The 288358-nt window shown below is 38.3% G+C and overlaps 2 protein-coding genes and 1 long non-coding RNA gene across 5 annotated transcripts; 1 reads left to right on the top strand and 2 right to left on the bottom strand.

Moving 5' to 3' along the window:
• Positions 1 to 87713: 87713 nt before the first annotated feature.
• On the top strand, positions 87714 to 229390 carry THRA (thyroid hormone receptor alpha). 2 transcript variants are annotated; one of them, XM_072414827.1, is made up of 9 exons: positions 87714 to 88019; positions 166045 to 166279; positions 199254 to 199315; positions 203242 to 203342; positions 205035 to 205182; positions 206740 to 206945; positions 211799 to 211945; positions 212971 to 213229; positions 214734 to 229390. In XM_072414827.1, the coding sequence occupies exons 2-9, from the start codon at positions 166227 to 166229 to the stop codon at positions 214982 to 214984; spliced, it is 1227 nt and encodes a 408-aa protein (XP_072270928.1). In that variant the 5' UTR covers positions 87714 to 88019; positions 166045 to 166226; the 3' UTR covers positions 214985 to 229390. The 2 variants fall into 2 exon arrangements, with proteins under 2 accessions (XP_072270928.1, XP_072270927.1); XM_072414826.1 differs by having other exon boundaries at positions 203212 to 203342.
• On the bottom strand, positions 99421 to 108339 carry LOC140333272 (uncharacterized). Its single transcript, XR_011921312.1, has 2 exons — positions 108215 to 108339; positions 99421 to 99938 (listed from the first exon to the last, which is right to left on the bottom strand). It is a non-coding gene; the product is annotated as an uncharacterized lncRNA (long non-coding RNA).
• Positions 229391 to 258440: 29050 nt separating the features above from the next.
• On the bottom strand, positions 258441 to 269429 carry NR1D1 (nuclear receptor subfamily 1 group D member 1). 2 transcript variants are annotated; one of them, XM_072414824.1, is made up of 8 exons: positions 268816 to 269429; positions 262908 to 263195; positions 262226 to 262314; positions 261559 to 261703; positions 260891 to 261312; positions 260230 to 260415; positions 259467 to 259677; positions 258441 to 259009 (listed from the first exon to the last, which is right to left on the bottom strand). In XM_072414824.1, the coding sequence occupies exons 1-8, from the start codon at positions 268844 to 268846 to the stop codon at positions 258810 to 258812; spliced, it is 1572 nt and encodes a 523-aa protein (XP_072270925.1). In that variant the 5' UTR covers positions 268847 to 269429; the 3' UTR covers positions 258441 to 258809. The 2 variants fall into 2 exon arrangements, with proteins under 2 accessions (XP_072270925.1, XP_072270926.1); XM_072414825.1 differs by lacking the exon at positions 268816 to 269429 and adding an exon at positions 266167 to 267147.
• Positions 269430 to 288358: the final 18929 nt, after the last annotated feature.

Below are 288358 nucleotides of genomic sequence, written 5' to 3'. Positions count from 1 at the left end.
AATTAAACACAAAGTATATTAAAGAAAAAGGCCGAGTTTGGTAAGAAAGAGTAGAGCTTAATGCTCATTAATGAAATCTGTATTTCTGCAGAAAAGCTGGGTAAGTCCTGTAAAAATACCTTGCTATCGTTACATGGGCCCACGCTCTGTCATTTCATAAGAGTGAATGGGAATCTAAGGGCTTGGGCTGTACAATTCTCCATGTGCTTTCCACAAGGTATAGTGTATTCAGTAGGGAATTTTGGAATGAATAGGTAATTTATAAATAAACATTGTAGATATTCTTTAATGTGTGGTTTCCTATCCCCCGCATTATGGATCTGTTCTGTGACTTACCAAACAAGGGCCATGTCATTCTAAAGATTTTTTTGCTAGCGACCACTTACCAGGGACTCTAAAAACTACAGAGAAAAAAAAAATCTCAACTGCTTTACGTTGTGTCTTTGCTGCATGACTGCCCTCCTGATGGATGAAATGTAGAATGTATGTCACCTGGAAGAGAAAACCATTCAGCAATGCAGCCTGTGACAGAGCAACACATGGAAGCAGGGGAGAATTGTTCAGCCCTGTATAGCAAACCTGTCAATTTAAAGTTGTAAAGCAGTTTTGGCAGCTTGCTGGTATGATCTATTCAGGTGTATGTTGAGGCAATGCCAAAGAGTAAAAAAATCAGTAATGACCTTAAGAAGGAATTGTTGCTGCCCATCAATATGGAAAAGGTTATAGGGCTACTCCAAGGTCCTTGAAGTTCATCATTCTACAGTGAGAAAGATCATTCACAAGTGGAAAACATTCAAGTTGCCAGTTGCCAGTCTTCCTAAAAGTGGATTTCCTAGCAAATTCACTGCAAGGTTAGACCATGCAATGCACATGGAAACTGCAAAAAACAAAAAAGAGCTATATTTTGGTCTCTCTAGTCCCGAGTTAGCATGTTAAATGTTAAAATTCATTAAAGTTCAATTGGAAAAATACTAAACAAATATGGCTTGCTTGGAAGGTTTGCTAAGAGAAAGCCTCTTCTCCTAAAAAAAAAAAAACATGGCAGTATGGTATAGGTTAGCACAGTTTCATCTAAACAGACCACAAGACTTCCGAAACAATGTACTTTGGAAGGACAACACCAAAGTGGGGATGTTTGGCCATAATGCACAGTGCCACATTGGGCGAAAACAAAAACACAAACACCTCTAATAAACTGTCAAATATGATAGTGAAGGAGTAATGATTTGGGTTTTTTTGGTTGCCTCAAGACCTGGGCACCTTGCAGTCACCGAATCAACTGAACTCTTCTGTATACCAACATATTCTAGATATAAATGTGAGGCAGTGCAATAGCTAAAGCCAAATTGGGTAATGCAAGTGCACAATGATTCCAAGCCTACAATCTACAACAGATTGGCTGAAAATAGAATCAAGATATTGTAATGGCCCAGTCAAAGTCCAGGCCTCAACCTGATTAAAATGCTGTGGTGGAACTTTAAGAGTGTTGTGCATAATCTAATGACTGCAAAAATCAATGAAATGAAGCAATAAACAATATTGCATCGAACTGAGATACTGATAAAGTTACACAAAAAGTGCTTATTTCAAGTAATTACTGCGAAAGGTGTACACAAGCTAATAAATCATTGGGTATAGCATTTCACTCATGGCACTCATGGCACTCATGGGTTTGTCAATTTGGTTTCATTTTTGGTAAATAAATAATGACACGGAGGACTCGGAGGTCATTTTTTTTTTTTTACACTTGATATTACATTTAAATAGTTTTAGAACCTACTGTTTACCAGATTATATAATGACTGTTTTTCTTGGAATTCTGCAATCTTTTGCATCGCTGGTCATCTCCTTTAGGGAAAAGTCTTGTGGAATGCAGAACTGGAAAACTCTCACAAGAAGAGCTTAAATGGACTGGCATGGCCTCTCATGAGATTTAGGGCTCTGTGTTCCACACAATCTTTCCAGAAGGATGATGACATTATCTGCAGTGAAAAACAGGGGTAAGGTAAATATGTTAAGTTTTCATTTCAGGTACATTTTATACACACTAAGAATAAATGATTTAGGGAGTGAACCAAGATAAGTGGTCTGCTTTGAATAATAAAGTTCCTACACAGAGAAACATCTCTTAAGGCAAATTCGGACTCATGGTGGGAACAAGTGATAAACTGCTCACTGCCACCACTATTCATTCCCTATTGTGCAGCTGTGGGTAGGTGCTACATGTAGTGTCCCCCCAAGGCAGCAGTTCAGAGATATGAGGAAGCTATAACCACACCACAACTTCACCTTCTAAACATATGCTAATTTTTATTATTTTGTGATATAGAACCAATATAATATACAACAGCTTTATTTCATAATTATGTCACCAACTGTCCCTCAGAGGGGCTCACAATCTATTGTCCCTACCATATATGTCATTAAGACAGGCCAGTTTTTGGTGTAAACTAAATTATTTACTAGCATGTTTGTGGGAGGAAACTCTTTTTTTCTCTATGTTATTAAGAAGTCTGAAAACCTTTGCTCTGGTAACATAGTACAGATCCACTAAGAGGTATCCAGTAGAAGACAGAAACTTGTCCTAATAAAATTATATGATTTACTGGCTTTTTTTTTACTTTAATTTGTTGCATACTTTTCATGGACTCAGAAGCATTTCATCCAGATAGCTTCAGACAAATAGCATTTTTAGAAGGTCAAGAATGGTACTTCATACACTTCTCTAATGTCTAATATACTTTAAATTCATCTCTTAAATGTAGATAAATAGAGAGACATTAAAATACCCGGTGAGTGACAAACAAAAGCATTGTTAAGTTGATGCATTAGGGCTCGTAAACAGGAGAAGATCCGCTGCCAATTTTGCTCCTGAGCTACTGACCTGCTTTAAATTTTATTCATTAACAAGTTGGTTTAAAGCCACAAAACATGACACACACGTGTATGAAACTCTGCCCCTCCATTTTTCCGATGATTGTGAATTTCAATCACTTTCTAATCGGATACTCAATTATTCATGTAGACAATACAACTTGTGAACCTATGATTGGTATTTACCAACAACTCAAATTTATCCAAAATCTCAAATGATCAAATCTGGTCTGTTATAATTCCGTCAGCTGCTGAATTCCTTTTAGACTCAGTACTACTAGCTGTTTATAGACACATTTTTATTACATGCCACATATATTTTACTATTTGGATATAAGTGTACTTTTATCTATAATAAGTTTTTATTGGGTAATAAACAAGATTATAATAACAACATAAAAACAACAAGAGAAATACAGTATAATACATATAGGTGGAACAAAAAAAACAACTTTTTTGAAGGTAAAAAAGAAACAAAATAATTAATATATGGGGAAATAGGTGTGTGTGTGGGGGGGATATAGCACAAAACACAACCTTGCATTTCTCATCCAAAAATACAAGGTAAGTACACTTTTCTGTATATGAACACATAATTACAGTTAACATCTGAAAACCCAGTTAGTTCAGATAAGCCTGGATTGCAGGAGAGTTTTTATAATAAATCCAACAGTCCCATGACTGTCTTTATCTTTAGAACCATGTATTTCCCATAATATTTGAGATTCCATAGCTTCAAGTTTATTATTTCACACATCAATTCAGCAATAGAAGGAGCTCCAATGAGCCCCAACGTCTAGCTATTACCCTCTGGCCTGCTTTATTAAAACGTCACAAGAGACCCCTCTTAATAGTTTTATAGGAGCCAGGTAACATAGATAATGTGACATTCCGGTGTGATAAGTGTACTTTTAAATGTAGAATGTTACCTCTCCTGGAAGATGAACAGTGAAAGGTTTGCTAGTTATGGGAACTTCCCCACTGATTTTTGGAGTAACCCCTATACTTTTCTCTACACATCTATGGTGGTATCCTAATGGACCCTCTTTGTAGTAGCAGAAGCTGCACATGCAATATTTCTTCTTCTTCGTCCTCCACCATGTGCTTCATCTTCTTTGTGTAGCTTTTTCTCCAATCTCCCTTCATGCACTCTTCCTCCCTAGACTCTATCACCCACTCCCCCACTCTCCTCTCCTCTTTTTGAGCACCCTCCATGCTCCCCCTTTACTGGCGCCAGCCCTAATCTTATTATCTGTTCTCTGACTCCTAAATTTAATGTATAAAATATTTGTAGTTATTAACTCCTTCTCTGCCATCTACCTGAAGAGACACCTGACACTCTTCCCAGCTTATGACCTCAGTAATAGGACCCAGGTGATATAAAGTACCCTCCGCACACAGCTAGAATTAGGTTACGTGGGAAAACCACAGTTCTCTTTTCATAATTTTACTAGATCCCAAAATACAATGTATACATTTATTTCTTTCCCATTACTTTTTCTATAGAAGACAGACTGTGTTTTGCCCTTTCAGTCGTATCCTTCGTTACTCCCCGTTCTCCCCATTACTCGCTCACATCAGTATGTTTCATTACACCCTCCTCCCTTGTTAGTCAGTCTTCTTTCCAGACACATAATTGCACTAAGGGAATACTACAGATTTTGCACAGATGAGTTCTGCTTGAAAAGTAGTTCCGGTTGTGTGCAAAAATCTACAGTATGAGGGAATTAAGATCATTGGGAGAGAGGGAGAGCGAGGAAAGAAGGGGGGACCAACAGAGAGATGTGTGTGTGAGAGAGAGACAGGATAGATACCAAAATGGGAATAAAGCAGCTGAATATCAGCTCTTTGACAGCATGTTAGCATTACAACTTGGGGAATTTATGGGAGAGGGAGTGGACATTTAGGTATAGACTGATAAACATTCCCTCTATATTTTACCCTCTTCTCTTGTTTCTTCTCCACTCTGTATTCTCCCTCCTCCCACCACATATTCTTTTCCATCAGATTACACATGTAATAAAAGCCTTTTTGAGTGTTGTGTGAAACACACCCAGATAGAAGGCAAAACACACCTTAACCCTTTGGCAGCTGCTAAAACATGCTGGCAAGACACAAATAGGTATATTTATATAGCAGTGATTGGGAATTTCCCCAAATATTCACTGGTGATGGATCAGTTAGTGTTACTTAAAACACATAAACCTGGATTATTTACCTGCAGTGTTTGTTGAATGCCAGTTATACTAATTTAAAAATATGACCTGAAGTGCCGCCATTCTTTTATATTTTGGGCCTATAATAAGGCACCTTTGGGCTGGTGCCTAGGGCAAAATGCTTAATTTGGTTATGACCACATGTCCTTTGCGAAGGCAGCAGATACATCCTTGAACATCGATGAAAATAGAGCTTAAAGGAAATCCGTTAAGGGTCAGCACCAAAACTTTGTTGTATGCTACACTAGACACTAATGGATGAACCAGAAAACTAGATTGTGTCATGGTTCTGGGGACTGAAAAGCGGTCTACAACCTATGTATTACAGCTTTTAAATCACCACAGAAATGCACAGACAAATGTTAGCTTTACACACGTGGCACACTATCTCTGATAGTACCACCTGTTTTTAATACTTGCTGTAATGACACATCATCAGTATGTACAGAAAGAGGTGGAGCCCTTATATGATATCATTTGCATGTGCCTAAGGCCTTATGAACTCTACATGTAACCCATTTTGGTGACTTGTCTTACTTCTCCTTAAACCTCTGTTTAGTCTAGTGATGGTAAGCTAGTGGTTCAGGGTTCCTAAGTAGCCCTCTAGGGCCAGTTTGGTTGCCCAAAGGAAGTTACATTATTTCTTCTTTGTTCTCAGATTCCTAAATTTCAGACTACACATGATAATGATTTCTGAACATATGTCAATGAAGATATATATGGGAAAAAAAAAGTATGCAAAAAACTTCTTTTATTTTAGAGAGTTAAAAAAAGAAGAAATTTGACCCTTCTGAGAACTTGGGAGTTAAAGGCAAGGTCTTGCACATGTAACAGGTTGCACTTTATGGTCTTAATCTCTTTTTCTCAACTTTCTCAACTTATGGTGGCGACACTTTTTCTTTGTACCTGAAATGCTAGGTGCCACAGACTGCATCCTCTGAATGTTTCTAAATGTTATAAGGTAATGCAGCCACATGTTATCATCAGCAGGGACTCACATCGCTCTTCTCTCTTTCATTGCCAAGATTAGAGAACACATCCCTTTATAGAATTATTATTTGAAACTGGTATGCATTTGTAGGAGCTGGGAGACTGTGTGCGAAGTCTAGAAAGTAGAATCAATTATAGACCAAAGCATTGACAGTGTTATGTTTAGGCTAGACAAAGCTTACGCATGTTTCAGGAGGCAGTGTGGTGACCACACAGAAAAAAGCTGTAGGTTCTCATTTTTAAATTATTTTCTGTTTAACTTTTCAAAAACAACTCACACATTGCAGATACATCTATGCATTAAAGGGATCCTGTCACCAGAACATAACTCCAACAAAATTTGTCCTATGAGATTATATGCACATTTAATACATTGTCCTGTATGCATGCAGTTTACCTTTTTCTTTCAAGCAGTGTCATCTTGGATGGGATTTCCTTTTTGTTTCTTTCCTGGCAGGTACATAAAAGGTTAGGTAAGGGGGTGAAGGGAGAAGTGGTAGAGCTGGGCCTGTTCATAATTAGATTTTTCTAGGAAAGGGGAGTGCTATGACATAAAAAGGGAATGGACATTAATGTCCAGGTACATAAAAGGTTAGGTAAGGGGGTGAAGAAAGAAGTGGTGGAGCTGGGCCTGTACATAATTGGATTTGACATAATTAGATAAGTAAAATTTTATAGCAAGTTCAATGACACATTGCAAGTGATTTAAAAAATATTTTGAAAAAATGAAAGTAAGCACTTTAGATACTGAATGATGATTAAAAAGAATGAAAAAGATGATTTAATACTCAGATGTCTTCAACATACTAAAAAGCGAGAACAGTTGGACTTGCAAAAAACATTTCAGACCAGAACCATATTATATCTTAGTTCAAATTGGTAGACCTTTTCTTTAACTCATTTCATAAATACAGAGAACTAATACAAATGTTTTTAGGCTTTGCTCCAAAGAGAGTTTTTGGGTCTCATGGAGGGCTCAAGCATTATGTAAGTGGCTGGTTATTGGTGGCATCTTAGTATCAGGAACTGTAACTTTTGGTGGATGAAGGATGCATGGAGCACCAGGAGTTTACTAAAACTAGTGATACTCTACATTATACGTGATTCAGGGGCAGCGTGCTGCCTTCCTATTTTGTCCTTCATATAGCAACTATACCTAGTAGCAGACTATTTGAGTAAAGAAATTAAAAAGATAGGTTGTAAAGGGATAGAGGTAGAAATCTGGTAAACAAACCAGGGCATATACTGGTAAGCAGAAGGTCATGAATAAGTAGTAGTCAGGGCAGGCTGAGGTTGATAATGGTGTTAAAACAAGAAGACCAAGGAGCCAAAGGCACAAAGCCAAGGAGGAGAAAGAAAGCCAAAAGTCTAGTAAATCAGATCACAATGGTTAGAAATATAAATAAACACAGGAACAAGAATTTCTTTCATCAAGGGCCTATAGAGTATGTGTAAGCAAATGTTTGAATCCTTGAGTACAGTTATTGACTGATAGGGGTAAGAGGAATAATACATTTTATTCAAACATTTAATACTTAAGCAAAATTTTTTAAATTTTGTAAAAAGCATTGGAGTCAATAAAGAAGGTGAAATGAGAGTGGTTTTCAATAGTCCAATTAGGTTTCAATTGTTCACCTAAAGGGTTTTTAAACTTAAGTTTCCACCACATGGTTTGGGTTTCCACACACTGCTTAATGTCTCTTTCTCCCTCATTGTCTTCTCTAGTTTGTCTATAGTAAAATTAAAAAAATTGGGGTTGCTGAAGTGTTTTTTTGAGTTTTATTGGTTCATCTGGTATATAAGATTTTCTTTTAGGTAGCTCTTCAGGAAACAAGCATGATAAAGTGTATCAAACACAGCTTAAAAGAGCATAGAGAAAATGACATAAACAAAGTAAATTTTATTTAGAGGTATATAGTAACACATACAATGTTTTTTAGGTGTCTCCATTCATCGGGGCTTAGTAGGCACAGTACAAAGTCTATTCTGGACTAAAGCTGGAATGATAAAAAAACAACATCCTAGCAAATGTCAATAAAACCTGCTCCAAGTGCTGGTCATTGCAGCCTGTTTTAATAACTAGCAACTGGAAGAGGCTTTTAGGCTTTAGTATAAAATAAACATTGCTTTTTGCATATCATTTCTGCTTGCTATACTGCCATATTGAATAAAATGCAAAACTATTTCAAGGCCTCCATAATACCAAAATGTTTCTGCTTAGTGAGAGACTTTCAATTACAAACTTTGCTTTTAAGACAGTGTCCAATAATATTTGAACATTTGAATTTCATTTTTAAATGGTAAGCTCATTAATTTTTGCTCTCCTTAGAGACCAGTCATTTGATTTTCTAGCTTGACCTAGAAAAATGACAGCTGAACTCTGACTGCTGTTTCTGGAAAATAAAGATTGTATAGTTTCATTTTAAGCGAGGCCAAGTCTAGCTGATTTATGTGAAATATTTCTTGTAATATGTTTATATAAACTAACTCCAATTTCCCATTTGACTTTTAGGGTCAAGTTACTTCACTGCATTGATGTTCCTTCCGAAAAGAGAAGAAATCTAACCAAAATATAGTCACCTACAGAGGTAACAGTTCTGCTATGTATTTACCAAAGGGAAGGAAAAAATTATATCTTAGAATGCTGCCAGCCTGTGTCCATTGAATACTACATTGGAAAAATGTAGTATTCAATACCTAGATACATGATATTCATTTTGTCAAATCTGGTCAATATACGGTAGGTAAACTGCCAACATCCCTAATTGAAATTTGTGCAAAAACTGTTTTAGTATTTGGGACTTTTAAGGCAGTGTATACACAAACATCATTACATATAAAAAACCTTTTATTAACAAAATTTAAAATGTATCACAAAACACACACATTTGTTTTGAAGAAACATATACGATTGTTGTTGTATGGGTAGACCGTGTATGTTTCTTTAAAAATAAATGTGTTTGTTTTGTGATACATTTTAAATATTTTTTAAATATTAAAAATAATATTGTTAATACTGTAAATGGTTTATATATAATCATGTTCATGTACACACTGCCTTAAAAGTCCCGAATACTAAAAAAGTTTTTGTGTGAGTATTCAATACCTGCCAATCAGAGTTCCCTGTACAGTAAACACAATCTAAATGCATTCTAATTTTTTTCCTTTTCTATGTTCTTATGTTTGCAATGCTTTAATAAATAATAGAATAAAAATTGCAAACTAGGCAACAAGTAAAATCAAGTAGTAACAGAGAGAGTAAAGCTGCTCCCTAAGCAAAGCTGTAACATTATGAAGTATTTCCTGGTCTCATAGTAAATAGCAGTAGCATAGAATAAAATGTGGAAAGAAGCTTGGAGGAGATAGATTGAAGAAGGTTATATTAAGAAAGCCGGGCACCAAGAGATCTTCATAACTGTGTGAGAGAGGGTCTGAGTATAATGCCATCAACACAATGACATGAGGTTATCATTAGTCCAATCGGTGGTGTTCCTTAACCATTAAATTGGCAATAACAAGATTAATAGCAGTGAGGATGAGTGCACTACAGCAAATGTCATGATAATATTATTACAATGAGGGAAAGAAGTATTTGATCCCCTGCTGATTTTGTACGTTTGCCCTCTGACAAAGAAATGACCAGTCTATAATTGTAATAGTAGGTTTATTGTAGGTGTGAGAGAAAGAATAACAACAAAAAAACCCTCAAAACCCAGTCCTCAAAAGTCAGAGCTTGATGTGCATTGTAATGAGTGAAAAAAAGTATTTGATCCCCTATCAACCAGCAAGATCTCAGGCTCCCACGTGTATTGGGCAGGGAAGTTGTTCCCACATTTTGCACTAAGCCTGAAATAAAAACTGGTATTCTTTTTAATATCATAGACAAATGTCATGCCTTAACAAAAAGCCAGTCTTTTAAGATGAACTTGTAGTTTGGTGCCTTGCATTATGTTGTAAAATAAAACCTTTTAATTAGTCAGTTTGGACCTTGTTGTCCTATATAAATAAACTTAAAGACAAAAGATAATTATAAAACTGTTTAAAAAAAATGTAAAATCTGTTGGTATTTGATAATGTCAAGCCTATATCTCTGGTGAAGAATCAATCACCACAGAACTATTGTAATTCACCCTATAGCAGTGAAGGCCAGTTGTAGAAGGACTTATTTTTGTTAATAATAATAATATTATTATTATTATTATTATTAATATTATTAAATATAATAAATAATATTTATATAGCGCCAACATATTACGCTGTGCTGTACATTAAATAGGGGTTGCAAATGACAGACAAATATATACAATGGCACAGGAGGAGAAGAGGACCCTGCACAGAAGAGCTTACAATCTAAAAGACGTATAATTAATGAATGATAAAGAATGTTGAGCATTTTTTTTATTGAACATTGTAAATGAATTTGTTTTTTTCTTATGACCTCAACAAACATACCCAGCAATGTACATAGAATACAGAAAGCTTCTGTTCAAAAAAGCATATGCAATGTTAATTTAGTTCTGATTACTTTATCCAAGGTACTGTACAGTATTGCTTCTCGTGTGTTTCCAACTTTATATCTCATTTTCATCATAGAGAAATGTAATATGAACAGGTGTCCCCATTTGAGATTTTTTCTCACTTCCTACTTTCATAACAGTTCAGTTCTTTTAGATTTTCTCTATACTTCCCAATGTCAGTGGCAAACTGGACAAAAAAGGTGTGGCTCTTGTCAGCAGTGACAATTCCCTACACTACAAAATCTTTTTTTTTTTTTTTTTTAGAAACAATAGGAATTAGCTATGTTCACTTTGAAATTATCCTGGGACAGATATATGTTTAAATATTTGCAACATTGGGCAGCACAGTCGCCCAATGTTGCAAATATTGGGCGACTTTGCAGTGCTAGGTCCCAGGTTTGAATCTCGGCCCAGACTCTATCTGCTTGAAGTTTGCAGGTTCTCCCCGTGTTTGCATGGGTTTCCTCCATTTACTCTGGTTTTCTCCCACATTCCAAAAACATGCAGTTAGGCTAATTGACTTCCCCCCACAAATCGACCCTAAACTGAATTAAAGATTTACATACATAAAGATATTAACATATGTCTGAGGTAGGGACATTAGATTGTGAGCCCCTTTGAGGGACAGTTAGTGACATGACAATGACTTTGTAAAGCACTGCGTAATATGTCAGCGCTATAAACATACTGTGTAATATTAATACCATTGTTATTATGAAGAGTAATGTAGTACATGTTTACTGATACTACAGTACTCCTTACTTTGTGGTCTATGTATCTACAGGCATAGGGTGCTAGCAAATTCTCACAACTCTCAGACACAGTGGATGATTCAATTGATTTTTGAAAGACACCACAACGTAATTGTTTCACATGCTGGATGTGAAAATACAGTGTCTTTATCAAATCTGTGAAATGAACCTTTAGGTGTTTAAAAAATGTATTAATATACAGTAGCTATACACTATTTTTGTTGGGTTAAAGACCTTTCTGTCTATCTATCTCTGCTTTTAAGGCATGACATCCTAGCATACCTAGGCATATTATCATTCAGCAATATTGATTGGGAAGCATAACCCACATAGGTATAAAAACAAATACGGTTGTTCAAACTGTTTATAGAAATAAGCTGTTTGATATATTTGCATTAGCATAGTCCATTCTAAGGCTAAGGTGTTTTACCCACTTTTTTCTTGAAAGCAGCATGTCCAATTGCAATGTGTTTGTGTTGCAAGCCAAGCAAATAAATGCAGGCTTAAATTGGTTTTGAGCAGTGCTCAGAAGAAGCCTGTAGGAGAAACTCGTCTGGATACGAGACGGTATACCTATGCGCCTTTCTTGATTTATGAATTAGGGATTCCTCTGCATAGACACATGAGGCCTGATTTATTAAAGCTCTCCAAGGCAGGAGAGTATACACTTTCATCAGTGAAGCTGGGTGATCCAGCAAACCTGGAATGAATCTCATCAAAATAATTTGCTAACAAATTGCAAATTACTTTTAAGAAATCCATTCCAGGTTTGCTGGATAACCCAGCTTCACTGATGAAAGTGTATACTCTCCTGCCTTGGAGAGCTTTAATAAATCAGGCCCATGGTCTTATATCCCATGGAGTTTTAATGGCCAAGCTGTTTCACTTTTGTTACATAGGAAATGTGTGAATACTTTACCCAATTCTTCCTACTGATATACCTAATTTTGCAGATAAAACCCCAGCCTCTCCTTTGCTGTTTTTTCATATCAGTGTACATTGGGGTCGACACCCTTTTATGATATTCGGAGGTAGGATGGTATAGATATTTTTTACTTTAGATCCTTTATTTATTAAAGCACACCTAAAAACTTAAGAAGGAAGATCTGTTGGTGCTGCTTATATCAAACAAATATAGAACTGTGTATTGTCAGGAACCTGGTGATAGATACATACAAAGATACAGGTGTTGACAGTGATATTAAAAGCAGAGCAATATATTCCTATTTTTTCTTTTTTTTTAATATAATTTATATTTGAATGAAAGTCATAGTACAAAGAGTTTTACAGTGATCCAGCTTGCTTCCTTCACTTCCAGCCCCTGCCAATATTAAAGCACTATTACAATGAATTTTTAATGACCCCCAACATTGCACTGCTGCTTGTTGCTAATGTAATTATCAGGTTATTAAGCACCAAACAGGCTAGTAATCGCTAAACATAAAATTAAGATACTGTTACATTTCTGAGATTCAATACAATATTGCTAGGTGCTTTCTCAACTTCTTTGCCAAACAGTAAAAACAGTGAGGTATTTTGTGATTTCTTATTTTAAACAGTTGTACAATTTGACTGTGACATATTTTTATGATAATATTTCATTGTAGATGTAAATGAGTGCTCCTTAGTGGTTGATTCAGTGTAAAAAAAAAAAGCAAATCAGCAAATAATCTGAACAACTTCTGCATATTTTATATAGGTTACATTGAGAATATATAGTTTTCAGTAAAAGCCTGTTATGCAAGAGAAGGACTATGGCTAGGGCAACTCTGATGATTAAATATCTTTGTTAGGAAGAGATTTACATTCTTACTGGCATCTACCTTGTGTGCAACATGCTAAAATCAATGCACTATTTATGAGATGACTGCCAATAACTAGTAGCAAAGAGATTTATTCACCAGTGTAGCCTTGGCTTTACTGTTTCACAAAAATTAGCATTTTGCTAAGATGACTGTCAAGAAATGTGATCCTACTGTTACTGAATATCTGAAACCAAAAATGTAAGATATTACAGTTTACCAAGCCTCAGATGTAGTGCCAACATTACTTTTTCTTTTCATAATTTCTGTCATTTTTTTCATCTGGTAATCATGTGAATAACACACTTACTGTCCCAGAATGGCTATGCTCACTTCTCCACTGTGCCTATGGGGTGCACCATAAACGCCACACAGGCTTTCTTCATTTCTGCTGCATAGGGCTCAATGGGATAAGTGGTTTAAATAGGAACCATAACAGCAATAACTACTTGCTGAAAAAAATTAAATCACAAAAAAAAAATCCACATCTAAAAAACTATAGCTGCAATATTTTTCATTTGTTTAAAGAATAGGTTATTCTTTAAATTGCCCTAGCCTTAAAGTTAACCTGTACTCCCTCAACAGCAGCACATATTTACCTTCCATCCATGTTTTAATAATTGCATGCTTTTATTTTTAATTACTATTATCAAATCTCCATTTTTTATTATAAAGCAACAGTGATTTCCCTAGCATTTATTGTGCCTTTACCAAGGTGTTTCATCGCTACAACCTCCACCTACTCTGGATAAAAAGAAACAACTTAACATTTAAAGAAAACTGGTACAGATAAGTATACATGCAAAGCCTGGTGCATGTATGCAATAACAAACTTCCTCTGCAGTGTATATTTGCAAATCGATTACTGTAAATTATTTTATTTTAGATACATAGAACTATGGTACCACAAAGAACTGATGACTTGATTGTGGGCTAGTAAAGGCTGTCCATGGGGGTGCATCACCAGTCCTATGATGCCCTAAATCCTACTGAGCTGAAAGCACTTCCTAACGCAATATAAACAATTTATCGAACCATGATAGCATCTGAAAAGACTGTAAACGAGTAGCAATTGATTACCTCCTGCCAAAATGTGCTTTCCATTTAATTAAAAGCAACTTGGGTTTGCCAGGGTAAATCTTAAAAATGATTTTCTGTATGATTCCTGTGTTTAGGCGAAGGCTGCAAATAGTCTAGTTTCCTGGCTTAAATAAACAGTACAAATAAGGCCTAGTTAATGGAACCCAGGGGAAACTTGGGAGAAGCATACATTGTATATTTTTCCTAAACAACACAGATTCAGTCAGAATGAGATCTGAGCACCTGCAAGCAGCCAGGTGGGTGGGTAACTGCAGAACAATGCACCTACAGCAGAGGTCGTGGCCAATTGTAAACACAACTTGTTTCATGGTGGTTGGCTAGCTGAGCAGTGGTGCATGCTGCAATTATGCCCTCCCTAAATGCATGGAGGATTGGTAGCAATTCAGGAGATATGGGGGAGGCAGAAATAAGAAACTGAGCTAGGTGAGAAGACTCCTAAGTGCCCTAGTGGTATGAGATGCCTCTCCCTGGTGCTGGGTTTGCCAAATGCTGGGTACAACTACAGCAGTATTTTAATTGATACTTCATACAGAGCTATATGAACTACATATAGGACATTTACTCATTCAGTTGTGTCTATATTTTTAATATATCTAATTAGCAGAGGATGGTATTACACTTTCTATAGTCAAAAATTATAAAACCACTTAACTACTTCAAGAACAGTCACTGAGTTGTACCACTAAGCACAAAGAACAATGCTGAATTTAAATGTCTACAGTACCATTTGTATAATAATAATACAGTTAGGTCCATAAATATTTAGACAGAGACAACTTTTTTTATTTAATATATTTAATATATTTAACTTTTTTGGTTCTGTACATTACCACAAATAATTTTAAGAGAAACAACTCAGATGCAGTTGAACTGCAGACTTTCAGCTTTATTTGACCCACTGAGTTGTTTCATTTAAAATGAATTGTGGTTATGTACAGAACCAAAATTAGAAAAAAGTTGTCTCTGTCCAAATATTTATGAACCTAATATATATATATATATATATATATATATATATATATATAGATTAGATTTTCTTTCAAATAATACAGAAACAAAAAAACATGTACAAATCAACCCACTGTACTAACTGTAGACAGGTTTGATGATCATGTATCTGGTGCCTCAGATGTTTTTTTTTCCTTCTCTACCATCTGTAGATGAGTCAAAGAACAGCATTAATTCCCTTCTTTCTCTCTGCATCCCCATCAGGTGTTGTTATACAGGCATGTCTAGACTACAAATATCATGTTACTAAAATAGTCAGGAACATGGGGTCTACTTTACTGCATAAACATAAAAAAGTACATGTAAATTCAACTGGTTTACATCATAGATAGACAACACATATGGCATATGCTATGGAAATTTTCCATGAAAAAGGCATTTCATTTAAAGGTAATTGTGTTCTCACAAAATCTCTCCCTGTGTGGCTTCAAAGGTTAGATTAGTTCAGTATAATATATACTTTCCTTCAAAGGATCAAGCCCTAACAATTGTTGTATTAGTGATAATTTTCTTAGTCTCTTACTTGGGCTGGGAAATAATTAGTTCTTAGCTAGCATTTTTAAATAAGTTTTTGTACACTGCCCTTTGATGAAAATCATAGAACTTTCAACTTTTTCTAGTGTTCTGTACATCCATTGGACAGTGTGTTGAATACGACTTTATATGGTATGTCTTTGTAAGGAGTTATAGTTCCTGGAGGTGTCATCAGTGAGGCTGATCATCATTTGTTGTCATTGTTTCTATTCTACCAAGTTTGTGTTTTTTTTTTTTTACTGTAGTTGCATTTTTGTAGAGAACCACAAACTAGACTACTTGTTTAATTATCTTGATTCTGATCATCCCTACTATGGCCTGCTGGTTTGACTTTTCTCATTGTCTGTAATGATATAATACATATTTTGGAAAATAATAAAAGGATTAAAATGCTTCATCCTCTGCCCAAGCTACTGAACATTATTTTGATAAAAAAAAGGAATCACCCGTAATAGTCTCTGTAGTGAAGTAGAAACCACTGAGCATAGTGCCGGGGCATAGTAAATCGACATTTCAGGAAGTGTCAGTTTCTGAACAGACTCAAAGATGAACATGGGGGATAATAAGTAAATACTTGTTTCTTTGCAGGATGATCTTTAGCTGCCTTTTTAATTTGCTTTAAATAAGGGGGCCTTGGGCATTTACTAGAACTAAACCTCTGTCCTAACAGTAACCCCAATGAATTCCCGCTAACAAGTGCATAAGGGAAATGTTAGGAGAGACAGGCGAGGAAATCACCAGACACTATTAAACTCTCACTATAGGTTCTGTGCCTTGACATCATTTAATAAGTGATTAGTAACAGCAACTGAAGACTTCCAGATCTACGCTGAAGGGAAATAGTAGATACAATTAAATATTAAGTTATTGAAAACATATTCTTCAGTTTCACAATGACCTCATCCTACTTCTCTAGCCAGTTGGTTTCTTAATTGTCATCATAACAACAGATAAGGTTTTAGAAACAGCAACTAAGTTAGGGCATAACAATGCTATGGAATTTCAGAAGACAACTGTGATAAAAACAGGACAATCTTGTTTTTGGGTTCTCCATACTTAATTCTGTATACAGTCTGAGCAACAGTTAAGCATCTGTGGAAGTGAGTAAAAATAGGCCCTTGTGCTTGGCCACACGTGAATCAGCCATGACAATATATCGAGAGATTTTTGAGATTAGAGAATGATTAAACCTCTTTTTGAGATGTGCGTCACATTGTTTTAGCTCAGCAAAAACAAATTCACAGCTGCACTAGCTTGTCTTTTATGTCTGCCTGAAGTTCGGCTTTAAGGCCACCATCTTATATCAATATGCCTCTAAACTTTACCATGTTAGTGCATTCGAGGGTAATTACATTAGCATTACTGCTGAAATTTCCATTTTCCAGTCATTATAGGATAACTATAAAAAAGACTAGACTATTTTGCATTAGATTGGCTTTAATTGTATGACTAACTGGAAAAAAGACCATTCCCTCCCTTCAAATGGCAGAACATTGTTTTAAAGTGTGTGTGTGTGTAAGGGGGGGTTCTTGGCATAATGTAAAACATTCCTAATTTGCTACTCCCCATCAGTGCAGGTCCATGTTCACATTCACAGTTTCAGTGCTACATCTGTAATCTTTCTTTCTCTATCCTTCTTCCAAGTGTGGAGACTTGACTTTTCAAACATTGGATGCTCATAAGTGATGTAATTTCTTTATTTGCACACTGGAGATATACCATCCCGTACACCTGCTTTTTTAGCATCTTATGGATAAGTCAAAAGTTTACACCGTATACTCCACACCGCAGGCAATGTGCACAAGAAAAAGATTGCTAGGGAAATTAGAAAATTGTTTTTTTTTTCTTACTTCCTGTTGTGTAGGGAAACCTCCTTATGAAGACATAGATACAAAAATAAAAACAAAGTGTACAAGGATTAAATCATCCTTTACTCTGCCAAAAAAAAGAAAACATTTGAAGTACAGCATATATTAAGCTAAGCAACTTCTGGGTAGTGTCGGAGTTTGCTCATAATTTCCACTGCTACGCATTCCTGATAGCACATAAACATGATGAGCGGCCTCCCTGGGCCAAGGGAATGTGTGGTAAGCTTTAGCACACAGAACAGCCCAGCATCCATGCATTGCAGAGGATATGAAAGCTGCTACAGGTGTGTGCTGGCACCTCTGGGTGCCAGCATTGTATACCTGCCATCAGCTTTCAGTATTCTTAAACTGATAGAGTCTTTTGAAATCAAATTTTTATCTGTAGCTTTAATCCTGGTAATTCTCCAGTGGAGTTACCGAACGAAAAGTTAAAGAGCGGTAATAGTATGTAAACTGCAGGAAACTGTATTAACCATTTTTCCCAGTTAACTGGAGGTAACTTGATGGAGGATGATTTCTGACTGCATTTTGCACATGATAAGGCCTGCTGTTATAAGCTCGTACAGTGATTCTAAAGCCATACCATTACTTTAATATATATAGACGTAGCAGTTTTCCCAAATTTGCCTTTTGCATCACTTGATCCGAGACTCTGAAGCACATAAAGTCCTGTTCATTTTAATGTGTACGGAAATGTGATAAGATTAGACTATCAGTCAAGCTTCTATTTTGTCCTCATGGGGGAGATTTATCCTTTTCATGTATACACATATCATTGTCACTGTAGCAGAAGATGAGGGGACATTTTAAATGATGGGGCTGTCCCCATAACGAAAGGTGACACCCGGTTTCATAACCAGGTTTCTGTGGAATCCTTCCATTAGTATTTTGTGGCTCTCGGGACAGTTTATGTGACACCACTTTTTGGCTATTTGTAAGGGGGGCATTCTTTCCACTGACTAACAATGTAAAAGACATTTTTCCCACTAACATTCCTACTAACACTAATACACTGTGAGCTGTGAATATAGTAAATAAAGCCGGGCTTCCCCAAGACCTGAAAATTATTTCAAGGTTTCCCCATGTTAAAAATGTTAAGAAACACAGGTCTAAGAGATGCATTCCTCGCACCTCTATGAGATATTAGCTAACATTTTGTTGCACTCTTGGGAAACAAAAACAAAGATATCAGTCATTCAAAAATGATTTAGTCTTACATAAGAGGAGGAGAGCCCAGTCACGTGACTTCAAAGTTATTATGCATTTCAGCATTACGCAGGCAAAGCTCAGAAGGGCACTGCATTTCCCACACTCTCCCTGGACTTTATGAAGACACAATGTGGAGTAAACACTGTTGTTTACTAAGGATAATGGTTTCTGATCAGAATTATTATTAATAAGTTTATTAAACACTTGTGTAAAAAAAAAAAAAAAGCGTAAAACAATTACAGTGTTTTTTATTTTGTTCAGCTTGAGATTGCCAAAAAAAAAAAAAACGCTTTCATCTTGCACTTAATATGGGTTTGAGAATCTTCCATTTGAATTTCACAAGTACCTCTGACCTCCTGGCCTGCAACTGACCACTTTCTAAGCTGCATTCATGTTAACTTACAGAGAAAAGCAGCTTTAGGCTATGTACATAGGTTTGATTCCTGATAAAACAAAATATGTTGAATATATGTCTTATTTGCCATTTGCAACCAATGATTTTCCTTGTTTTTTCCTTCAAATCTGTATTATAAAAAGGACACCTGTAAGCTGAATTTGCTGTGGGTAACATAAATAATAACTCAATCACACTGGTAATGGTGAACAGTAAGTTCTTCTATAATAGCTTCTGCTACAGTACATTAGCTCTAATGCATTGAATGAAAAGTAAAGTTGTAGCATTTATCTTGTAGCTTAAGCAGATCTGACACAATGGCATACAAGACAATACTGAAATGTGGCCAGCAAAAAAATTGCAGTACACGTAATGCATATTGAAGTGAACACTAAAGGTTACATGAACTATATTTTAATTTTTAAAATTAGGTTCAACTTTAGAGCAAATAGCACAAACGTCCCATTTATACTTTTAATAACTAGAGAGGCTTCTTCTGCACCACTGATGTAAATTTGATGATATTAACACTATCCAAAAGTTCATTGACATAGCCCATAAAACCACCATTTTTTTAACACACGCATTAAAGTGCACTATTTACTACTTTATTAGTACATGTTAGTACCATTTATTATTATTATTATTATTATTAATATTACACAGTATTTATATAGCGCCATCATATTACGCAGAGCTGCACAAAGTCCATAGTCATGTCACTCACTAACTATCCCTCAAAGACGCCCACAATCTAATAAAAAAAGGTCTGCAAACTAATCTGAATGAGTCCTAATTTAGAAAAAAAAAGTTTATAATTTATTGACTGTGAGTGTGGGTAGATGATATGTATATTACTGATAATCTTTCAGATTTTCAAATTTCATTTATATTTGAAATATAAATACTACGCAGTTCTGTATTTTCTGTGTGGGCAGATGAAATGTATATGCTTACAAAAAGCTGTGTTTGAAATTCAAAAATGCTTCCTAAATGTCAAATGCAAAAGTTAAACACCTGTGCATATTAATTCTGTAATAAAACGGACAGGTACTAAACTATGTATTTTTTTTTTTTTTTGTTCTTTCATTTTATCTAAGTTTTTGTTTTGTATGAAATTGTATATAAACTTTTATCTTCTGCGATTTGCTTTATCTTTGGCCTGGTAAAATGGAACTAAAACCCCAGTCACTCACCTATCCTCATGCTATAGCAAGGGACCACCATCTTCCCTCTTCTGTATTACCCGAACACGATCTTTCGCCTTCTTGATTGGCCAAAGTTTGCCATATATTATGTTTTTGTTCTTGGATGTAGACACCCTTTAAAACTTATTCCAGTGAAAGCAAAGCAAGATGTGTTCAATGTCTCACAGTTGTTTTTCTTAAGAAAGCAGCCTCAGCAGGAGTAGACCTATAGCATGCATTTAGTAAAGCTGAAACTTCCTGCTGATTGAGGAACTCTGGCACTGGTGTGTGTTGGAGGAGCTGTGTTGCTCTTCTGTAGAGAGACCACTGCTTCTACACAGAAAGTATGTGTTGTACTCTGCAGCATGCTGGCAGGGACAGACTGTGGTTGTTTTCTAACTAAAACAAACTTTGAAAGTCCCTGCTTTGAACCACCTGGAATGTCATGTTGTATATATTTTTATTTTACCTAAAAATTCCAATAAGCTTTAAAGCTGAGCTCAAACAAATGGATACGTTGTTATTCCTCTAGTTGGGATACCTTCATGCTACAAAAGTAATATATTTGTTTATAGATCCCCATCTACTAGATTGTAAGCTCTTCGGAGTAGGGTCCTCTTCTCCTCTATCACTGTCTGTATTCGTCTGTTATTTGCAACCCCTATTCAATGTGCAGCACTGCGTAATATGTTGGCGCTATATAAATCCTGTTTATTATTATTAATAATAATAATAATAATAATAATAATAAAGGACTAGATGCTTCTACCAGTCCCACTACTTATGACACCTCTTCTACATATCATTTTTTATAGGCAAATGATACTTTTTCTGGGTGGTCATTTTTTCTGATTTTTTTGTTTTTTTGTTTTTTTGAATGTTAAAAGTGAAAAAGAAGAAAATCGCATTTTTTGTTTTCACTTCTTATAGTTTAAGATGAACAGCACTAGTTTAAAACCACAAATTGTAAATAGATGTTTATTGTATTTGGCTACTTTTTCAAAATTTAAACAAGGGAAGAATTACTATTGTTACCAGACCTGTATCCTTTACTTTCCATCCAGATTTCGGAGAGTGGTAACAAAGGAACATGAGCTCCCTTTTATTTGCTAAGCTACTCCTAATTAATATTAAATGACAGCTGATGAATCTGTAAGCCTTGGCCAAAATGAGCAAAAATCTAATATCTGTGGGAGCCTGATATGGTGATTCTCCTCTGATGGCAACAACTAGTGATTGGATAGTTAGGAAAACCTTTTTGGTTGCCGTTGTTGCCCCTGAGTAAACTGGTACTTACTTCTTGCTTTCCAAACTGTACTTTACTATACTTCCTTTTGGGATGATGTAGTCTGGCAATTAAACTGTCTCTCTAAAGAAGAATTAGGATGTGCTTTTGATTTTTGAAAGAATTAAAATGTTTATATGATGACATATTAATTACTATAGCACTCCACTGCTTAAAGGGGTAAAAATGCATACGTCATTCGCTTTCATATACAGTATGCATTAATTTTAAGATGAAAGTGAATCCTTGTTGATCCCTGTTTGGTGACTGTACCTTAACATATTAGCTATCAAAATACTAAATGAAGTACTAGTAGTAACTAAAGTTACAGAACATTGTTTTTAGCAGGTAATGTCTAATGTCTGTCTGATCTGTCTGTCTGATGTCTAAGGACAAGGGAATGTCTACCGAGACTGTCCAAAGGTTTACGACTACTTCCCAACCTGAATGTAATTTTGCTGCATTAAATCCTTTGTTGGTCTTAATAGGTTTATTTCTAGGAGCACCTATAAGTTACCTTTGATATCAGACCAATAGTTACTTTTATAGTTACAATAGTTACAATTACTTGTAAAAGCCTCCAATATGTGGACATTAAAAAACCGAGACTGCTTCTGCCCCAGCAAATACACAGCTGTCACTCTAGAGTCACCCCATAATATTCCCCTATACTTCTTCCCTAGCAGCTACATAAACATTTATGTAGAGAAGTGAAGGGAAAGCAGAAAAGCAAGGTCAGAATAGAGAGTTATTGGAAAGAATATGAGAGGACAATGATGTTCAAGGAGACAGGAGGCTTTGCAATGGAATGGAATTCCTGAAGTAGTCAAATTTTTTAGCATGTTTAATGCCACATTGTAAGTAATTTGAAAAATGCAAAAAAAAAAAATGATGTGAGAACGTAAAATACTTGATTTAATAGCTTTACCTGAAATATTTTTAGCTTGGTGACTGGGTCTCCTTATTACTTAAAGTATGGTAACATAAATGTATAAATGTTAGCGTTCCCCCACAGTCATTTTGTAAATTCTAAAACATTTATAAAATAACAAAATGCAATACAGAAATTTCTTTATTGTTTCTACAAGAAAAATGTGTGTTTACAAATTTGGGCCTCTAATTGAATGTTCATACAATATATATTTAAAACATATGGCTAGCAGTATTACAGGTCATCAGTCTTAATTTTGTTGAATATCATCTGTGCTTTCCTACTTCTGTCTTTGTATTTTTAAGAGACTAGAAACATTCTGCTTTGTGTTTCATCCCCCCAGACTCCTAAATATAAAACTTTGTAGGGGGTAGGAGAAAGGGTTGTATATGATTTAAGGCTGTGGTAAGCAACAATGCCCATATATTTGTGATTCAGGGAAACAGTATCACTACAAATTTCTGCCATGGTCCTTCATTATACTAGGTCACATTGTATAGAGATAACAGACTCAATCTGCTTGAACTTTATCTATATAGTAATATTTTAAGTTACTGATGCTGCAGCCACAAAAAACAAAGTGCTGCATCAAGAAACTAGATAGTTATTTTTAAAATTTTGGTAGCACTGAACCCCTCCTCACATCATTCTAAAAGGTTACAACAAGCTGAGCCATCGTCTGGAAACCAAGGGTGTCACCTGCCATTTGGATGTAGGGGAACAACTAATGGTCCCTATTGTGCTGTGATGAACTGGGCTAGATAAATAAATCTACAAATGTGTGAGAAAATCAATAATATCGAATTTTCATTCTAAGATATTTTTCCTAACTTAGAATTTAAAGCCCATCTCGAGGCAAATATTACGTCTCAGAGAAATTGTGCTGCACTTCCTTTCCCTTCAGCCACATGAAGTCTCTCCAAAATATATTTAAAAACATATAAAAAAAACTTTGAAACCTGTTACCTAAACAAGTCTCCCCTTTGGTGACGATATTCCCTCAACACCCGTTTCATTGACAACCAGTTTAAGTTTTGGATTTTACACTTATTGTCTTTTGTATTCAGGATGTACAGCGCTGCGTAATATGTTGGCGCTACTTAAATCCTGTTAATTATTATTATTATTATTATTATTAATAATAATAATAATAATAAATTGACCTTACGACAAATAGGATTATCATGGCATGGTCACAGAAAACAATAAAAATGTGATAAAGGATATTTTTCTTTCCTAATCTATGCTTACACAGGGCTTCTTTTCTTCACTCTCAATAGCAAAAAAAAAATGATGTGAGAACGTAAAATACTTGATTTAATAGCTTTACCTGAAATATTTTTAGCTTGGTGACTGGGTCTCCTTATTACTTAAAGTATGGTAACATAAATGTATAAATGTTAGCGTTCCCCCACAGTCATTTTGTAAATTCTAAAACATTTATAAAATAACAAAATGCAATACAGAAATTTCTTTATTGTTTCTACAAGAAAAATGTGTGTTTACAAATTTGGGCCTCTACTTGAATGTTCATACAATATATATTTAAAACATATGGCTAGCAGTATTACAGGTCATCAGTCTTAATTTTGTTGAATATCATCTGTGCTTTCCTACTTCTGTCTTTGTATTTTTAAGAGACTAGAAACATTCTGCTTTGTGTTTCATCCCCCCAGACTCCTAAATATAAAACTTTGTAGGGGGTAGGAGAAAGGGTTGTATATGATTTAAGGCTGTGGTAAGCAACAATGCCCATATATTTGTGATTCAGGGAAACAGTATCACTACAAATTTCTGCCATGGTCCTTCATTATACTAGGTCACATTGTATAGAGATAACAGACTCAATCTGCTTGAACTTTATCTATATAGTAATATTTTAAGTTACTGATGCTGCAGCCACAAAAAACAAAGTGCTGCATCAAGAAACTAGATAGTTATTTTTAAAATTTTGGTAGCACTGAACCCCTCCTCACATCATTCTAAAAGGTTACAACAAGCTGAGCCATCGTCTGGAAACCAAGGGTGTCACCTGCCATTTGGATGTAGGGGAACAACTAATGGTCCCTATTGTGCTGTGATGAACTGGGCTAGATAAATAAATCTACAAATGTGTGAGAAAATCAATAATATCGAATTTTCATTCTAAGATATTTTTCCTAACTTAGAATTTAAAGCCCATCTCGAGGCAAATATTACGTCTCAGAGAAATTGTGCTGCACTTCCTTTCCCTTCAGCCACATGAAGTCTCTCCAAAATATATTTAAAAACATATAAAAAAAACTTTGAAACCTGTTACCTAAACAAGTCTCCCCTTTGGTGACGATATTCCCTCAACACCCGTTTCATTGACAACCAGTTTAAGTTTTGGATTTTACACTTATTGTCTTTTGTATTCAGGATGTACAGCGCTGCGTAATATGTTGGCGCTACTTAAATCCTGTTAATTATTATTATTATTATTATTATTAATAATAATAATAATAATAAATTGACCTTACGACAAATAGGATTATCATGGCATGGTCACAGAAAACAATAAAAATGTGATAAAGGATATTTTTCTTTCCTAATCTATGCTTACACAGGGCTTCTTTTCTTCACTCTCAATAGCAGAATTTATTAGTGGAGGATTGAAGGGAAGGTGAATATGTGCTACATGAGATGGTAGAAGTTAGGTGAATCTGTTAGTTTTAAGGGAATAGGTTCAATCTATACTACATTGTTTACATTGGTGCAGTTATTACCTTATTCTTTTTGTGAGATACATCAAAATATTAAAATAAACCCAAGAGATGGTTGTGCATTAAAATCCCAGCAAATCTGCAGTATCTAAAATATTCAGACAGCTCCAGCTCGCCTGGCACCAACATTAAAGCCACAATCAAAGTCACATTTTTCCCCATGTTGCCCAATGTGAACATTGTCTTGACCATATATATATGCTTGGCTGCATTTTAACTTGTCTTTTAAGCAAGAGCATCCTTTATAAGGATGAATGATACTACCACATGTCAAACAAATTATATGTAAATCCTAATTAAATGTGTCTTTATTATATATTATTTGAGGCAGAGATCTCAGGTTGCATATGTTTGCTGATTATGGAAAACCCACACATCAGCATCCGGATGCCTCTGCACAGGGTGGTCCTTACATGTACTGAGTAGGGGAAATCTAAAGCCATGAATTTCCTAATAGGAACTACATATTTACAAAGTACACATTACCCTACCTTGTATGAGAAAACTGCATGTTAAAATGGCATGCAATTTTAGGAGTCAGATCCACATACCTTACTGTGGAAACTAGCACACAGAATGCAAAAAGTGAAACTAGCCACCAGTAAAAGAAAAATATTACCTACTTTTGTAATGGACAGTGTTTTTAAACTTTTCTCTCCTACTATCTGATACACCAAAGTAGCAGTAGCCATTGGAATCCTTCAGGAGATTCTGTTCTGTAGTTACCACAGCACTCATTGGGGAGCATACCATGCAATACACCCAGAACTGCTAGGTAACAGAAGTTACCCAGAGCTCTTCAAAAGTAAAATCCTAGCACAGCAGGTAATTTAAAGGTGTTACGCTCAATTACTTTTTTTATCCTGACCCATTTCTTGCTTTTCTGAAAACATACAGCATATTAACTCATTGGCCAGTTTATTATGTACACCTTACTAGTCCCAGGTTGGACCTCCTTATACCTAATGATCCGTAGTAATTCTTCATGGTATATATCTGGACTATGATATCAACAAAGCATTTTTGCACAGAGGACTGCTGCTTACTGGATATTTTCTTTTTCTTATAACATTTTCTGTATACCCTAGAGATGGTTGTGCATGAATATCCCAGCAAATCGGCAGTTTATGAAATATTCAGACCAACATTAATGCCACAATCAAAGTCACATTTTCCCCACAATGCCCAGTGTGAATATGTCTTGACCATATCTTTATTCCTAAATGCAGCATGCTGCCATGTGATGGGCCAATTAGATATTTTTGTTAACTAGCAGTTGAACAGATATACCTAATAAAGTGGCCTGTGAACATATATTTACATATATAAATGCTGGCATTTTAGCCCGCAGAATATGTGAATATGATTTTGTATGGAGTCTAAAGGGTAATAAAATTACTTCACTTCAAGTTTTTCTGCCATTTACACTCTGTATTTGCATAAATAGATCATGCATACTGAGAAACACAGGATCCCTATACGAATTGATGGAGAGGATGGTCAAGCAGGCTAATATGACCTTTCTCTATTAGAGGGGTGATATAAGAGGTTAAAGTCTATCTAAATGCTGCTATATGTGGGTATTTTTCGTCCATTTACACTTGAGAAATATATATGATCATTTTATAGAACTATAGATTTTTTTTTTTTATAAATTAAACTTTTTACCTTACATAAATGGTAAAAATTACGCTTTTTGGAGGTTAAGGGGGTTTAAACGTATTTAAAAAAAAAGGGTAAAGCCCCTCCCCTTTCAGTTTTAATTATTGCAGCAAGATCAGGTGTTGTACGAAGAAGGCAGAAGAAGGGAACAAAGTAGCTTGCAGTACCAGGACAAAAAAGGATGCCAGGATAACGCAGGACATGATTCAGGAAACCTCTGAAGTGATCGACGGATCTACAAAGGTAAAGGTGAGTGAGTGTTTCCAACTAAGTTACATAGTAAGTCAGTTTGAATAAAGACATAAGTCTATCAAGTTCAACCACTGGGGAAGTAAACATATCCCAGATGTAAAACCCTATAGACATAGTTGATCCAGAGGAAGGCAAATAAAACCCCCTGTACAATTTGCTCCAACAGGGGAAAAAAATTCTTTCCTTTCCATAAGGCAATGAGATGTTCCCTGGATCAACCGTCTGCTATTTTTACTTTAAAGCTTTAATACCCATTTATATTCTGTGTCTATTCTGTGTCTATTTCACAGACCCTACAGTGAAGAATCCTTTCCCTATCAAGATCCTAAACTTCTTTTCTTCCAGAAGCAATGATTGCCCTCTTGTGCTTTGTAATGATCTTAAAGTGAATAGTTGGGAATAGAGTTCTCTATATAGACCATTTATAATTTTTTACTGGATCCATATCCCCCTAAACGTCTCTTCTCAAGGGAGAATAGATTCAGTTTAGCTAATCTCTCCTTATGACTGAGCTCCTCCATTCCTTTTATTAGTTTAGTTGCCCTTCTCTGCACTCCCTCCAATTCCACAATGTCCTTTTTGTGTACTGGTGCTCAAAACTTGACTGCATATTTTGGATGTGGTCTGACCAATGCCGTGTTTATAACGTTCATTGTTTTTGTTTTGTTTTTTACAAACTAAGCTTTCTTACAGCCATACTGATTTGTTAAAAAAATAATTCTGTTAAGTAAACTGTAGATAAATAAACATAAAAAATATTTTCACTGTAAATAAAATGTATGTATTTTTTATGATCTCTCCTATTTTTCTCTATTCTGATTCTTGGTTTGAACTTCAGTAGGCTGTCTTCATCATGTCTACATGCCTAAATGCATGTGATTGGCTGATTAGTTTTAAATACTTTTTTGTGGTTGAAATGGGAATAACAGCAATGATTTTAAATTAATAAAAATTAACATAACATTCTACTGTTATGCTTGATAGGCATCATAAATTTAAATTAAAAAATCATAAATTTACAGAATCAAAAGGATGGGGGATCGTTAGCCATCATTCTCAAGATGTACCAACATATTTCCTTGTCTAAGGAAGCTTCGATCCAAGCCTTCTTAAAAACATAGATAATTTTTATCTTTGAGGAGCCCCATGTGAATGAGTCCAACCAGTTTTGTAATTTTTTTTTGACAACCAAAGAGATAACAGAAAGAAGGTTACAGCCCCAGTAACTCAGACTGTATGCATAAGTAAAAAGCCCCTATTATACCCCATTCAAGAGACAAAGGCACACAGTTACATAGATGAGTAGTGGCAAAGATTGTTACAGACCTCCAAATTGTTTTATCTTTGGGCAGTCCCAAAACATGTGAAGATCAGCCTCATCATTTCCACATTTGAAGTTGCAAGGAAAAGTGCTAAGCCTAACCCCCAAAGTAAGCACTATATGGGAAAATATAAGTGCCATGGAAAACTGAATGGACAATTAGGTATTTTTGTTAACAAGCAGTTGAACGGGTATCCCTAATAAAGTGGCTGGTGAGTGTATGTTAATTTTTCTATCTGCTGGCTTACATTTAATTAGGAAAGTCTTTGAGGTGAATTGCCTCAGATGGACAGGGAGGGTTATGCAACATTTTTTGTATAGTGCTATTTGTAGCACTTGGAATATGTAATTGTCTTGTTTTTTTTTTTTAAACAAATTTTTATTGTGGGGATTACAATATAGTACATTAGGGAAGGGGAATACATTGACAAAAACATAGTGCACAACCAATGGGTAAGTTAAGTATTTCCATTCTCTAGTTACAGCATATCAGAACAGATAAAAAACGAAAAGGCTATTTTGTAATGGTACAGATTTTAATTTATTTTTGACAAATTAAATCAAATTAAAAACAAGCCGTATCTTGTACCTTGTTTAAACCAATTGTACATTACCACTATCAGCCAATTAATTCAGTGATAACTTTATCATTACATAAGATAACAAAGTAATACACAATGTTATTTTTTTGACAAACTTTATTTTCCTAATATCGTATTGTTAAAATTATTTTTCTTTTATGTAAACTGTGGAAAAAAAATATATATGTTTTTTCAAGTTATTTCACTGTAAAGGAAAACTTTTTCTATGATCTGTCCCATTTAAAATGACACATTACATATCGACAATATGGCAGGCTAAAATGATAAATACTTTTCTGCTTCTAATGTCAAAGGTAATTGCAAAATTTTGTGCTTTTTATGCTATGCATTGATAAATAAATTTACAAAATAAATGAATGAAAATTAAAACAGTAAAAAAAATAATAATTGTAAAGAAAATGGAAATAAATAAAAATAATACTTAGGGGCAGATAAGAAGGAGAAAGGTAAATAGGCCTCATAAGGGTTAAAAGATTTGAATGTTGTTTCCTTTTTTTTTTTTTTTTTTTAATTTGTAAGATCTCTTTATCTGAAGCAATTCATGCTAAGTGTTGTATTAGAGTACCTTTGTAAATATTTACAAAGTTTCAGTAAATGATAATTGACTACTAGCAAGTTACTAACTACAGAGTATGCATAAAGGCATAGCTACTTTTCAAATACATGCAGCACCAAACAAAAGAACACACAGATGATTTCATGTACCATGAGTCATAGACCATCCATAGATGGACGGTTTGATGGAATCAAAACAGATGATTTCATGTTCTATAACATAGACTGTCCTGACTACCACTACCACTACTGGACCAGATCTATTCTAGGTTTGCTGGATCACCCTGGTTCACTGATGAAAGGTTATCTTCTCCAGTCTTGTAAAGCTTTAATAAATCATAATCATAATTGGTCAAAAGAGCAAGATACAATAAGGAAAATGTTTTTTTTAGAGGGGTTCAGTTCATCACTGGCTAGATACTGTGGTAGAGTTAAACATGGTTTATCTGCTACAATAAAAACATTGGCCATTTGGTCTTTCAGCTCCAATATATTCATGTAGCAAGTGACAGAAGACAATGGAAATCAATGGTACAAAAGCTCTCAGGAAGCATAAAACAGGCAGTTTACGTCAAACTGAAACAACCATCCTTAAACAGCCATCTGTCCTCTACATATATTGGAAAATTGTCATACTTACCTGTAATTTTCCTTTCCTGTAAACTCTTCCTGACAGCATGTACACATGTACACATGGGTAATCTCTGCCCCTTGCTCTCCACAGGACCACTTTTCCAAAGCAATAAAAGTAACCTCCCTCTCCTATACAGGTGTTCTGTAACAATATCGACAGGATAAGGGAGGGAAACATGCTGTCAGGAAGAGTTTACAGGAAAGGAAAATTACAGGTAAATATGACAACAATTTTACATTTACCTGACACTCCTCCTGACAGCATGTACACATGGGATGTAACAAGCAAAAACATAAAGAGAGGGAAAACCACAAAACGCCACGGAAACCAAGTTACTCTTTTAGAAAGTGCCACTTGTCAATTAGAAGCCCCAAGGTGGCTGAAGCTCCAACCTCTAAAGCTAAACGAAAGTTGAAAGACTTACAACTGGGTATTTACAGATCACTTCCGAAGATATTTCTGAAAATGAAGTCTATAAGGTTGCCCCTTTCTTAGTTGAATTTCTCTTGACTTCCTGGAATTGAACCAAGTTCTCATGATGTAAGCATACCACGTGGTATTAAAAACCCTAGAATGCAAAACCTGTTACAGATACTGCTGTGCTCCATAGAGGATTGCTAGAGAGGCTGACTAGAACATCCACAACTATAAAATCATTGTTTCTTTGAAGGTAAATGGAGAAAATCTTCCTCATTTCATGAGAACCTTCAGAAAATGAGTGTCTCCATGCTGAGGAATTACTTCTCATTTGGAGTGATATGCAGGATACACCTTAAACAAGACATTCAATAATAGATGCATATGCATTTCCTGAAGATAGGTGCAATCTGGCTGCTTTCCAAGAGGGTGCATACTTCTATAACCCTGATTTGTCATGGTCACCGTAAGTCAAGAATTTCATCTTCCAAGTCCATTTTCTTATTAGGCAGACCTGGACTGGATGGAAGGGAAGTTCCCCGGGAACTTGTAGGACCAGAGGCAAGTCCTATGCTGAAAAAAATTACTTTACCGAAGGCTTCAATTTCACAACTGCTTTGAAGAACTGTCAGTGCAAAAGACGTTCCACACACTTGGTGGTTGTGGAGTTCCTCTTCCAAAGCTGAACGTAGAACATTCTGGAACCTGTGCAGGTGATATGTTAACCAAGAAAACCCTTGATTTTTGCTATACAATAAAAACTTTCTATATGTTGTGGCATATTTTAAAAGATGTTTGTAAGCTTTGAGGATATCTGCCACCACCAAGAATAACCAGATGCTAGGAGCCTCTGCCTTCCAGCAAGTTGGCATTCAGTCCCAGGCAGTCAGGGATAGAATGGTGCTAAGGGCCATGGAAAAAATAGTCCTGACAAGAAAGAATGAAAGGAATAGGGTAAAAAATCAATTTCCCCATGCCAGGGTCACGGCCAGTATTTGCTGGCACTTGGACATAACTGGAGATGCAAGCAGGTCTATCCATTTAAAATGTGTCTGCCTAGAAGCCACTTGTGGTTGCGAAATGATCTGCTCATATGATCACCCAACATATTTTACGCTGGTGGTTAGAAAAACCTAAATGCTTTTTTGTCCATAAAAAACACAAAACCTGACTGTGAAATGATGGAAATAGAGAAATATTGTTCCACTTTGTTTGTTAACGAGCAGATCTGACCTTCTGACCTGCATAATTATAATAAAATATTAAAAATAATGCCTTCGCTGGCAGTGTCAACCCCTTTAAAGGTCTTTGAGCCCACACCATCATTTGTGCCACTTTGTACATAGGCCACACCATCATTTGTGCAACTTTGTACATAGGCAAACGTTTTCTAGATTTCACTGTACTGAATATTATCCTTAAATTTCTATTCCCTGCAAAGGCCCTAACTGACTCTTCTGATAGTTCACCAGAGTCAGAGTTTGCAGAATTGTCTTCTTGTGATTCTCCACTTGGTTTTGGATATTGTCAGCAAAGAATGTTGTTCAAGCAGTGACATAGGCTGACTCCCCAAACCACAGCAAGGTTATCACAATGACAAATGTTTAATAAACATCTTTGTAGCTGTGGAACAAGTGAAGGGTGGACAGGTGAACTGGAGGTGTTTGAAACATCTCAGACAGGAAGAATGTCTGGTGGCATTCCACAATTGAGACAGGCCTGTAAGCTTCTGCTAGATCTATTGAAATTATCCAATGAGCCAGACAAATGACTGACAAAGTTAACTGCAAGATTATCATACAAAACCTTCTAGTGTAAAAAGGATTTAAATCCTTCAGGTCCAGAATTGACCTAAACCCATGAGAGGTAAATTACTATGAAAAGTTTGGAATTGAATCCTCTTTCTTGCTCTCCTATTGATAGCAGCACCACTGCATGTCTCATTCCTTGCATATAAGATAGAAGCGCATTGCACTTCTATGAATCTCTTGGAACGGTTGTCTGAATGTACCAGGATCTTAGAGAGCCTGACAAAAGCTCTATCCGGTAACGTGGTTACCTGACTATCTGACTAGGCCCTGTTTATCTGCCCCCAACAACGTGGCACTAATCCTAATACTATTGCTGGGAAACAACCAGACTTGTTGTGATGTAGATTCACTTCAAGTCCCCATCTTGACACTGACCCGGAGGATCCTAAATGGAAAACAATTGGAATCCAATTATAAAATGTGTGATAACTTCGTTAGGGGAAGACCGGCCACTTTTTTACTAGCCTTGATTCACTTTCTTTATCTCAGCCTGCTTCTTTAAAGCATATAGCCCACTCCCGCTTGGATGGCAATGCTCTTGTGCCACATGCCCAACATGATTTACTTTCTTCTGGAATGAGAGAGTGACTTCTTTTTATTAGTAATTTCACAGGGTGAACTTTCTCTTGCCCCTCATGCTCTTCTAGAGGAAGGATGAGTAGGACTGGTAGAAGCTGGGTGTCTTGTCTTTTTGAAATGCTTTTTTCCAGGGCTTTTATCCCTTTGCTAAACAGATAGTACTTAAGAGGCAGACAGGGAAAAACATTATCTGGCACAGACATAATGCATGGCTTGGTTGTGCTTTCTTATCTTTATTTGCTTCTTTAAAGCAAAATGCACAGATAAGTTTGAAGGGCAAGCCCTTTGTGCCATTCACCCAGCAAAATTCAATGGCAGAGTGATATGCGGACTGACTCAAAATAGGCAGAAGATTTATTTTTTTCCTAACGGCCTAAATCTATCTTTCTAAAAAAAAATTAGAATGGAGAAAGCCCCTAAAACAACATGTGAGTCTTAAGGAATCATTGCCACAATCCACACCTCCACAGATTACTGTACACTTCTGTGATGGTCAGTGGGATAAAATGCCTGGTTGCATTGCTACCAGTGGGGAAGAATGACACCTTTACAAATAGCCAAAACATTAATTGGTGTCAGAGTTAGCTGACATGAGAGGAAGAAATTGTACACTGCTGGTCAGTGAAATGGTCAGTCCGATAAATGCCTGGTTGCATTGCTGCTAGTGGGAAGAATATCACCAATACAAATAGCCAACACATTAACTGGTGTCAATGTTAGCTGACCTGAGAGGCACAGATTGCACATTGCTGGTCACTGTGATGGTCAGTGGGATAAATGCCTGGCTGCATTGCTGCCAGTGGGAAGAATGTCATTAACTGGTGTCAAAGTTAGCTGACCTGAGGGGCCCACATTGCAGTCGGTTGGATAAATGCCTGGTTGGATTGCCACATTGCATTAAAGAAGCCTTAGCACCCATTGACTCTGTCCTACATGGAGACATATCCTTTGTTACACACCCTCAATTGGAGGTACGGTAGACTGAGCTGGAGAGAAGCATGCCCTTACTTCCTGGTATGCTTTCTTGGTGGGCTTTTATCCCACAACAAAAAAAAACACTCTTTTTTAGGGTGGCAGCCATCTTCTGAATCCATCCCCTACCTGGACGCAGTTTTCGTGCCTGTGAGGCGAGGTTAGGTGAGCCAGCAACTAAAACAAGTAATATATTTTTCGTATGCACGTACCTAACAAAACCCACAAATAAAACTTCCTATCTGACTTCCTACCAGTCAGCATAGCAGCTACTAAGAAAAAAAACAGAAAAAGTATTTCAAATTGGCGCCTGCTGTAAGCAAGACTGTGATGGACACCTAACAAAGGCTGCTACCCCTGCTGGAGTAGTTTGAAGATTAACAGTGTTGTAATAGCAATTGCACTCATTAACATCTAATGATTAATAAAGGTACAAGTAACCAAGAAAAAACAACCAAGGGGTTTCCCAAAAATACCACAGCATGATAACCAGGTATCTATAATTATAGAATAACAGAATGCTGGTAAAAATACACCCTCAGGCAGAACAATAGTGCTCTAAGCCAGGGGTATCAAACTCAAATACACAGAGTGCCGAAATTAATAACTAAACCTCCTTGCCGTTAAGCCCGACCTTCGTACGGGCAAAAAAAAATGGCAAGGATGGTTAACCCCGAGATTTTTCCCATCCTTACTTACCTGGTCCCCCTGTGCTCATCCAGCGTCATGTTCGTGTTCCAGCATCGTTCTCCGTCGATCGTCGTCCGTCGATCTCCCTCTCCAGCGTCGGGTGCAAGCGGGACCGGTAAGAAGCCAGCCGGCATCTTGTGTTCCGCCGGCCGGCATCTTACAAGATGCCGGCCGGCTTCTTACAAGATGCTGGCCGGCTTCTTACCTGGTTAATAAATAGTGATTAAGCAAAAATATATTATTATTTGACTTACCAGGCTTTTCAAAGAGAAGAGAAACAGAAAACTGTTCCAAAGATGCGAGTGATGCTGAGACTACAAATCTGGGCTTTACTTGCATCTATAGAACAGCCCAATGCAGAGCTGCATAGACAGAGTGCTGTTCCATAGACGCGAGTGATGCCAAGACTACAATTCCCGGCATTACTAGCGTCTATAGAACAGAACAGGCTGCTGCTCTATAGACGCGAGTGATGCTGTGAATTTTAGTAGCGGCATCACCCGCTGCAGAAGGCAGTGGCAGGCAGGTGGGCCAGATGCCATTCATTTTCAAAACTCTTCAGGGGGCCAAAGAAAATGACCTCGCGGGCAAGATTTGGCCCACAGGAAACAAATGCTTGGTCCTGGAGCGTGGCCAGAAAAAGAACACCTGTATAGGATAGAAAGGTTACTTTTATTGCTTTGGTGGTCCTGTGGAGAGCAAGGGACGAAGATTACCCATGTGTACAAGCTGTCAGGAGGAGTGTCAGGAAAATTAATTTTACCATCCTTTCTCTGTTGACTTGACAACAATTTGGACCTTTAGACATGTATATTAAAGATTTAACACCTATGCAAACTTCCTAACACCAACGTATGGGATTATGTAACTAAAACAGTTTTATTATCAGAACAAGCGGTTCCACAATTTTCCATTTTGTACTTGGACACTAAATCTCCAATCCTGAACTTGGACAATAAACGTATATCAAAGTGATTGAATGAATAGATATAAATGCTAAGCTATATTCCTAACAGTAGTTAGACATGAAGAGGTGGATTGGATACATTTGTGGATGTTCTCAACATTACAGAACAAATTCAAGAAATCCAACATTACCGAACAAATAGTAAGAAAATCCTTTCTTACTAGGGACAGTGTCTTGTGGGCTAAAAGTTCATCACACCAGGCATGCCAGGGTGAAAAGAAACCCCCACCCCCTGCAATCTTACTAATAAAACTATGTTCTGTGCTTTTGGAATTACTTTAAAAGTTGGCGAACAACTTTAATATTGTAATTTTGATATATTATAACATATTTTAACTTATTTATGAAAAAAATCCTTTTTTTATTTTTATCCTTCTGATATGTTTTACTGTCACCCACAACAAATTTGGTGACAATATAAGGATCAGTGGCTTTGCAAATAACTTCTAAATCCTTCATGTTAAGTTGACAAATAGTGAAAATTGGCAAAAATAACATTTTCGTAGCAAAAACAACTTTGCCTGCCCATCTCTAGAGGGAAACCTCTATCCTATCTTCATAGTTAATAGTAGGTAGACATGGATTATTGTAACAACCTTTTCATAAATATATAGGGGATTGTACGGGCAGATTTTTAAAATGAATTTCCATTAAGAAAAAGTAGTATACTATGCCTTTATCACAAATAATTTTTATCATTCAGTTTCTATTTAAAGAAGCATACAACACATCTCCCAGTTTTGCTCAGAGAAGCTATATAATGCCCAGCAGGTATGACTTATTACAGGTATGAATATGATTATGGTCTGATTGGGAAAGTAACTCAGGACAACCAGACCAACAATTTCCTATTGCCTTTTTGGTTCACAGTGCAATCTCTTTCTTCACATTATATTGGATGTACAGGGCATACTGGTTAAGTAGCATAAAACTAATAATAAGTAGCATAATAAGACTGAAAATAGTATGCTAAAATATAAATAATAAATATTCACAATTCTCTATTAATATTCTGATCCAGCAGTCCAAAAAAAGCATGTGACTGGTGAGCTTTGATGTTTCATATAAATCAACAGGATATGAGGTTTGGAAAAAATGTGTGATGCAAGCTGCAGTTTTTAGGAAATTCAAGGTCAAAGGCAGTGTTAAGATACCACCATTTAACAAGTGAAATCTATCCGTGAACTGCCAATGTTACTATGGAAACAGTGCAATTGTGCTCAGGTCAAGGAGAACAATCAGTTTGCAGTAACATGAGTTATACGTTATCATTTCGCATGTGCTTCTGACAGAACATGTCACTGTGTTTGCAACTTTGGTGACAGCATTTGTCTTTGCAGATGTTTAGAAGTAACTTCAGTAAATGGTATTCCCAGAACATCAGATTGCTGTCAATGCACTTTTCTAGTGGACCAAGTTCACTAAAGTTTGAATTAACAGGGGAATACTACAATGGCAACACAGAAAGCAATAAAACTCTGATTTAAGTATTTATTCCTTCCCTATTTTATTGGAAAATGTTTTTTTATTGTTTGCTTTGTCCCCAATAAGGAACCCATTGTTTCACCTTCTGTATTGTATAGCAACTGTCAAGTTGACAAAAAATACAGAGAAGTCTGCACCTGACAGGTGCCTGACCTCTTGCATTAAAAACTAAAATTAGCTTTGCCTGGAATTGGAGTTTAGGTATATTTTAAGCTAGTGACACACTTCCAATAATTATCGTTAGAAAATGAACGATTACAACCAATCAATGATTATGCACGATTATATTTGAACGATCGTATTGTGCACAATTCTGTACATGCTGTAACGATACAATTGTTCAAATTTAATCGACCAATAGTGTACACACACTAGATACAATCGTTTGGACAATGCAGGGAGTGACATGTAAAGAAGAAAGTGTATTGCATAAACATGCACGATCACTGTACGACCGTACACACGATAGATAGCGAACGATCGGCGGCCAATCAGATCTGCTTGTTCATTTCCAACGACAATCCTCGTTGGTCAGTCGTTGTTCACCTTTTTTGTAAACGATTTTCGGCGGATCAGTTGTTCGTCGTTCGTTTCCAACGATAATTATTGGAAGTGTGTACGCAGCTTTAATCAGATAACTTAGTAACATAAATACTGTGTACTGAAAGGATTAATGTTAAAAGGAAAAAAATAACCCATAAGTTAATATTTTCATGATGATTGACCGGTGCAGGGAACTGAAGCTCCTTAAATCTTTAATATAATATATTAGGATTTCTACATGATTCTGTGCATAATAATCAAAGCTTTTTATTTATCATATCTTTAGAACTGCTTACAAGCAATTTATTACTCCAATATATTATACTATGTTTATAGGTTCTGTAAAACATTTATTAAACTAGCCAATCTGTAAGCACTCTTCATTTGCTAGCATATAGCAAATACAATATTTCTCATGTCCTCCAAAGCATCTCTGTGCAGATCTTTTAAAAACAATATACAGTACAATATTATTTTCAGTAAGCTCAACATTTTATAATTAAAAAAACATCCTTATCTTTGTGACATTAGTAACTACTATGCCAAGACTGAGTAGATATATTCAGTATGCTGCAAGCAAGAGGATGAGCTTGCCCAGTCTGCTTTACCTCTGTGATGAGACTGCAACATTGTAACTTTGTAGCATGCTATAAGGTGAGAGGTAACCACAGGGCTTTGCTCTGCACCAGGCTGTTATGAACACAATGCACTGTACTGTACGTGACTGTGTTATCGCTGAACCAGCATTTCATTTTAGTTGGTAAATGCTTGAGAGAGAGATAAAGGGATTCTCAAGGTAAAGAAATATCCTATTTTTTTTACAGGTAATATAAATATCTAAAATTGTTACACCTAGACATTACTTAGCATCCATTTCCAAGCTTTTCAGAGTTTGTTGTTCCAAGATGTCATCATTCCACTACATCCCTTGGAAAAGATCCCAGGTTTTTATTTGAACCTTTTCACAATTCCAAGACCATTATGGACTTAAATTCTCTCAATGACTTTGTTCTTAGCTCAAAAGTCTTTTATGGTCAGGGCATATTATTATCTGTTTTTGTAATTCATATGGCCACTGCTTTTGACAAAGGTACTTACCCTTATGAATGGAAAAGTTTAGTCAAATACCCAGCCTACCCTGGCTTTTCCTGCAGCGGCCAGGACTGAATAAACTTCTGTATGCCTGCGAAGATCAAAACAAGGAAGAGAAAAAGGAATAATATTGCGGTGCCCCCAATTGAACAGGGACAGGTAAGTGTAAAAAGGGTTTTGTTTTGCTTTACGCTTATTGTGCTGCTAAAAAGGAAAATATTCCATATCTGTGATCAACCCCAGACTAGATTTCACCCATTCATACATGCATGTCTTGTATTGTCTGCTTTGTACAGTTTCAGGTACACAATCAAGACAATTTAATTTACATCTCCTCAGGTTCAGTAGTCTGATAATCCATTGACTCATTATGAGTGTAGTAATGAAATGTCAGAATATAATCGATTGGCCTATCATAAGCTTCTGGCCTTCAATATGTGTCTTTGAGCTCGGTCAAGGAGTAAATATTGTGAATTGTTAAAATAGTCAATTATAAATTGCAGAAGCATGTACTTACCTTTCCTTCATTCCCCTGCTGCTACATTTAGTTGCTAGTAGGAGGACCAAAGCCCAGCATAAGCAACTAAAGTAACTAAAGTAACTTTACTTTAGTTGGTTCTTACACAGGGCAAGCAACACTGTTCCTGCCTCATTGTGACAGTACTGGCAATCGCCAAGCACCAACATTCAACTTAGTGAATCACAAGCTGCTTAATACTCAAATATATAAATTTCAAATAAAACCTCAAATAAGAGGTTATTATGTTCTCTTGCTGCGGAGTACGGGTGGCAATAAAACAAGCCTTTTTTTTTAGCCCTCCATGGGCAAAGGTTTGTCTTAACTATCTGTTTTGGCTAGAGTGTACCTTTAAGATATTGAGGGCCATTTAACCCGGAGTTGTACAATATGAAGGGCTCCTGATTATGCATGTGACATTTTACCATCTGTGTGAAAGAAAACATTGAGCAGGTTTTAAGGACATTGTCATATACTTCCGTGTGCCCGTGGGTCTGATTTATTAAAACCAGACTAGGGTAAACTGGTGTGATTTTGGAACTGATGCCTAGAGCAAGCAAGCAGATTTCTTCAGTCACTTTTATGAAAAATACAAGAGAGGTTATAGCTGTACTCTAGTCAGCATTCTAAAAGAACCATCAAACCTCCTTCTCCTTCCTCTTTGTGGTGTCCCTTACAGCTTCTTTTTATTTACCTGACCCTGTATTTTGGTTTTCCTCTATCCTAACTCCAGTAAGATCAAAGGGGACAAAAGATTTTTCCTCAGGAGTCAGGATGAGAAGTTCAAAGTTTCTGCAAGTCTCAATGACCGGTAGCCAATCAAAAGCAAAGAAAGAACACAGAAAGAACAAGTGCCATACATGGTCCTCCTACTCTGCAAGCGATCTCTACATTAAGATGTGAATGAAACTCTTTATCTGTCTCATTTTCTAAAGCTGGCACACCTACCTCCCTCTATGCTATGCTCTCAAACAGTTTTTTCACAAACCTGTTATCATTTCCCCTCTGCTGCCCCAATGTTGGTACAGTAGGTACAGCCCTGTAGCACCATAGCTCACTAAACTGCTTTGTGACTGCTTTGTGTAAGTTTAGTAGAAGTCAATGTGAAATAAACACCTTGTCAACAGAATGGTAAACTTCCACAAGGACTGGGGATTTCTCCAGTCACACAATTTCTTATATATCATCACGTAGACATAGCACCAACATGCAAAGTTAAGAATTAATGACTGACAGGACAGAGAACAAATAGCTGGAAGGGGTTGCCAGGACAGCAAAGATGGGGAAGTACTGTGTAGAAGCCCGCACTCGGCAATCTTCTCCATCCTTTTTTGAAATCTCATATTGCCGCACAAAAAAAAACAGAACACCCTTACTTGTTTCACCCTGGTCCGGCGCTGTATAGTTAGTTACACTAGGTTGAAATACACAATGGCTCACTAAGGAGTAAAGTATCATACAAACAGTGAAATCTAAATATATAGTAAAAACATATTATAATCAAATATGTTACAATATAACAAACAGCCTGTCAAAAAAGTTACAGGAAATATATTCCAATGCAGTATTGCAAAGTAAGTAAATAAACCAGATGGGAAAGAGTGGTCTATATGACCCTTGTAGACTTTTAGACAGGGAATGGGCTAAACATACTGTACCTGCTACAGCTTCTAATACTTGTTGCGTGGAAGTCACAATGCAGACTAATCTTTTTCAGCAACGGAAAAGGCTAGGAAAAGTTTTTTTTTGTTCTAAGCTGTTTTTTCTAGCCATCATCAACAAAAAGCTCTGATGCTGGTAACACTCCCTCCATTGTTTATTTTAAACAATGGTGGGAGTGTTACCAGCATCAGTACCCAGTTCCAGTACCCCAGACAGTGACTACATATAAGGTGCAATAATGAACACAGGTAACCATTAGTACACCATTAAATGTATCATATAACGTAGAAAAAGCAGCACAAGAAGCTAATTAGGTGTTCTGTTTTGCAAGGGTTATGCTGATAGATATAGAGAGCAAAGTGATATAAAGATTAGTTAATCTGCAATCTTTATCTCCTTTTATTGTGCAGTCACAAGCTGTGGGTGGTCATCTCTAAAGCTACGTACACACTTCCAATTATTATCGTTGGAATACGAACGACGAACGATCCTGCACGATATTTACGAACGATCGTATAGCACCGATCCTGCACATAGAGATAACGACACGATCGTTCGTAGATATTGTACACACAATAGATACGATCGTTTGAGCGATAGAGGAAGTATGTGCACGACAGGAAAGTGAACGAACGTTCGTTCATTACGCATGCTCAGACCATGGACGATCAACGAACGACCGTACACACGAACGATGTTCAACGATCGTCGTCCAATCCGATCCGCCGGTCCGGTCGTTCGTTTCCAACGACTTTCCTCGTTCGTCGGCGTCGTTGGTTACTTTTTTACGAACGATTTTTTGCCCAATCGATCGTTCGTCGGTTGTTTTGAACGATAAAAATTGGAAGTGTGTATGCACCTTAAGTTAAAGTAAAACTGCAGTAGAAAAACTGTGAAAGGGCCTGCATGAACAGGCTTCATTTTCTTACAGGTCTAAAACAATCAAAATGATGCTTGAAGCAGGTCATAGGGAGATCAACTGTGGGTCAGATTAGTTCTAAATGATAATATAACAACTGTTATCAAACTGATGCCATACAAAGTATATACAAAGGTAACAAAGGTGATACACAAGACAAGGCCAGGTTGAAAAATGAGCCACAGGTGATTCAGGATAACAGGTCAAGTTGATTTAAAATGTTTTATATAGGCCGCCGTGTGTCAGCTCGGAAATGTGTATGTGTGTGCATATGCCTGCTCATGGATGTACATGGATGTACGCATAGGTGTATGAGCACACACATGCTCATATCTTTTCTTACAGGTATGTACAACAGCATGAGCTTGAACCAATCTGTGTGCTTTTACCTTACAAAAGTCTATTAATTTAGGTCCTCAATCTTGGAATTGATAAACAGAAATTCAAATACTATTTCAAGTAAAGCAGTTTCATATTTTTTATTTAGCTTTTTTCCCAGAGCTCAACTTTTATAGACTTTCACCCAAATCAGGCCCACCTTGTGTGCATCCCCTATGCATGTAAGACAATGATACGGCCAATTATTTGCAAAGCTGAATATATTTATTCAGTGTAAGGCACTAAGTACAGGGAAAATACATTTTAAAACGGTACTTTAAATTTTGTTTTGCAAAGATAGGTTGCATCATGTGTATTGCTGCTTTTCATCCTCAAATCTTTAAAATTATGACATTTAGCTTCAACTGAGTGACAGAAAACCCCTGATTTTTAAAGCATATAATCCCATTAGGAGATCTAAGAACTTGACAATATTTGTAAGAGCAAATTCTCATTACATTTTACTGGGGGCAGCTGATCTCTGTTTTGGAAAAAAAAGGTAATTTTTTTAGAGAGATCTTAAAACTCTTGAAAGGCGCCTAAATGTAGGGGGATGGGTAGTGAACTTTACAATCTGATCATACGTGTCAGAGAGAGGCCATCAGTTTTAATGAGGAAAATTTTGTGATGTCTGTCCTATCCTACTCCGTGGAGGAGATAGTCATAACAAGGCTTAATAGGTTTTTAGGAGAGCGAATGTATTATATTGCTTTGGGGCTGCTGTCCTTTGATATGTAAAATGTAATTCTTTCCACCTTATGGGTTTGTGTGCCTCCATCTAGAATTAACCGTTAACTAATCCAAAACACACCTTAGCCATTTAATGGCAGTTTACCCCTAGAAAGGAAACATTTTGAATTCACACAGCCAAACTGTTTTTATGTAATAATTGTTTTTATATCATCTTGTAAGTAAACAAGGACACCTCATGTTGATGTCTGCATTCTGGTGTTTTTGGAATCTTTGAAAGTATAGGTCGGGTATCCTTGACTGAAAAAGATAGGTCCCATGATGACTGAGGGAAGGAAGTTGCGCAGTCCAAGGTGTTTATTAAATGGGTGAAAATTATTGTTTGCTGGCTGCATTAGAAAACAAGGAAACTAGGAAAATAAATATATTTTCTCACTCACACTCACACTACAGTTCTACTTTTAGGAATACAAAATCGGGCAAGTCATTATTGCATAAAGTGACAGGAAATGTCCCTTCTGCAATAATGCCTTCTACCTGCCTGAATACTTCAGGTACCCAGCAATTCTGGCTTCCCCTGAGCATGCTGAAAATGAATGAACTTCTGCACACCTGCGCAGGAGTTACATCATCCCTGTCCGGCCAATAAGGATGGCTGAAAATCCTCTACAGAAGTAAAGGAAAGAAGAGGATGGTGGCACCCTGTAAGGGAACAGGGACAGGTAGCAACAACTTAGAGTGTGTGTTAAAATTACAATATGATATAGACATTCACACTAACAAACTAACAAAGAACCATGGGAAAAAATGGAAGTAGGCTTTCAGCTCCCATGGCTGAAGCAGAACACAATGTACAAATACTAAATATCTGGAAAATCCTTTGGGCATTGGGGCCACTTTATAGTGACTTTTAGGACATTTAAACCCGGTGAATTAGAAAGAAAAATTAAGCTAATCATTATTTTCAAAAGCAAGTTTGCTGTGTCTAAAAGGCAGAATGCAATTACCCGATCACCAGTATTTCATGTGGTTTCCCTAAAGCTGATCTTGACTTTTTACTGGCTTTATATGGCTTGTTCTGCCCTAAGAGCCTGCAATACAGAGTGATAATACCTGAAAATCACCAGGGAATATCAGCCAGAATACTTTATGTTAAGTACATACTTATACCCTAAAATGATTTGTCTTTTTAGGTGGATGATCGCTGCACTGTTCTTTGCGGATGGGAGGGGTAGGAAGAGCAAAAGGGAGCTGCTGCAGGGACAGCAATTGAAGAGACAGTAGCTTTGTCTGTTATCGGTCAATAATGATCCAACTGGGCAGATCACTAACAACCTCCTCAGGGGACATCTGTACACAATTGATATTTACTACAGACAATAATAAATGATCATTCAGATGAAAATCTAAAGTACCCTTAGATTTCATACCGAAGATATGCAACTATGATGCTGCAGACACAAGAGTACAAAGGCATACCAGAAAGTAGATTGTTATAACACAAAAAGAATTGCAAATCAAGTACATGACAATGTCCCCTATACCATAGTAAATAGTTGAATTTACTTTGACACCATGTTCCTCTAGAATTCAAAAAAGGTTTTAACAGCCATTGAATCACTTTTTATTTATGTATGTATGTATGTTGTGAATATTATGCCTTGTGTTGGTATTATTGTATTGATCACATATATATTTTAGGGAATTGCCTTTAAGAGAGTACTTGTTTGTATATAAAAAAGGGCTGGTATTGGTATTGGCAATGTACTTTTTATGTTTCTTACTTGCTTGTAATACTCAGTTTTTATGGGGGCATTTTTTCAATGTACTCCTATTTCAAGTTTCTAAGTATATTCTAAGTTTTCAACATACATTGGAAAAATCAAAGTCAGATAGTACAAACCAATGTATATACATAACATAGGAAAAGGGGTGTAGGAACTACAGAGTTCAATAAACATTTATCTATAACAATTTAACTGCAAAATTTGAGGCATCTATCTTGTAAATAGTTCAGCACCTATGGATATGGACCGGATCTAAAGCTAAACTAGCCCAGGTTGGAGAATAAAGGAGGGTTTGGGTAATGGAAAGTTGGGGTAAACTAATAAAAGAAGGGCAAGGTGGGAGTAAGGAGAGTTATAAGGGAGGGGGTAACAGTAATTCTAGGTAAGAAATTTGTAGGTTCCCAGTGTTTGGGAAGGATCTGCCAAGGAGGCCATTTTTGGAGGATGCAATTATTGCAGATCCAGGGCAAAATAATGCCTTCCAGAGTAACTCATCTCTTCCAGTTCACCAGTCTGGCCAACAGTGAAGCTCGATAAAGGCAATATCTGGTACTCCAGCTCCCCCTAAGGCCTCTAGTCTGGTCAGGGACTGGTATACAATTCAACTATTGTCACTGTGTATTTTAATCTATGCTCTTATACCTAGCTTCAAATGTCCCATGATCTGCACATAACATTCATTCCAGTAAGTAAGTAAGTAGGTAAGCATATAAGTAGTGTTTGTTAAAGGGTGAATTGGTTAGAATCCCTTCTAGGTGGTAATTCTGGTGTGTCTCACTGTTCCTAACTTACTGCTGCAGGGGCTACCCAGAAAAAAATGTTTCCAGACGTTTAAGCCTTCCCCACCCGATTAAAAATAGTTTTTATTGCTCTCTCTATCTTTGTTGTGGTGACTACATAGACAGCATAAAAACCTTATCAGCAATATTTTAATATCACCAATCAGCCTTGGATCCAACAGCTAGACTAACAGCTCTAATTCAGTATATATCTATTACATGATTATTACTAGCTTTCAATCCCTTTCTAAATATCCACTTTTTAATAGTTCCCTGCAATAAATACCTATACACGGGCACTAAAATTTACAATCCAACAAAATTTACAATGAAGCCAACAGTGCCTAAGCCAACTATCAAGGTAAAGACGTCACTGGAGAGAAGTTGAGAATTTATAAATGGCTATCAATTTGTAGTTAATGGTTTTACATCTACATGAGGCTGTTGATATATTTTTGTTGGGGAGCCTTCACCAGTTAATGTTTGCCCCAATAATACTAAAAATATGGTAAAGCACAACTAAGCTCAAATTAAACAAAGCAGATTCTTTTATTAATCGAGTTGATAAATGAATATGAACAGTGTGTATAAGCAGTGTGGTGGACCTTTCATCTCTGGATTCAGCCAGTGAGAGGTATTTTAATACTACATTTCCGAGCAGCCCTGCTTTAAAGTAAATACCATGTGAAGAACTTCACAGGAAGTATTTGGTGAGCAATTGGAAGACCTTACACTGTAAACAGAAAACTAGAAATGATCTTAGAAATGTTGTCCCATAGCTACAGACAAGGCACAGCTACTCAATTGTTTTTTTGATTTTGAAAAGTTCAGTGTCATTGTAATTTACACACACAAAACATGATTATTTTGAGAATTTGCCTTGTTCAGTTTTGGCTTTGCTGGGATTTAAAAAATAAGATAGAGTTTTAAGACAATCGAATCAGATTATTAATGGGGATAAACGTTGAAGAAACAGCATTTTAAGCACAGTTGGAGGTTCTAATAGATGATTTAGAGTTTACATATCACACTCTTAAGCCATGAAAAAACTTAAAAGGGAAAAGTGAGTAAAAACTCATCAAACATATTAAAACAAATATGAAACACATTTACAGTATATAACTATCTATCAAATCAATGTTTATCTGAATGTTTTCCACAAGTTTTCTATGCAGTGCAGTAAATGTATGGAACTGGCTGTTTATGCACAAAGTTTGGTATTCTAAATTATGAGTGACTCTCAAGTATTCCATAGCTTGTTTATAGCTGTTGTTGAACATACATTTAGGCTACATACACACGTCAGATGATTCTGGTCCCATAATCACCCTAGGGCCAGTATCAGCCAAGAATCTGGCATGTGTACATCGCTCGTCCGACGTTGTTCTGGCGAATCCACGAACGAGTGAGGAGGAGAGAGCGCAGTGGGGTGCCGCTCCGTCATTCTGCCCCCTCCCCTCTACATAGAACAGAACGGCTCTGTATGTAGGCATGTTTATTCTTTTGTTGTTGGAAAGGATCATGAAGATCCTTTCCAATGACAATTATTGAGCCTGGGTACATAGCCTAAGTTGAAAGTTAATGTAAAAATTGTTTTAAATATTGTCAGATCTGTGCACAACAAAGCTTTACCTGTAATGCACCATGCTAGTGACCATCCCTATAAATGGACATTTGTTCACTGCAAATGTTAAGGATTTTAGAATGATAGCAGAAAGTAATAGAAGTTCAATTCTCTATTACCTCTCTTATAAGAAATGCCCAGTGAGCATTAAAGGGCAGAGACTATTGTTGCTGTATAGTCATTATGTTAATTAAACTAGCAAATGCTCCTGTTCACTGAACAGTGCATTTTTAATTATGAAGCAACAAGTGTATCTATGCAAAATACAAGGTTTGTTTTCCAAAGAGAATAACTGATTAGAACAGATCATAGATTCTAGATTTTAATATGGTAATTTAAAAACATATATGTCTGCAGAGATTTTGATGTTTTAAAAATGAAAGCCTGATTCCAGTTAAAACGGTTTATTTCATTTGGAATAAAGGGAAGGGTTGGAACTTGTTCTGTACTGTATGTCACCATTTGGGAAAGTGAGTTGGACTTTAAAGTTAATAACAACAAGGGACATGACATCATAAAAGAAATACAAATTTAATTCTAAAATATACCAAAAGCACAACATTGTGGAAAGTTTGGGAACAGTAATGCTGTATGACCTTGTTTTAAGGGACAATATATTTGATAACTATTCTGTTTGCTAAATGGGATTCCTAAAAGTGATTAGCTATTTGTTAGCAAATATTTTCAATTCGGGACCAGATCTATTCCAGGTTTGCTGGATCACCCAGCTTCACTGGTGAAAGTGTATTTTCTCCAGCCTTGGAGAACTTTATTAAATCAGGGCCATAAAATGTTTTTCTGTCTCTAGGATTGTGCACTGGTCTAGGTGCTATTATATCCTGTATTGCTGTCTATATTTCCTCCATTGCTGCCCTTCAAATATCCCAAACACCACAAATACACAAAATACAAATTTTTAAATGATGGTAAAACCAATTTTGATACTAAAATGCAAAACATAAAGAGTGGATTTACACCGTTGCAGTGCATTGATGCATGTGTATAAATCATAGTATTTTGCGTATTATTGTGCAGTACATAAAGACAGTTTACGCATTTACCAAAACTCACCAAAACATTCCATGCCCTATTTTTATAATACTGAACAACACAATGCAAGGAACATTCTTTGGTGAGAAGAATTAGGATGTGATTAGGAATAGCACTCTAAAGACCAATGCACATATTGCATATTTTTATGGCTGTCAAACAGTATAATTCTAGCTTAAATAAATATTTTCCTTAAAAATAGAAATCAGTCATCACTTACATTTTGGACCCTACCCCACCTACCCACACTTGGTCCTTTTGACTAATGCCTCATACCCAGAAGTATCAGGATTTTTGTAGGATTAAATGAGACCGAAGACAAACAAGGGCTTATTATAGGTTTTTTCCAAAACAATGTTTTACCCCAAACTAATCTCACATGTTTCTAGTGTACATTCCATAACTTACTGTATTTATGGACCATGAAAATTACTGTGGAGGATATACCCTGACACCCCCGCTGTTTCTGGAGGTCACATTTTTTTAGCACAGGTTGTAAAAATGAAAGGCAACTTTGTTGCCCTATTTTTTTTTTTTTTTTTGCTCTACACTTTCACTGTATCTAAGCTGTATGTATATTATGTATTTATATAGCACCAATGTACTATGTAGCACATTACAGGGTCTATAGTCATGTAAGTGTCATACAAAGAAACTCATAATGTAATGTAGTGTTGCAAGATTTCAAGCACTGACCCACCACTCAGTAAACAAAGCTTTCCTTTATCTGGTACATACTCAAAACTATGTAAAATAAACATAGGATTTTAGGTCAAAAAATGTGTATATTATCAAAAGTTGTAGTGACAACAATGAAGTTGTTGTTATATTATATTAATCCTTTTTTATTCAATGTATATCCAAATGAATTAAACCCCATCAGGTTTTCTTGCTGTATCCCCTTATTTGCTTTCATAGAGGCAGCCACAGGCAGTGGGAACAAATCTTTCCCATATGTTAAAAATATCAATGTTATCTAACAAAAATCAATTGATTTAACAAGCACAGAGAGCAATAGATAAGCAGACTAAAGTTACGTTTACAAGTCCAATGGTTCTTGCCTGATAATTGGCTCAGGGCCGATATTGTAAGAGAATCTGCCGTGTGTGCAGCGCCCGTCGTCCATCGTCCGAACGACCGTCCTGGCTGATCCACAGACGATGGACCAAGAGCAATCCTAATGGAAGCAAAGGGCAGCGCTCCCCCCTCCCCTCTCCATAGAGCAGAACGGTGCTTAGTTGTTGGAATGGATCGTGAAAGATCCTTTCCAACGACTAATTGCACATGTGTATGCAGCTTAACAGGCGAAAAGTGCAATAAAGATAAGCATGTGTTCTAATGCTCCAAAATTATATTAAACAGAAATCAATTGAGAAATTTTTAAAAGCCCATTAGATACTTGTTCAATCTATCGAACTTAAGAGTTGTCACTAGAATATGTTTTATTGGAAGGCTTTATTCAGTTCTACTGATAATTGTAAAATTTGTGATTCCTCATCACTTTGGCATTAGGCAGGGGCAATATTAGTCAAAACTATCTAAAATTGAAAGTGTTTTGCCTTTAGGCATATCCTAAAATAGGGGTTACTGTCCAATGAATAGTTACATTGCAGAATGCTCATTAAATTATTAGAACTTAAGAGTCGCTGCTTTATTCTCATATTATAGTTTCATGGCCACCTGCCTGAGCCACTGCCCAGATGGTTATGGTTGAGTCCATATGGCGGACACTGTCAAAATGCCAGAAACAGTATGGTCACATGCTATTCATACACACTTATTAATTATGGGGTATATTTTTTTTTTTATAAATCAGTTACTGTTTAGGAGCCAGAGACACAGGCTTTATTAACTACATGGCAAAAACAGCGCCAATGCTGTAACATACATTTTCTGCAAGTTACACTGTTTCTGTCTTTCAGATGAAAGGTTAAAGGTTACATAAAGTGACTGTCTTGGGAAAAATACTGGGCAAATAAACATGCTGTAAATGAGTATAGGCAATATGTTGCTGTTTGTGCTAATCAAAGTCTCAGGGTGCTTCCACAATAGTATGGAGATTTTTATATGTATTTAGTAAATGCAGGCATCCCACCTATGTACTTGTTTCTGATTGCAGAACCGACTATAAAGCAAAACAATCAAGCTTGGCAGCCAGAGAACTAATATTCTCAAACATCACGTCAGCAGCAACAGCCATACTTTTTTCAATGTCCTCTATGCGTCGTTTCACAACAAAGTGGACAAGAACAGACAGAGCCCCATGAGTGTCAACAGGGCTGTACTGTTCAGGTGAACACAGCAGAAAAGACCTTGCTGCTGGAGAATGTAGACATAGGCCAGACATGATGCTTTGGATCTCCGTAAGTATGAAGGAGAAGCAAGATGGGTTAGGTAAAGTAAGCTTAGAGCGGACCTAAAGTAAAATTTTTACTTTACATAAAAGGGTAGACAACCCTTTTATATAAGGTAAAAATTACCTTCTTTTTTTTTGTGGAGGTCCTCCATTTCTGAATAGGAGCGCAGAGCCTCCTGAGATACATACGTCACGCATCCCAAGAGGCTTCTAGCTGCTCCTTCAGCACATGCCAAATCTCAGGAATGCACAGAAGCAGCTTTTTTTTCAGTGGGGTAAAAAAAGAAAATGCCAATCTCTTTTTTTCCATCTATTTCTATCTGTTTCATGGAAGAAGCGGAAAGAAAATGGCAGAACCCGGCCCTTCCTCCACGCCAGGACGAAGGTGGATACCAGGACGATGTGGGACAGGATCCAGGAAAGCTCCTGTGGGATCAACAGATCTGCGAAGGTAAAGAGGAGTGAGGGATTTTTTTCAGTTTACTTCCGCTTTAAGGGAGAAGAGGTTAAGGAAAAGTGTTACAAAGGTTTTTTTTTTAAGTGACCTTTTTCCTTAGAACTTCATGGACAAAGTAAATGGTCACTTTGAAGCACATCAAATGGGTTAGATGTTGTTCAGCTATTTGCTGTGTTTTACCTAGTTACATCCACCTTGTAAGAACCCACACTTAGATGCCTAATGAAAAGGTGAGATGGTTTCAGCAAGGTTCAAATTATTATTAATATTAGCCAGTATTTATAAACTGTAGCCTTGACATATTACCCAGCGCTTTACAAAGTCCATTGTCATATCACTAACTGTCCCTCAAGGGACAATCTAAAGCCATAGCCATATGTCATTACCATGGTCGAAGGACAATTTTTTGAGGGAAAGCCAATCTCGTATATTGTAAGCTCTTCTGGGCAGGGTCCTCTCCTCCTCCTCCTGTGTCACTGTCTGTATCTGTCTGTCATTTGCAACCCTTATTTAATGTACAGCGCTGTGTAATATGTTGCCTCTATAAAAATCCTGTTTACTAGTAATATTAATAATAATAATAATAATTAACTTATCTGCATTTTTCACTTTGTATGTGCAAAGTTCAGTCTGCACGAATTTGCTGTCATTCATGAGGTAAGTGGATGGAGTTAGAGATGGACAGCAGTTTAATCACTGGAGGGTGGAAAATCAGAAAGTGCTAGCAGCAAGCAGCAAGTAATTTTTGACAATAAAAGGGAAAATTGAGAAAACAGACTGGGCATTGGTAATCATGTAGCCAACTGAACATTATATTCAGTTTTGTTTTTTGCCTCTAGTTCTGCTTTAAGCCATTTTTCACATGTCAGATATTTGTTCATTCACTTAGGCCAGACACTTGTCATCAAATCTATCATCAGAAGAAGGAAAAAGATTGCAAATTCAGATTAATAAAATTAGACTGTTTGAGATTGGTCTGATACTGGGCCTGTCATTTTTACTTCATAGTTAACCCCTTCTAACTGCCATTATATCATCTAAGCATCTAATCTATTATTCCAAAGTGCCTGGTAAGGGCACCTTTATTAGACAGAAGCATGGTATTTGATGCATAGCCATTCCCTTAATGATTAGCCACTATTTCTAGGCAAATGTTTACTTGCTGTTGGATTTGGTATTTTGCAAATTAGAGTAGGGAATGGCTAAGGACACAGTTGGTCACCTTGATTATGTATAGCATTTTATGCAAACTAAGTATTCCTGTTTTTATGCAAAATAGTAAGGGTATACAGCAGTGTGCATAATCTTTATTGTAAATATGTTTTCACATACCTTTAGTGTCTCACATATTATATAAACTGTCTGAATTTGCCCACAGACTTTTCTCCAGTTCTAAATTGTATCCTTTTTCCACGCAAAATCCGCAACTTATATAGACGCAGTATGGACTAACCGTGGCCATACTAGATTTAATCGGACTTACCAGTATATTGTTACAGGTCCCTATCAATGGAGAGAGCTGCTGTATCTATAGAAAAATATATTACCATTTAGGTCCTTAAATGAAGGACTAGAAGAAGGGTATGAAGTGTAGATAGTCATAAGAGAGATTACGTTTGAAAGACAGAGGAGACAATTTTAACATCTCTGGTCGGAAGGGCAACCCTTTCTTGGGAACATGTGCACTCTTGAAGAGAAAAATTGAAAGCCTTATAGGGATACACTGCTGTATGTTTAGTAATGTTTTCAACTTTTCCTGAATTTTTTTTTCTTCAGTCTTAAAAGTAAGGCCTGCTTTTGAAGTGGGCATTCACTTATTTAGTTGGGCAGCAGAGTAATATCTTCTGGAAAAACCCTGTTGGTAGAGCATAAGGGGCAATAGCCAGGTGGTATGTAGAAGTGAGATTCTGCTAAAATGGGGTCTTGGGAACTGGACTACATGATAGACTGGAGATGGCATATTACCTTCAGGACTCCCCTGTTGTGATAAGTGTCTTGCAAGTGGTTGCTGGTCTGTAACCACCCAGATATGGAGGACTTTAGAGTTTATCCTGCATGCATGCTTTGATGGTCCACCTTCTGAAAGTACAGTATGCACTCTATTCAGCCTGACTGTGCATTTGATAGGTCATTTAAATAATTTTCACATGTGCACTAAATAGTATAAGTTGGCACATATCTTTGAATTTGCTCTCATATGCTTAGATATTTGGAAAGATGAATTTTGTCATATGAAGTATATATTTGGCATATATAAGTATGCATTTTCCACTCAACTCCACACATTTAATTTGGTTTGATATTGAGAAAAAGGAGCTAAAAAGATTTACAAATAATGCATGCAAAAAAAAAACAAATGTGACAAAAGATACAGCCATAACAGATTAGTTAGAATTGTATGTCAGTACCTCCTTCATCTCTTTTACTTGCTGACTTATCCCAGCTCTTTCTCTTTTCCATTTTCATCTCCACATCATCACCTTCATTTAGGTCCTTCTGTTTCCTTCCTTACTCTGTTTCCCTGACTGTTTTATTTCCACCCATGCTCTCTCTGCTTTCTCTATCTATCTCTGCTCTTATTCTCTTCTTCGGTCTTCCTATCCTCCCCTAATTTTTTTCTCTGCTCCAATCCATGTCTTCACTTTTTTTTCACTCTTCACTTTATTTTACATTCCTATTGTCCCTGCAAACCCCCTCTCATTTACATTTGTTCTTTAGGGCTTGTGCACACCTGTTCATCCTTAAGTGTTGCATGTAGAGGCCTTAAACATTATATATATGGCCCATGTTTGAAGAAAGTTATTTCTGCCTATCTGCTGTCTGTGTGCATTAAGCAATCAAACTCTTGTATCTGTTCACACAAGGTTGGATGGTGTGGCCAACATCAGGAAATTATAACAAGAAGCAGGCCTTTTTAGGTGGAAAGCAACTTGTGTGTCTGGGGTAAAAGCAGTTCCAGCTAAGGTCACCCTCCTTTTCTCTATCCCGATACATTTCTTCTCCTACTCTCTTGTACTCTTCTTATCTTATGCTTATTCACTTTTTCTATCCTACCCCACCCCTCACTGGTCTCCTATTTTTCATTGCCCCTATCTATCCCTTCCCTCTTTTTTACACTTTCTTTCTTACCTTGCCATACTTTTGTAGGTCAGTTTTACAGATTTAGGGATGATTTGTAAAGTGAGGAGAAAAAAAAAACAATACGGGCTATAGACATTTAATGGTGTCTGTCCATTCTGGAAGACAAAATCAATAATTCAAGTGACAAAACTGCAAACGCTAAAAATCATAAGTGTGACTTCTGTCGGCCAGCCGGATGTTTATATGTGAATGTTAGAATACAGCAAGAGAAAATCTGTTCAGGAAAAAAACAGAAAATGTATTGCTCTTACCAATTTCCTTTTCTTATTTTTTCATTATTACCAACTTAGAAAACATTTGCCTGTTTTGATGCATATTTATAGCAGGATGTTGTTAGACAGTGTGGATATTGTACAGCCGTGAAGGAGGGACTACACAGGCTTAGTAGTAGCATTAATCACAGAGTAAGGTATTTCGGTTGTGAAACTTGGATGGTTAAGGCAACAAGAGAATGCACACATTCTGAGAGAGTGGAATGGTGACAGGTGAGGCCACACAAGTAAGGTCTTGGAGTACAGTTGTCAAACACTAAATATGGCCCGTCTGGCTATTTTATGTGGCCCACAGTGACTGTGCCGCCTCCAAGCACCTGACATTTGCAGTGAGGTGGACCCAGTCTTAGAAAGCCAGGTAGAAGCAGGGCAGTCCACATAAATGCCTAACCACGCTTCAAGCTGAAGGACCCTGTCCCAAAAAGCTTCAGAAAGCTAAGTAGAAGGGGGCCAGTCCACACAAGTGCATTACTGCGCTGCAAGCAGAAGGAACCCAGTTGCTGCTTAATCACGCTCGTGTCAATACCCAGCACTAAGTACGACTGTGCCAGAGTCTTGAAGCTGCTGCCACTATTATGCTGCTGCTGCTTCAGGTGTAGAGTCTTAGTTGGATGCTACATGGTTCCAGACTCAGAGACACAGGCCTCCACCTTAGCACAGTCAGTGGCTTTATTCCCCTCACATCGACAGGCCAGAATAGGTCAGGTACTCAGAAAAAAGCAGCTCAGAAAAAGCTGCTAAGAACAAAAAAGCAATCACTCTCAAACTTTCCAACAAGAGAAAAAGCAAAGGGGAGACAATTTATTGGAAAATGGGAAAGTGAATATATATGTTCACGAAAACAAGCATGCAAACATGTTCTTATTTTCAGGACATGAGTAATGCACAAGGATGGCGTGTGATATGGTGTCTTAGGGTGAAGAACGATCTAAACTTTTACATAGACTATGTATCTTGATAAAAAGTTCGGCCCCCCACTTGGCCTATGTTTTAGATTTGGGCCTCTTATATGATTTGAGTTTGACACCCCTGCCTTAGAGAATGCCACAAAGGGCAGACTGCTAAAGCAGTAGCATGTAAGCTGAGATCCAACAAGAGCCAAAGTCACGTTCTGAATTAACCTTTCTCAAAGTTTTACCTTGGAATAACCCTTAAAATAACTTCCAGGTCTTCATGGAACCCCTGATATAACTACTGTATCCACAGCTCATAGTAAATCAGCATAGTAGTCAGTGGGAATAATGTCTCTTACATTGCTGGCTGAAGAGAAGAATGTCACCCTTACAGATAGCCAAAAATATTACTGGTGTCACTTAAACTAACATGAGAAGCACAAAGGGTTCATTGCTCAGGAAACCCCTAGCAATCTCAGGCAGAACCTGGGGGTTCCACAAAATGCTGGTTGAGAAATACTGTTCAAATGCCACTGAATTTTTTTTTTTTTTTTTTAAGGAACCTTGTTTTTTTATAAATCATGACTTACTGGCATACTCTTCCACTTCTAACATGCATTTTCCTCACTGTACAGGCTTAATCATAAGGATAAGGAGATCCGGGGAAAGTCATTATTATATATACATATAACTTTAACCATTATACCAAACATTAATATTATATTGCCCCACTATAAGCACATGTACACATGTATATATATTTAACCCTACCCTTTAAACAGAAAGATTAATGAACAATAAAAAGTTATTGTATTTAAAAAAAACTAATTTAACTAAAAAAATAATTTTATTTAAAAAAATAATTTGGAGTGTGACTTTAGTACTAGCTGGATTAATGCCAGCACAGAAATGATAAATTCCCTTTTCCTGTTCTGTAAAAGAAAAGCCTGGTGGGTAGATAGGTTGTCATAGTTATGTTGTTGTAGATGCAGTTACTATGTAGATGCAGTTACTATATTGCAAATGTCCTTGGTTTGAAAAGATGTTAGCTGCCTATGTTTACAAAATGTGAGGTAGTATGGGACAAACAAATAAAAAGAGCTGGGTGAAGAGCATTATAGATATGTCAGTGTAGAGGGGCCACAGGATAAACAAAGAGGTGGATGGGTGGTAATCTAAGGGATTGGGGGAGTTATATCTGTGGGAGGTAATTGTCAGAATGGTGCTGTAACTCCCATCAGGTCAAGGATGGGGGACGAGTGTTGCCTCAAATTACCATCTGTAATAGGTTTGCTCAAAGCGCTGTAGAGGCCATTACCATGATTCATATGAGTCATGTTTAGAAAAAGTTACCTTCCTTGTCCTGTACCATGTGGTCTACAATATCAAACTCAATCATGCGGCAGGGAGCTAGGATTTGAGCACAGGTCCTACTACACGATGTTAGTCCCACATGTCACACTAATAGAGTCTGTTTCTGACACCTTGGTCTATTTAGAGAACTCTCTTCCCAATTATTCACTTTGAGAGCATTACAAAGAACAAGAAGGCACTATTTGCGTCTGGAGGAAAAGAAGTGTAAGCGCCAGATAAGGAAGGGATTCTTCACTGTAAGGTCTGTAAAAATGTGGAATCGGCTCCCTCAGGAAGTAGTTTCAGCAACTACTATAGATTGCTTTAGGAAAAAGCTGGATGATTTACTAAAAGTACAGAAAATAACTGGTTAATAAGGATTTAAAGTAAAGATAACAGAGGTTGTTGATCCAGGGAACATCCAATTGCCTCCTGGAATCAGGAAGGAATTTTTTTACCTGTTGAAGCAAATTGTACCAGGGTTTTTTTGCCTTCCTCTGACTAACTATGTCTTATGGGGTTTTATATCTGGGATATGTTTTTTTCCCTAGTGGTAACTATGTAACATGTACACGAGTAGCCAAGTGGAGGTCATCCTGTTGGGCCCTAGCAGTTCTCTTCCTGTTCCTGCTTGCACAGAGATGCAGATACTGGTCCTGCTGCTGGGTTGTTGCCTTTCTACTGCCCTGTCTAGCTGTCCTTGTTTAAAGGCTCATCTCCTGGTATCTCCTCTATGCTCTTAAGACTGTTGGGAGACAAACCTTCTTGCAACAGCACATATGGAAGTTCCATCCTGGAAGATCTAGACTACCTGTGAGTGGACTGCAGGTACCGCCTCACACTACTGTACAGCCCCAGTAGTTACCAATGCACTAGAAAATCAGTCCATAGAAAAACTGTACCATCCTACTGTTGTTGCTTTGTTGCACCAAAGTAGATGAAATTGAGATTAGTAGTGTTAAGATTGAGTGTATGTTTGTAGTGCTGAGCTACATACAGTATGTGTATGTTTAAGTTGTAATGCATTGGTATGTATGCTTGTGATATACAATATATGTGTACAATATAGACCATACTAATGATTGTGTATGTGAAGCAGTTTTGTTTGTGTATGGACTTCATATTATTTATTATAGTATAATACAGATAATCCCAAAAACATTTTGTTGTTACCTAGTGTAGTTTAATGTAACTAAAAATTGCATATATTTCCCAGGCTCTTCCTTTAGGCCCCCTTCACACATGAAAAGCATGCATGTATCTATATTTTAACGCAACACACTGCAGTGAGCATCAAATATAATTGATTCCCACCAGGAAATATTTGAGGAAATGTCAGATTACCTGTTTTATACATAGAAACCTAGAACAAGAAATGTTTTAGGACTACCCCTCCCGTTCCTTATAACATACTGAGGTGTGTCTTGCAGATTTATTCTTTTTTACTTAATGATACATTACTTCACAGATACAATATGACAAAACTCTCTCAATAGAATATTTCAAAATACAGGTTTGTTGTTTACATACACTTTAAAATTAGGTTAATAGTTGATAGTCTGTAGCCTGGCCGCAGATTCACGTATTACTACTGTTGGAACATAATTTTTCTCATTACAGTCAATGGAGCATTTACTGTACTGTCATTAATGCTAAAGCTACCCCACCATTTGCTTGTAGATAATGTGTCCAGTGAAACAGTGATAGGTGAAAGTATTCCTAGCAGGCAAAGCATTTGTGATCATACTTGTTTTTGTTCAATACTGACAACATACAGCAATACTGACAATTTTGTCTGTGATTTGTCATTCGTACTTTATTTAATGCTTGGTCACAATTACAAAATTACCAATCAAATCTGTCCATCATAAACATGTTTGACACTAGGTTAGGGTCATTTGTAAATATCTGAGGATTTTTTCATTTAAATTTAAGCTCTAGAATTGTACATGATGTGCTTTGTGTGCATGAGAAAGTTTTTCTTTTTAGCAAAAATTATCTGCCAGGTTGTTTCTTTTAGAGAGTTATGTCATCCGTTTTAAATTGTGAAAACGATAGAGATAATTTGATTTAGTGTTTCTATGTACATTTACATCTCTGTGCTGCCTAAGAAAAGCATTTAACAATTACATTTACGTTGAATTTAAAAGTCATGATAATTTGTCAAAATAAGAGCACTGAATTTGGAGGATCAGCATTGCAGTGAAGAAACTAATTGTTAAAGAGGGTCTACAATGGAAGTACATACATCTGTCTGACTGTATTTTTTTAAGGGTGGGCGACCAAAAACTGATCAGTATTTAATTTTGGGTAAATGCCAAGGTCTAAAGTTTATCCTACGCTAAAATAAATGTTTTTCCATATTGTATAGAGTGATGATTGGTTAAATCCCCTGTTAGTTATCCTACCCCATACTATTTATGTTCCATTTGATAGGTATTCCTTAAGTTCCTGTCCTGTAAAAACCTGTCAGTGATTATTAAATTTTCCCACTTAATCTAAAAAACTTAAAAATACTTTTAATAAAATTAAATAAAATACACAAAAATCAGCTTAAACAAGAATACATAAATAAATGAAAAATACTGAAAATGCGATAATTCTGTATACTGTATAGTAATATATTTTTCTAAAACACCTCCCTAGTGTCTGTCACATACCTACAGACAAAACCACATAAATATATTTTCTATTATTTTGTATTGGATTGGATGCAGGACTTTGTATTCAATCCAATACAAAATGAGAACAAAATTCAAACTCTCATTTTGTATTGGATTGAATACAAACTCCTGTATCCAATCCAATACAAAATGAGAGTTTGAATTTACCAATTACATACTTTGTATTTATTTTGAAATATTTTGTATTGGATTGGATACAGGAGTTTGTATTCAATCCAATACAAAATGTGTTTGAATGAGTTTCAATTTGAATTTCCCACACTCGCGCCGACGTCATCGTACGCGCCGACGTACACGCTACGGAGGGAGAAGAAGCCGGCCGGCTTCTTCTTCTCCGCCGGCCGGCTTCTTCTTCCCGGAGAGGGCACCCGACGCTGGACGACGACGCTGGAGATCGACGCTGGAGGACGACGCTGGAACACGGCGCTAGATGATCTCAGCGGGACCGAGTAAGTGATCGATAAACCCGAACTTTTCTCACTTTATGAAAATACAGTGAGAAAAGTTCGGGTTTATCGATAATTGTAATTATTTTAAACCCGAACCAAGGTCGGGGTTATCGCTCGGGTGGTTAAACAAGAATACATAAATAAATAAAAAATAATGAAAATACAATAATTCAGTATCCTATATAGTAATATATTTTTCTAAAACACCTCCCTAGTGTGGTAAGTTTTAAAACAACGTCACATAGCTATAGACAAAACCACATAAATATATTTTGTATTATTTTGAAATATTTGAATTTCCCGCTACGACTCCCATCTACGGGCGCATGCACGGACATCATCAAGAATCGCCGAGGGACGCGTACACGAACGCTGGGTATTCTAATTCTTTCCAAACTTCTGTACTTCCATGCAAAAAGTGTTACATTTTTTGCATGGAAATTTATTTTAGATTGTAGGCTATAATTCACTGAATTACTCAATAATTACTTCACCGAATTACCGCATAACTCACCGAAATATGTCCAAAATTTTATAAATTTATTATTAAAAATTTTTTTTTATAAAACATAAAAAGAAAATCTTTAAAAAAATTGTGTATAATGTAATGTAATTGTACAGTTGCTTATATAATATATACATAATACAATTATATATATATATATTATATAAAGATTTCTTTGTATTGGACTGAATACAGCTTTTTTGTATTGAGTTCAGTACAAAGTTATTTGGATTTCCCGCCCCGCCTCCCGCCCGCACTGACGCATGCAGCGACGTCACCGGGAAACCCGGAGATCGTCACTGCACTCGCCTGGGAGAAGAAGGAAGAGGACAGACTTGTCCGGAGGAGCTGCGGGGATCGGGTGAGTATTTTTTTAGAGATCGACGCTGGAGAACGACACTGAAACAACAGAACAGAACAGATGATCACAGCGGGACCAGGTAAGTGATGGCATTTAACCACCTGAGAAAAGTTCGGGTTTAACACTTTTTGCAAGTGTTTTAACCCCGAACCAAGGTCGGGTTTAACGGCCGGGTGGTTAAACCGGGATTATATAAGATCAACATATTACATTGAATATAACCTAATTACCAACAATCTAATTCCCATTTTAATAATACATAACCATAACCACAATATCCATATTGTTATCAAACTCCCAGTTATACACTCAAACAACCAGGCTCCAGGTCTCAGAAGGCAAAATAAATCTTCGGACATCTCCACCTTGGCCCCTAGCCGCCCAGCGCCTCAGGAGCCATAATCATTTGTTTACCATAAAGGGGGAGACCACACCAAAGAGGATCTCCCTACCAAAATCCACCATTTTACCATGCACTGGATCCTTCCCTTCCAAGACCCCAACCGCTAAAACAGATTAAACTTTAAAAATATACCCATAACAGAGGTGGTGGGTGGGTGGTAAACTTTTTTCACCCAAAAGAAGGCCTCTGATTTCCGTCCTGCTCCTTTTAACTCGTCCTATTCTTAATCCCCTCCTACCTTACGCTCCACACTAGCACAGCCCCTCCAAGCCTTACTTCATTTTTTAACCCTTAATACCCTTGGGCTAGGCCTAGCACCCTGTCATGTAGGCCCTGCGCCTAATTTCTTACGGCTATGGGCCTCTCTATACATAGGGTGGATGCAGAGAAGAACAAATGACGGTAAATAATACTTTAAGGGTATTCATTATTTATAAGGTATGGACTTGGTTGGTCCATCATTCTACACCTTATTTAGATCGCAGATTGCTCAGTTTATGACTAGCCATTGTTATTCTGTCTCTTTCCAAAAGAACTTGTATAAATGCCTTTTCGGATCACACTGGTTATTTGCCCTATTTTTTTTTTCTTTTCCTTCGTGATTTGTTTAGATATGACTGTATTCACATGTCTTTTTTTCTTTTTTTCAAATATGTAACTGTATGCAATTTTTTTTTTTTTAAATCTTAATAAACATTTATTGAAAATAAAGGTATGCATTATTCAGTATGCTTTCACCTAAAATGAAAAAAAATCAATCAGCCAAATAATGAAAAACACCTCTTTAATTTTGTGTCCCGTTTGTACCCCAAAAACAGCTTTCCAAAGGTTGTCCGGTGCCGAGATATTAGCAGGACATGCAAGTTGCTTACTACTGCATAACAGGAACAACGCTGGCATTTTGAATGTATTCTAAACCACTATCTGGCCATCATAATTTGTCCCTACCATTGTTTTAAAAAAAGCTCTGAAACTGCTTATCATTTGTTTCCCTAAATGTTTATAGAAAAGGAAATAAGCCGTTTACTGCAGCTGCAATGATCTGTCTGTTCTGCCTTGCCTGTCTACTGCTACCGTTTGTCACTAATTTAAATAGAACCTGTCATTATCGCAACACTGAAGGTGAGGTTTCTGTGAATTCTTGGAAATGCTAATTGTCTTAATGTTATGCTTGTGTCCATTGCTGTGGAAGACATTTTAAATTCATGTACATGAAGAATTTTATTTCCAACTATAAATGTGTTTCAGGCAACTATTCATCTTTCTAGCACAAATGTACACAAGCTGAAAATTAAAATCAGATTTTTAGACGTGGTATACAAAGAAATTTTTTTTATAGTAAGGCATTTAAAAAGCTTTCAGCTTTAAACTATAAGGAGGATAGTGTAATTTGTTAATTAAACCTGTCTATTTTCCTGATCCAGCTCCACAAAAAAAGTTGTACCCAGAATGCAGAAAACAGTGCCACTTTTTTTGCACTTTTGCATGTCTTTCTTAAGTAAGCATGTCCTTCACCAGCCTTTGCCATATGCTGTTAAGGTTTAGGCCTTTATTATATCCAGCAGACTATTGCAATTTTGATAAGCTGTAACCCTTTCAGGATCTGGTTTCTGTGCTGTGCATGGATGTGCTCACACAGAGGGACTGCAAGAGCCCTATGTTCATATTCATGATTCTGGCCAGCAACATAAGGGGGGTTATTACTCTTAACCCCCAATGTAACAGAGCATTTTTCTAGCGCCAATAAATAAAAAGAGGCATCTCCCTTGCTTCTCATTTTTCCATTTGATTTTTAAACTAGGGGGACTTCTGCACTGATCATCAACTACACTTTTCCATAGAACTCCAGTACCAGGTACTACACTGGCTAACAAAATAAGGGGCACATTTCCAACAAAATCTTATGTAAGGGGGGTCTTCTACATCAAGCATCATGTAAGGTTGAAATTTTCCATATTCCGCAAATGTAAGAGGACATGTCCACGTTTCTTTTATGGACGTTGTATTTATCTTTCACCATATTGATTATTTTTAAAATAATGTTGTCATACAGAGTAGGTGGTGTCTGGGTTTCTGATTTGGGTGGTATGTTATTTAGGGGTCATTCGCTATTCTTTTATTTATCGTTATCTACAACCTATGAATCAAATGCATTACAAAAATATGGTTCCTTCCTGATTAGGCCGAAGTAACTGGTCAGCTAAGTGCAGAAGATAAAAGACAAGATGAAAACTCTTGACATTTCGCAGATATTTTGTGCCCTGAGTCAAGTTTAAAAGAACTTGTTACAAATGCGTTACTGGAAGAATCTGAATACTAAGTCTTAAATTATTAAAACTGTATACCCTTATAAAAGATTTACATTTTCTCCCTTATTTAGATTGACTTAGGAAACAACATTAATCCTAACTATACGGTCTTTTCATTTGACAGAAGCTTAGAGACTAGGGGGTTGACTAACTAAGGCTACATACACACGTGCAATAATTATTGTTGGAAACCAACAACTAACGACCGATCGTCCGATAATTGTTAACAAAAAAGTAAACGACTGGCCCAGGACGCCAATGAACGAAGAATGTTGCTGGAAACAAACAACTGTCCCGGCAGATCAGATTGGGCGATGATCGTTTGCTTTCTATTGTGTGTACAGTCTTTCAGTGATCGTGAATTGTTCTGTGATACACTTTCTCCAGTACACGTCATTTCCTGCATCGTTCAAACGATTGTATCTAGTGTGCGTACATTATTGGTAGATTATATTTGAACGACCGTATTGTTTCTGCATGTAGAGAATTGTGCACGATCGTTCAAAAAAATTGCGAATAATCATTGATTGGTCGTTAACCGTTCCTTTTTTTTATCAATAATTATTGCACGTCTGTACATAGCCAAAAGCAGTGTAGGTTGTTCACTTAATAATGTGATTATCGCCTAGCTTGGTGAATACCTTGAGAATTCAAGAATACCTAATCAAGTGTAAAGAACTGTAAATAGGCACGATTTTTGATTGAACACCATTTGATGGGTAAAGTCTTAAAGTTTAAATTAAAGTGTTAAGTTAAAGGAAACCTGAAAAGTTTATGGATATTTTAGAGGCATAACTATTTTTTAAGACATTGGCTTCACATATCTCACCACATTTTTTTGTAATGTTCTTAGCTTAGTATATAGCCTGGCAAATGTTTTCATGAGTAAGTTTCCCCTAACCTTTCAGTGCCCCTAACCATGAATGTGAAGGTTAACCTAGTTATAAACACAGCTATGTATGATGGTTGTATGGAATATGTCTTCAAAAAAGACAGATAAGTCACTAAGTCACTGGTGAAATAATTGGAAACACCTATCACAAGGTTAAACGACTAAAAAAACTCCAAGGGTCTGCTAGGCAAATAATATGTAAAGAGAGCATAGAAAACAGCATCAGCCATTATGGTAAAAAGAAGAAGTGTAAGTGAAAAGCCATAGCCGGAGGCATAGAGCAAGATTTCAGAGGACAAGATTTAGGGAGTGAGGGAAGAAGAGGTCATGTACAGAGGGGACTTTGTCAGAAAACACACATGTAAGGAGAGCAGAGGATGCTGGGTGACAGGGAACAGATGTCTTTATATGATGGAGAGGTGAATGATTGTAGCTGATCTTTATTGTTTTAAGATTGTGCATTCTGTTATTCCTTTGCAGTGCTCCAAATGTTTTGTGGTGTAAAAGACAAATGCATTTATCTACTTTACTTTTATATGTTATGGAACTGTTATATGTATATTTATTACATGTTTCCTTATTTATTATTTTGTATTTAAGTTTTACTAAATAAAAATGGAACATTTGCGACACATAACACATGTACAGCATAGTGTACAATCCCAGCATTTTCCGCGTGGTGGGATGAAATAACCTCTGTGTACATATACCAGAGTTACATCATCCTGGCCTGGGAAGCCAAAATGGCTGAAAAGAAACCTAGAAGAGGGAAGTGAGAAGATGTCAGTGTTGGTGAAGGAGCTTGCAGATGTCTAATTGCTGGAGCAAAGGACAGTATAGTTCTGCTTTACTTCTTTCGGGTTAGTGAACAACCTTTAAAGTTTTTTTTTCCCTGTGCAAAATCCCATTCCTATAAATGTATACAGCCAGGCTCTTATGAGTGTAGCACCCTTTTAGTAAAGGGAGATCACTTTAGGATTTAGGGGTTACCTTTAGTGCATTTGGACAGTTCTAGAGCTGTTTCTCCTCAGAGAGTTATGGTTGGCTATCTTCTGGCGCCTTTTTAGACAGGATGTTGGTACAATGTAAATAGAAGGAGAACTAAGGTGACCTCACCATGGATAATTGAAGAAGCTAAAGAGGTCAGGGCTAGGCAAGGGGGACACAAAGTCTTGTCCAGTGAGGGATGAGCTAGATTCTCAGTGGCTGGGGACTTAGCTTCAGTGTGGGGAAGCCAAAGGATGGGACCTTAAAGAAAGGACCTTAGGTCAGGATCCCGGTGGTGCTGAATCTGAGATGTCAGTAGTAGGTGAGCCCACTCTAGAGGAGGAATATGTTTCTTACTATGGATTTAGGACTCGCTAAACAGCGAAGATGCTAAAGGTCAGCTGTCATTGTTGACTATATAGAACAATTTTGGCTGTAAACTGAAGCCATTCAGATGTTCTGCTACCCTAACCCTCTCTCTATATTATTGGTTGATTTTCAATAAACCCCTAGAAAATAGATTTGCATGGGCCCTTGAGACTTGTTTGCCCCATTACAAGGGGGAACCTGGGATTAAATTGGCTGCTCATGTGAGGTTGTACAGTACACAAGAATGCAAAAATAGATACAGGCTAGGTTCATTTTGGGCATAACCAACCCAAATCATGGTCTAGCATAGCTGGACCGCTAGGGGTGAAACAATCATATTCAAATTGTCAAAAACACATTCCTTTGTATATTAAGAGGTTCTGGATGTCTGATCTTCTTGCTAGTATAATCCAGGCAGGCCCTTATTGTAGTTTTCTCTGCACATTCTGGATTTTTGTTGATGTACTGTCTAACAACAGTTTACCTGATCTGGGCTTGCACACATAGGACCAGACCAAAGTAGGGTGACAGGTTGTGGTTCTAGGTGTAGTGACAAAGAGTGGGCAGAATGTTTCTTTTAGACTTTCCACCTCTAGTTTTGGCATATCTCATTTGACTGTGACATCTAAACTTGATAGTGTGATATGTTTGCTTGTTAGACAGGCAGGCTTTTGGCCCTAGAGAGCAAAAAGCATATCAATGATCCTGAATACAGAGCTTGAAAAGTTGATTTGGGAAATCTGTTAACAAAAGGTCAATGCTGGTCTCAAAAACAGTGCAGGTCAAGGCACAATTACGTGATTGTTAATGATAAGAAATATTTGATGTTCTCAGAGAAGATTTCCATTAGAGGACGAAAAATTTACACAGTGACCTACTTTTCTTCCAAAACCGGTTCTGTATAGGCACCTAGGCTAATTAAGTAATACACACATATGTCATCGTATGTAAATGTTATATACACTACTCTACAAAACAGAAACACTAAAACCACAATTCAGATCTCAATTATAGAAATATTCAAGCTGAAAAGTTTAGATCGTCAATAAAAACTAAAATCACTTTTTAATTAGCAGTTTGTAAGTCCTGTATGCACTCCTATGCATGGCCTACAGGGTCCTTATTAGATTCAGGTCTGGGGAACATGAAGGCCAGTGAAAGGCATCAATGCCTTCGTCATTCTGGCCACACAGAAAATCCTGCCCAACATAGACTGAAGTAAAATAATACATATTCTTACTCGTTATTCTTACTCATTATCTTTTAATAATACATTATACGTTTGAAAGCAAATCAAAAGTTAAAGTTTTGTCAGGAGGTCTTCTTTAACACATTATCAGGGAAGTATCCGGAGCCCTTTAATGGGATGAATAAAATATGTCAAGCTGGTCTAGGAAGTAGACAATATGCATTGTTCACAATATACAATATTGTCGACACTATGCATTGTCTGTTGAAAACAGAATGTATTTCCTCACTAATGTGTAGAAAAGTCTTTTATTTGAAATAAACATTTGTGGAAACTGTAGAAGTCTAAGGGGACTTTAAATAAAGCAATCAGTCTGACATTCAGCAACATTCTCTGGTGAAGACTCCTCCAGACCCATGTGTTTTAAATGGCAGAGATTGATTTTCCACCAGAGAATGTTTGTGAATGTCAGATTCACTGCAGAATAAAGATGTAGAATAAAATAATGGTAATAGGGGTAGTGGTAATTTTTCTGTAAAAACTCAAAATAAGTTTAGTGCACACAAACATTGCCTTATACTTTGTAAAATATTTAGGATGAGGTTGTAACAGGTTTAATTACACTACCAATAATTGTTTAAACAGGATGCTTTCAATGCTTTTTACAGGTCATCCTATTAGTTAACAAAAAGTTCTGACCCTAGAATTAATGCTCTCACTCGTGAGTGTGCCTAACATATGGTGTGATTGTCATTACTAACCTTTTAAATGTACACACACTGACATGAGTGGACTTTTACAATTTTTGGTTTTTCAATTTTTTAAATTAAACTAATTTTTTTTACATTTTTGAAGATAGCGTTGTGCACCATACAGGTTTGTGCTTCCAGTGTCATTTTTCAGAGAGGTTGGTGAACAGATGTTCGTTTCCTCTCCACCACCCTGACACCTGCCTTGAATGTCCCAGACACCCTGGAGGGACAGGAAAGGTAACATATGGCTGGAAGGGGTTGGGTCAGGTGGTGCAGAGGTCCATACATGTAATTAAGTGGCTTTATAGGTCACATCTACCAATGTAACCCTTTACAGTTTAGAAGAGGTTAAAGCAAACATGTTGCTTTGTTCCGCATGGGAAAACCACAAAATTGTTTTAAAGAAGTCATAAGCCAAATTACTAAATTCCATACCTCCCAACTGTCCCTGATTTGCATTGAGTGTCCCTCTTTGAGATCCAAATTCCTCTATACCACTTTTATTAAAAAAAGTCTCCTGTTTCCATAAAGCTATGTATAGCATATTGCTAGCCCCTTACTTAACCCTGATCTGCCAGCATTGCATAGAGAAGACCTAGCGATGATTGGTGTAAAATAATGTATGTAATGTCTATTTATTCATTTATTTAGAGTATTATTTGGGGGGAGCAGGGAAGGCAAAATAATAGCAAATTAAGCTTTAGCTTTAAATGTAATTTCAAAAGTCCAGCTTTATGCTCAAAGCAGCTCTCCATTCACTATCTCATTTCCAGAGCTGGCACGCTGCAATTCCATATGGAAGACATGGTCCACGGCTCTGGCCGGTGCGCCCCCCCCCCTTTTCCTGACCCCTCCAGGGGGCGGGCTGGCCAGAGACACGGACCACCAAAGAAAAACGGACTACCAAAATAACAGTGGGCACGCGTGCCTATTTCTGAAGTGACACCCCTGCTCTCTCTCCTCTAGCAACATAAATTAACCTGTGATGTGGGAAGAACTTCAAAAAGATACTCCTCATGTTTTAGATTTTAACTCAGGTTAAAAAAAAAATAAATTTAAACAGCATATTCTTGCCAGTACTAGCCTGCTGATGCTTTGCATCAAAGACTTTGTGGGAGGCCTAATTTTTAATAAGTTTTTTGTTTTTGTTTTTTGACTTTTAACACTAGAAATTTAGCCTGATTTTCTACAACTGTAATGTGAATTCCAAAACCTCTTTGCTGTCTATTTCATAGTTTTTGCTGAGAAATGTCAGACCTGTGACCCACCAGGGGAAGTCAAGTTAAGTATTTACCTTTAAAATATAAGTAAGTGGGGTTAAAAATACATGCAGCTGCAGATTTCTTGTAAGTCACTATAGAAAAGTAAAATCACTTTGACACACCTTTTCATTCAGCAGGATACACAGGAGAATATATATAAAGCAGTGTATCTGAAAATAATCTATGGTGGACTAAATTCCAGGTATAAATATTTACAATATTAGAAATTGATTCTCCAGCAGAAAATATTTGGTCAATGTCAGATTCATTAGTTTATAAAACGACACCATAATGTTCAATACAGTTTGTGGTTTCTATGCTTACACTTCAGACTTTGCAAGTGGCAGAAGTATTAAACACTTTCCAAGAACTGATGATTCCAGATTTTTAGGTTAGCAGAGCACTTTGACATTATCTGTGGGTGACTGGTGCTGAAAAGTCAAAGGGGAAAATTTTACTCAGATACTCTGCTGAACCACCAATTTACCTGAGCTGCCTAGGGGTATTGCTAGGATGGTAGAAGACATGAGAAATGCTGAAGAGAAATAAATTTAAACACTAAGTGCTTTGCGGTAAGCAGTATGCTCGGCCACCACACACTGATCAATGGGCAAGGCTTGATAGGTGATTACATACAGCCTGGGCCTGTTTGCTGCAATATGTTCCATACTCCATGGCAGAGTAAAATATTGTGTATGTTAAACTTAACAATGGACTTATCTTATTTTCTTTAGTCTGGTCTTTTAAACATGCCAATAAAACACCTGTTTTCCATCATGCTCTGTACCTTGCCACACCCTCAGCCCCAACAGCATCTTCTAATCAAGGTCATAACTATGTGGTGAGTGAGTCTGCATTGTATATTTGTGTGTGTATGTATGTATATACCAATTGATATATATATCGATAGATATACTTACATACATACATATGTGGTGGGGGCATAGGGAGGCTGCAATGTGTATGTGTGGAATAGGAAGGTCAGAGGGCTTCATTGTATGTGTAGGGGGGACACCTATGTGGGGTTTATGGTGGGCTGCATTGTATGTATGGCAAGTTTTTTTTTAGTTTTTTTTTTTGTAATGATTTGTGAGAGGTTGGGGGAGGCTGCATTGTGTGTTTGTGGGGGGGACTTCATGGTAGGGATAGGATGCAGGGTGCATGTTGGTCACAGGCCACCCAGTGTAAATTATGCCCTTGGTGCCATTTAAAAAGAACATCACTGTTCTCTACCACAAATTGGTAACACACATTACCACAACATATTTTTGTAAAGCCAGCTTTAAAATACTTTCTGTATTATGGCTTTACATATTGTGTAATAAAAAAATTGCAACTACCGCCTTTTGATTTCTCTGGCCCTCTGCCTGCAGATAAAATATAGTGTTAAAAGTCTTTTGATGCAGTAAATAAAACTAAATGAAAGATTACAAGAATTTTCTGGCCATGTGAGGTAAATATAGTAGGACAGGGTCCAGCAGCGAAAGGGTTGAAAACCTTAAAGGTCCTGTTGTGGGCTGACAACATGCAGCTTATTTTGTTGACGGCTGTCAGTTCTTTCAGTGTCTTGCTAAACTTTTTACTAATCTGGAATTGTTTTCCACTTCCTATTCAAGCTTGTTCCAACTTTCTTCTTATTTTATAGAGCACTTAAAACCCATCTTTTCAAAGTTACCTACGTGTCGTCTTCTCTCTAAAACCCTCACTATGCACCCATGAATCCATATCCCCCCTTCGCTGCTTCTCCAGATTGTAAGCTCTTTGGGGCAGGTTCATCGCCTCCTCCTGTGTCACTGTCTGTCTGTCATTTGCAACCCCTGTTTAATGTACAGTGACCTATAGATACTGTTTGTTAATATTAATAATATTAATAATAATAATAATAACTGCTTGCCCACTTCCACTCTCAGACCTCTACAATGCAAAGGATAATCAATCTGTAGTCCAAGGTAGGGACCAGGAAAGCTAAATTCCCTGTTTTAGGTAACACAGGAAATCTGCACAGGAGACAAGACAGCTCTGAACTGCATATAATTAACAGATATTTTTTTGTACAGTTAGTAAGCATTTTGTTGAATCAGTCATGATAACTGTATCACAAACCAAAAAAAAAAGGCAAAGAGTAGTTCAATGTTAGGGATCACATTCATTTTAACTCTTCGTGAACAATGGGTACAAATGAGCACAAAAAAATAAAATTGTTGTACTTTGCTGTTTGTTCTCCCCTTGCTTTAAATGGCAACCATGAGGAGTTGTGTATATAGTATGTGAAAGAATACTGCTGATGCCTAGGGAATATACAAATACCAGTTTGTATCCTTGTGTACTTATGTTTCATTTATTTGCAGATCTAAAAGATAGGGTATGATTGGCATATGATATTAAGTAAAGCAACCTGCCCACGCTAATCTGCCTAATTAACTCATTCACCCTTTCACCCAGCTATAGTTTTCCTGATTTATTTTTTTTTTTTTTGTATTTTTGTTCCTAACTATTGCTTTTTAAACATTTTATTCTATTTTATTATTATTATTATTATTATTATTATTAAAACAACACAAAATTAAGAAAAAAACAAACTGATTTACATCAAAATCAATACTATTTTGTCTGCAAAAGCTCTCATGTATCCAGGTCATTGTATAGCTAGTAGCAGTTGGTCATATTTAGCTGAAGTTGTTTTTTGTAATGCTGAAGAAATTTCCTAGCTTTCCAAGCCACTTCATCAGTTCTACCACTGTGGGAAAATACTGAGTTCTTATATTCACATGTGGCATGTTAACATGTATTTATATTAACATGTGACATGGCAGACATTGATTGTGCAAGATCAGGGGGTGCAACAATTGTTGAACCACCCTGTTCTAGTTATTTAATCCCATCCTCGGTGTTAGGAAGTCTGAATACATAATAAACCTTCAAATTACATGGCTAAAAGTGTAAAGTGTAGCTAAAACACCAAGGTAAGGATGTTAGAACAGCATTATAGGTTGAAGACAGATGGTGCCAAAGGCCCGCTTCCATGTGCAGAGATGGTTGTTCTAGTTTGATGCAGATGGCCCTTTTTACATCTCTTGCAAACTAGTTGTTTTACTCTGTCCTGTCTAAAATATGCATCTCATTGTCCTGGAAAGAATCTTCCTTTTCCTTCAGATGCAGGAAATATGCTAAACCTTGTCCTATGAAAACTGCCCTCCTATGCTGGGCCATTTTTTGGTTGAATGTTTGTTTTGTCTCCCTGATGTAATAAACGTGGAAGCTTTCAAAACCATCTGTCTACCTATAATGCCATTTAAACACCCCACTGTTTTGACAATAATTCACACCTTCAGCCATATAAATTAAAGGGTAAACCTTTGAGTTAAAGGCATAGGCTTAACCCATGCAGACTTCCTGACATCGAGAATAAGATTCGGTATCTAGGTGATTCAACAAATATCACACCTCCTTGTCTCAACATTGCCATACCACTAAAACTCATAATGTAGCTTAAAAAGAAAGCCTTTCTTCTCCCTAAAATGTTACCATCAGCATGTTATTAAACCCATAGCAGCAATGTAAAATATGCACTAATTCATAGGGGTTTGTGGGTGTAAGAGATTAAATGAATAATACACCAATATAAAACACTTCAGGGCCAAAATACAATGTGCCAGATAACGAATGAAAAATGGCCGCACAGAATGCAGCAGATACAGATCCACAGACTTCTACAATAGACAGAGTCTGTAAGCTTGCCACACCAAAATGCGTTGCTTAATAATGGCAATTCCTTTTAAACTTTTGTGATTGCTAACATAACACCAAGACTCGTTCATGTCACAGCCTGCCATATTTTTCCCAAGTACATAGGCGAACGTGATGTGTGAGATTGTGATCTCATTAATGTCAAGGAGGGGGAGAGTAGGTTGGTAAGAGTATGGCGCTGACATAACAGAGTGATCCTATTAGTGTGTTGGGCAGTTAATGTTTATAAGAGAGGGACTCTTGACCTTTAAGACCATGATCTTATTAAGGTATTTTAGTGTCTGGTAATGTGTGTAAGACGGTGATTCTATTGATGTCTCTGATGGTAGCCACAGACATGGATGATCATACAGATGCTGTACGTGCAAGTTGCAAAGCTTGTATGGTGAAGACAGACTTCTGAACCATTGTCAGGAAATGTGTGCATGTATTTTGCAACCTTCCACTTGAGGAGTTCATATGATGAACCATATCTACATTGACAGCTATTAAGCAGCATTGATTCAAAGCCAGCCTTTGTTCAAATGCAAAACTGTTGACATTGACTTTTCTTTTTATAGTAACATTATAATGTCTATTTGCTTGCTGTGTTCCAGCATCTATGCTTTGTTACTGCACCAATAAAACAACCCTGTCAAGGTAGGAAAACAAAGTTCCCCTATAGAAAGGAGCTCCTACATCTCCCATGTCTCCAGCCTTCATTCTAGGGCTGTACCCTTCGCCAGTCTCCTAGACATTTAACACTTCCAGAACTGTCAGATTGCTGCATCTCCTGCCTCATGGCATAGTTTCATAGTTTCAACAATTTTTTCAATGCAGAACACAGCAACTATTTAGTGGTGTTAGATGCCAAAGTTACAAAATAATAGATCTCTTCTCTTGAAGAGTGCTTCCCTATACAATATTTTGAGTTAATTTTGAGTACACACCTCCAAAATTAAATGTTAAATAACAAAAACTCATCAAAGTTTCAGTCCACTGATTCAGTAGTTTATTTCTATATCTGGACATTACTGAAGTAAGTCAATCCACCTCACTCCTTTTATTGATGTTAGAGAGCTATTCTCCAACATACTCAAATTTCTGTACTAAAAATTGTCTTTTAGCCAAAAATTCAAATAAGAATGTTGATACTGGCAGCAGAGAAAGTAAGTAATGCAGTATTCTAGATAGGGCCGTTCAAATCACCCTGTAAGGTGCTCTCTGAAAATCAAGATGATTGCAGTGGTTTCTGGATGCCATCAGTTATTTTGTGACTACTTTATATTACCTGAATTCGTCCTTAATGTATATGTACATTCAAGGCATACAGGACAAAACTGCTCCAATGCAATCCCCCATAGACGTGTATACCTAGTGTTTATTCACCTCTGGACAAACACTGCACTGCCGGTGGACAAATAAAAGGCACATGAGCATGTGTGCATGCCTTGTGCTACTGGACTTCAATTCCCAGGCAGTAGAAGTGCTGCCACCAGCTGAATGGCTGCTGGATGGCATTGGAATGAAGGGCAGGTGGGTAACAGTCACCCAGACATTAGTGTTTTGATTAGTTATACTTTCTGTGAAGGCAAAGCAATACATCTTGGTCATCACTGTGACGGGATAAGAGAAAAGCATTATTGTCCATACCTCTTTTAACCTAAATGTGCACGTAGAGAGGAATACAGGAAGCTATTACATGGACATATACCAACCGATATTAATGCATTTTTAAAATCTTTTGTCATCCTGTTAGAGTTGACATCTGGTTTTATAAATATACAAATTTGTTAGAACAAAGGAGTTTAAGAAAACTGGGATTTTCAAGGGCTTTAATGGTTAAAATCATATCAAAACATTTTATTTAATTAAAAAAAAATCAATACATTAATCAGTGATAAAACCAAAGGGCATCATTTTAAATAGAGTGGATAAATCTCAATATTATGATAATAAATCTGATGTAAATACATCTCACCCCTCCAAAGGTTGGCTTCTGTAAGCTAATTTTCATAATGGAGGGGGAATTTCATTCATTCGACGCGTTTCGTAGCAATTTAGCTGCTTCTTCAGGAATGGAAAACAGAGATCACATATATATTGTCCTACAATTTAAGAGATGTAGTTGGGTCTTTAGCACGCACACCGCTAAGTGAACTGATGCTGGCAGCAGAAGTACATACAGGGCACTATAGAGCTGAGGTAAAATGGTAGATCCTAGACTTGTTGGGCAATCCACAGAGAAGGTAGCCATATACCCATTAGGAATGTTGCCAAAGCATATTAGGTAGCCATTACCTCGCTGTCCCAGATGAATAAGAGGAGGCTTTCTAGGTTGCTAGAAGTGTCCCTCTGGGATTATTCCTCTCCATGTCTCAGTGAATGCTTAACGCTAGGGGGTCCTAAGTCTAATTGTATCCAATAACTTTATAAATATACACATACAATGGATGTAGTCAGGCACAATATTGCAGAAATAGATTTCATAGAATGTCGGCAGCACTAACCAAAACTGGACTAGAGAAGATTGGGATTACTTTGCCAGGGCATATGAACCTTAATTTCTGCTGAGACATTCAGACGATAGGGTCAGATTTTGATATCAACAACATAAAAGCATGGAGCCTTCTTGCCTTGTGCTAACGGTTTTGGCTGGTGGTTTTGGTATAATGGTGTAGGGAATATTTACTTGGGGCCCTTTTTTGCCCCTGAACATCATTTTAATGCCACAAACTACCTTCTTAGTATTGTTGTTCATATCTATCCCTTTATGTCTGCAGTGAACTCTTTTTTTGATAGATACTTCAGCAACCATGTCACAAAGTTCAGATCATTTAAAACTGTTCAAGGAATGACAAGACAACGAGTTCACTGTACTCAAATGCCGCCATTGCAGCATAGATGTGGATCTGGCAACTTTCAGCTACTGTGTGATGCTATCAGGTCAACATGGACCAAAATCCCTGAAATGTTCCCAGTAATTGTTGATTGCATGCAAGAAAAATTACGACCAAGAAAAAAAGTTCTGAAGGCATAATGGGGTCCAACTGTATTGTAGGCAGGTGTACCTAATAAAGTGGCAGGTTAGTGTATATTGTGATGCAGTGTATATTGTGATTGCAAATTTATTTCCCTGACTACTTTATTTGTAGGTCAAAGGGCTAAATATGATGGCTGTGCAAAGCATGGCAGCCTCATAAGATGGTTAGACCCAGGAGGCACGGGGAAGCATCCAGATGGACACATGTCATTAAAAGTGGCGTGTCAAATACCATAATTTTATTATTCTCTTTATTTAGCTTACAGCGTGTTTAATATGACATAACAGTGTACAGTTTAAATTTGCTCTATATTTGTTCTGTCAGATCAACACCATTTCCCAAAGCTATGTTTTTTGCTTGATTATTTTAAATTATACTGTCACTATTACTAAACAAAACTCATAAATGCACTCTTAACATAAGAGCCTCAATAAATATGTCTGATGGAAATTATCATACATCCATAGTAAATATTTAAGCCATACTATCTGACACAAACAAAAGTGTTTGATGGCTATAGTGCTTAAAATCCTTGAATCCAGTGGAGAGTCTTTCCTTCATCAGGTAAGTGTAAAGCCTATTCTTTTACAAATTGCACCTCACTGAGTATTTCTCAATATAGCAGAATCTTTATGTAAACAGAACATAATAATTAAATGCAAAACAAAAAAGTGTTGTGACTTTATAACAGGATGCATTGCACTAGAACTCATGGAAGGATCCCCGGGTGCTATATTTATGTATTTATTTAGAATGTGAAAAAGGGCATTGTAGTAGTAACACATAGCAGTCATTTAATAAGAACAGGTGAACTAAATTAGGACAGAGAATAACATATTTTCAATAGCATTGCATAGTGTCACTGTTCAGTAAATAGAGTAAATGCATTATAGATCAATTGTATGTATTACTTGTAAGTATCACTTGTGTAGTGTAATAAAGGCTTATGACAATATTAGTTGCTATTTGTTTTGTATAGAGATAATAGGGAGTATGGTCTAGATCAAGGAGGGTATTTTTTTAATAATGGTAGAGCTGTGTTAATCTCCGAACTAGATGAGTTTAGCTTTATATAGGTTTAGCTAACATTTAAAAAAATGACCATTTACATCTCATTAACATGTTAACGTTTGTTAACATGTTATAGCTACTGATTGTGTTTATTCATACTTAGGATTTTCCTGGACATGGTTAGACCTTTTGTCATCTCAAGTTGGATCTCCAGTAGGAGCTTACACAGGGATGTCTCCCCATTTACCACGCACCTATACTGTCACATAATAGGAGAGCGAGCCACATGCTTTTCCATATGTGGACATACTGATTATTTATTTCACTTTTGTTGGTTGAGTGAAGCAGCAATAAGTTAACCAAAAAAGACTTTTAGAGCACCCATCCTGAATAAAAACGCACACATAGGCACAACGAAACATATTGGGTCTTGCTGCATGTACCAGAATGAGAGGAATTATTCTAGGTGCTTGACATATTTGGATATTTGTCTACAGATGGCGTTCATGAATCCTTCACAGCACATCTATGAATGATGATTGGGAATGACCTCTTTGCACGTCAAGAGATGAGAGCACAGTGGGGTGCCACTTGCTCGTCCTCACCCCTCCCTCCCTAATATATTAAATTTTTTTTTGAAAAAGAGTTGTGAAAATACTGCAAAAATGTAAAAAACATAAAAGTGTCCAACTGCCATCTTTCTATTCTACAGCTTCTCTGCTTTTAGAAAATAATAAAAGCTTATGTGTGTAGGGGGGGGGGAGTAATTTGCAGGACTAAAATGCATATTTTAACTAAAATACAAAATGCTCCAGTAAGGAAGCAGTTAAAGCTAATAGTAACATTTTCTAAATGGGTTCACATCTACTATATGTGGCATCCTGGCAATCCAGTCAATGTTCTAAAATTCATGTATTTCCTTACTTGTTGGCACAAATTTGAGATCTGTAGTCTCATTGACGATACTGTTGCTTCATTGTTTTGTGCTTGCTGACTGCTGTGCGCTGTAATGAATTTGGTGACTTTACTTTCAACCGATTTACAATCAATAGGCTTCAAGGGGTCGTTTTTGTAAATGGTAACCCGGGGCTATGCAGCACTGAATACCAACTTGAAGCCTATGTATTTTATCCCGCCCTCACCAGTGATATGCATACTAAGGATGTAAATGCATGTAGCAGAGAATGTAAAAGAAAAAGAGAAGCATTCATAAACATAGTTTGGTACAATAGTGGAGTGTAAAAGAGAATGGATGAGGCTACCCTCTGGGGCCTAAAGCAGTTTCATTGTTCACACTGGCGCAAGTATAAGCTTTCAAGGAGGGCAGAGGCAACATGTGCCAAAGAGCCGATGCAGTGACGGACATATGGCCGGCTGAATATGCCTGTCTGAGTGTTGCCGCTTATGCAGAGGTTTGCTCTGCTTTTGAGTAAGAAGAATAGGCATCCACCCTTGCCTTTACAGCTGTGTGTGTTCTCTTCAGCAGTTGTCACTGATGGGGAGCAGCCAGGCAGATTAAATGGAGTAGCACTTTGAGTATGGGGCCCACATTACAGTCAATCTGTCACTGGCTGTGGAGACATTTTCATACAATGTATTCAAAGCATTCCTCCCAACTAAAGAAAGTATCTCACTTAGGTTCTTAATGCTACAGCTGTCCATCTTTAAAGCCAGATCTATAGAACCGTATAAAAATGTGCTATTTAACTGTCTAAGGTGTTTTTATTTGCTATTAACTTTTTCTTGAAGTTCTCGACCCTTTGCTTTTAAACACTTATTTTAAAAAATGGATGGATGTGAGAAGCTTTTTCTTGTGTTTTTATTTTTATAAAATGTATTAGTCAAGTCAAATTTATTTTAATTCCTTACCCATAATCATTGTGCTTAATTTTTACATTTGAGTAACAGTTCCTATGATCTGTAATGGTGGCATTACTTTACAGTGTCTTTGTTTCTTATACTTTAGTTGCCATCATGGTTCAGAGGCAGTTGCAGACCTAGCTAACAATAGTCCCCTGTGCAGAAATGACTTGGGCCCCTGTTGGCCAAGGTGAGTCTGGGGCCCTTGTGCAGTGGCACACTTTGAAGTGTATCGGGGAGTTGGAAACCTCCAGTCAGATCAGTTCCTCTACACTTCTCCCTTCTTCCATAGAGGCTGCTTGACAGAACCAAGTTATTTCATAGTTACTAGTAGCATTGCAGAGCTAGTTTATAGTGCTTTTACAATCTATTGTATAATGCATGTCCTGATGATTTCTTAAATCAATACTGTTTAATACTGGGCCCTTAGTTTTAAAGGAAATCCCTTATATCTTATACAATTAAAAACTGATCTACAGCCTAATGTTGTCAACAATCACACCTTTCAGAAATAGTTTTTTTTTTTTTATCACAAAAGCCTCTATGGAGCTTTTTTTTGGGAAGAAGGAATCCTAATCCACTATTGCAGTCCAAACCCACCAATAACGGGTCTTGGTGCTTAGAACATCATCAAAACATTTGCAAAATCTTCAGGACCTACCAATGGGCATTGAATGAGAACCCTGCCAATAGGCCGTAAAAAGGACGATCACCTCACATGGACACCCCTAGAAGATCAGATTTAAACTAAAACTATAGCAAACACAAATTGCTACAGTGTGGGAGTTATAGGCCCTTCACCTTGAAAAGTATTTAAAAGTGTTTTTCATATGATTCACTTGAGATATATATATATATATATATATATATATATATATATATATATATATATATATATTTTTTTTTTTTTTTTTTTGCAAAGGGGCAATTTAATTTGTTAAAAGCCGATGTTCCGTCAGCAAATAAACCCATATATATTTACTCACTGTTGGGCAGAATAATGAAGTCCATGGTCACTATTGGCATAATATAGATCCCTATTCAGGGCCCCAATGCACAGCTATCAAAGGATGAATACGTTTCTGGTGTGTGGTGCTCTTTTTTAGTTTATTAGTTTACAGTTATGGTGGTTTGTTTTAGGGAATCTATAGATTTTATATTATATTCCTGTTTACGGAAGTATTCATCACTGTGTTTTAAATGTATGTGTATATATATATATATATATATATATATTATATATCTGTGGAGGTCTGTTCTATGTAGAATCATAGGAGTGTTGGCAGGAGTGTAGCAATTCTGTATATTTTTGCCTAACAAATATTAGTACTTTAACATGTTCTTCCTTTACATCTAAAAAGCTGTCAGATTTAAAGACACTACAAAGAAATTAAAAATCTTCTCTAGGCAATAATTAAAATCACTGAAAAAAACTGCTAATATGTTTAGGGACCATTGGCACCATGATGAATCCAATTCACTGAATAGGAGAAAGCTACTGGCACCAACATAAAAATGCCCTTTGCCCTAAAAGGTATGAAGTAATATTTTAGTTTTGCTAGTTTAGATACCTGGGATTGTGTTTATTGAAATAGCAGTATGTGTCATCAGTATGGTAATGTTCCCTAAGATGAGTTAGTTCCTGGCATGTGATCTGTAGAGCTGCAATTCTTCACGCACTATACAGCTATAATGCACAACAGAAATGGGTGAGCCAGAAACTCCCATTTTTTTTAAATGCACAATGTACTCAAAGAAGTGTTTCCCAAGCAGAGTTCCTCTAGAGGTTGCTAAGGGCTAAAGTCAATTTAAGTGACACCAATGAACTTGTTGGCTATCTGTTAGAGCAGCAATGTAAGGGGCATTCTTCCCATTAACCATCATACGAATACACTGGGAGCTGTGAATATATTAGTTTTTGCAGAGGTTCCCTGAAGACCTGAAAGTTATTTCAAGGTTTCCTCCATGGTATAAAGGTTGAGAAACACTGACTTACTTTTAGACAATTTCCCCCTGATCCTTTGTAGCCAGATTGAGCAGGCTTTTGAAAATGCAGCCTTATTCCAGTCATTCTGTGCAACCTACCTCTTTCTAAATTACACATTAGGCCTGATTATGGGAGAACCTGGGTGATCCAGAAACCTGACATGGATCTGGTAGAGGATTGAAAACATTTGCCTACTAATGCCAAATGATTTAAAAAATAAATACATTTCAGGTTTGTTGGAACTTCTAGATTTTATAGAATATATTTAAATATCTTTTTCAGTACATGTGTATGCTCTGCTACTCACGTTTTTTGTTTTGCTCGGTGTAATTTTCAGTATGTATTATTATTTCTGCATGGATGCTGCATGGTACCAATTCCTAAAACTGATATTTTACGTTGGTCTAAGGGTGCTACAAAACTTCTAATATCTGCTGAACATTGTTTTTTTACACAGTGCATTAAACCTTAAAGCAGAAGTAAACTCAAAACAAAAAAAAAACATTTACTTTCAATCCTGCAGATCAGTCGGGAGGTTTCTTCCATCGGGTCCCGCGTCGTCCCAGTATCTGTCCTCGGTCCGGCGCAGAATGAGCGCCAGGCGCCGGCATCTTCTCCTATCTTCTTCCTAAGTCACCCGATCTCGCACTGCGCAGGTGTGAGATCGGCATTTTTTTTCTTTTAAAGAAAAGGCTCCTGCGCGTGCCCGAGATGCTCAGGCTTGCACAGAAGGAGCAGCCAAGAGCCCCCCGGAATGTGTGACGTAGGTATCCTTGGAGGATCTGCGCTCCCATTCATTCTAGGTGATCAAGAATTTAAGGGGGTGGTGCTGCACCCTTTTTTTTTTTTTTAAAGGGTGTTGCACTTAAAAACACAAACAACATTTTTCCTTTTAAATAAAGGGTTGTCTACCCTTTTATGTAAAGTAAATATTCTGAGTTTAGGTACGCTCTCAAATATTTCATATACAAATTAGTCACTCCCTGTTTTTGTTGTAGCATTTGCCTCTTCCTTATTACCCTATGAACTGTTTTCAACACTCTGCCATCTCTGTGGTATGTTCTGGAACCACATTGCCTATGTGCAGATATCATTTTGTGCTCAATAATGTAGCTGCAAGTTTTAAACCATTGCATAAAAGCCAGGCTATAGTGTTTAAAACATGAGGAAACTATGTAGAAGCTATTTTAATTTTACTTTTGCAAAACAGTCAGCTTTTGAAACCTTGCCAGGTTTTTATCTTTCAGCAGAAAGCTGCATTGGGGAAACACCCAATAACATTGCTTTGTGTCTGGACATGAATGTTCATCATTGATTTACCATTCCACAAAACAGAGAATTTGGTTACTGATAGGGTTGGCACCTTTTCTAATATTGGCTTGTTTATCTTTTTCCTATTATTAAGACTGACAAGTTAAATTTTGTTTTTTGTTTTTTTTGTTTTTGTTTTTTAATAGGACAATTATATGGCATTCAGGGAATCGATCCTTAGGCGTAGCAGACAAGTTGATTTATGTGGCCCAGCAGCAGAGGATCCTATTTCAGGCTACATAAGGTAAATACCAGTAGATAAAATGAATGTGCATACAATTCGAAGTTTCTTTAAATTCTCAGTAAAGTCAATTAGTATGCTGCAGTTTTAAATGACTGCACCCCATTGATGACAGTGGTTTACCTACGCAGAACTAACTGTGCCTGCCATGAGGCAAGGTGAGAACAATGTCTCTGACAGCGCCCCCTAGGGGAGCGTGAGAACAGTTTCTCCCCTTTCCTCATGACCCCTCATTTACCTCCTGCTAGTACCATCAATCAGAAACGCTGCAGGAATGTAAATCTTTCATGTACTGATTAGAAAAAAATTTGTATGATCATATTTATCTGTGCCTATTGCTGAGAGGCAGAAGCATTATCAGTACCGGTACAGGCATTGCAGGATGAAACAATTCTTAAGATATCTACGTAGGCACAGTGTATGAAGGCTGTTCCCCCACTGATTTGAATTGGCAGCCCAATGTTGGGTTAATGCAGCACATCAGTGGGAACCATCTGTAAGAGAGAGCTTTCCTTTCATACATGATTGGTACTCCTGTTGACCACCAGTTATGGAAGGATTCTGAGTTCAGGTAATATGCAAAATGTGTTGATGATAAAGTACTGGCAAAACTGGCATGGGAAATATATTTTTGTGAGTTCTTATCTTTCCAAAATTATTTAGAAGGTTGCTAGCACCGATGACCAATGTTAGGATGAAAGTTACCAATGCAAGAACCCTGAGACTACATTTTACGCAATCCTTACCAAAACAACACAGTCCTGGAGAGCCGCAGCTGGCAAAGTGTGCAGAGATTTGTTGTACTCTAGCATCTAGAATAAGTTCAACTGGGTAGACTTTTTGTAAAAAAAAAAAAAAGTTAGACATAAACATTTAAGGGAGCACCAAAGTCTGTCAAGGCACAATTGGTTTGGTTTTTATTTTAGGAAATACTATTTTACCCCAAACTTCCATAGAGATGTGGAGAATTTTATGTCATAACACAGAAGGCTCACAATCTAAGATTTGTTTTAGCCTCCCAAAACTCCTGTGTGACCCTCATGTTGATATTGTCAGTTTTAGTGATGTAGGTTAGTTATGGTTTAACTTTGTGATAGGGCAATAGGTTAATTTTAGGCTAGAGGGTTAGGTTTAGAGCAACCGTAGGACCTATTCACACACTTGCTGTGCGTTAGTGTATAAAAGTTTATTGGAATAGGCCTCCTGACACAGGTAATTGTAATTCTATCCCATCATTAGCTAATGTTAGGCTGAGCATGGTCACTTGAGGCATCTTTACTATTGCAGTAATAACAGTTATGACCGTGTGCAAAGTGAAGTAATCCATCAGGCAAAAACTATGGAATAATCTAACTAAGAATCCTAAACCTCATCAGTTTTTATTTCCTTTGTTTATATTGCACTGATATTCAAAATAAATAGATCAGAAATGCTTCTCTAATTGAAGGTCAACAGCAGAATAGAAGAAGGTCATTGCAGGTCAAATGAAGCTGCCAATGAACTGCAAATGTATGCTTAATCCACCTGACACAAATTGCATTTGCAAAAAACCTAAAGACTTTATTACACGTTTATACATGCTAGAACCAATATTTTAAAAGAAACCGAATAACCTCCTCTTGTGAATTTGGAAGGTGAATCCAGAGAAACCACAGACAACACATGAAAAACATACTAACTTAAATAGTGGCCTGGGTGGTATTCATCTGCAGAAGTTGCCAATGGTAGCCAGTTTATAGGTGCCATTTTTTTTCCAGGATTAGGAACTAAACATAAACATTTTATAAAGACATCACATGCATGTCTTTCTTTACTGTGAAAGTCTTCATGTATAGCAATGTAATGTATAGCACTTCAGTATGGCCCACATTCAAAGAAATCTGAATAGATAGTGCATCTTTGATTATTGTTCTCTGCACTGTTTATATGCTCGTTTGACTTCAATATCTATAGTTATGAACTGTATGTATTTGTGCAATTGTTTTTGCTGCTGAATATATCAGTATTAATTTTAAATTATTTTTTCTTTCATGTCAAAATGTAAAAAAAATTCTAACCCTAAACATGATCCTGAGATTAAACCATTAAATTACCTGGAAGAGCAATCCTTAGCTCCTAACCTGACCCTAAGGGCCTGTGTCAGTTGGCTTTTTGTCTGTGGCAATGCAAAAATCACAATAATCAGGTCAGGTTAGAAGGAGGCCAAATGAAAGTCAAACACACATGTAAATTACCTGTAAATGATCTGCAAAGCATTTTAAACTGACAGGGCCAACACTAGGGCTTCTGATATAAGCCCTAATGCTGCCATCACACACTTGGCAATTTCTTTTTTTCCCCAAAGAGCAAATTGCCTATACCTATTCAGTATGGCTTGAAAAATAATCACTGAGTGCCTTTAATACCAATTGGTAGTGTTTGGTTTCTTGCATTCATTTTTTTTATCTACAAAATAGCCATGGATATGGCCACCACAAGATTTAAAATACTTCTGTTATATTAACTTTAAGATAGTTTCATATCTGTCTGCTGTGGTGTGTTAACCTGTGTTATGTCTCCCATTATTGTGTGTTGTATTAAGGCAACCAATTCATTTTGATGGCTGCCAATACACAGGAGCAGGCAATCTGCAGAAATTTATTTTGGACATATGACCCTGCATACCGCAATGTAGGTGTGAAGGTAGAATGGATTAGCATTAGATATACTTCTCAAATAATGAACTGCATTGTGCATTACTACACACTACTGCTGCCCCATTAAATATACAATTGAAAATGTTTCTTGTAATGTACAGAGCTGCGTAATATGTTGGTGCTATATAAATCCTGTTTAATAATAATGATAATACATGCAATAACAATAAAACATTCAACAATATCTGTTAATCCTCCCAGAAATCTAGTGAGCTCATTTTGTGCTTAAAGGTTGCCTGTGATGGTTATTAGGATAGCACTGCAAGGGTTAATATCTCTGTAAAATCTATTTTGCTGTCCATGACCTCACTCAAAAGATTTAATCTCACTTCCTGTCTCTGTAATAGTTGAATCTCAAAATGTTATGATTGTCATGGAAAAAGGAACAGAGGATAAGGATCACTGGAGATACCTATTTCCAATGACAAACAGGAGTGACCCCTTCCTTGGGGTAGATCTTCTCTACTTTACTGTTGCCTCGGGATAGGAAATGAGAGTAAAGTGGCATACACACTTGCAATTATAGTCGCTGGAAAGGATCTTTCAGGATCCTTTCCAACGACTAAGCACTGCACGATGCATGAACGAGCACTGAACATACAGCGGCATGCTGCTCTATGCAGAGAGGAGGGGAGAACGACGGAGCGGGACCCTGCTGTGCACTCTCCCTCTTCCCTTGCATTAGAATGGTTCGTCGCCCATCCTCCATGGATCCGCCAGGACTGTCATTCGGATGATGGACGACAGGCGCTGTACAAATGCCAGATTCTCATCCGATCTTGACCCTGAGCCGATTATCAAGCAAGAACCATTGGACGTGTGTACGTAGCTTAAATCTTCCCAACAAAGATAACCGTACTCTACACTAATCACAACTAAAAAGAAAAAAAAAATGACTGGAGTGCTACTTTAAACTAACTTTAAATCATAACCCTGCACCGACTGTTATCAAAATTGTAGCGCTGAGCTATGGTGGGATCAGACCCTTAGTTTGTGCTTTTAGAAGGACAATCCTGGAGAAATGGGGATTTTGTGAGCAACGTAAAAAATATAAAGTATACGTAATGTATACCAACTCTATCATTAAAGTCTCAGATGATCTTTAAATTGATTAAAGTAATTTGCAGTCTTTAAATCTGGGATTTTCATTTAAATAAATCCATTATGAAGGTCCTTGTTGAAGCACTTCTTGTTTGGGGTTTGTCTATTAATTGTTGATGATACACAATACAATGATAAACACAGATTTATCATACTAGGGACCTACTAATAACATTATTATTATTAATAATAGTAGACAGTAGAGGTAGTCCCCGGGTTAAGGACATCTGACATAAAGACACCACCTAGAAACGAATGGGGCTTCCCTGCTGCTGTGTGCAGGATGGAGGCTTGATGGGGGGAGGGGCAGTATGCATGACTTACAGAAGAAATCTTTTGCTATACACAGCTGAGTGATGATCTTAGGGGGTGAGCCCTTCCTGCAGCCTCTTGTAACTCTTTAAAGACAAACTCTTCATTTGTTTCTTTTGCATATAAAAGCACAACTTTCTCCAAAAGTTATTGAATGTCTAGGCTCCATAAAGTTTTTTTTGTTTTTTGCTTTGTTTGTGATTTTATACAGTAACTGACACCACGCTACCTAATAATATGTTAAGACAAACATTTGTTACATTACATTTATTAAAATTATGTACCGACTTATGTACTGTTCTGACTTACATACAAATTCAACTTAAGAACAAACCTACAGTCCCTATCTAGTATGTAACCCGGGGACTATCTGTAATTATATAGCACATTACATATTACATTACATACATACACATTACATACAGCACTGTACATTAAATAGAGGATGCAAACGACAGATACAAGCAATGACACAGGAAGAAAAGAGTTTACAATCTAAAATATACTTCGGGGAGATGAAGGTGGATCATCTACGCTACTTTCTAGATTTCCTGATATCGCTCATCACTATTAAATTTGGAAACGCCATGGGCCACAGTAAAGATCAGTTTTGTTTTTGTAGTCCTAGCCACAACTTTACAAAGCAGCAATATGTGACCGCAATGCAAGTTTATGGGGAATACGGCATTCAGATGGAAAGTGGGGAGCACGGTAAGCCACAATGGAAATCAGTTTAGGTAAAACACATCGATTAACACTTTAGGTTTACCATCAAGCACACGGTGGAGTTTTTTTTATTTATTTGACATGAAGAATACAGGGTCATGTTTCCGAAAGAATACATGTCAGATGCCCATTTTTTGTATAGGAATTTTTTTATGTACTATGTTTTTATGTTATTATGTATATATCCTTGTTTGTTTTTTGGGTAACTTTTTAGGGTAATAATGACATGATGATCAAATCTTTTATAAACCCAGCGTGATGAAAATGATGATCATATTGTAAAACGTTACTTTTATCTTACCCTTTTATAAATAGTAAAGGGTCCTTAGTTAGGGCTTTGGTCTTCTTTAAACATCATTTCAGTGTTAGTTGTTAGGATTAAGCTCCGGCTCATACTAGCAGCATCTTTAGGTCCCTTGTCTGCTGAGGGAAGGACCGGCGCCAAGTTTGTCATAAGCTTACAGAACACATTTCACATTAGCTGCACCGCACACCCCTCAAAGCGTCCAGAAAAACCTTGTGAATGGCAGCGGCTGTGATTGTGCACGATTCCTCCAGGGGGCGCTCCATAGTAGCCGTACTGTATTAAAAGGATATGATACACAGATAGAGAGGGAGGAGCTGAGTATAACTAGATTTTTTCCCCTTTCCTCTCTGTCTGTATTCCTGACACACGGAGGGAAGAGAAGAAAGAGAGAAGGACAGACAGAAATAAACCCCCCACCCCTTTTAAAAAGAAACTAAAGAATAAGAGATCTGGATCCTATCAGCTGTCTTGCACTCCAGATCTGAAGCTTGCTTTGGGGGAGCTTTGGAGGAAATAAGAAACCTGCACCCTTCTTTATTTTTTTTTTCCCTTTTTTTTCTATTTTTTTCCTGGGTTGCTCTCCAAGTTAACCTGCACCCCTTATCCCAGGCCCGGAGATCACAGCAGAGGGGATTTAAAGGTCCAGGCTTGTTCTGCAGAGAGGTGAGTTACCATGCAGAGCTGCACATGGGGTCGGTGGTGGGATGTGGCTTTGTGCTGGAGTTTAGATGGCTGAATACTGTAATGAGGTCGGGTCCTACCTGGTTAACCCCTGATCTGCCACACAGGCCTGTCTACAAAAAAGGGGCGTGAGACTTCTTCTACAGCAAAAAAAAAAGTGGGGGCTTCTGTCTATTTTTAGCTAACCCTGATTATAAACAATCACCATCCCCTTTTTTAAAGAATTCTAGCATGGCTTGTGGTTTAGGGGTGGATTGCTATAAAAATGTAACCCCAGACTGATTTCCTCCCCTTTGCTTTTTTCATTTTCTTTAAATACATTTCATGCAAAGCTGCTTGGTGATCATATATAAGGGGGTGTCCTGCAGGATGCTATTTACATTGAACATTTCCTTAGTGTGTCAACAAGCAAGCAAGGCTGGCTGTTCAAAGCTTGCTGCTGCTGCTGCCTATACATACACAAGGCCTCTGTCTGTATGTTGACTATGGTATAGCTGTGCAAGGTTGTTCAAGGCTGCCTCCAGCTGAGGCTGAGAAGTGGTTAACTCCCTCTTAATGCTGACAGCGCATAGGCCATGTCCTCCTCTCCCCCTTGACTTGCAATAAGGCACTCCAGACTGGCATTTCTGCAGGCTTAACCCTTCTTACCAGCTTATACCTAAGGGTTTAGAGAATAAATAAAAAACTGGCCGCAGTTTCTACATACTTCTCCACTGCATATGCTGGCCGCAGTTTCCATATACTTCACTGCATATGCTGCTGTTTTTAGCATTGCAAACTTCTGATTAAGTCCTTGGTATACATGGCTGGAATTGGAACAGTTTACAAAGGCGAAAAAGTGGGCGTATTCTGAATCCGATCATCTGGCACCAACAACCTGAAAGCGTTTATTTTTATGATGAACACTTTTCGTCAACGTTGGCTGCTGTCCTAGGAGTGTTGTCATGTCAAAGTGCTATGGTCCAACTAGGGTGCAAGTGATTGCGCCTCCTTGTGGAACCCCTTTTATTTTTTTAGTCATACCATATGGTGCCTCAGCTACTCTCATGCAAGCTTTGGGCCTTCATGCCAGAGGGTGGCCTTTAAGCCTTGTGTGTTGGACTCTTTAATATCAGCAACACACACCCCTTGACACTATTCCCATTCCTGTTTGCAAAACTGATTTAACTCATTATACACTGTATAAAATTTTCTCCTACGCAGATAGGCTTTTCTCTCTTTTTTGGTTATGAGACTTTTTTTAACAGAACAAATTTCTCTATATTTCCGTTTTTGTAAGTATCGGCTTTACAAAACGCATAAGCTTTTATGTCAGATTAGTTCATAATTGGTATTCGGGAAAAGCGTGCGAGCTCAAACTGTTATGTGTATGGGGGGGTCAGTTTTATGCGACTAAATATAGTTTTTTTTATTGTGACATGCGGTATTGTGTCTGCAATACAATCACTAATCTAATATTGGCAGATTTGCTGGATAGCTGTGCGTTACGCGTTCTGCAGCCTTTGCATCATTGTGTGATAGAATGTATGTACAATCTATGTATGTCAGTTTTCTTTGTTTGCTGTCCTACAAGTGTGTCATGTTTGTTACATGGCCATTTTTTGTTTGCTGCACATGGTAATGTGTGCTGCAGGTAGCCTTTGAATATCTCTGTCATGATATGTGTGTTGTGTTCAGAGAAAAGGGGTGTGGAGGATTCTGGCATGGAGCGAGGTCTCTGGGCATCCCAAACACTGAGAGGAAACAACAGCTAGAAATGTTTGACATAAATAGGAAACTGTGTGGCAGAGGTTTGTTCTGGTAATGTGCTGTCGGAGAAATGTTGTTGTTTTTGGTACTTATTTATTATTTTTGGTTTTCCTATTTCCTAGTGGCAAATTGTAGTAAAAGTGCGTTATAGAAAACTGACGCAGCCGACAAAATGTTAATCGCTTGACGTGGTGATAGGTCAACGACTCTAAGTGTGTGACAGGGTCACCAAGACCTTTGTGTGCCTAGTGCTGACAGAAGGATGGCCGTCTGTTTGTGTAACACCAAGAGATCATGTTTGTTTATGAAAGGCAGAGAGAACCTTGTATGTCTGAGGCCTTCACAGGCCTATCGGTGCAGGACTGGCAGTGGAGAATTTGCAGGGTATTATAGACTCATGTTAACACTCTCAGCACATACATGTGTGTGCTATACCAGCTGAGTGGAAAAGTCTCGATTCGTTCCACTTCATGAGATATGGAGGGAGTCTCATACGGCATGAAGTTCTCCGCTTTTAAGGAATGGAGCTTAGATCTTCGTGTGACAGTCCAGACAAGTCCATCGCCTGTCACTGACAAACAAAAACATGTGGATGTGAGACTGAAATGTGTATGTGTACACCGAACAGTCTTTTGGGCTGCGCTTGCATAAGAATATCCCTTTTGAATGCTTGTAAACCAGTTCCAAAAAAAGTTCTTAGTAGTTATGCAACTTTACTTAATACCATTGTACTTTACTGCAATTGTTTTTGGCAGCTCTGGATAAGTTTTTTTGTTTATTTTTATTTTGCTTTATTTTTTTGTCTTGTTTTTTTTAATTTTGTAATTTAATCTTGTTTAAAGTTTTATTTACTGAATTATTTAAAAAATACAAATAATGAAATGTAAAATTTGTTTAGATTCCTACTGACATTTCCCTCTAAAAGAACTGACAGCTGCAATCTGCTTACTTTGAGCAATGCCCAGTTTTTTTCTAGAACTCCAGCCAGGTGTAAATATTCCAGTTTCCTGCATGCAGCTCTGTCAGTGCCATATTCCATATGTGATGAGTGGGGCAAGTCATGGGCAATAAAGTGATAGAGTTTGATCACATCAGGGCACATATTAGATTTATTGATGAAGTTAGCAGACATGCAGCTGCTTGTATAGAAGTTCCTGTATGGTAAAGTGCACAATATTTTTTTTAAAACAAAAGGGCATCAACCATGCTTGCTATGCCCTAAAAATGTTTGAAATGCTAAATATAGTATAAGGTTGTGCTCTGAGACTCCTAGAGAAATGGTTTCTACCAAAAACAACAATTTTTTTTTCTTTTTTTACCATTTCGGGTTTTAATTACTCAACAGGTAATAGGAGGAAATCTTTCAAGTAAGGTTAATAATTCCTTTGACAGACCTAAATGACATTGGGATAGTAAAGCGATTTTACTTATTTTTATGCTTTAAAAAAACAACTGTTGGACAGGAAGTGACGATCATTTTCCTCACTAATATGAGTTTTCACTGGGGAAAAATAAAAAATTAAAGAATTGGCTGGAGTAAAGCAGCCATATTCTATGTGGTAACTGATCCCACCAAGAACCAACTGAACAGGCCGGCAATGTCCCTTTTTTTTGCCTATACTCGCACATTAAAAGCACATGTTAATTGTATTTTTTATGATGCTTTCAATCCTATGAAAAATATTTTGTGAGCAGAATTGTGGCTCAATGGTTAGCACTCCGGCCTATGCAGTGCTGGGTCCCAGGTTGGAATCTCGGCCAGGACACTATCTGCATGGAGTTTGCAGGTTCTCTCTGTGTCTGCGTGGTTTCCTCCCAATTCCAAAAACATGCCGTTAGGTTAATCAACTTCCCCCCAAAGATGTACCTTAGACTGTATTACAGACTATGGTAGGGACATTAAATTGTGAACCCCTTTAGGAGACAGTTTGTAATATGACTATAAACTTTGTAAAGCGCTGCGTAATATGTTGGCGCTATATAATACTATGTAATAATAATCCTTTCATTAAGGTTCTTGCTGAAGTAAATATGTTATTTTATGACAACAATTGACTCTGTCTCCCAGATGTTCACCTACGTTGTCACCCTTTTCACTATCTGTCCGGTAAAATTTGAAATGGTTGCCAATATCATTAATAGAAAAAGAGGGGGTTGGCATTTTTACAGAGAAAAGGTAAGGTTAGGAAACCTGACTTGTGACATGTGGCTTGATGGAGGTTACCAGCGGCTGTGCTTACATGCAATATGCAGGCATGGTCCACAATGTGACATCAGGAAGCTTATCTGGAGCAAATAAAATGTCTTCCAGTTTGGATTAAGACCCGGTTTAACTAACTGAGGGATATTATAGCTATAGTAGTCATCATTTGGCAAAGACTCTAATCCTTCCTTTCTTCATACAATATTAAAAGAAAAAGGTTTTGCCTGGAGATACACTTTAAGTATTGCATGTTGGCCTTGCTTTGTGCACTCAATGAAATCATTTCTTTTCTTTATATTATATTGTGTTTACTATACAATAGAGAATTATCTTCAGTAATACTAGCATTTAATGTTAGGAAAGATTTAATTGAATACATTTATGATTTATATTATTGTAAAACTTTGTAAATGTTCTATATAAATACTTGGACATCATTTCCACCATATACATTTTCCATGGGCAGTAAAACAAAAGTGCAGTTTGTCCTATACTGAATGCTTCTATAGTACATTTCTGCAGTAATGTATGCTTTTAGTGGGAGCTAGTATGGCAGGTAGTGGGTGGTAGATGACATATTGGGGCTATGCCTTGTAAGCTGTAAATGAGGAACATTGCGAGAGAATAGGACAGATTCATAGAAACAGATTACAGTGGTGCCCATTAATGGGCCATGCAGGCAGATTTGTGGTGACGCCACACTTTGTTCGCATGCTTCTGACACAAGCAGTTACCCCTTTAGAACGCTGTGATGTGCAAAGCGCTGAATCCTATGTCAACCTATCAGATTTCAGTCTTCTGTGGTCAGATCAATAAAATGTGTTTTGTGTGTGGCTACCATCTGTTGATTATTCTGGGCCCCATAGGCTAATGGCGCCCATCATAAAACAGCAATGTTTGGGATTGAAAGTATTTTAGTTACTGACACTTTAAATAAAAAATTGAGCAAATGTGTACTTGTGGTTCACAGCAGCCAATCCGAGATCTTGTTTTGTTTATGAGAGGGAAATACAGTCTAGATGGCAAAGGAAACATCTCCATTTTACTCCAGTTTTCATAAATCAGCTTTATTGTGTTTAATGGTTAGATGTCAAAATAAAGCGACTTTAAGGTACAACTGTACTTTAAGGAATACAAGTAAAAGGGGTGCCAATTCTGACTTGTGAGTGACTGCACCTGTTTTACAGCAAACACCATCATGCTGGGCTCACATTTTACATAGAATAGTACAATATTTCTTAGACTTATTGACTTACTTATACAATCTGATCATTTTATATCCAGTCATTTATATTCAGGCCCTTGCACTGCATTGGTAAATTTCTGTGCTTTTGATGCCCTTGCATCTTCTTTTAATCACGTGTCTCCATGATAGTGCTTCGTTGGTCTGGACTGACCTCACTTGAAGTATCTTTCAGAAACCTTTTGGCCTTGTAGAAACGCACTTTGAGGTTGTCATATTCTGACAGTGCCCAAACTAGGACCTTAATCGCAGGATGGCCAGGTATAAACTGGTGTTAAAGATTACTTTTGAAATTTGGTTAACATGTTTTAAATTTTATATGAGGTTTAATGTCTATGTTAATGGGATAAGTAATGGAAAACAATGTTTAGGAAGTGATTTGTGAAATCTGTTAAAGGCTGCCTTATTTCCCAATGCTCTTACAGTGGAAAAGGTCCTTTCATTGTAACTTAGGACAGGTTCACATCTACCTCTGACTTGGCACCTTGCCAGCTGCTCGAGTACTTACATGGCAGCCCTTGTGCATAAAGAACCGGCATCTGCACATGTGACAGCTGGCAGCAGTGACCAGCACCCGTACCTCCTATTGCAGCCCCCATTCATTCCTTTTGATGCTGCCATAGGGAGACGCTACATATAGCATCCTATAGGTCTTGTGTCTATCCCCTTGTGACTGATGACCAATTTCTTTTCTCCACACAATATTTATCAGAACACGATCAGAGGTATTGCCATGGACCTCTTTTCCTAACTCCTTTAATCTGCAAATGAACTTAGTCCTAAAGATCCTTATGACTAAGCCTGTGTGAGGGTGAAACGCGTCAGAGCGGGGAGGTCCACTGTGGAACTTCAGTGTCCATCTTGTCCAAATCGGTAAAGTTTTATAGAGAGCGAAAAAATGCCGATATCAGCAATATAAAACCTGATTCTTTTCACACTGTGCCAAAGCTTATGATGAAGCTGGATGTTCATTGCAGACAACACAACCATATTCTTCACTGAAGTCTTGTCATTTGGGCCAAGTGTTTAAGCCAAAGAGGAGCAAGAATGTAAAAAGTACTTATACTAGCTAATTTATTGTAAGATTACAGTCCTGGTGTCATTGTAATGACCATTCCTGCAATATCTGAAAACATTGTATGTACTATTGCTATAATACTTTTTAACACATCAATCATTGCAGCTGAGTATTGTCTATAAGCAGAGCTTTGATGACAGAAGTATGTGCGGGTCTCTCAGTGTCTGTGCACAACTTGTGACAGCCTCTGACATCAGACAGCCAGGGGAATGTTTTCCTCCATGGTGTTTGTTTATGTGTTGTCTGGCACAATGGGCCACCCTTTTGTGTAAGAATGAAAGTGTCAGCTGCTGTTTTTGGAAGGCGCACACACTTTTCTATTAGGCATAGGATGTTGACAAAGGTGCTTTCACTTTTTTTGTGGTAATATAACAGTAGACTTAAAGCCCTCATTTATCAACCTGCAAGTTAAACTGTCTGCATTGCTCTGATGGAGGCACAGACTATAAAGAGCCGTTAAAATCTGTAACAATAATTTCAGCATATCTAAACCACAGAATCAAAATGTATTATGAAACATGTAGATTTCTACCTGTCATTGTATATTTCATAATCTAATGTTAACCTCTGCCACTAATCCGCTTCAAAGCTGCAAATAATATTTGATTTGTAGCTGGGGAATTTTAATTTAGTAAAAACACATTATTACATAAAGTTCTATATGACAATTCTCACTTCCTCTACCACATTGTGCTGATTGACAACACAGTTTACACTGGACAATGCAGATTAAGTTGCTATTGCATCATGAGAACAATATTGGTTTTTCCTGATATCCTGCTTGCTCAGCCAAATTCTGAGCCGTACACAGTAGTGTTAATATGTTTTTTTTTGGAATAGAGAATATTGGAACCCCTGTGTGTGTGTTAATTTTGTCTCATTGTGGTGAATTACAATAAAGCTGAAATGTTCACCAAATACCTTTTTTAAATCCAAATAATATTTTTTAAATTTAGCTGTGTCATGAAAAGTGTATTACACTAAACTCGTGCAGAGAAGGTAGTTGTGGTTAGTTAGCACATACATCTAATACAGACTGCCTGCAGAAAACTACAGGGGGTCAGATATAGGACCATTCACCCTGCACCAGGAGGGACCTGCACAGGGGCAAAGTTGCATGCTGAATTATTGCACAGATCTGGAAGAAATACCAAAAGACGGCAAGATTCAAGTAAAATACACACATCTATTGTGTTTAAACTATTTGGCTGATTCAGCTTTAAAGTAGTCGAAAATTGCAAAATAAAGGAAATTCTCTTAGGCAGTTGTCCCCACAACAGAGCTCATCGGAAGTTTCTTCTCCAGTTCTTTTCCAGTGACAACCCAAAATGTTGTATTTCAGGGCTGGTGGAAGTGTTCCCTGGGATGCACCTGAGATTCATAAAGATGGTGAATCCCCTCATTTTCCCTTTTGATGCTCAAGCCCCTACTTACTAACTTTGGTATTAAACACACTATTTATCAGTGCCAAAATATTTACACCAACCTATACACAAAAGCCCTTGTAACATAGAAATAAAAACATACAAATACAATCTCTCTACTATTTATTGCCTATATAGTTATCCTAGCAACCTTTGCCCCAAAGTAATGTCATTTGTGTAGAAAACTCCATTCTCCACTACTGCACAGTACATTAGTGCTAGAGGAAGCCATGGTGCATGCTTAGATCATATTCTGTTCAGAAGGAGAGCTGTACATATCAGGAAAAAAAGCATTTTGTGTCTTACAGTCATTTCAGTTGTATCCGTAGTCTTCTTGGTTTGTTTGCATGGCCGTTAGAACCTTATCTTCTCCTTTGTGTATGCCCTTTCTGTACTGACAGCCAATCTGGCACACTTCCTGCCAACTCATCCTCCGCCTCCATGAAAAAGTAAAACTAATCTGTTTAACACTTAGTTGCTTGGTTCAAAAAAATTGTGTGGTAAATCTATAGGAACAGATGAGAAAGTTTGACTATCGTTCTTTAAGCAATATTTCTGTAACACAAGTAGGCTTATCAAAGTCTAACTATAGCAAAATCTGATGGCTTGTGAGTTACCATTTCTGTTAGTTTCAGTCTGTGACACTAGTTGTGGAGGTTTTCACTCTTGTTCTTTACCAGTGACAACATTACAAGAAAAGAGGACATGTGGTTGTCACTGAAATGGGAAGGTGCAGGCAGCACCTTATGTTTTATTTTAAGAAATAACACAACTGTCAGCAGTGTACACTAACTGTAAGATAAAGCAAAAAAATATATCCTTTATTGATCCTGAAAAGTGTAACTTGATTGGTTGCCATGAGTTACTGCGCAGCATGGGACTTGCTGTACCAGTGACCGTACCTGAGACTTATGGAGTTCATACATTCCATGATACTGACAGGCTGAGGGAGCCCCTTTGCCAGTGTAACGGAGAGCCTCCTATCCTCTGCCTGACCCTCCTCCTTACCTTGATGTCTCATTTCAGCCGGAAATCTGGTACTGATTAATCTTTGTTTCTTGTGGAAAATGTACATTTATTCCGGTCTTGAAATCTATAAAAATATACAAAGTGGGCCTGTCAAATATCACGGAATGAACTGTCTCATTCCCTGGCACACTGCTGCATTCTTTGCAGAGCTCTCTCTTGGTCTTCTTGATCTGCAGGTTTTTTTCATACTAACAAGACCTTTGTATTTATAGGTGGATTAAAAGCTTCATGTAAATAGGAGAGAATGTATTAATCTCAAAAACTAACCCATTTGTCCTTACAGGATGTGTTAGAAAAAAAAAATCTATTGTAAAAAAAACTTTTTTTTTTTTTAGTAAAGAGTGGCCTGGAGCAAAAGAAAAAAAAAACTGGGGGAAGTGGTGCATGCTAATAGGTGGAAATAAGTAGTATGATAGGGGGAGAGTAAGCATAGGTCAATTATCACTAACAAAAGGCCAGGCAATAGAAATATGTCAGGGGATGACAAGGTCAAGGTCACAACATTTTTGAAGAAGAGAAGATTCCCGCCCTGGGTTGGGACATGTTGGTTTGGCAGTAGAGGTCCTCGAGGACAGGGTTGTGTGAAATTGGCCTTAAATGGGAAGGAGAGCCATCCATGGTATGGGTCACCTAAGAAATGGAATTGGCATAATAAATAGGGTGATAGTTTGGGGAGTTGAATGCACTATTGATAGCTCTTGAGGCGCTGGGTTTGAGCCGGATATGTCAAAGTGCAGGTCTCCTGGTGGTTGATAATCAGTGGTAATGGTATGTCTTCGAGGACCGGTATCTGGAATGGTTGTTCTGATGTTTTAAAGTTGGTTAGGGTTTAAAGTATAAGTTAATTTGGAAATGTTATTATGTATTCAATTCAAGTTTTTATAATAATAAAATTGCCAAAAGGCCAATTGTACCACACCCACTAGTGTTTGTCGCTTTATTATTAGAGTTGGTAATAGGGTAAGTCTTTGGGGTTAACGGACCAAAAACTCTGACCTTACACAGTCATGTAGTTGTACTAGTTTTCAAACTCCTGTTAGGGTTTTCTTTTTTTTATTGTTGTGAGAAATGTAGATAAAGATTAATACTGTATTGAAGAATGCAAGGGCTCTGGCTAACAGCTCACAGACATGAGGAGGCAGCTTATGGCCATTAAACCAATAGCTGGAGGTAAGAATGTCCGTAAGAGGAATGGTGTTCTTGTGTCAGTGGTAAGAATGGTGCAAGTGGCAGGTGGTACCTTGTCATTGGTGTTCAGAGGTTACTTTTCGTGTAAACTCTCTGCCATTTACCACTTCTCATCATGACATGGGATTACTCTTGTTTGTTTCTGATCATAGCTAGATGTTGCTGGTGCATTCCTGCTACATTCTGCGTACCATGGCTTTGTCATTGAAAAGGTTGGTCTATGGCCCACATACTTGTCGTTTAGAAGGATATCCAACTTTGTTTCTTAAAGGTTTCAGTTTCTTTATTTATATTTTCTGAACTCAGATAGTTATCATCCATCTGCATGTTGGTATTAAAAGTAAGTTTGAGGATGAAAGAACACAAAATCTTTTCTAAGTTGCTGTTTAGCAGAGATCACATAACTCATCCCATTTTTATTATTTTGTTTTGTACATTCTACCAACTGCTGCACAGTGACAGTGTAATATCAATATATACATAAACACCCAATGTATGTTTCTAAACTGGAGTGGAGGAGAAATAAAGTGTTGCTCAGATCAACCAATGAATATTTGTTATTATACTGTGCTCTCTGTCCTAGCACTCTGTCCTGTGATGCCTAATCAGCATCTAGTAAATGCATTGCCCTCTTCAGCATGATCCTGTAGGTAAACACATTCATCCTTATGTTCACTCTAGAACCTGTCAGTGGTTCTCAGCATATTAGTGGATGTATGTGTCTATCCTCTTATGTCTGCTGTGTACCACTTCAGTGAATTTATGTTTCACTCATGCTGTACAATTCACACATAGTTATTTATTACCAGTCAGAGAAAGTAATTTAGCAACCGATTACTTGCCCGTCTTTTTTAGGTCAGCCCCATGGTTACGGTTTTGTTGCCCACTAATAAGCCTTGGTCCATGTCTGTGACATCACAAAAGAGATTGTCTCATCCATGAACAGATTAATTTTGTGTCCAGATGTAAAATTTTCTTTGCTTGATTCTAATGCATGGACACTTTTTGCAAAGACTTTTGCAAAGACAGTGCGCCCTTTTAGATCTGTGGATCCAATGTGCTAGATATTCTTGATGGGAAAGCATCTGTGTGGGTTTCAGTGTTGAATCCATAAATTTATTTATGCTGGGTGGGAAGAAATTGTAGGCGGATGGCAGCGCTTGTATTGTGACCCAACTCTTTAGTAACCATCTAAAAACAGCCGGGTGGTTACTAAAAACAGCCGGGTGGTGCACCCACCTAAAGGGGGCTGGGGAGAACACTGGGTTTTATGTAGGCAATTGTAGCCAGTTTCATTTTCTTGGTCATTTTCCAGAAAAAAACTGGAAATCATATAGGTTTCTTTAGACTGACCTTGCGCAAGGCTATTGAGAGAGTACTTTCTAAAATCTTTGCTTTGTAACTTCCTCTTCTGTCTTTTCTTAAACCAACCACATCATAATTTTCCAGGCAGATGGGAAACCATCGGGTGGTTCAGAAAATGTTTTTAATAACCATTATACCAATTTTTTTTTAGTTTTATTTTTATGTGTGTGTGTAAAAGACAAAATGAGTCTGCAGTGGCCATGCTTTGGAAAACCTCCCCTGCATTTCAGATCCTTAATTTACCTTCAAAAATGAATGGGCGGCACTGATGTTTTACAGCAGGAAGAAAAACCAAAGTTCTAGGAAGAAAGGCTCCCCGTATATATTTGAAAGCTTATTTTTTTCGGTTTTCTATATAATGTGTGTGTGTTTAACCAAAAAGAACAGGGAGTAGTAGGCAAGCAGACTTGTTTTCATGTAGTCGCCACCTGCTTCAATGGCTGTCCTCTGTAAAAGTCTGTGGTTATCCTCGGGGCTTGTTCGTGTGATTGTTGAGCTGTATTTATGCTACAGACACACTTCCAAAACAGCTGGACAGACTGTCTTGTATGAATGGCAGGTTCCCTTTGTACACGCCATCATCCTTTTATATGCTCTGTGTCTGTATGACAAGTCTGTTGATCTGAAATGACAAAAAGAGGAGAGATACATAAGGAACAATTCACAAAGCTTGAACACAAAGATAAGAATCTTCAATTTAGCTAAGTGACTATTTTTTCAAACCTCAGCTGTCGTTGTTTTATTAGTTAGGGACAGAAAGTTCAGAGCTCCTATTTTGAAGGAAATATGAATATTCCCGCTATGAAGTTTTCCACGAGTACAGACTGGGCGTTGCACTGTTACATTTTGTCCCTGACTTGTCTTATGATTTCGGTAAACTCCTACCTGAATAAAAGAGCCACTACCCCAACTTTCATGTGTCAGCGTTTGTGTGACACCATAACAGCAATATTGCTATTGTTCTTTGCTTTCATTATGATTTGTTTTCAGCAGAAATGTTAAGTATAGGTTATTTACCCACAATAAAGCTTAATATGTATTACGTCTATTGGTAAGATTCATAGAGTATCAACTGTGTGTTGTAGTAATCCACAGCTATTTTGAATTTCCATTGTCAGATCTGATTAATAAAAATATGATATCTGATTGGTTGTAATTGAGGTTATACTTAATTAAAATTGGTGGTTTCGGATTGCATAGTCATTGCTCTGTCTTATGTAATAATGCTGAGGGCAGAGTGCATTGACATATAGCAAACAATCATTAATCATTGTTCATTGCTTTGTTCCTGTGTATTATAAAATTAAATCTGATAGTTAGCCATGACAAAACTAATATATTGACTTTTAGTCCCTGATTTTATAGGTTTGTCCTTATATTCCAGTTTTCAGAATTGTACCATATATACAATAAGCCCTGAACAGCTTTAGGAAATACAGATTTGCTTAATTACTGCCCACCATAGCAGAACTTTTTTTTATTAGCTATGGTTAGGCATGTCTCTTACTCCCCTTTCCTCTGATATGACAGTGCTTGCACGTTTGCATTGCCACATACATAAAATAGAGTTGGGGCCATACAGTAAATTCATGGTATGCAATGTCCTCATATATCATATCATATTACAAAATACTAGTTAGGAAAGTTAAAGTGCAACTAAACCCAGTCAACACTAACTTCTCCCCGTTGTGCCTTCTTCTTGTCTTCCATATTTTTCAAATGTTCGGCCATCTTGATTGGCCGTGCCAGGACGATGTGAGTTTATAAATTCCCAGCACTTGCAAAGGAAATCAAGATTGCAGGTTTTCCCAGGCAACAACTTGACAGCTAGGTGGTGGTCAGGCAGGTAAGAATAGGTATTGTAGATGGGACATTGCCCGTCTCTCTCTGCAGTAAACACTTGCTTAATTGCCAATGTTCAAATTTCTACTATAATCCTATACTTACTTTACCCCCATCTGGCACATCAATGGGTATGACATTACCCTTCTTCAGGAAAGATTCCTGGGAAATGCAATATATTCAGTGAAAACCTACCAGTCCATTAAAAGTGTGTTTTCTCTAAAAAATTGTGATTGTTCTGTATTCTCAAGGCTTTTTCTGTACAATATTAACAGAAAACAGGAGTAAGGCTGTGTACACGCAATTTTTGTCGTTGGAAAGGATCTTTCAAGATCCTTTCCAACGACAAGGGAGTGCACGATGCATGAACGATGCTGTACATACAGCACCGTTCTGCTCTATGGAGAGGGGAGGGGGAGAGCGACGGAGGGGCACCCTGCTGCGCGCTCTCCCCTTCCCTTTCATTAGGATCGGCTGTCGTCCATCGTCCGTGGATCCGGCAGGTCGGTCGTCCGGACGATGGACGCGGGGATGACGACACCGACTGTACACACGGCAGATTTTCGCCCGATAATTGGCCGATGCCGATTATCGGGCGATAAAAATCTGACGTGTGTACGTAGTTTAAGAGTATAAATCTAACTTTCTAGGTATATTTTAGAATTACTATCATCAGGTGATATTCAGAGGGTGGAGGGGACAACACGGTATATACAGACCTTGGATTATGCTGCAAGGTCCTCTTTAATATCCAATCATGGAGATGATTAGCTTCTATTCAAATAAAAAATGTTCCGGCACATGATTGGATGTTTATGTTCACTTCACCTCACTTCACATCATAAATCATGCCCTTAGAATTTGTCCTTGGCTAGACCGTTCAGTATGGTCCTCTCCATAATGTACAAAATATTCTGCCCTGAACTTTTCTTTATCTTTCTGATTAAAATATCACCTGACATTTAAGCAAACCCTTCAAAGTTTATTGAAAAGGCTCTTGTGATTATAATCGGAGAGGTGAAGAGAAGTTCATGATCAGAGTTCTTGGACTTGAAATGGGTTGTGTTGTAGGGTCTCTCTTCCTTGGCAATGTTGTTTCCTTGGCTCCATGTGGGAGTTTAGAATTCCTCGGAGTATTTGTGGTTGGGGGATTTTAATCTCTCTTGAGATAGCAGGTAGGCTTCCTCTTTTCTGGGCAGTAACATTACACAGGATTTTACAATCAGCAAGGGCGGCTGAATGCTGGTGGCCCCTGGGACCGAAAACACAGTGGTGGTGCCGTAATAAATGTTTATTCCAGCAGTAGTGAATCCAGCAACAGTTTGTATTTTAAAAAATGTGTTGTTTTTAGTTTGTGATGGTCTCTGTAAGTGTTGCTCAGGACTGCATGCAAATATTTCTTTTACACTTGTCACATTATCAAGTGCTTTAAATATAGTGTTACTACAGAAGTTTCCCAATCTTTAGTGAATCATGGTCAAATTGTGTGGAGTGTTAATATACAAAAATATTTAGCTTACCAACCAACACTTGTACTGGCCAGATAGCTTTTCTGTAAATATGCACCCATCCGCCTTGCCAAATCTGTGTTCCTTGCCTCTGCAACCTATTGGTAAATCAGGGAAATCTGTATGTTTTGATTCTTAGAAATTTGTTTCTGCATAGTTTTTTTAGGGGGGCTACAGGGGTATTCTTTGGGTATGTGCCATAAAAGTGTTGTCATGTCCTTATTGGGGATTTTGTCCATCTTCATTCGAAATGTTGGTTTATAGTAGGGTTGTCTATGCTTTTTTTTTTTTTTTATTGGAGCCTGATTGTTAGTCCTAAGGGACCAAAATGATGTAGCATGCATAGTGACAAAAAAGTGGGTGCAGCTATATTGATATACCATTAGCCACAGTCCTTGTATCAACAATATATAATAAAGTACTGTATGGGGTTCAGGAGTATTTCACACATGGAGTGCAAGTGTCAGGAGTAGCCAGCACAAGGAGTATATGGGTCTGGGGAACCCAACACATAAAATTAAGTGATCAGCTATCACTTAATATGGGAGCAAATTGGATAAGAATTTCCATCTCCGTTCATTATGAATTTCCTCCAGTAAGCCCATATCCTTCCTTAAATCACCAGAGCACCACCACTGATCCAACATTCACAGATGCAGCAGTATTCAGAATGCATCTTTCACTGCAACCCATTGTATTTATTTATTCTTCATGATGGTAAGGGCTGTTTATACCATGTCTGGTTTTTAAAATAAGTTGGTTAGCTGGTCCAGCATGATTTCTTCTGCAGGTATAGGCTCCCTATGACAAGAGATGCAGGGGGTCTGGAAATTTAGGTACTATAGGTACTGCCCGCATGTTGCATGAACCCTGTAACTCACTGGCAAACCATGTCTGAATCCCCACCATCAGTTCTAGGCTGCAAAACACATTTTGGGTCACATTGTGGCCTGCAGACCGTATATCAGACAAATTAGGTCAGTGTTCTCCCCAGCCCCTTTTAGCTGGGCGCACCACCCGGCACTTCTCCGTACCCACCTGGCTGCCACCCACCTACTATTTCTTTCCACCCAGCTTAAAAAATTCTGGGTTAAACATAAGTGTATAGTAATACCATTCTGTATTTATACAGGTTCACTTAAAGCAAAGGCAGTTTTGACAAAGAAAAGTTCAGCGAAATCTGGATTTTTTTAGTAAGTAAATCGTGTGTGGGCAGCAGGTGTTTGATATAAAATGTTTTCAAGGGAAGATTATGTACTGACACAGGTGGAGTTATAGACAGGTAACAAAAGCCTGGAGCTCAGTTACAGAAAACGAGGGTGGTGGGATGTAATAATGGCATTGGGGATAGCAGCAGGTGTTTAGATAAAAGATGAAATTAAAGAGAAAGGTAAAAGGAGGGGTCACATGTAGCTAAGATGTAGGTTTGAAAATGTCCAGAGACTCCGGTCTTCTGGGAAGGCTTATGTAAAAAGCTTAGTGTACTGCTTTTTAGGTATTTTACCCCATGTCATATTCTGTTTGGGTGTTTTGTAGAATATACTACCTTGGAATTTTCATTTTCTATTTAATTTTACTATGTTCCCTGTGCACCTCATGAGCCTGGCCCTTAAAAAAAAACACAGCCAGTGTTGTTAATGTCTTTCTAGATATTACACACTTTATCATAAATTTTGTTTTTTTTCACTGTATCTGTCATATGTTTATCTTTTTATTAGTTAGAGTAAAAACCTTTAAGAACACAAGCTGTGTTAACATGGCCTACAAACCACATTAAAAAGGAATCTTGGTAAGAACACAAGCCTGTGAAGAATAATTCAAAGACTGGCTCCAAGCTTCTAGTGAAAGTTTTTCAATGGGAAAAGAGGGAAAAGTGGGTAAATTGACCCAAGATAAAAAATGTAATGAAAGAAAAAGTAGTTGGTTGGATTCACATTGTGTTAGGGCTGCACAATTTTTAAAAATGTATTCAGAGGTTTAACAGTAAGGGTTCACAGTCCTTTGTTTGCCTTAGTGTTGCTTTATTCCACATATAAGTCCGTTTGAATGCAAAAGCAGCTCAATGCACCTCAGAAGCAGCTTGAATCAATGCCTTGATCAGGGGAAAGGCAAATCAAAAGTATCTCAGACAGGCAAATGTTCTCAAAAGCACCTGAAAGCTAACTGCCTTTGACTTGATTCTGTCATTTACCAGACTTCTGTGAAGCATCTCTATACAGCTCTAAGACATTTCATAGTGGGTTGTAATGGGCTTTGTACCAAAGCTATTTGAACAAAGCCTATAAAAGGTGTACCGGTCCCATTAATTAGTTAGCTAACAGAATATATATACTTGGCTGTCCAAAACAATTTATGTACCCACAATGTTAAAGTGGCATGGCTGTCCTAGTATTTCAGGGTGATTTCTATCGGATAAATTAACATTATCCTTCAGATTCAACCCCTTTACCAATGCAAAATGCTGCTGACCCCAAACCAATATTTATTAGAGAGGACAGATAAGCTGAATTGTCTCTCCACTTTTTACTGTCCTTTACCTCTGTAAGTTACAGTACCCCACATAATTTCTTCATTAGGTAAAACAAAAGGAGAGCTTGGAGCCCAAATTGTGGGCAAAAGGCGAACATGATGAGGGGGCAGGGGACTGGAAAAGCGAGGGTTAAAGGAAGATGAGCAGGGATTGGTGGGTTAGAAGTGTGAGTTAGGGAGTTGGTAAAAGGGGGAGGTGCAAGGCAGGAAAATTAAACTTTAGTGAGAGGAAGGAAAAAAAAGAAGTGTCCCCGCCCTCCTGCCCCTATGTTGGGTAAGGTGGGGGGTGGTGGTAGTTGGGGAATTTTATTGTAAGACCGATGGCTGTTGGAAGGTCCTTGGGGGCAGTCCTAGATGGGGTGATATTTGTTGGTGTTGCAGGGTAGCGCCTCAGGTGTGGTGACTCCGGTCCTGCAGTGAGAGAGGCAGAACGGCAAGCTGGGGAGTTGGTGGAGCTTTTGGTGGTAAGGTAATGTTCCCGAGGTGGTGTAAGGTGACTGGGAACAAGTAAGTGACGCTGGCAACCCCAAAAATCTTCAAGGTTGGTTATGAGGATGCCTTCGAAGACCTACAGCCTATGTGTTTTTGGTAAACAAGGGTCAGGGAGGTTAATATTAAGGTTATTGGTAAGTTTATGATAATTTTATGTAAATGTTGTTTATAACATAAATTTGAATTTGATGTTAAACATTTTATATATATATATATATAATATTATGTTTAGAATGTAAATAAACCGCTGTTACAACCATTAGGGTAGGTAGGTAGGTAGGTTGGTCCTAGTTGTGAATCCTAATAGGAAAGATATGTGTATGTGCAGTCGAAGGGCCAAAGGTAAACTGAAGTTGTTGGTGGCCTGTCAACTTCATCCAACTTCCTAAGTGTGCAGTGTATGAGGTTAGCCAGTTCAGAATTTAGGTGACCTCTGATCACCTATATTGTCCGGCTCAGAAAAAGTAAGGAGCAAGTGCACAGTTGTACTGACAAAAGGCTGAATGTTTAGATTTCTGCATAAGCCTACTCATGACTGGCTCTCTTTAAAGCCTTCAGCTGTCCCTGAAAAATTCGGGGCATTTGAAAGTTATGAACACATAGCATGGCAATCGGTGTCTGTCTTTATAACGCTTGTGTCCTTGGCAGTGTTTAGATAGTGCAACTATTCATGCCACCATATGTCTGAACAACAGGTACTTGATAAATGACTTTCATAAAAGTAGCGAACAGAGCTGTGATACATTGCGCGCTTCTGTGAGCTGTACTTGAAGGCAGCACAAGGAAGAATCATTAAAAATAACTACTGAGTTGCCGAGGCTCCAGTCTGAAAAATAGGGCTGAGAGGAGGAAGGCTTGGCTTGGGAGACATGTGGGATTTTGGCTGACCGCAGGGAAGGCGAGGGGCCAGAATGGACTGGGCTGGGTTCCCACGCTCTCACGCGTGGCTTACAAGGTCTGATGTAAGATTTCATAATATCCCAGGCAGACAGCAGGAGGAGGAGAGTGGGCCTTGTGTTGTGTGTTGGCCTATGAAGTAGGAGGGACATGATGCAGACCTCTGGCCTGTGTGATCTTTTGCCTCAAAGTGGCAAACTTTGTTGTGTGGCATGCACTTGTATCCAGTGCACAAAGTAAAGAAAGGCTGGGGCAAGAATTAGATGTTGCTATGCAGTGGGAGGGGGCCTGTACAGTAGGGGATACCCCACAGCAACCGCCAACACTCCCCTGAATTTTCTTGTTTGGACAAGAATTGCATTTTCAGCTTGAAAGAGTGAGCAGGAGAGAGCGAGAGGGAGGGGAAGCACTCTGTTTCAGAGGGGGCTAAAATGTGTGTCAAATATCTCTGATAAAACAAAGAGAGAGAGATAGACTGTTATTAAAATGTCAGGCAATAACAAATCTAGAATAAATAAAGGAGTCTGTATTGTTAAAAATGTTAGGCAATATGCAACTCTGAAATAAAACAAAAGTCTGTGTTACATTTTGGAAACTGGAGAAGAGATACTGCCAGGAATAACCGGGAAACCTTTCTTAAGGGACACATGGGGTCAAAGCTCCAAGTTTTCTGTCTTGTATATTGACCAAACAGGACCTGTAAGGTTTAATCACTGACCTGGAACAAGGATGCATATTTGTAAAGTCAGAGCTCCTTGTTTACAAACTCGCTGCAGGTATGGAACAAAAAGTTCTGAAGCAAAAAGGTAAACATGAAATTGCCAACCTCTATATCTGTTTAAAAAAAATTTCCTTTTTTTTCTCAGTGTTGCTTAAAAGCACTTTCTTTAAAGCCTTGCGTTTCTATAGATCATTTGAATGAGCCGGCGTTGCACATTAATTCAGGATAAATCATACTTGCCCTCCTTTATTACAACTCATGACAGCTGAGCATGTTTACTATACCTTATAAATGCATACAGGTCCTTAATCTGTTGAAAACAAAAATTCTGGCCATCTTGAGCGCAGTGCTGCTTCAGATTTCCATGTCGTTGATATTATTTTTAGGCACGTGATTAAAAGAGAAATGGAATCTATGCTATTAAATGTCAGGCACCATGCAACATTAATTTTATAATGTTAAGAGAAAATTTAGACTGTTAAAGATAAAAAAACAACAGTAGCCATAGAAGATTCAGGAAGAAGAACAGCCATCCTGCCTGCATTGCCTGGCCTGGACCTCTGCTATTGCCTGCTCGGTTTTTCACTAATTTGGCTGTGAATCACAACTCAATGTGACCTACAGAGGGATATGGACTGTGAGGGGACTGAATGCTACAGGCTCACTTCCAGGAAACCAATAATAAATACAGCTTTCTGAATTTAACTCTGTCATTAAAAGCGTCTCACAGTACCAGTAGCAAACATGGAAACTATTTTTGAATCCCTTTTTTGAAGGAATGCTTGAATTTAAATGTGGGAAAGAGCATTAAAAATGTTTTCCCTTCGGTTTACCACCCACCTGCGGGAGTTGAAAATAAGACAGGGCTCTCCTGCGTTTGCATGTTGTATTTACAGAAATAAAACTTACCTGTCATTGGAGGAAGCGATTTTGTTCCAAGTACGAAAAGAAGGCAAACCAGGTAACCAGACACAAAGACTGATGAAGGTTTATCAACTTACTGCAACCAATCAGCTTTTCCAACATTTTGGTGGGGGCCGGTCATGCTTGGTTGCTATTAGTAAAGCAGAATCTGGGAAAGTAATTAAATTGTCCAGCCAGAAGATTTTTTTCCCATTTGGAATTGCATGTGGGTAGGTTAGATCCTCTGTCAATTTTTTATTGCTTTTTGCTGCGCCAGCTTAGGAACTTTAAAAACAATTAAGCACAACAGAACTAAATATTAGCTCTGCATAAAAAACAAAAAACAAAAACAGGAGTGCAGCGGAGTTCTTTCAGTGAGGCTGAAACAGCTCTGTGGTTGGAGGAGAGCCCAGTCATGTGACCTGTCAAAGCTCTCCTGCAGTCAAGGAGTTCATTCTGCTTCATTCAGCAGAACTCCGGGCTCCTTCCCTTTATAAATAGTGCAGGAGAACAGCTCTGTGTAATAGAGAGCTGGTGTTAATATCCTCTTTTCATTGTAAATGTGCTCCTATATTCTATAAATGTTACTAAGAAAGGTGGTAAGGGTCCTGGCAGAGACCATGGTCAAAAGTGAAATTTCCAAAGGAGATTTCCTAATTCTTGAATTGGGAATAAGAAGAAGACTTCTGCAGACATTTTAGGTATATATAAATTCTAACAGTAAACTTCTTTTATGTGCTCTCTTTTGTTCTGTTGAATATTCTTTTTAAAAACTGTTCAAATATTGTTCAAAAAAGGCAAAAAAATCCAGTGAGCTGATAACTTTCCTTTAATGATAGTATTTTAATTCAAGTTCTTTTAATTTTTAAAGTTTAATTTTAATTTTAAAGTTATTTTAATTCAAGTTCTTTCTGTGGACCACCGAAGTCAGCCCACAAAATTATGGTGAGGACAATGTGTTCTGTAGTACTGATACACTTCCTGTAGTGGGGTGACAATGCTTTTCCTCCCTAGTTTTAGTAGAATTATTGGGAGTTATCCCCCTAGGAGAGGTAATATTTAACTGGTACGATTCTAGTTGAAAATCGAGAAATAAAAACAAATTCAGCTATCACAAAGACAGGTAAGCTCGGATTTATGTGTTTTTTGTTAACTTTGGCTTTCTTAGGTTGGTAAGGATGGTAGGCACAACATATTGGAGTGGTCACTGGTACCTGTAACAGTTTCAGGTTGTAGTAATGCCTTCATCACAGTGTTGAAATCCGATAAATGGGCTGCTGGTGAGTTTTAATAAGTCATTGTAGACAGTTGGTATTACTAAGTAATGTTTTCTACATTGTTGGTACATTTGGCTATGATCGGGCCCAACCCTTTTTTTTCTGGTGTGGTGGAGAAGAAAGAAACATTCAAGAAACAAGTTTGTTCCATGCTATAACCCTCAGGCGAGGATAGTGGTAGGTCTTTTTCGGGCAGGTTCCTCTCCTCCTCCTCCTGTGTAACGGGGTGTATCTGTCATTTGCAACCCCTATTTAGTGTAATATATTGGCACTCTCAATACAGTTTATTCCTAATAAAGTTTAACTTTTACTAGTAATAAAGAAAAAACTAACACTGAGTGGACTGTATTATTATATATTATACGCATATTTAATTATACATTATTATTACAGTAGTTATGCAGAATTACCCAAAACAAAATGGTAATTACATTACATTACATCACCCCAGAATCTGCTTTCAGGTTAATATCGGTGTTACAGTTCTGTTCGCCAAGAAGCCCGAAGGCTTGTGCTGAGCTAAATAACTTCATTTTAATGTATATCTCTGAATTGTCCAGGTATTGCTTTGTTTTACACTGGCCAATTGCTGAATGGCGAATTTGGTCAAAATTGTCCCATTGCTGTAATTGCTTTCCCAGTGGAGGATTGTTGATAAAACACCTAGAGGCACATGTGTGGGTGCTTGTCTGCATCCCAAATGAACAGAGCCAAATGCTAGGCATACATTATTAGATTAATACAGAATACAACAAGTGCGCGAGGTTTACAGCTTTGCAGTTGTTGTTGTTCCATTGATAATTAAAAGTTATTGGCAGGTGTTTACAAAAATGGCCCTGCCCTTGACTGAAAAGCTAAGTGGAATTTTATTACCTCTTATGAGCCATATGGCGTATAATGTCACTTACTACGTTGTCTCATTTATAATTTGTATTGTGTATGCCTTGTAACACAGGATAGTTAGGTCAAGTCAGATTAAAAGCTCATTGATGAAAAACTTAACAAAATGGTATATACATTTAAATAACTGTTGATCTTGCCAGAAACACCGTGCTCTTGTTACTTGCCCTGACAGGAATGTTATCCTTATTTAGTAAATTACTAATCCCCCATGCCCTTTGGTGAACAGAGGTAGACAGCCTGGGATAGACAACAGCCATAGCTCCTTACATAGATACAATACAGCAGCGGTCCCCAACCTGTGGTCCGAGAGAAAATTTTGGCGGTCCGCGGCTCTAGCCAGTGCATCCCCCAGCAGGGTCCTTCTCCGGGGCACCGGCCAGAGCCGCGGACAATGTATCCCGTATGCATCGCAGGCTCAGAGCGGTGGGCGGGTTGTGTCTCTATGTCCATTGAGAGTGGCCGGGTTCTGGCATCATGCCGTCACTATGGGGGAAGTTTCTTCCCGTTTGAGTGACACACGGCTCCCTGCACATGCATGCAAATGAACATGTAAATTTAGTGGTCTGTGGCGTCCAAAAGGTTGGGGACCACTGCAGTACAGGACAGGAAGTGTGATATATACAGGATTACCTGCTGACAAAAGAAAAAAAATGCCTGAAAAAAAGAATGAAAATAGCACAGCAAATGACTTGTGGACTGTAATATATCCATATTTTTTATAGGTGGGGGGGCCTATGTAGTGTTTTTTCAGCCTATACTATACAAATTACTGGAACAAGAGGATATCTAGGCTTTATCTTCATTCACAAGCCACTTTATTAGGTGCACCTTACTAGTTCCAGGTTGAACCCCTTTTATCCTTTAAGAAAGTTCTTTATGGATTCAACAAGTGGCTGGACTTTGGTCCATATTGACATATCATCACACATTTGCTGCAGATTTTTTGGCTACACATCCATGGGAATCTCCTGTTCCCCCACATCCAAAAGGTTCTTCATCGGATTGAGAACCATGATTTTATGTTGTTGATTCCAAATTCTGACCCTACCATCCGAATGTCTCAGCAAAATTCCAGACTCATCCAGGCCAGGCTACGTTGTTCCAGTTTTCTCTTTTCCAGTTTGGTAAGAATGTGGAAGTTGTGCTTGAAGATTCCAGCAGATCAGCAGTTTCTGACATACTTAGACCAGCCCGTCTTAGATTAACAACTATGTCATGTTCAAAGTCACTGAAATCATCTTTGTTCCTCATTCCCATTCTCAGTCTAAACATTAATATTATTTTTATTATTAGAAGTTCCTAAAAATGTCTACATGACTAAATGCATTGGGTTGCCGCCATGTGATTGGCTGATTAGATATTTGCATTTAAAAGCAGTACAAAAGGTGTACCTAAAAAAACCAAAAAACTAAAGTGGCCAGTGAATGGATGTCCGACATTTACAGGATTTGTTGTCATTACCTAACGAATGAGAGACATCTGATACCTGTGAGTACTTAAACAGGAAGCATTAGCGCTGTAGATCCAATCTATATCTTATATAAAGATAATCTACTGATTTCTTTCTATACAAACTACAGATTTGTGAATGACATTTTTTAGTTCTAAACAGCACAAAAATAAAAGAACTACTAATTTTGAATATTTATGTTGTCCAGAAAACAAAGTTTGTAAAAAGCTATAAGATAAAATACACACCAGGGACTTGTGTGTTATTGTTATCTGTAGTCTTTAAATCAGCTTCCTCCTTTTACCAGCATGAGGTGCATAAGAAAGCTTTGCAATTAATCAGGACCAGTATACTAGCTTCCTGTGGTATAAGGCAATAGAAAAATAACATTATGATTGGTGACTGCCCTGTTTCCTCTGTATAGGCCATTTAAACTTTGTGCCACCAACATGCAGGAAAAATAAACATGGCAGTAAGGAGGGTTTCTCCTTTGTGTGCAGTAACACAACCCAATTCCTGAAGTAATTGTACGCTGAAGAGGGGCGGCTGAACATGGGTCCTGATTTTATGTATTGTATTTTGTGTGACATTAGATGCAGGTAGTGCTAAGTGGAGTTCTTCCTTAAGCGTTAGGTTGTGACGAATTTGTTTTGATTTGAAACTGTATGGCCACCCTATAGTAAGTCGATGTCCAAAAAAAACAAAGCCATTTGTACTAACGTTAACCTCAGACCTAGACCAGTACAGTTAGGTTATCCTATCATTGAGCCTGAAATTGGAAAAAGAAGAAGCAGAACACATTATAATGTTTTTCCTATGCTTTCTGCTATTAGGCAGATCTTTGTCAGCGAATGTGCATGCAGTGTTCTCCCCAGCCCCGTTACCCCCGGCGAACCATCTGGCTGTATTTGGGTGGTTACTAAAGAGTTGGGTCATAATACAGGGGCTGCCACCCGGCTTAATAAAATCTGGGTTGAAAAATAGGTATTAAATACTAGTTGCATTTATAGAAGACCTGTGCTGTATAATCTATGCCAACAGAAAGTAATTAGAGGGCGAAAGACAGTAGGCTCCCCACGGCTTTTCCTTTTCCCATTTATGACTTTCTATGCTACTGAGGTTCTGTATGGAGGTGGCCATCTTTGTAAAGACCAGGATTTGCTTTCTTGTGTTGGATTTTTCCCCATTGAATGGCGGGGGGGACATTTGGGAAGCAGTAGAGGTGTAGAATGATTTACAGAATGAATAAAGCAAACGCAAGGCAGGGGGGTCCTTGTACTCCGTGACCTTACGTTTCCTCTCGATAAAGAACAATGAGAAGCACTGTAGGGACATCAAAAAATTTAGCTTTATCTAAAGCTCACGGTGACACTTCAAGGAATCTCTGAAACATTTCTTTTTTATTGCTATTTCACATTTTTATTTTTATTCCTAACCACCGCTGTACATAATTAGTTTTAATGGAGTTTTCCCCATCAATACCAAGTATGTACAGCAGGGTTTGTTATAAAAATGTTTGATAACCTTTGGAGTGCAGCCCTTTTGATGTTGTGAATTAGATGGGATTGGATGTACCCTTGAGCCTTGCACTGACCATGTAACTGAACGTAAAATATTAACCTTATGAGGACCACACACACTTTGCTTCACTGATATATGTGCTTTATGAGCAGGTATTACTTTAATTGTAAATTCTTCTTTAGTATTCATAGAATAAAGAGATTAGACAAGCAGATCCCATGATTCAAGCTTCACAATTTTATGTTTAAGCTTGTATCTTTCCTTTCCTTTGTCTCATATGTGGCTAAGTTTGTCATTATCGGTAAGATTTTTGTATTTGATAACTTCTCTTAGTTGAAGGTCTCCCTCATAGTTAAGGATCTCCCATGGTTCTGGATAAGTTTTGCTGTTGGCTCGATTTGTCTCCATTTGTGAGGTCCCCTCTTACTGGTTTTGAATTGGAAGATGTAGCTTGACATGCCACAAAATTTTCATTCACAAAAAAGTGAAAAAAAGGGAAAGAAAGACCTTTTGAAAAGCAAAGCTTGTAAACAAATATGAGTGAATGAACTGCATCTGTTATAAGAGATACCAGTTATGGGTGTTAAATTTGGGAATGAAAGTTGTCCTTGATAATATGCATAAAGTTACAGTGATTATCGTAATATACCTTTCAGACATATACCTTGAAGAGGGGGTGGGCTAACAGAAAATCTAGTTGAATATAATGTTCATTTTTCATTAAAAATTAGTTAAGTGAAAGCATCTTTAGGACCTATTCATACTTCCCAGCTCCTGTTCATTGCCTATATTCACATATGTTGATGAATGTTATGTCACAAGTTAACTTGTGTTTCATTAAGATAGCCAGTTCATTTTGAATGGGCTGCCAATGCACAGTATCAGGCCAAAAAAGGTACATACAGCATTTGTTTCCTGACAGATTGCACGCTAGTGGTTTTTGTTAGCCAGTTTTTAACCCGGCGTTTATCAACCCTCCAGTGCTCAACCCAGAAATCTTTTTAAGCCGGGTGGGAAGAAATTGTAGTTGGGTGGCAGCCCCTGTATTGTTACCAAACTCTTCAGTAACCACCCAAAAACAACCGGGTGGGTGCTGAAAAGTGCCGGGTGGTACCCCCAGCTAAAAGGCTAAAGGGGAGACCCCTGCCCTCCATTTACTGCAAGTCACTGTCATCTAAGGTTACTGCTAGTAAAACACTGCTAGTCCTGCTTTTTGTAACTATGTGTAACTAACTATGTTACCCTCCAACCATACATGTGCTTATTGGGTTATTATTATGAACAGCTCATTCACATGCCAGTGTTGGGTAGTGCTTGAATGTAAATAAAGACTTGAGTGCAAGTTTGGTTATTACATAGGAACTCTGTGACATTGTGATTGGCTTCCAATTGGGAAATGAGGAATGATGAAAGGCAGAGTGAAAGTAAGTAAAGTAGATTTTTACACATTTTCACAACTGCTATTTAGAAATTAGATAACAAAATGAGCCTTTGACTGTACGTGGGGTAGCAATAAGAATACGCATGGTGTACTTTATTTAATAGGCAGCTCCAGCCAAAGCACACAATTGAGACTCCTAAATAAAATATTTATTTATTGTAAAGGGAACTTTTGCTAAAAGAAAATAAGAAGGCTGTTGTTGCTGACCTCACTATTAGTTAGTTGTTGTCAGATTTCCTATTCTTTATTATGATCAGAACTGACAACTAGCAATTTTAGAAAGACAGGGCCATATTTTTCTCAGTACTGGTTTCCTTTGATTGGTAATGGGATTAACATACTTCTGCCCCAGTGACATGGTGTAACAAAGACAAGAAGTCATAGGATATTTCTTGGATCCCGGGCCTGCAGCAATGAAAGCACATTTCCATCAAACAATAACCACTGCCACTGGGGAAAATGGCCACACTCACAGATGTCCGCAGTTACTCCACAGCATTGCCAACTAAAGCAGATCAATAGGAAAATGTACTGTAGTCTATAATGGTAGCAAAGAGACTATGAGATTTTGTTTAGTAAAAGCACTTACATCAGACAGATACTTTGCTGCGATTCATGCTACGGCGCTTAGTCATAAGCTTTGTGACTAAGTACTGTAGTGTGAAACACGTCACGGTATTAGCTTTAAGTGCTTTTACTAAATACCAGTCTTTTTGCTACCATCACTGACAACGTTATTTTTGCTGATGAAAACATTTATTTTGTAAAGTGGTATGGAGTTAGAACATCTGTAAGTGGGTTTATTGCCTCATGTCTTTTGTCCCAGTGACAACTTTATCTTCTAATTTCTTGTTTTGTAAGTAGACAGGAAGTGAAAGGAAATCTTTACAATGAGCCAACTAGCAGCAATAAAAATGTGACAACATTCTAACTATTGCCCAGTCTTTTGAAATCTAAGAAGAAGAGTTTTTGGGCTGGATTTGGGTTTTAGCAGCCTGTCAGGGAGGGGTGCTTAGTCCTTACCTAAGAAGTCCGAGGCCACCGGTCATCCTCTGAAGTGAACGAGATTACAGTGTTTGGATATCTTCTGACACAAAGTAGTGCCTTTCAATGTAGGTAAGGATTATGCCAGTTAATACAGTTGACATTCAAAAATCCGGCAGCCTTTGGATTTTTGAAGGGTATACTCCCCTCCACACACAGGTAAGCCTTCCTCTTCTCACAGCACCTGAAAACATCTAGCACAGATACAGGGAGCAGGCAGCAGGGTCGTCTCTACGTGTATTTAGTGTAACAAGCAAGACCTAACAGCTGTTTCTGCAGAACAGCGCCATCAAAACATAAGTGGCCAAACGGTGTACTGCAATCCCTGTATTGAAAATGTGATCCAAAATTCATTTTGGAAAACTGGAGGAACCGGATTATCAGTGACCGGATTTTCAATTGTCAACTGTACTTCTAATGGTTTCATGGATAGATGTGATATCAGCATTGAATTTAGCACCAAAAATGTAACTAGATAAACAACCAATATCTGGGATATTTTGATTATTTACTTGGTCATGCACCTATCAACCAGTGTCAAGCAGTAGTACTTTTAAAGTGTTGTTTATTTACCAGCATTTAGTCTGATGTCTCTAAAGTTCATCAAGCAAATGCTTCAAGCTTATTGTATTAGGTGGTGTAAAAAGCATTGAGAATGTGCAGAGTGCAATAACCCATAATACCCAATCAAATGCTATCTTTTATAGAAGCAAGAACAATAAAAGTTGCAACAAGTTTCTGCTCAGTACATAGCCCTGCAAACCTGTATATGGTTTGAATATGTTCAACTAATATGCATACATTAATACATGTAAGTACATAATACATGTACATTGTGGCTGATGGGTCCAACATAGAAAAACAAAAACAGAAGTATATATACTGCACTGCAGTTCGATCTTCGGCTTTCTGTAGGGCTCTATAGACAAGTACAGCAGGAAAGAATATTAGTGTTGCCAAGCAGAAGATTGCATTGTGCCTGGGTGGGCCAATACTGTCATATCACTAGAGGGAACAAGCTTTTTTATTTGTTCACATACAAATCAGGCTCTGCGACTCAACGGAAAATAATAGGCAGCTCAAGTTCAAATATGCTGGCTTTACCATACTTATAGTTGTTATTAAAGCATCATTTTACAGGTTTGGATTCTAATATGTGAGTGGATTATACAAGCAATTCTGAATAGGAGTTTTCTCCTATTCACAGTGCAAACATAGTGCAACAGCTATAATGAAGTGCTGTATCCAATAACAACCACTCAGAATTCACTTTCCATCCGTGTCATGCATTTACAACAAAGAAAGATGAAGAATTGGCACTGTGCATTACTTTTTCTGCATTGTGTTTTCACCTAATTAAATAACACTGCACATGTTAAATATTATTAACATTACATAATAACTGCCTACTAAGCCTGCAGTTCCCTGTGTCAAGAAATAACTTTTGCTTCCCACAACAAAATGAAAACATTTGGTCACTGTCAGCCTTATTCATTATAAAAAGCTTGCAGCATAATATCATGTAACCTATATCAGACAATCGGAAGCTTCCCTGCTCTCTAGTCGTGTGACATGTTTCAGTTTGATCAGTGATTTCATATTAAACATATAAAAATATTAAATCATATGTTGGCATTTTCAGATATTTCATTTAGTTTGGTTCTTGTAATGATGATAATAAGGACCCTTTTACCAGCCACGATCAGGTTTATTTATGCCATTGAAACCAGATTTGTGCTTCTCTGAGTATGCAATAGTCTAAATAATAAAAGGTGAATGGTAATTGTTTGCTATGCAGAGCTAGTGACAGGCTTCAGGTGTCTATTACGCCTAAAAAGGAAAAGAATTCTCTTTGTAATCTCTGTTTTGGGGGCTAATACCCTAATTGGTACCTAATTTGCAGGCTCTCCTATTGTTGGTCCATGTCATTTAAAATACTTGCAAACTTCTGTACTTCTGTACTGAACTTGCAGTTGCTATAGATTATGGCTTTTTATATATCAGTGGCCTGGTGTTCTAAAGCATACATATATAACGGGTAATTGTGATGTCCCTTAACATTCTCCTTCCTCCAAGCTAGGCAATTTGTAAAGAGCTGAGCAGTAAGATAAGGGCACCTTGGATATGTCCAATAGATGTGTAGACAATGCTCCTCCACTGTCAGCCATGTCCCCCTAGGGAAGATACTCACAATAGAATGTGCTTGTGTGCCAGTATACATTATATGTCAAACCATTACACCAATACAGCTATTACAAGCCTTTCTTGAGTTGCAAAATGTAAATCAAATATATGTTTGTATACCATTCGGCTGTTTTTATCTTGCTGTGGGTACACATTTACCTGTACCTGTCATTAGTCTATAATATAATTTTTTTTGGTGCTTAATAACATTTCTCCCTTTACCGAACTGGTTGATCTCAGGCTGTGTATATGAAAGGGACTGAAAGTGTTTATATCCAAAACTGGATTTGGGTGTGTTTTTTTGTTTTTGTTTTTATGTTTTTGGTGATGACACCAGCTTATCTGAAAAGTAGCAAAGACTAAAGGATTAGAGAAACAAAAGGACACCTTTAAAGCAGGTGAGTGTAATGTGTGTACAATATCTGCGAACGATCGTGTCGTTATCTGCATGTACAGGATCGGTGCATTACGATCGTTCGCCGATATCGTGCAGGATCGTTCGTCGTTCGTTTACCAACGATAATTATTGGAAGTGTGTACGTAGCTTAAGGTCGATGTACAGTATGTGTACCCGGAGGTCTCCCTGTGGGTGAAACTTTCCAACCCTTGTTTATCTTTTCCAACCCTAATAAATATATGTGCCATTGCTGCGCTATTTGTCCCCATCTGACAGAGATAAAGTGATTTTTTCAATAGATTTTTCTGTGTGGCTGTTGTAGCTGCAAATTGGGGTATTGGCCTTGGTTGCCACATTTTCCATGCCACACCTCAGTGTTACTATTCTACATGACCTCGCTGTGTTTCTACCTGTAAGCCAGCTAGCTGATGGCCTGCGGGGTTTCCGTCTTGTTTGCTACAGGCCAGGCTTTCTCCCTGCAGGTGGAGGAAGTTGGCCCTCCAAGCAAACAGGTCTTGACAGCTATAGCTTGGTGTCTCAGAGGGGAACCTTGAGCGGCTGCCAAAGGGTGGGGGGAAACCTAAGCGGTTTTGTTTTTTAAATGTTCACTGCCTTGGGCATTATCTTCATAGGAAGATATATAGAAGCACTGTTTCTAAACAAAAAAAAGCATTACAGGGCAGTATATACCATATTTCATCGATTTCATGAACTGAAATAAGCCCACATCCATAGATAAAAAAAAAAATCAAAGATTTAGAGTTCTAAAAATGGAGAAAAATATTCTTAAGCATCGAACAGATTTCTTTTTCAAAAATCCCATTAGAAATAATTCACTACCATGGTGTTGCCTTCTTTACCATAAAATGACAGTAAGGGATGAATAAAACCTGATTAAATAACCTGTCTCATGTTGAGATTTGCGTGCACTTCCTGATCTGTATACACAACAGGAAGAAACAGGAAATCTCCCCAAGGTAATAGGAACCCCCAAGAGTTGCTGCCTAAACAAGTTTCATTATTGCAGAATTTTCCCTTAATTTCTTTTCTAGTGACCACTCGTGCTACCAAAGTTTACTCTCACTTTTAGTCCAATGATCAGTTGTCACTGGACAAAAAAGAAAGTTTATCTGCTCAGCAGGGACAGCAAGAAGTAGATCTGATACTTGCTTTTTAGGAGACATGGGCTTGCTGGTTCAAAATTGGCATTTATGAAGCGTTATCTTATGTGTTAACATTTTTATACTGTACCTAAATACTTAAAAAATTCAGTTGTCCTTTAAAAAGGTCCTAGTGGGAGTTGTACTATAAAGCCAGAACAAATCTACTGATTCTGCAGAACTAACCAGTGAACCAGGCAGCAGTCATACTGTATTTTTTTTTTTTGCAATGCCATTCATAAAAAAAATCTTAAAGCTGGAGTTTTGCTTTAAAGTGGAGTTTGTATAAAAAAAGCACTAAAGGGTGTTTTAGTACTTGGTGGGATAAAGCAAATACTGCTTTTGTACATTTTAAACACATCCCTGTCTCACTGTTGTGTTGTCTTGATTATAGATGATTTGATATTTTTGGTCCTGTGCCTTCTTCTTGTAATAAGTGAAATGTTCAGACTTGTTCATTGCCTCATAAATCCCCTCTTTATGATAGATGGTTTTGAGTTGTGAAAATGGAATGCTGAATGCTTTTATGCAGTTTTTTCAATAAACCTGCTTGTAGAAGCCCTTCTGCTGTGGTTAATGGTATTTTATCATTCTATATGTATCTGCTTATGAATGGCCCAGTGATGTTAGCTGATGAAGCCCGGAGGTAAAGAACATGGAGTTGTGTCATGTTTGGCAGCCAACTCACAAAAAGCTATCCTTTGTATGGGTTGGCCAAGAACTGATCTCGGATCATTATCTATTCTAAGATTTGTATGAGCGATGCTACAGGTTTGTGCCGATGGAGTAGGAATGTGATCAGGCATTCACAGGCTTGAATTCGGAAAGGCTGCAATCATTGTAAACATTAACTCTATTAAATGTGCGGTGATTATGTATAAATATCATTTCACTCCCGGTAGTCACTTGGACTAGGTCCTCTTATCAGCGGCACAGTCAAAGGTTGTAACTTTTCCCTACTTTATCCAAAACTATAATAAAAGTAGTTTTAATTTCAGATATACATTAAAAGATAAGATTGTGTGGAAAGATGCAACTAACGAAGCATTTAAAAGCACAGGGTGAACATACAGACTCCATGCAACTAGTGTTTCCGATGAATAATGAGCACTACAAGTCTAGAATGCTAACTACTTGTTTGTCCTAATAATTATACACTTGTTAAAAAGTTTTGTTAAACTGAACAATCAAATTCAATCAAACAATTCAGACAGCTGTGTATTGCTGCCTTTAGGGAAGCCTCTATATTGCAGAGAGCGGCTGTTTGGTAATAGCATGCCGATATTTTATTTATGCTGCACACTTTGTGATTGGTTACAGTACAGAACATTTGGTTGATATGGAGTGATTTGATGCTCAGACTTGTTGTACAATGCAGCATATTCCTTATCACTAGATACCTAATGCTTATCTCAAAAAGTGTTCATTCGGCTTTGCAGTTATTAAATGTTTTTCTGATGTGCTGTTTTTTTTGTGACTCCAATCTCACTGATCATCTAATGTGCTGCAGAGTGACTCCCTTCAGCATTATATTGTGCTACATGGGTTAATGAGAGGGGTATTCCATTCCGTGATGTCACAGGGGTGGAGCTCGCCTCAGTGCCAGGTCATGTGACCAGGGCGCTGATCTTCTGCCAGCTGATCTGACAGCCAGCCACGTGCATCTCCAGCGTGGGCCAGCTCTATGCAGAAGCCGCCGTGCCAAGGCCCACACCCTCAGTAAGGGAGGGGTGCTTACTTTACACTTCTAGTGCAAAAAGTGAAAGTTTGCTGACCTATATACCCATTTTCTTTTTTAAGTAGATCTGTAAATCACTTGGTTCTTAAATATGTTTCCACTTTTTAAGACAGTGGAAAGAACAGTGATGTTCATTAAATAACAGCCAATCAAATGTTAGCATTATGTTGTAGCACTATGCATATATATGTTTGTCTTGGTCTGCAATAATAATAAAATGCATTTATTTTATAGCCCAATTCCAGTCAAAAACCATACCAACTTTAAAATGAAAGGGCCCATTCACACTTATGCACTAGGAACATTCATGTTGTGTTCTGCTGTGTATTTTTAAAATAGTTTTAGAAACTATTGCGCTCTGTGTTCATCATCTCTGTCTAATGCCACTTGCACGGAAACGTAATATAAACAGTAATACTTTCTTCTGATTTTTTTCTGCTTCAAATTGCAAAACTTTGAAACATTGTGACCCTGAATTTAAAAAAAGAAAATAGTAATGTCTCGAATATTGATCATACATAATGGCAAAAGAGTGGCTAAATCAGAATATCTAGGCAGTCTTCAGCTTTTCTTGGCCAAATCTGGACTCCAAAAATGGATTCCACTGTTTTTTTTAAATGAGTAGAGAAATGTCCACTAACCAGGGGTGAAATAGCTGGAAACATTATTTCTTCAAAAAGTGAAAGCAAAATCACAACTTTAAACTCATCTGTATGTTTTTAATATTTATATTGTAGCAGGATGAAATATATGATGCAAATTTGGAATCATATATTTCATTCTGCTACAATATATAGTTTTTGTTTTTTTCATATATTTGATTTGTTCACTATATTTATTTGAGCTTATGGACCTATTTATTAAATGGCAGATGATCTCCCCACCATTGATCTTTTAATGAATGTCGGATCCTCTGCCATACTTACAACGCTCATGTAACAGCTTGCCACAGTTATAGATTTGCCATTCTGCGAATCATTTCGGTAACATTCTCTATATTTGTAATATGACGAATGCTTCAAGCCACCACGGCCAATCTGTTTTGGGCATTTGATTTTTTTATTCATCATTGGGTCTTATAGAGGACTAGCTGCAGATGTTCACTGGCATTTATATTCAATACATATTTGAAGTCCAGCAAATGAAAATTTTGCCTTGTATACTAAATATGGACATAATATGATTGTTTTTAATTATGCAGTGCTTGCCAGATAATTGTTTAGTTTATAGATAGAAATGTATTTTAATTTGAGATGGGGACATTATGAATATTGGAAAACTGCAGGAACAATGGTTTCCTATTATATCGAGCTAACAAAAGAACATGTTTGGGTTATTTAGGTTCCTTATATATAAATGTGAGATGAGTTATAACAGGTTGAATGGGGTTACTGCACTTTGCACTTTTTCTATTTAATAAGTCTTGGTATTGCCGTTCTTTAGAATGCTGTACATGTATAATATAATTGGCCGTACTCTTGGGTGTCTCTGTGTGGGCTGACTAAGTATGGACAATGAGCGCCTGTGTGTGACACGGAAATGTACCCCTTGTCCACACGTTGGAGCCTGACGGAGGCGGGAGACATTGGGTAAGCAGAGATGCACCAGGGGAGAGTGAGAGCTGAGCTCCACAGGAAGAGTGTGCTATAAGAAGTACAATTAGCTGAATGTCTGTCTGATAGTCCGATAGTTTTGCCTTTTCTTTTTCGAACAAATATGTGCTCATGGCAGAGCTAAGTAAAGTCTCACAGCAGTGGTATGCTCATAATCATAGTTCAGGAGCTAGTTATTGCAGTCCGGGGACTGCTAGACACATTTATACGAGACCTCCACGTTATACTATGTTTAGGAAGCCACATATATTCATGTAATAATTTCTTACAAAACTAAAGCTTATATGAAAATAAAACCAAAACTGTATGCATAGCAATTTTCTTTTTTTAAAACTTTACATAGCATAAGGAAAGGTTAATATACCTGACAGTTTTTACTATTTGCGTACATATTCCTTTCGCTCCCTATCGCTGAGGCACTACAGGAGGTTAGAGGAAGTTTCCCAATGGGAGAAAAATTCCCGTCTTAGGCTGTCCCCAGAACTGGTGTCTCAATTGGAAGATTATTGGGTTTCCCCTTCTGTCATAAGGACACAGTATGTCAGTGACATGAAATTTCTCTAATGTAATAAAACCCTTTATGACAGTAATCATTGGAAAAGGTGTACCCCATTGGAAGATTTTTTTGGGGATATCCCATCACTCTCTGTCCTGGTAACTATTGTCAGTAATTCGCCAAGCCATTTAACTTTTTCTTTAAAATGTCTTCATGTACAGTCTGGGCTCACATTATCCAGGGCTGAGCAGAGCTTACTCATTATTAGGTGAACTGAGTCCTGGAAAAAGTACCTGGCATTGGGTTCCATGTAATCTCCTCCACTGTAGGGATTAATCTGATGGGGAGATGGAGGGGAAGCACCATTGGCCAATTAGATTTAGTAGCACCATTGGCCAATTAGATTTAATTTCTGTCCAGTCTAACAATAGGAGCATGCTGACAGGAAGACAGTATAGTATAATAACTCTGTCCCATGTCCCTCTGCTCCTTCCTCATCCAGTTATCAGTTTAAAGAAAAGTCGTTAAATTAGCTGTATTGTATAACTTCAATTAAGGGAAATGAGGTTATAGACCAGATTATGCTGTCTGAATTGTGAGCCTAAATCTAAAGACGGGCTGCACAGAGTTTGTTGATAATACAAGTTTACAAATGTGCTTTGGATTTTCAATTAGATTTCTTTAAAGTGTAACTCAGCTTTCAAATGTCAGTCCAAGAAAGTTCTACTATTTTACAGACAACAGTGGCTGGCATTTAGCATCTAAAGGAGATGGGGCTTTACCTTATTTTGGGCAGAATCCATATCTTATACAGCCCAATTTCAGGATTGTGGGCCTAACAACGCATTTTCATTTCAGCAATGTTGTTAACCTCACCTGGCCTAAAATGTTTCTAATTTTACTTTAACAAACACACTTCCACTCCTTTTACCACATACACAAAGCCTAAAAGAATGGAGAAAAGCCATTTCTCATAACTACATGTAAGTTTGACTTTGAAGGGTCATAGGGGAAGAAGTAAGATTTAGGAAGTTTATTCCTAGTGGTTCCTTGGCCAATTCATGCATGAGCAGTTCTCATACATACATAATGTTATCCTGTCATTGTTCTGCACTTGTTTGACATCTACAGTCAAATATAATGATCAGAAAAAGTCTAATTCTATAATCAGGTTATAATTATCACCTATAACCTGCCACATGCCAAGGGCTGATCATCTTTTTTTTTTAAGAAAGAGGAACTATTAGGATTATTTCTGGTCCTATCAGATATATTAGTCTATCATTCTTTCAGTGAGAATTTGGATAAGATTATGTGCTCGATAAGGATAAGAACATCTGTGATTTGAATTATAATGTGGTACAAAACCTGTCCAATGACATCATCTGAAAACTATGCAATTCCACATAAAGCACATAGTAGATTTAATAGATTTTTTATGTGCCACGTACAGTAGTTTGTACTGTAAGAATTTGTGTTGGCTGCATCTAAGTTACATTGTGATTACAAGCTTATATGTACCACTGGGACAATTTAAAGGATAATTCCAGACAGGATTAAATTTTAAATATTATTCGGTTATGGGAACATTTTGGTTTTTGTAAAATAAGTTTTATTTAAGTTTCAAACAAAAGTAAAAAGCAACAGCAATTGAGGAGAACTTCAATAGACAAGAATAATAAGATTGTGCAATTCTGGTTTAACAATTTCATTGATTTTACATTGATAGATTTTAAACTTTTTAACAGAAGCGCGCTTGGGTTAGAATCGGACATAAGCCTTACAACTGGATATTCATTTGAACATCAGGAGGGAAATTGCTTGACTTTTTAGTTGTAATACACACAAACTGATCCATTGCCAAATTTGCTCCTAACTAACCAATCTGATAGATATTCCGAGCAGTGAACATGATTACTAATTATTGCATATTATGCCCTTCTAAATTTCTGGATAAAAATCTCTCCTATTTGAATTCTGGTACTTGATAGTTCCTACACAATACAATTTGTAGTCGAATGATTTTGTATTTACCAAAATGTCTGATTTATCTACAGCTAATCGGAACTGAAACATAAACTAGCTTATACAATTGGTCGGCTTTTTCCCTGCAGATTCGCTATAGAGAAATAATTCTCTTGTGTATTATCTCCTAATGTAAAAAAAACTGACCCATGTTGTCTCTTGTCAAATCAAGGCCTGGTCATCCACACAAACTGATTTCTCAAGAGATGTGAATACTTCAAACACTGCTTGTAATAATTAGGAAGTATGAGGGCACACTTACCAGAGATAATGAGTCCTGAAAGTGCTTGGTACAATATGAAAAGGTTTTCTAGCATGGCAAAAGTGAAACCACAAAATCTCCTGAAAGCAGTTGATTTCCGGGATTGAAATTCTGGCATGCTGGGAAAGGTAGGGCGGTCCCTGAATGCATCAATGTCCTAACATTGCTGGCCACTCTGGGCATCGGCTTCAGGCTGATCATACATGTTACAATATGACTATACAGACATTTACACTAATTTTATATATGTAATATAGGGACTGATCTATCCAAATCAGGCAGGTCCTTTTTACTACAAAGTTATTAGTAAATCTCAAAAGGTTGTACAGTTAAATTGTATTGTGTAAGGGTATAAAAGAGAATTATGAGAGCTTCCAATGTCAAATGTTAATGTACCCTGTTGACTGTTTTCTTTCTTCTCCCACTTGCAACAGTCGAACCTTAATGCAAGCTACAAGTTGCTTAAATTGAACCTCACACAGAGCTATGGACTCTCCATATGTTGGCATTGGCTCTAGGCTGCTTGGCCCAGTGTTGTCACATAAAGATGGGGAAGAAAAGCAGGGAAAATTATGCAGGGCAAAGCAAGTCCAGCATAGGTGGACGTTAAAGGTGCAAATACCGAGCTAACATCCTTATTTTTGCTTTACTACCTAGTGCAGTGTTTGTTAGGGGTTCCTTGAGCGATGAGTAATTTGTACCTCTCTTTGTACCTGTCTTTGACACCAAATATCCAGTGAATTAAGTAATTGGAGCAGGGGGTTACCTAAGACCTGAAGGCTATTTCAAGGTTCCCCAATGTTAATATGGTAGAGAAACACTGACCTAGAGGATCACCAACTTAAAACATTATGCAGAATATGAGCTTTGAGTGAACAGCATGAATACTTGTTTTCCGGTTAGCAAATTACAAGAGAAACCCAAGTCAGAGCTGCTGCGTAGACTGCTCTGAACAGGTCAACACTTGCAGCTTTATAAATTTCTGTCCTAACATTTTCACTTTGAAGATAGAAAATTCCTTTAATGTAAGACTGACATAAAAATATGGGGCTTCCATTACTAACTTTTGTTCTAAAATGCTTGTTGCTTTTATTTAAAATGCTGAGTCTGTGACTTTAATACTTTATGAGCCCCTGACCTAAAACAAGTGTTCAGATCTGCAATGTAACAGGAAAGTCAGAACACTTTTTTTTTTTTCCTCTGGTGGTCAGCATGGCAGCCAGGCAACTAGAATTATCCAAAAGAGAAGGCAGCAGGAAGTATGGGTTCCCAATGAAATCATGGATGTTAGGATGTTTTGTGTCGGATCAAATTTTTTAAGGTGTGTTGACAGAATTTTGTCTAGCCTTTCCTTAAAACAGTTAGGGGTCTTTCAGACCCGCTATGTAAAACCACATCACAGACAACCAGATCTGCACTGGGCTGGGGTGTTCAGCACAAATCCTAAACAGCTACTGCCACTTGCCACGTGTAAAATATTGGTCCCAACCTCTCCTATTCCAGGACAGGGATTGAGCCCTCAGCACAACACTGCAGCTCACCGCGGGTAAGAAATGGTGTGCACAGTTTCCTTTAGGTTAGTTTGACCCTAAAGATCAGCACCCAAAAGCCACTCAGCTGACCGCAGACGCTGCACTGCAATGTCTCAAAGTAGACGAAAACGATTGATAGCAGACTGAATTCAAGCAGAAAGCTTGTGCTGGACTAAAACCGTCATTGATAAGACACTTTCAGCATTACTAAGAATGTGAAACAAATTATTTAATGGAGGTATTCTGACAGCCAAACTAGATTTAGAGAACCATTCATCTTTTCAGATAGCTTAGGCATTTTCCATACTAATATCACAAACCTTGGTAAATATTAAAAGAATGATACATTGTGATAATGGCCATTCTGTCTGTGGTAGCTTTGGTCCTGCAGAATGTAATAACTCAGTGTCTTAGCACTGATAAAGAGTATTCTGTGTTATGTAACATTTATCATCAAATTACCAGCAAAGTCTATCTATATTTTATATACATATATAAGTTTTAGGCGCGTACTGTTGGGTTAAATCACAAACCACTTTCTGAAATCTTTTTTGAGATTCCATTGTTTATTTATCAATCATATGGCTATAATGAGGGTGTCATATATTTGCTTACATTATCCAGAATCAATTTGGGAGTTTGACACCAAAATGGAACTGGGAATTCCACTAGAAAGCAGTAAAAAGCAGCCAGCTTACAAAATCAATTCAGAAATAACAGTTTTTGGTTCCTTTGACATTGACTATTGACTGCTTACTTCAATCAATCAATAGGTAAAGACTGACAGGTGTGTAGTTTGTATGTCAAGACTCCAAGAAAGGTCAAACAGGAAATTTGTAAGGTTAACAATTACTCGTTGTGCAGGTAATGCTGGTATGTATTTACTAAAATAATTAAGTGTGTTTTTAAATATAACAAGTGCAAACATCTTAAATTGTTTCCTTAATATCCTTCTGTAGTTTGTGTACAGCAGCACTTAGGCTAAGCCCAGGCTAGAATTTTTTTCAAGTTAGTTTGAAAAATTTTACCACAGTGGAACTTTACCTCTACACAGACTTTTGAAAATGTCATAAAAATGCAATAAATGTACTGGCTGTAACCTCTCCTGGCTGCCTAGCCTTTGCCAGTAGGCACCCGAAGGTGGTAAACGCTGCAAATATGAAGTTAGCTTCAAACTGTTGTAGCAGTGTCACATAAGACATGTTCTTATATAAAAATGGAAGTTGTAATGTCTGTTGAGTTTATGTAAATCTGTAGAAAACTTGCACTAATTGGACTGGGTTATACAACAGTACAAAGTGTCTAAGAGCTGATAAAAAAACATAAACAAGTTACATTACACTAATGGTGATTTGTTGTAATAAAAGGTCACATTTCAGGGCTGATATGACTGCTTTGTTACCTTCAATAGCAAGCACATAATAACATTTTCCTGTGATGATGAGCGATGGCAGCGCTGTCCCAGCAGGGATTATTACAGCGAAGGAGTTAATTTGTTTTGGAAGCACACATGACAGAAAAGGTGGAGTATTGCTATGCTGTGCGGTAGGGAGGGCTATGCCGTGCGCTCTATATGTGCATGTGGGGACCTGCTGCTGGTGGGGGATTAATCCCACAAGGGGTCATGAACTAGCAGGACGAGCCTGGCTGTGTTCTGTGTGTGATCTTGTAGCCAGCTCTGCATTCAAGTTAAGGGGTTACTGTCACAGTTTGTGGGCTTTGTATATGTCAGGGAATAGCTGTGATTTGGCAGGATTGAACATCCTTCGTCTTTCTTACTTTTGTATTTGACAAAATGTGTGGTATTGTATATTGGAGCTTTTTGTTTCCTTGCACTGATTTGTCTGTTCAGTTCATATGACTTTTCGTATTTGCCGGTAAAGAAATGCTCCCCCTCCAGCGTGGCCTCCAAAAATTCTTCTACCCTTACATCAGAGTGGATGTTCTGATCCTCCTATTTCATAAACGATGAGCCGGGCAAGATCACTTGTACATAAATCTCACACCCCAATTACAAACTAAAATTCTGAGGACTGGTTAAGGTTTAAAGCTTTTTTTAGAAGCAAATTGCAAAAGCAAATATATGGCATCTAATTGGATGGGTTTTGAAAGAACCGGTGTTTTCTTGCTGGGGGAATGTACACGTACAAGATTCAGTCTGTCCATAACTGGTATTTCTTGTATAGGAAGCATCTGGGGCCACTTAGAAACATATTGGGTCTTCTATTTTTTGGGGACTTCTGAATGACATTCCCCCAACAAATCAAGAGAACTGTACAGGCACCATGATTGTGCCATCTCTGAGCTATAAAATAAGGAATTGGATGCTGGACGTGGATAATACTTGCACAAATATGTTTTCCTGCTGAAAAAAAGCAATAGAAAGCAGTACTGTGATGATTTGTGATCCCCGTGAGGTGTCTACACATTGCTTAACATGCACCAAACTTTAAGAAATTGTACTTTCTACTTTGTGTATCCCCATTCCAGGTAGAACCACACAGGACTGCTGTTCTGAGTCCAGCATACTTGTGAATATAGACCTATGATGATTGCCCTCTTATTTAACCACCTAGCCGTTAAGCCCGACCTTCGTACGGGCAAAAAAAAATGCTAGGATGGTTAAGCCCGAATTTTTGTCACATCCTTACCTCCATGGTCCCGCTGTGCACATCCAGCGTCGTTTTCCTGTTCCAGCGTCGTCCTCCGTCGATCTCCCTCTCCAGCGTCGGGTGCCAGCGGGACCGGTAAGATGCCGGCCGGTATCTTGTGTTCCGCCGCCCAGCATCTTACCTGGTCCCGCTGATCGTCCACGTCCGTCTTCGTCCAGCGCCGGATGATCTCTGAAACGAGAAGCTGTCCGGCGGAGGAAAAAAAAACGGACGGCTCCTCCCTGCGTGCGTGATGACGTCGGCGTGTGTGCGGGAAATTCAAATAGAAATTCATTCATTCATTTTGTATTGGATTCAATACAAACTCCTGTATTCAATCCAATACAAAATAATTCAAAAAATTACAAAGTTTGTAATTGGTAAATTCAAACTGTCATTTTGTATTGGATTGAATACAAACTCCTGTATCCAATCCAATACAAAAAATTAAAAAAAAATAAAATAAAAGTAAATAACTTGGAAATTAAAATTTATATTTTGTATTTGATTGGATACAAACTTGCGTATCCAATACAAAAAATAAAAAAAAAATAAAATAAAAGTAAATAACTTGGAAATTTAAATTTATATTTTGTATTTGATTGGATACAAACTTGCGTATCCAATCCAATACAAAATAATATAAAATTAATACAAAGTACATAACTGGTAAATTCAAACGCTCATTTTGTATTGGATTGAATACAAACTCCCTATCCAATCCAATAAAAAAAAAATAAAAGTAAATACATTTTTTATATTCATATTATCTACTAGAACCCCTGTTCGGACATATTTCTGTAAGTTACAGGTCTACAATTTAAAAAAAAATTCATGAAAAACAGTGGATCACTTTTGGTACAGAAATCTAGACCTCAGTGTAACGCTCAGGTGCTTAAAGAACCTAACCTTATTTTTGTACAGGTGTCTTTATTCAGATTTGCTTGATTAACTGAAGCACTTCTGCATTCCTTTGATAACCTTTGCTTCAATGCAGTCTTTGAATACACCTGGAAATGAAAAGGTTATGCTTGCACTTGTTCTGCATGTATACGGCACTATAAAAACATATTTATTATGTAGGTATTTAGCAAAAAGTATGTTAACCCTACATTTGTTCTTTATGCATTTTGAGATTTTAAATTGAACCTTGTTCTGGGGTTCCTCTTATTCTGTGTCTGGGTCTCAAGAGGTTATTCTTCCTTTCATTGTGTAGGTGTCTGGAATTAGAGAATATGTTTTCACTTAATTCCTAAGTCTCCATCTCTGCGGGTGTCATAGATTTCCTGTAGACTGTTGTGTTAATAATACTTCCTGTAGACTTCTTTAGGTGCACAGTCCAGAGCTTTAGGATTCTAGAATGGGGTTGTCTCACACCAGTACTTCCACTCTAAAATTTTTAGTAGAATTCCATAACCTTAATATTGCTGGTATCTGGGTATGGAGGGGTTAAACCTACAATGATTCTGCCAGTATCTGGATCTATAGGTGTAAAACCTGCTCTTAGGCTGGATTGCCATTAGAGTGTTGCAACAATGCGAGTGTTTACACATAGAAATCTGCATGCTTTGTTGTGCTTCATTGTCATTAATCTTTAATGAAAAGCCAAGCGCACCTTCCTAGTGCACTGCAGCACAACTTACTGCCATTTCAATGGTATGGCATGCTTGACTTTTCTGTCAAAGCAATGGATGCAAATGGGAATAGCAACATGCCTTAAAATTCAGCGCACATAATGGGAGCTGAACCCTATACTTCAGATATAGAATTCTAAAGACGTAAAAATGCAGTTCAAGAAGAAGCAGTGTTAGAAGTGTTAAATGCTAAAAAAATCACAATAGAGCAGTTTATATTTGTCACCTTCAGAAGCAGTAAGGTTTTTTCTTGCAGGGAGCAGTTACTGCAATATTTTACGTGAAGCAACAGAGGTGGTTTTTTATTACTAGAGAAATGTTTGTTGTTTCTTTGGTTTGTGTCCCCATTGCGGGGATTCCCCATTTCTTCCATTTAATATCTGTATAAAACCCATCTAAAGGATAGAAAATAGGGAAATTTGCCAAATAATGACGCAGCAATAAAAAGCTGTGGTTCCAACCCATCCTCAGTAGTGAACTGTAAACTAAAATCTTTTTTTGCTCTAGTCATTACCTTGCAATTTGTTTTTGTTTTTTTTAACTTAAAACCTAATATTGACTGCAGACCAGAGAGGGATTTTACCTTAGTACCTTAGGCATTAGACCTGGAACAGTCTTTAGTGGTTAAATAAGTCTTCCTCATATTACCATGAATAGTGTTTTCCCTGCTACATGAATATAATTCATTTTTCTGAATTGTGTTGCTAATTTTTTTCTTAATGAGAAGCAGTGAAAACTTTCTTTCATATTAAATCAGTATTAAATTTTCAGCAGTCCCAAGAATTTTTCATTATGTGCAAGCACGCATGGCATATTTGTACATTATGACACTCTTTCTTTTGTAACCCCTTGATTCTCTTTCCTACGTGGCCTAATCCATGATCTCTTAGCTTGCTTCTAATGCTGGAGCTTTCATCCCTTTGCTGTCCTTTTTCCTGAGTGAGGAGACTTTAGCCATCCTCAGTATTTCCCCAAGGATTTTTTCCCCAGGAGAAGACTTCTGGGTAGGAAGGCAGCACTTAAGTAACTACCTAAAAACAGCCAGGTGTTTACTGAAAAGTGCTGGGTGGTGCACCCAGCTAAAAGGGTCCGGGGAGAACACTGCATCTTGATTGGTTGGGTCAGGATGTTGTAATTTCCATCTATAAAAAAAAAAAAGTTCTGGCTTTAGATATACTTTAGGCTTAGCCTGGCTCTGTAATTTGTATTCTTCTAAAGAGAATAAGCCTATTCTGATTCTCCAGCAATCTGGTTCTGGAGTTCTAATTCCTCAGGTAAGTCTTGCTTTTATAATTTAGATGGTACTTTATCAGCCATGTATTCAGTAGGGGTTTAAGCTTCCTGTGATTCTGTGCTATCTGTGTCTAGAGAGCTTATGTTTTGAATCCTTAGGTGTCAGTGTCTGAAGAGGTAAAGCCTGCTCTGATCCTACAGGTGTCCGGTTTTGCAGAGATTAGGCCTGCTCTGATTGTGTAGGTGTCTGGTTCTGCAGAGGTTAGGCCTGCTTGGAATCTTCAGGTATCTGGTTCTAGATAGATTATTCTTGCCTTTTTTTCTGCAGGTGTCTTGATCTCACAAGGTTATGCTTTGCACTCTCTCATTTCCTGCATCCTTAGATGCTCCTGGTTAACTATTTTTAGAACCTCTATTTCCAGTTGTGTCATGTTAACCTTTTGTCTACACAATAGACCAATGCAGCACGTTCTGCTCCTAGACACATCATGAGAACATGAGGGTCATGAAGGGTAAAAGGTTCATTACCTAAAGAAAATTAAATCTTCAATCAAAACCTGATATGAATGCCACAAGCACATTGGAAGTTTTTTTTACATATCCTAACAGGCCTTGGTGCCTTTTGGAAAGTAAAAGTGTCAAAAAATAACTGGCATATTTTTCCTGGATTTGTAGCCCTATCCAGGGTTCTCCCCAGACCCTCTTAGCTGGGTGCACCACCCGTCACTTTTCAGCACCCACTCGGCTGTTTTTGGGTGGTTACTAAAGAGTTTGGTCACAATACAGGGGCTGCCACCCACCTACAATTTCTTCCCACCCGGCTTAAAAAAATTTCTGGGTTGAGCACTGCTATCATATGTATACTTTCATATCAGTCCCTATCCTTTAAAAGATCTTACAGTATAATGCTCCTACCAAACTTCTACCACTCAAAGGCTGTACCAACCCATATGGTGATGTTGCCACGTGTAAATACGTGTGGTAATGCATCACACACAGTGGCAACAAGCCCTGAGGCTGGTTTGACAGGAAGCAAATTAGATCTGAGCCTCAGGCAAACATCATAATACAAATATGGCAAGGAACAAGGCTTCCTTTTGTAATATTGTCTTGCAGATTTGTTTTTTAAAGCAAACCATGGGTAAAGAATAAAAAGGTATACTTGCGTTATTGTAGATATAAAGTATATTTTTTTATTTCAAATAGTATTAGTAATTAAAAAATAAATAAAAGTAATTAAAATAGTAATTAAAAAAATCTGGAAATAATTAGGGTGAGAAGGAGAACCGGTATTGAAATAGTGTTGATTAGGGTAAAGGTTAAAGTGGAACTACAGTCCAACTTTAAGTTTATGTGATTCAGGCAGGTGGCTATTGCAAAAAGGGACAGGCGATGCTAGGAATCAGGAGTAAAAGAGAAGATGATGGTGCCCTGTGATGGAAGCTTTAAATTGGTAAAAAATTAAAAAAAAAAAAAAGGCATGCCACTCAACTTTGGAAAATAGGAAAGAGGGACAATTTGTTGTTTAGCTCAAATTATTAGAGGCAAAACACAAGCTCTTGTGATGCTTTGCAGATCATAAAAAATCGATATACAAAAAGTTAAACTGACCAATGCTTTTTTTCACAACTACATTTCTTTTATATTAGCTGTTAAAAGAACAGCTGATTGAATAATTTATATAGTAAATAAAAAGTTTGATGGAAATTAACACTTTTTTTTAGATATTTATAAATTGTACATGCACTCCATAATGTGCAGCCTAAGAAAAAAAAAGTGTTGTTACTAGTATGCAAATGTTGACTTTTTGTAGCAGCAGCTACACCTTAATCTCAGTATCTAACCCAACACTGCAGTATCGGAGGATAGTGACACATGACTTTCAAATAAACATCATAGGTGTCAGACAATTGACAGCCTAACTTCACCTTCACTGTGTTGTTCAGGAATCACAATGACTGCCCAAAGGGAATGTCTAGGTCAAGGACAAACTGGATCACAGTTTTGTTCATTAATTGTTGAATCATGCATACTTTACAGTGTTTTTTATAAACATTGGCAAGGAAAAAGTTACTTTAATGTTTATGAATTGTGAAACTGTCAAAACGATATGAATATGAATTAGGACTTTTTGCAAACAAGCACCTATGACAGGGGTGTCAAACTCAAATACACAGTGTGCCAAAATTAAAAACTTAGACAAAGTCGCGGGCCAAACTTGAAACTAAAATAGCACCGCTACTACAATTCCCTGCGTCAAGTTAACAGTCCAATGCAGGGCCTAATGTGGCTAGAACTCCCTCTTCACTGAAATAGCACCACTACTACAGTTCCCCACGTCTATTTCAATGCAGCGGCGGGCCAGCTGTAATTCATATTTAGGATTCCTTTGGGGGGCAAAAAAAAAGGATGTTGCGGGCCAGAGTTTGACACCCCTGTCCTATGTATTCCCATTTCAGTTTATTGCTTGTGCATTCTGTGGCTTGGCATCTCACAGTGGGGTCCTACAGTACATTTCTGGAGGCCTCGGATTGTTGTATACTGTACTTAAAGTAATTGTTTTAGCTTCATGAAAAAATAGCAATCAAAAGGTTGGGAATGCTATAAAGGCCTTTTTTATTTTTTACATTAAACTCCCTGTTTTTTATGGTGCCTATTTCTGTTTATTCAACACCTTACACCAAGGGGCTTGTTTAAATAAAATAGTGAGGACATAAGTAAATCATAGGGACCAATCAGGTTTTATCCTTAATCAGTATAGAGCAGTCAGAACAATTCAATTGTTGCACTTTTCTGTTTGATGCAGTTATTTTCCTATTTATTGAACAAGAAATTCTCTTCCTACTCCTGGTTCACTTCCTCATTGTATCCATGTATAACCCGCTTTCCTCCTGTATCGGCATACCACAACACCTCGCCGATGCCCCCGCCTCTATCTGGAGTAAGTAAGCAGATTAAAGACTTGGATTTGCATGTGATTGGAATGAGACGCTGCAGTTCAGCGATTCCCACGTTGAATCCTGCAGGCAGTACTACCAATCGTCTGCATTTTCATGCCACCTCTGCCCCCACAGAAACATTGCTATGCCCAGCACACTTCCGCAGTAATACAGAGATGCACATGTCCCAGGATAGCAAATGCAGATCTATTTGTTAGCAGATTTACTTATATAGGCCGCATTGTATTCTAGATCGGATCCTAATCTATTATCTATAGTTTTGTTGACTTCATTGGCAGCTTTCCTTCTTTCTGTGACATTATCTGTTGTATTTATTTGTAATAGATGCAGAGTTCCTGGAGCTTCTCTGATATAATGGTGTACTGTTTCCATTCATAATAACTTAGATTGTGCAGTTCAGAAGTCATTTGTTTATAAGTGCCAGAAGGAATTAAAAAATTAAAGAGTTAGGTTTGGGGACATTACAGACTAAAGCAACCCATCAAAACCCAACATAAATGACTTCTGTCCTAAGGTCAGACAAGATTAAATCCTAAAATTGTACAATATGAAACATAATTTGTTGAGCTGATTTTAGTTATAATCATTTATCTTTTGTGATCTTAATTCCAGAGTGACAGCAAAGAGGTTACATTTGTCAAAGCCAATAAACAGCCTCATAGAGTAATGACATTTTTAAAATGATGATCAGAGAAGTAAATGTGTGATTATATTCTTCTTGTTGAGACATTTTCTTACAGATTGGCTAGACTTTAAACATCTAATTTGCAGAAAAAGTGGTTAGCAGTGGCCATTGATGCTACTCCTGGGTCGCTGGAGTCTTCTGCAGAATTATTCATGGCCACAACCACGTGCAGAACCCAGCAGTCTTTTTAGTAGGTTTAGGAGCTGTGCATTGAAATACTTGATCAATAGTTTGTCCAGTATGACTTATTTTCATTAGTTGAGGTTGGATTTTGTTTTCTTAAATATTTAAACCGTTCAGTGTTTCTAAAAAAAAAAGTGAGGACAAGCTTTTTATTTAGTATACTGATGCAGCTAGTTGTTAGACTTGACAAGCCACTTTCTTGTTTATTGTGTATTCCTTACAATGATAGTATGAGTATTTCATATACATTTTATATATCTGTTATATCTGTTTCAAAAAGTACAACAATTTTTTGTTTATGTTATCTTGTGTCTGAATTCAGGATGTCTTTTTTTTAATAAAACATATTTTTATGGTCTCTTCTGAAGCATGATTGGCTACAAATCTTTTCAATGTCTGTCAAGCCCTATGACTGAGCTATCCCCACTTCCTGTTTGTGTATCTGATACTAAGTTACAGGTAGGAAGTCACCTCCTACCGCCTGGAGTGTGACATCGAGTCTACAAGCAGAAAGTAAAAACATTTCAGTATTGGGATTCCTTACAGACAAAGGAGTGTAGCAAATTATACTTTTGAGTAGAGCATACAGATTCATTTTATTTTAAAAGACATTCAGAGTTCCTGAGCTAAATTAGATAGACATTCTGAATTGAGTACTGCTGTGGCATTTGTGGAAGAAATAGCAGGCCATTCATTTTATATTTTGCCAGGAATTGCTGCTTAAATTTGTTGCAACCGTCACCAATTTAGACCTTTTTATTATGGTCGTGTCTAAAAAAAAAATACTGCATTGCTCCTTAAAAATCAGACTGAGACCGACATTGGACTGGTGGAGTTGAATCAAGGTTTTATATTTGATACAGACATCTTATTTCATACATTCTGATAAATGACAGCCATTTAGATCTCATTAGCAGTTCTGTGCCAGCTGTGGACAGTTCAATTTTATGCACTGATGAAGCAAAGTTTTTCTTTTGGGCCAAGCCTAGGTTTCTAATACCAGTAGGTGATCCTAATGCTCCTCATGTATAAATAGTAGTAATAGACAAGTCACACTTTGGGCCTGATTTTATTAAAGCTCTCCAAGGCTACAGAGAAAACGCTTTCATCAGTGAAGCTGGGTGATCAAGCAAACCTGGAATGGATTTCTTCAAAGTAATTTGCTAGCAAATGTTTTGAATTGTGGATCACATCCATTCCAGGTTTGCTGGATCACTCAGCTTCACTGATGAAAGTTTATTCTCTCCAGCCTTGGAGAGCTTTAATAAATCTGGGCCAATGTGTCCATGACAGATAGGTGGGCTTGAAAACTATTTGTTTTTAAGGGACTTACCGTAAAGGTTATAGGAGAATAGCCTAGCAATGTGCTATTCAAAGGAGGCAAACCTCAGTTTTGGTCTGCAGAATTCAAAGTATATATACAACTAAAACATTTCTCATTTATTTTAGATAGTAGGGAAGGTCTGAAACACCTGTCCATGTACTTTTTTCAGTTTTAGCCTGGTTTGAAAGATTTCACTTTCCTGGAGATGCAACAGTAAGTATGGGAATTTCTCTCTCTGAATTTCCAGTTACTTTGTGTCTGTGTGACTATAATCACCTGGACAAATAGCACAGATGAATATTCTTTATGAGGACACAAACAGCAATAAAACCTGTACAGATCTAACCAGCGCCGGAGATAGCCGGCTATGGGGCCCTTGCTGAACTGACTTGGGTAACCTATAGCCCTCCGGCAGCAGCACACTTTCCACCTACCTATATCTGTCCCTGGTTTAAACTCGTCCCTACTGTATCTAGATTACACAAAAAAGTTTCAGAATTATATTAACTTGAAATCTTTTACCAGGCAGGGAGCAATATTGTACAAGAGTGGACACAAAATCACAACACCCCTTTAGACCGTATGCTACTGCTTTTTATTTATATGTAGGATAATGTCATTGAAGTGCATGCATTCTTTAAAAAGTGCTTGAAAATGAAAATATGTGGTATTGGGTTAAAGCTAGACTTGAATTTGAACAATATAGACTGTCATGTGTACTATACCCCCAAAATCCTAAAGAATGCAGCAGCCTGGTGGGGCTGAAATCCCCTCTTCCAGATTTACATGGTTAGTATGCACTGTATTGCTGAGAAGAGTAAACTGGCAGCAATGTTTAAACTACATTTCTCCTGAATAGTGTGAAATCCTGTAAGTTAGCCATTTCAGTTTATCACAGAACATATTCCTAGTTTTTGTTTTCTGTAGTCGTAATAAATTCTGTTACTGCCCAGATGTACCCTTTCCTTCTGCATTTATTGTGTAATGGAGTGCAAAGTATACCCTTCAACTTCTGTTTGATTGTCCAAAACGTTAGCATTTGTTAGCATGCTTTCAGACTATGATGTCAGAGTTTTGGCTTGTTACTTTCTTCAATTTCTTGGCTCTGATACCCCTTGGCGGTCACAGAATGATCGCTATTCACTTCTGCCGTGATCTAAAGATATGTATTTAAATAAACAGACTTTACAGAGAGCTTTTTTTAATCTGCTTTTATGTATATGTGCTACACTGATGGCCTGTTTATGCATTGCAGCAATAGGGGGGTTGTCCTGCTTGTATTGGTGACTTTTAGATATGAATGACATGGTGGCAAGTTGGATTGTTTCAGATATAGCAAATTTGCACCTATGTTTCTTTTCCCTAAAACGAGCAATTGTAGGTTATTTCCTACATACAGCCTTCCAACCCACTGAATTAATAATATTAAGTGTACAGGACAATAGTTGGAACGTTTTTATTTTGTTGTCAGTAGAAGCATGTTAAATGTTCTAAAACTGTTTACTGGTTCTGAACAGGGTTGAGTCTTTGTTGTTCCAAAGGGCCACCCACATTACTTTTTCTCTGCAATGGTTAAAGTCTATCCAAATCCATAACTACTCATTTTTAGTTTTAGACTAGAGAAGAGTGAACTGCATCCTTTTTTCTCTCCTATTTACTTTTTTCTTCTGACCTAAAAATACAACAGGAGAGAAATATCTGTTCAAAGCAAGGGGCCCGCTATTGTGACCCAACTGTTCAGTAACCACCCACTGAAATGTGCCGGGCGCTGTGCCCAGCTAAAAGGGGCCCGGGAGAACACTGCACACCAGTAGATATATTAGGCCACTTATGGTCTGCCACCAGTAAACTTGACACTATGTTTTTGGAGGAAACTAGAAGACTTCCCTATCTATATCACATGAAGAGTTTACAGACTCCATGCAGACAATGTCTATAGTAGACCTACAAGCAGGAGCAAGAATGTGAAACACCTAACTAGTAAGCCAAGAATTCTATGACTCTATGGTGCTCAAAGCATGCAGGTGCAGACACTTTTAGATCTTGCACTAAAAATGGCAGCTTAAATCAAGTTTAATATTTTCACTAGCACAGATACTTTGCTTAAATTATAAATAGTCAGGACATACTAATTATTTCTTTGCATTTCAAGTAAATGTTGGAGAACTAAATCACCTACCAACTTTCTTTATTTCTCGAGTCCCATTATTTTTCCTTTTGCTGTTTTTTCATGAAGTTTTGATTCTCTATGTTTGATAATTTATTAGCATTAGGATACAACAGTTGAAATTCCAGCTACAGGAGAAAAAAGATGCCCTTTGCCTATAGGAAGGCAGAGCAGGATATGGGGGCAAAGTAAGCCCACTGGTACTGGCAAAGCCAATGGATAATTCCATGCTTTAGTATCGGCTCATAAATGAAATACAGATTGTGACTTACACACAAAGGTTCATCAGAATGAAATTCAAAATGCATATGTATGCTTGTGTATAATAAATATATATATATATATATATATATATATATATATATATATATATATATATATATATATATATATATATATATATATATATAATCTCTTACACAAAAATGTGAGTTGCAGACTGGTATACTAATGCAGCAAACACAAAGCAGCTGTTGATTCCAAGAAGTCTCTATAATGAACCACGTGTAAGTCAGCGCTGGAAGGTAAGGCTGCGCAGTTAACTCCTAATAATCTGCAGAACAGTGACTCGGCACGCCAAAAGATACGATCTCAAGTTCTATGGCAATGCCAGGGTTAACCCCTACTTTGCCAGCTCTGCAGCTGCTCGGCATCCTGCACATACTAATGTATTTATCAATAGTGCAGAAAGGGAGGGGGTGCGCCCTGCGGCTCTGTTACTGTGGGGGAGCAGGGAGGAGAGGAAGGGGAACATTGCCATATATCTTATCCTTTCTGGCTCGCTTTCACACTCCATCAATATGGATGTCTCTCTTTCTCCCATTATCTCTAGCACCATCACTCTTGCTGGCTAATCCAATCCTGTTTCCTTGGTTTTTTTTTTTTCTCTACATTTTTCTTTGTCCTTTTACTGCTCTCTTCATTCCTTTCCCAGCATTCTCACTTCCCACTGCAATTGTGTGCTCAGTACTCTCGGATTAGACAGTCCTGAGATTTTCTTCTTTCTCCTTTGGTGTTTTTCCCTTTATTTTCTACCTGTATTTGTTATCTCCCACTGTCTCATCAACACCCTTTTGTTTCCCACCCATCTTTTGGGTTTTCCATTCCTCTGGAATATCTTCACCGCCATCTTTCCCCGCTGACCATAGCTTTTTCGCCTTGTGCCTCTTGGAACTTTGTAGGCACTCTGGCTGTCTCTGCTTCTTCAAAGTCATCCTGTTTCCTTCCTTTCTGTGGCACCTTCCGTCTCCTCACTGTGCGCCACGGTCCTCTCTTCTTTTTTCTTGTGATTTTTTATCTTAGTCCTCTCTATTACGTTGCCTGTATTTTTTTGTTCTTTCTTTGCTTTCCATGTCCCCCTCTTATCACCATGTCTGTGGTTTTCTAACCCCATGGTCACTGTAACTGTGCCCTTCTTTCTTTGAATCCCAACCCCCCATACACCTTTGGCAAATAGTAACTCTTTCTCTACCCACTTTTCTATTCTCATTACTGTGGCTTTCTGTCTCCTTTCTATGCATATATGCTCTTGTTGCTCTCCGTCATCTCCTCGTGGTGAATCCCTCTCTTCCCATGCTCCTGTGTCTGTCTTCTTCTCTTTTTTTTTCTTTCTATGTTCCTGTAGCCTTCTGTTACCTTCTCATGGTAGCTTCCTCTCTCTCCATTCTTCTGTCTATCATATCCTCATGGTGGATCCATCTCTGCTCATTCTCCTTTGGTTCTCTGTTGTCTCTCTATGGTGTCCCCCTCTTTTCTCATGCTTGCGTGGTTCCTCACATCACTTGGTCCTGGGGGTCTCAGTCACCTCCTGATGGCGGTTTCTTCTCTCTCTATGCTCATGTGGCTCTTGGCCATCCTCTCATGGTGATTCCATCTCTTTCACACATTTCTGTACATGGAATCCTCAAACAAAGCATCTGTAAATATTCAGCTATTTTATTCCTTATTCATTACCTTTAATGGGTTTTTTGTTTCTAGATGTCACTTTTATATGGTGTTCTGCTATCTTGTATCCATTTCATGTTTTTCCCCCTATTATTCTATACTCACCACCATACTGTCTCTTTTCCTCCTCTGCGTCTCTCCATCGTGTTTCTGTCTTTCCCCATCTCCCATTTCTTTTGCACCTCATGGTATATTAACAGAAGTTACACAGTCCGTGGTAATGTCTGTGTAAACATACAGTGTGCAGCTGCCAGCCCCAAGCCTTGCTCCGGAGTGTCACATTCTCGGTACTACAGCCGTGCAAGGCTTCTCACACACTGATGTACCATAACACATATTCATAGCACAGATAGTAACATTGCCAGCTTCCCCTCCTTCCCACATTCACCATTACACCATTATATTATACATAGCCAAGTGTTAGGCTACACCATGCTTGCCTCTGTACCCTGACAGAATGTGACTTGGCCTGTTTATTAACATAGTGAATGGAATGGTAAAATGATGCAACAAGCAGCAGTTATTCAATTTTCAGCTTTTATAGAGGAATGCAAAATGAGAACCGTTTCTGTTTAAAATAGCCATATAGCAAAACGACAGTGGATTTAGGTTTTTTATATAAAATAGGAAAGGGTAAAGTCTGTTTGACAGAAAAAAAAACTTGTCACCACAAGTAAAACCTTACTAAAGTCATACTCAAACTTTTTTACTAAATAAATGTTTTTGCTTTAAAATGTAACTGTGGGCAATGTAAAAAAATCACATTAAAACATATACGGGGGTATATTAATTATATTATTATTTAAAAAAAAAAACTACCTGATGTTAGTGATCAGAAATAAAGACTTGTGTGTTAGTAAGAGGGAAAAACAGCCAGCCATGAGAGGGTTAAAAAAAATTAATAATTTAAAATACATGGCCATGCATGCAGTTTGGTGCTGAATATTCACCAGACTTCAGATCGGCGCCAACTCCTCCTCCCTATTCAGACTTCTGATTAGCGCAGTTCCCATACAGCAGAGTTGGGAGGTTTTCTGTCCCATGCTTCATTTGTAGCTCGATGTCATGTGATCTGTTTATTACATGGGGATAGAAGACTGTGCTGGTCAGAAGTCCGGCATTTTAAAGTCTGTCAGAAACCGAGCTGTTCACACAATTTTAGTATTGGGTTGTACATAAACTTTATGCATCATTATTGTATGGTAAAAAGAAAATTACATTTTCAAAGTCCTCATACATTATCTGTTATCTAGAAGTACAGGGATTTTTCTTTCACGCCACACCTCCTCCCTACCATTCCTTGGTTTAACTGGTCTGCAAAGTAAAAGCTTTTCCTTCACAATACAAAAGGAGCCTGCACCTTTTCTTGATCTGAAACTTTTCTATCTGTATTGGGGAGTTTAGATGCAGACCTTTTTTTAAGTGGGTGCCAGAGAGTTTAAGATCTTTCATACCATGTAACCACACTCCCAACTGCTCCTATTCAATTGCATGGGGGCGATTGGGAACTCTTTTGTGCACTGGGTTGCAATCAAGATGTAGAGGTTTGCAATGCAGTTTCTGGACGCAATGTTTAGCTTCTGGGCACCCTTAAATGGCTGGCTACCCCTATTGACTTGAATGGGGATCAGTTTGCAATTGTATTGCAGTTGTTGCTAGAGGACTGGAGGTGGCCCATAATCCCTTGCGGTCAACCACACTGCAACTGCACAGCAAAGCCCATTAGAACCTAAACACGTCTCCTGGGTGCATATAGGGTTGCCCAGAACCGTCTAACCCCGCAATTTGGGACCACACGTCTGAAAAATTCCTAATTCATTTTATTTACTGGCCTAATTAGCTCCTACTTATACACTACCATCCTGCTTGTCTGGTAATCCGGAGAAACGTATTCAGACTAATGAAAGCTGACATCTGATTGTTTTTCAAAGGATAAATTCACTTACCTTAGTATAAGACTTCCTCCTCCCCATTTGCCCTATCCTGACCTTATGAACAATAATCCATAAAGGTTTGTAAAGTTTTGCTTTGGCCGAACAATATGCCCACAGCCACCTGCAGACCCCTGTGAAATTCTAAATACAAAACCTAGCACATTTAGAATTCATTCTGTAATCACCATTTTTACCCTGGCACATACTCAGAACTCTGCGGGTGACCATTTTGTGGTAGATGTGGGCCTGGACAGGAAGCCATAAAGCTCTGGGTGAAACTACTACTTACCCTTTGCAGTGGCTCTGTTTCCTTGGGATAGATAGGTTAGGAGTATAAGTTACCTTATCGCCGCAGTGGAACGGTCCAATGAAACTGCTTAACTGTTTACCCCTAGTCAGAACAAGAACTTAATGTTTTTTGGGGTTTTTTTGTCTGTCTAAGATGGGATGATTTACTATACTTACCTGTCCAGTGATATGGTGTCACAGGAAATGTGATGGATATCTGTAGGATAGAGATGGCAACAAAAGTGAGAAGTATCTTAATGAGTATACAGAATAAAAAGCTTTCCAGAATTGCTAGACCTTATTATCTCTTGATCAAAAACCAAAAGAAAAGGACCAGAGAAGAGTTTTTTTAAAAAAAACAAAAAACAAAAATTTAAGTAGGTGATGGGCAATGTTCTCCTGTCTGTGGGAGTCCATTCAGTTAGGAGGGAGAGAGGGGTAAGTGCACCTCCTTGCACTGGGTGCTGGTATTCAATAAAGCCTTTATATATTGAAAGGGAGCCATTGTCATTCCATGCGTGAAAGTCCTGGTGTGGAGAGTTCACATGACATTTCATCCTTGTCAATTCTCCTACACTTATCCATTATGATGTACAAGGGCTGCCACAGTTCTACATCACAGCACATCTGACATGTTGAGGAGCATGCCATAATTGTACTAGTTTTGCATTACCACATTCTTGTTGGTTCCTGAAGCCCCTTCACCTCTTTATTGCAGAATCAAATGCCGAAGATTGCACCACATATTTGTTCAGACTAACAATTCTACCAACTGAAGGTAGGAACGTCAAGCTGAGATCATATATAGAGGTAGAACCAGCTCCTCAGATTCACCATTGTTTTTTTTCATAGCAGCTATGCCGGTGATGTTTGCAATTGATCAACCCTAATGTTAATTTCATCCTTGGTCAGTGCTATCCTGACCAGAAAGTGCAATGACTTAATTTGTAACCTAGAACTAGCAGCAAAGCTACGATGTTACATGTCAATTAGAATATTGAAAGGCTCTGATTGTTTCCATGGGGGTAATCCACATTGGTTCTTTGTTATGGTTTCCAGCCAACTGCTTGTGAGCCTCAAGTGATTTTCAACTATCCTAAAACAAAACTAAACCCTAACATTGAAAAATTGCGACCATGCAGATTCTTTAGCACAGAAGGAACTGCAAAAAAATAACTTTACCTATCTGATGACAAATGTTTAATTCAGAGCCTAGGGATGCCTGGATACCCAGCATATCCTGAAATCTAAAAGTTTCATTGCACAACTACAGTTCATTTTAAAGTTGCTTGTTGCTGCTTTTTAGCTTGTCTAAATGTTCCATTGTAAACCTGCTGTAAGCATAAATCTAGTCAGGCCCAGGACTTTACTTATATTTAATGGATCTTTGGTTTGTTCATCCTGGCTGCACATTGTTGTTTTTCCTTGTTTTTCAATACAGCCTCGTGTATTTAGAGAATCAGGGATCAGCGGGTTCTTATCTGTCTGCAGTGATGTAACATTACATTTCATTTGCAGAGCAGAAAGACAAAATTCCAGGCCATACACACTGAAACAATTACACGTTTTTCACAAAAGACAGAGGCAGAGCCAGACTCTCCATGGCATTATGATACATAGAAGCTCAGGTATAGGCAGGCTTTCTCTCCTCTACAGCTACACATGTATTCACACCTTCATCAAAATCATGTCAGCCAGTAAATACGTATACAGCCATCACAGCCCAAACAGAAGCACTGCCAGCCTTCACTTATTCACAGTTCTATGTATTCATAGTGCAGACACAGCCAGCCTCCCCCTACTGATTCTCAGTTGTATGTGTTAAAAATAGCATGGTGGCAGGCTCCTTCTCACACATGAACTAATAGGCCCAATATATTAGTTAAAGTAAGAAAATGTGGGCTTCCATTGCTAACTTTCTCCAGTTTTTGTATACCCTGACTATTCTATTTGTAGTTTCACTGACCCCAAATGAGAATGTAAATTATGAGCGAAGTCAGAGGGTCATATTGACATTCTAGGCCAGTGACCTGAGGTATGGAAACTAAAGTGTCAGTATAACAGCCAGGCATTTAACATTTTTGGTTGCCAGTTGCAGGATTTATTTTAACCCCTGCCAAATCTACAAATAATATGAGTGGGTGTGGAAGATCACGGAAGTTCCTCTTTAGAACACATTGACTCATTAGGCCTAATGGGAGCTTGTGTACATTAGTGGATGTAGCAATGCAGAAGCACTTTATGGAGGCAGGGACTGAATGTTGGCACCCAAAGAAGTTCCCAAATAGAGAACTTTATGACAGGCTCATCAGGAATGCTGCAGAATTAACAAATTGCATTCTAATGATTGGATTTGCATACATGTTAAAAGGAAGCATATGACTAACAGTTACTCCTACAGACACTTTACAGTCACTTTTATTTCTGAGGTTAGATTTACATGCATGAACGCATACATAGACTTCTTTTTACAGTTATTAAGTTCCACTATTGCACAACCCCTGAGGTATTTATACCAGCCTGACCTATATGTGCGGTCATGTAATGAAGTACATTGATGTTCAGAGAATGTATTTTTTCCTTGAACATATTTGAAGAGGCAGACATTATATGTTCCTTCACACAGTGTACAGATAAAAGTATTATTCTGGAATAAATGACATAAAAAATGTATATGGTGTATTTAAAAATACACTACTTTAGAAAAAGGCAACATGCAAGCAAATGTTCCTGATGATTTTACCCAAGTGTGTCACAGTTAACTATAGGCACTGTTTAAATAAAGATTTACCGTTTTACTGCTTAAATATGTTTTTTAAAGAATCAACAGTTTCCATAGGGTGTATCTATCTCTTTAAATGGCTGTACAATGATTTCCATTAGGTTGAGTAAACACAGGTTTCCCTATTGCATAAGGCAAGGCAGGTTGACCTATGTCCTGTCACATGCACACACCATACGGTAATATATTTTGTATCATTATAGTTACAATCTAACCAGCTCAGGAGCTTTATGTGCTGGGTTCATTAGTGTCAATGTGCTATAGTCCTGGGGATTCCAGCTTATACTGTTCTTAAGTCTAAAACCTGATTGTGAGAACCTATTTAGGTCCCATGGCCAAGGTGATTTACATTAAAGGCTATTTAGTTTTATTAGCATGTTTGTTGATGTAGATTGAGTGCTTTTATCACAGAAAAACACTAATATTTACACTAAAGCTCTGACTGGTTACATGGCAAGAAAAACTGGGTCATCTGTATCCGGCCTATACTGTACACTCTAATGCACGGCATAACAGCACAGGATATGTCTATCTAATCTATAAATGTTTAAAGAACCACCAACTTCAGCAAATGCTACATTGCCCTAAAATACCACATGTATAGACAGAATAGACTGACAATGTCCTTTGTGTCGCGAGCAGGGCTACTCGGTATTCCTTACCAATATACACTTCCATGTAAAGCTGCATCTTAGCCAGCTCTGCTTCCCTCCATCAAAGGATATATGAACATATGTACAGCCCACACAAAGGTTCTGCTAGCGTTACCACATTGCATGTATTAGATGTGCATACATGAGCATAAGGTGGATTTTCCTTACCATTGCATAGAACTGTAACTTGCTGATTCATTATTGCATGTATTTACAGCAGAGATGCTGGTTTACACACACTGACATACCAATACATGCATTCACAGCACAGACGGAGGGAATGTCGGCCTTTTTCTGAGTGTAAGGATTATATGTAATCACAGCCTAGACAGAGGGTATGCCAATAACACACCATAATGTATAGTCAGAGTGAAAGACAAACATGCTACAGTCTTTCACCTAATAAAACAATACAGCATTACGTGTAGTCATAGCACAGGCTGACTTAAAAAGGCTCCCCAGACATAATAACTTATATTTATATATACTAATAAAATATTTTTATCGTATTCAGTCCTTGCTCCTACCAGTATCTTTTATATACAATCGCCAGTGTATCCTGAGGAGGGCTGGAATGCCTTTGAGAAGTCTCAGCTCCTTCTGTCATAAATGTCTGAACTCTTTCTGACCTTACATGTTTTGTTCAGTCACCTACCTTAGAAAACACCTCTGAGAATGGAAATCTTAGCCCTGAAGCTACGTAATCCGTATGCCCAGATTTCCATTTTGTTATACTAGAATTTTTGTTTTACGGAGTCTCCACTGTGCCTCTCGGTGCACATGTTTGAACCCTAAACACCGGCCTTACCCACAACTTGCTGTGTAATACGTGACGGTGCAACGTGGATATTTTATGCAGCTGCTAGAACTGAAAGATGTCCTGAAGGTGAAAGTGTAAAAAGATAAGCTTTTCGGGGCAGGGTCCTCTCATCCTGTGTCACAGTCTGTATTGGCTGTCATTTGCAACCCTATTTAATGTACAGCGCTGCGTAATACGTTGGCGCTATATAAATCCTGTTTAATAATAACTAGGAGGTGATGGTCATGTACAGAGTGGTGGCTGCTCTTTAGGAATTCATAGATAAGGAAAAGTATGGAGGTGTTAGGTTGGAAGAAATTTACCAGATAACAATAATATTTTTGAAGTGTATTCTCTGTGCTGTTATGAACAAGATTAGAACGGGTAAGAAGGGAGATGGGTTAGTTGAGCAGCAATGTTTAAAAGAATAGAATGCTACCAGTTTGATCATTGTTAAAGTTAACATTTTTTGTATTCGTCAGGGGGTCCAGTATAACTCCAGCTTTACTCTTGTGAACAGTTTGTCAGTCTATGATCCTTCTTTTCTTCTGCCTCGCATGATCCAGCAGCCTTGTGCATATTCCCCTGTTCCATATCTTGCAGAGTTAGTGCAGGTATCAACTCCCCCACAGTCCCATGGAGAGGTATATGCAGCGGTAATCTAGTGATTAATGTCATGCCTGTGGGATTAGCATGTTATTTCTTCTCTCTAGAAACTTTGCTATACATTTTCTGAATTGCATGTTCTTATTCATGTATGAGCAATGATGGAAAGCCTGCAGAAATGCCTCTCAGAATGGCCGAATATGCGCTTTCCATGATAATGAGGAATTAGAGCAGGAAAGTGGATATTGGGAGCAGGTGCAGGCCTAAATCCAAATGACCCCATCTTGTCCTGTTACTGTAGATCTTTGTTGTTCATCACAGTGTAGCTCTGATGCAGTTTTCTCCTAAAAACTTGCTGATATTTTAACACAGTAAATTAGCCAGGTACTGTCTGCTCACCCTCATCTTATTTCCTTTAGCATTTTTTGCTAAATTTGCTAGTTTGGAATACACATCTGCCAACGATCCTTGTGTTAGATCGATAGCAACCGATTTTTGAATCTTAAAGTATGCATGTGCTTTACTCATGCAAAGAAAAGCAGCAGGTATAGTTTAATGCTAGCCTTACAATCAACATATTCCTTCCGTTTCTTCACTTTCTCACTGCTTGATTCAGTCACCAGGAGCAAAGTGAGAAAATACTGTATACGCTTTTAGTTGTAACTTGCAGCCAACGGGGCCAAACTCTGTATTTTTGTCTCCATGTGACAGTATATCTCCAATCTCTTACTTAGGAAGTGAGGACAAATGCTCATTCATACCTGAAGGTACCAGATACTGGTAATGTATAGCGAGCGGAGGAAGGGGGTAAAAGGTGAGGGGCGCAGGCTATTAAAGTAGACCTGTCACAGCAGAGACAATCGTTCAGGTTTACAGAGCATCCTTCCCAAAGCTCTGCAGAGAGCCTGACCTAAAGATATAATTGAATTGTTCATGTTCATTGAGCATGTACTTCCCTCTTAAACCAGTGTATAGGTTTAGGTTCAAAATGAATAATGATCATAGGAGTTGACTATTACCTTGATTATGATTGTATATTGGGTATTTGTTATTAGGCTGTGATATCTCAGATTTTAAAAGCTATTCAACCCTGGTAAATGTTTGTGACAAGTTGTCTCAGAAACCAACTATGCTTGACATTGAGATTTTCTGTTTCCATGATTTCCATTCTAGTGTTATTATGGGAATTTATTGTGCTCACCTGCATCCTAACACCATGTGGCTCAAAATTCATTTCTGCTGCATTTCATTATTAACATATAGTTTATCTGTGCCATAATTATTCTTTGTTCCCCTGTGCTGTTTCATTGTTGGGCTCTGTTAGAGGGGCCTCCTCCCCTATTATCTGCCGGTTTTCTTCCTCCCTTCCTCGTGGGACTCTCATTGATCCTTTAATGTCCTGCAGTTAAGACTGAGCCATGAGTTATAGTCACTAATGCACTTCAGCTCTTCCATCTGAGCTGTGAGTTTATATGGACTTAACTCTTCTCCTGTCCTGAGTATTTTCTTCCATCCTGATGGCATCAGTATATTGATGGCTACTTTAGCCCATTTTAGAATAGTACTACTGAGATCTTTCAGGGCTTCTATTCCACTTCTGCATTTTTCTACTTTATCTGGTAAAAGCAATGAATTGCCAGCATGCCTAAATTTCTCCACTGTGCAAAGTTAAAGTTTTGAAGATAAAGTGTTTTTTTTTAACATATTTATGTTATTTATATTTATGTTTTATATATATATATATTGGATGAATGCATGACTTTTTGGAATAATTGGGATAACAGAGTTAGTGTCAAATTTGCAGAAAGTTAATTTTGTCAATGTGAATAATATGTATATAGTTTAATTTACTTCTGGGCTATTTTGTTGTTTCACCACAGTTCTACTCGCATAGAAAAACAGTGTAATATATATCTGCCTTGCAGACACTCTATCAACAGGAAATTGTTCCTGTACCTAAGTGAACATGTTATGTCCATGGTGGTTTCCTACAAAGATTCATGATAAATGCAATGAAAACAGATTCTACTTTTCGGTTTGTTGAGTGCCCTCTAACACTTCTTGCTTGACACATTTCATGGTGGCCTTCCTTGTTTTTGATTGAAAAGGCTGCATGTGGCACTAAAATGTTAAGATATGTAAACCTGTCACATACCTGGATCTTTAAGCATTTATTGAAAAAACAAAAACGATAAACCAAAGCAGCCTTCAAATTGCATTTCAAGACAATCAGAAGATCTGTATAGGCAGCGGAACTTTGCAAAACTTGACTTAGTTTAAAAATCAAGTTTGGTTTTGAGAAGTGTTGAAATCGGGTAATAAAAAGATGAATTCTTTTAGGTTGGCTTTTTGTTCTTTTCTCATAGAGTTATCTTGCAAATGTATTCTGCTTCCTTCATACTTATCTACTGTCTAAATATAATTCTAAAAGTTGATATTTTCACACTAAAAGTTTACATTTTCTCATCTTTTTCTCCTTTTTTGGTAAGAAAGTTGGATTGGGAGACGCTTCAGTTTTGTTACAAAAACAAAATTCAAATGTAGCTGGTCATGGAGGCAAATGTAGGTAGGGCTTCCTCTGGAATGCTTGCATAGAGTGAATTCAGTTTTCTTTTTTGGGCACCATGGACACTTTAAGAGTCTTTATGGGCATAAGAAGTTTCGTGCAATTTGTTACACCAGTAGATGGGTTTTGGGTGGTTCCTGAGGGCTAATATACGGAGATTGATCTTTGCTCTGCCTGTTAGTACTGTGCACTGGAAATGGTTAACTTCATAATATCGAGTATATAAGGTATTTTAGTTTCTAATAAATGCTTCAGTAACAGGTGTTTCTGCTTGTATCTGTGAGCATTCATTCTTTTTTTTTCTTACATAGAAACTAAATCGCCTGGGACTTAGAATGATTTCAAAAATGACTAGGGCTTAATAGTGTAATTTTTCCTACCACAGCTGTCTTCATGTGTGCAGCATATGCAGGCCGTCATTCTTGCTGCATCCGGCATTAACTTTTTTTTCACTCTGAGTTACTTGTAAAATGTAATAATGAGATATATATATATATATTAGGTCTCCTGAAATCAAGAAGCCTTCTTGAAAAGGAAGAAGCTAAAAAACATGCAGCTTTTATATTGCTTATGTATGAATGCCTGCATGTCTCCACTAAACCCTACCACATTCATATACCGACATTTTTGTAATTCGCTTGTTGAGAAGATGTGAACCTGAGGTTTGCCCCTGCAGGACAACAGATTCTCTTTATTTAGATTTCGCCAGCGCCTTCTCTTCTTTCACTGCTATCCATCCAATTCTGAAAAATCAAAGAACAGTGTTTGAATTGGATTTAGTTGAAAAGAAGTCCAGTGCATGCCATATGTTTGCTTGGGTGTGAAGTCTATATGGTATATGTATGTTTTGTTATTGGTATGCAAAGTGTATCTGTTCCACTTATTTACATGAATGTTTTCCATACAATTGGCTTCTCCTTTCCTGCAGTGCTTGTAGCTTGTTGATGCTTCCCTCTTGATTTCTTCCGACACCTTCTCACTTTGCTTCTCTCTCACCTGTCTGCACATATGTCACAGTCGTTCAATCCTCTGCAGTGCTTATTCGTCTGTTCTGCCTCCTATTACCTGTGTTCTTTCTCACACTTCATAGGAAAACAAAGGAGTCACCATAGATACAGTCTGGACAGCACTGCGGGGGAGTGTGGAAGGATTCGGGTATACTGTGTTCAGCTGCACCCTCCTCAACATACCTGTTCTGCTGCCTTGCTGGCATTAACGGGATTCTGTTCACATTCTTTCACACAGTACACACATCTTAGTTTTTTCAAAAGTAAATAAAGGTAGTGCAGGGTGCTCATTAAAGTGTAACTCCAGGCAATTTTTTATCCTGTTTTAGGATAGAATAGAGACAGGTTGGAACCTCTGCCCATACAATTTTGGAAAAAAAAGGTTTATATGACAAATTAATTTAATGCTGGATTCTAGGTTTATTCAACACAGTCAGAATTCAAGCCCCATTTAGCCGGACGCACCACCCGGCTGTTTTTGGGTGGATACCGAAGAGCTGGGTCTTTTAATTTCTTCCCACCCAACTTAAAAAATGCCTGGGTTTACCATTAACAGTAAACATACATTTAAATTCAATTATTGTAGACCCTGAAACTAAAACGGATATCTGCCTCCAGTAATCAATTTATACTGGGAAAGGTACAGATAGTATTAGAAACCAACTAGGTGTGCTACATGTGTAGAGGGACATGGGTTGAGCTTATCAGTCTTCTGTTGCTCCTTCATTATCCCAAATTGTAGCTTGAAGCATTCTGGTTTTATTGCTGTAACCAAGAATGTTGCTACCTTAGTAGACATATTATAAATAACATCCATTTGTATTGTCTGTTCCTCAGCAGTCTTTTCCAGTGCAGGTTGCAATGTGATTGTTGGCTGTGGGGCCTTACAAGCAGTTGTTGCTAGAGGTTTAAACCAAAATATTTTCAGTGTCCTCCCTTAGCATTTGAAATCTCTGGCTTTAGACTTTTAAGTGAGGAAACACAAGTATGCATATAAGGAGACAAGGCTTTACCGTCACTTTCCTGACCTTCATATACAATCTATCACACTAAGGCTATTGAAGCCAGTGGTTTCTCTATAGAAAAGTCTACTCCGAACCAGCATCTTTTCTGCTATAAAAAAAAAATATGCATATTTTTAGCAATGAATTCATTTTGTAACCTTTGTTGGAGCAGTTGGTGGTCATCCACTTTCCTAGCAATGATCTCTCATCAGACCAGAAATCTGACTGTATCATCTTTGCCCTTTGTAACAATCTCGCACATACTGTGTTTGGTCAGCCTGTGTTTTCTTCACTATTTATATGCATTCATTTCTCCCCTCTGGTGTGTATATTATTTTAAATAAAAAGAATCTTAGCTTATAGCCTTAGTTCATGGTGAAGGACTTTCTTTTTTTCTTATATAAATCTTATTGATGTCACGTAATGTATGAGGTGCATTTTCCATAAGGCTTTATTGTTTCCAGAGTGATTGTAGATTTCATTACTTCAGTAGATTTCAAAGCTTTCTTTGCTGCTCTGTTTTGTGACACAAAGAAGATAATTTATATCCGTACTTCTTGTCCTTGTAGCTTTAAATTGCAGAATCGCCTCCGTATTGCACATCTTGTTACTTTATATTAAAGTTCAAAGCACAGCTTTGTAATTCAAAAAATTTGCCTTGGTTATTTGGAGTCAGTGATGGACAATGCCCTTAAACTAGAGCCTCCTGTAGTGTATCACATTATTGTAAACCCTTTTTGTCCAGTACATAACTTTCACATCATTTAATTCATATCATTCTAATATTTCATTCTCCTAACGAGGGGAAGTACTTCATAATGTTACAATATTCCACAACTTCTTTACCAATTTTTGCCAAAATTAGGTGTGACATTTTAGGTTCGTATGCCAGGGTAAAGTCTCCATCATCAATCTGTTTCTTTGCCAGTTTCTTATGCTTGAGTTTCAGGCACCACAGTATGTTATTTCTTTTCTTTAATTGTCGTGTCAGTGTGAAGTATATTCTTTAATATTAATAGGTTTCTTCCTTGCGTATCATATTTGGTGAAGGGCAGATGTTTTAATTGGTGGGTTCTATATCTGTTTTCACTTCAAAAGGAAGGACGGTAGTCTTTAGATCTTTTCCCTTTGTCACAGATCATGATGAACGGTAAGTTCTATGATCCGAAGTTGGAATTCACTACATCAGAGGACAAGACGTAACCTTTTCTCATGTAGGAGATAGAATAGACAATTTAGTTTTCTTAAAGGATAACATTTTTATCTCCTCATTATACCCCACAACTACTCTCCACTCTACCCACTACTAAAAATTACACTTAGGCTTTTAAAATGGTACATAATGTTTAGGTTTATAAGAGTCAAACTGGAGGGACTTTTTTTTTTATTTCTTTAGATGTAATCAGCATTTGCTAGTCTGATTTTGAGAAGCATGCAATCCGTGCTTTTGGTTTGTCAAAGCTTCAAAAGGGACCCAGTGTGTTTAAAGCCTTTCTTGTTTTCCCACATCTGGGTACCAGTTGGTCCTCTTAGGCTGCTAACATACATTTATTACCATTGAGAGTTCTTTAAAAATTTAAAGCAAACCTGTGGACCTTGCGGAGAAGGGGGTTTTCTTTGCTTTTTCTCTGCCCTGAAGCACATACACACCATTCCTTCACTTCACTTTTGTAGAAAAGAAGAAAATACTTGTGGGTATGAAAGAGCGTGTGAAGGAAATCCTCTGCCTTGTGCAAGCTCCAACTACAGTTAACACAGAGCTTCTTATTCTTGCTGCCAGTGGCTGCCAGCAAATGGACATTACACAGGTTTACGTTCAAGCTGAACTCCAGGGAGAGAACAAAACTGTTCCCTCCACGCTGTCCTTAATTTTCTGGGTGTAATTCTTATTAAATGTTGATTTTGTAACTCATTTGGGGTGTATGGCAGGGAGGATTCATTATATATGATATAAATAACAATTTGTCTAAAGTTTTTATAGAGAACATATAGACAGTAAATTAAAAACATTTTTGTAGCTTCTATCATGGAAAAAGTCTTAGGAACTTTGTGACTTAAGTTGTCTTGCAGTAATGTGCGACTATGTGTCCCGCAGCCTATTGAGACTTGTCTGTGTCTGTTTTGTCAATGCTGACTGCAAAGGGGGGATTATTTTCTCAAGCTAAGACTTTATGGGATGCAGCAGAAAAGACCTTTTCATTAACTGACTAATTGTCCTTCATTAGGAACTTGCTGGCAAGCCAGATGGGCATCTTTGGCACAGATGAAAGTAAATCTGGCACCATAATCAAAAATAATTTGCCTTCATTTGGAGTGTTGTTGTTGATACTTTTGGACGCCAGATCAATGAGGGAAGAAAAAATAGACATTCCAGAATAGAACGCAGCCATTTTGTATTGTCTGCTTTTATTCATTAATGGTGGATCTTTTGAAGACTCAGCTTAATTTATCTTTGGGAAACTAACAGCAGAAATGTGATAAGGTATTCTTTAAAAAAAATATTTTTCATCATCTTTTAGGTTCTGTTTCTAAGTGATGTAAAAATATTATAAAAAAGTGTTTGTGTATTAAAGTATATTGTTTAAAAAAGGGTTTTTATGATTTTTTAGGTGCTTATTAGTTTTCCCCTATTACATAGAAGGACCTAACTTCTTATCATAGTTCATTTCAGTTCAAGTTTGGTGTGATGAAGACTATCGCCTCAATATCAGTACACTTTTAATGACTTAATTACTTGTATTGTTAGAAAAGTACAGATGAACTTAATCTCTTTATGAACTTGATGTTGTTGTAGTGACATAAATATCAACAGCAGCTTTGTGTGCGTAATTCCCTGGTTTAGACAGTTTAGATTAATTTTGGTTAATAGGGGGTAGCTAATAACGGAGTTAGGGCAGAAAGAAGTTGCTACCAAACATATTTGCTTTCCCTGCTTACACTGTCCCATACAAAGTTCTGGCTTCAAGGCCTTGCAGACAGAAGTCTCTGTGTGGGATTCTGTGTCCTTCGTTCCTCTCCTCTATAATTCTGCAAATCCCCTATCCCGCATGAGGGATTCCTGCCCCCCTCCAAGCATCTTCACAAAGAGCTTAGATTGTTCAGTAGCCCAGTGGGTCTGGCACAGACAAGCCACTTGGCTCCTTCTCTGTCTGAACCTTCTCCTGCCCGTCTTTTAAATTTCACACAATTTTTTTTTTTTACGTATCTGCCAAGTCCGTATAGAGTTCAGAACAACATGGAAAAAAAGCATTGTAGGTACCTTTGCATAGCTGTGAGAATGTCTATATACTTCACCAAGTACAGTCCGACAACAGGGAAGTACTGTTTTATGTCTGGAATGAGCAGCTATGATGCCTGTTCAAAAGATTCTCCTTCTGAAGTCTATATATAGGCTTATAGGTATCCAGGTTTCTGAAATACGTCTCAGGTCCCATACATCTATGGCACTTAAAGTGAAACTAAACCTTTGTTCAATTCCTTTTTTTCCCGGCTGCCCAGGGAGATGCTGGAATACCTTCCACATTCAGCATGCGCAGTTCAGGAGTTTTTTTTTTAAGGCAGTTAGATGTGTTTTGTTGTGACATCCCCTGTCCCTTCTGCAATAATGAACCTGTCGCTTTTAAGCACACTGTACCACTAAAAGATTATGTGAGCTGCCATCATTGAACCCATTCTAAAGAATTCTGTATGCCTTACTGTAAAACTGATCTTTTGGTTCAACAGTTTGTCATGCACCTGATACAAGCATTCATATAACTGCAGCATGTATGTTTTTTTGTGAAAATTAGCTGAACATCAAAGCTGTTCTTCTCATTCTGGACCAATGATTCAAAATGTATTAAAAGGCAGAGGATCAGAACACTGAACAAGTATATATATATTTTTTTTTTTTTAAGAACCAGGTTAGTAATGGCATCTTACATCATCTCACACTGTAGGTTTGCTTTAATTGTGCATGTTTTACTTTATTTTTAAAATGACCAGACCAATCAGGCCTGATAAAAAATCTGATCTATGCTGATCATGTTTGTTTACCTTTTCTCCTTACCCTGCTCAGGTATATTTCATCATGTTTTCTTTGCACCATCACTGCTCCCCATTCATCCCCAAATATGTAGAAAATTGTCAATTGTTTTTGTGAATCGAGGAGCTTATGACTCACTCCCCGTACCAATCTCAAAGTAACAGAACTTTCATATGGAAAGAGACCATGGTGACAAGGTGGATGTAGCAAAGGGGAATATATCCAGCTAGGGAAGAAGATTAAGGTAAAGTTGTTTTTAGCTTGGGCAAATCAGAGGTTCGTTTTAAGATCAGTGGGAGCTTTGCTACTTTTCTGCCCACCTGTACCAATGACATGCTTGGAAAGAGCAGTGGCCACATAGCTTTTTCTTTTACTTCTTATACATGTTTATGACTTGTTGAAGGCATTAGGGGCATGTCAGTTTTATCCCCCCATTCCTCCACATTAAGGGTTGTAGTTTTTCTTAAATTACATGGAATTATATTGTGTTACCAGTTTAGCTATAAATAGTACTAAGTGGAGTACTTAAGGTGGCCTTACAGGTTTACGTTTCCACCTGATGTGTGCAGAGTTTGGGTAGAAAATGTCATGCAAGATCCTCACGTTTTAATATACGGCGCCGGCTTATCTCCTCAACATCTGCAGAGATTAAAAGGAGGGCTTTTGAAAGGTTATATCCTGCCATGTAAAATCTTTCTCATTCCATAAACTGTCAAACTTTCTTGTCGCATGATTGCTTCAGACATTTTCCATCATGCAGCAGTTTGCTCCTGGAGTCAAGACTATTGCATTTCTTGCAAAAAGTGTCCAGCCAGCCTTGTGATTAATAAAGGTTATACTAGGTATCTTTTGGTATGTGCTATTTTTATACCTTGTCATGCCAATAAAAGCTAATTTAGGGGTTAATATTGCATCCTAAGTCGATTTTTCCTCTTTAGGAATAGTATTTAGAAAATTAGCCATGCATTTTGACTTTATGATATGACAGGTTTAGTTATGAGTGAGCTGTGCCGGTCTGTGGCATTGTCCCAAGAATTTTTTAAGCTTTAGAGTAGGAAAAGTTTAGATCTCCTGTCAACAATTTAATTGTGGATTGTGCCCCCAGTAGCAAGAATCACAATATCACAGGATAGTGTGAAGAATAAAAATGTTTCAGTTGTCAGCAGAACAAGGAGTGAGTGGGACAACATGGATTACAATTTTTCCTGCCTGCCTTTTTTTTTTTTTTTTTAGCACTCTCTCCCCTAATTTTGGCTTATATGCAGTACAAATAATGAGGCCATTTCTATAGAGAAGATGGGCTATACTCCCTGGTTTTAGAATAAAAAGGCAGCACAGTATAATCTTTTCTCTCCCTGTGTTGTTGTTTGTAAGATTGAGTCATTCACATCACATCGCTGTGATGACTTTGGCACATCAATATGTTTTTTTTTTCTTTCTCACCAGCAGTATTTGAGTTAACATCTTTCATTATGCTTGCGGTTGGCACAGGGCATGGAGGGCAATGTGCCAGAGGGATAGCAGGGTTCACAGAGACGGATCCCTCTGGTGGCGTCCAGGCTGCCTGGTTGCCAAGCAACAGGACTAGGCCCAGCAGCTGTGTGACATGGGTAGAGAAGCATGAGAGTTCATGATTGAGGAGGTGAAGGCAGAGAAGACCTGACAAAGCCCTATTTCTGTATAGGAATGTAAATCTAACACTGTATCCCTCCGCTCCCTCCCCACTCCTCTTTCAGCTCCTTTTTGTATAGAAATAGATCCAAGATGTGGTGAAAGCATCTCATCTAACCATGTGTGCAATTCTTTTTTTTCTGCATTTGTTGAAGACAAGTTTTATAATAATTGTATTTTTCATGCTTTCATCCTCATTTGTGGTTTGTAAGATTATTGAACCCGGTCTAATACTAAATTTTATTATCTGTTCAAGATACATTTTGATTTTCATTGTTCAATTGCTAAAAGCAGTTTGAAGCCGGGGGTAAGTATATTATTTATATTTATAGAATAAATGCAGCTTAAGAAATGCTACCTGGATTTTTTGGAATCACTGAGTGCCTAAGGCAAAAGGATTGGCCAGCAATCTAATGTCTGTGGGTGCTGCCAGTTGCAGTTGGCCACTGTTAGGTTAGAAATATGGTCCCCATCACCCCCAAGAACAATGGCGGTGGCAGCATCCATTCACCTTCCCAGCACTCAATTCACATAAAATCTCACACTGTGTGATGTCTTGCCCTAAGAGTTGTCTATTCTGCTTTCATATCTCACCCCACTCTGTCCATTGGTAGTGTTGTTAAAGTGACTATAAATTTGTGGAGCACTGAACAGCTCTGGAGGCTGGCTCGGTCAGCGGTGGGGTTCAGGAGGTGGCAGAAAGTCAATGGCAATGTTGACTTTTCAGGAGAAACACTAACAGTTGAGACCCAACACTGGCCGATTGTTCCAGCTAAAATCTGCTGCACCGCATCTGAATTACAAAAAGTCCTGCCCCATGAATCTGTTAGAACAACTGAGAAAAATGTTTCTTTAACAGAAAACATTGATTTGCATGCTTAGATTTTTTTTTACCCATTTTAAAATTAATTGCCTCCCCAGAATTTTTTTTATGCATTTCTCATTGAGAATGTTTTTGTGTGTTTGTTTTTCCATCCTAAGATAATCATACAATCAACACATTCCTCTGAATTTATTTCTATATTACCATCATTGTATACACAGTATATTTTCTGCATAAATGTTCTGGCAGGACATAAGATGCTTACTGGTTATAGAAATATTTTTGTAGAATAATCTTTTACAGGCCTTTTATTTATGCGTAGCTGAGCCTGTGCTGCAGCATGATGAGGTGGATAGGTGAGCCCTGACTCTGCATTTCTCAAAATGTCAGCTACTTTCTAGGAATAAGAGAGCAGCAGTTGGTTGGTAAACGCTTACAACTGGGAGACAGAATTATGTTTCTGTTGTGATAAGTTCACAGCTTTCACTCAGAAACATATGCAGATATATTCTTATATGACAATTAATAATGGGTTCCCCCAGTAATGATAAACCACAATCTTTTCCTAGAAAGATTGTTTGGCTGCCAAATTGTGCCTGATCCATCATTAATTGTTAATGTCTTCATCATGTTACTTAAGTAAAACTATTGTAATAAAAAATATGGGGTTCCTATTGCAGGATTCCTTCTGAAAATGGAGCTTCTGTTCCATTGCTGATACATTGGCTTTCTTAGTCACGAGAATGCAACAAGCATGCAGAGTAGGGAAGTTAGATGTCCTTGATATTTGCTTTAGATCAGTGACCAGGAGTATTTAAGCAAGAGGATCAGCATGACTGCTAAGCTAGCTTTTTTAAATAAGAGGTCAGAAATGTCTATATTAAGTTTGCCGACATCAGTAATCCTTTAAGTGCTCTTTAAGAAAGGGACATTAGATAAAGAAAGGCCTTGCTCTGTAACATATTATTACCATTCATTGCTTGCTGCCTGCAAAGGGGAGGGTAGCGCATATTTCTCTGGTTACAGCAGAGACTCTTATGTTATAAGCAGACGCTGTGGTTAGACCAGACGTAGACCCCCAAGTACTGACACCCTGGGGATAGGGGGGATTGCAGTATACGGCCATCAGACCCTGCTGGAGGGGTCCTAATGCTGAAATATCTAACAGGCATTGCAGAGAGATGCAAATGTACATTCTACAGGAAAAGAATTGTCACTGTTGACCAAGTTCATGGAAAGTACAAAAACAATCACCGAATGTTTCAATAACCATTTCTACATTCAAAAACGTTTGGTGGATTATAGTCATCAGTAAATGTATTTTGTTTAGATGCATTCCAAAATCCCATTGTTTAATTTTCACATAATATAAATACTGAAAAACAAAAAGGTAAATATTTTAGGAACTTTACTGAATGGGAATTGGTGTGTAGCAGTAGTTTACACATTCATATGCTAAGATCTATCATTAAAAGATAACTTTTTCTATTTGGTAAATTAGGATTATCTGTGAAAATGCTTGATTTATATATTTAGGTTGCATTATACAGAGTTCTGTTTTCCTATTTAATTGTATTGTTTTCAAAGGACTTATTTTCTTTATTATAATCTTCAGTGAGCTGTTGTATTTGTTATTCATACTCTGCTTCATTCTGTTTAATTAGAAAAATCCCCATCACCCAGCACATCTGTTTTAATAAGTGATAATTGCTCTTGGTAGAAGGAACGATAGTGAGATATTGGCATTCTGAGCATGAGGAAAATACGTGAAGGTTTTATAAACTAAACCCAGCGATACATTGGCCCTGATGTAAGGAAAATATTAGAGAGTTTTGGTATAGGTTAGGAGAAAATAACTTTTTTTATGTTTTGTACATGTCACATTTTGATTGGCAGTGATGTCTAATTCCTGGTTTGTAGGCTGCATGCAAATATCACTGCAGTCACCATTTTTAGATGGGGGGGGATAGGTGTATTTTTTTTTTTAAATACACAGGTATTTGTTAGTCTTGGCTAGTACAAGCTGGTCTGAAGATCATTACGCTCACTAATTTACAGTACAAAACATTTCAGATGCTTTAGGCAGCTTTCATGATTTTCAAAATAACTCTTATATATAAAGCAATTTGTCTGACATTCACTGGTACATTCCCTGTCGGAGAATCAATTGCTACCACTAAAACCACCAGAGAATGTTTCAGATTCGCTGCTTTATAAATAGACCCCTTAATAAGAGTTTTACCAGACTTTTATCAAGCATCTGTAATTGCTAAAGGGTTGCTGCAGCCCAAAAGCTAGTTTAAAACTATAACCTTTATATATGCAGGACTCTCACTGTCAGACTTTTTTTTTTTTTTTTTTTTAATTTAAATGCTTACTGAAACCTTTGCTCCTCAGACTAGATTTAAGAGAAGACTAATGGGGTGTATTCTAAATGAAAATGCTTACCAACAATAGTGATACCTAGTAATAAAGTGTATTATAATTAGGCTATTCATATCTAGATGTGCATTAGGCCAAACATAAGAAAAATAAGGGAGGGAAAATTAGGGTTTGGATTGAATTATAGAATGGGCCTTCAAAGAGACCAGAAACAATGAGATTGGGCTGAATACAGACCTTTGCAGGGCTTTACATTCATGCCCGTTCATTATCAAACGGCTGCCAATGCACAATAACCTGAAAACCCATAGAAGACCCTTTTTTAATTTTTTTACTTCCATCCACAACACAATGATGCAGCAGAGGTGCATTATCCGTTACTCTTAGTGTGTGTTGGATGATGTGCATTACTGCAATGCAAGCATTGTAACTACATGCTCTATAATTACAATGCATTTATAGCAGGAACATTGGAAAAACAAGTGAATGTGTGTAAAAAATACAGTGCAACACCATGGGGTGTATTTTTAGCATGTGACATTCACCAAACGTTCACAGGTAGCTCATCATTATTCGTAATGTAAAGCATATGCACCAGAAAGATTCACGTATGTGTATTTCACATTCCCTGTCTGTATATGACCGCCATAGTCTACAATGAATGTACTGTAAGATTCAGTTCAGATTCCTTTTACTGAATTTGTGATATTTTTTCTTGTGGATTTGTGTGATCTTGATAAATTCTGTGAATGTCAGTGAATGAATAGAGCATACATAGGGTATCTGCAGAAAAAGCCCATGGCTATGTTTCTCCCTCTTTATGGATAATTATATATAGAGAGAGATCAGCATTAACTTTTATTCTTTTGCCAAGGAATTTTAATCAAATCTGTACTTCATTATGGAAAGCTGAAGCTTTTTGGTGAAAATGTCAAGTGTGAACTGGTGTATTCCCTAGGCATTAACTGGCACAGTGATCTGTGGTTGGCTGTATTTAAAGCTAGAGGATGGTTTTAATGTTGGATAGCTTTTTTTTTTATACTGATAACGTCCATAAATTGATGTCTGCAAATGTAGTGCCAATAAACAGTATGGTTTGCCTTTTTTTTTTTTTAAGAAGGGTGAATCATACTGGAACTAAAAAAAAAAAACCGTGGAGAAAATGCTGCTCTAGGCTCATTTTAGTGCTTGTAACCTGAACAAGAGCCCAGGTCCTTGGTCACGTGAGCTCTGCTAACAAAAAGCATCAGCCAATCAAAACTCTAATTCTTCCCTTTAGCGGCAATGACAAGACCAAGTGCCTAGACCTTCAGGACTCATAGGTAATCCGTGTCTGCATGTTCTTTCTCTTTGAAAGTTTTTGCAATTTTCTAGCTTACTAATGTCCACATAATGGCTTCCATACCTGCAAGATTTAATGAGGCATTTCTTACATCCTTGTAAGAGTTTTCTTATCGAAATGTATCCCCTTCTAAAATTAATCTATTTCTTTGTACCTGAAATATCTGTCTTTGTAGCATTAACCCCCGTACAGAGCTTAATTAAACCAAGTCTTTCATGTATTAGTCTGTCATTTGCAATCCCTATTTAATGTACAGCGCTGCGTAATATGTTGGCGCTATATAAATCCTGTTTAATAATAATAATAATAATAATTTTGTCTTGCCATTAAAGTACTTTATCAAGAAGTGATTAGGAGGCAGTGGTCCTGAATTCTCTTAATCAGGCTAATTAGTGGATCATTTAAAAACCACCAATGTTGGCCCTAGTAATCATTTTGGGCATTGACTTGCAGTTTTTGACATGCAGTGCAATGTCCGCTGGAGTTTGGGTTCTATGAGCACTATTGAAGTTATTTTAACCTTAAAATGACATGTGATTGAAAGCTAGCGGAATTATAATGTGAAGATGTTGCCCATAATTGTAATTGAATTTGGAGTTAAATACTTGTACGAAGTTAAAAAAAAATACACATGGAGTTCAACCAAATTTATAAAGTAAAGAAGAAACCACCTATAACAACTGTTTTTCTTTATTTGGGATGATGCAGTGCTTACAAGTGTCTGCAGGCGCAGCCATAAGTTTCTTAGTTATTAGGAAAAATTAGGAAAATACGGCTGGTGATTCAAGCAAAAGATAAGAAATGTAAAGATTTAAAATCCTTTCAGCCTCAAAACTATAAACACAAAGAACACAAGATGTAATGCTTATTTTTAGGGGGCTAATGCACATACGCTGCAGACTTGTCACTGCTGGTTTAATATTTAGGTTTTCACTGGAAAAAATACCCTTATGATTGCTTTCCTGTGAATAATTTTTAGTAACAAGCACTATTTTTCTTGGCCCAGATTGTAACATATCATCCTGGTGGCAATCCTGGTGATCACATTTTGCTAGTGTTTAAACCGGCTAGAAAGCTCAGTGTAAAGCAGTGGCCACCTCCTGGCTGATACGAAGGTACTAAAGATGTGTTTTGGGGGCAGGATACACAGAAAGGCCAATGTGTGTCCTAACACACACGTTACTAAAAACAAAAAGAAATGGTGGAGAGGACAAAGATTGCTGGAGCTCCAGCCTTTGTTTCTGGGGTTGGTGCACTATTTTCTCACAGATTATACTGTAAAGAAAACTTTCCATATGATGTCAAACTTTTTTTTTCTCCAGGCACAAAATGTACATCCTTGTGTTTTGTGATACACAAACAACTTTGTACCAAGTTTACAATGTTGGCCGTTTATTTATACAACTTGAATATAATCTCCCCTAATCACTTGGTAGGAAAAAAAGAAGGGGTTATATAGTTATTTTCTGTATGGCAGGCCATTCCCTGCATGTTCAAAGCCGTAACCAAACCTTTTCTGCACCAGAACACCAAAGGGGGGACCAGTAACACATACAGGTGAACATTACCTACTTTCTTACCAGTGCAGTGTTAGTTGTCTGCTCAACATGTGAAGCCCCAAAGGAAAGATTTGAGTCAAGTACAAGATAGAAATACTTAATGCTATATAGCGCCTACGTTTTACAAAGCCAATCATATGAAAATGTCAGTTTCCAATATTCTTTTGCATTTCTGAAAGAGTAAATTGTGTGCAAGAGTTTCCTGAAATCTCCTTATCTGTTATCCAAGTTAGAAAATATTTTTGAACTTTTTTATTTCACCCACTCTCAGGTGTCCCTGGTCAGAAACAGAGCTCACTTTCTGACCTTTATATTCCTTTGTTATATGACCTTCAGTGGGGTGAACTAATTAAACAGCATGCACAAAACCTGCAGCTTTATGATACCTACTAAAGCAAAGCCCATCCACCTAAACTTGCTAAACCATATGGAAGCATACAAAAAGCGGAGATTATAAAAGCAAACTTTGAATAATTAACTTCTTTGTTCTGTATGAACATTTATATTTCATATATGTGGACTGATCCATGAGAATAGTCATGGTCTGATTTTTTTCTGCTTTTGTCTTTCAGGGGCCCTTTGGAAAAAAGGCCCTTTATCTGTGTCCCCCTCTGACTGAGGAGGGAATGGTCTGTCCGGGGAAGGCGTAGGACCTGCCTCCATGTGAAAGCGGAGGTGTCCCATGAACCTCGGGCATCTGGGGGCGGAGCCCGCCTTGGTCTCTTCTGATTGGTTCTGGATGGAATTACGTTGAATGGACCAGAATCTTAGCGGGCTGGACTGCTTGTCAGAGCCAGATGAAAAAAGGTAAAATTGTCCTTACTTTGTTTATCACCTGAGCTTGCCTCTCCAGGGCTGTAAATGAAACTCTTATGTCAAGTCTGGAATGCAGATAATTTCCACATCGATGAGTCACGTCATGTTTTTTTATATGTGAGCTGGAGTGTCTGTGCACCTGAGACAATTTCCCATCATAAAGAACTTTTCCAAACCCTAAAGACATTTTATCTGCATTTAAAAATGTATTTCTAAGAACATGCCTTGCTCTGCCATAAATATTACCCAAAGGCAAAGACTAAAGGAAATCTTTATTCATAAAGTATAGTACAGATATCCATCCTCCCACCACTATCACCTGTAGTGATGAAAAGTATGGCACTACCTTTGTGGCATATACCAATCAGTAAATATACATGATGCCATCCACTACATCACCATCTCAGGTGCCCTATGTAAATGAAAAGCTGGGTTAGGGTATTCACTTCAAAAGTTGACCCAGCTGCTAATATTTCTCTATGGAACCTGGAGCCTGAAGTGGACAAAGTAGAATGCTGCTTTTTGGGGACCAGGGACATAGATAGAAAAATATATAACTGACAGCACATCCAAGATAAGTGGTGCCACTTACATTACTTAACTACGTGTGGGGGGGGGGATATGTGGGAACCTGCAATTCAGGAGTGTCAGTCCCCCGGGTCTCCCACAACTCATCCCTGGTTCTTTTACCTGACCTTCGGGTCACTACAGTAGAAGGCGATGACATGGCATTCACCAAGAGAAATCAATGAGAACTGTGCTAATTACTTGGAAGTACTAAAGGCTTTTATAAGGAGACTAGCAGTGGAAGCCTCTGTATTTCTTTATGGGTTGACATTAAAGGAAAACTGTAATGCAAAATATTCAATGCTGAGGCATCCAAACAGCTTGTATTTTCACACAGTCTTCATAATTATGTAACCACAGTTTTTCTAAAGGGTATTCTATATTCTAAATAATTTTAAACACAGTCTTTGAGTATGAAAACATTTCAAGATCTTTTCAGCATTGAAGATGCTTGGTTGTTCTGCTGACTCTGCCTTCAATATGTTGGGCCTGATTCATTAAAGCTCCCCAAGGTTGGAGAAGATATACTTTCATCGGTGAACCTGGGCGATCCAGCAGCCCTGAATTGGATCTGGTCCAAGATTGAAAACATTTGCTAATAGATAGCAAATTACTTTTAAGAAATCCATTCCAGGTTTGCTGGATCACCCAGCTTCACTGATGAAAGTGTCTTTTCTCCAGCCTTGGAGAACTTTATTAAATCAGGCCCTTTGTGTCACTGACCTAGAACTAGTATTTAGATCTTTATCAGGAAAGTCCTATTATGAATGCTCATTCTGGTTGAGTAACTCAAAGGACCAGGGTGGCAGCTAGCATTTTCAGGCCGATCAACAGATCCTGCCTCATATAAAATAATTAAAAAAGCCCTGCTAAGGGCTTGCAATGAAACGATTGTGCCCCCCTCCTCACAAGACACACATTAATAAAAAGATAATTTACTCTAGAGGGTTATAGTAAAGACAAATACTTCGCATCTTATTCCCTAAACAGCCAATCTCCCAAGTCTTCTCCTCTTCCAGCTCAGAATGTGGGCAGGACTTGAACCTTAATATTTACAGTACACAAGTGCTGGTCCTGCATATCATAGGATGACATAGCACCAGCTAGGAGGAACAACTTTAGGGAACAAGTTATCCAGCAGGAAGGAAGGCTATGAGACTCTGGTAAGTAATACACTCTGCTCCTGTAGACTTATTATAACCATGAGATATGGGGAAGGTCATCATTTATTTTAGCCGACTGCCTAGAATTCCATTTCAAAGGAATATCAGATATCCAGTTTCTTTGCAGGTTTAGAGCACCCTGCTTAAAAATTATTACAAGTCATATTGTGCCCACTCCTACCATTCCCATCATGTGTCAATCATTTTGACTGACATTTTGCATGACATATTGCACCATAGGAGCAGACCTGCTTTGCTTCCTTGTTGAGATCTGCTTATTTATTATATGGAGGGAAGAATCTGCAAGTCCTCACTTTTTTTTTACCACATGTTGCTTATAACTGTAAGGGGCAGAGGATGCTCACCCCCATAGAATGTCCTATTTTCCCATCATTTTTGTATTATACTCCATCTGTCCAGTGCCTTAATAACTGCCAGGTGGTTACTGAAAAGTGCCAGGTGGCGTGCCCAGCTAAAAGGGCTGGGGAGAACACTGGGAATTATATATCTGTGTGCAGTGTGGATGGCTCTTAATTTTATCAGTGCAGGGTCAATGCCTGTGTTCAATAGCTAACACTTGCCGGTTTCTAGATTTTACACAGATGTACAAAAAGTATTAATTTACATTATCACTGCTGTGCATATTTTTAAGTAAAAGCTTCTTCATCACCTTGAAGAGTTACATTTCAAACCTTGCTTGTGTTATTGTAGTTTGCTTATCGTCTCTTTCTACCATGAAGGCAACCTGCTGCTTATTTAATGACAGTTCAATACAAGCTTTGAAAATGTGGGTGGCTTGAGAATCATAAATTTCATGCCAATGCAAGGAAATGACCGTATCTCAGCATGTTCTAAAGTCCAGCAGACTAGAAGCATGAAATCAAAATACTTGTCTATTTACAAAAGGTATAAATAGTGCTAACTAGAGCCGTTTACCCTAAAAAAATAATGAACGCTGTTTTTATAAAACCCAAACCTAACCTGGTATTAGTGTCTTGTATTTGCCTGCACAGTAGTCTAGGAGGGGGAATGAAGTGTGCTAAAGTACCTGTGTGTCGACAATAAGCATGGTGATAGAAGAAATGAGAGAGGACTCAGCATTATCCTTCTGCTCACCCTCAATCACAGGCTGGCAAGTAAGGAGGTGACCACGGTTTATTGGTTTAATGCAGCTGAGAAAAGAGAAATAGAAGTCTGGTCACCAACCGGCTGTGCAGTTTAGTAGGGCAGTAAAAATCTCAGGACCTAGTCAAAAAAGTAAAATCCATTGACATTTAAACTCCACATATACTTCTTTTTGTATCATTAGCCTTAGGTTAAGATTTTAGTGCATATTTAGTAATGTGTATGTTTTAACAAATTTAGGTATTTTGTCTCACAGATGTCATTGTGCCAGCAGCTTGGTCCAGCAAGTAAATTCTGATTGTGGATATTTACTAAACAGTGATGGAGTAAGAGGGGCACTAAGTTACCAGCATCATGTAAATTATTGTGTAATGTTCACAAATCAATATATAAACATTTCGGTGCTGCCTCAAATTCAAACTTTCTCACTACAACCCCTCTAGCTGCTGCCTTTCAGTCTACCCAGGAAAAATTGAGGCCAACAGTGAAAAAGCAATAACAATGTAACCCTTTGTGTAGCAACCCTCTTCAACACAACTATACAGTGTACATCAAGCACTCAAAAAAATGTTAATCACAATAAAAGTCAGTCTCTTCATATAATTAAATGTCTGCATAACTATTCACATGCTCCACTCCGGTGCAAATCCCTCCACCTTAAATTGGTAATTTAGTCACTCTCAAACCATAACTTCATCCCAACACCCCATGGTGTTATGAGATACAATTGCAATGTAAGTGTATCGATTTGTCTTTTAATGGACTATTAGATATAAAGGCCAGTATTACTTTCTTTAACAGAATGGTATGTGTGCTTGTATCTGATGGATGCTATCTGCAGTAATAACGCTGATAACATCTACAGTGCAGGTTCATCTTCTCATTTGTCTCTACCAAGATGCCCAAATCAGAATGGGAGAAGATCACTAACAACGTAAAGCCTGTATATCTAATAGCACATCTAAAACACAAATCTGTACACAGAACACCATGACCTCTTGTACAACAAAACATGTTGTGGTGGAGCTATGGTTGAGGATGGGTGCATCCTCAATTGAACGTGGTGGGAGTTGCTTTGTTGTGGAACACATGAAGAGTTAACCAAGGAGGTTTACTATGTGTGTTGGTCCTGAGTTCTACCTTTATGTTTGCCAACCCTGGGTTCTCTCTCTTCTCTCATCAACTAATGAAAGGTTTTCATAAAAATGTGTGTCCCCTGTGCATATCTTAGTTTAGATTTAGTGATGTCATCTCTGACCTCAGTTCCGTTGCAAGCAGCGGCATAGCTCTTGGGAGCGGTTATGCAAATATCAAAATGTCTTGATGAGCGGACGTCATCCTGGGTGTTTAAGGAACTTTCATTCATTTGCAGATGCCAGGTAACACCCATATGTAACAATGAGCCTGTGTGAATGAGAAAAAAAATGAACATCAAAATATGTAGGGGACTGGCCAGGGACAATCAGGCTGGGAAAAAAGGGCTGGATCAAGCCAGGAAAAGAAGTGTCCTGTATCTCATTTGCTGCAGCTTCCAATGTACACAATGTGCAGTGAATTTGGAGTTAGCAGTAAGAGAGGAGCTTTCCAGCCAATCCAACCAACTGTTCATTTATTTATGCGGTTATGAAAATCTTTGCAAACACAATCATAGAATGTTATCAGAAACCTTGTAACAATTGCTGATGTCTGTATTTCGGGATTGATACCTGTAATTACATTTCTATACTCCCAGCACCTTCTGCAAATACTTAGACTTGGAGATTTTTATTTGCCTTGTTTTATTTCTTATACTATGTGCAAATTACCAAGTTGTAAACAGTGCAGACAGGGAAGAGTTAATATTTACCTTCTGGACTCTGCACAGGATCAGTACACCCCAAAGTGAACTCAGTTGAACAAGAGGAGGCTCGGGAGTATGGTATGTGTTAGTATGCACGTTACAGGTTATGAAAAGGCCACAAAATGTCTATCATAAGCCGTTTTTTTTATTAGATAATGATGAAAATTTAAAGTAGATCTGGCACCCAGTATGTTTTCTGATATGTTAAAGCTTATAAAATAAAGTTTTGTTTTTATTGTCTCTAGAGGGAACTGAATAGGTAGTTGTGCTGCTTATCCTCTAGCCATCACTCTTTGCCCCTTACCAATGCTGCAGGTGTCAAAGATCTAATGAAGACGTGAAGAAAATATGTTCAGGTAGCAGTGCCTCAGCAGTAAGCCTGTGGCGTAGAGGGATAGAGGTATACCCGCTATTTTTGTTTCCCCGTGCTATATATTTACAGTGCTACAGTCCAATTGATCATTGGAGAATAAATGAATGCTTACATCCATCCCGCAGCATACTGCATCAGCATTACATAATTCTCCCAAGGAAAAGTCAATGGACTGAAGCTCCACCTATACTGTTAAGGTAAAAAAAACAGGGACTATTTGGGCCTACTTTTTTGAAAGTCTGATAAGAGAGTATGAATCTATATAATTCCCCAATGCAGGCATGAAAGACAGTTCTGGTACAGAGGTAAAAATTACAGCAATAGCTACATTTTTAACTTTTTTAATTGCTTAAAGCTTCAAAGGTAAATTGTCCTTTACCCCCTTCCTGGGCTGGGATCCTCTGCCTAACCCCTGTTTACTAGATGATTCTTACATGGGGATGATACTGTTTTGTAAAAACTGTTATCTGGTTGCTGTGGGTTACTACCTAGCATAGTTCCATGGAGCACATAAGTAAATAAAGCTTGTAGTCTTTTTATAACTGGCTTTCAGGACAGTCTCAAATGCATACTTGTGTTGTGTCATCACCACAGACACAGTTATGTAACTTGTGGGATTGTGCCAGACACATGAAAGCACTCATAGTTTCCCAGTCTGTGACACTGCCATGTAAGGGACAGGCTCCCTCAGCTGCCACCTTTATATATGTGTGGTGTATTTACTCCACAATCTGTATACGGGGAAGTAACCTGTCCCAGAATTCCGTGCTGTGCAACAAGCATACCCAACACATTTGTTAGTGTCTGAGCATATTAAACTGTCGCTGTGAATTGAGAGGTGCCCACACTGAATTTTAGAATGCTGGGCTGAAGTTAAATGCAAACCAGGGTCTCTTAAATTTGGCAATACTTTTATTGACAATAATAATGGTTTAGAAAGTATTTTAGGTTTGGTTTGTTTTACCTTTACAGATCAATATGTGTTTAAATGCATAAAAGCTCCCTTTTTTGGGGGATTCCTGTGGAAGTGACCATCTTTTCGCTGTCATATTTCATTTTAAATATAAATAGGACGAGCATTTGAAATTTTATATATTTAGCAATGCCAGCTTGTTTGGTCTTATCTGTTAATCTCAACAATCGGCAATAAAATCACCAAAGTCAGAGCACCAACTGTTAGACTTTCCATTAAATTCATAATTTGACTATCGTTCTAACACCATTTCCTAGTAAATTTGTAGTTTGAACTGGACTTTGCCTTTCTGGCTTTATTTTATTGTGCCTATTGTAGTCGGGCATCCCCCATTGATGACTGTTTGGGGTTGTTCATATCTTTTTCTGAGATTTTTCCATGCTTGCTGACTTGGTAATGTCCGGTGTGACAAGGTTATTAGCAGGAAAGGAGGCAAGCGTGGCTACAGTATGAACCTGACCGCAGGTTTCCAATGATTCCCCACCCTTTCCAACACTGAAAAAAAAATGTGACTATATGGCGCTTAACACATACTAACAGAACTACTTCAGTCCTTGATCAGCCAAGAATGTGAAATGTTGTTTTTCTAGAATTGTGTGTAAGGTCACTGCCTATAGTATGTGCTGTGCATGTCTTCACAACATATTTGCATGTAGACGTGAAGACTTGCCCTGGTGTGACCTGCCATATTGTGCTTATCACAAGCAAACAAATGTGCACCTTTTAGAACATAATAGCAACAGTAAAAAGGAGTGAAACTGGATATATGACACCATTTCTCTCCCTAAAGTCATATTTTCACTTGAATAGTTTTCTTTATAGCTGGTGAGTCAGAGATGTAATGGGGACACTGCCCTTTAGTACATTCCTTTCATCCTTGTCCATCACTTGTGTTCCTTTCCACTTTACAAAGTGTTGGGCTCACCTGGTCAGTTGACATTACTTTCCCTATTTGTTTACAGAGCTGAGATTGGGAAAAGAAGAAATGGAACTCCCAACCAATCAGGCTCTGCTGCATACACATGTGCAGATAGGAGTAGGGAGCAGAGAGAACAGAGTTGATGACCAAAACAATGCACACACGCTAGAAAATTGTTGCCCAAGAAGAAAGGTTACGATTGACCTGGGCTAAAATCTAGTATGTGCACAGCTGTCCCCAAACTTTGTTATTCAATCCACTAGGCCAGGGGTCTGCCGCATGCGGCTTTTCAGCCTCCATGTTGTGGCTCCCTTCGGCTGCCGCGGGGAGATCTCTGCAAATGAGGGACACCTGTGGCTAACACCCCTTAAAATTTCATCGCTAAGGCATCGTCAGAACATAAAGAACTCTGCCCATCAAAAAAATCTACCCTGTTACGTTACAAGCCTCCAGCTTCTAATGTAACAGGATGATATGTTAGAAGCTGGAGGCTTCTAGGGGCATAGTTCGGTGTTTAATTTATTTCAAAGTAGGCCTACACATGCACAGTTGTTGTAACAGGTAAAATTAAAAAATATTAAAACTTTTAAAGGTTTATAAACTGTGTTATGTTTTGCGGCTCCAGACTATTTTTCTTTAGTGGAAGAGGAGGCAAAATGGCTCTTTTGATAGTAAAGGTTGCTGACCCCTGCACTAGGCGGATCACTGAACAGCTGACTGCCATCATTTCTTGTGAAGGAGGATGCAGTGCGGTGCCTTACACTTGTCCTTCCCCCTCCCCATAAAATGGTCATTGGAATCACTAAAGATTGTTTCCGGGGATATGTAGTTCCAAGCTACTAAAGGTGCGTACACACTTCCAATTTTTATCGTTCCAATCGAACGACGAACGATCGATTGGGCAAAAAATCGTTCGTAAAAAAGTAACCAACGACGCCGACGAACGAGGAAAGTCGCTGGAAACGAACAACCGGACCGACGGATCAGATTGGACGACTATCGTTGAACATCGTTCGTGTGTACGGTCGTTCGTTGATCGTCCATGGTCAGAGCATGCGTGATGAACGAACGTCCGTTCACTTTCCTGTCGTGCACATAGTTCCTCTATCGCTCAAACGATCGTATCTATTGTGTGTACAATATCTACGAACGATCGTGTCGTTAACTCTATGTGCAGGATCGGTGCTATACGATCGTTCATATATATCGTGCATGAACGTTCGTCGTTCGTTTTCCAACGATAATAATTGGAAGTGTGTATGTAGCTTAGGTTACTAGCGTTTAAATACTAGTTATCATTTGCTACACATTTGGAACAATTAGCTCATAATTAGGCATGGAGTGGTGATTAATCGCCAATTATTACACAATGTTCCAAATGTGTGTAATCATTTGCCAAAACAAACTACTACATTTTTGTGCTTTACTCCAAAGAGATTTTTTTTCCAGATGTTTAGTGTTCAATCACCACCAATATCCATCAATCTCTATTGGGTGCATTATAAAAAAAATTGCCCATGCACGCCGTTCCTTCACAGTTTATTGCTGCTCCTTGCTTCTTTATCCGATCAACAACCAGGGAGGTGACACCACTGTATTCCCTAACAAATATATAGACAGGAAGTGGCTTCAAGCAAGAAATGAAAACAAGGATTTTGGTTAAAGCAAAGATAGCAGTTGTTTATGATATGCAGTGCTTTACCAAACTAAATGGTGGATGGATAACTAATGAACAGAATTAAACATTTTTACAATGTAGGACTGTTTACATGACTGTATGTATTTCATTTGTGTATTTAGTAATTTGCCTGGAGTTGAGCCTACCAGTTGTTGAATATCTATAAGCAGATGGCAGGCAGTAGATACAAGACAATTTAAAACAGAAGTGTTCTGCAAAAGACTAAAAAAAAAATTAAATAATGCAGAACAAAGGATGGCATTTAGGAGGCTATGATGTCTGCCAGAGGCATGTTAACTGACCGGGTGTCCATTGCACATAGCACATTTTATGTTAAAGTGGACCTGAATTTAGAAAGTGAAGATTTGTTATGTTACAGTAATAGAAAGCCATGTTCATTGCACTTAAGCAGTACCCTGGATTTCTCCATGTACTGAAGGTGCCTGGGCACTTGTCCCTACAACCTGATAGATGTAATTCTGTAGTGTGAGATGTAAGGGATTGCTTCTTTGACTATGGTGAGGTCACGACTTTTACTTCTCATCGTTCTGGGGATTCCAAAATGAAAACTAAAGCCTCTAATAAGATGACTGCCTCCGCACAAACATTTTGCAGCGCACAGCATTGTAAGCCAGTAATAAAGAACATTCAGCTACAGGTAGACTATAGACAATACTGATCACTAGTCCATTGCCTTCTGACCCTCCCTCCTGTTATCGGCACAGCTTCTAGTGTTCAGTTCCTCTTTAAATTCAATAATATTAAATATCAGGTTAAAGTGGCTCTCTTGCATGGTACTCTCTTGCATGGTAGCCACAGCCACTCCAGGGATAAGCTGTTATTAGATATAAGTAACATTTTCTGAAATAATGATTTTTAATTATAGATGCCATATTTCACTTTGACTTTTTTGAGCATTTTGTATTCATAAGAGGGTGCACCTAAATTTCTATTCAACTCATCAGCAATGCCAACTTCCCAGCAATGTGGTTGCAGCATATTTGTTTTATTTCCTATAGGTGAAATGTAAAGAATTTACCAAGAGTGATAACACTGCAGGCCTTACAAATTTCAAAAGCAAATGTGTAAATAATATCCAACTAAAAAACTCTGAAGTGCTTTTTCATTTTGGTCCAGTTCTGTTGCAGGCTCTGGAATGTCTTTGTTCATTCTGTACGATTTGCATTGCCTCTCATGTGGTCCTCAGATGTGCTGTTTTGTACACACATGTAAGAAAATCCCATGAATAGACACATCACAGATGCCCTTTTGTATGAATGCCCATGCATTTGTCTTTGCAAAGCCTCTAGAACATGTTGTAGCATACTTAATGGCACAATACGAAGAGCGAAAACAGTGTGAAACATGAAATAACACAATAACAAACATTCATCATCAGATGATTATCAGACAACTGAACAAGGAGTACAGGTAGCTGCTGGGGCTCACTATATATATACTTCCGAAGGAAGAACCACCATAATTTTTCTAACCTTTTCTTGTTTGTCTACCAGGTTCAGACAGAAGTTTTAATTCCCTGCCATATTCACCTTGACGGAGATAACCTGACCAAATCCCGAATACCTTCCTACCTATGCTTGGATCAGCATAAGTAGGGAGAATAATACAAGGCCACCTGGCAAAAGCCAGATATTGGTAACTGGACCTTTTATGCTTCAGCTGAGCAATGTTTTTTTAGTGACATTTCGATGTAGACTACAAGGTGAATGTAAAATGTGGTCTTTTAATCTACAGGTCTACGCATTACAACTGCTTACTATTTAAATGGCAATGAAGATTTTTCAATGTAACATTTGTTAAGCAGAGGGAGATGAGATCATTTGTCTGAGGGGCGTATTGTTAGGATGATGACCTTTATAGCCCCCAACTTTTGTAGGGTACAAAGTTATTTTAGGACATCTCCTCTCTTTCTCCAATGCCTATTTTTTAATATTTTTCCACTGTTTTGTTAGTGCATTAGAAGAATACAGTTGTCTTCCTCATGGTGGAAGATATATATGACACCCATTATGACACTTATTCCCCCATTTGTTGATTTATATTACTCCTGATCTGGCAGTACAAAGAATCCTTAGTTCTCCCCCCTATTTATTAGGATAAAAAGTTACTTCTTAACTAATTACAGGGCAAAGAGCTATATCCTGCTGATACAGTCATATTTTGTCTGCTACCTCAATGCTCAGTGTTATTTCCCATTTATCCCCCCACACACATTGTCATGTACTACAGAAGATAGATTTCACAGATCTCCATGAACCTCATCCTCCTCATGTCTCCCAGATGCCAGCTCACACACATGGCAGTGACGTCCTGCTCCAGAAATAGAGAAAACTGCTTCCAATTAGGTTCACTATGAGACCCTATATTCATAACATATTAACTTCTTTGCCACCAGAACACTCTATTGGTTTGTTAATGACCTAGGTGCTCCTAAACTAGATTTAAAATAAGGGTTTTATATTCAAGAGGCAACCCAAAAGCTTTAGCTAACTGAATAGTTAGATCCGATTGGTTGTCGTTCCTCCAGAAAACCAAATATATTTATTGTTTAGAGATACTAAAAGATTTCCTGTATAACATTACAAATCATATACTCAGGTCATGACACACTAGAGGTGTGCAGTCGGGAGACCCTGATAAATGGGAACCTTGACAGCCCACCTGCCTGATACTTTAAGGTGGCCATACTCTAGTCAAAGGGTGTGTGACCTGTGTAAATGATTGCCTATATCTTTACCCGGCTTCTACTATCTACCCATTGATCGGCAGAGCCACCATTCAGCCAAGTGTGCTCCCTAACAACATCGTAGTAACTACGTGAACTGGGTTGTTTGATGTCCCAACCACAAATAGCTTTCTCATCCCAGTGTACCAAACCATATATTAATAACATGGTGATCTGAGAACATCTATTTTAGGAGCGATACACACATCAAATTTCTGTTGCTGGAATTGATCTTTTGAGATTGTTGTCAGCAACATTGGAATGAACAAGCACAGTGCTGTTCATGCAACAGGAAGAGGGGAGACAAGTGTGAGGCACCTGGCTGCATCTTCACTCATTGAAATTACAATGGCCATCCCCATTTTGTTGGTTAGCAATCTGCCGCAAAGATTAATAAATATCATGGGGGGCACCTGTGCACACATTAGATTTACAGCCAAGAGGATTAGGAATGTTTGTCTTGGGCAACAATTTTTAAGCATGTGTGACTAGTCTAATAATAGTACTGAAATTCAGGCTTGTCTCCCTGCAGACTGTCTGACTCTTATACTTACAGCTTCATGAAAAAAGTCACTAAAAAATTTTGTCAAAACCACCAACTAGATATGAATTGGCCTTGGACGTTGGAATGCCATTAGTGAGCTAGGATTATGAAATAAGAGAAGTTACAACTGGTTCTCTTTATATCTTTAGCTGTGTAGCACAGAACTGAATGGATTTGGGAGCTGTAGGCTTAAACGCTGTGGGTTAATATGTGAAATGGCCAAGGGCAGAATTTTTAAACCAGACGCTGCCAGATTCATTGGAAATGGTATTTTTTTATCACTTGTAGCTATAGTTAGTGCTGATCTGTGGACTAGAATTTACCATAATAAAATATATGAAAGCCTAGGTTTGTGCCAGCTCAGTCAGTCCTAGCCATTCCCCTTTTCGTCTTGACTGGTTCAGTCCAGAGTGATTTGTGTGCCAAAGTGGCAGATGGGGCAAAATAAAATATAATTTCCAATGCCTCTCTTGGCTTTCCACATCTTGCATGACAGAGAAGCTGATGAGCGTCTGACTTTCTGTCTCCACCTAGAGGCAGCTTGTCAGCACATTCAATACTGATAGTATGAGAAATTATTTTTTAAAAAATTGTGGCCCTTTCTTTTATATTAGAGGCCAGCACAAAGAAAACCCAGCAGTGTAATGTATAGGTACTATGTGCTGTATGGGGATTACTCCCCCGAGGTATTTATCAGCAGTCTGTCCTAATAAAGAAGCTGCAATATGACAAGCAGACTTTGCCTTAAAGGAAATCAGTTAGGGCTTTTTAGAAAAAAATAAATCTTTAAACTTTATGGGTTTGATCATTAATAAACATAAAGCCTTTCTGTACATGACCCAACATGAATGCATGGAGCGGCTGATAGAAACTAAAGAATAGGCGGTTGATGAGATTATGCAAAATCCTGGTAGCTTGCCAACTGTTACACTATATTTGTCAACGTCCTGTGTTCAGAAAACATTTCAGACATTTTGCTAGATTGTAAGTATAACCACTACTCATGCCATCACATGCAGTCTTTCCATGAAGCCACCCGTTTGTCCACAGTGGCAATATGGCGCTGCAGGATCATTTCCCTGATAGACCTGAATGAAGTGACAATTTATTGTGATCATCTTTTTCTAAGCCTTATTTTATCAGATGAGTCTGCAATCACTGCAATACATTTATGTAAAGTATATCAGGCAGGTAGCATTCCTACGTACAAAAAGTAGTAGTTTATATTAGTCGTTGCCCATATAAAACAGGAAAACCTGTAAAATGTGTGCCCTATACACCTAAAGCTACGAATTCTGCATATGATCTAGGGATGGTCGGAGTGTATATGTGTGTAGGGGGTGCTGAAGTCAGGATCTTTTTGTTTTCTGTGAAATGTCAGTGGTTGATGGAACCAAACAGTATCTACTCTACACCTAGTATGAGCAGAATTTCTACAACAACATTTCAAAAGCCATTGATAACCAGCTAGCTAACAGAAAAAGTACTGCAGATATTAATCACAATTTCTCCTTGGTTTAATTGTTCATATATCACAGTTTTGACACATATCAGTTAAAAAAAAATCTAGAATATCTCTTTACATATCAAACCCACAGTAATAACGTAGCAAATATATGGCAAAATGTAGCTTTCTGTCCCTTGATGGAAGCATGTAAACTTGCTGGGCCAAGCACCAGTATTTGTCACGTGAAAGTTTATGGCCCTTTAAATACTATGATGTTAGCAAATCATGGCTTACGCAGGGAGGCTTTTCATGCTCATGGCAGATCAATGTAGTATCAGGGCAACAAGGAAAGATGAGTATGTATTGCTAGGGAGGGTAGAATAAAGTGAAATTATTTCTAGCCTAGGAGCATTGGTGGGCTATCTGCTTAAAAGGAACCTCACAGTACATGGAAGCTGTAACTATTAACTTGTTTTACTCTTCCAGTACTTGTCGAGTTACTGACCTGGAACATGCATTGGTATCTTCTTATGAATTAATCGCCCACTGAATGCATACACTTTACAAAATGGCAATGGCGGCTCCTATATTTCTGTCCCTTTTAAGTGTTATGTTTTATTGTCATAGGTAAACATCTTTACGTTAAGGTTACTGTAATAATTGAATAAGCTGAGCATTTTCCCCTTTTTGACATTTGTGATCATTTAGTGCAACGTCACTTGAGCTTTGTACAGCCGTTTTTGTTTGTAACCTAAAAAGAATTGTGCAAAGTCCATGCTGAGCTGACAAATGCCATAAAATCTTAGTATAAGGGTCCAGGAATAGACATAGTACACACATTGTATGGTAAGCAATTCTGTACTTTCTCTAGCAAATTTAGAATATTTTCAGTAATAAACTGTTTTCCCAGTTGATTTATACTTTGTGCAATGCCACTTGTCATATTTAAATGGTCTGTAAAAATGCTGCGTTTCTCACTAGTGGTAATGGTAAACAATGATGTGAACTTAGAGAAAGTTCCCCACACTCCACTACAAAGGGGTTTTTAGGAATTGTGTTTCCATCTTCCCCCACCTGTCCCGGTGGGCCGTAGACACACAGCTCTGTACACAGAGATACCCATGGATCCTTTAAATCACAACCACACCCCCAGCATATGAGCAGCAAATGGTTTCTGTTACACAATTAACTATTTCTTTCTGCATTGGAATATTTATTTTATACCCAGAGATATGGAACTTAGTAGGAAGTGATAGAGATATTCATCTAATATTTCTCTTTTGTATAGGTTCTGCTTCTACCTTTATTGTTCATGCAAGTAATTAAGAGTGAAAGGGCCAGAAGCCTTTTTAATAAGTTTCACAGACAAATGTATGAATTTCAAGAGCTTCTGATAAAAGTTTCATTTTTTTTCATTGTTAATTTATGGGGGCTACAGTGTTCTTTTTCTTGTAATGGTGGTGGATTTTATGGGGTCAGGGTATTAGCTTGGTGCTTGTGGAGAAAGAAGCTTCCAGGTTACATTGGTTAAATTGAGGTCCCTTTGGTATTTATTGTGGATGTCCTTAATTCTCTAGTTTTTGTCTTCTATACATAAAGATATACTATCTTGTCTTTTTTTTGTGTTCACTTGTTTCTCCCCACCTAAGTTAAGTGGAATTGGCTTTTTATACCGTTTGGACCTAACTGCAAGATGGCCAAGCTCAAAACCTTTTCATGCATTTTCAGTAACAATAGTCATAGTGTAGACAATGTGACCGCTAGGGTGCTGGGAAACACAGGAGTCCAGTGTTGTTCTGTGCTGTTAGCTGAATGAATGTAGTATGTATATAGTTTGGAAAAAGAAGTAATTTTGCTTTGTAAGCATTAGTCTCCTGTGTCATACCTAATGCCTTTGGGATGGAGGTTAGAAAAGTGGGCAGTCCCTTCATGTTTCATGATTTGTCCCTATCGTACATAGTTGCATCTTCATAAATGTGTTGTTTATTACATATGTTAGTGATAATGGGGTATTAGTGGTTTGTAGATTTGTAGATATCCAGCTATGAATTGGTGGAGGTAATAATCAGGTCATATTTCGTACAATTTTCTGACCAAATGTTCTCTATGAGAAACTGTGGATCTTAAAAGGAGTAAATAAATAAAAGAAGAAAAAGAGATAAGTGACAAATATACTTACCTTACCTACATGTACCCTGCCTTTCCCTCTTAAGCTTAGGTGAGGGTATTGTCACTGGGCCTTCTGTAAAGTCCTGAGGTTTCCGAAATTACCAGGAGACTTCAGTTTTTTTCCTGATTAACCTTCATGGTAAAAATATTGAAACTATTGCTGGCTATGTTAGTGCATGCAGATGTTAGGGCAACCCATTCATCTGATGTCAGTATGCACCACAATGTGCGTTAGTTACCTTATATTACAGTAATAATTACAAAAGGACCCAGACTATGTTTTGCACCAGGACGCTGTGGTTTTAGTTCCTTCTTTGTGTGGGTATTTTTACATATACAGTATATTGGTGGATGCTATTTCCTAAAAAGTAATCCTGATAGTTTAGGTTTACTATTGCTTTAAGAGAATGTGATCTATACCAGTACAGCATGAAAGGGCATTATTTTATAGAAAAATAAATTGAAGATTGATTTCACTTTATTAAATTTAAACATGCTGCAGGAAATGAACTGCAGAGTCAGCAGGAACAGAAAAGGGCTAATTAAATATGCAGCAGTTTAAATATCTAATTAGGCTTTGCCACTGCCTGTTCTGTACCTGTGCTGTGCCTGCTGGTCATGTGACCGGCTCACCAGAGAAGCAACAATCTCTGTTCGTGCTTTGTGTGTCGATGTAATAAAAAAAGCTTTGAGTGTGTGAGAGAAGGTTGGCACAGCCTGTGCCCTGTAATCTTTAAAAACGTCGGGCTTGGCACTGCTTTGTGTCTGTGCGAAAGGGGAAATCCCTTGCTCACGCATAAATAGGGATCCTCTGCCAGCATGCGTCCTCATCCTGTTTAGCCGGCACTGGCAGAAACGTCAGAGAGGCGGGGGTAGCATGCCGCAATCAAACACAACCTAAGCTCTACACATACACCGCTCATACACCGCCCACAGCGTCGAAGGCAATAGTCTATGTGAATCAGACTGAAAATGTTGCGTATTGCTTTTTGTCAGTAATGTGTAGAGCAGGGATCCAGGGTATATCCGATCATTTACTACTAAATGTGCCAGCTGAAATCACACCAACTGCAGTAAAGTAGTTAATGTGCACCAAGTTAAAATAATTGTGCCAGAAAAGTTCCTGTCACCATTAAAGTGACGGTAAATGATTGCCTACGCACCGCCACACAGCGTCCATGCTCTTCCTCTTTGCATACCCAGTGGACATTTTATCTAGCATGTCAGAAAATGTTTGCATACCATAATAATCTTTTGATGTTCACAAGTGCTTTGAATTTAACCCCTTCACTGCCTACTCATCAGTATGACCTCATCGACCCCATCACAATTTATATCACCGTGAATAACCATCCCTTCTGAATGAGGGTTCATGTACAGCTCTAAAAGTGAACCTATGCTTTTCATTGCAAGGAGCTTAAATCCATTCAGTCAACATGGCAGCTAAGAAAATAATATTTTTGACAGGAGAGGTTGGCATTTGCAGTCCTATTTGCAATATTCATTAAATAGATTTAATTTATTTATTATGCTTGTGTTCTTATTTTTATATGTGAATGCCCTTGTACAATTCCAGTCAGAAACTTTCTGTTACCTCACGGATTTTCCTTTTATGTTATTCAGTTCTAAATACCAAGTACATGCTTGAAGTTGTCATGTGTTGCGTGAGTGGAGGGGATATCAGCCTGTTATCTCATCAGAACATACTAGTGTGTTTTGAAGAGAACTAGAACTTGCATGGTGAGAGATAAAAGGGTGGAGAACTGGTCCTGTCTTTGTCTTATTGTTGCCCTTACAATCCCAAAGAACATGTTATTTGTTTGCAGACCATACAGAAGATCTGTTAGCAGACTGTTAGCATACAGCGGACTTGACTAATAAGTAATAAGAGATGCTTATAAACTGAATGACCTTTTCATGTTCCGTGCTATGCAATATGGAATTGTATGTTGGTGAAGGCTGATCATACCTGCTAGGTTATAGTCATCAGCCAACCATGGACAAACCGGTTGCCTAACAATCTTTCTAAGAAAAGATCCTTCTACACGTGGTAGTATGCATCAAGTAATCCCCTGGGCAATGGGGGGAGCAATACCAGCTTGGGGGTAAACAGTAGTCCACATTCTAGTACATCACCTGTCCTCTAGGCAAGTGGGACCATATAGGGTTGTGAAGGAGCCTAAAATGTATCAACATTTCCCAGGAAGCAAAATTGGCTTGAATGTTCTGAGATGCATACAGACCAGATATCTTTTGGGGCAGTCTAATCTTTTCTACTATTGCCAGTTTACATACACAGCTGAACTAGATACCGTGGTTGTTTTTTCTTATTATTTTACTGATAGGGAGTTTTGCTCATACAGACACAAAACCTCATAGTTAGTCTTATGAGAAAAGAACAGTACATTTTCTATTTTCTAGCTTGTTCAGTTGATAAGTATCACTTAGTGATAACCTCTTATGGTATTGTGGTAGTTGGAAAAACTAATACTAAGGGAAACCTGTCTTAAGAGATATATGTTAGCTGCCAATGCTGGGTTTCATCTGCCTCTTACTTGTTTTCTGAGCCATTAACCCAGAACTAGCATGCAGACATGTATTCCAAATCTGCATAATTGTGCAAAGTCTCAGAAAGTGACATTGAACCCGTACGACAATCAGGCAATAAGTATTTTCCTAAAGAGATTAGTGGTGGCCTACAAACGCATGCAGTGTACAGACCCTCCTCATTTCTGGTGTCTGTAGGATGCCTAGAATGTTTACCAGACGGATTATATTTCTTGTGCTCAGCGCACAGCCCGCAGATTATCAATCCCTTCCCACATATACCTGGAAACAGGGTCAGCAAGGGACCAGACAGCAGACTTAGGTGAGGAAAACAAACAATAAAAGGGGAAGAAAACTAAGGTGAACCAACAGTTATATGAAAAAGAAATTAGATCTTCTCTAAATTCTAAGGTTTTGCATATCCCGACATTATCTGGTCTAGAAACTCAGATGAACACCACATTATACATTATACTGTGTTCATTATTTATCTAGCAACAACAAAATCAAAATGCAGAAGCAGTTTGAGAAATTAGGTACACCCTACTACTACCGGTACTATTGGAATAAAGAGGGAAAGTAGCACTTGATTAATTCATCAGAAAGTGTCACCATCTCTATAAAAACAGAAGTTTTGGCAATGTTTCTGTTCTGGAGCATTTAGATTGTGTGTGGTAACACAATGCCAAGACATCAGCAATCTTAGAAAAGTAAATGTTGCTGCTCATCATTCTGAGAAGGGTTATAAGGCCATTTTTAAACAATTTGTAATCCATCATTTTACAGTAAGCAAGATTTTTCACAAGAGGAAAATATTCAACAGTTACCATGAGTGGATGTCCCTGCAAATTCACCCCAAGGCCAGGCCATGCAATGTTGCACCTTAACAAAACCACCAGACAACAATGTACTTCGGAAAGATGAAATCAAAGGGGAGTCAAAGTGTTGTTAGGGAGATTGTAAAATGATCCACCTTGTTGGATTATTAATAAACACCCTCTAATCACATTTATGGTTATGCTACTGTGAAGAAATGCAGTGGGCACCTTAGGCTCGTCCTCCTATTAAAACAGTAAGGCCATGTTTCATAAACTGGAAACGAATGATAATGATCATATCACTTTCACACAGTTTCCACCCTTTTCAAACACGTGGTTCACGGTCACTTTCATTTAGCAGGTGGATGTAAATAGAGCAGTCATACGCTGTATAGATAGGATTCCCATGTGATCTAGCTATACATAACGAGGCTTATCAGTGAATAAACATACAGAAATTGTACCAGGCTGTGCAGGGACAATATTCACCTTAAAGCTTGTATCAGGCCTGGAGGAAGTGTGACTGATGGGTGTTGGTGATTGCTTAGTATAAGGTGCAGCAGGGTTGTGTATTGTTCACTGCTGTGTTTATGAATGTTGTACATTTCATATTGGGGAACACTACATAAATGCACTCAACATGCTTGGCAATGCCTTTGAAATTTTCTCTTATTGGCATTATTCACTAAGCAGCAGCAGTTCCCAAGTTTGCAGTAGTGCCAAACTTATAAATATACAGTAATAATTTACAAATATCTCTTCCTGTGCACTTTCCCCCATGTGTGCTAGAAAGCATTTATATTTATGGCACATAGACGCACATGCACTCATGCTACTCATTCTCTGCGCTTTAGCCACTCTAAGATTACCAGCCCAACTTGCCCGCTCTGCACTGTGATCCCTACATGACAGAAGAGATTCCCTTACCCTCATCTCATACATATTTACATGTGACTACTGATGCCACTTCCTATTTTGCCTATTATCACAGTAAACATAAGTTTCTTGCTATATAGATGGTTTTGGTTATGTGCTTTTGAACTTGGGTTTACAGTACATTAAATTTTACAACCTAAGAGGGGGGAGAAGTAGCAAACAATAGGAGAGGGGAATATGGATTGGTGGGTGAGTGGCGAAAGATGATGGGTAAGAGTTTGAAAAGATGAGTTTTTCAGCTCTTTTAAATTTTAAATGTACAGAAAGTAGGAGCAAGGCGCATAGGAAGAGGAAAACCATTCCAGGGAGTTAGGTCAGACCTAAAAATGTCTTGGAGCCATGCGTGTGACGAAGATATGAGTGGGAAAGTTATTGGAGGAGCGAAAAGAGCCGCTAGGGGTGTATTTTTCTATCAGGTCAGAAACCTAAGTGGGACAATCACTGTGGAGGGATTTGAAAGTAAAGCACAGGAGCTTGAATTTGATTCTACCTTGAAATGAAAACCAGTGTAGAGAATTGCAAAGCGAAGTAGCAGAAGAGGAGTGGTAGCAAGGATGGATAAGTCTGGCTGCAGATATCCCTATATGATATGATCTCCCTGTAGTTGTAGTTTATTCTCATAGTTCTTCACCCTTTTGTTCTAATATACAGTTAAAGCATTTTGTTCCACCTATTCAATAAGTGCAGAAAATACCTTTTAATCAGGTACTAAATTCAAAACTTTTTTATGTCCAGTGCTTACCTGTGATTTAAAAGAGCGCTCAAAACCCATTTATTCAAACTTGCCTGCCCATCTTCTTCTGTCTTTTGAAACCACCACTTCCCACCACTACATATCTCCCATCCTATTGTTTGTGAAATTCCCCCACCTACTAGATTGTAAGCTCTTCAGGGCAGGGTTCTATCCTCCTGTATCACTGTCTGTATTAGTCTGTCATTTGCAATCCTTAATGTACAGCGCTGCGTAATATGTTGGCACTATATAAATCCTGTTTAATAATAATAATAATAATATCAACAAGAGAGTAACTAGTCATTGAAGTCTTTATTAGGGGACTGCAAAATTTTTAGGTTTTATGTTGTAAAGATGCAAATCTGGGTGGGTTTGAGTAGTTTGGCTAGGGAAACTATTCGGGGGCCACTTTAAAAAAAAAAGTTCCCTAAATCAATTTTTGTACTCTGCTATGGCATGGGAGCTTGCATGTGCTCTCCAAACAATGTGCTCTGTAGTGTGCTGCAAATAATAATACATTGGGACCCATATTTTTGTATGTAAAAATGTATTAGTGTCCAAAGAACTAGCCACAAATATCCTCACCAAGACACCCCTTATGTTACCCACCTACCTATCGCACCCAATCAGATGCTTTCTTGGAAAATAAATTGGAATGGTTGCTGTAGTCACACCTTCACTTTCCCTGTGTATGTAGGTGACATGGTAGATGGGGAAGTCTATGAGACTTTGGAAGTGCAGCTTCCAGTTGTAGATCTGCAGGACACATAAGTTGAAGGATGATGGATGACACTACAAAGACACGATGACCCCTATGTTCTTATCCAGGACATCCATGTAAAAGTATTTCCATGTATCAGCTGTATTATCAGCTCAGTGTTCTGGAAGTACAGAGGGAATGTAAGGGGAGGGGGAGCCAGCATAGCAGCACAGCCTACAGATTATTTGTATAGCTGAAACACACTTCAATGTATAGACTTCAGTCTTATGAGCGTCATGTCCTCTGCTTGTTTATGTTCTACTTGTTTCATTTTTCTGAACAGTTTTCTTTCAAGACCTTGTGCTGGCTTTAAGCCCTGGGGCCGAGAGCTGACAATCTAAAAGCAGAAAAGCAGAGACAAGGGAGGGTTAAGGCCTTTGAGGTCAAGCAGGAGAGGATGTTTATCCGCAGGCTCCCTGTCCCATGACCGCCTCTCCCCTGTTTGTCCCTCCCTGTCACCAGGGGGATATTTCAGGTGTCGGGATGCAGGCCTTGGCCCTGAGCCATGAACTGGGAAGACCTCAGGAGCTGGCAAATTGCCCAGGCCCCTGTCTGGTACAGCATGTACTTTACCATGGGGTTGGTGGGGGGGGGTATTCTACAGATATTCATCTTCACTGAGGTGTCCTCTGTAAACCTAACCCCTGCAGTGCAGGAGTAATTCCTACATATTTTCTTAACACTGACTTACAAGAAACTGTGCTTGTATCTGAATGGCTGCTGTGAGCACATGCATTGCAGGGTGTTGGAAGGCTCATTGTTTAGGCCTAGATGGAAGGAAGAGTGAAGGATGTTGTGCAGCCAATCAAAGACTTGCTTTCACTTTCTAGGATTCATTACAAAATGACCACAGTATTTTATTGGCTGGGCAACACATACATAAATCTCTGTTGTTTAACAAGAGCTCTTCAAGTGTGCCCATTCCAACATTCACTTATAAACGGTATTATTCCTTTATAACATGTAGACCAGGGGTGTCCAACAGGTGGATCCCCATCTACTGGTAGATCACAAAGGCAAAGCGATTAGATCGCGGCGCCCTGCCTTTCAAAATGAACTCTACAGCACACAGGAGTTATTAGGTCCAAGTTCCTATTGTTGGTAAATCATTTTGACTTGGTGGAAAAATGTAGTTTGCAAGCCAAAAAAGTGTGGGCACCCCTGATGTAGAGGTATGACAATAGCATGTATGTGCAGGAGAGATGCATGGAAAGTATAATATATTTTATGTGCAGTAGAGGATTATGGAGGGAATATTGGCGGTTGCAGGAGTAGAATGTGGACGGTATGACAGGACTCATTCAGTTATTCTACTCACAACACAGTTTATTTGAATGGCATCTGCCATGTTTTTTGTTAGTTGAAGTGAAAGTCTGTGGATCACCTATGGCATTACAGAATCACAATCAGAATGTTTTCTTGTGGTATTAGGTTTGCATGGGGTTTAGAAGCACGGTCACATTTTTACTGCCTTGTCCCCTTTAGGTAGATTCACTTTCTAATTTATAGGGGATTTCCTTTTATCTTGAAAATATTTCCTCCCACTTCCTGTTTATTGTACAGGACAGGAAATGAAGGTAAATCTCCCCAATGAGATACAGATGAAAATACAGCAATTTTAACCCCTTCTTGTTTCCTTTAAAAACAAGATTTGATTGAGTTTCGCATAGACAGCGATAGTATGCGGTAACCCATAGCACAGCCCAGCTGCTCCAAACTGTAAAACTCCTTATTGTTTCACGTGTATAATATCACATCTCTGTTCTCTCTGTGATTAAAAAAAAAAAATAAATAAACTTTTAAATAATAATTGAATCCCTCCCACTATAGAATGACAGGTAGAGAGTGTGGTGTATTGTGTAAGCCTGCATCCTCCCCTCCTGACATAATGGAATGTTATCAAGTATGGGATAATGTCCCTCCCGAGTCAAGGTGACACGAGCAATACGTGTACAGTAATTGTGGGGTGACGCAGCTTCTGAAAACGGCTATAAACTCTCTCCCGCCATAAGTCTACCCAGACACAAGGGTGTTTCATGACTTTGTCCTTGCTGCGGCTGGGTGACACATGAGTTAACTTCCATCAAACCTGCCCTAGTGACACAGACAGGAGGTACATATGATCCTACAGGCTTTATCTTTATGAGAACAATAAAAGAGTTTGTTTTACCCCATGCAACCTTTGATATGCTGTGTGAACGTGCTAATGTATATACCGTTTATCCTCACACAAAACAAGGCCATTCCAGCACAGCCACTCCCTGACATATAGCATGCTAGGTGCGCTTACTTCCTCATAGCTGCAGGACTGTGCAGGCTGTCTGTACCTATGTGTTTTCCTGAACACCTCACCTCATGAAAATCATAAAGACGTACCCAGGCAATATTAACACCAGCAACGGCCACCTGTGTGGGGCTGCCACTGACTATATGCTGATAGATGGAATCTGAAGGTTCATGTGTGGTAAAATACAGCAGTATATGTAATAATAGTCTTTGAGAAATACAATAGCATGTTAATGTGTAATATTGTGTAGTGTGTCATTTCTAGTATTCATGACCTGATGTAATATTAGTGGAAAGTTCATTGCTATGCTCACTTATTGCCAGCAATAATCTTTAATTGGTCCATTCACATAAGCCGCTCATGTAACTGAACTCACAATCCCATGTCATATAAGAGCAGAAATATAAAGATTTGTCACACCGAATAAACTACCGCAGACATAAGAGAATGAGAACCTCATGGGATTCTCCCATATATTTTTCATATAATATTTCTTGCATTTATCAGTTGTTTACAAATGCAGTTTTTAATATATTAGTTGAACTCCAGGATGAATTCATTTCTCCAGGATTGGTATATTTTAGCAAAACTGACATCACTGATCTGTAGGTAATAAATTCATTTTTCAATATTGTGACTATGCTTTTTTTTTTTTTTATTCATCTCATTACAAAAAGATAAACAAACCTTTCTGCGTTATTAGACGTGATGAGTAATGGTTGCGGCATCACTCTGTGACTAGGCTACTGTTGCCATCGGTAACAGATGCTGCTTACGACAGCAAGTACCACGCGTGGAGGAGCTTCTGCTCTGGCAGCGTCACCGCCAGCATTCAGATTTCCATCAGATGAAAGGTGACATGTCATTGGCATGTGCCCTAGTCACACCTTCTCTGGCACAGAGCGAAGCACATGGACATTGCTGGGGCTGATATAGAGTTATTTCAGCTGTACAGATTGAGAAGGAATAGTCTGTGCTCTGCGGATTATTATTGAGGTTCTCCCTGTACACTGCTCTGTAGTTGTGTAGCTTTATCTTGCAGGCTTATCTCTACTTCCCTGTATGTCAAGTGTCTTTACCTCTCATGCTCTCTCTCTTATCTCTTGTCCTCTCCTATGATTTACTGACTTTACTTTCTCGCCCTTCACACATTCACTTTGTAATAAACAGCCATATACTGTCCAATGTAGCTCGTTTATGTGACAGATCTGAGCATTTCTGTTTTGTCATCTGGTGGTGTGGGAATGATACAAAGGGTTTAGCTGGGTAGTATGAGAAGAGTTGTTACACCATATGTTATGGTAACACGCAGTAATGCATTGTATCCGTGTGTTGCTTTGCATCACCAATCATTGTTAATTGCACCCCCTGCACTGTAACACTGCAGAAAGAACAAATGCGATTTGTGATGCGGTGCATTTCAAAAACATTGAGCAAAATCTATTTTCTTCTGGCTATTCATAAATAATTTTAAAATGAACGAGCAACCTACTGCAAAGTGCCTAAAACTAACACATTGTGGCCTAAATGGGGTCTCGGCCAGCAAGCAGATAGTTTCACAGATGGTGAAAGGTTCAATCCTGTTCTCTGTATAAGAAAGTAATGCTTGGTAGGTTGTTTCAGCGTTCGCTGAACATGTTTAAAAAAATCTTTGCAAGCAAAAAAGAGCTCCTCTGACAATGTCAGATATTGTACATGTATTTAAGCTAAGGAGGAGCGAGATTACTTTGTGAGTTTTTCTGCTGCTCCTTAGCTGTCCAATACCTGGCTGTATGGCAAACCAGCAGTAGAAAACAGTTTGATCTCCAACTTATTAGTACTGCCTGGTTGGGCTGTGTAAATCTCAGGACTGGCTGGACAATTATACAAATAATGTAACACTTTCCATGTATGCATTTCACTCTCCACCACCTTGCATCAAGTTTCACTTCAGACTTCAAACTTGGTATCCAGCTGGGGGAAATGGATGCACGTTACCTAACCTATTTACTAATTGTGCGGAGACTTGGGGGTTATTTTCTAAAGGAGTGGAGGCTGACATTGGTATGGAATTTAGCTTTTTACACATTTCTGCAGGTGATTGAGCTCAGTAAGCATTCATTTCCAAAATAAGAATCCTTTACTCATTTAGAAAAATCAACCCATCAGTGAGGTTGTGGATGGAACCATTTTGAGGATAGTAGTATAAGCAATGCCATTGGTAACTTGTATTTGGGGACTGGCTCCAAGGCTTTGTCCACTCTTCCTTTCTGCACAGCTTGGTAGTTTATGTAGAAAACCGTTCCCTGCCACATGTGTATTCCAGACCAATGCTCCAGTAAGTGGAGAGGCAAGGATCAAGATAATATCCCAAAACTTGTACCTTTTGTGAAGGAAAATACAAGTGCTGTAAACATGTTATTTGTCTAGCTGTAATGCTGTCTTCGATACTCTGAGTCATGTTTGCAGGTTAGGAAAGTGAGAAGTCCTTAACTACAAAGAGCAAGTGTGGTGATAAGAAAGGTTAGCATGAGAACCAGGAAAGTAGCATTTTCAGAAGAAATCACCGGCTTCCATCTTTACCTTATGACCGGTTCCCTTTAAGCCACTTCCCTGTGGTATTTTTTATGTCACCTACTTCTCTCGTTTTTGTTCCCTTTGTGTTCTGTACATCCTTCTGTTTTAGTTTTAGGCAGAATAGACGGAGGGTGGGCTGCAGATACCCCCTTTCCCCTTCCTCTCATCTGTACAAGTTTATCTCTGGTTTGATTTTACCCACATCTGGTGGGAATAAAAGTTGTTTATGGCAGACCTGGCATGGATCCTCAGAAATCAGTACCCTTTGCAGACTTCCAAAAATAACATTCCTGCCTTTGAAAACTGCACAAAGCAGAACCAAACAGACCATAGTTGTTTAACCACTACATAACCCCAAAGAGAAACCAGGGCAGAGATCTGCTCAAATCCAGAACACCAGAGCATGTTTTCTGTTATGTGTACAGCATTCATGTGTGTTGATAATAGTTGTCACGGAAGGAAACAAGGTTCTTGTAAAAAGCTGAAAGTGGCCAAAGACAAAGGATGGTGTGGTGGGGTGAACGGTGCTCTCTACCACTGAATGTAATATTTGACATAGAACATAAATACACGGGGACTTGTGCAGCCTTATCAGACACTAACAATTTCACTTTGACATAATGACTTGTTTTATAAATATATTGTAGAAGCAGCTGCAGAGAGCTCATTTCTTTTTAACAAAGAACTACATTTTCCCAAAAGCCTTTACTTAAGCTGCGCACACACGTGCAATAATTATTGTTGGAAATGAACAACTAACGACCGTTCATCCGATAATCGTTAACAAAAAAAGTGCACAACGACTCGATGAACGAGGATTGTCGCTGGAAATGAACGACCGTCCAGGGCAGATCTGATTGGGCAACGATTGTTCGCAGTCTATTGTGTGTACGGTCGTTCAGTGATCGTGGATAGTTCTGCAGTACACTTTCTCTAGTACGTCACTTCCTGCATCGTTCGTACGATCGTATGTAGCGTGTGTACATTGAAGGTTGGATTATATTTGAACAATTGTATCATTACGGCATGTACAGAATTGTGTACAAAACGATTGTTCACAATAATCGCGCATATTCGTTGATCTGTTAGTCTTCGTTTTCTAACAACAATTATTGCACGTGTGTATGTAGCTTTACACAAACTGTGTGGTCAGGCTCTTGGGAATCAACACGGTAGCATTGTTTGCTAGGAAATAAATCATTGTATGCAAGTGGATGAGAAAGATGGAGGGGACATGGCACAGCAAAGACATGGTATCAGTCAAGAAGTTAGGAAAACACTGCAACATAGACGGATCTATAGTTATTATGTTCAATGTTTTTGAAGGGATGGAACATTGGGAAATGTGTAACAATTGCTGATGTTTTTGTATCTTGCCCTGATATTATACTTTAATCATCTTGGGTTTTACTAGAGTAAAGAGCAAGTTAAGTGGCCCAAAACATACATAAACATATAGAGCTTTTTCTATGCTAAATATACATAGAAATACATTGGTTAAAAGTTCAACTTCTATCATTCACTAGTGAATGGTAGGGGTGAACCTTTCACCAATGTATTCCTACATAGTTCTGATGCATGCAGAATATTTTTTTATAAAACGTATTGATGCTCCATGCCAATGATGTATACAGCTTATTATTTTCCACCCATAATATTCCATAAACTAGAAGACGATATAGAACTCGCACCATGCTTTTCTCTTGGTATTGGACAAACATATTAGGACATCATTGATCAAAAATATATCAACAGAACTGAGAAACCAATATCATGCAGGTATCAGTACCAGCAGACCCAGTCTGTTGATCTTTGCTGCTCTTACAGATTCAGGTTAGTTGAAAGGGTTACAGTCAGTTTAGATATTGGTAACACAATAGCACAGGCTGTGTGGGTAGATAATGAGCAACAGGTTTTGTAGCAACTGGGACATTTGTTTTTTAATATTAAAGTGTATGTAAACCCAACCCTGTTTTCTTCTGTTACAGTTTATGTGAACCCAATCACTAAAATCTCATTTGAACTTCAACGAACAATGCATTTACAAAAGTAATTTTTATGAATTGGCGGCTTCATTACTAACTCTGCAATAAAGAACTGAACACTTCCTGTTAAAGGCTGACCCTGTTACATGAGTTTTTAGTGGAGACGTCCTGTGCAGTCTGCCCTGACTGCATGGAAAGCCTAAGCAGTGTTATACGGACCTACCCAGCTACTTTTTGTGCTACAGTACACCCTTCCCTGTGCTATGTGAATTTAGAGAAGGGGAACCTAATTTATAGATTGCAATAGTTTTGAGTAAGCATTCTCACTCTAGGACCCCTAGGTGTTAGGGCCCATACACACATTCGGATATGCATATTTTTGGATTCCTCAAATGCATTGATTTGAAATATAATGCAAAATAAGAGGCATTTTGTGGGAATTTTACATTCGTATTCTTTATTTTTTCAATTCTTGTCATGTGAGTTGTACGTGTACTTATAAAAACACATACTGTGTTTTCCATACATAAATTCTTTTTGATTTTGATGGTAACAATTTTCTATTAGCACACTGTGATCATGTCTAAAAGGTGAAGGTATGAAAATACTAGTAAAAATAAAATAAAAAGGAATGCAGCCACCACATCTAAGGCCTAGCGAGGTGTTATATATTACATTTTAGTTTTTGGGTTTTTCAAGGCAGCAGGTTTTTATCGGGGTTTGGGTGGAGTATGTTTTGGGGGCCATTATATATGTATTGTGGCTGTAAGAAAAAATAGCTCGGTGCCATGTTAGCCATTTGTTTATCCAAAGTATTTTGATTTTGTACACACAGCCCCAAATTTTTGTTTTGAAAAAAGAAACATTCTCTAAAACTCTTCAGACAAGACATTACAATGGGTGATATTTAGCAAAACATAACAGGCGTCCTCCTAAGTAATCTCATTTCAGAATTTTTTATCCTGTTTCCTAACGGCCTGAAATTCCAGTCTAATTAGGAGCAATTGTTTTATCTCTGGCTAGCATCAGACCCCCAACTAATTATTTGGGGGCTTGATTTTTTTAAAACCTATTGTACTTAAGACAGTCTAATATGAATGGTTCATTTAGAGAAAAGGACATATTATGATGGTGCTAGTACAGGAAATAAACACCAGATAATAATATACCTCGCAGGGATTTTGGTGAATTCCTGGGTCTGCACACCTGCTTTGGGGATATTATACGGCGTTCCTGCTTCCTGTTGGATTTTTTATTTTGTATATTTTTTGAAGATGCAACAAAAGGAGCTGGATCAGGAGGGTGAGTGGGGACCTAAGCTCCCAGGTGGACAGAAAGAGTGAGAGTTATGGAAGGGATCTTCCATATCAGATGGCTGCTTCCAGTCATTTGGAGAAGGGTAGAGGCCAGGGAACCAGTGACACAAGGAGGAGAAAGCATGCAGGAATAATAAGTGGAGAGGGAAACCCACTGCAAAGATAAATCTTCCCTCATCTCCACATGAAGTCCAGTTTTAAAGTGTATTTATTTTTCAGACTGAGAACATTTTTCGGCAAGAACAAAAAATACCTGTTGATCTTGCCAGAAATGCAATGTCCTTGCCACTTCCTGTGAGCTAAAAACATAATTACTTTCTGGCATACCAAACAAAAAACCTCCCAGCTCTTCATTACCCTTATTTATTTGCCTTTGTCCCAAGGTAACGTCATCGGTTGTTGGTGCTGGCAGAAGCAATTATGCATAGGTAGGTCATAAAGTGTTTGGAGGGAGGGCTGTACGTGTAAGAAATGATTCTGTTGCTTGTGATCAATGCAGGGGTCAGTGGAAGCTTTCTCTTGGTACTTCGCTTATCTCCTCGCCGTAAATCAGGAACAAAATCTCCTTACAAGAGGGAGACCTAAATGTTGTACAGGCCCTATTGGAAATGTGAAAGTCAAAGTCACTTTTATTTAAACCGAATTTTTAAAAGATTGGCTACGTACACGTCACATGATTGCTACCCCAAGACGAACGTTGATTTTCCTCTCCAACAAAAATTTCAAAAAAAATCCAACGTGTGTACAGTAAATCTATTCCCATCATCAGATGGGAAATGGTTTGAAATTGGAATTTCATTTAAAAGATAGCACAAAAAGCCTTTGTCTAAACATGATTAGTCCTATCAATCCACCCTGTAATAGAGATGACCCAACTTGAGCAGACGTGTCCAGCCTGCATGACAACCACAAATGGCTGTACCCATATATATAATAGTGGAATACTGTATAATACTAGCTGAAAATAATGAAAAGAAAACAAATGCAGAGACCACATCTAAGGACTGGTAAGCTGCAAAAATATATATATATGAAAAAAGGTATATCATACTCGCTTACAATTTGAAGGTTTTGGTATCAGGACATAACACAAAAAAGAAAAACGAGATAAATCACACCAAGTCAATGTTTACTTAAGTCAAAATATAGAAGCAGCCTGTAGAAAATTACCACTTTTATCAAAATTTAGGTTAAGTAGCAACCAGGCACTACTAATAAATTGCTCTTAATTGACTGATAATCAGCAAGTGTGACCACTTCTATAAAAGCAGAAGTTTTGGCAGCTTGCTAGTCTGGATTAATCAGTGGTGTGTTACCACAATGCCAAAGAGGAAAGACATCATCGATTATCTTAAATGGGAAGCTATTGTTGCTGCCCAGTCTGTGTAGGGTTAAAAGGCCATTTCAAGGAAGTTTGAAATACATGATTATACAGTGAGAAAGATTCTAGACAGTTGCCAGTCTTTCATTGAGTAGATGACCCAGCAAGCACATTCACCCAAAGTCTGACTGCAACAATCATAGAATTAAAAAAACTGACTCTACATGCCTCAGTTACCGTGTTGCCAGGGGAAAACTTATTCTCTCTTCAAAGAAAAAAGCAGCATGGCAGCACAGCTTAGGCTTGTAATGTTACATCTGAGTAAACCACAAGACTCCTGAAAAAATGTCCTTGAGAGATATGCCATCAAAGTGGAGAAGTTTGGTTTTCGTCAAATGTGGCACCGTGCATTATGGTGAAACTCAGCATAAACACCTCATACTTGTCGTCAGGCATAGGTGGTGGAAGGGTGAGGATTTAGACTTTGCAGTCACAGGACCTGGGCACCTTGCAGTCATTGAGTTGACCATGCACTTCTCTGTATGCAAAAGTATTCTACAGTCAATCTGTGTAAAACAGCTAAAGTTTGGTCAAATTGGGTCATGCAACAAGATAATGATCCCAAGCACACCATGAAATTTACAACAGAATAGCTGAACAAGAAAGAACAAAGGTGTTGCAAGGTCCAGTTAAAGTCCAGATCTCAGCCCAATGAAAATGATGTGGCAAAACTTCATTATCAGTAGAGTTGTACCTAAACAAATACCCACAAACCTTAATGAACTGAAGCAATGTTGTAAAAAAATTCCTTCAGGATGTCAAAGTCATACAAAAACGATGGCTTCAAGTGCTACAAATTGTTGAATAGTGGGCTGTACTGGCTTCTTCATTTTTGGTTTACACCTGAGATTAAATTTCAGTAATTTTAGAACCTGCTAAAAGACCAGATAAATTGTTTTTATTATGTTCTGTAATGCAAAACTGTAGACATTCTTGTTTTTAGTTTTAAATATACTAAATGAAAATAAATAAAGTATTAATATTAAATAAAGTTAAAAATTTCCCATTTTATTTTGTGATAAGGTATAAAAATGGTGACATTGTCCCAATGACCCCCTCATCTCTTGCTGACATGTGCCATTCATCTGCCCCATTCTCAAATGTATTTTGCAGAAGAAAGAAATGTTTTCCATGCTTTAGCAGGGTCCCTTGTATATACTTTTGGATTCTGCAGAACAGAGGGAGGGTTATTTCATTAATAGTGATGGTGCAGTAACCATAGCAACCCTGTCCAATATTGGTTTTGGGGGATTTGAGCTACTGAATGCTAAATTTTGCACATCGTCATATGACGTGGATAGAGCATGCAAGGATGAGACACATAGAGCTGCCATTAAGAATAGTGAGTATGTGGTACCAACCAATTAGACTGCAAGACATTTCTATTGAGTGCAGGATAGCATATGCAATACACAGTCATGTACCTGGACTGTCATTAGATCAACACACAATAGCAGGGGAGATATGTAGTGGTGGGAAGTAGTGGTGGTTTCAAAAGGCAGAAGAAGATGGGTAGGCAAGTTTGAAAAAAATGGGTTTTGAGTGCTCCTTTAAATGAGCAGAAAGTAGGAGCAAGCCGAATAGTACAAGAAAGACCATTCCAGAGAGTTAGGGCAGCTCTAGAAAAGTTTTGTATCCGTGCGTGAGATGGAGAGCGGCTAGTGGAGTATTTTTTTTTTACCAGGTCAGAAATGTAAGTGGGACAATAACTGTGGAGGGATTTGAAGGCAATGCACAGAAGCTTTATTATTGGTCATGTGCCTTTCAGCAAGGAACAAATCTTATTTATTTCAGTTATGGCCGATTGGTGGCATATTTGGCTTAACCTAAAAGAGACATTTACCAGTGAATGACACAGAAAAGTGCATTTCAGTACGAGGTGGTGAGTGCTTCATAGCGTGGGTGTGTGAGGTGGTGTCCAGTTTGGTGAGGTGCTTAATACTTACATATTAATGTGACATACGGGATTACAGGCAGCTGTCTCAGATTCTGAATGCGTGAGTACAAAGCACAGGGCGGGCTGACAAATTATTTTATATTTTTCTGTCTACTCATTTATCCATGTATCCTAAGTGATTCATGTTCTCTCTTTGTCCCAACAGGTGGCCGGATGGAAAGCGAAAAAGAAAGAATAGCCAATGTATGGGAAAGAGCGGTATGTCAGGTATGTTCTATGCAGTATTGTGCGCTGTGTCTCCATTTAACAGCATTTAACCTAATGTAACCCTTTCTAACCAACCTCCATGTCCTGATTTGCTACTGAAAAATGTACACTTTCTGTTATTCTGCCTAATTCCTACTATTGTAAGCACTGTGTAACTTCTTATTATTACTACCAGTAAATGCACTCCTTCCTTCTAGCAATACATAACTTTCTTTTCAAAACAATTCAAACACCCTGTTACTGCTCTTGTACCCTTTACATTTTTTTCCTCCAGGTTAATAAACATAACATCAATACATCTCCTTTTCTCTCTGATTAGAATCCATTGTCCATTCCTACCAAATAACACACCCTGTAATTCTTCTTCTCTAGCATTTAACACATCATGAAGTGAATAGCATTATCTTATTACAGTAACTCCCAGCAAGGGGAGTGACATATTATGTAGTAGGTGGTCAGTTCTTGATTGTGAGGACAAATGCATCTGTAAGGGATCTGAGCTAAGTGGTCCAACTGGTAACAGGTTCATGTGCATGAATGAAGGCTAACCCATCTGGATCAATCCCAGTTAGAAGCTAACTAGTTGACTAAAAATTTTCATAATAAATAATGCTTTGCAGCTTGTTGCAAACATGGAAGCTACATAAGAGTGCCCTTGCTGACCCCTGTCCACTGCAGAAAAAGCCCACAATGATTTTGGACTATGGAACAATGGAAGCAGGTGGTCTGATCTGAGGAATCCCATTTATTTTTTAGATTATGTGGATTGCTGGGTGCATGAGTGTCATTTACCTGGGGAAGAGATGGCGGCAGTATGCACTAAGGGAGAAGGACTGTGCAACTTAAAGGATCTCCTTGTAGTGTCAAATTATTATTCATTTATATTTAGATAGCTCTGAATACACAGCGTTTACAAATTCCATAGTCATGTCACCAACTCCCCCCAGAGAAGCTTACAATCTAATATTCATTACATTGTGGTAATGCAGTCCAAGACCGATTAGGGGGAAGCTGATTAACAGTAAGTTTTTGAAACCACAGGATTCCTTCAGAGGTGTTCTAATATTCATGTGCAGATGGGTCAGTGCTGTTTTGGGACAAAGGGGAACAAAACAATATGTTTTGGTGAATCAGTCTACACATTCTAGAACTCATTTTCTCTATTAATAACTCCTCAATTGCCAATTTACAGCCTCATGTCTTTTATTCCATCTATTAATATTCTGTATAATACCTTCTTTCTGCCAAGGAATACACCTGGTAATATATGTTGTAACCCTTTGTATTTAACAATAATATATTTTATAGTAATACTTATACATAAGTAGATTAACACACCTTCCAAAGAATAATGTCTATAGTTTCTTATTGCTGCCAAATTGTGCACCCCAGAATCCAGGCAGTATTCACATGGATCTTCCTACACCATCAGATTTATAATATTGTTCCCCCAAAAGCCTTGCACCCACATACCCCGACTCCTGATTTATTGTAATACTTCAGAGAATCCTAAAACATCCTGCTAAAATTAACACTGACCAACATCCCTCCAAATCCCCAAACTAAGCCTGAAACACATAATTTAACCCCTAACTATATTTTTATCATGTTGACCTGAACCAAAGCTGTCAAAGGAAAGGTTTAAACATGTTAATTGGGTCTAAACAGTTGGGCCTATTTATTAATTAAATATGTTGCCTTAAATTTCTCCTAACTAAATGTAATACTTGAGATTAAAGTGTTTTTTTTAAAGTGTTTAAAAAAAAAAAAAAAGCATTTAACCCCTTCGCTCCTGGAGAGCCACACTGCCCATTGCTGCACAAGTTGCCCCGCCAATTGCGGCCATCAGAAAGTTGGTTTCTGACTGATTGTTCTGGGTTACTGCTCTTTACACTTTGCTCATAGCCTAAATAGACATCTATGGCAAATCTTTAATGTAAAATTCCAGGTACTATATCTACAATCCAGGCATAAAATATACCTTTTTATGCTGTATTTTCATCTGAAAAGGTGCAACGTTATGGGTCCTTTTCCAATGAATTGTGCCGATACTGTAGCTGCAGTGTTCTTTGCTCCATCAGTGGCTGCATAAGAGCAATATACAATGTAACCTCAAGACCAGGCTTCCCTCCTACACTGTTACCCTCTATAGAATTAGCTGTCTGACCCCATGCTGCCGGCCCCCCTCTCACCCTTCTGCCATTTCTGCTCTGTCCAGACAGGATCTCTGAGTTATAAAACATAATTACTTCGGAAATGGCGAGAGAGATATTCAGAAGGGAGAGACTCTCAGTAATTACTTACAACACAATGAACGGGCTTTTTGTGCTCCTTGTTTGCATGCGTTGTTCTGGTGTTTATTGGCCCAGCTCTGTGTGTTCTGTGTTACCCCATGTGTCTAGTCTGTTTCACAGTAAGTGAGGGTTTCATTGTGTCCGTTAACATTTGTTGTCCTTTATTTATTCTTTCCCATTTTTTACACTTTGAATGTTGAGTATGTTCATACATTTCACTGGCCTTATTTTTTGGCCAAGATAAGTGGAGGAGCAATAAGTCGATAAACAGCTAGAGCTATTGAGTAACCTCTCTAACAAGAAATAATAGCCCACAAAGATTAATTGAAAATGTACCTTTAGCCACAAGTTTTTCCTTTTAGTTTAGAGTTTAAACGCCTAGGAATCTCTATCCGGAATTATTTATGTTCCTCTCTTCAAGTGTGGCCAGGAAGTGTGTAAATATCTCCAAGGGGGGTATATACATTAGTAAAACATTTTTAAAGTAAGTAGAGTGGAGAATTATTACATAGTAGGGAGATGTCACTTCCTGTATTTTTCTAGAACAGGATGTGAAATTAAATCTCTCTCAGATGGTACACACAGCAATGCAATAACTAACCAAAGCTTAAAAGTTATATTTCACACTATACCTCTAAGTATTTTCTTGAGAAATTAATAGTTTTAGGAGCCATTACAAAACTCAAGGAATCGTGTTGCAGGATTTCTGTTGATTTTTGAATGGCATTAATGTATGTTTAAGAACACGTAGTGCTCCTTGAGTTACTTGCATGTAATTACCCCTAACAGGGGCCGATCATTTGGATGCAAGAGAAAACGGACATTAGGCTTTAAATGTCCAATAATTCCATAATTTTGGGAAATCTTTGATACATTTCTAGATTCACAGAGATTGCCTGACAACCTATCCAATCCTGTCTTTAACTTCATGTTCAAAACATAATGCTGCTGATCAGGGGTGTCCAACTCCATTCCTGGAGTACAGGATCTGCACACATTTGTTGCATTTATTGAACAGTAAATTAAGTAAGGTAATATTTTAAAAAATGCTTTGGCCTGTTTGTGGCCCTCAGGGATTAGAGTTGGACAGCCTTGACCTAGATCATGGCCTGCCGGGTATCTTTCCTGCCCCTCTTGCTACTAGTTTTTGGCTGCTAACAAGCATAAATATTTATTGCATTATTAAAACCTCCATGATAGTTCTTTTTGAATACTTATAAGTAGTATTTTTTTTAGCAATCGGTGCTATACGGGTAAGTGGTACAGAATAGGTAAAATCTGTGAGACTACTAAAGTGTTCATGCTAGAAATTGGCTCCTAAAACAAACTATTTTTTTCAACAAATAACAAACTACCGGTACATTTTTTCAGACAACTAAATATAAAAATAATATTTTTCACTTGTCAGAAAATCATAACTAGAAATCATTGTTGGACTTTGTTTAATTATCAGCCAGAAGATCTGGCTTTCTGTGATCAATGTGACAATGTCTGATGGTAAAAATTTGTGTTAGCTGTGGGACCTAGTCCCTGTCCTTGCAAATTGTTTCTATAAAATTGCATGGTTAAGATTATTTCCCCTCTTTTCACTCGGTGACATAGGTGACCGTTTGGTGTCTCTGCTCTCTACAGGGTACATCCCTAGTTACCTGGACAAAGATGAGCCATGCGTGGTGTGCAGTGATAAGGCCACAGGGTACCACTACCGATGTATTACCTGTGAGGGATGCAAGGTAAGTCTCATGCTAAAATAGATACTGTCCTACATTATGCTAAAACTTTAAGTAATTAGTATTTTCTTCATATTTACAGAATAGGTGCTGTATTGAAACCTCTTAGCACCTGTAATGTATGACAAAACATCTCATCCTTTTTCTTGTTTTGTACCGAAATCATTACTTTCTTGCCGATTTATGTTTCTGTTTTGCAGCCTTAGAAAGTATGCAGGTACAGGGCTCCTCATACACCAAGACAAACCATTTGTGTCTGTAGAGCTCACCCTAGCATTTTCACACTATCTTCCCCAAGTATACAATGTATGGCCACAGGTGCCTAAATAATGTTTATCTGTGCTTTGGGCAGTTGCTCTGCAAATCTCTAGTTGATATATCTGTGTATCACCACTGACTAGCTGTTTCTCCAGATAACTAATAACGTGTTCCTTCTGCCCTAATGTTTGTTTCTTCATGTTTTGTATTTATTACTTTCCCTGATCAGATTAAAATAAAAATGAATGCATCTTTCAATTGAAAAGAGGCATTTGAAGGGCGGGGGGGGGGGGAGACCCGTATATGATTTAGTTTTGATTTTTTTAGTGTCATATGTCATCTAAATTTAGTACAAAGTGTAGAGCTGAGATCAGAAGATAAGCCGGCATTTTTTCTGACAGATCTGTTAAAAATAAAAACCTAACATCTTTATATTTAAGTTGTGCGAAAAGTGGCTTCCGTCATGCTTATACTTCATTTTATGTATCCTTGTATTTAGATATTAGGATCCATTTAAAGGTGTTCACAGGGAATTGTTTAAATTACCTCTTACAATAAGTGAGGCACTAGGGGCAATTTTGCAGTTTGGAAAATAGAAGGAAGGAGTAATCACCATAGACAGTACAGATATAGATAGATATAGAATATTCCAATTTAACATGAAAAAGACTTCATGTTAAAAAAATGGTATGCGGTTTAGGTATTTATACTTTTTTAATCCTCTATAAATTGATAGTTCTGCTGGTCACAGTAAATGACAAATTTCACCTGTTTCTAGAACAGTTTATCTGTTAGAGCTGGTGAAGATAGAAATTCTTTTATTGTGGAATCAAAGTTCTTTGGAAGGCCAGGTAGACCTTTAAAGCGCATTCTGCTTTTAAACAACTGAGAAGGAGCAAATTTATGCCGATAAATGTATTTCTTCCTTTTCATACACATGCACATGACATTAGTATTAGGCAGGAAATGCCAGCAGGAATGGGAGGGAAAAGATTTAGAAGAAATGTAAACAACTAAAATAGTAACCCTGTCTGGGAAAAAATGAAGTGTAATGTGGAGTCTTTTGTGTAGTAGAATAGTTATCTGTGACCAAGGACTTTATGCAGTACCAAGAGAAGTCCCAACAGGACCTATAAAACTAGATGACAATCATACCACTGTAATATGTAGGAGGTTGGCATCCAGCCAATTAAATACAATGGTTAGCAAAACAGTTCCTTTGTGATTTATGTCTGTGTCCCAATGCCAGCATTCTAAAGCAGGTAAGGATGCAAGTAAATTCAGAATCTTTCTGGGACAGGGTGGAAGACTAACATGAGTTAATTACAGGAGAGTTGGGGGCAGCTCTGGTGTACCTCAGGGGGGATTGTTTGGTATCTGTTGTCATGCATAGGTGACATGTTGGAATATTTCACCTGCCTTCTCTCTTCTGTTTAGGGCTTCTTTCGCAGAACCATACAGAAGAACCTGCACCCTTCCTACTCCTGCAAGTACGATGGTTGTTGCATCATCGACAAGATCACCCGAAACCAGTGTCAGCTTTGCCGCTTTAAGAAATGTATCGCTGTGGGCATGGCAATGGACCGTAAGTTTAATGATGGCATTCATCCCTATTTGGAAGTAAGAGTTTTGCCTGATATTTTCCAATGAACCAGAAAGGTTGCAAATGGTGGGATCTGTAAGATTAGCCCTTGCATGCCTTAGATAGGAAAGATAGAAAGACAGGAGGTGTACTCCTGTTAGTAATCTGTATAGCAGCTCATATGTACAGCCTCCTCAATTACACACTGCTGAGGTAGAAATTGCTGTGTTTGCAGCTGGACAGACTTGTATTGTGAAAAATAAAATAGCACATAGACTGAGCAAAGGCTAAGTCTACTAAGCACAGCCTATGAGTAAATGTGGATGCTCTCAGATCCTTAAAGAATTACCAGATGTGCATTTAAACAAAGTTTGAAATCAATAATGCACATTGATAAGATTATTTACATCAGGCTGGTTTGTTTTACTTGCATGTCTATAGTTTGTCATAGTATGTCTATGTCAGCTTTATTATTTGAACAGCTGGCACTTTCTGTGGGTAGAGTTGGCCTGATTGGCCCTAGAGCTTATTTTAGAAGACTCCTACCTCTTTTATGCATTAGTTGACTTTTCCTTATACCTAAAAATGTCACCTCTTAACTGTAATCACGGACCATCCTAAACTCCTATTTCAGATTTAAAATTGCTTTATGCACTTTTAGTGGGAAATCCTGAATTTGGTGTACATGTTTCTTGCTAACCAGAATGGGAGCTCCCTCTGGTGGTCAGCAACATAGTATCTGATAAGGGGGAGGGTCACTGTTCAGACAGAACTGCTGATTTGTAAGCGCTGAATGCCAGCCCCCCAAGCAAGGAAGATGTGGCCAGTGATTGGTGGCCCACTGGAGGAAATCATTATTTTATGTTATTTTTTTTATGTATACCCAGGTAAGTTTGGTGCCTTTAATAATTTTTGCACATGGCAAGTCAACAGTATAAATTGGCTTTAATAAAGGATACTGTAAACGTTAGGAAAATAGGCTAGAGTGTTTTTCAGTGGAAAAGCTGTGTAAAGGCCATACCTGATAATTACAATATATAATATTTATATGGCAAACTGGAAGATATTGACACAGTGGGGTCACAAAGAGTGGTAAAACTTAGCAAAGGATCTTCCCACTTTACACAAAACAAATTTCCGAGTTTTGAATGGGGTTCTACTTAGAAGTTACATTTTTTTTTGTTTTTAAGATAAAATGTATTCATCAAGTCTAATACATTTCTAACCATTTCATCTTTTGCCCAGCTGACCTCACATCTTAGCCAGCTCATGGCATTTATTGATCAGTATCTGAGCACCTGTCTACACCCAAATTAGCTGCAGGTTCTCTAGACATCACAAGCCTGAGCAAGGGTAAAAAAAAAAAAAAGTTCTATATTTTTCCCCTGCCCAGCCATTGTCTCAGCAGTCAGTACTGATGTCTCCATGCATTCTCACATTGTCACAGTGTCTGTTGGAAATATCCAGATTGCACAAGAGTTTGTATCTGCATGGAGACTGATGGCCTTCTCGTCTCCCTCCCTTTTGCTACTCTCACCCTTCCCTCTCCTTCCCCTGCAGTTGTCCTGGATGATTCCAAGCGGGTAGCCAAGCGGAAGCTGATTGAGGAGAATCGGGAACGGCGTCGGAAGGAGGAGATGATCAAGAATCTGCAGCAGCGTCCTGAGCCAAGCAGCGAGGAGTGGGAGCTGATCCGCATAGTGACAGAAGCTCACAGAAGCACCAATGCACAGGGCAGCCACTGGAAACAGCGCAGGAAGTTCTTGGTGAGACATAATGCTCAGAAACAAGTCTTGTTTCTGCATCACTCAGCCCCTCACATTCTGGAACTGCTGAAAGTTTGAATATTCAATCATCTTAGCCCATAGACATACATACATTAAGGAATATGTAGGGAATATTAAGGATGCAAAATCCTATGACATATAAGTACAAATCGCTCTAGTGTGTGTTGTTGCTAGTTGCTTGCTACTAAGTCTTAAAGAGAGTTCTGGAAACTGTGTCCAAGAAAAAAAAGTAGTCAGAGGGAAATTGAACAGTCACCAGTATTGTCTGCAGTCTTCTTCCCAAAAGCTGATCTTACCTTCTTTACCGACTTGTTCTGCATTGTGGCCCTGTATCAGGGTAGCCATCTTGTAAACTGTAGATATGCTGCTTTGAGGCACAGAAGTGTCTAGAACTAACACATACCACAAATAAAGTCCACATAAACCGTATATTCTGCAAAATACTACTTAAGTGTTAAAGGGGAAACTTTGAAGGTAATATAATTGCTGAATGATGCAAGGCTGCTATCCTAGTTTTTGAATTACTACCCAGTAAGTTACTAAGCTAGAAATTACATGCAAGGTGAAACACATGGCTGCATACTTGTAACAGTTTATTGATCCATGTGGTAAGTTGGCAAGGGTCAGGATGAGCCCAGAGGCCTGCTCTATTCAAAAATTTAAAAGAAATGTCAGAAGTAGAAGTATCCATAGTTCTGTCCTTACAGGATAACCTCAGAAATAATCAAGTACTCCAACATGTCCCTAAATATTCAACAAATAAGGGAGATACATCCTAACTGGTGTGCTTTGTCCTTTTTAGACACCTGCTTCTTAACCCTTTCCTTTTCAAACTAACAACTCTGAGTACACGTCATGACTTGGTCTTGCAGTTTTTAATCTGTGTGCATGGCAGGATACAGCCAGGAATCACTGATTTCCTTAAGCAAACATCCTGTGCAGATGGGGAGGCTGCGACCTCTGAGAGAGCAAACGGCATCTGTTAACCCCCCCACTCTTTCACCCTTTGGCAAATGAACATAGTCTGCTGGAGTATGTGTGAAGTGACAAGGATGTTACAGGTCAACACACAGATGACACCCTGGTCCCTAACGTGCTTTGCATCATGGGAACTGTAGTTCTAGAACTTGCAATAGAGGAAACATTGGGCCTATTGCATAATTGTGCGTCTGTCTTTGGCTGTAGCAACCATTCAGCCCCACACTTTCTGCTTTTTGTGTTGGTTAGACTATGAAATAAAGAATTGGGTGGTTGGCATGGACAGTCTTTCATAGATAAGGTTAGTACTCTACCAAATACACTGACAACACTGAACATAAGCACACATCTTGATAATGTTTCATATGCAGCTTTTGCTGCCCATTCTTAGCATTCATCCATACAGGTTTTTACACTTTAACTCCCAGACTCCTCAGATATAACCGTAACAACAGGCCTAGATTTCAGACACTCAAGCAGTACTTAGTACATGAAATACCAGTTCACCATGAAGTCTGTTGTCTCCACTAATTTACAAATATCTTTTTCTGTGTCCTACAGAAAAATTGTTTGTGGGGAAAATAATTGAAGGCATTTATAGACTCTGCTATCTGTGCAAGTATGGGAATACAGTAAGTAACAGGGGAGCCAACACCACCGTGCATTGCTTGCAGACAAATGAATAACAGAAGGTAACACTGCTCACTCAGTGCAGTTCTGTAGGCAGATATTAGTGTCAAATGTCAGTGCAAGTAATATTACCTACAGACACTGAATAAAAGAATACCGTAGTACTCACCTACATGCATCAGAAGGTTGTACTGCTTGAAGACTTAGAACTATTAGGTGGTCTTGTGGGGGGACATGCAAATTGTACAGATCAGTCAGCACAAGGTAGTAATGGAAGCAAAGGTGAAAGGGAGCAGCAGAGCAGAAGATAAGCAGTACATCAATGTTGTCCCTTGCATTACTCTGCTGAACCTTGTCTATGTCTCTGCTAATGGCTGCACTCTAGAACCTTCTAGAGAACGTGTTCAGGTGTTAAATACACAGATTATGTACTTATATCCAAGCTGTTTCACCTGCTGAAAGATTTGTATTTCTGTCTGGCAGGAGGGGACACAATTGATTTTCTTCTGCTTCAGTTTAGTCATGATTACACGTCTTCTCCCTACCCCCTCCTGTGAATGTTCAATGAAAGGAGAAGTAGCACTTAGAGCTAATTTCTCTGTCACTGTGCTTTCTCCTCCTATAATGCTCCTTACATTGCAGCACCACTAATTGGCTCCTCGTGTTGCTTCTCCCTCCCCCAGTCAGAGCTCTGCTGAACAGGGACTGCAAGATACCAAGACAAATTCAGGTACTTACACTATTTGCAGTAAACAAACAAAAAAGTACATTTAAGAGCTGAATTAATTTGTTTCTTTTATATCTGTTGGGAGTTCAGCTATAAAAAGGAACTGTCACCCCTGCAGTATGGAAATGTGTAAATCTCAAGACTGGCTCTACAGAATTACAAATTCTTTGGCGGGTAAAACACTACATATGTGTATTAAAACTGTGTATTTAGCTGTTTCTTGAAGTTTTGATTTAAGATAATGATTATTAGGTAAATCACCCATGTGAGAAGCCCAATATAAAAGCTGCCATTTTCTGAATCCCGGGGTGCAGATTATTTCAGGGGAAATGCAGCTGAATAAGTTTAGCTTCACTTCTCCAGCTATAGTTTGTGGCCCAGAAGTTAAGATCCATTTAAGGCTTTTCACACAATTATTTAGTTTTGTGACATATACCGTTTTATGTACCAGGCGTGGTCTGTGCCATTGTATAGCAACCAGGAAGACTGGGGGATAGGAGAAAAAAAATTGGTTTGCTGAGGGGTAATTGTGTTATTTCTTGTTCAGTTTAGCTTTATTTGCCATTCTATAGGGTTGAAGTATCTATTTATTGTTTCATATGTTTGCGGTGGTATTACCTGTGTCTCCATGATAGACACCAGTACTGTCTGAGCAATGCTTCCTAATTATATTATTGCTACAGGGACAGTTGTTGGCCCAAGTAACTTGTAATACAATACTTGATACCCAGGCAGCATTGATTTGATCATGGATTCCTGTGCGTTCAAGATCAGCGGACTTCTAGCAGGCCTCTGCATGACGCACGCATGTAAATTTTGTCAGAGAAGGATAGAAGCAGCTGGGAGCCGCGGCAGCTCCTTCCCTCCCTCCTTCCCATGCTGTCTCCTCTCTCCCCGTCACGTGGATGCTACACGCGTATATTGCCGTTCTCCTGCCTTGTTGAGCAGCCCCCCCTGCTGGATATATCGCAGACTAAAAGCCAGACTGCTGAGGTTTTCTTGTTACTGTGAATGTTTTTTATTGCACTTAAAGCATAAATCCACCTCTAACAAATTCATACCATGAAGCAGGGTAATGAAATAAAATGATCATGTACAATGATTTCTAGATACACGAGCATGCCCAAACTACTGTATTGTCTTAATGATAAATGTATATTTGTTGAATGTTACGCAGATAGAGAACCCACAAAATATTTTTTTTTATGTTACCTGTGTGTTCTATAAAAATATGTAAATGTAATTTTAGATTTTGTGTTGATGTCAGCCTCCTTCTTATCTCTCTTGCACACTAGTCCAGGCTGGGGAACCAGACATACTACAGGGAACATGCAGACAGGAGGGGAAAGTAGAGTAATCAGAGTGCCAATGACAGGGCAAGCTGTGTGCCAATAGTGTCTACAAGCCCTGGCTAAAATGAGGAAACCATAAACTTAAACCATCAATACCACAGACACAGAAGAAAAAGAGGTTACAGTAGGCTAAAGAGACCAGGGAAAGCACCAAGGAAGATAGCAATCATCACTTCTACAGTAAATGCACAGGTGCATATTGAAATCATGGACACTTTTCTCATTCCACAAATTGAAAGTAGGTTAAATGGTGAAGAAGTCACTTTTCAGGATGATAATGGATCATGCCATAGAGCAAAACACATTTTACTTTCCTTCATCATCTTCAAATCCTAATCTGAATGAAAACTTTTCTTGGAAGTTGAAACAGATGGCCCAAGACAAGGTTCCATCATCCAAAGCTGATCTATCAGCTGCTGTACAAGAAAGTTGAAATCCGACTGATGATGAATATTGTGCTTGAAAGAATGGAAGATGACACAAAAATCGGAGGAGGAACAACAAAAGTACTAAGTGGAATCTTTTGGGTTGACGTCACAAAATTTTTCTCACTGTGATTCCATATTTTTCCCCCAATTCGTCTGAAGAACACGGCTTTAAAACAAAGTTAAACAACTGAATGAACATCCTCCAAGAGGAGTGATTGATTGTTTTTTCCCAGGGCTTGTAGAAAGCTTATTTGCAACTGTACTTTTCACAATATTATAAAAGTCTAGAATTTTTGGGCATAGAACACATTGAGGTAGGCTTTAAAGGAACACATTATGACAGTAACTATTTTAATACAAAAACTGTGACAATGAACAATGTTGCAAATAGTCCCCATGACTTTTGCTGAGAGCCGCCATCATTGGCTCAGCCCAGTAAAACATTCTGCTGTGTATATTAAACTTGTATGCAGCCTTTACCATTAATGTAGTCAATGAGCTATGGGAAGGGTATCTGTCCTTATTTCTTGTTCTGAATACCTTGTATGTTCTCTAGCTTCATCTGTCAAAGTATTCCAGAATATTAACAAGTTAGTATTCAGAACTCAAAATCTGCATGTGATTGTGGGTAATACTCAGATATTGCATCTATTTCCTTCTTTCCTCATTCTTGCATTAGATATAATTTTTTCACACTGTCTTTTTTCCATACTATAGCCTGAAGACATAGGACAGACTCCAATGGCATCCATGCCAGACAGTGATAAAGTTGACCTGGAAGCATTCAGTGAGTTCACCAAAATCATTACGCCTGCGATCACACGAGTGGTGGACTTTGCTAAGAAGCTACCCATGTTCTCAGAGGTGAGTGCTAGTGATACAACTATAATGGGAACACACAAAAGGGCCACACAGAACGGGTTAAGTTTTCGGTCAGTGCATAGTGACTAATCCCTCTGGATTCAGGGACCCCCTAAATAATAATTGTTGCTTTTTCTTGGGGAAGTGATACCATGAGAACGATGAGAAGGGCATCTTTCTTCTAATGTCAAATGAATTCCACTTATATTTCTGTCTGAACCTCTTGGTCCTTAGGACCTCTGCTGGGATAGGCAGGATTCACATTGCATACAGTATATGGTATAACATGGATCAGGACCCTCTTTAACAGAGTTCCTGTGTTTTTGTTTTGTTTTTCACTTTAGTATTGTATACTAGTATTGTTTAATCATGAAGTTTTGCTTTAAATGTCAGTTAAAGTTGCACATCTTTTTTCATGTACAGCCCCATATGAGTTTTTGACTGATTTTACTTAGAAATGGTCCCCCTGCTGTTCCCCAATGGTGGCATACACATACACATGTATTAGCTAGATCCATCAGTTGTTAAATGTCAGATTTGAAGCGTCCAGGAAGAGAGGGGAGATTTCTTATAGAATATATACTGTAGTGCACTGGACAGTAAAGCTCTGGGGCCCATTAGACACACTACTCAACTGCAATGGAATTTTGGGTTTTCTATCTCAGGGGTCCGCGGCCTACTCCGTCTGACAGGTAGTTGGTCACTCAGACTTCCAGAGACACAACCCACCCACCGCCTGAGATGCGTACTGGAGACATGGTCTGTGGCTCCGGCATGTCTCCCTTTGAGTGACACACAGTTCCCCACGCATGCATGGTCCGGAGTCCGTGAAATTAGTGGTCCGCAAGCACCAAAAAATTGGTTGAAGACCACTGGTGTGTCTGACTGAATTTCTTCCATTCAGTTTTAAAGAAAATTAATTGACATAGGCTTGTGTTACTTTGTACTTTTGTCTGATTAGTCCTAACCAATAAAGTTACCTTTAGGTTATTTTTCAAATATTAATGGTACCCTTACTTTTATTGCAGCTACCTTGTGAAGACCAGATCATCCTGTTAAAAGGATGCTGTATGGAGATCATGTCTCTCCGAGCTGCTGTGCGTTATGATCCAGACAGTGAGACTCTGACACTGAGCGGTGAGATGGCAGTGAAGCGAGAACAGCTGAAGAATGGTGGACTTGGGGTTGTCTCAGATGCTATATTTGATTTAGGAAGATCTTTGTCTGCTTTCAATCTGGATGACACAGAAGTGGCCCTGCTGCAGGCGGTTCTGCTCATGTCCTCAGGTATGTGCACAATCTAGCATAGGGTTTTCAATTATTCAGTATTCTAGCCGGACGTGGACTAGCAAACTGCAGTTCTGGTGTTTGCCAACCTTGTTTTTCCTAAGGGGTATAGAGTATACAAGCAAAACTTTGGCCTCCCATTAACTATGCTGCAGTACCTAAAAGAGTATGAGGCCTAATTTTAAGAGGCATTTGGCTTACAGGGAAGGGCTTTTCAGGGAAGAAAAATAATCTTTTTTACTATTAGGCTTGTGTGTAATAAAGTAACCGGATTTGAAACTGGTATAGACAGTCACACAGGAGTAACATTGCGGTTATAAACTGGGAAATGTTTCCTAGTTGGATTGTATTTGAGCAACTGATGTGTACTTATTATATGAACTTGGCATACAACACAGTATGAGCCTAGCATAATATAAAGTTTCACTAGGAAAAAAAAAAAATTGAAAATTTCTTCCCATTGGTGTCCCAAACGTCTAAACCAGTGTTTCTCAACTAGGGTTCTGCTATAGGTCACTAGGAGTTCCCTGAGCAATGAGCAACTTGGACCTCTCAGGTCCATTTAATTGACACCAATGATCTTCTTAGCTATCAGTCAGGGTGACATTCTTTCCACAGACTACCACACCTAAATACTATGAGCTGTGATATAGTAATGAAAGGAGGGGTTCCCCAAGACATGAAAGTTACTTGAAGGTTCCCCTCCATGTTAAAATGGAAAAATCGAGAAACACCAGCCCAAATTTTCCCCCTTGCCAAAGCACCCCCTCTCAACCTTTTGCTGTGCCTTTGGACCCATTATTAGCTTCTGTGGTAGACCATTTGACACAAAGATTGCAGCTAATATTGTATTTTACCTCGCCAAGGCCTCGGAAGCAAAAAGTGTTTTCATAAATCCGGTTATAGTTTTTCTGAAGCTTCACTTAGCAACTTCTTAGGCCTTTTCCGTGTTATTAAATTTCCTAGAATCCCTCTTAGGTCACTGGACTGAGCTTTCCCTAATTAACAAATCATTATTTACATACACAATATTCAGAACAAGGATACTGTATCATTTCCCTTTGGTATATTCCCAACAAGTCATTGTTGTTTTTCTACGTCTTGGGTCACTGACCTGTAACAAGCATGTAGACAGTAAAATATGGGACACTTAAGCACAGTACAGTTGCTGTAGGTCATTGAACTACCAGTCCGTAGTGAAATGATGAAGATGTCAGCTTGCACAAACTGCAGTTTTAATATTTTTGCTATGCCTGGTTGTTTATCAGCTAATAGCTCATCTTAACCCATCACATGAAATATAAAACTTGGGGATGTGAAAAATTAAGCAGTGAGGATCACCTTGCCACACTCTACCCACACCAAATTGAATTCATTTTTATTGGAACTCTCACTTCAAATTACATTTTAGTTTACATCCTATTTATATATAGGGTGTTGCAAAATACAGTGCTAAATTCCATTTTGTAATCTTTATTTTAACTTGCCACCTTTTTCTCCTTAGACCGGACGGGTTTGATCTGCACAGATAAGATAGAGAAATGTCAGGAGACATACCTTCTCGCCTTTGAACACTACATCAATCATCGCAAACACAACATTCCTCACTTCTGGCCCAAGCTCCTGATGAAAGTGACTGACTTGCGTATGATTGGAGCCTGCCATGCCAGTCGCTTCCTACACATGAAGGTTGAGTGCCCCACAGAGCTCTTCCCACCGCTCTTCCTTGAAGTGTTCGAGGACCAGGAAGTCTAAGGGGCATTGGAGTGGGTTAGAGAGGAAAGGGAATTGCTTGGCTCTATTCCAACCTGCCATCCCTTACAAGGCTCTCATGTCCTGGGAAAGTTAAAAGTGGGAATGTCTGGATTAGCCCTTTTAAATTGAAAACTGCCATTGAAATCCGGCACAAGCCAGAACGGAAGCTCCCAATCTCGACATAAGTGTACAGCAGATCAACTGTTCTTCAGTCAAGCTTTTGGCTCAACCTGAAGGAAAGAGTATTACAAGTCTCCTTTGCTGTGGTGCACCCAACAGTTTTACTATGGAAGAAATCATCTTTTTTCATAATTTCCTCTAAAACCAATTTGGTACACTAAGACCCTAAAGAAAGGAGGATTCCTCTAAAATCATCTAAGTTCACCATGAGTGGACATGGTCTATTCAGTTATTGGATGGGTACAACATAAGTGAGACTGAAAGTTCACTTGCTCCCCCCGTATGTATGTGTGTGTATAATATATACAGAGAGATGTATATTTCTGTATACACACACATATAAATATGGTATGTATGGCTGAGAAGATAAGAGCTTACAAAAAAAACAAAAAAACTTGGCCTTGTTAAGCTGAGATGTTTTGCAGACTCAGGACCATTGAAAGTTGTAATGTCACCTCCTTCCTTGGCCTGCCTTATGTCATGCAGTGTCAAGCTGCTACGCGAGATTTCCCCTCGCCTTTCTGTAATACAAGAACTGTCTACCTGTCCCGGTTCTGCGAGCTGAGGATTTGTTACAGAATGGAAAAAAACTACCACACCTGGTTATTTGGTGTGATGTACTTAAAAATATCTGATTATGCCATATATCTATATATGTCCACCAGCAGGCACATAATGGCTATACAATTACTTAACATAGATCAAGGCAAAGCCCTGTAGTGCATTTATTATGAGCTGCATATGTTATGACCATATCCTGCCTCCTTGTACACAAGCAGTAAACATAAAATAAAAAATTGTTTTATGTGAAAGAGCTAATATTGGCTATGAACTAAAGTATCCACCCCCACAGTGAGAATGACATACTAACATTAAAAAAAATTTGCTTTAACTGTGTAATCCCATTGTTCTGTGCTAACATCCAATCCACACGCATTGGCACTTAAAATTATTTTTTTCTGGGATTACTTTAAAGGAAGTTAGCTCTGTGCAGGAAATGATTCCCCGAATAAATCATATTTCCCTTTAGTATTTTCACTTGACCCCACTAGCGGTAATCTCGAGTGTAACTTGAGGTGGATTTTACTTGCAAAAAGCAGTAATCCAGAGTCACACTCAGGGTCGCTTTTAACTTTTTTTTTTTGTTAAACCCAATTACCTTGTTCTGTCGCTGTCCCTCGGTGTCCTGCTGGTCCCCGCAGGTCCTGGGGAGACGTCCTCCTCCTCCGAAGTGCGAGATCTACGGATTTCCCGGTGACGTTGGTGCAGGCGGGAGGATTGGCAGGAAATTCAAATATTTTTGTATTAAATTCAATACAAAATAGCTGTATTAAGTCCAATACAAAGAAATATTCATATATTATATTTTATTTTTATTATACATGCTACTATACAGATACATTACATGTTTAAATTTTTTTAACAGATTATTATTAAATTTATTAAAATATCATTGAGTTATGCCTAAGAATTACAGCCTACAATGAAAAATACATTTCCATGCAAAAAATTGTACCGCTTTTTGCATGGAAATTGAGGGAATTAGACCGCTAGGGAGATTAATATATATTCCCCTTTATCATATTTATTTAAGGTGCTACTAAAAGCTCTTTTATATAAAGCAAATTTACATTTTTTTTTTTACTGACTCTCAAAGGTATTCCTGTATTTGCAATGGAGAGAAGACTTAGGTTATTGGATATCCACGTGGGCTGCAAGTATGCATTTGCTTAATCTGTTTACACTGTTAGCACAAACACAGTGATAATATTGCCTATTGAATAAAAAGCTCAATCTGGACATTAGTCATTCTGCTTGCTCATAGTGAACAGCTCTGATCATTTCATTGTTGCTCATAACTAAAATCTGCAGGTACCTTGTAGAACTTTCGCAAGGATTACAGTAGCTTATATGAAAATGATACTTATATGTATATATGTGGCATAGTCAGATATCATTCCCCATGTTCTTGAACACCAGTGCACCTTGCTTTGAGTCAATTTGCTCTAAATTTATAGGAGGCATTTTGGGGGATGTTGACTTTTCTATGTTTGGTAAAATCATGTCCATGCACAGAATTCCCTCGATGGCATCCTCGATTATGTGAAAACCACACCCACTTGGGTGACAAAAATTGCACCAAAGTTGTTCCTCTGTCACCTCCCTTACTGTCATGCGGAAAACAAGAGACCCTCACCAGCTAAGCAAACCAAAAATTTTCTAATAAGCACTTTTTTAAAGCTTCATGTTTGCATAGTTTAACCTTTCTGTTGCTGCTCTCTTGCACCATTCTCTGGATCTTTAGAGATGCGATACCTTGTGAAAATTTCTAACCTTGTTGTTTATCAAGTGGCATCTTTGGTCTAACCCATTTTTAGGGTTGCTTTGCAAATAGTAGGGGAGATCCCCATTTTACTGTAGACTGTAGCTATGCCCAACTCTTTCTTCTTGCACTTTGCAAAAAAAGCACTTCTTTCCAATGAAATTTTCCAATTTATGTTTGAATGTTTTAGTTTTTAAATAAGCTCAACTTTAAACGCACTTATTTTTTGGAATTTTTTATCCCATATTTATTTTACAAATGCTACATGGCTGTAGCTAACTCTGTATGAATATGCTTATGAACAGTTTCTAGAGAATGTGGCTCTGGTCATAAACATGGCTTATGTTCTTCTAGTTAGCACTTACTAAAATGTATTTTTCATTTAAAGTTTTGCCAGAGTGTCTGATTTAGTAATTTAGATAAAGGAACATGAAGAGAGCAAAATTTTCATATCTCATAGTAATTAATTGAATAACATTTCTGGTCAAATTGGACCAGAAGTATTTTTGTGTGGTGTTATCTGCACGATAATTCACCTTCACACAGGGATGTAACAATCATGAAAGTGGCTTTTAACTGTAATCTTTACTACAGAATGCATCTTCACACAAAACCCTCTCCAGAATGGCTCTAAAGCTTAGGACTGACCCCTCTAGGAGAACATGCAAGTCCCCCGTATCTGTGGTTAGATAGTCTGTTACACCCCTTATAATCTGAACTCTCCTTCTTGTACCTATGGGAGATTTGGACACAAAGTGAGCTAAACTTTGTAGACCACGTCAAAATAGAAATATTTTGGCTGGTAAAGTAAAAAAAAGCACTTACTAAGTAGTACTTTCACATATAATTCCCCTTCCCCATTTTTTTTCTTTGTTTTAGTTTTAGGGTTCAACATTTTCCGCAGGCAGTTCCCTCACCCTTACCCATTTACTCCCAAAAGCCGAATTAACAAAGCACTTAAAACATATGCTTGTATATATGTTTCCTTTTATAAAGCCCAAAATATGCATTTTTTTTGTATTTGTATTTGAAAGCGAGGTTGGCTCTGGAAAGGGAATTCTGTGCCATTAGCTGGGGATACCATTGTTGCATTTGATATTGTGCTGTCAGAGACATCAACTAAGCCCAGAAGTCCACCTGAAATCATTTAATTCTTTAAAATACACACACATGGTTATACCATGAAAAGGAGTGTGCTAAAACATGCACTTGTAACTAAATTGTGTCCATTCAGGTGACTGGGAGTCAGTGCAAGTAAAAACAGTAGGTCATCGGTCAAAAGATTTCAACACCACCTGTAAATGCTTCAGTGAAGTTGTGATTGTAGGGAGAATCACAGGAATCCAGCTTGAATCCATGAAAATCTACTGTAAATACGTAGGATGAGAAAAATATTCCTGTTTAATTGTCGCTTGTATAGTAATCTGGGATTAGTTGATGTCTGCTGTTTTTCAATATGGGAAACCTGTTTTTAGATCATTCCACTACCAGAGAGAATTCTAAGCTTAGAACTATAAAGTAAAACAAACTTCAAATGATTCTGCTTTGCTTTCTGAAGTTATGGGCGCGTTAGGTATATAAACGCTATTAGACGCAGACTTCAACGATTTTGGTATAAAAAAAATTTATAGAACGTGTTAATTTTTACCAAGTAATTTGCAATGATTTATGGATAACGTTTCTAAATTCCCTTTCTAAAGGTGCTTTTTTCTCTCTGGTTCTGGGTGGTGCTAAATTTTCTTGCATCTAAGGTAAAGCAAAACACTCTTGTTTCTGTCTTACCTCGGCTGTTTAGGAAAGGAAAAAAATGTTTTGTTTTTTGAAATAGTGTTTTTCTTAGTTCTGGGCTGTGTTGACAGTCAGCCTTTTGCACTGCCGACTGCCAATGTCACCCCGAGCACACAGCTATCTCTTAGCTTAACGTCTGCGGACTAGACGTTAAAAAGTTAAAAAGGTCCGGGTCCACTCAGTGGACAATAAAACTTCCAGGCCTTAGAGACCTGGCTAATTATCCCAGAATCCCTTTCACCTCTGCCCTCTTGTCTGTCTCTATTTCGTCTTTGCAAACCCTGTGTGCTTAGCACACTCTAAATAACAAAACAAAAAATTTGTATATATTTGTATATATGTGCTGCTGTGTGTTCACCTGTAAGGTGGCTACATCTTGTTTGTTGTTTTTTTTTTTTTCCTTTTATTCGTGTAATGTTCTATAATTCACTTTTAAATTCCCTTTGCTGCCCAGAATCTCTCAGAGGCACTTGATGGGGATGCAGGCCTGTTCTTTTCATTCAGAATATGGCTGGAGGGGGAAGTTAAAATAGAAAAAAAGATCAGCAAGGAGTTGGTTGGTTCTCGCAACAGGTAGCAATACTGAGTACCTCAGTAACTGTGTACCTTACCCTGTTGTTCATCTGTATCTTTGGCTACAGGAACATATCCTAACAGAGAGATCTAGGATCTTATCTTTTCACTCCCAACTTCACAGAGGAGTCTCCGTGCCTGTTTTTCTCACCCACTTACTACAGGAAGATTTTGTGGATGGGTTTACAATGGAAGTTGGGAGCCATCAGCTGAGAACAATTGTTAGCTGTTAGGAATGACAATGTTATGACCAGTAGGGCTTTGCAAATGATTCCTAATCCTTGATTTAACAAACCTACCAGCTTCTTAAGGGGACATATCTCCAATACGTCACTAACGTGTTCCCCCAACAGTCCAGCTCTGACTGACACTTTTTTTTTTTTTTTTAATTTTTTGCTCTTGGGGAGGTGTCACCGATCACAACCTGCACCTATTATCTGCCTGTCCAAACTTGATCTTTAGTCTCACCTCTAGTACATGAAAAAAACATGATTCATGGAGGGCACATCAATGAAGATCACCACAACTCTAGAGAACCCAGTGGCTGTGAAGGTTAGCCAGCTTCGTCAGCTGAATACAGAATCTCAAAGCAAAATGCCATTGCAATGTCAGGATTGTGGACCTCCCTTAATGCCAACTTCTCAACACTACATGTAAATCTCTCTGAGATATTTCTTTTTTTTTCTGTACAGTCATTATGTACATTATGAGCAGAGGAATCGATTAAACTGACAGTAAATGGAGGCGGTGTGATTTGCACGCCAGGAATGAGGAGTTGAGCTAAAACATCAGGCTCATGCTCCCACCTCGCACACATACACTTTACTCACACAGAGATTAAACCAGGAAGATGTTTATTTGTTACTTTTTTTTCTCATACACTCATACCTCAACCACCGCAACCCTTTTTTGTCTCTCTCCTGCCGACCTCACTATCGTGGCTCAGGGTGAGAAGTTCCTATTCAGAACTCTGTGGACTATCAATTCTCACCAGCTGAAAAAGCTAAAAACGGGGTCTTTACAGAAAATATCCATGCACAGGAGTGGACAGATGGGACATTCACTGAACTTCAGTAATTAAAAAAATAAATAAAAAAAAAATATATATATATATATAGAAAAGCAGTGGGGATACCAAAACTGCCCCTTCATATTTCTATCTACAGCATTAAAAAAAAAAAAAAACAAAACAAAAAAAAAAGGACTGTGTCAGCCACAGATGATTGATCATACAGACCTCAACAGCGTGCCTCCTCCAGCCCCATGCAACTCAAAGAAAAACAAGGATTTAATAACAAGAACTTTTTTTTTTTAAATAATTTTAGATTACCATGTTACCTTTCAAAGTAATTGTTTTTTTTTTTTGTTTTTTTTCCTTATTAACCCCAAATTTGTGGGGTAAACATGTTGGGGTAAAACTGATTTTAGCCATAATTTACAAAACATACAATTTTACAGGAGAGTGGATTTCTTAAATAAATTTTTTTGTGTTTTTTTTCCACCTATAGGATAGGGGTGAAAGTTTGAGTACTGCAGAAGCATCAGCATCACCTCTATAATCTTAGAGGTAGGTGCTCTAAAAAATGGAGGGATGAAAAGCTGAGGTGCTGCCAGGAGCAACTGGATTCTGACTGCAATTTCTACTGTGCAAGAAAATAATGGAAACATCTTTTTGGTTGCTGTGGCCAACACGTGTGCTTTTACAATCCCTCTATTTTTTGTATGTGATACCACAGTTGGAATACTTTATATAAAAACTTAGTAATGGGTATTGTGGGGAGGGGATAATCTGGTGTTCTACAACCTCTTTGCTTTCGGGCTTATTCTGTTAGTTCAGCGGTTAAATATTACTCCCTTCAATCCTCTCTTTTTCCCCCATTGGCGAAGATTCGATATTTAAAACTGCATGGAATTACCTTAGCTGGTAATAAAGGGCAGGAGTGGGGGGACAAACCTATCTCCTACAGTGCTTTATGCATCCTCAAAGTTCTGACCTGCAGATATGTTGGTTTATTCAAATATATATTGAAATATAGCTATATAGATGTTTTCTCTTCTGGTAAGACAAAAATAATGTGAGAGTAATTTCTTCACTGCTGGAAAATACTACTGGGGCACCGAAGGGGTTAAAGGATACTGGTGTGGCTTTTTTTTCTTCTGTAGGTCAGAATCCGCTCTCTCTGTCTCAGAACACTTTCAGGTTCTATATGTTCCAAGCATCTGAACCTTAATCATTATGCAATGTAAGGCCGAGCTCATAGGCTCACCAGTAATCTGAAACATATAGGAGTTGTGAGTGCAGACACATATTCCCCCCTTCCTTTCCTCTTCTCTGTCCGTAAGATACCCCTCCAGCTTATCTGTATATTTATAAAGAATTGAAGAGGAGTCACAAGACTCTTAGTGTACATAAAAATACACAAAATGAAAGTCTTTGCTTGAATTTGCTCTGCCTGAATTTATGCACAAGTTGTTTTCCTCACAAGTGAAGAAAGAATCTTCTAAAGTATGTATGTATGTATGTGTGTATGTACACACACACCCACATTCTGGCCTGGGGTCTTCATGTCACCCTAATACTCCTTTCCCACTAATTTGTTTCCCACCTGGAATGTAGACATGTAAACCTTTCTGTTTGTCTATCTGACAGGAAGGTTTAAGGTGCAGAGATGCATTAGCTGCATCAAAACACAGGGTTAAAACAAAGCTCAATCTCAACATTTTCTTGTTTTTTAACTTCTTGTGGGAGGGTCTGTATATTTAGGTCTATGTATGAAACACAAAACTAACTATAAGAAAAAAAAAAAAAGTTTTTTATTTTACGGGTTTCCAAGCAGATCTTTCTCTTTAAAATAACCCATTTATTGCTGCGTTAGGCCACAAAGGCGGTACAGTTTATTCTTCAGACAGAGATCTATGTGATAAGATTTTTATACTTCTAGTGAGACTTGGATATATAGAAGTGGATCTGTCACCTGCACACCGTGGTGTGGCCTTTTGTTGTAGGATCAGATGGTCAGAGTGAAGCTTTCATCAGAAAGCCGAGGCATTCCTGAAATCTGTAGCATGACTTTGTCTGTTATGTCTTGGCGGTGCCACTCTTTCCTCCCAAGTCGATGGACTGAATATTTTTATTGCCACATAATGGCTGCCATCACTGTGTACAGGTGATAGATGCACTTACGTGTGTTTGCACTGTACATTACAGGTGCATTACAGGTTGTATTCTATTGCAGGTGTATTATATTACTAGGGGCCTGAAAGCCAGATGATACCAGCCTGTCTGCTGACAGCCCTAATCACAGGTGACAGCCTGAATGTTTTTTCCACAAGTACCCCCTCACTCAGGTTAGACTATTGTTCAGCATCAGGGATGGTTGGGAAACACTAGAGTCATGAGGAAGGCCTTGAATTTTGTTACCAAATCAAATCCAAAGACAACGGCAAGGTTTGCAGGATTTCCTCACATAGGCAACAAGGACACTGCTTGGTTTTTAAAGAGATATATATATATATATGTATACAAATCTATAAGTATAAATGCCATCTTATTATGATATTTGCTTCCTATTGTTGCAAAAGTATCTGCAATATTATGCCTGCACGTTAACAGCTCGCTTGCAACCTTGGTTGCCTTTGTATTGTGTGTGTATATAGATATAAATATAAATTTACAAATACTATTTTATCATGCAGAGTGACAACCTTATCATAGTCTTTTAGGTTGTTAAAACCATCAGTGCTTATGTGACTTAATCTTGTAAGCTTGCACTTGCAAGTAGGCCTTTGGATGACCATGAGAATGATTACAAGTGGATGTGTCTAGTTGCGCATACCCAGAAAAGTGCAGCCGTATTTGTTATAGCAAAAATATTTACTACACACGTAACTATATTCAGAAAGTTGGCTGCATCCTCTGATGTACAGGCAGATTTCGACAATGTGGCTGCTTTGTGTATGGGCAATTGGTACACTTTGAAAAAGTATGCCTTTTGCTGGACATTGTCACGTCTATTATACCCCCCATACTGAATAATCTGTGTTACTGCCCCAACCCACTTTCCTTTTCAGCACTTGAAGGGTTAACAGGCAGGGCTCAGTAGAACAGCTATGCAAGTGGTGTTAGACTATGGTGGGTTAAAAAAGTGCTGTATAATTACATTCCGTTCTCAGGGCGATCTGCTCACAGGGAATATACTGAAGATGAGTGTATAGTTGCCTATAGCTACCTAGCCAATTTTATCATACAATCTAGAAAGTGAAATCTCATGCCTGGTTGCTATGGGCACTGGCAGATTTCCTTTCCACAATTATATATATTTAAAATATAAACGAACCCCACTGTTACATGTCAGGGAAGCATCATTTCTGACCTCATGAAAAAGGATCAGCCAACGCATTCTTGCATTCAGATTTTTTTGTGCATTATGGTCATAAGGTAAAGATAATTTCTATTGGCACCCAAATCTCTTCTGCCTCCAGAATTTAGGGCGTATAGTCAGACTTAATTGGTTAGAAATTTCCTAGTCTGCAAAGCATAAAATATTTTTAGTGCCCTCACAATTTGGCTTATATTCCAGCATTGCAATTGAACATTTTGCCTCCAAGCAGGGTTCTTGTCTAGATGTCCTAGAGGCAAAATCATGTTTCTCAGTAAAATAATACACATTTTCAGTAAGGCCTGGGTCCACAATTTAAATGTTGGCATTAGCATACTACAACGATCAAATCGAAACCTCCAGGTTTCCAAAAAGTGGTGTAACTGGCAATCCTTTGATATAACAAGCATTATAAGAAAAGTAGTCTATAAGTTTCCTGGAGCAGTAATTTGGCAAAAGCCGTGACAACCTTTGATAGCCAGTTTGCATAGCTGTATAAAACTGCCAGTTTTCTTCATCCATATCATATCAGGTCATCAGTGCAGGAAAAGCAATTCATTTGGATCAGTAGTTTGGTGCAATAAAGACTTTTATTCACCATAATAAATTGGTATTATGGCATGGTGTATTGATAATAGTAACAGAGCACTGATAAAATGACACAGTGAGTTACACGGTGTATAGCTATGCATGACATCTTCATATTCCAAAATGTCCAAAGTTAAGCATATTCAAAAGACTTTTCAGGCTGTGTCTGCTAGGGATTGTACTGCAGCCCTGTGTTGTAAATGGTACTATATAATGTGCTTTCCAGTGGACTGTGGTCCTTGGTGATCAAAGAATTGTTGCCCACAGCAAATATTATTTTATTCTCTTCTATACTAGGACTTCTAGTGGGAGTTTGACTGGATGTTACAGGCAGCATTAATAGAGACAATTCCGCCCCTAAATTCCACCCAAAATTTATATTTCAGACATTGGTCTTTGGCGCATTTTTCTTTTAAGGAATAAAGTAGCAGGATCTCTCTGCTTCTTTCTACGTTAAGCCCTTTCCCTCTTTCAGCTGTATTCTCTCTATAAAATAGATACAGACCAGGCAGGGAGAGAAAAAGACCATCTTGTATTGGCTGCAGATTTCACACAAGCAGCACTTGATATTTTACTAGTCAACAACATATAATAAAACCGAATCGTGACTATCTTACATTCTTAGGTTTTAAACAGATTGTATAAAGTAGGAAAATATAATCCCATGTCCTGCCTATTGGAGCAAGACATAAACTGCCTGAGCTGTGGATTAAAAAAAAAAACTGTACATAAAAAGGGTAATTGCAAGTTTTGTTTTTGGGGATAGACCTGCAAGTGCACAGATGTCAGTCCTGCAGTACTTGAGAGATATGTTGTCTCCAGCATCTCCCATAAACTAAAATATCCATTTTGGAGGGAATTGTTCTTTAATAAATGAGGGCTTGTGCCCCAATTTGATTGTTTAATGTGACAACTTGCAGAAAAGAAACATGGCCCCATTATCAGATATTATAAATTCAGCAATAACAGGGCCTCTTGTGACCTTAAGGTGGAGGTATCAGCTAGGATTGTTTTGCAAAGTATGCGTGACAGCTCTGTCCATCCTCAGTGATTAGCAGAGCCTTGTACTATGATGGACATGTGCGTATACAAGATGCCTCTCATCACTTGTCTGAATGAGCCCTCAAGAAAGATACCTATCCACAGCAAGCAAAACACAGATCATCTTTAGCTTTGCTAAAGTGCTGAAAGATTGTTTCTTCTGGGTTGTTTTTTGTCATATTAAATAAGTGGTAATAGTGTATGCAGTAATGCAGGGCTAAAGCGGAGATGATGTGCTGCAATCATTGCAGCCAATTTTCTGTTCACTGAAGTCCTTTATCGGAGCGTAATGAATTTTGATTTTAATAAACTTAACGTTCCTTGGTAAAATATAGTAAGTGATGCGATGGATAGCATCTGGCTCAGAATACAAGAACAAAATAGTGACATTTTTAGTGTTTTCACCTTATTACCAGTCATTCACAGTAAGAAATGAAGGGGGACCCGGAGCGGATATTGTCTTAATTCTTAATTTTTCCCTGTGTACAGATTGCCTGGTCTCTTATTTTTAACCTGCTGTGGTACCTACCGTGTCACACCTTTCACGCACCAGCATCTACTTACACCTCAGATCCTACAGAGTTTATGCAGAATGCATTAGGTGGTATAGATAATCTCGCAGCCTTGCTTGTAATGCATGTACCATTTGCTGACTGGTCTGCAGGTTTATTAGTCACCCGTGACGTTGCAGTGCCACATTCATCTCTGTGCCGTTAAAACACATCCCCAGCACTCGGGGGAGCTTATGTCATGTTTTTTGGGGGTTGTGAGTTCTCATATTGCCTTTGATCCCATCAGTTAGGTATCTTTGTAGGTGATATTAATGTCTTGTTCTACCACAGCTACGGGGAAAGGGGGGGGGGGGGTCATTTTTACTCACACTTGGGGTTTTTCAAACTTTCTGTATAAATAAAACTGCATTTTTACGTTCCCTCCACCTACCTCTGTGTACTTCAGTGAGCTTACAGAATTCCACAGATAATATAGGGTAAAAGATCATTTTGGAATGTTTATTTTTTTAGCCCCTGTAAGGGTTCATCCTTAGGTCCTATATTAGGATTCCCTTGGTTTAATAGTTTTTCTTTTTATGTGTTTTTTTTTCCCTAGGTCAGCTCACTGCCCTTTTCGCCAAAGGGACTCTTGTGTACTTAGTTATTCGCCCAGATCTTGTAACTCCTGTTGTTTATTCCATGTGTATGCCTCAAAGGAACCTCTGGTTGTACAGGAAGAGTGGTTTCTAGGAGAGGAAAGATGACATTGGACAAATAAACTATTTACCTAGATTGTATAGGGTTTTTTGCCATTTTAGAGTAGGTTTTATCAGTGCAGAATTATTGAATGGATGGTGACTGGCTGTGGAGGTGCTAGTGGGGTACCAAGAAAAAGAAATCCTCTTTATATGGCACTTTTTACCTAATCCAAATAACCAGGTTGATACCCCAACCACTGACATGCACAACCCATTTCTATTGCCTTATCTGTCCCCAGTCCCATCCTAACTTACCCCTGTCCTCTCCCTAGACTCAGGCACGGTTTGCTTACACTAAAGAACTTTATATTCCAAATTATATATATAGACTAGGAATGAGCAAGCCTGGCTCCTACTATGGGCAAGCCTGGAGGGTTCACATGCCATAGGCCCAGCCTATGCCATATATACAGTATAAAGAATTTTTTGAGCATTGGCTATCAGGATAGACTTCGTGCTGGGCTCCTATCTTAGATAGGGTGACCTCTAGTCTGGGCCATATGAGGCCAGGCCTAGGTAGTGTTTAATAGTAATATAGAGTGGCCTGTAGATTTTTTCTTAGCTCTCTTTACACTCATTGCCCCAAAGCGTGTTAAGAATGGAGTGTATAAAGGTAAGGCAATACTGGGTTTATATTAAAATAAAGGACAGTGTCAGGCAGTCTTATAGCTCTCTATTAGGCCAAGGTTATCCAACACACCTCCTTGAGGTCTAGTGTAACCCATGTAATTGTTAAAGTGTCTTCTTAGCCCAATATATTTTGCTTTTTTTCTCCCATTTTATAGAAGGGTTCTTTTGTTTTTTTTTTGTTTTTTGTTTTGCACAGCACCACACAACATCGTTGGTCAGCACTGCCTTATGATTGAATTTTGGGGTGGAAATATACTTTTCTAAGCTTAATATTTGCAACACATAGTACTACAGAACTCAACAGCATTGCATGGACTTTACTTCTCATATTGCCTTATAGACACAAGATATGAAAGCTGTGTATAGAGAGGGGGCGGAATAAAAACTGGAAGGAAGATAAAGTGAAGGATGGCTCATAACAAATACATTTCCAGCTCTCTTTTTTCCCTTTTTCGGATCGGATTGGAAATGAAAATCATCAAATTGTTTGTTTATGAGAATATCTACACTGTATCTTTTCTCCAGTTATATGTAAAAAATTGCTCTACGGTCTTGCAGCATGGCACGAACAGTTTAAAGAAGTCATGGTGCCAATCCTTAAACTGCTATACGTGAATAGATATTAAGTTTAGTGTTGATACCAAATAGAGTATATTATCCCTTTAATCATTTTGCCTTTTTTTTTTTTTTTATTAAATTGGGAAAAATGTAAAAACGCAAGGAATTGTTTACCCCAAATGGGAGGTGTTTTCCCTTTTTCATGCCATTAGGAAGGGGACTTCGGCCCCTTCTATAAACTTATCTATGCTTTGATGTTCTACGGGGAAAAAAAAAGAAAAAAAGGGGTTAATGTTGTCTAGTAATGTCTGTGTCTATGTATCTTTTCAGGGACTCCCCCAAACCCTTCTCTTTTCCGATTTCTCTCCGTTTTCCCCCTATCCTACAAAGAAATATTGCCTGTCTATTTTTTTACTGTAATCTTTATATGCAGAGAGCCTATAAATGCTGTATTAAAAAAAGAAAAAAAATGAAAATGCCATGCTAATATTTAGGATTTTTTATTGTCTTTCCCCTTTTTCCTTCTCTATAGTGTTGTGCTCCTGAAATTTCTTGAATTGAACTGCTCTTTAAACGCAGAGGTGGGGGGGAGTCAGTCTGCACCCAGAATTATCAGAGAGTGCTAGCACCTCCAAGGCTGTCCCACTGTCTGGATTAAATGATGGTGGTGGGATAGTTATAAGGGGGAGTGCAAGCTCAGGGCTTTTTGGTATGTTAACTCTTTCTATGGGGACATGGCTGATTCCCCCACCCCCTCTTCTATATTTTTGTTTTATAAGCTTTTACCTTCAGTAAAATAGGCTAAGTTATTAATATTAAAACATCATATACACACACAACTTACCTCAGATCAATGGCAGGAGGGTGATAACGTGAGAATGGAGTTGGGGGAATGAATAATCTAATCACCCACCTCCTTGCCCTCTCTGTCAGTTACCTTCTGAAATCTCCCTCTCCCTAAAACCATGTTGTTCCCTGTTTTCTAGATATTCCTACCCCCACATGCTTTGTTTTATTTTTTATGGTCCCGTTTTTCGAGGCCCGAATGTCCTTTCCACCAATAAATTGTAAGCTTTGTAATTACGTGTTGCAATGCATTCTGGGTCTTGTCTTTCTTTTATGTGGGGGAAAGTGGGAGGGTTATGTATGAAAGTGGTCAATGATGTTGTGTGTTTTGATTGGTCTTCCTCATCCAGAGGATCATGTTTAAGCTCAAGTGTGAAAAAGTTTGTCAGGTATTTGTTCTGTCAGGTAATTTTGTTTTTGTCCAGAAAGAGATGGGAAATTTTTCCAACAGTGACACCGACAGCAATATAAACCTGACAGAACCACCTAACATTTACACAATTCTTTCGGAACAAAATACATTTTGGCTTGAATTGGGCTTAAAGATTCACCCCAAATTGGAAGAATCACTAGCTGAACTCTACATGTATAACCCAGGGCCTTATTTAGGAAAGTGTTTAAGAGAAGAACTGCCTGTTACTACAGAGCAGCTCCCTCAACCTCCCAATGGCAGAAATAGAATATTTTTCCTCATACACAATAAGAAACAAGTGGACTTAAACAGTAAATCAGAGAGGTTCCACCTTTTCCCACTCACTATTCATGAACACCAGCAATTTGCTTCCTACCGATCAATAAAGATTGAGAAATATTTTCTGAGGTGTCAGCTATTTCCATTCCATCCAGTGTATGTTTGACTGCCTCCGATAATACAAAAATTAAATCAGCAGGGTGGATATATATGTGTGCTGGGTGCACAAAAAACAAAATCCAGCAAAAAAAAAATAAAGTGTAAGGACTATGATTGTGTTTAACCTTAATTCATAGCAGCCAAAACCTCAGTTTTTAGGTATGCAACTTTTTAAACAGTGTTACAATAGTAACATTACAACCTTCATTAAAATTTTACACATCGTGTAGAGTGTCAAAGAAGCTTGCACATTTATTTCTGACATGGACCTCACACAGGTTAGCAGAGCTCTGCCTCCTTTACTTGGCACTGGTCTGCCCACATTATTACTTTGTTAGCATCCTCTATCGGCAAGCTCACTTCTGAAGTGGCCTTGGGCCGACAATACAAATACATGTACACTGGCATAATGATAATGTTCCCAGTATGACATTAGTGTTTTACTTTGCTCGAGGGAAACAAACGTCATCACTCATAAGAGGTTAAAGCGATCGGCCAGAAGCAGACAAAAATCACCCAGTAGAAATGGATTCATCTGAAATTGGTAATAACATATAAAATAATTTAAAATTATTGTACAAGACTACTGCTATTTAGTACTGAAAGGGCAATACCATTTTTTATATTGTTCCCAGGGTAGTTGAAGAAAAATTGATAACATTTTGAATTCAATGTTTTTTAGGACATTGGAGACCACGTAAACTACTGAATACAAAGCTATTTCTCCATAATGCACGGAAGACATGGGCTCATTTCATATCACAACATAGACGGTGCAATGACCATAGCAGCCCATTTCATTTCAGGTTATGCTAGGTACATCAGTGAACGATACATCCAGTACAAGGGATTACTTCACTATTTTGAAGAAATCTTTATTCCATATAATGTATATTTCTAAAAGCCAAAATAAACTTTAAATTAAATAAAGCTAATTTTATTTCCAGATCACGTCTATAAACATATATGAGCCAAGTGGTGGACAGAATATCCAACCTATCGACCAAATGTACTTGCTGGTTGAATCTTATTTCTGCTCATCTTTGAATTCAGCCGGAAGCTTTATAACTTATATGACCATGTGATACAAAATAAGAACAAAACCTTTATTTGCTTTGCTCTTCTTTTACCCGGAACCACATTACAGCAAGGCCACATTCTTAGATATGAATAGGAGAAAAAGGTTCAATTTTAAGTGCAGCAAAGTTTTTGACAAAGCGTCACATGGACAGGAAAAAAGCCATGTTAGCCCCCTTTGTGAAAAGCCTGATTTGAACGATTCTAAATAGCCACATGTGTGCATACTGATTGGAATATGTTTTGCTCTAAATCATGATTAGTTACATATAGTACCTTTACTTGGTTTCTGTCATTCCCCATGCCCCACTTCTTGCCTGTGGACTGGCATTATTTCACACTGACAGAATAAATACAAGACGCAAATCGCAAAGTGAAAATGTTTTCTTAATGAAGTTTAAAAAAAAGAAATAATAAACAACTTTTGAATGTAAATGGCCATAAGTAGCAATAATAAAAATGTTACGTGGCCGTATTGTACTTCTGTTAGTCGCTGTATTTCACTGCATTCTATGGCAGACCCGAGACACTACTGACAGACTGACCACCACACAATCCAAATATTACAAATCCTAAAGCTTACTAATGCATCAGTTTGCTTAAATGCAAAAAGAGCTTTTAAAAACAGTGAATACAATAATATATTTATTTATATTTAACAGATTTTTAAAAAAATGGTATTGCCCATACTAACAAGATTCCTATTTTTTAAATTATCACAATTAACTATCTGAGTCTGACTGGTTGCTGCAGGCCATACAGACGTTGATGGATATACAATATGAAAAAAATGCTTGATTTTATGGAAAAATAATTCTTTCATTCAAAATAAAGATGAAAAAATACGTTTAATTTCCCCATAAATGTACTAAATGACACACACAAGGAATAAATATATTACATTCTCCTAATGCAAAAATAATAAAACACACTGTAGACATGATGCACAAAACCTGTCATATGGAGATGTGAACAAAGGATGGAAATACTGTATCATGGTATATTCAGCCATTTAGAGGAGCATATAGTACCAGGATTGTCAGATGGCTCAATGTCAAGTGTTCATTGTCTTGGCACCAAGGTAAGACAAATTCACTTCATCATTCATTGGAAAATAATTCTAAACCAAAATATACATCATAAAAAAAAGGTTTATAAGCTGCATTACTGACCTTGTTAAAAAAGAAAAAAATGCACCCTGGAAAAGACAAACAAGGCGTGGTGGTGTGCACCCCTTTATAGAATAACCAAACTAAAAGCCAGAGAAACCTGCATCTGGTGGTAGAAACTGCATACACAACATGTGCATATAACTTCTACTGCAGCTGTCAAACTTGGTTGCATTGAGGAATTTAGGATTGCATTTTTAAACACAGCAAACACTCCAGTGCTCATTGAATGCAGCAGAAAAAATGTGATAGGGCCTCTTTCTTGCCACAACAGCCAAAGCAGTATAATAAATCTACAATCACGCCTTAACAAGGCTGTTATACATTAGCAAATTTAAAATGACTGTGTCATAAAAAATTTATGAACAAATACAACACATTACACGAAAAAAACAAAATTAGCAGAAGAAGAAAGTCCATCCATATTCAGAGCCCCAAACACTTCTAATAAAACATCAGGCTAGGTCATGTGGGACCCTGGCCACGTGCCCAAATCTTAAGTGACAAATAACAATGCATCAAAAAAATAAATATATTGTCTGATACGTGGTCCATGTGTCCTATACTAAATCAAGTGTGCTGAATCCAAATCTGAAGTCCAATTCTCCCTAGGATGTCAGAATCTTATGTTCATTACGCGTTTAGACGTGATTACTTTCTCTCGTTCTGCAGTTACTATGTAATCTCTTTTCAAAGTTCCATAACATTACAAAAACATAGTTTTATGTTGCAACAACATATACAATTACATATAATTCACCTGAATGCTTGTTCAACACACATGTATACTTCAGAAGTGTTTCTTGCTTTTGTGCTTGTGGCTCTCTGTTGTCTCCTGCTGCAAAAACCAGCAGTAGTCGCTTGTCATGTTGCACTGGCCTTGACATCTTGTTTCCATAACAGAAATATCCTGATGAAACCTCTCCCCTTGTTCATCACTCACATCACCCAAATTTTGTCCAGATGGGTAAGAAATTAATTTTAGGTGACATTCGGCAGCCAGGTTGATGGTATGCTGTTAGCATGTTGTTCAGCTCGCTGGTTGCCCAGAATATTTTGTGAAACTAGCACAAATGAATGGCAAACAGCAAGTTCAAGTGGGTTGAGTTTGTCTCTGATTGTGGCATCGCGCATCAAATTGTGGATTTGGGGACCAACAAAAATGCCTGCTTTCAGTTTAGCATCTGTTTTAACTTTTCCAAACTTGTCCTTCAGATACTGAAAACCCATACCATCACGATCCATTGCAACAACAAAGTTTTTCATTATTCCAAGTTTAATATGAAGTGTCAGAAGGTAAACTTTCTGTGGATCAATGGGTGATTTATGCTTCACATTGTACTAAACAACAGTGTGTTCAGGTCCGGGTGGCCATTCTTTCACATTGTAATGGTTACTGTCATCACCACTGTTCCACAGGCACAGAAAGCACATATATTTAGTGTATCCCAATTGCAGGCCAAGAAGGAGTGCCACCACCTTCAGGTCACCGCAGAGGTTCCACTTTTGTTCTGAATAGTTAATCAATTTCAAAATGACCTCCATGGATTCTTTCACTCCCTCGGCATGAGCAAGCGGAACAGAAGGTTTTTCGTTTTACTTGATGCAGCACTACAGCTTTCAAACTTGCTTTGCTCAAGTCTATGAACAATCTCCACTGTTCTGGTATGTATTCTCAACCTAACTCCGTCATGAGTACACTCACATTCGTACAGAAGCAAATGTCATTTTCCAGCTTGTAAAAACATGCAAACTTTGTGTGATGATCAGGAACGTGTGAAGTTGTCGTTCCTTTTTGTAGCAAATTCCACTCCTTTAATCTGGAGGCTAACAGTTCAGACTTTTGACATAGACAGGTCCCTTACTAGATCATCTAAATCTGATTGGCTTATAAAATGTGGCTTACCCTCTTTAAATTGGGGTTCATACCATTCAATAACATCGACATCATCCCCCTGTTCCTCATCCGACATGTCACTGTCAGTAACAACAGATGTAGGAGGGACTGGCACTGGATTCTCTGCATCATGTGGCACTGGCTTCAGATCAGATGATTTTTGATTTGGTCTTCTTCTGAAACCCAGCAATTTTACTCATACAGAAGTAGCAGTCCTAATGACGGTCTTTTGGCTTATGCCAAACCATAGGCAAAGCAAAAAGCATTTTATTTCTTTTCCCATTCAACCATTGTGTTAGGCCAACGTAACACACCTGACAGCAGATATGAGGTGCCCAGCTTTTATCCTGATCTCCAATTTCACATCTAAAGTAATACTTGTAAGCAACTCTCACCCTCTTGGTTAGGTTCTTGGGTGATCACACGGGTATATTTGCCACAAATGTAGCAAAAATTGTCCGGTTTATTAACACAGCTTCGCCTACTTATCTTTAGCTCAAAACAGACTCACTATGGCCTAGCTCAGGGGTCTGCAACCTGCGGCTCTGGAGCCGCATGCGGCTCTTCAGCCTCCTTGTTGTGGCTCCCTGAATGAAGATAAAGCCTAGATATCCTCTTGTTCCAGTAATTTGTATAGTATAGGCTGAAAAAACACTACATAGGCCCCCCCACCCATAAAAAATATGGACATATTACAGTCCACAAGTTCAGGCAGTTTTCAGGCATTTTTTTTCTTTTGTCAGCAGGTAATCCTGTATATATCACACTTCCTGTCCTGTACTGCAGTGGTCCCCAACCTTTTGGATGCCACAGACCACTAAATTTACATGTACATTTGCATGCATGTGCAGGGAGCAGTGTGTCACTCAAACGGGAAGAAACTTCCCCCATAGTGACGTCATGATGCCAGAACCCGGCCACTCTCCATGGACATAGAGACACAACCCACCCACCGCTCTGAGCCTGCTATGCATACGGGATACATTGTCCGCGGCTCTGGCCGGTGCCCCGGAGAAGGACCCTGCTGGGGGATGCACCGGCTAGAGCCGCGGACCGCCAAAAATTTCTCTCGGACCACAGGTTGGGGACCGCTGCTGTATTGTATCTATGTAAGGAGCTATGGCTGTTGTCTATCCCAGGCTGTCTACCTCTGTTCACCAAAGGGCATGGGGGATTAGTATTTAATTATTTATACAGAATAGAACAGTGTCTCCCAAGACACTGCGGAGGAGGGGGATTCCCTATCTGGTGTTCTAATGAAAAAAATCTACCAGTGAAATAAATCTACCACGGGGTGTGTACAAATGGGTGTGTACAATGACATCCCCCTCCTTTGAACCCCAATTCCTCTGGAATGGGGAGATTGGCCTAGCTGTACTATACAATAAGATGGTGTCACACTAGAGACAAGCCTTTGGTCCATCTCGCCTTATATACCTATTTCTGACGTCAGCTCACTGACTTGCCCAGACGCTGCTGGAACATGCATCCCACCAGGGGATGTGATTCAACTGAGGAGACAGCAGGCATAGTGGTAGCTGCAACTGTTATAATGTTCCTATGTAAAAATACATTACCCAATTACCGATCATTTGAACAGCTATTGCACGCCTATAACTTAAAATCTGTATGTGATAGGCAAATTCTAAATTCAGATTTGGAATCAGCACACTAGATACCATGTAAATCTTTAATTCACAGTAGCAAAATTGTTGTTGTGCAGTGTAATAGGTGCTTTCAGAATGAATCCAGGAAATTTCATCAACATCACCATCTTCATCCTCAATTTACATCACTCTTTAAAACAACCAACATCACTGTTAAACCACTGTTGGGAGATAAATGCAGATTATGTTCAGGCAGATAAAGGAGGTCATCCTTCATCTGCCTGCATCTAATCTGCATTTATCTCTCCGTCTACAGGTATGTTGTGCATTCTGACTAACATTTCCACCCTGTGCATCCATTTGTGTCCCTCTGCAATTTTTATATGATTGTCTATGGCATGTTGTGCATTTTAGATGAACTTATAGCACAGATTTGAATCTGGCCATAGCACTATCTGTTCACTATCCATTTGCTCCAGTTTAGTGTGAATTGATTTTATGCCCTGCTAACCCCTTCCCTACCCAGGTTCAACTGATCAAAATTCCTTGTTACTCCCATCAGTCCATCCATATTCAAGGCCCAAAGCACTTCTATATAAACATCAGGCTAGGTCACGTGCTCAAAGTACCAAATTATAAGTGCTTTGTGAATTCATTCAAGGATTTGAACCAGGAATTTGAACAGAATTGGACATACAGTGAGGGAAAGAAATAATTGATCACCTGCTGATTTTGTATGTTTGCCCTCTGACAAAGAAATGGCCAGTCTATAATTGTAATGGTAGGTTTATTGTAGGTGTGAGAGACAGAATAACAACAAAAGAACCCTCCAAAACCCAGTGCTCAAAAGTCAGAGCTTGATGTGCATTGTAATGAGTAAAATAAGTATTTCATCCCCTATCAACCAGCAAGATTTCAGGCTCCCAGGAGTCTTCACTGTATGCAGGTAACGAGCTGAGATTAGGAGCACCGTCTGTAAGGGAGTGCTCCTAATCCAAGCTTGTTACAGTACCCGTATAAAAGACACCTGTCCACAGAAGCAATCAATCAGATTCCAAAATAGCCACCATGGCCAAGACCAAAGAGCTGTCCAAGGATGTTAGGGACAAGATTGTAGACCTACACAAGGCTGGACTGGGCTACAAGACTATCGCCAACCAGATTGGTGAGAAGGTGACAACAGTTGGCGCGATAATTCACAAATGGAAAAAACACAAAATAACTATCAATCTCCCTCAGTCTGGGGCTCCATTGCAAGATCTCCCCTCGTGGAGTTGCAATGATCATGGGAACGGTGACGAAGCAGCCCAGAACTACACAGGGGGAACTTGTCAATGATCTCAGGGCAGCTGGGACCATAGTCACCAAGAAAACAATTGGTAACACACTTCTCCATGAAGACCTGAAATCTTGCAGAGCCCGCAAGGTCCCTCTGCTCAAGATAGCACATGTACAGGCCCATCTGCAGTTTGACAATGAACATCTGAATGAGCCAGAGGAGAACTGGGTGAAAGTGTTGTGGTCAGATGAGACCAAAATTGAGCTCTTTGGCATCAACTCAACTCGCCGTGTTTGGAGGAGGAGGAATGCTGCCTATAACCCCAGGAACACCATCCCCACGGTCAAACATGGAGGTGGACACATTATGTTTTGGAGGTGTTTTTCTGCTAAGGGGACAGGACACCTTCAACGCATTGAAGGGACAATGGACGGGGCCATGTACCTTCAAATCTTTGGTGAGCACCTCCTTCTCTCAGCCAGCGCATTGCAAATTGGTTGTGGATGGGTATTCCAGCATGACAATGACCCAAAACACACGGCCAAGGCAACAAAGGAGTGGCTCAAGAAGAAACACATGAAGGTCCATTTTTCTTTTGTTGTTATTTTGTTTCCCCCACCTACAATAAACCTACCATTACAATTATAGACTGGTCATTTCTTTGTCAGAGGGCAAAATCAGCAGGGGACCAAATACTTCTTTCCCTCACTGTACAATTACAACTCCCATCTCACCCATAGGATTGATACATTATTAAACTTCCACCTGGACTCCAACACAACCTTGGCTGCTGCTATCCTGAACTACCTTTACACCAAGCCATCTCCCTGACTGATTGCTATCCCACTCCTGGAACTCAACAAGATGACAAACTTCACAACAACCCAGATTACAGGAGCTGCTCACATGGCATTCACTTTGACACACTGTATCATGTACTCCTCTGATTCACAATTATCTGTTACTATGTATTGTTCATCCTGTACTCTCTTTGCTGTCTCTATTTCTTTTCCTCCTTCCCAATCTGTTAACCCCTTGTCTGCCAACCCTGGTGCAACCTCCTAGCCTCCACCAAACCCCCCCCCCCCCCCCCCCCCCCCCCCCCCCCCCCCCAGCCTCTACCTTCCCTACCGTTTCACCAAGATTTACCCTCCTCCTAACCTCATTAACATTTCCACTACATATAAGATCTTACCCCTTTTTCTCTGGTCGTCTATGGAATGTCAGATCTGCCTGTAATTAACTTTCATCCACAACCTTCTCCTCTCTAAATCTCTGAACTTCCTGATCCCACTGAAACTTGGCTTTCTTCCTCTGCCTCTGCTAACTCTCCTATGAAAGCCTGCACTTTAGACACATCTCTAGACCTGGCAACAGAGTAGGGGTGGTGTGGGTCTCATTCTCCCACCTAACTGTACATACAGAGTCCTTCCTACCCCTCCCTCTCTCATTTCCACCTCTATTGCAGTCTTATTCTGTCCGTCTTCTCACTGTCACAAAGCAAAAGTATTTCTCTGCTGTCATTTCCTCTTAGGCTTCCAACTCACGCAGCCTCAATAATTGACTCACTCCTAAACCCCACACCTGCTCCCCCCACAACTACCTTCCCTGCCCAAAACAGAGCCACCTACTTTGGAGATAAAATTGACAAAATCAGACATGGTCTCTGCTCACCGGGCCACTTCGACCATATCCAACCCTTCCACCTGTAATCATCACTGGCCCCCCTCAGCCCTGGTACTCTGGATGAAGTCTCCTCTCTTATCTCATAATCTCCATCTACTACATGTCTGCTTGACCCAATTCCATCTGATCTACTCTGTGCCCATTCCTCCATAACTCCTAACTAAACTATTCAACCCTTCCCTTTCCACTGGTATCTGTCCCTCCGCATTCAAACATCCCGTTATTCTCCCTTTCCTTAAGAAACCCTCACTGGACCCCTCCCTACAATATAGCTACCATCCTATCTCCCTTCTCCCATACAAAAGACACACCCATTACCTGAGCACCAACACTCTGCTTGACCCAATCCAGTCTGGTTTTAGAGCTGCCCATTCCACCGAAACAGGCCTTCTTAAAGTGGCCAACGACCTCCACAGAGCTAAGTCTCAAGGCAACTTTTCCCTCCTCCTTCTCCTTGATCTTTCCTCTGCTTTTGACACTGTTGATCACCCCCTTCTAATACAAATCATGCGCTCCATTGGTATCAGTGACATTGCTCTCTCTTGGTTTGCTTCCTATCTGTCTGACCGCTCCTTTCAAGTTTCTTTCAATGGTAATTCCTCTTCGCCCACTCTCCTCCTTGTTGGTGTTCCCCAAGGGTCAGTCCTTGGACCGGTTTATTTCTCTCTGTACATCTCCTGTCTTGGTAGTCTCATATCCTCCTTTGGCTTACAGTACTATCTGTATGCTGATGACACTCAAATCTATCTGTCCACCACCTGACCTGTCTCCCTCAGTCCTGGATAAGGTCTCATGCTGCCTGTCAGCCATCTCATCATGGATGTCTGACCGATTCCTGAAACTCAACCTGGATAAAACAAAACACTGTTATTCGCCCTTCCACTCAGGCACGTTGTCTTGGCGTCATCCTTGATTCTGCCCTCTCATTTACCCCCCATATTCAGAATATTTCCAGGTCCTGTCATTTTCACTTACGCAACATCTGCAAAATCCACCCCTACCTGTCTCCAGAGACCACCAAACTCCTTGTACACGCTCTTATCTCTTATCCAGACTACTGTAACATCCTCCTCTCTGGTATTTCACTAACCCGACTCTCTCCTCTACAATCTATTCACTGGGTAACGCATTTTTTGTTGAGCTAGATCTTACCCTTGTTTTTTACTAATTTTTGGGTGGTGAATCCAGAAATGACCCCAGTTTTTGCTATCACATTCAGTTTTTTCAATACAGAGTACCCTCCATTTTTGTCAAAAAACATACAAATTTTACATACAATGAAAAAAAAATGAAATAACTTAAATTTCTTTTGTTCATACAAAGGAATTGTTACTCTTTGACACTTTTTTTTACAGTAAAACATTTGAAAATTAATCAGGTAAGCTGTAAAAATTTACGCCTTTACACTTTTTCTGGAGTGTTAAGTGTTAGGACAATCCCGCCGGATGCTCCAACAATAGTCAGTCATCATATGTACATCCCATCTATCCTGATACCGTCCTTCCATGACCTTCGAACCTTGGTGGAATTGTTCACATTGCTCATCACTGACTGCACCAAGGTTTTCCGGGAAGTTGGAAAGCTGGCTATGCAGAAAATGCACCTTGATGCTTATATTGCAATCAAGCATTTTGTAGCTCTCCAAGAGTTTCTGGACAATTTATGTGTATTTATTTGCTTTTGTGTTTCCAAGTAAGTCCTTTACAATGGCTTTGAATGATAACCAAGCATTCTTTTCGATATTGTCCTGATGAAATGTTCATCTTTGAGGAGATGCCGAATCTGTGGACCATCAAACACACCGGCCTTTATTTTATCAAATGACAGGCTAGGAAAAGCCAAAATGAGGTACTTGAAACAGTCTCCTTCAGTTGGCAAAGCTTTAACGAACTGCTTCATCAGACCCAGTTTCATGTGCAGAGGCGGGAAAATAATATTCTTTCTATCAACAAGTGGCTCATGTAGAATGTTTGGATCACCCAGTTTTAGGGCAGATCTTGGAGGCCAATTCCTTTCCACCCAATGCCTGTCACGAGCTCTGCTGTCCCACATGCACAGATAACAGGGATACTTGGTGTATCCGCGTTGCTGACCAAGAAGGAAGCATACCATTTTAAGGTCAACACAGATGACCCAATTGTGTTGGTGATATTGCAACAACTCAATGACTCTCTTTATGTCTACATATTCTTCACAAAGGGAAACTGAATGGCAACTTATTGCCATTGTGAAGGAGGACACACTTTAAAGAGGATCTATACTCAAAAAAAAAAAAAAAACACACTTACTTCATGCATGTTATATTACAGAAGTCTGTCAGGGGTTGCAAAATATGCTACAGGAGATATTTAGGAACAGTAGACACGCTACAGGTGAGGTCAGGGAAATGCTTCAGATACAAGATGTGTGACATGACCCTGCTGGAAACCTGAATGACACAATTAGATTCCAATGCCATCCAATTGCTATAATCCTAATACTGACTGCTGAGGCCTGAAAGATACAGGAGAAGTTCATTAAGAGCCACACGTGGCCCCTGGCCCACACTTTAAGAAGCAGGGCTGTTCTCCCATTTTAAAATTAATTGCTGTATACTGCTGGCTGAGAATAAATGGAAGAAATGGAAATGGAAGAATCAAAGACAAAAAAAAAAAAAGATAAATCAAAATATTAGAAGGGTCCTGCTTTAAGGCAGCCTATTCATTTAAATGGACTGGATAAAACAAAAATAGTGTGTACTATATTTTAGCATCACATACTGATACACATTGGTGCATTTCTACACTACAAAACAAATCCGTCAACAAGGATGTGAGTGATCTTATTCTCCACTATTCCTCCCACCCACCTACACTGACTTAAAGTAACCTTTATTCCTCACAGTCCAATATTTGTGAAGATCCATCAATCTGCCCATTGTTTATATCTCACATCACTCCATATGCCCTGTTGACCTCTTTGGAGCACCATCTACATTAGTCTACCTTTTTGGAAATACTGCACAGGCTGCAGAGCATTGCAAGATGTAAAGGCTCAATGGACTTGATCTCGGTAAATACTGAATTGTAAAGGATGAGAGTGGGTCATTTTAGGGCAGTGAAGCAGGGTAAAGTATACCTACAAGCTAGAGAATCAACAGGACAAATCTCATGCAAGATTTCCTCTAAAATTCCCTGCCCTATAAAAAGGTACAAAATGCTTGGTTACTGACAAAGTCTGCAGCATAGGCCTAAATTAACAATGCCCCAAACATAAAAAGTGAAATGTAAAGATGTATGAAGGTAAAAAAAAAAAGACTACAATTATAATTAAATCTTTTGGGGCTGATTCATTTTATCTGGCTACAAGAAAATGAGCATTAAAGTAAAATGGTTTCCAGTTGTAACCCTGAAGAACATTTTAAGGAAGGATTACAAAAGAATTCTGATTGGTGATTATGTCCAAGAAGAGTTCAGAGTCTGGGAATAGCCAAGGCTTCCTTCACATTATACCAGATGAGCGGTGCCGAGCTTTATATAGCAATACACAGCCACATGCAGCCGTCTGTTGCTTTCTATACTATGTCTGAGGTTCTGGCATATTGGACGTCACGTGAAGAGCAGCGTAGTGCACACAGCCAAAAACAGTTTTATTTCAAGGATTGAGGCAATACGTCTTCCATTTTACAAATTAAAGGCTTGGTAGGCACTTGAGTTGCTAATGATTTTAAAACATAAATAAACCAAACTCCTTGTACATCTTATCATTTCTCCTCCTGACTACTGTAACCTCCTCCTCTCTGGTATTCCACTAACCTGACTCTCTCCTCTACAATCTAATATGAATGCTGCAGCCAGACTCATCCATTCTTCCCTCCGCTCCTCTTCCGCTGCATCTCTTTGCAGACATTGGCTTCCATTTCACCTTAGAATCAAATACAAGCTCCTGTGCTTTGCCTTCAAATCCCTCCACAGCTCTTATCCACTTTCTGACCTGATAGAAAAATACTCCCCCTGCCGCTCTCTCCGCTCCTCTGATGACCTACTACTAACCTCCTCACTCATAACCTCTTCTTACGCACGTAAGAAGACTTTCCTAAAATCCCCAAATCTCTGAAATGGTCTTCCCCATCGTTTTCAGCTTGCTCCTGCTTTCTGCTCATTTAAAAGAGCACTCAAAACCCATTTTTTTTTAAACTTGCCTACCCATCTTCTTATTGTTGAAATCTTTACTACTTCCCACCACTACAGATCTCCCTTCCTATTGTGTGTTAATTCCCCACCTCTTAGATTGTAAGCTCTTCAAGGCAAGGTCCTCTCCTCCTGTGTCACTGTCTGTATTCGTCTGTCATTTCCAACCCCTATTTAATCTACAGCACTGCATAATATGTTGGCGCTATATAAATCCTTTTTATTATTAATAATAATAAAAATATAAAGTACATCTTATATACCTTTTTCCATCTTGGACTCATGAATATTTAAAGGAACTCTGAGAGGTAAAAACAAAGGAGTTGTCATTATTACAAAGACACCATCAGTAAATTCTTTATCATCTAGCTATGGAGTTTGCACTTAACCAAATGGCAGCTGCTATACATTTGTACTAAATAAGGTTTAATCTGCCAATATACTTGGTGGAATTATAATTACTGAAATTACTAAGCAAAGCTTTTTCATTTTTCTATATGTACCCGATTTTAGATTCTGTGACATCACTACTAAGTCTTTGCAGTGCAGGCAGATTATGAGTTATAGGAGGAGAGAGCAGGGTGCTGCGCATTGCTCCCTAAAAACAGAAGCTGTGGTAATGGTAATGATTATTGGTAAAGTCAAGTTTCCATGAAAATATGTCAAGAGATGGGCTAATGGGAGGTATGTATGATGGTTACTACACAAATATAAAGCTTATGTAGACTGTGTTTTTTATTGTGAGCAGCAGCAGTACCTGCAAATGTTTGGACAACTGAAGGCAGGTCATCTTGTACCCAGAGTGGTACTCTGATTGAACTTTCCTGTGTAATGTCCAAAAGACCCATAGGAAGAAAATGTCTGAAAATGCTTTCCTACCTAAACCCAATGCTACATGCAGCTGTGTTTTTTCTTCCAGGTGGTAAATAAAGAACACAGGTTTGTGGCCGATTGTTATCTAAGATTTCTTGTTGTCGGTCTTTTTTTTTTCTGCATTCACCTATTTAGGGTAACAAATATTGCACTAAATAAATAATTTTTCCACTACATAACAGTATTACCTCTGACCACTAGATGGCATTATGACCACATTGTATAAATGACAACAGCTCATTGGAATGCTGTATAAAGAAATGACAGCAATAATAAATGAACTCTGCATGTAAACAATGCAGGTACAAAGTAAGCACAAGATGCAACTGCTACTGGAGGTTCACATGGGGACTAACTTCAGCAATATGCAAACTAAAATTCTATTACTTTGAAAAGGAGCGTACCTACATTTTTACAGATCAAAACCCATGCAATTATTAATATTATTATTATTATTATTATTATTAAACAGGATTTATGGAGCTCCAACATTTTATGCAGCACTGTACATTTAATAGGTGTTGAAAATGACAGACTAATACAGACAGTGATACAGGAGGAGAGGACCCTGCCCCGAAGAGCTTAGTAGGTGGGGGAATTAACACACAATAGAATGGGAGATATGTAGTGGTGGGAAGTAGTGACGGTTTCAAAAGACCAAAGAATGGGTAGGCAAGTTTTAAAAAAATGGGTTTCGAGTGCTCTTTTAAATGAGCAGAAAGTAGGAGCAAGCCAAAAAGGGCGAGGAAGACCATTCCAGAGAATTGGGGCAGCTCTAGAGAAGTCCTGGAGCCGTGCATGTGATGAGGTTATGAGTGAGGAAGTCATTATTAGGTCATTGGAGGAGCGGAGAGAGCGGCAGGGGAATATTTTTTTACCAGGTCAGAAATGTAAGTTGGACAATAACTGTGTAGGGATTTGAAGGCAAAGCACAGGAGCTTGAATTTGATTCTAAGCTGAAATGGAAGCCAATGGAGAGAACTACAAAGAGATGCAGCGGAAGAGGAGCGATGGGATGATGGATGAGTCTGGCTGCAGCATTCATAATAGATTGTAGAGGAGAAAGTCAAGTTAGTGGAATACCAGAGAGGAGGAGGTTACAGTAATCCAGACGAGAGATAAGAGCATGTACAAGGAGTTTGGTGGTCTCAGGGGACAGGTAGGGGCGGATTTTGGAGATATTGCGTAGGTAAAAGTGGCAGGACCTGGAAATGTTCTGAATATGGGGGGTAAATGAGAGGGCCCAGTGAAAGGTGACAACGTGCAAGACAACGTGCCTGAGGGGAGGGCCGAATAACAGCGTTGTTAACAGTTAGATATGTCAGGGGGGGATTTGGAATTTGAGGGGGGAATGATGAGGAGTTCTGTTTTATTCAGGTTGAGTTTCAGAAATCTGTCAGACATCTATGAGGAGATGGCTGACAGGCAGCATGAGACCTTATCCAGGACTGAGGGAGACAGGTCAGGGGTGGACAGATAGATTTGAGTGTCATCAGCATACAGATGGTACTGTAAGCCAAAGGAGGATATGAGACTACCAAGACAGGAGATGTACAGAGAGAAGAGAACTGGTCCAAGGACTGACCCTTGGGGAACACCAATAGGGAGGAGAGGAGGAATTACCATTGAAAGAAACTTGAAAGGAGCGGTCAGACAGATAGGAAGCAAACCAAGAGAGAGCAGTGTCACTGATACCAATGGAGCAAATCAAAATCCCGTGCAATAAAAACTTTTTCCCACTGACCACCAAGTAAAAAGTCTCTTTAAATTAGCACCAATGTAAAAAGGGTCTTTCTACAATTTACCACCTTTTAAATCCTTCTTCCACTTCCTAACCATGTAAGCCACCATTCTACCACCCCAAGGAGACCGAGCTCTCAATGATCACCCATGTAAGAGGGCCTCCTGCAGATCACTAACAGGATGGGGGATCTTTTGGGTTACCAAATACAGTAGGTGAGGGAACCCTGCTTCAGATGATGCAACCAGGTAAGCATGCTAACTAATGTAAGAGAGCATGTTTTCAATTTACCCCAAAACAAGAGACCCTTTTCCCACTGAATGCCTATTTAGTGTGATCCTTCTTGTACTTACTACCAATATTATGTAACCCATTGACACCCATCTATGAGAAACCTCCTCCCATTGTAATCAAAACCCTTCTTCCATATACCAACCTCACAAGGGAATTCTTTTCCCACAATTACGTAGGAAGGTTCTTCTCTTCCATATAAATGTACACCTTTCCCTGTAATTATCCATATAAAAGGGTCTTTCTTCCAGTGGCCATCTATGTAAGGGGGGGACTTTTCTTACTTACCATGAATGCAAGGCATCCTTACCCCCATTCACTGCCAACATCTATGGATTCTCTTTACTCTTCACCAACACATTATAAACTGACCCTTGTCCCAGGGACCAGATATGACAAGGAAGTCTTCTCCCAGTCAGAAACCAAAGAACCCCTTCCCTCCTCACTACCAATGTAAGGGGACCATTTTGCACCCACGTAAGGAGAAGGAACCCTTCTCTTAGTGACAACACATACATGGGGACTCGGTTCCCAGTTACTACCCATGTATGGGTAACCTTTTATCAGTGACTATAGATGTAAGAAATCTCTTCTGCCATTGCCCTCAATATAAGGAATACTTTCTTTCCACTGATCACCAAGACCCATGTAACAGACTCTTCCCCCACTAACCAATGCAAGGAGACCCCTCCAGCTCTAATTTTCATTGTAAGGAGACATTTCTCCACTCAACAAATTATAGGAACCTTTTCCTCACCAACCACAATGTATGGGGACCTTTCAGTCAGGGACCTCATATAAGGGGATTGACCACCAAAATGAGCATTGAGTATTAATTATACAGCATAAAAAATGGAATCACTGATTAAAACAAATATATAAAGAATATATGGTAGTGAAACAGATGCCCCACTAGTTATTGGGTCATTTATACCAATCAGGTGTTCTGATTTCACAGCCTGCATTGTTGTTGAAGGGGAGTTAAAAAAATCTAAAGCCAGAGAATGTGAATGACTCCTACCCGGTAGTAACAATTTGGGGAAAAAAATAGTAATGTCAGCTCTTTTTTTCAGCTGTGTTGAAATGTAATATATAGTGGAATTTCACATATTTTCTTCTGGTAACTTTGTTCTTTTATTAGTGGATAAATAAAAAAAATGCATATAGTAATTTGTTGTTATCTACTTATCGCAATCACCAAGCTCCTTTCATTGTCCTTCTCCTATTGTAATGCCAAATTAATGTATGCGTGCATCTTCTATCCATATCTGGCACATCTACATGATGGATTAAGTGCAGTCCTCTTTACCCGACAGGACTTAATACAAAATCACAACATTATTAACAATATCAATAATATTACACTAATTAAAAATAATCATAAAGTCCCCATACTCCTGTGCATACAATGCCATCCAAAGGGCTGCAGGGTGATTGTGTATGCTGCTATTAAATTTGCACTGGGAAAGGAAACCCCACAACAGGAGAGTGAATGCAGTGAAGTTTAATTAGGCGGTAAGACCTACAGAATCTACACTACAGAGGACAACAAAGGTGTATGCTAGGAAGAAAGTCACTGACTTTGCAGAATGCTGCCCATTAATTATTTAGGTCTCTAGTAAAATGTGCCCAATTCTTCTCAGGTTCTAAAGGATGTTCTAGAAAATTTTCACTAACCAATAGACAACTCTCCTATAAGAAGCTGCTTGGTCTCTTCTTGGCCCATTAAAAATGATGAAAAATATATAGGCCCCTAGGTCCTGATATAGTAATTAAATTATATGCCTCTATGATTAAGCCCATAAAATGGGTAAAATATGTTAGATTTTTTTAAAAGTCTAAAGAAGTATTGACACATGTAAATCACAAGTCACTTTTTACAAGTTTTGGAAAAAAAACAAACTTATGAATTTTATCCTGGAGTACAGGTATCAGGTATGATGAAAAGTTTTCTTTCATAAGAATTGTGTGACCTTCACATTCTTTTGTAGGAATCCCACATCTAAGGAATGAACAACATTACTGAGCCAATATGCCGACTCTGAGATAAAGTCATGTAAATTCTGCAGCATATGCAGTACAATGCTGTAGTCACAAAATTGTCTGACATAAATTACAATCAATACATATGACATGACAATGTTGCTGTCTGTCCACTGGTGGCTGGGGAAATGTTTTTTTCCTGTTGGCACCATCTCAGCATGAGAGCCCAAAGTCATTAGACAGTGATTTCAGAACTGGGCTAATTTCATAAAAGTACGGTAAGATTAAAATAATGTATAAAAAAAAAATGTAATGTAAACTTGTAGACTTGTAAAGTTATTGAGAGGATAGTTTTAAAACCCAACTCCAGATAAAATTGCATTTGGTTTTGAATATGTTCAGAGCCTTTATTCATTTTTTCCCTTCATGTCCTAGAAGATTTCACCTCTTTTGAATAAAAATCTCTCCACATATTTTAATGGAGCAGGTAAAGGTAAACAATACTTTTATTGCTGTCTTTGGGTGAGTCAGAAGACAAAGAAATTGTCACTCTGTAAATAGACGTCTCTAATAAAATGGCCGCCATTCGTACATCAAAGCACAGGTGCCCGAGGCAGGCAGTCAGTGGACTGTTCAGTATTTCCTATGCCAAGTATGCAGTGTTAGTATGAATATTCAGAGCAGCACGATCAAATGTACATTTGTAAATGAAAGACTTAATAGTAGGAAGATTTTTAAAGTGGTGATCAGGAAACAGTTCCCAATTTCTTTGTTCATTTTTTCTGATCACAATCATGATTTGATTCTGATACTGGCAGGTTTATACCGATTGCCTTTGATACCAAACTGTACTTTCCCTAAAGGGAGCAGACACTTCACTATGCAAGATATGTGTTACCATTCAGTCTGAATGATGCCCCAAAACATAGATATAGTATAGTAACACACACACGCGCCCTTCAGAGATCCACAGTAAATAGATTTCAATGCATTGAGTGTTGTTAGCAACAAGAAATATTTTTGTCATGTGCTTTGGTTCACATAGGACCCATTCAAAGTGAATAGGTTGTCTTGACACAACAATGAAAAAAAAAAAAAAAAAGTTTGGTGCATAGTTAGAAAGAGTTCGTGTACATTACTAATTTTAGGGTAAAATGCTCTTCAGATGCGTTATTAATTAAATTCCCATTGACTCATCAGAAGAAATAAGTGAGACTTGGGCAAAGTAACAATAAACGCAGGTACACCAGAACTAATAAATCCACTTCATACGTCAAACACTACATTCCAGATGCCTTATGAAACACAGAAAAACCACGTACACTACGAAACTCTGTGTTCCTTCTCGGTAAGCTAAATACAAACTTCAATTTGCTGATCTGTGAATAAAAAAGTATGCTTCATCCCATGTACAATGTGCCTATTATTACTAATGACACACAGAAGAGGGTTTTAGATCTTTAAGGACCAGTTTCAGACTGCCGCTCATCCAGCAAGCCAACCCAATTGGTTTGCAAGGGTTACCAGTGCACCACAATACAGATTTCTAAGAACAAAATAATAAAACAGATCAAAAAGTAGAACATATGATGGCGCTATATAAATACTGTGTAAACAATCATTACATCTCAGCAATACAAGCGTTTTCTTGTACTTTATCACCTGGCAAGTACAGATAACTCACCTGGACCCTATTGTGCGTTTACAACACTTTTTTTCTTTTGAGTGCTGTCAGCCTTCCCGGTGTCTTTTCCTAAATTACTCATTACCCTGCTCTCAGATCTCCACAGTTTGTAGATGAATTATCTAGGTCTCTAGTAAAATGTGCCCAATTCTTCTCAGGTTCTAAAGTGATTATTTTCACCAACCAATATACAGCTCTCCTGGAAGAAGCTGCTTGGTCTCTTCTTGGCCCATTTAGAATGATGAAAAATATATAGGCGCTTAGGTCCCGATATAGTAGTTACTTGCCTCTATGATTAAACCCATAAGATGGGTAAAACATGTTAGATCTAAAGATGTATTGACACGTGTAAGTCACAAGTCAGTTTTTACAAGTTATGGAAAAAAAAAAAACCTACGAATTTTATCCTGAAGTACAGGTATCCGCTATGATGAAAACTTTTCTTTCATAAGAAATCTGTGACCTTCACATCCTTGTGTAGAAAGAATCCCACATCTAAAGAATGAACATCAGAAGAGTCCCAGGAGCTTGGAAGGGTTACTTATTGTGTCCACAGTCCCAGAGGAACCAGGCTACACACAGATAAACCCAATTTAAAAAACCTTATTGTTCCATACAGTACACAGTGTGTGTCAGATGATAAGGATGAGACTTCTGAGGTGTGGAAAAATTATGTTTTCTAAGGTAGATAGTATCAGGGAGCACAAGCTTCCTTGGATCAGTGAACACATGGGAAGTATGAATGGACTCTATAGAATGACAGCACATTGATTGCCGAGCACGACCGCTACTGATGAAGCTTTTTAAGTAAGGACATCCCCTTCTATGCACATATGGTTGCTGCATACTGGATGGTAAAGCTTGTGACTTGGTGATTCACTTGGCCAAAGTTCCAGTCAGAAGAAATTAGATAATTAGGGTCAAGTTTGTTAAGGAGGTGTCCAAGGATGAACAAAATGGAAATTTAGCAAAAACCTTCAGTAATAATGAGATAAGTGTCATTTTAGGAGGAAAGGCTGTCTGGGTGGTCTTATTACTATGCAGGAATATAGATGGTGAAATGCTTGCTGGAGATTTAAATAAAATAATTGCTATGGCAGACCTTTATAGCCCTATGGTGCTTCAGTGAGGACCTAGAGAGGGTCAGCTCGTATGGCATTAAAAGAAAGAATCAAGCCAAAGAGGATCAGTACAGATAAAAGACCATTTTAGTGTAGAAAATTCAAGCTATCAAGAATCATCAGAAAATACATAAAATGAAAGAATAATGGTCTAATGGGTGTACAAAATTAATACATAAAAATGGTAATGCCTGGAAATGTGTTTTTGTAAAGGTATCAAGGGGGATCCTAGGACTATTTTTTTCTGATGACTGGGCACAGTGTCATTAAAAATTGAAAGGAAAAGTGGGGTCCCTCTTAATATTCTACTTGTCTCTTCCTCAAGCATGGAGCCTGGGTTGTCAAGAAAATGGAAAGTGGTGAATCCTACAAAAGTAAACAACCGGCAATATCTAATATATACATAAGGAAATCTTCCGTTTATTGCAAGTGTTTGGCATGTTAACATCATGCTTGTCATGGCTGACATTGATTTACATATTGGGCAAAATGATTGACATATTTCATGTATGAATATTTCAACGTAAATAAGTTTAGAAAATCATATTATGTTGGGGGTTGTGACTTCCTGTCTTTCAGCTATGCTCCTCGATAGAAGGAAAGATGAGACACAGAATTGCTACTCTCACTTTTCCTGGTAGGGTCCATGGGCATGTATTTTTAAGAAATATAAAAAAAATCCTGCACAGCTTTAAGGCATATTACATGATGGTCTGTGTAGTTAGCAATGTTCCCTTCTAGCCACAGGTGTGCACATACTATAAAATACATTTATGCCACGTCCATTTGTAAATACTAGTGTATACATATAAAGGAATAATGCCAACTGACTAGGGAAGGGCTACATCAAAGCACTGGCATGAGTGAAATTCAGATGCAAACTTTCACCCCCCTGCTGGATTTAGGACCACATAAGAAATAAATTCACTTTTCACATATGTTCACACGTTCCCCGACTCCACAGCAATTATATTGACAATACTACATTCAAAGATTTTTAAATTAATGCAAAGACATTTTTGTATTAATTTTATTATCTGCTAGATGTAGATGAGTTCTAGATATATAGTATATACCTATGCATTATATACAATGTATCAGTGGGCAAAACCTTTTATGTATTGAGGAAGTGGAGTGTTTTTTTAGACGTCAATTTCTTATTGCATACTTTTTCTTCACTTATACCTCACAATATAAAAAAAAAAAAATGAAGGAAAATTCAAAAGTTTTACAGCAGTCACCAGGTCATGAGATAAGGGGAACTCTTCCTAAGAGGACACCTGTTCCAGGTCAACTCCTTTCCCCTTACACAAAAACACTTCCCAACATAAAACAAAAAAAAAAAAAAAAAAGATGGATAAATACACATTTAAATAGTCTTCAGAATGTATTTACGCTTGTATACTTTATAATATATGATGAATTGAAGCTAAAAGCATGTACTTGCCCTTAATGTATTTTACAAATGTGGAATTAAAGGAACAACTATTGTAGCCCTGTGGAAGGGTATTTGTGTACAACCCAAGAAACATTAGCTACCACATTTTGCTGGAGCCCTAGCTATATGGATAGCCCCATATTGCAAATAAGTGAAAGCAGCATGGCTATGAGAGGTGCAGAACAACATTCCAATAAACATTGTGCTGTCACTTATCCATACTGCTATTATAACGATTTGTCATGTTAATGTTATACATTTACTGGTATAGCAAACATTGTATGCACAGATATCAGTTTAAGAGACATTCCCATCAACTTCCGGTAAAAACACAAACCTATCAAGTTCTTTAAAATGTTTGTCTGTAGCATTTTCCTTCCCAAAACATGTTATTGACTTGCAGTGAGACTTGTGAACTGGTTAGGGTATCGACGCTCCAGAAAGCGTCAATTTGCTAGCATAAGGCCTTTTTTTGCAGGACGTAGCCTTCTCCCCCCACCCCACTTCCCACACACAATCTACATGAACATTGTAGTAGTCATGTATAGTTTATATGCCAAATATATTTTTTAGCAGTTATTGATAGTCTTATCCACAGCTCTTAATTGAGATCCCCCTAACCCAAAAAAAAAACAGTTTGGCATACTTAGCATTTAGCATGCCATGCAGATATGGTAATTAGGTCATTATTTATGGTAATTAAGGAGTATTGTGATCTCTGTTAGAAGTAATAAATATCTTTTTACATTTATTTACTATAAAAAAAAAATTATCTGATACTAGTTCTAACACAATACTAACAGATCACTGTAGTAATACAGTATATACAATACACAACTTCCATTACCAGTGCCAGGGTAAGATTAAAATATTAAACATTAAAAAATAAATGTGATTAGACTTGTAAAGTTACTGAGAGGATGGTTTTAAAAAGCAACTCCATAACATTGCATTTGGTTTTGAATATGTTTAGAGCCTTTATTCATTTTTTTCCCTTCATGTCCTAGAAGATTTCACCTCTCCTGAATAAAAATCTTTCCATGGGATCAAAACATATTTTAATGGATCAGGTAAAGGTTAAAACAATATTTGTATGTGAGCTCCTTATTATTTACCCCTCCCTTATTGTCCTGTTTACACCCTCATTTTATTTTGTGTTAATCTTTTGTGTATACTGGACATTCATCTTTTACTTTCGCACCATTTCGGATTATACTGTTTAGTTTACATTTTGCTGCTATTTTTTAAAAATGTTATTTGTATTTTTGATATGCTGTTAATTATCCGGTATACTGTACACTATGTTTATATCTTGTCCTTTCTCTGTTTTTTCTGGTATTGTTTATGAAAATTCATAATATTTATAATGATTCTTAAAAATCCAGTTTAAAAAAAAAAAAAACAATATTTATATTGCTGTCTGTGCCTTCTTGTGATATCACCCCTCTAATTTCTAGTATTGGTGTCACAAAGGCAGGAAGTGAGCTAAAAATTTCCGAGTCAGAAGACATAGAAATTGACACTCTGTAAATAGACGTCTCTAATAAAAAGGCCGCCATTCCGACATCAAAGCACAGGTGCCCGAGGCCGGCAGTTGGTGGACTGTTCAGTATTTCCTATGCCAAGTATGCCAAGTAGGCAGTGTTAGTATGGGTATTTAGAGAATGAGAACTCAATCACTTTACACTAATTTGTATCATAGAAACACCATCAAATGTTCATTTGTAAATAAAAGACTTATTAGGAGGCAGATTTTTAAAGTGGTGACCAGGAAACAGTTCCCAATTTCTTTGTTCATTTTTTTTTTTATCTGATCACAATCATGATTTGATTCTGATACTGGCAGGTTTATACCGATTTCCTCTAATAGCAAGCTGTACTTTCCCTAAAGGGAGCAGACACTTCACTATGCAAGATATGTGTTACCATTCAGTCTGAATGATGCCCCAAGATATAGATATAGTATAGTAACAAACACACGCGCCCTTCAGAGATCCACAGTGATTAGATTTCAATGCATTGTGTGTTATGTTAGCAACAAGAAATATTTTTGTGTCATGTGCTTTGGCTCACATAGGACCCATTCAAAGTAAATAGGTACAACAATGGAAAAAAAAAAAAGTTCCGTGCATAGTTAGAAAGTGTTCGTGTACATTACTAATTTTAGGGTAAAATGCTCTTCAGATGCGTTATAAATTAAATTCCCATTGACTCACCAGAAGAAATAAGTGAGACTTGGGCTAAGTAACAATAAATGCAGGTACACCAGAACTAATAAATCCACTTCATACGTCAAACACTACATTCCAGATGCCTTATGAAACACAGAAAAAACCACGTACACTACGAAACTCTGTGTTCCTTCTCGGTAAATTGCTTACAAACTTCAATTTGCTGACATGAGAATAAAAAAAGTATGCTTCATCCCATGTACTGTGTGCCTATTATTACTAATGACACACAGAAGAAGGGTTTTAGATCTTTAAGGACCAGTTTCAGACTGCCGCTCATCCAGCAAGACAACCCAATTGGTTTGCATGGGCTACCAGTGCACCACAATACAGATTTCTAAGGACCTTCATCATTTTTATCAGTGTAATTCACAATAATGCACAGATGGCTTACATCTCGGCTTACATCAGTTGTAGAGAGCTAAAATTCAGGGAAGCAGCGTTCGGGCTATTCAACACAGTTTGGTGCATTATGGTGCAATACCATGCACATAACTTTCTAAATCCTTACACATAATGATCAGATTGCTTACATCAAGCTAAATAATTTTGTTGTTTATTATATAAATGGAATATTTGTTTCCATGAAAGGTAAATCAATGACTTGCATATTACACATTATTGGTTTTACCTGATTGGTATTAGCAGTTCACTAAATAGTTTTACTTGCCCAGAAGTACAAAATAATAAAACACACAAACAAGAATGAAGTAGAACATATGATGGCGCTATATAAATACTGTGCAATAATAATCATAACATCTCAGGAATACAAGCGTTTTCTTGTACTTTATCTCCTGGCAAGTACAGAACACTCAGATCCTGGACCCTATTATTGTGGGTTTACAACTAAGAACTTTTTTCAGCCTTCCCGGTGTCTTTTCCTAAATGACTCATTCCTCTGCTCTCAGATCTCCTCAGCATGAAGAGGAATTATTTTAGGATGACACAGAGGAGGGGAGAGAAGTCATTTCTCTCACAATACTATCAGGTTTGATTCCACATTTGTCAGATATAATAAATTGCTTCCAATGAGCGGAATAAAAGGAGCATACAAGAGGGAATCATGGTCAGGTTTTACATTCACACAGGGGGAATCTCTACTTACCATTACCGGACTGGAGTTGTTGGCCGCTTAGAAATTGTTTTACCATTTTCCATAATGCTTTTAAAATTCTTTTGGATCAAGATATTCTTTGGAAAGTTACGGGCTAAAGTAAAAAAAAAAAAACTGAGGTCAATAATGAGCCTGGCATTGATGAGCTGCTTTTTTTTTTTTTTTTTTTTTTTTTTAAAAAGTACTTGTAGACTAGTAGATGTCAGATTTCTGAAAGTGGAAATATTATTTTGTGATTGTTTCCAGTGACAGATGGGTACACCCAAAAAAAAATCTGGGGGAGGATGAGTGAGTGGCACCCCACTGATCTCTCCTTCAATTAAAAGGACAGCAATTGTAAATCAATCTGCCAGATCTGATTGATGAACACCATTGGAGGAAAGGCACTAGATGGGACATTCCTGCTCGTCCCAGGCAAAATCATCTGCTGTGCGTTTGTAGCATATGAGCGTTTAACCTGCTGATATATTGCCTTTCCTTCAATCATTGCTTAGCTTATTCCAGACCCAGTGAGATCCTCACAGGGTCTCTGTGCTTCTCTATGTCATAGAGGCAGAACATAGCTAGTGGGAGAGGTTGTCAGGGTGCTGTTCATAGCTTCTGGAAACCATCACAGCACCTTGTCTCAGTATTCCCCTGAAGAGCCCTCAGCCCTAATTTAAACTTGCTGTAGGGAGACCTTGTTCAAATATCAGGATGCCTTGCTGGGTGGATGTCAGATTTGTATGCAGGCTGCCCTAGGTAATGTCCACATGTGAGGCAGTAAAACTGGATAGGAAAGGGGGCAAAGGAAATGTGATGACACTGCAGCCAGGAAATGGGGAGGGCTTTTGCTGCAGCTTCTAGTGCATATTGTAAGACCACATCATGCAGCAAAATCAGAGTGAGGGGTATCAGAACAGGGGGGAGCTTGTATAACTGTAGGTAAGGTTCATCTTTATTTTTACTAGTTTTAGGAGTGTATATGAATGCATCCCAAGGTGAGCTGCATGGAGTCAGACCATTGATTATGAATGGACAGGACACCTTAGGCCTCTCCTAGGCATGCGGCCTAAACCTGTGCAGTTTGCTGCTCCTGGGCCATGGCTGGTCAATACATTTACATGCATTTTCCTTGTGTTTGTGATGCAGTTTCTTGTAAAGCAGCCACACTAAAAAGCATGGGAATTCTACTTACAATGCATGAGGAAACACAGATATGTGTAAACAGGTTATTTTATCATTTGAATTGGTCAAATGAATCCTCACATACAAGGAAGAGGAGAGAGCTCACCTGTGCTGGGCCATGGAAATTTACTTCTGAGGAGATTCCTTATCCCGCCCAGGACAGAACATTACCTCAGAGACAGAAAGCCAGTCAGCTGATTGCTGAACATATCAACCAATCAACTGCTTACCTTCCACCATGGCAACGCCTCAGCTGCTTGCTAATTAGAAAATAATGAAGTGAAAGTGAGGCCTCACATCATTCAGGTTACATTACAATGGCTGCACAGTATGCAAAGGAAGATTGTTTATATCCAACTTCCCTTTGACTCTGTGCCCCCAGGTCATGTACCCTGAATGACAAAATATAGATAATACTGTGACACAAAGATATTTGTGTCAATGATAATGGAGTCAGCAAAGTTCTACACAGGGTATCGTTAAACCCAAGCAACAAAGTCACACAGGAAACTTTATAGCAATAAATCTCCCTGGTGATTTGTAGAGTTGAAAGCTTCAGTTTATATTCAGTTTCATGTATAAACTTCTAATGAACATTGTGCCATAATTGCCAGCAGTTACATTGAATAACATGGCATTGCTGGGCAGTTATGGCTTCCTCACACCTCCCAACCCCGCCTGAGATTGAGACGCTACATGTTGCATTTCACCCATGGCTGCCTATAGAGAATAAATGGGGGCAATAGTGACGGGTTTAGTACTGCCGCCTGCTGAAAAATGAGGAAATGCTGGTTCATTTATAGCCACTAAAGATTGTTGTGCAGGTATGGCTTCCTCATGTAGAATGCTACATGTAGTCTCACCAACAGCTGACCATAGAATGCCAATGTACAATTTATAAGTAATAAAGTCCAATTTAGGCAATTTTATCTGTCGTCAACCTGATCTGAAAATGTCCGTTATTTAGAAATAATGTATCAGTACCAATTACTGATAATGACTATCGAGTAATGTGTATCAATGTATATATATATATATATATATATATGGGTGTGTTTTTAAAATCCCCTTATTGTTCTGCCCTATTGGTAAAGCACAGCACAAACCTTACCGTGTTATAAATGACACAGCACAATGAGGGAAGAAGGGTAGAGAAACATTAGAATTGGTGTTGTTCAGTGTTTAACACCAGTGGGACCCATAAGCCCATAATCAAATACAAATAATTTCCCTCTGCCGCTATAGATTTACTACGCCATGACCATTTCTAGGAACAGATTCCATTTTATAAATAAATACCTTAAATGGTTAAACTGATGGGTGGTAGGGAGGTAGGGGAAAAAAAAAAAAAAAAAAAGCAGGAATTTTCTGCTTGACAGATAAACTAATTGCTGTTCCACCTTTTCATTTCAGATCCTACTGTTGCGATTTCCATAGCAAAGAAAATAAATAGAAATTCAAGTAGGGACAGTGGTAATCTCCTAATGAGATTGGAGATCCAGGAATTCAATACATCTCACTAATGGAGTTTGTGAAAGATAAAAGAAGTTTTGTCTCTACAATGATGCATGTCTGCACATACCTGCAGTGCCAATAGGAATTTGCAGGAAGATATAAGGGTGGGCATGTCTTGGCACTATGAGGAAATACCACAGCTTTGTCAGAACACAAATTATTTTTTTAACCTGGTCACTATCCCTTATTGATCATTCCTTCGTGTTTTTTTCTTTTTTTCAGGCAACCTATATTCATAGGCCACGAAAAGTGTGATCTAAACATTAGATTGTGAATTTCTTTAGGAGACAGTAACTAAAGGGAACCTTGCTTTGAGTACTCCACTTTGTAGACCTCCAGAATTTTGTCAAATATACATTTGTATTTACATATATGGTTTACTGAATAAATAATGAAAAACAATAAATTATGGTTTCATAAAATATTTATATTTAGCACAACCTCTGATATACACACAAATATTTACACAATGGTTTGCACTGTATGACAGTAAAGTATGTACAGATGTATACGTATATAAATATACACAATAATCTGCAGGTGGATCTCCCACTTTTATACCATTTCCAGGCTCATTTAAGTCTCATATATATGCCCATTCACTGATAAATAAGTGTCACAAAAAGAGATCTTTGCACTTTGCAATTCTCATCTCTCCCGATATCTCAGCTTCTCGATCTAGGTTTCCGCAGGAAGTGACAGAGTCTGATGTCATCACTACATGACCATTCTTAGTTTAGTTCTGTACTTAGTCAGTCAATAAAACTTATTTCAATCAGTGTGCGTCCACACGGAATGACAGCAGTTTCTCTGAGTGCATGCTGTTTAGGGTTCGCAGGTCTGGCAGTCGAAGCAGAAGTTTGGTAAATCTGGAAGTGTCGTTTGGAGTGTTTTTCAGGATAAGGGATCGAAGGGCACGTATTAAAGTCTCTTGCAGTTGCTCTACCAATGAAGCATTTTCCATTCCAGAACGATCTGCAGCAAAAGAAGTGAAAAAAACATATTTAGCTTTTTTTTGTCATGTAGCATTAATAAAAATGATCAAAAAAGTCTGAATATGGTTTTCCTGTATGGGAGTGTTATGCTATACACAAGATTTTCTCTTTTTGCAACACTGGGACTGATCATGTGACTAAAGCAGGCAAGCTGCAAGCCACCTTCCTCAGGAAATAGTGAGTGGAATTCATGTGAGTGTTCCAATAGAAGTGGCAGCAGGTAGGATTCGGCAATGAGGTTTATTGAAATCCTTGCACATATGATTAGGTACTCCCACCCATGCATGAATTTTTCTTTATCAATATATTTACTCCAGGTAGATAAGACTATTTATCATATAAAATCCCATAAAATGATGTACCAAGCCCAATAAAACCTCTTCAAGCCAAGCTTATACAAGAGAAAAATATTACAATCATTCCAGGTTAATACTGACCTGCAGAAACCAGTACAAGAGCAGTGAAGATGCCCAACTCCTCTTGACTCAGATTGAGAGATGCCAGCTTTTCGCTGAAGTCAAACATCGAGCTGAGAAGCTCTCCCATGCCCATGGCTTGGAGCTCTGGTAGAGAATATGTTGCTCCACTCAAGAACCTCAGGGAACGCTCATGCACATCAAACAGAGTAGCAAATCGCACCATGAGGACCTATCATACCAAACAAGAACAGAGGAGCATGAGATGAGGTACACAGTAAGTCAGCAGAATATGTGGCAAGACGGGCCTATATTCAGAGGCTTAGCTATACTTATGCCAGGCTATAACATAGAAAATTATGTACCTATCATGTTACCCATGAACCAAAAAATATAACTATGTTTTATTTTTTAGTAATTGAAACATGAATGGGGCTTGGGTCTATAAGCTTTTATCTACTTATTTTAGTTTGCCTGAGGGTATCTGTACTACACTGGCACTATTGAAGCAATGTCAAACTCCTAGGTTTTCAGGTTCACAAGGCAGCTATTGGAACATTACAACAATTTGTGGTTTGCCTACTTATTTTTCAGGTGTTTTTATTTCACAATATAGGCTTGTGCTCAGTAATGAACTGCAAGAAATTCAGTTTACTGGATATGGGCAGTTATTTTTGCTGTAGCCTTGTATGACTCTATGTAATGAACAAGAAAGAAGCCTAATACTTCCATCTGGGAAAAACAATTGCTAAGCAATATAGATGCCCACAGTTAAATCACTTACCTCAAATGTACCAGCTTTCAGCAGGGTGACCTGGTCTTGTTGCGTTAAATTCTGGAATCCGGGAATGTGACGTGCAAATTCCACCACCTCTCGCACAGCTGGGGTGAAACTAAGTGAGAATTCTTCCCAAACATCCTGTACTGAGCGGAGGGGACCACCACGAGGCAGGGCATTCATTGGACAGGCCTAGAAAAGGGAATTAGAAACTCATTAGTATTGCACTGACCACCATGAACTAATCTGTAATATACATGCATTTTTGCCATATATCTGGGACTTCCAAAAATAATTTCCAATTGTAAATTTACAGTTCTAGGAAAGCAAAGTGGAACAAAATGTTTAAAAAGCTCTAGCACCCAATAATTCATTACAGCCACCAAGGATAACAGGGACTGGCACTAGGGTACATGCTCCTCAATGCTCTCAAACAACTAAACCCTTGGCACTAGAATAAAATTTCATTAGAACTGCTTACTGTGTGCCAGAGTAAGCAGTTCTAATGAAATTTTATTCTAGAAATGCCAAGGTTTTAGTATGATGGTACGAAACTTCATTGGAACTGCTTACTGTGTGATCTGATTAAAGGGGGATATTATTTAACCAAATCATTCTACAAAAAAAGCTTCTTTCAGTATGTAACCAATATACACCCCGCTCTTACCAGATGCATGCTGCGTCCACCTCTGGAATCTCCACTGTCTTGTGTCCAGCATGAAGGTAGTGGGTTGTTATGCTGCTGCTCCCAAGATGCCATCTTTCTGCTCATTTTTTCATGGGCGTAGACAAAAATCTGTCGATGAGCTTGGGTCACCTGTCCTATGACATCATCAACATGGTCTGGGCTGGGGGAGCGGGGTGGTGTCAGTTGTTGGGGGTAGTGGGTATAAACTTCTGGGATAGAAGTAGGTGAAGGACAAGAGGCTGGTGCAACATGGGGAGGAGAAGAAGGTCGAATCTGCTGGGGCTGAAGTGGGACAGGGCTCCTTCGTCCAAAATGCCCTCCAGTGATGTGGCTCATTGCACTGTGCATTTCAGCCAACATCCGTTGCTTCTCTCGCTTTGGGATACGACCAAACCGCACGGCTGGAGGTAGAGAAATAAAAACATGTATTAACCCTCTGATGAGAATGGCAATATTAGCTGTCTAAATCATAACAACCTTCATTAATCAAATAGTCCTAACACATCTATTTTTGTTGTCTTCAACAACCAGGCTCTTTGACCATTCAAACATGCAGTGGAAAGCTACAATAATAATGTTCTTTGTATAACACGGACAAGTTTTTTATTTTTAGACACTTTGTAAATGAACCCAGAACAGAAACTCACCATCTCTAGACATGCCCACTGAGAGACACTTGCGGAAGCGGCATTGCTGACAGCGATTCCTATTAATGCGCACAATAGAGCAGGTCTCATTCTTCAGACATTTCTTGTACTGAATATTTTGCTGAATGCTGCGTCTGAAAAATCCCTAAAAGAGAGAATGAACAAGGTGTTCAATGAATAATCAAATGATTTGTTTTACAACACCACTTAAAGAAAAACACTAATTTCTCACCACCTATGTTTTGTGTGTAACCATCCTTAACTACAAATTAGAAGGGTAAAAAAAAAAAAAAAAAAACACTAGGTTATTAATTACCTAATAACTAAATGCTGAAAGAATAAACTGTCTTTAAGCACAATTAGGTTACAGTTTTGTTATGTGACCTGCATAATAATTCCTAAGCAATTTTTTGGTGCTGTCTTTAGTATAGCAAATGTAAATGTGCCCTCAATTTACATGTATTCACTTTGTCTAAAGAGGACTTTGATGAGTTAGCAATGAAAGGTTACATATTATTACCCAGTCAAGTGCATAAACTCAGACTAAATCTGTTGTCTTGCTGCTTGTGAGCATACATAACAGCAAAAAAAAAAAAAAAAAAAAAAAAACCACACACAACTCAATTTTATAGCGATCATCATTGTTCATCTTTTGAGTCCAGCTCACCTTGCAGCCTTCGCAGGCATGTACACCATAGTGAAATCCAGAGGCTACATCACCACAGACTTTACACAGCAAGACCATCCCATTCAGTTCTGCAAAAGACAAAAATAGTCATAAGTATAAAACATCATTAGGTTAGGAGCCATAGATCATGTGGCACATGTCATGCTATTCTCAGGTTCGAATTGTTTGTTTAGGAGACACCACTGTATTCAGAATATCAAATATAAAATTCTTCTCTTGGAATGATTAAAGAGATTTGGTGTGCGTTGCCATACAGACATAGGCCAGCACATTTTAACTGGGCCTATATTTTGACATCATCTTGAAAATCTGATAAATAAAAGCTTAGGGGGGCAGAAATACTTTTGAGAGAATATTCTTCCTTTACTGCTGCTCACATAATGAAACAGAACTTGTCCATTTGACTTCTGCTGATAAGGATGTTTAGACTGACCAATTTTCCGGTTTAGCAGAGGTCATGTGATTATGTGCCTTTTGGTGGTGCATGGAGTGGCATTTGCTACAAATAGACAAGTATGCATGTGTGAATCAACTGATTCTGTACACATGCAGTTTTTGCTGAACTTCACCTTAGGTTCAATTTGCCCAGAATAAATAGTTCAAGTTTGTGACAGGTTTATTGACTTATATATTATTAAATATATATTTTTGGTTCACTTACTTGTAATGTTGCTGGAGGTTTTGCTTGGTGACACCCTGCTGCCGTCATCCATGGCAACATGAAGCCCCCCGGGAGAGGAAGCCAGGCTATAGGTTGATAGTGGAGAGGTCTCCCCTGCTGAGCTGGAGGAACTTGCACTGTAAGAGTTGGTTGGAGAAGGTGGCAGGTATGATGGATAGTGTGTGGTGCCAGCCTGAGGGCTCCCAGTTGAGCATTCACTGTATAGAGACACAGGGCTGGTCCGGCTGGGAGAGGAGCCACTGGAACCAACATAGCTTATGACGCCTCCTAGAAATACACAATAGATAGAAGAAGGTAAGTAAACAGACATAGCTACCCCATCACAGAATAAATTTGCCATTTTCACAATGAACATGCAATCTGTTTTTCAAAAGATTACAACTGGACTGCAAACAATTTTCACTAATTTTATCACAAAATCTTCTAGTTTCTTCAATTAATATATTGCATTCTTACATCTACTTCAGAGGTATAGCCTAAAATATGCAACATACAAACCCAATTTTGTCTTGGAATTACCAAGAATAGCATTTTATATTGGCATACATGTCTCCAAATAACACAGTGACTCTGAACTGTCAAATCTCTGCTAACAGCATACTTAATCAGAAGCATGAAAAGTGAAGAGATCCACACAATGCAACAGCAATAAGCCTGATCTTGTAACCCTGGGGAGTTCTGACATCTCATTGACTTGTTCACATTGGAATCTTTGTCATTAATTTTGCTACATTTATTTTAATGCAGACAAAATGAATAAATGAATAAAAATCTTGCACATGGCAATTTGCCCTGACTTGCATATTGCCATTGAAGTATTTAAATACACAATTTGTATAAAAGGAATGCCAAGGCAATGCACGTTAAAACATGTCAATAGTGTAGCGGAATTGAAAAATTTTTTAGTGTGGCATTTGTAGATGATGTTTTCAAATATGTCTTTGTAAAGAAAAGAGAAAGACATTTTCTGTAGATTTTACACAAACCCTGTAGAACACTGGTTAATGAAAGGTTAATGTCTCGCATAAGGTGGAGTCTGGGACTCTGCACTGCAGGCGCTGCTCAGAATTCTGGGTAATACATGCAGAAGGGAAAGGACAGCAAAGGAACTCCCTTCCACCCACAAGCCTGGAATTCAACCTGTTAATGGTTGACTGCTCCGGTGATAGGTTATATTTGTAAACAGGTTAAATTACATACATGTTGCCAATAAAACTGGTCAAGTATGAAGGACACTTGTTTACAATCACCTATATTAAACATGTGATTGATTCATACTGCAGACATACCTGGGGAAAATTGATCAAAGCAGAAGCCAAGGTATATATATATATATATATATATATATATATATATATATAAATAAAGGTTCATTGCGCAGCTATGTCCCCACAGGGTGGCACCGCCGCCACATTGATGATGACATTGCAGACATTATGGCATTCTACCTAGCATTTCCTCAGCGTAATCGTGTAAAATCTGCAGTGAGTAAAATGTAAGCATTTTAGCAGTATAAACCAGGTTTTGGCTGTCATTATTTTCCAGCCTGGGCATTATTTTCCAGCCATTGCTATGGGCAATGAAAACCTCATTCTGACCTCCCTTTAGATCCCCAGTGCTCAACTACACTATTTCTGCATATCATGTTCATTTATGGTGTGCCTGTTAGGGCTGTGTCACACATGCAACTATGCAGCAGAGACCTATGGCTGATACAAGCCTCTCTGCTAACCTTTATTTGGAATTGTATAACTAGATACAATGTTTCTCAATGCAGTTCCAAATCATTATTGGATCATAATCATTGGAAGCTGCACTGCATACCATTAATACCATTAGTAGCTAGCTCCAAATGCTACAAGAAGTCAACTAAACTGCAGATTTGCTTGCTTTGCAGCAACACAAATCTCTCACTGAATGTAATTCATTTTCACCTAGCAATAAAAGCAAAAAAGGAGAATTTACTTTCTACTTGTTCAAAACTGGTAAAAAAAATGTATTAAAAATTTTAATATGCTTGAACGGTCCACTCACATTGAAGGCATAGAGTGTGGTACTCCTCACCATCCACATGCCTTAGCAGATTTATTCATTTAGGGGTAAGCACTTACCCTTAGGGTAGCTAGGGTTGGGTAAACAGCCAGGACTAATGCACGTGGATGGCCACATAGTAACACACCACATGCTTTCAGCGTAGATAAAGGTTTAATGCAACTTATTTGGTGTAAATCCAGCCCGAGACTCCCGGAGATAACCACCACTGTCATGTGTTGTAGTATGTTGTGCAGTGTAATGCAACACATTCTACTTTTAGAAAGCAGACACCAATGCAACCTGGTGTGAATTGCACTGTAAATCTGCAACACATTAAAACCATTCATGTTCCTGCAGGTTTTAAAGCCACAAAGCCGTGACTTTATCCCATGGCTTGCTGCATTATTGAAATATTAGTAAAATGCTGTTGCCTAATTAAAATGCATTGATGGCTGACTTAATCTTTAACATTAATGCAGATGGTGCAGTAAATTTAGAAAATTGAAGAGAAGCAATAGGCATCTATTTACAAAATTACCAGGGAGAGCATTGCAATTTCCTGTATGATTCTCCATACCAGCACACTGCATTATCTATTAATACAGTTCCCAAAATTACTTTCCTATTGCAGCAGCCTGGTGTCCCAAACGCCTATCTATACTGTAGTTCTGCTTTCTATCATATATTAGCAGGTGGTAAATACAGATATGAAGAGTACTGGTTTCTTTTCATGTGAACAACAAATATCTTTCATGCATATTTGAAAAAAATAGGGAAAAAAATATCTATCACTTAAGGTTGACGTGTTTAGCCAAACTGCGCCTCAGCTCTGTTCCAGCCAGTTATTAAGTGATCATTAAGTTATATCATTAAGTTATTCATTGAAAATACCTGATTATTTTTCTGCTTGTGTTCATAAAATAAATTGAAACTGTCTATTCAGGTCATTACCATATCCAATTTAAAATACCCAAGATGATGCATGTCAGTGTGGCTCAAATCAGAAACCAAGTATGCTTATCTAACATATTGTTTTTTTTTTAATTTTTCCTTTTTTTTTTTGCTGGAAAAGGAGACAGTTGTTATAATATAAATGGCAATATAAAAAAAAGATGGGAGTTATAGCAGAGCTTTTGTATTGAAAACAAACATTGATGTTTTTGGCCCCTTGTCAAAGACCTCAAAAGAAGCAAATATACCCAACTTGTTTTATCTTGTGGTGATCATCTGATATGATAGTTACTTTCAAAATGACTATGTACACTCCTTATATTTTATAAAAGGCTCTTTGTAATCAGAAATAAACTGCCAATATGAAATAATTAAAGAACTCCCTCTAGCAGATTTTCATTAACGAAATATAGGCCAATCTGAAAAGCCCTGCCAAAGTTTTTAGGCTGTCACAACTGGCTGGAGGTTGGGAAAATGTACCCTAGAGAAAAAAAAAAAATATCTAAAGAAGGAATTCAGCCATTCTCTAGTCCAAGCACTGTGTAAAATCCACTTCTAGGGTTTCCCAACCTATGATTAGGACAGTTGTACAGAGTCAACAAGCGACAATAAAAAGCGGACAAGACTTTAACCCTTCAGTATTGAATCCAAATCTTAAAAAAAAAAAAAGTCGCCAGTTATACTTTTTTTTTTAAGCAGACTTCCTCAATAGGTCAATGTAAGCAGCAATAAAACCTGAAGTAAACTCAGTCGCAGCAATCAGATTTATTTTTAGGAAATGACACTAGCTATCCCTCACATAACTCTGATTGTTTGCTGTGGGTTAACATACTTTGAACTTATGACTCATGGCCTGATTTATAAAAGCATTCATATTCCTAGGTGCAATAACACATCAGAATATGTCTGACTTTGGCAGAGAAAGTTCAGTTTCTATGGGATAGTACGCTCGAAAACTCAAAATTTAAAAAAAAATTGGGTATAGAAGTCTCTGGTTTATAGATCTTGTCTAGTAACCGGTTTATCGATCTTATCCAGTAACCGCTTTATCGATCTTGTCCAGTAACCGCTTTATCGATCGTGTCCAGTAACCGCTTTATCGATCGTGTCCAGTAACCGCTTTATCGATCGTGTCCAGTAACCGCTTTATCGATCGTGTCCAGTAACCGGTTTACCGATTGTATCTAGTAACAGTTCTTCTAGTTCCCCAGTTTAGACCATGCTGGACCCCCTTCTCCTGCCACCTGTCCCTTCCTCGTCCCCCCTCCTCATTCTGGCTCTCTCCGTCACTTACCCATATCCCTTTTCCCTAGCTCCTCTATCCCTGTCTTATATAAAGCCTGTCCAGCCATATGTAATGAACACTAACTGTCTGACCTCAGGTTACTCATCTCCTCCTGCCTCACGCATACACTCCACGTGTTCCCACTGCACATGGACTGCTGAGCCACACACCCATCCCTGCCTGGGGCCAATCCTGGAATGCTGATCACACAACTCCACCCTGTGTGTACTTAACGTGTTCGGTGCTGGCACTTATTCCATACTGGACATGTGAAACACTGAGCCCTTCTGTCACATACCAAACTGCTGACAGCACAACTCTCTGTGTTACCCATAGCAATCACTTAAGCTGTATGGTCAGTGCACAAACCAGTATGAAGCCACTTCCAAAATTTTGCTTATACTTTTTTTTTCAACTTTGGTAAAGTGGCTTCTCATGCTGTGGTCCTGCCTTCATTGAAGAACTACAAACCCAAGCCACACACATTGTCACTAAAGTTTGAACCCAATCTAAACAAGGTATCAGAATGGACTAATGGAATACAGTGTTTCTAAACTCCAGGCCACAATCATCCCCCCAAAAAAATTCTTGTTTGCATTAATCTGGCATTGCCCCAGCTAAAGACAGTGATAAAACTGCCTGTGCAAAATGGAGGGCATTGAGATAACCTGAAATTCGAAATCATTCATAAAAAATTCACCATCCCAAATTATTATTCACCATGACTACTTCCATCAGAGCTTCCTCCCTGGCCCCCAAATGAGATCTGTAATGGTTATATATATAGCCAGTTTATGAATGGGGTTTAGATCAGATCACAAACATTACAGCTCCATAAAAGCATTTATTAGGGATCAAGCAAGATGTGTAGATTTATCTTTACACTGTCACACATCTTTATACACATTGAAATGTTTCTGTATTAAATCACTTCTAATCTAAAACTTGTTAACTCTCCATGAAACAGACCCATATGAAGGCGTGTCCTGGGAAGCTGTTATGTCATAGAAGGAGTGGATGAACGTGACCATAACTATCCAATGAGATCAAAGAATGGAGAAGCAGGAATGAAAACACTGTGCACATGGCTAGGGCGGGAGAACACGTGAAGCCTCTGGGAGGATCTGGCTCACACACAGCCTGGGTGACCTACTTTCCCTAATTCCATGTGACTGCAAGCTCTGCAGGCCAGGATCCCCTCCTATTGAAACATTAACTTCTACATATTGACGTAAACACCATACTAGATTTCTAGCAAACCTAAACTTTGATATATCTGCCATCATTAATACCTTTAAATATAAGCACATATTAGTATTATTTTTTATAGACACACAAATGTGCTAATCTAAAAGACAAAATAAACAATAATAACAAATGAATTAGAATCACAACCAATCTTTCAACATTCTAAAAGTAGAGTAGAAACAAATCTGTATTAAAGGCAGATTAGACAAATATTTATATATACATGGAAACTATTTCCTATAGAATACTTTTTCAAGTATAATTGACTACACATGTAATATTTAATATAGACCTGAAATACAAGATTTATTTCTTGCCAAGCATCACACAGCCAGTGAATGAATATTAATGAATACAGCACTGACATACCTGTGTTATTTCTGCAGTCCATAGTTGTCATGGCTGAAATCCCCAGATCATTCACAGGAACACTTGTAATATTGCAATCCCGATGTCCTTTATATACCTCCTGGGTGTAGAGATCCACTATAATAATTCCTTTTACATGGACAATTTGTAGACAAAAATGCCAGCTGCTGCTGCATTGGTAAAGGAAACAAAAATCCCTTCGACCCTGTAGCTTCCTGAGTAATGAATTATTGGAAGCTGTGTCCTTAGCAGAGGTGAGACGGATCTGATGCCCTCTGCAAAATATTTTGAAATAGGAAACAAAATAATAGTAGAGGCAATCTGCAACAGATCACACCCTCAATGACATCTGCAAGTTAATTGAAGAAAATAAAAAGGTCCACAGACAGTACAAAAATCATATACAGCTAAAAAAGCCAATGCCAATATGACGGCACAGAAAAAACCCGATCAGTAATGAGTGCAGTATGTAAGATGAGAATGCAGCTCGCTCTGCGGTGTCTCCTGTCAAAACAGCTACTGCTGCAGCTACCCTGCCTTTTGCCTAGGAAGAGAGCTGAATACACGTCCTGACTCTCCACCCTCCTTGCTCTGCAATGCTCTCCCTCACACCTCCTGCTTGCTTTAGCCAGTTTGACACTAACACTGCAGCAATGCGCCTGCGCACAAGCTGCCGTCCTCCCCGGGCCCGGCACGCGGCATTGAAGCAAGGACCACGTGACCCCAGGGAGAGCCTCGTGCCCCAGTGACACACTTTCTTCAGCAGCCTCGCACTGCGCATGATCCGCTGGCTCTGCGGCCAGGGGAGTCGGCTAGACTTTTTTTTACGCTCGGATCTGTTGAAGGATTCGCACGTGATGTGTTGTCACACACAAGATTCAGCTTTTCATATGGTTACACATAAGGCATTATTTTAAAGTAATGGTAGTCCTGGGCTAGCAGGATTTAAGGAAACAAAACCAAACCTCTGAATTAAAAAGTATCATTAGAAAATAAATCTATATATAACCTTCCTTTATTCTATTTTTGGTGCAACGCTTTTTTTTATCTGCAGCAATAACACAGAAGAAAAAGACTTTCCTTATTTAAAGTGAAATATAGCTAAAATGCAACCAGGCAGCTCTTTATTACAGAAGGGATAGGTGATGTCCCTCTGATCACCATTTTTTTAATATTTTCACCTGTCCGTATGCTGCCAGGTTTATTCATCTTGGCCATCTTCATCTGCCGAACCAGGATGACATAACGGCCGCACGTTCACGTAGGAGTTCATTTAGTCCCGGCAGGCCGCTTTTTTAAGAAGATCAGCCAGGTAAGGGTTTTATTGCAGAAGGGATATGCCTGTCCTTTTTGGCAATATAGACCTGCCTGCTCACAAATGTCTCAAGCTGGACTTTAATTCCGCTTCAAAGTTTATTTATTTAGTTTACATCTTATTATTACATTTGCACAATCCTATCGCATCACACCCAGCTGCCCAGGCTCTTTGATATTAATATTATTTTTCAGGAGTTATATAGCGCCAATATATTACACAGCGCTGTACAAAGTCTATAGTCATGTCACTAGCTGTCACTCAAAGGGGCTCACAATCTAATGTCCCTACCATAGTCATATGTCACTAAGGTCAACTGCATGTTTTTGGATTGTGGCGTACCCAGAGGAAACCCACACAAACATGGGGAGACCTGCAAACTCCATGCAGATAATGTCCTACCTGAGATTCGAATCTGGGACCCAGCGCTGCAAAGGCCAGAGTGCTAACCTTTAAGCCACCATGCTGTTTGTTGCTTTTTTTATTATACTTACCAGGGACGATTTCAGCCAGTTGACCTAAACCATGGAGAACATACAAAGTGTGCTGACCAGGTCCCAGATCTGCAAAGCAAAGTCCTAACCACTTGAGCCACAGTGCCATTACTAACTTTTCCTCTTTCTGTTCTCTCTGGTCAGTGATGGAAATTCCGGGTTTAGTAAGAAAGGCTATAGAGGGAAGGGGGATTTTGAGCAGAGTTAGAAGACTCACTACTGTTCAAGACGCAGAACATCTTCTCTGATTAGGTTGGCTGTACTGTAAAAGTTCTGCATATAAAGTAGAGCTTGTGATGCTTCTAAATAGCCATATGATGAAAAGGCAGACAATAAAAAGTGTGAGGTCTCTCTGTAGCAACTGCAATCCTTATCACAGTGAATTAAAGAGATGAATAAGGTTGGGGGTACAAGGCTTTTACCATGCCTATATCATGCCATCATATGGTCTGCTGCCTTGGTGTCATCGTTTACAATTGCCTAGGGCAGCATGATGTCAACAACCTTTTAGAAGATAGGTGCAGTTAGAATGCAAGCCAAGTACAGTATGTACACTTGACACTCCTCTGCAAACTTTCATACTCATTTGTCACTAAATAGTTTGCACAGATACGCATAGCAGCGGGGAGGTGGTGTCCTTTAAGTTGAAATGATGAATAATACAGGTTTTATGTTATCTAATAAATTGACTTTAGGTCAGCCACTCCCAAAGGACTATGTTACTAGAAGAAAGCATCCTGCAAAAGAACAATATTTCTAATACCATTCTCTCTATTTTTGTCTGTTATCTTTAGTATATTGCAATACATCACCTGCTGAGAGCATTCTCCACTTTGGAGATGCCTTTGCCTACTGTGGTTCTACCTGAGTGTGATCTTGGGACAACTATAAGCATTGGTCTCTTGTACACTATGCATTAATTTTTTTGTGCAATGGAGTCGCTTGAAACACATAACAGTTTGAACTAAGACTGAGCCAAGAGATAGGCAATAGCGGTGTCCTCTTTGGGTGCACATGCAGGAGAAACTTTGTCTCAGCACTGAACTATGATAATGTGCTTGCTGGAATGGTGTACCCCAGATCAACCAGCTTGCTGTGTCTTTGGCATTTGCAGGTACCTTGTGAGTGAGGTAATTTCTGAGGTAGTGATTGGCTGCTTAAACAGAGATTATGAAGTTACATTTTTTTAGATAGGCCAGCCCCACTTTAGGAAGCCCATTGGTCCGCAATGCAAGTTGTGCATCACGGGCTGAGTTTGAATTTGAAAAATTAACCAAAAGGATTGCAAAGGCAATGGGGGAAAAAAACACCAAAATCAGTGAGAACTTTGTAGCTCTATACTCCCTTTAATGACTTGAAAACCCTAAAGGTTGGCCAAGTAGTCAACAAATGACCCATGATTTTCTCGAACCACCTTCACTGCAATAAAGTGCAGGTAGGGCAACAAGTAAAAAACAGGTGGACTGGGACAGGGCAAGTGTTACCCAGAAGACTTGATAAAGCTATGAGTCTATCTATCTGTAAATGAGACCAGAATATAATGGGAAAGAGGAAGCTTTTAAAGAGCACTGGGGAGTGTTTTAGATAAGATAAATGCCAAATCGCGAGAAAGAAAAAGGAGACACCATGAATGGCCAAAAATGAAGATGAGGTTAGAGTTCTCCAAATGACAAAAATATTAGGCATAAAGCCTAACCATAAACCCATCACAAACAAGATGATTAGTTACCCTATGTGTTAGTTTCACCAATGACCTAAAGACCCAACAGACAAATCCCTGTCACTTTAGAAACTCTTACTTTTGTGCTGGTCCTACATAGACTTCTCCTCAAAATCAATTCTGTCTACGCCCTGAGTGATGCAGATCAAATTACTGGAGATACGTCAGTGTCTGCAATTCGTGAACATTTTACAATATTGACACAGTTTTATTATACTTATGCAAATCTGTTCCACTGAATAGTGTATTCCCAAGTATGGAGGAGTCAGGCAAGGTTCATCTAGCCTGGCAAATGACTTGTTCAGTTTCTGTTATTAAAAGAATAATTATAGCAGGCTGGGTATGTGCTAAAAGACCAAGCAGCACAAATAGATTCAATACTGTCTGCATGAAGATTTATCCAGAAAACAAAATATTTGATAAGGAACACAGTGTGCCTAATTTCATAATGTTCTCCAAGACATGAGAATATTGACAATAATGGTAGATCCTGGGTGAACCAGCAAACCTGGAATGGATTTCTTAAAATAATTTGTTATTATTTGGCAAATGTTTTCAATCCTTGACCAACTCCATTCCAATTTAGCTGGAGCACCCATGTTCACCCATGATAGTCTAAGTTTCCAGTTTTGAAGAACTTTAATAAATCAGGCCCACTGTGTATATTATTATATACACAGTGGGCATATATATCTAAAGTTCCCAGGAATCCAAAACTTCACAGCTGTCCTGAGCAGATGGTGAAGATAGGATAATCATTCTAATATGTTCTAGTGGTAATTATCAAAGAGGGAATTACTCTTTATTCTGGAGAGATTTCCGCTTCCTGTTGTGTCTCTATACAACCTGATGAATCTCATGGCCTCATTTGCAATATGTAGCAATGTGTACACACTGATATGTTGAATGACTTTCACAGAAATGTGTATACCACTGCAGATCTGACCTACTATTTTGCAGTGTAGCCCACTTTATATAAAGTTAGAATAATTAAAGTAGGTTTATGATTGGTAATCATGGTTTGCTTCCTATTTTATATTGTTCTTTGCTTAATAAATAAAGACCTATGTGGCCACAAACCATACCGCAGCCATGATTACCTGTTGTCATAATATTATGTGAAAGTAGACACTTGCTGCAGTGTTTGACTGTGTTCCAGCCAAATCCCACAAATGTTCTATGTTAGCCCCCCTCCGCTGGCTTGGGACAGCGGTCAAAACGGGGTCAATGCACAAAATGTAAAAACAATTGCTGAGCCCTCAAATTCAAACCCAAATACCAAACATTGTGTTCCAGCACTGGCCAACCCAGCTGGCCTTTAACTAATACAAGAGATGCAGAATGGTGCAAATTAGGGTCAACAATATGCTGTATGCTTCCTTATATCAAGTATTAATGAATAATGACATAGTAAACTAGCATTTATCTGACACAGTTTTATTTTACCTCTTGTTTCTGCTCTCCAAAATGGAAGCTCGAGTGAAAATCACTGTTGGCACCAGCCAGAAGCTAGTAATATACAATAAACTTTATGAATGAACTTACAGAATACAGAATACTGCATACATTTATATTAAAACATGCATGCTGTAATTTCAGCAGAAGTGTAAGATAAAATAATTAGTGTACTAAAAGCAAAACATCGATTGTTTAAATGAACAAATTAGCTAAATGAGAAGATTGGGAATGATTGGGGTATGATTTATGATTTTATGAATTAAAGTCAATATTTTGTCAATCATGTGGGATCTCTGGTCCCCTGATTCCTTAGAACGTTTTATATATTCAGTGAAGAAGAATCATAGTATTTTTCCCCCTTTCTTCATATTACAAACTGACAGTGTTTCTAAAGCGACTCTGTGCAGCTGTCCTCATTTATATGTCAGGCAGGCAGTGTCTGGGAACATTTACTGCATGCATTTCTGCCAGTGTGTACTCTTGCTTGCCCATTTATCAGGCTGTGTTTGTGGAAGAGAAAGATAGAAAGAGAGAGAGATCTTTGACACAGAATGCAGGATAGAAAACAACACACCTGCTCTCATTGTACCTATTCATCATGCCCTCCATCATGTTTCATGCTTAGTGGATGATATTACACATATCGTATTTAGAAAATTAATATTATCTTTTCGTATATCTTATTGCATTGTCTGAGATTGACCAATGACAGCTATAGTCTGACTGGCTGTAAAAAGCACAGACATTCCATTTATTTCCAGTTCTAATTATTCAGCATCACTTGGTATACCAGAATGTTCTAGCTAAAAGCTGGAATTATTTTCCCACAGCTACTAATGAGATTCAAGATTAATGGGATGCTTGAATCTAACTGATAGCTAAGGGATTAACTCTAGTTCTAAAGCTGCATACACACATGCAATATTAGTCGTTGGAAAGGATCTTTCACGATGCACGATGCCTGAACAAGTGCTGTACATACAGCACCATTCTGCTCTATGCAGAGGGGAGAGGGAGAGCAACGGAGCAGCACCCTGCTGCGCGCTCTCACCCTTCCCTTGCAATAGGATCGTCCATCATTCGTCGCCCATCGTCCGTGGATCGGCCAGAACGGTTGATCTGACGCTGTACACATGCCAGATTCTTGCCTGATATCGGCCCTGAGTCGATTATCGGGCGAGAACCGTTGGACGTGTGTATGTAGCTTAAGAATGGGCCTGATTTAATAAAGCTCTCCAAGGCTTAGGAGGATAAACTTTCTTCAGTGAAACTGGGTGATCCAGCAAACCTGGAAAGGATCAGGATTAAAACATTTGCTGCATAATAGAGAATTATTTTGAAAAAATCTTTTCCAGCTTCACTGATGAAAGTGTATCCTCTTCAGCCTTGGTGAGCTTTAATCAATCATGCCCAATGAACTCAGGCCTGAATGAAGAATCATGACTTTGAGATCTGTCATATTTTACAGATATATGCATCTTTATTTATTCACAGATCAGCCACTCTATCCTATAAAATTTGCCCCTTTGATTCACCATTGTGATTAGGATGGCCTGACAACAAACCTGTGCCAAACCCTTTATTTTATAAATTTAAAGATGTATGTACTTGGTACTTACCTTTCCTCACCCCTGATAGAGGGCAGTCAGGTAAACCAGGAACTGTGCAATATCCTCTGGCCTCTGGATGTGTGGCATTAATTCTACTTTGCACTGCTTCTCGATTTCACTATCCTTGATCAGAATGCATCCAAGGAAATGTTAAGCTTTTTAAGATGGCAACCAGTAGTTAGTTGGTGCGCACGGGAGCAATTTCAGTAAACCCTAAAGGCTGAAGTGACTGGAAAACCAGGCTGTTTAACTTCATATGTGCATTTTGAGATGGTAGCTAAAGGTTACAGTTACTGTGCATGAGAGTTAGGAGGGTGGTGGCAACAGCAGTTCTTGGGTGGCCTTTGGTGGTTTGCACATTGCTAGCCATTTGCCAACTGCAGTGAGTTAATGAACCAGCGTTTAAACATTTTACTGCAGCAACAGTAGGAAGTCCTCAGCCCAGCACTGTACCCACGTATTCCCTATAAGCAACTGCAGAAGAGTATTTTGCCCATTTAGGACAAATTACCAATTGTTTTCATGCCCTGCACTCTAAAACCCCAGTACTTTTGAGTATTAGGGAACATGTGACTTATTTCATAGGTAAACACTGGCCAGTAAGTGTTGTCACAGGGAAGTCTATAGCATTTCGGTTTAAAGCACATGATGTTGTACACTGCTGTGTCATTCATTAAGGCAGCATCTTCAAAATGATTGGCAACCTAATATTCCAAAAAAAGGCATTTTTATCGCAGCAATGCAAATCATAAACTATGGTATGCTGGAATGCAGGTAAGTTGTCTTAAAGCTAAAGCTTTCAAATGTCCCCAATTTCCTCTTCTCTAATAAGGAGAAATTTAGTGTGTTGCAGTGCCATTTAAAATGAACGGCAAGGCTATGAACCTTATGTGCATTACCATATGCATAAATCTAAATGGACCCTTCACTAAGCCAAGATATTTCTCAAAGCTCTAAAAGACATTTGATCAAAATATAAAATCTAATGCTAATTTATTAAAAACAATGGCATTCTTGATCAATATGTGACAGATATATCAGTCAAACAATAAATCGGGAATGCCATTGATATGCAGCAGGGAGCGCTCCCTAACAACCTGCCATCCAATGGGAGCGTTCGCTGCATTGTAAACTCACACAGCTATGCCAGTTGTCAGTGTGAAGTTTGGGGAGTGCTCCCTAAGGCCATGTTCAGTCTAGCAGTAACACAGCTTAACTAGTGGTAAATACTAGGCTTTTTAGGAATTTGCAAAACTAGTACAATTTTTATTTTTTGAAAGCTCATAAAAAAGGTACCCACCCTCAGATAAGTTCACTCAATCTTTATATATTTAAATAACTCCCATCAATTGTGGATGCGCTAGGATGCGTTTAGGTTTAGAGGGCCCAGAATGAGACATGACTTGATGTTGGCTCTGGGGCTTACCATCATATCAATAGATATGTAGACCTAACAAATCTCTTCTATATAGTGTTTGGTTTATCCAATGGCTTCATGCAAACTTTGAACCCAGGGTGTTTTTATCTCATGCAGCATGTAGCAACTGATAAAATGTAAGTAATGTCTAAAAAAATAATAAAAAAACAGACCCATTTGTTCTTTAAAAAAAAAAAAAAAAAATAGTGTAAACATGCCGTAACAAACAATGGCAACACTCCCTGCTCTGTTTGTTTTATTTATTTATTAATAACGATTCAATGTTTTTTTTTTTTATCAAATCTAATGTCTTACCTCATAAAAGTATCTGAATATGCTGATTATCAGCTCTCCTGGTTAATGGGTGCTTGGTGGTGACCAGGTAAATGATTGTTACTAAAAAGATATTGGTCGTTTACTTGGTTGTGTCAAATGTATGGCCAGCTTTAGTGCAATTAAATTTAAACAGACCAAAAAGATGGACAAACGAGTGTCAGTTGGGAGTCGTGGTATTGCACAGATTTGTTTAAAGCATCACGTCACTAACTAGTGCCTATCCAAAAACAAGGGCATGCAATGCAGGGACGGACAAGGGGAGATGCAAGGTGTTCTACTGCACAGGGCCCCAGACCCTCCCTAGCCTACAGGGGCCCCCAAATCGGTTTTGCAAAAGTGCCCACTGTTGGCTATGTCCACCACGGGATATAGTACACGTGCTTAGCATACAAACAGCCCATAGATCAGGTAATTCTTTGCAGACTTATTTTGGAACAGGACGGGTTAAACACTGAGTAGAAAAGCTTTGCTGTGTGCTGTGCTATTTGACTGCAGTGTGGCTCAGCCAGGATTAGCAGTCAGTCACGCGTCCATTGTGACCAGCAGGCGGCGGGTATATTTGGCCATGTAACACATTCACTGACAGAAATGCACGTGTCTTCTGCAGTGCTTAACGCCTTAGGCACAACCCTCACATGTACACATGGAAACACACATGTGCAGACAGGAAAATCATGATACAAACAAAGGCTTGAACGCAGACTTGTAACAGTTTCTCTCAAGGCGTGCATGTTTTTGGGACATAAAGAGCAATATAGGGCCAGGCTCATAAAGAAAGCATAGAAGCCACCAGCGGACAACAAACACGCCTGTCACGCATCGGTACTGCCCCTGCCATGTGCATGCAAGCTGGCATATTATCTGTGCCACAAAATGAGACCAGGCCTGTTTATCTCTAGGTAACCGGAGAAGGCATGATGCCAGCATGGGAAGTGGTGATTACAAGCAGCTACTAAATGGGGCTCTGCACTGATACACGTGAGCATGGGCATTTTTAGGCTACTAAATTATACCCAGAAAACATGAAATCTGGTTACACATGATTGCATCAAATCCTTCCTGTACTAACTGGAAAGCAATCTTTGTTACAAAATGAATGGAAATTCTATTGGCTGGGGTTTATTAACATTAAAAGTAATGTTAAAGTTAACTATACACTGGTTGATCAGTGCATGACCAGTGTAAGCAATCCATATCTCCCTAATTTTGATTGCTTACCTCGTTACCACTGTGCAGCCAGCAGCGTTCTGTAACAACCACCAGTCAACACAACAATTGCCCATCATTTACACTGACAACATTCTATGCTTTTATATTGATAATATAAAGTATTTTCAGTATTTGCAGAAAAGGTCAGCAACAACAAACCTCATATAGTATTCAGAAGGGCCCATTCAAACTATTGTGTTCAGGGCTGGATTTAGACATTCCAGCTTCCTACACCCATTGCCATTCTGCCAACTGAAGAGGGTAAAGGCCCTAGGCAGTTAACCCTTTTTGCTACCCCACCCCAACTCTAGAATTGGAGATAAAATGTACGCTTTAACACGGGAAAACCATTTTCTCTGGAACCCAATGCAGTATGTTGCAATTACCCTGATGCACCCAGGAAGCACAGCACGACACCCTTACAGTTTAGCACTCTGAAACACAAATGTGAATCATTTGTGGTGGGGTAGCGTCTGTTAAAAATTAATGGACCACCTTAACACAAAATCAAGGGCAGACAAAAGGAGGTGCAAAGTGTGTCACTGCATTAGCGTCCTGGTCTCTCCTATGCTAACAGGGGCTGTTTTTGCAAAGGGGACCTACTGTTAGCTATATCGCCACTGGTAACAAATGGTATTGTGCATATAATATAACATTGCATGTCAGGGGTTCTTAAATGATTTACAAGGTAACCATGCAGCTATAGAAATCACACTACTGTGTTTGCCGTAAAGGGTTTGTGGGTAGACACTAAACTCTGCAGTATGTGTTTTCTCATCAGTAAATGGCAACTGCTAGCACCACTGATGATAAGGATCCCAGGATCACATGCATATATGCACATTACTACATATTATGTTTGTGATTCCTGAACTTATCATAGCTGATCATACATACATGTTCAATGTGCACCATGTGGTCTTAGCTTGCTATGCAAGTCAAACATCTAAATAATGCTGTCTTTGTGCCTTCTGTTCACCACAAAAGTCAAATGACAAATTATCTTTATGCTGGTCATAAAGATAATGGCATTCTGTTGAGCACACATGTTCTGACCTTCCGAGAGCTAAGTACACACGTGCAATAATTGTTGTTGGAAAGGATCTTTAACAATCCTTTCCAATAACAAACAACTGCATGATGCATGAACGAGTACTGTACATACAGCACTGTTCTGTTCTATGGAGAGGGGAGGGGAGAACTAGGGAGCAGCACCCTGCTGCGCTCTCTCCCCTTCACTTGCATTACCATCGTTCGTCGTCTATCGTGCCTGGATCCGCCAGGACGGTTGTTTGGACGATGAATGACGAACACGGTACACAGGCAATATTCTCTTCCGATATTGGCCCTGAGACCATATCGGACGAGAACCATTGCAGGTGTGAACGTAGCCCAAGGCTTGTCACCTGTCTGCCTCTTTCATAAACAAGAACAATTAGCTCCCACGAGAGAACTTTCTGCTTTTCAGGAGAAATTACAGTGATCAGAAAATGGTGCTTTACCTGTCCATTCAGTCTCTCTCAATGTGAGCAAAAATAGCAATAGGCAATTGTGCAGGGCTGGTTTATTAGGGGGGGGTTAACTAGGCAACTGTGCAGGGCTGATTTTATGGGGGGAACTAGGCAATTGTTCAGGGCCCCAACCATTTTAATGACACCAGTAAAAAGAATAGGGGTGCAGAATGCTGACCATTTGGGGCCCGCCCTTCATATATTTCTCAAGGCCTCATGTTGTGCAAAACCGTCCTCGTGAATGCCTAGTCTGTCTTTAGAAATACTTAAATATAGTAAATCATGATCCGCCTGGTTTCTCAAATTGTTCTACCACTTACATAATACGACACACGTGTTTAAATGGGTCATAATAAAAGCCAAGGATAACAATAGGTTAAAATATACTCTGGGAAAAATTCCATGTATTATTTAACAGCAGTGTTTTGATTCACAGACACATGTGAGTCAAAGAAAAAAAAAAATTTCCCTGCACAAGAGAAAAGGGAGCAGACAAGGAGGAGTCACATGGCTGCTGCATGTGACACAGTGAGACACTGCCCCATCACACAGCACAGCCTGCTGCAGAGACATGTGCAGGGGGAGGTGTCACGAGGAGGGGACAGTGACTGCTCAAAGTCACTTTGCAGGAAGCTGCTTGTCACGTTGGGAGGGCTATCATGTCTTAGCATTCATATAAACATAGCACGAGCGTGTGCGTCTTTGTGTTAAGACAAATACATATTTTATATTGTGACACGCGTGAGGATCAATTCACGAAGCTAAACACAAGGATAATAATCTTTTTTTTTTTTAAATGTGACAGTGATTTTCAGATAAGTATGATTTCTTTTGAAAATTACAGTCACGTGGCTGAAAATAAAGATAACGTATCCTTGTGTTAGCTTAGTGATTTGCTTCATAGATAAAAAAAAAAGAAATGAAGTTATAATTTCACTAACTGCAGAGCAATCACATTCAGATCACATTCCCATAGGTGTCAGGGCCTGCAATAACCCCAGGTTCATCAATAACCCCCAGCAAGTGTCAGGTTCATCAATAACCCCAGCAGTAAAGCTACGTACACACGTCCAATGGTTCTTGCCCGATAATCGACTCAGGGCCGATTTCAAACGAGAATCTGGCGTGTGTACAGCATTCATCGTCCGAACAACCGTCCTGGCCGATCCACGGACGACTAGCGTTCCCAATGCAAGGTAAGGGGGAGAGCGCGAAGCAGGGTGCCACTCCGTCAATCTCCCCCCTCCCCTCTGCATAGAGCAGAACAGCGCTGTATGTACAGCACTTTGGTAATGCATCGTGCAGCGGTTGGTCGGTCGGTCGGTCATTGGAAAGGATCGTGAAAGATCTATAATTGTACGTGTGTATGTGGCTTAACACTTCGTTCAATTCGTTGTCAATGCAAGCAATTATAAACCCTATCAAGCATCAGAGCTAACCTCGATAACCACCAGCAAGTGTCAGGGTCAATGCCACTGCCTGCAAGACCCTAGGCTGGAAAATCCAAGCAACTAGGAGAACATTACATTTATTTCCATCTAGATGCATAAAAACACGATAGGTTAGTTCCCAGGCCGACACTTCGTTGCAGTGTCATTCTAAAGTGAGGTTTACAAAAACATTCTCTATTTTAAATCCGTGTTGGCACACACACACCGCTTGCAGACTTACCTCCTGTTTACACTGAGATCTCACTAACAGATGATAATGTTTTAGTGGAGAACATACATAAAAGAGAACTTTAAAAAATGTCCCTCTGACAATCAAGATGAAGGTGCTGAAAGAGAAGTTGCTGTATTTATGACCCTATGGTTGCCACTTTTTGGCCCAAGAAAACTGAACAGGATTGTGAAAGGGGGTGTTTGCAATGTGGTTAAACCAATATGAATAGGTTACAATCAGCATTAAGCATAGTAAGGACCTGTGTAGATGGGCTTTAGACTTGTGTCAATGGAACCAGTTTGACTTCAGTCTGAAATGGTTCTGAGATCAGAATTTATTGACACTTGTATGTCACCTACAGCTAGGTTCCTTCTAACCCGCTTTTACTCTTCTTTTGTTGGGGGCAGGATTGTAATAAAATTATAATAACCATAGTTTATATTTTCTACACATTGGGCCTGATTTATTAAAGCTCTCCAAGACTGGAGATGATTTACCTTCATCAGTGAACCTGGGTGATCCAGCAAACCTGGAATGGATTGGGTCCAGGATTGAAAACATTTGCTAACAAATGGCAAATCACTTAAGAAATCCATTCCAGGTTTGCTGGATCACCCAAGTTCACTGATGAAAGTGTATCTTCTCCAGCCTCCGAGAGCATTAATAAATCAGGCCCATTTTGTTCTGGGACTTGTGCCTTATTTAGAGTCCAAACAATGGTAAAGATATTTAAAATTTATTTTTATTGTGTGTATATTTTTTATAATGGCACTACAAGGAGAAACAAAATAGATTACAAATTACATACATTACAACATTAAAAAGGAAATAGCTGAGATAAAGAATGATTGGAGAATGATGAGAATGAATTTTCCTACTGCTATCACACAACCTTCACCCATCCCACGGGAATAATGTTTTCTCACCGGTCCCTGACTGTCCCCTTTTGCTAATAATATCTCCTGGTCCACTGAGCTTCCACAAATGACAAATGCTCAGAGGTTAGCACTCTTGCCTTTGCAGCGCTGGGTCCCAGGTTCGAATCTGCATGAAGGACACTATCCGCATGGAGTTTGCAAGTTCTTCCGTGTCTGAGTGGGTTTCCTCTGGGTACTCCGGTTTCCTCCACATCCAAAAAACATGCAGTGAGGTTAACGGGCTTCCCTCTAAAATTGGCCTTAGACTGTATAATTGACATATGACCATAGTAGGGACATTGGATTGTGAGCCCTCTTTGAGGCACAGTTAGTGACATAACTATGGACTTTGTACAGCACTGCGTAATATGATGGCGCTATATAAATACTGTGTAATTATAATAATAGTGCGGTAGAACCCATTAGTAAATAATACATTTTATAGGAGTGTATCTCCGCCCAAATCAGGGACAGTTAGGAGATAACCAATGAGCCAGAAAAGTAGCATTTCCAGAGAATGTTTACAGTGGCAACCTACATACTTAAGCACAGGTCTTAACAGATACAGCTAAGACAGCTAAGTAATTTTTGCATTCACATGGAAGATTTAATGAAATAAAGGCCTAACTGGTGTTTGCAATAATGTTTACTTTAAAAGCCTCTCGTACATATAGGAAAATGATACTTTTTATTGATAGGCATACCAAACACAAACCTACTGACCCATATCAATTTGCCCGTTGCATATCCCAGTGAATGAATCTTGCAATGAAAGTAAGGTAATATATTGCTATATTTGTTGCTATAGTAACCATTTTGCAGTTGTTATTTTTATATTGCGGGTTACAGTACAGCACATCTCAGTTGGTACTTCAGCTAGTTATAATTTTTTTAAGGTACTTCAAATAAAAAAAAATACATAAGGTATCTTATAAAATACATAATTCTTTTATTTATAAGCATAGGGGACTTTTGCAAACAATGTATAAATAATTATGGGAATCTTGTAATAAATGTACATGTGCAAGAAGTACTTCACCCATACCAAGCAACACACATTGTTTTTTTTTACTGATGGGGAACATTATATTAGAAAACAAAAGGTAGTAGCTTTTTTGTTAAGTAACCTTACTTTAGACATTAGAAGATGCATTTACATATGAAGGAATGCAGATGGAAAACCTGTGGGAAGAATGCCAAATGCTGATTAGGAGGTTAGCTGCAGGTAAAATGCTGAAAAATCTGAAAGCATCTCAAACTGATGCCATAGACAAGCTCAATGCCTGTTGACATAGACCTTTACAATGACTGGAACAAGATTTCTGATCTACCAGATTGACTGCTCTCCCTGACAACCATATCTTATATGGTCGGATTTTATGCCCCATGAGTCTTAAAAGTCATAATTTACATTTGTTATGGTTTGTTATGTTACAGTCTATATAGAACTCTCTTTTGTGGCTGCATTGTTAATGTGTTTATAAGATCCTAGTTGGTCAGAGTTCTCTGCTGTTGATCTACGTCTACATGGCTGTACAGGTAGTCCCCGGGTCACATACGAGTTAGGGACTGTGGGTTTGTTCTTAAGTTGAATTTGTATGTAGGTCGAACCAGGTACATTATTTTAATAAATGCAGTTAGGTCAGATGTTTGTCTCAACATAATATTAGGCAGGGTGGTGTCAGTTACTGTATAAAATCCTCACTGTAAATTTATCGCAAACAAAGCAAAAAAATAAAAAAAACTTTATGGAGCCTAGACATTCTAACTTCTGGAGCAAGCTGTGCAAGAAACAGCTTCAAAATTTGTTTTGGTCATTAAAGAGTTAAAAGATGTTACACATTAGCTTCACTTCTAGGATCACCCACAACATCAGGTGTGTTTAGCAAAAGAGTTCTTCTGCAAATCATACAAACTGCCCCCTCCCCCTTCAAGCCTCCATCCTGCACTGGAGCGAGCAGGGAAGCATCTAGGAGGCGTCCGTATGTTGGATGTCCTTAACCCTGGCACTACCTGTATTAGGAGGCCCAAAGAAAGATTTCCTTTAATTGGCCCCAAAATGCCCTTCCCTATCTTTAGAAACCTGGCCACGAAAGCAACATGGTGATGAGTATTGTAGTTCTTTCTGCTTTAGAGGCCACCTGGCATCTTCCCTGTAAGAACACCACATCCCAGTCGGGTGAGCAGAAACAAGCGGGTAGGTTAACTAATATTGCCGAACTACTGTTAATTTCAGCTAGAAGCAGGCTGGTATGATATGTGTGGGAAAGTTTAGGAAATCCAGCCTGACCAAGAGCATAGGTAGGGGACCCCTGTTGGCTTGGAGGCCAGAAGCATCCAGCTTGTGCATATTTACTACAGGTGCACTTGGGCAAGAAAGTCAACTAAACTGTTCTTAAAAATGAGGCCACTCACCTCCTCAGAACAAAGTTGCAAGACAATTTCTCCTTTCTTTTCCTGAATCTTTCCTCTTTTGTTCCCCTCTCTGGTGGTGTTCATCAAGGCTCAGTCCTTTCACTTATACTCATTTCTCTTCAAACCTACTCCCTTGACAAACTCATATCCTCATTCGGCCTACAATACTATTTGTATGCCAATGACACCACAATCAATCTGTCCAGAGTTTAGCATTAAAAAGCTAGCAAATCTCTTATTAAATTGATTATAATTTATAATAATAAATCACTTGTAATGTCAATACATGATCAGTGCAGTAGGCAATGTGTTAGTCTGTTCAGTTCATCCACTAGATTTTTTTTTTTTTTTTTAGTACCACTCAATCAAAAAAGGAACAAAACGGGGCAATCCAAAGAGACATACAGCATTCTAATTAAAAATGATTTTGTTTACAAAGGTATGCATCTCCCACATATAGACAAAAGCTGCACTTAGCTCATTTCCTTTACTAAGAATAGTTGCTGCATAAAATGCTATACTACATATAGCTTTGCGCAGGGGTGCCCAAAACATCGATCGCAAAGGCAACGTGAGTTGATCACGGAGCCCTGCCTTACCCCTCCCTGCTGTTTACCAATAGCCCTGACAGTACCAATAGCCCTGACAGTGGGGAGGGTGGGAGGGCAGTCTGAGGTGAGCAGTGCTGGGCGGCCAAGTCAGTTCAGGCTCGGGGTCAGGGTTTAATTATCAGGATACCTTTGTACAGATTATCAGTTCTTTTTTTAGTGCAGCATGTCATTCTCCTATGACAGGTGAACTGTAGCTTGCCTGTCACTATAGCCTTGTAGCACAATGCCTGTGCAATGTTCTGCCATTCAATGTCTCATTAGCTTTAGTCACATCTGTGTCATACTGAGTATATATATAAACAAATACATGTTTAGCATTTTTATTGTTGGTAGATCATTTTGACTTGGTCATTTTAAAAGTAGCTCGCAAGCCAAAAAAAGCGTGGGCACCCCTGGCCTATTGCATTCCAATAATGAAACTTTTTGTTTTCTGCGCTGGTTAATTGAGTTGGAGCTAGCAGATTGTATGCTGCCCTCTGGAGGTAAAATGCAGCAAGAGGCATCAGTACAGGACAGAACATATATTATAAAGATAGACAAATAAAATGTACATTAATGCCAAACCCCAGCCAGTTTTTAGATACAGTGGATAATAGATGGAACTTTTCTCTAGTTGTAAATTAGGTAGATATCAATTAAAGTTAATCTTTTGCCTTCCATGGTTCCCCATTGCTCCCTCATCAACATGCTAATGAAATAATTAAAAAAGCGTTTAACTTTTATTATATAACATAATTTGGATTCAGTGACATGATCACCAAGTCTGTGCAATGTGTGTAGATCGCAGCTAGTAGAGAATGTCGGCAGTGGACTTTACATAACTTCCTGGAAGCAGGAAGCTTACTTTAATGCCAAAATGTAATGCCAAAGCCCCACAATTGAACCTGCTCACCCTACCATCCGAGTTAAAAATCTCTACCAATGACAGAAATAAATAAAGACCTGACATATATTTTATCGCTTTCTCTCTCTTTAACATTACACATTTGTATCTATTATCTTTAAAACATTTTCTAGCAAACACAGCCTACAAGTATGAAGTTGTTTTCACTGACTTATTCAAGGTTGGATCCCTGACTGTCATGCTGGCTCTATTGGTTCAATATCCTGGGGTCTATTTATAAAGCAGTGAATTGGACATTCACTGAAATATTCCTTTGTGGAAAATCATCCAGATCCATGTGTTTTAATGACAGTAACTGATTTTCCACCAGGGAATGTTTCAGTGAATGTCAAATTTACTTCTTTTGAGTCACTATTCTGAAACAAGTGTGCAGATAAAGACCTCTATTCTGCTCCGGTTTGGCTGAGAAGAATAATCGATTCATGTTAATGGCAAAGTAAGTAATGAAGACTGAGGGTCAGCATACCAGTCAGGCAGCTAGCATTTATGTAAGAGATTAGCAAGGGCAATTCATATATTTTCTTTTAAAAATAGTTAATGAAATTATCTGTATATTCATTAAGGACAGTTCCACAATTTGAATGTTTAGTAACCCAGAACAACCCAATTTTAGTTTACTAAAGCCAACTCTGTACACAAAATTTTTTCTCTGTTTATCACTCTGAATAATGAAATGATGAATGTTAATATCAAAACATCATTGTAATACCTTTGTGTCCAGCCACACAATGTTAATTACTCAGGACGTAATATATTAACTTTAGTTATAACACATGGAGATTATGTAAAGACAAGTAACAACACACCAAATTTATTGTGATTTATCAATGTGTTTTAGTTGCGTAAGTCTTAGTGAATGTTGTGAAATGACAAAAACGTTTATAAAAAGTGGTTAGCAAATACCAGGTGTATGTGTCACACATTAATGTACCTAAGTATCCCAAGGATCCTTTGTTTGCTGTCATACAGGTTACTAAGGATTCTCATGGCTGATATTATCTTTTCAGGATGTGACCACACCTTCCAAACCTGAAAAGATATATCCTCTCATTCACGTGTCCTGGAGTATGAGATAAGGGTCAAAATTTTACTAGTAACAGGAAATTATTAATGTCCCAGAGTTGCAGAACAAGTCTATCCAGAAGGTTACACTACATTACCTATATACCCACAACCAAGTCTGACTAAACTAGTACAAAGGGAAAGTGTCCCACACCCTAAGGATACATTCAAATGTCTGGGTTTTTATGTGGTAATATGGTGCTTTTACATTCAAAATACCCATTCCTACTGTGTGATACTCCCCCCATCTCTTAGATTGTAAGCTCTTCGAGCAGGCTCCTCTCCTCCTTCTGTGAGTACAGCACTGTGTAATATGTTGGCGCTCTATAAATACTATTTATAATTAAAAATAACGATTTTTAAGAAATCTATTACAGGTTTGCTGTATCTATCAGGTTCTCTCATGATGGTCTATCACCCAAAGTTATTCATGGATCCATCAGGACAGATCCATGAATGACTTATGGGGAACAACCGCTGTACAAGTCACGGGAGGAGAGCACAGTGAGTTGCCACTCACTCATTCTCCCTTTCCCATAGAACATAATGAGCGCTGCATACAGCACTCGTTCATTCATCTGTCACTTTGTGTTGCATAAGATTGTGACAAAAATTGCAGCTTAGGATCCATCAAAATGGTGGTTCCTGAGACAACAGTATTATTGGTAGAATGAAAAGAGGACCAAGCATACTTTTATCAGATTTATACAAACATATTCTAACTGGCTACAACTGATCTTGCTGCATGTTCACTTCTGATAAGTGTTATTTGTTATTAGGAAGAAGAACTGGTAAAGTCCCCAAGATATGTTGGCTGTTTTTTTTTTTTTTTATTCAGGACAAATAAATATTCAACTTACCTGGCAACCATAGGTCTTCCTCTGTCTTTGTTCAACCAAAAT

This window comes from Pyxicephalus adspersus, chromosome 6 (assembly GCF_032062135.1).
Source record: "Pyxicephalus adspersus chromosome 6, UCB_Pads_2.0, whole genome shotgun sequence".
In the NCBI taxonomy this organism is placed as follows: Eukaryota; Metazoa; Chordata; class Amphibia; order Anura; family Pyxicephalidae; genus Pyxicephalus; species Pyxicephalus adspersus.
The sequence above is the reverse complement of the archived record's forward strand: the minus strand, read 5'-3'. Positions and strand labels throughout refer to the sequence as shown.

Coding starts and splice junctions, on each gene's coding strand:
- THRA (XM_072414826.1), top strand. CDS start 166,227: ATGGACCAGAATCTTAGCGGGCTGGACTGCTTGTCAGAGCCAGATGAA. Junction 205,183..206,739: donor TGTGGGCATGGCAATGGACC/GTAAGTTTAATG, acceptor CTTCCCCTGCAG/TTGTCCTGGATGATTCCAAG. Junction 213,230..214,733: donor GGTTCTGCTCATGTCCTCAG/GTATGTGCACAA, acceptor TTTTCTCCTTAG/ACCGGACGGGTTTGATCTGC.
- NR1D1 (XM_072414824.1), bottom strand. CDS start 268,846: ATGACAACTATGGACTGCAGAAATAACACAG. Junction 262,315..262,907: donor AACCTCCAGCAACATTACAA/GTAAGTGAACCA, acceptor TGTCTTTTGCAG/AACTGAATGGGATGGTCTTG. Junction 261,313..261,558: donor AGTGGGCATGTCTAGAGATG/GTGAGTTTCTGT, acceptor CTCTACCTCCAG/CCGTGCGGTTTGGTCGTATC.